Below are 262,534 nucleotides of genomic sequence, written 5' to 3'. Positions count from 1 at the left end.
CTGGGTCCTTAGGGGCACTGCTGGGTCCCCTCCCGAACTCTTGGGTCCCTAGGGGCACTCCTGGGTCCCCCCCGAACTCCTGGGTCCCCCCCCTGAACTCCTGGGTCCCTCCTGAACTCTGGATCCTTTGGGGCATTCCTGGGTCCCGCCCTGAACTCTTGGGTCCCCTTCTAAGCTCTCAGGTCCCCCCTGAACTCCTGGGTCCCCTCCCGAACTCCTGGGTCCCCTCAGAACTCCTGGGTCCCGCCCTGAACTCCTGGGTGGGTCCCCCCTGAACTCCTGGGCCCCGCCTTGAACTCTTGGGTCCCTCTTGAACTCTTGGGTCCCTCTTGAACTCTTGGGTCCCTCTTGAACTCTTGGGTCCCTCTTGAACTCTTGGGTACCCTCCTGAACTCTTGGGTCCCTTGGGGCACTCCTGGGTCCCGCCCTGAACTCCTGGGTCCCGCCCTGAACTCTTGGGTCCCTCCTGAACTCTTGGGTCCCTCCTGAACTCTTGGGTCCCTCCTGAACTCTTGGGTCCCTCCTGAACTCCTGGGCCCCGCCATGAACTCTTGGGTCCCTCTTGAACTCTTGGGTCCCCTCCTGAACTCTTGGGTGCTTTGGGGCACTCCTGGGTCCCCCCGGAACTCCTGGCTCGCCTCCTGAACTCTTGGGTCCCCTTCTAAGCTCTCAGGTCCCACCCTGAACTCCTGGGTCCCTCCTGAACTCCTGGGTGGGTCCCCTCCCGAACTCTTGGGTCCCCTCACGAACTCTTGGGTCCTTTGGGGGACTCCTGGGTCCCGCCCTGGACTCCTGGCTGGGTCCCGCCCTGGACTCCTGGCTGGGTCCCGCCCTGGACTCCTGGCTGGGTCCCGCCCTGGACTCCTGGCTGGGTCCCGCCCTGGACTCCTGGCTGGGTCCCGCCCTGGACTCCTGGCTGGGTCCCGCCCTGGACTCCTGGCTGGGTCCCGCCCTGGACTCCTGGCTGGGTCCCGCCCTGGACTCCTGGCTGGGTCCCGCCCTGGACTCCTGGCTGGGTCCCGCCCTGGACTCCTGGCTGGGTCCCGCCCTGGACTCCTGGCTGGGTCCCGCCCTGGACTCCTGGCTGGGTCCCGCCCTGGACTCCTGGCTGGGTCCCGCCCTGGACTCCTGGCTGGGTCCCGCCCTGAACTCCTGGCTGGGTCCCGCCCTGAACTCCTGGCTGGGTCCCCCCCTGAACTCCTGGCTGGGTCCCCCCCTGAACTCCTGGCTGGGTCCCTCCTGAACTCCTGGGTGGGTCCCTCCTGAACTCTTGGGTGCTTTGGGGCACTCCTGGGTCCCCCTGGAACTCCTGGCTCGCCTCCTGAACTCTTGGGTCCCCTTCTAAGCTCTCAGGTCCCACCCTGAACTCCAGGGTCCCGCCTGAACTCCTGGGTGGGTCCCCTCCTGAACTCTTGGGTCCCCTCCTGAACTCTTGGGTCCCCTCCTGAACTCTTGGGTCCCTCCGGAACTCTTGGGTCCTTTGAGGCACTCCAGGGTCCCCCCCTGAACTCCTGGCTAGGTCCCCCCCTGAACTCCTGGCTCCCGTCCTGAACTCTTGGGTCCCCTTCTAAGCTCTCGGGTCCCCCCTGAACTCTTGGGTCCCCTCCTGAACTCCTGAGTCCCCTCAGAACTCCTGGGTCCCGCCCTGAACTCGTGGGTTACTCCCTGAACTCCTGGGTTCCCCCCTGAACTCCTGGGTCCTTTGGGGCACTGCTGGGTCCCTCTTGAACACTTGGGTCCCCTCCCGAATTCCTGGGTCCCTCCCGAACTCCTGGGTCCTTTGGGGCACTGCTGGGTCCCTCCTGAACTCTGGATCCTTTGGGGCTCTCCGGGGTCACCTCCTGAACTCCTGGGTGCCCCCTGATCTCCTGGGTCCTCTGGGGCACTCTTGGGTCCCTCCCGTACTCTTGGGTCCGTCCCTAACGCCTGGGTCCCCTCCGGAAATCTTGGGTCCCTTGGGGCACTCCTGGGTCCCCCCCTGAACTCCTGGGTCCTTTGGGGCACTCCTGGGTCGCTCCTGAACTCATTGGTCCTCTCCTGAACTCCTGGGTCCCCTCCTGAACTCCTGGGTGGGTCCCCTCCTCATCTCTTGGGTCCCCCTCCTCATCTCTTGGGTCCCCCTCCTCATCTCTTGGGTCCCCCTCCTCATCTCTTGGGTCACCTCCTGAACTCCTGGGTCCGCCCCTGAACTCCTGGATCCTTTGGGGCACTCCTGGGTCCCTCCTGAACTCTTGGGTCCCTCCCGAACTCTTGGGTCCTTTGGGGCACTCCTGGGTCCCGCCCTGAACTCCTGGGTCCCCTCCTGAACTCTGGATCCTTTAAGGTACTCCTGGGTCCCCCCCTGAACTCCTAGGTCTCCCCCATGAACTCCTGGGAGGGTCCCCTCCTGAACCCTTAGGTCCCCTCTTGAACTCTTGGGTCCTTTGGGGCACTCTTGGGTCCCCTCAGAACTCCTGGGTTCCCCCCTGAACTCCTGGGTCCTTTGGGGCACTCCTGGGTCCTTTGGGGCACTCTTGGGTCCCCTCCTGAACTCCTGGGTCCCTCCTGAACTCCTGGGTCCTTTGGGGCACTGCTGGGTCCCCTCAGAACTCTCGGGTCCCCTCCTGAACTCCTGAGTCCCCTCAGAACTCCTGGGTCCCCTCCTAAACTCCTGGGTGGGTCCCCCCCTGAACTCTTGGGTCCCCCCCTGAACTCTTGGGTCCCTCCTGAACTCTTGGGTGCTTTGGGGCACTCCTGGGTCCCCCCTGAACTCCTGGCTCCCCTCCTGAACTCTTTGGTCCCCTTCTAAGCTCTCAGGTCTAGCCCTGAACTCTTGGGTCCCTCCTGAACTCCTGGGTGGGTCCCCTCCTGAACTCTTGGGTCCCCTCCTGAACTCTTGGGTCCCCTCCTGAACTCTTGGGTCCTTTGGAGCACTCCTGGGTCCCCTCCTGAACTATTGGGTCCCCTCCTGAACTATTGGGTCCCCTCCTGAACTCTTGGGTCCTTTGGGGCACTCCTGGGTCCCCTCAGAACCCCTGGGTTCCCCCATGAACTCCTGGGTCCTTTGGGGCACTCCTGGGTCCCGTCCTGAACTCTTGGGTCCCCTCCTGAACTCCTGGGTCCCCTCAGAACTCCTGTGTTCCCCCCTGAACTCCCGGGTCCTTTGGGGCACTGCTGGGTCCCCTCCTGAACTCTTGGGTCCCTTGGGGCACTCCTGGGTCCCGCCCTGAACTCTTGGGTCCCCTTTTAAGCTCTTGGGTCCCCCCTGAACTCTTGGGTCCCCCCTGAATTCTTGGGGCCCCTCCCGAACTCCTGGGTCCCCTCAGAACTCCTGGCTGGGTCCCCCCCTGAACTCCTGGGCGGGCCCCGCCCTGAACTCTTGGATCCCTCCTGAACTGTTGGGTCCCTCCTGAACTCTTGGGTGCTTTGGGGCACTCCTGGGTCCCCCCTGAACTCCTGGCTCCCCTCCTGAACTCTTTGGTCCCCTTCTAAGCTCTCAGGTCTAGCCCTGAACTCTTGGGTCCCTCCTGAACTCCTGGGTGGGTCCCCTCCTGAACTCTTGGGTCCCCTCCTGAACTCTTGGGTCCCCTCCTGAACTCTTGGGTCCTTTGGAGCACTCCTGGGTCCCCTCCTGAACTATTGGGTCCCCTCCTGAACTATTGGGTCCCCTCCTGAACTATTGGGTCCCCTCCTGAACTCTTGGGTCCTTTGGGGCACTCCTGGGTCCCCTCAGAACCCCTGGGTTCCCCCATGAACTCCTGGGTCCTTTGGGGCACTCCTGGGTCCCGTCCTGAACTCTTGGGTCCCCTCCTGAACTCCTGGGTCCCCTCAGAACTCCTGTGTTCCCCCCTGAACTCCCGGGTCCTTTGGGGCACTGCTGGGTCCCCTCCTGAACTCTTGGGTCCCTTGGGGCACTCCTGGGTCCCGCCCTGAACTCTTGGGTCCCCTTTTAAGCTCTTGGGTCCCCCCTGAACTCTTGGGTCCCCCCTGAATTCTTGGGGCCCCTCCCGAACTCCTGGGTCCCCTCAGAACTCCTGGCTGGGTCCCCCCCTGAACTCCTGGGCGGGCCCCGCCCTGAACTCTTGGATCCCTCCTGAACTCTTGGGTCCCTCCTGAACTCTTGGGTGCTTTGGGGCACTCCTGGGTCCCCCCGGAACTCCTGGCTCGCCTCCTGAACTCTTGGGTCCCCTTCTAAGCTCTCAGGTCCCACCCTGAACTCCTGGGTCCCGCCTAAACTCCTGAGTGGGTCCCCTCCTGAACTCTTGGGTCCCCTCCTGAACTCTTGGGTCCTTTGGTGCACTCCTGGGTCCCCCCTGAACTCTTGGGTCCCGCCCTGAACTCCTGGCTGGGTCCCCCCCTGAACTCCTGGGTCCCCTCAGAACTCCTGGGTTCCCCCCTGAACTCCTGGGTGGGTCCCCACCTGAACTCCTGGCTCCCATCCTGAACTCCTGAGTCCCCTTCTAAGCTCTCGGGTCCCTCCTGAACTCTTGGGTCCCCTCCTGAACTCCTGAGTCCCCTCAGAACTCCTGGATACCCCCCTGAACTCCTGGGTTCTTTGGGGCACTGCTGGGTCCCTCCTGAACTCTTCGGTCCCCCCTGAGCTCTTGGGGGCCCCCCTGAACTCCTGGGTCCCCTCTTGAACTCCTGGGTCCCCTCCTGAACTCGTGGGTTACTCCCTGAACTCCTGGGTCCCCTCTTGAACTCGTGGGTTACTCCCTGAACTCCTGGGTCCTTTGGGGCACTGCTGGGTCCCTCCTGAACTGCTGGGTCCCTCTTGAACACTTGGGTCCCCTCCTGAACTCCTGGTTCCCCCCTCCTGAACTCCTGGGTCCCCTCTTGAACACGTGGGTCCCCTCCCGAATTCCTGGGTCCCTCCCGAACTCCTGGGTCCTTTGGGGCACTGCTGGGTCCCCTCAGAACTCTCGGGTCCCCTCCTGAACTCCTGAGTCCCCTCAGAACTCCTGGGTCCCCCCCTGAACTCTTGGGTCCCTCCTGAACTCTTGGGTGCTTTGGGGCACTCTTGGGTCCCCTCAGAACTCCTGGGTCCCCTCCTGAACTCTTGGGTCCTTTGGAGCACTCCTGGGTCCCCTCAGAACTCCTGGGTTCCCTCTTGAACTCTTGGATCCCCTCCTGAACTCCTGGGTGGGTGCCCTCCTGAATTCCTGGGTCCCCCCCTGAACTCCTGGCTCTTGTCTTGAACTCTTGGGTCCCCTTCTAAGCTCTCGGGTACCCCCTGAACTCTTGGGTCCCCTCCTGAACTCCTGTGTTCCCCCCTGAACTCCCGGGTCCTTTGGGGCACTCCTGGGTCCCCTCCTGAACTCTTGGGTCCCTTGGGGCACTCCTGGGTCCCTCCTGAACTCTGGATCCTTTGGGGCACTCCTGGGTCCCGCCCTGAACTCTTGGGTCCCCTTCTAGGCTCTTGGGTCCCCTCCCGAACTGCTGGGTCCCCTCCCGAACTCCTGGGTCCCCTCAGAAGTCCTGGGTGGGTCTCCTCAGAAGTCCTGGGTGGGTCCCCTCAGAACTCCTGGGTGGGTCCCCTCCCGAACTCCTGGGTCCCTCTTGAACTCAACTCTTGGGGCCCTCTTGAACTCAACTCTTGGGGCCCTCTTGAACTCAACTCTTGGGTCCCTCTTGAACTCAACTCTTGGGTCCCTCTTGAACTCTTGGGTGCTTTGGGGCACTCCTGGGTCTCCCCGGAACTCCTGGCTCCCCTCCTGAACTCTTGGGTCCCCTTCTAAGCTCTCAGGTCCCACCCTGAACTCCTGGGTGGGTCCCCTCCTGAACCCCTGGCTGGGTCCCCTCCTGAACCCCTGGCTGGGTCCCCTCCTGAACCCCTGGCTGGGTCCCCTCCTGAACCCCTGGCTGGGTCCCCTCCTGAACTCTTGGGTCCCTCCTGAACTCTTGGGTCCTTTGGGGCACTCCTGGGTCCCCTCAGAACTCCTGGGTGGGTCCCTCCTGAACTCCTGGCTCCTGTCCTGAACTCTTGGGTCCCCTTCTAAGCTCTCGGGTCCCCCCTGAACTCTTGGGTCCCCTCCTGAACTCCTGAGTCCCTCCTGAACTCCTGGGTGGGTCCCTCCTGAACTCCTGGGTCCTTTGGGGCACTGCTGCGTCCCTCCTGAACTCTTTGGTCCCCCCTGAGCTCTTGGGGGCCCCCCTGAACTCCTGGGTCCCCTCCTGAACTCGTGGGTTACTCCCTGAACTCCTGGGTCCTTTGGGGCACTGCTGGGTCCCTCTTGAACTCCTGGGTCCCCCCTCTTGAACTCCTGGGTCCCCCCTCCTGAACTCCTGGGTCCCCTCTTGAACACTTGGGTCCCCTCCCAAATTCCTGGGTCCCTCCCGAACTCCTGGGTCCTTTGGGGCACTGCTGGGTCCCCTCAGAACTCTCGGGTCCCCTCCTGAACTCCTGAGTCCCCTCATAACTCCTGGGTGGGTCCCCCCCTGAACTCTTGGGTCCCTCTTGAGGTCTTGGGTCCCCTCCTGAACTCCTGGGTCCCCCCCTGAACTCCTGGCTCCTGTCTTGAACTCTTGGGTCCCCTTCTAAGCTCTCGGGTCCCCCCTGAACTCTTGGGTCCCCTCCTGAACTCCTGAGTCCCCTCAGAACTCCTGTGTTCCCCCCTGAACTCCCGGGTCCTTTGGGGCACTGCTGGGTCCCCTCCTGAACTCTTGGGTCCCCTCCTGAACTCTTGGGTCCCTTGGGGCACTCCTGGGTCCCCCCCGAACTCCTGAGTCCCCTCAGAACTCCTGGGTCTGCTCCTAAACTCCTGGGTGGGTTCCCCCCTGAACTCTTGGGTCCCCCCCTGAACTCTTGGGTGCTTTGGGGCACTCCTGCATCCCCCCTGAACTCCTGGGTGGGTCCCCTCCTGAACTCTTGGGTCCCCTCCTGAACTCTTGGGTCCTTTCCTGAACTCTTGGGTCCCCCCCTGAACTCTTGGGTCCTTTGGAGCACTCCTGGGTCCCCTCAGAACTCCTGGGTTCCCTCCTGAACTCTTGGGTCCCTCTTGAACTCTCGGGTCCCCTCCTGAACTCCTGGGTGGGTCCCCTCCTGAACTCCTGGGTCCCCCCCTGAACTCCTGGGTGGGTCGCCTCCTGAACTCCTGGGTCCCCCCTGAACTCCTGACTCCTGTCTTGAACTCTTGGGTCCCCTTCTAAGCTCTGGGGTCCCCCCTGAACTCTTGGGTCCCCTCCTGAACTCCTGAGTCCCCTCAGAACTCCTGTGTTCCCCCCTGACCTCCCGGGTCCTTTGGGGCACTGCTGGGTCCCCTCCTGAACTCTTGGGTCCCTCCTGAACTCTTGGGTGCTTTGGGGCACTCCTCGGTCCCCCCGGAACTCCTGGCTCCCCTCCTGAACTCTTGGGTCCCCTTCTAAGCTCTCAGGTCCCACCCTGAACTCTTGAGTCCCCTCCTGAACTCTTGGGTCCCTCCGGAACTCTTGGGTCCTTTGGGGCACTCCTGGGTCCCCTCCTGAACTCCCGGCTGGCTCCCCTCCTGAACTCTTTTGTGGGTCCCCTCCTGAACTTTTGGGTCCCCTCCTGAACTCTTGGGTGCCCTCCTGAACTCTTGGGTCCCCTCCTGAACTCTTGGGTCCTTTGGGGCACTCCTGGGTCCCCTCAGAACTCCTGGATGGGTCCCCCCCTGAACTCCTGGCTCCTGTCCTGAACTCTTGGGTCCCCTTCTAAGCTCTGGGGTCCCCCCTGAACTCTTGGGTCCCCTCCTGAACTCCTGGGTGAGTCCCTCCTGAACTCCTGGGTGAGTCCCTCCTGAACTCCTGGGTGAGTCCCTCCTGAACTCCTGGGTGGGTCCCTCCTGAACTCCTGGGTCCTTTGGGGCACTGCTGGGTCCCTCCTGAACTCTTTGGTCCCCCCTGAGCTCTTGGGGGCCCCCCTGAACTCCTGGGTCCCCTCCTGAACTCGTGGGTTACTCCCTGAACTCCTGGGTCCTTTGGGGCACTCCTGGGTCCCCTCCCGAACTCCTGGGTCCCCTCCCGAACTCCTGGGTCCCCCTCCTGAACTCCTGGGTGGGTCCCTCCTTAACTCTTGGGTCCTTTGGGGCCCTCCTGGGTCTCCTCCTGAACTCCTGGGTCCCCTCCTGAACTCTTGGGTCCTTTGGGGCACTCCTGGGTCCCCTCAGAACTCCTGGGTACCCCCCTGAACTCTTGGGTCCTTTGGGGCACTCCTGGGTCCCCCCTGAACTCCTGGGTCCCGCCCTGAACTCCTGGGTGGGTTCCTCCTGAACTCCTGGGTCCCCTCCTGAACTCTTTTGTGGGTCCTTTGGGGCACTCCTGGTACCCCCCCAGCGTTCCTGGGTCCCCCCCAGCGTTCCTGGGTCCCCCCCAGCGTTCCTGGGTCCCCCCCTGAACTCCTGGGTCCCCCCCTGAACTCTTGGGTGCTTTGGGGCACTCCTGGGTCCCCTCAGAACTCCAGGGTTCCCCCCTGAACTCCTGGGTGGGTCCCCCCCTGAACTCCTGGCTCCTGTCCGGAACTCTTGGGTCTCCTTCTAAGCTCTCGGGTCCCCCCTGAACTCTTGGGTCCACTCCTGAACTCCTGGGTCCCCTCAGAACTCCTGGGTGGGTCCCTCCTGAACTCCGGGGTCCTTTGGGGTACTCCTGGGTCCCCTCAGAACTCCTGGATACCCCCCTGAACTCCTGGGTCCTTTGGGGCACTCCTGGGTCCTTTGGGGCACTCTTGGGTCCCCTCCTGAACTCCTGGCTCCCCCCTGAACTCCTGGGTCCCTCCTGAACTCTTGGGTCCTTTGGGGCACTCCTGGGTCCCCTCAGAACTCCTGGGTGGGTCCCCCCCTGAACTCTTGGGTGCTTTGGGGCATTCCTGGGTCCCCCCTGACCTCCTGGGTTCCCCCCTGAACTCTTGGGTCCCTCTTGAACTCTTGGGTCCCCTCCTGAACTCCTGGGTGGGTCCCTCCTGAACTCTTGGGTCCTTTGGGGCACTCCTGGGTCCCCTCCTGAACTCCTGGGTCCCCTCCTGAACTCTTGGGTCCCCTCCTGAACTCCTGGGTCCCGCCCTGAACTCGTGGGTTACTCCCTGAACTCCCGGGTCCTTTGGGGCACTGCTGGGTCCCCTCCTGACCTCTTGGGTCCCCTCCTGACCTCTTGGGTCCCCCCTGACCTCTTGGGTCCCTCCTGAACTCTTGGGTGCTTTGGGGCACTCCTGGGTCCCCCTGGAACTCCTGGCTCGCCTCCTGAACTCTTGGGTCCCCTTCTAAACTCTCAGGTCCCACCCTGAACTCCAGGGTCCCGCCTGAACTCCTGGGTGGGTCCCCTCCTGAACTCTTGGGTCCCCTCCTGAACTCTTGGGTCCCTCCGGAACTCTTGGGTGCTTTGGGGCACTCCTGGGTCCCCCCCTGAACTCCTGGCTGGGTCCCCCCCTGAACTCCTGGCTGGGTCCCCCCCTGAACTCCTGGCTCCCGTCCTGAACTCTTGGGTCCCCTTCTAAGCTCTCAGGTCCCCCCTGAACTCTTGGGTCCCCTCCTGAACTCCTGAGTCCCCTCAGAACTCCTGGGTCCCGCCCTGAACTCGTGGGTCCTTTGGGGCACTGCTGGGTCCCTCCTGAACTCCTGGTCCCCCTCCTGAACTCTTCGGTACCCCCTGAACTCCTGGGTCCCCTCTTGAACTCCTGGGTCCCCTCCTGAACTCGTGGGTTACTCCCTGAACTCCTGGGTCCTTTGGGGCACTGCTCGGTCTCTCCTGAACTGCTGGGTCCCTCTTGAACACTTGGGTCCCCTCCCGAATTCCTGGGTCCCTCCCGAACTCCTGGGTCCTTTGGGGCACTGCTGGGTCCCTCCTGAACTCTGGATCCTTTGGGGCTCTCAGGGGTCCCCTCCTGAACTCCTGGGTGCCCCCTGATCTCCTGGGTCCTTTGGGGCACTCTTAGGTCCCTCCCAAACTCTTGGGCCCTTTGGGGCACTCCTGGGTCCCTCCTGAACTCTGGATCCTTTGGGGCACTCCTGGGCCCCCCCCTGAACTCCTAGGTCCCCCTCTTGAACTCCTGGGTGGGTCACTCCTGAATTCCTGGTCCCCCCCCTGAACTCTTGGGTCCCCCCCTGAACTCCTGCATGGGTCCTTTGGGGAAGTCTTGGGTCCTTTGGGGCACTTCTGGGTCCCCTCAGAACTCCTGGTTCCTCTGGTGCACTCTTGGGTCCCTCCTGAACTCCTGGGTCCTTTGGAGCACTCCTGGGTCCCCTCCTGAACTCTTGGGTCCCCTTCCAAGCTCTCGTGTCCTGCCCTGAACTCCTGGGTGGGTCCGCTCCTGAACTCCTGCGTCCTTTGGGGCACTCTTAGGTCCCTCCCAAACTCTTGGGTCATTTGGGGCACTCCTGGGTCCCTCCTGAACTCCTAGGTCCCCCCCGAACTCCTGGTTCCTTTGGGGCACTCCTGGGTCCCCTCCTGAACTTTTGGGTCCCCTTCAAAGCTCTCGTGTCCTGCCCTGAACTCCTGGGTCCTTTGGGGCACTCTTAGGTCCCTCCCAAACTCTTGGGTCCTTTGGGACACTCCTGGGTCCCTCCTGAACTCTGGATCCTTTGGGGCACTCCTGGGTCCCCTCCTGAACTTTTGGGTCCCCTTCAAAGCTCTCGGATCCTGCCCTGAACTCCTGGGTCCTTTGGGGCACTCTTAGGTCCCTCCCAAACTCTTGGGTCATTTGGGGCCCTCCTGAGTCCCCTCCTGAACTCCTGGGTCCCTCCTGAACTCTTGGGTCCTTTGGGGCACTTTTGGGTCCCTCCTGAACCCCTGGGTCCCTTGGGGCACTCCTGGGTCCTTTGGGGCCCTCTTGGGTCCCCTCCGGAACTCTTGTCCTTTGGGGCACTCCTAGGTCCCCTCAGAACTCCTGGGTCCTTTGCGGCACTCCTGGGTCCCCTCCTGAACTCTTGGGTCCTTTAGGGAACTCCTGGCTCCCCTCCTGAACTCTTGGGTCCCCTTCTAAGCTCTTGGGTCCCGCCCTGAACTCCTGGGTGGGTCCACTCCTGAACTATTGGGTCCCCTCCCGAACTCTTGGGTCCTTTGGGGCACTCCTGGGTCCCTCTTGAACTCTGGATCCTTTCGGGCACTCCCGGGTCCCTCCCTGAACTCCTGGGTGGGTCCCCTCCTCCTCCACTCCTGGGTCTTTTCTGAACTCCTGGGTCCTTTTGGGCCCCCCTGGGTCCCCTCCTAAACTCCTGGATCCTTTGGGGCACTCCTGGGTCTCCTCCTAAACTCCTGGGTCCTTTGGGGTACTCCTGGGTCCCCTCCTAAACTCCTGGTTCCTTTGGGGCACTCCTGGGTCCCCTCCTGAACTCTTGGGTCCCCTTCCAAGCTCTCGTGTCCTGCCCTGAACTCCTGGGTCCTTTGGGGCACTCTTAGGTCCCTCCCAAACTCTTGGGTCATTTGGGGCCCTCCTGAGTCCCCTCCTGAACTCCTGGGTCCCCCCCTAAACTCCTGGGTCCTATGGGACCCTCCTGAGTCCCCTCCTGAACTCCTGGGTCCCCCCCTGAACTCTTGGGTCCTTTGGGGCACTCCTGGGTTCCCCCCTGAACTCCTGGTTCCTTTGGGGCACTCCTGGGTCCCCTCCTGAACTTTTGGGTCCCCTTCTAAGCTCTTGGGTCCCCTCCTGAACTCCTGGGTCCCTCCTGAACTCTGGGTCCTTTGGGGCACTCCTGGGTCCTTTGGGGCACTCCTGGGTGCCCCCCTGAACTCTTGGGTCCTTTGGGGAACTCTTGCGTCCCCCCCCGAACTCTTGGATCCCCCCGGAACTCTTGGGTGCCTCCCAAACTCTTGGGTCCTTTGGGGCACTCTTGGGTCCCTCCCGAACGCTTGCGTCCCCTCCTAAACTCTTGGGTCCCTTGGGGCACTCCTGGGTCCCCCCCTGAACTCTTGGGTCCCTTGGGGCACTCTTGGGTCCCCTCAGAACTCTTGGGTCCCTTGGGGCACTCTTGGGTCCCCCCCTGAACTCTTGGGTCCCTTGGGGCACTCCTGGGTCCCCTCAGAACTCTTGGGTCCCTTGGGGCACTCCTGGGTCCCCTCCTGAACTCTTCGGTCCCCTCCTGAACTCTTGGGTCCCTTGGGGCACTCCTGGGTCCCCTCAGAACTCTTGGGTCCTTTGGGGCACTCCTGGGTCCCTTGGGGCACTTCTAGGTCCCCTCAGAACTCTTGGGTCCTTTGGGGCACTCCTGGGTCCCCTCTGAACTCTTGGGCCCCCCCCTCAACTCTTGAGTCCTTTGGGGCACTCCTGGCTCCCCTCAGAACTCTTGGGTCCTTTGGGGCACTCCTGGGTCCCCTCTGAACTCTTGGGTCCCCCCCTCAACTCTTGAGTCCTTTGGGGCACTCCTGGCTCCCCTCCTGAACTCTTGGGTCCCCTTCAAAGCCTCGGGTCCTGCCCTGAACTCCTGGGTGGGTCCACTCCTGAACTCCTGGGTCCTTTGGGGCACTCTTAGGTCCCTCCCAAACTCTTGGGTCCTTTGGGACACTCCTGGGTCCCTCCTGAACTCTTGGGTCCCTTGGGGCACTCCTGGGTCCCCTCAGAACTCTTGGGTCCTTTGGGGCACTCTTGGGGCCCTCCTGGGTCCCTTCCTGAACTCCTGGGTGGGTCCCCCCCTGTACTCTTAGTTCAATCCTGAACTCCTGGGTCCCTCCTGAACTCCTGGGTCCTTTGGGGCACTCCTAGGTCCCCCCCTGAACTCCTGGGTGGGTCCTCTTCTGAACTCCTGGGTCCCCTTCTGAATTCTTCGGTCCCCCCCTGAACTCCTGGGTCCCGCCATGAACTCTTGGGTGGGTCCCCTCCTGAAGTCCTGGGTCCCGCCTTCAACTCTTGGGTGGGTCCCCTCCTGAACTCCTGGGTCCCCCCCAAACTCTTGGGTCCCTTGGGGCACTCCTGGGTCCCCCCCGAACTCTTGGGTCCCTTGGGGCACTTCTGGGTCCCCCCCTGAACTCTTGGGTCCCTTGGGGCACTCCTGGGTCCCCCCCTAAACTCTTGGGTCCCTTGAGGCACTCCTGGGTCCCCCCCTGAACTCTTGGGTCCCTTGGGGCACTCCTGGGTCCCCCCCTGAACTCTTGGGTCCCTTGGGGCACTCCTGGGTCCCCCCCTGAACTCTTGGGTCCCTTGGGGCACTCCTGGGTCCCCCCCTAAACTCTTGGGTCCCTTGGGGCACTCCTGGGTCCCCCCCTAAACTCTTGGGTCCCTTGGGGCACTCCTGGGTCCCCCCCTGAACTCTTGGGTCCCTTGGGGCACTCCTGGGTCCCCCCCGACCTCTTGGGTCCCTTGGGGCACTCCTGGGTCCCCTCAGAACTCTTGGGTCCTTTGGGGCACTCTTGGCTCCCCTCCTGAACTCTTGGGTCCCCTTCCAAGCTCTCGGTTCCTGCCCTGAACTCCTGGGTGGGTCCGCTCCTGAACTCCTGGGTCCTTTGGGGCACTCTTAGGTCCCTCCCAAACTCTTGGGTCCTTTGGGACACTCCTGGGTCCCCTCCTGAACTCTTGGGTTCCTTGGGGCACTCTTGGGTCCTTTGGGGCCCTCCTGGGTCCCCTCCTGAACTCCTGGGTCCCCCCCTGTACTCTTAGTTCAATCCTGAACTCCTGGGTCCCTCCTGAACTCTGGATCCTTTGGGGCACTCCTGGGCCCCCCCCTGAACTCCTAGGTCCCCCTCTTGAACTCCTGGGTGGGTCCCTCCTGAATTCCTGGTCCCCCCCCTGAACTCTTGGGTCCCCCCCTGAAATCCTGCATGGGTCCTTTGGGGAAGTCTTGGGTCCTTTGGGGCGCTTCTGGGTCCCCTCAGAACTCCTGGGTCCCCTCCTGAACTCCTGGTTCCTCTGGTGCACTCTTGGGTCCCCTTCTAAGCTCTTGGGTCCCTCCTGAACTCCTGGGTCCTTTGGAGCACTCCTGGGTCCCCTCCTGAACTCTTGGGTCCCCTTCAAAGCTCTCGGGTCCTGCCCTGAACTCCTGGGTCCTTTGGGGCACTCTTAGGTCCCTCCCAAACTCTTGGGTCCTTTGGGACACTCCTGGGTCCCTCCTGAACTCTGGATCCTTTGGGGCACTCCTGGGTCCCCTCCTGAACTCTTGGGTCCCCTTCCAAGCTCTCGTGTCCTGCCCTGAACTCCTGGGTGGGTCCGCTCCTGAACTCCTGGGTCCTTTGGGGCACTCTTAGGTCCCTCCCAAACTCTTGGGTCATTTGGGGCCCTCCTGAGTCCCCTCCTGAACTCCTGGGTCCCCCCCTAAACTCCTGGGTCCTATGGGACCCTCCTGAGTCCCCTCCTGAACTCCTGGGTCCCTCCTGAACTCTTGGGTCCTTTGGGGCACTTTTGGGTCCCTCCTGAACCCCTGGGTCCCTTGGGGCACTCCTGGGTCCTTTGGGGCCCTCCTGGGTCCCCCCTCTGAACTCTTGGGTCCCCTCCTGAACTCTTGTCCTTTGGGGCACTCCTGGGTCCCCTCAGAACTCCTGGGTCCTTTGCGGCACTCCTGGGTCCCCTCCTGAACTCCTGTGTGAGTCCTGCCCTGAACTCCTGGGTGGGTCCCCTCTTGTACTCTTAGTTCAATCCTGTACTCCCGGGTCCAGCCCTGAACTCCTGGGTCCCTCCCGAACTCTGGATCCTTTGGGGCATTCCTGTGTCCCCCCTGAACTCCTGGGTTCCGCCCTGAACTCTGGGGTCCCCTTCTAAGCTCTCAGGTCCTGCCCTGAACTCCTGGGTCCTTTGGGGCACTCCTGGGTCCCCTCAGAACTCCTGGGTTCCCCCCTGAACTCTTGGGTCCCTCGGGGCACTCCTGGGTCCCCCCCTGATCTGGTGGGTCCCCTCCTGAACTCATGAGTGAGTCCCGTTCTGAATTCCTGAGTCCCTTCTGAATTCCTGGGTCCCCTCCTGAACTTCTGGGTGGGTCCCCTCTTGTACTCTTAATTCAATCCTGAACTCCTGGGTCCCCCCTGCACTCCTGGCTCCCCTCCTCAACTCTTGGGTCCCGCCCTGAACTCCTGGGTGGGTCTGCACCTGAACGCCTGGGTCCCTCTTGAACTATGGATCCTTTCGGGCACTCCTGGGTCCCCTCCTGAACTCCTGTGTGAGTCCCGCCCTGAACTTCTGGGTGGGTCCCCTCTTGTACTCTTAGTTCAATCGTGAACTCCTGGATCCCGCCCTGAACTCTTGGATCCCCTCCGACCTCCTGAGTCCCTCCTGAACTCTGGATCCTTTGGGGAACTCCTGGGTTCCCCCCTGAACTCTTGGGTCCTTTAGGGAACTCCTGGCTCCCCTCCTGAACTCTTGGGTCCCCTTCTAAGCTCTTGGGTCCCGCCCTGAACTCCTGGGTGGGTCCACTCCTGAACTCCTGGGTCCCCTCCCGAACTCTTGGGTCCTTTGGGGCACTCCTGGGTCCCTCTTGAACTCTGGATCCTTTCGGGCACTCCTGGGTCCCTCCCTGAACTCCTGGGTGGGTCCCCTCCTCCTCCACTCCTGGGTCTTTTCTGAACTCTTGGGTCCCTCCTGAACTCCTGGGTCCTTTTGGGCCCCCCTGGGTCCCCTCCTAAACTCCTGGGTCCTTTGGGGCACTCTTAGGTCCCTCCCAAACTCTTGGGTCATTTGGGGCCCTCCTGAGTCCCCTCCTGAACTCCTGGGTCCCCCCCTAAACTCCTGGGTCCTATGGGACCCTCCTGAGTCCCCTCCTGAACTCCTGGGTCCCTCCTGAACTCTTGGGTCCTTTGGGGCACTTTTGGGTCCCTCCTGAACCCCTGGGTCCCTTGGGGCACTCCTGGGTCCTTTGGGGCCCTCCTGGGTCCCCCCTCTGAACTCTTGGGTCCCCTCCTGAACTCTTGTCCTTTGGGGCACTCCTGGGTCCCCTCAGAACTCCTGGGTCCTTTGCGGCACTCCTGGGTCCCCTCCTGAACTCCTGTGTGAGTCCTGCCCTGAACTCCTGGGTGGGTCCCCTCTTGTACTCTTAGTTCAATCCTGTACTCCCGGGTCCAGCCCTGAACTCCTGGGTCCCTCCCGAACTCTGGATCCTTTGGGGCATTCCTGTGTCCCCCCTGAACTCCTGGGTTCCGCCCTGAACTCTGGGGTCCCCTTCTAAGCTCTCAGGTCCTGCCCTGAACTCCTGGGTCCTTTGGGGCACTCCTGGGTCCCCTCAGAACTCCTGGGTTCCCCCCTGAACTCTTGGGTCCCTCGGGGCACTCCTGGGTCCCCCCCTGATCTGGTGGGTCCCCTCCTGAACTCATGAGTGAGTCCCGTTCTGAATTCCTGAGTCCCTTCTGAATTCCTGGGTCCCCTCCTGAACTTCTGGGTGGGTCCCCTCTTGTACTCTTAATTCAATCCTGAACTCCTGGGTCCCCCCTGCACTCCTGGCTCCCCTCCTCAACTCTTGGGTCCCGCCCTGAACTCCTGGGTGGGTCTGCACCTGAACGCCTGGGTCCCTCTTGAACTATGGATCCTTTCGGGCACTCCTGGGTCCCCTCCTGAACTCCTGTGTGAGTCCCGCCCTGAACTTCTGGGTGGGTCCCCTCTTGTACTCTTAGTTCAATCGTGAACTCCTGGATCCCGCCCTGAACTCTTGGATCCCCTCCGACCTCCTGAGTCCCTCCTGAACTCTGGATCCTTTGGGGAACTCCTGGGTTCCCCCCTGAACTCTTGGGTCCTTTAGGGAACTCCTGGCTCCCCTCCTGAACTCTTGGGTCCCCTTCTAAGCTCTTGGGTCCCGCCCTGAACTCCTGGGTGGGTCCACTCCTGAACTCCTGGGTCCCCTCCCGAACTCTTGGGTCCTTTGGGGCACTCCTGGGTCCCTCTTGAACTCTGGATCCTTTCGGGCACTCCTGGGTCCCTCCCTGAACTCCTGGGTGGGTCCCCTCCTCCTCCACTCCTGGGTCTTTTCTGAACTCTTGGGTCCCTCCTGAACTCCTGGGTCCTTTTGGGCCCCCCTGGGTCCCCTCCTAAACTCCTGGATCCTTTGGGGCACTCCTGGGTCTCCTCCTAAACTCCTGGGTCCTTTGGGGTACTCCTGGGTCCCCTCCTAAACTCCTGGGTCCCTTCCTAAACTCCTGGGTCCTTTGGGGCACTCCTGGGTCCCCCCTTGAACTCCTCCATCCTTTGGCACACTCCTGGGTCGCCCCCGAACTCCTGGGTCCCCCCCTGAACTCCTCCATCCTTTGGCGCACTCTTGGGTCCGTCCTGAACTCCTGAGTCCTCTCCTGAACTCTTCAGTCCTCTGGTGCACTCCTGGGTGCACCCTGAACTCCTAGGTCCTTTGGGGCCCTCCTGGGTCCCTCCCAAATTCTTGGGTCCCTCCCGAACACTTGGGTCATTTGGGGTCCTTCTGGGTCCCCCCCTGAACTCCTGGATCCTTTGGGGCACTCTCGGGGCACTCTTGGGTCCCTCCCAACCACTTGGGTCCCCTCCTGAACTCCCGGGTCCCCTCTTGAACTCCTGAATCCTTTGGGGCACTCTTGGGTCCCTCGTGAATGCTTGGGTCCTTTGGGGCACTCCTGGGTGCCCCCTGAACTCCTCGGTCCTTTGGGGCACTCCTGGGTTCCCTCCTACACTCCTGGTCCCTGCAAAACCCCGGCCCGAGGGCCGCCCGCGTCCGAACCTTGGTGACGAATGTCGCCTTGCGGAGCGGCCGGGACCTGGGAAAAAAAAACCCGGTCGGGGGGGATGGATGCCCCGGCTGGAGTTTTTTCTTCTTTAACTTTGGAATTTACCTGAAAAGGAAAAAAATTTGAACCTCCAAGGACAAATAACTACAGTTTCGCGCTATCCAAACGCTCTGCGCGTCGTCTACCCCGCCGACCGCTTCTTCCTCTGCTGACGATTGGCTTGAGACGGGTACTTCACGCTTTGCACTTATTTCCTTTGTCATCCTTCATACAGTTCTTGACCGCGGTGACCTATTCTCGCTCGGCTTCCCGATCGTGGCAGTTACCGCGAGCTCGTTCCTCTGAGATTCCGGAACTCAAACTCGCCCCGCGTCTCTATCGCCAAATGCCGACGACGCCCGTGATCCCCCCGACGTCACTCGGTTTCGGGTGATCGACCGGGGCGCAGCTGACCGAGAGCGGCGCTAGATGGCTTGCGCTGCGGCGGAATGTAATGGTGAGGGACGGTATTGCTTACTAAGTGGACAGAATAGGCCAAGCAAATTCAGCTGAAACTTGATTCGGAGCGATTTCTACGTGGACAGGAGACGCCAAAGGCTAGAGGGAAGTCTTTCTGTCGAGTCGTGAGGTTTGGATCGGACTGGACCCCCTCGCTTTCTAAACTCCTCTGTGGACGGGAGCCCGGGTGTGGCTGGATCCGAACTTAGCCCCGCGCTGGATCTACGGTTGGTTTCCCGGACGCACAGGGGATAGGCGAAACGCCTAAGATACAGTCCTTTGGCCATATATAAATATAGTATGTGCACACCTGATTCCTTATATCGCTCAGCCTGAATTTCTGAATTGCATCGCTCTATACCTCAACATCTCTACCTCCCTTCCAGAGGCATGAGGATGCTTGGGTCGTGGTCTAGGTCCTCGGTCTATTGGGGCAAACTCCCAGGCAAAATCCATGTAAATAACTAACCGAATACAGCGGTACTGCGGGAAGGCTGACTGGAGCTGCCACTTCTGCTGAGGTCCCAGCCGAGCGTAGAAATCCCTGGGTATTTATACCCTTACAAACTATTCACCCACCCCTCTACGCTGTGATTCGGTCCGATAGCGATAGCCGAGTCTCCGGTCTTCTCGCTTCTTGGCGGATCCTTTGCGCCGACCTCGCGCCGGACTCGGCTCTGCGCGGCCATAGATTTGGTTTACGGTCCGTGGGAGCGTCCCGACGGCCTCGAACGTGGCGTTTTCGGCGACGGAAGCCTATTTCTACGGGAACGTGTAAAGCGCGCCTTACGGGATGGGTGACGATCGGAGTCTGTAGCTGCTTCTGTTACCGTCGAGTAGAGGCCATAATTATGAGGGCTACATGGCCGAACAAAACGCCTTTTTATAAGTGAGTCGTGTTGACAATGTGGTCACCTGCAAAAAAAAAAATACAAAAAGATTTCATTAAAACAGGCTTTGTCTATGAAATAACAGCACACCACAGAAAACACTAGTCATCAATGGTCTCTGTAACGACTGCAAAGCACCACTAAAAGGACTTACGACTCCCCTGCCCCCAGCTACTGCGTCCCAGATGACTTCTGGCTACACATTTTAACACGTCAACAGATTAACCATGGACTCCTAGAGCTCACTCCACCCGCCCCTGACTCCACACCGCCGGGCAGAGCAGCTCCGAGCCGAATGCGCACGTGCGCAGACCAACGCGCCACAGAACGTTACAGACGACATCATGTCAACAACACCAACAACACCCAATGAGGGGAACAACTCCCAATCACAAAGGCATTGATCAAAAGAACCTGCAGGGAGGCAGTGGTGTGGCGAGGAGCCTCCACTGCAACCCCAGAAAACAAAGGAGTCAAACGCCACGGCCCCTTATGAGACGGCGGCACTGGCGCGCACACACGCAGAGGAGACGGCGGCACTGGCGCGCACACACGCAGAGGAGACGGCGGCACTGGCGCGCACACACGCAGAGGAGACGGCGGCACTGGCGCGCACACACGCAGAGGAGACGGCGGCACTGGCGCGCACACACGCAGAGGAGACGGCGGCACTGGCGCGCACACACGCAGAGGAGACGGCGGCGCTACTTAAAAACTTCAAGATGCTGGGAAGAAGTGCCAGTCCCTTAGACTGGAGGGGTACAGAGCAGAGCTGCCGATGCAGCCCAGAACTACACCATAAAACACAACTGAGCAGAAACATCCAAAATGCAAAAACCATTCACACTTTCAGCTACTGATACAAGAAAACCGGGACCCAATTGGCACTACGCCAATTGGCTCCGGCGTTCAAAATCCCAGGATGGTGCCCGGGATCCCTGTCAAATCCCTCAAACGCGATGAGACCCCGGGATCGTCTGACAGGCACAACGCAAGCCTCCCGACCTACAACACAACACTGACACTGCTTAAAAACTTCAAGATGCTGGGAAGAAGTGCCAGTCCCTTAGACTGGAGGGGTACAGAGCAGAGCTGCCGATGCAGCCCAGAACTACACCATAAAACACAACTGAGCAGAAACATCCAAAAATGCAAAAACCATCGACGCTTTCAGCTGCTGATACAAGAAAACCAGGACCCGATTGGCGCTACGCCAATTGGCACCGGCGTTCCGGATCCCGGGATGGCGCCCGGGATCCCTGTCGGGTGCCTCAAACGCGACGAGACCTCGGGACCGTCTGACAGGCACGATGCAAGCCTCCCGACCTGCAACACAACACTGACACGAGGCTGGAGCTGCCCTGCCCGGGACACGCTGGCATCGCACTGTGAAGTTCCCTGGATCCTTCACCTGCCCAAAAGGGACTGTTCCTGGATCACCCTTGCCCCAAAGAGAACTTTACCCCCCTCTCCGCAGTTCCCAAACCCTTCCCAGCCCCCCAGCCTCCACTTATCTTTCAGAGGGCCAAGAGACTGAATCCATCTTCAACAGAGGAAAACACCACATGTGCCGATGGAGATCTTCCTGCATCGCCGGGTTCCTCCTCAACATCTGCAATAACACAAGAAAACACGCGCTCACTAAGCAGAGCCAGCACACAATATAAAGGCACAAGGCACATCTTCGCTCTGACACCACGCACCGACCCACCTGCTTACGGCGCTCTGCTCGGCTCTTCCGTCGCTCTTTCGTGCCAGGTTGTCCCTCTGCATCAGAAATCAAGGTATTCAACAAGTCACCTAAAAGCTCATCAACAGCTTGACCATTCCACAGGTCTGCTTTCTATTCAGGAATCCCACCCGACACACTAATTGAGTCCCTAAAACACTGGGGAAGGGACTGCCAGCTCCCCTGCCCACAGCTACTGCATCCCAGATGACCGCACAACCTTTGCCTACACAATTTGATCTGTCAACAGATTAACCCTGGACTCCTAGAGCTCACTCCACCCGCCCCTGACTCCACACCGCCGGGCAGAGCAGCTCCGAGCCGAACGTGCACGTGCGCAGACAAACGCGCCACAGAACGCTATGGACGACACGACCGCAACGGCACCTAAAACGCTCCGCAACGACAGCGACGCCAAAACCAGAGACGGCATCAATCCAAATGCCCTGCAGGGAGGCAGTGATGAGGCAAGGAGCCTCTTCTGCAACCCCAGGAAAAAGGAGCCCAACGTCACGGTCCCTTATGAGACGGCGGCACTGGGGCGCACACACACGCAGAGACGGCGGCACTGGGGCGCACACACACGCAGAGACGGCGGCACTGGGGCGCACACACACGCAGAGACGGCGGCACGACCTAAGAACTTCTTCCCAGCATCTTGAAGTGCCAGTCCCTGGGACTGGAGGGGTAGAGAGCAGAGCTGCTGATGCAGCCCAGATTGACACCATAAATCACAACTGACCACAAACATCCCAAATGCAAGAACCGTCCACGCTTTGGGTTGATGATACAAAAACCCAGCACCCGATTGGCTCTACGCCAATTGGCACCGGCATTCCGGATCCCGGGATGGCACCTGAGAGGCCCGTTGGGCCCCCGGAGCGCAGCGAGACCCCGGGATCGTCTGACAGGCGCGAGGCAGGCTTCCCGAACTACACGACAACGCAGACGCAGGCTGGAGCTGCCCTGCCCGGCACGTGCTGGCGTCGCGCTGTAAAGTTCCCTGGGCCCTTTACCCACCCAAAGGGGACTTTTCCTGGACAGCCCTTTCCCTCATCGGAACTTTACCTCCATCCCTGCGATTCCCGGCCCCTTCCCAGCCCCCGTGCCTCCACTTATCTTTCAGAGGGCCGAGGGACTGAATCCACCTTCGACAGAGCAAATGCCACGTGCGCTAACGGAGATGTTCCCGCATCGCCGGGTTCCTCTTCAACATCTACAGTAACACGGGAAAACGCACGCTCACTAAGCCGTGCCAGCACACGGTATCGCGGGGTAAACGCCGACTCCTCCCGCAACACCCACCTCCTAAGTTCCTCGGCGTTCCGTTCGGCGCATCGTGTCACAGGTGCGGTCACAAACCCTCATTGCTCGTGACACCTAAGACAGTGAGAAACACAAGAACTGTAGGGCTTGGAGCGAGTCCCCTGCCCCACGCTCCTCCTCGCCCCTATCCCGGCTCAGCTGAAACGCTCCTCCGAGTCCAAAGGGCCCAAAAGGAGCCTGCAAAACAAGAAGGAAACGCTGAACCGAGTCACCGGGCGACACCGGGCTCCTCGACACCCGCCGCCGCCTCACCTTCTCGGCTGCTGGCCGGCGTGCGGCTTCGCTCCTCCGAGCCGGTCCGCAGCACCTGCGAAAACAAAGGCACCCGCTCGGACGCTGCTCAAAAACAGCCCGCCCGTAGACGGGCCCGTCTACCGCTCCTTTACCTTGGCCGCTCGCCCACCTGCCTGCCCACCCTTGCTTTTGACTGCAACGCTGTTGACCACAGAGGTTCAGCTGCCACCTGTAAAACACAACCCAAGGACGCTCATACCTGCACTAGCAACACGGGACCTGAAATGAGCTGCTGCTTCGGCCCGACGCTCATCGTTCGCCTTGCCCGAGGAGCTGCGGTGCTAACACCCAGGTTTCCTCTTCACTTCTATGAAAGAGACAAATGACCAAACTTACATAGAGCCACATGGCACATCTTCCCGCTGGCACCACGCACCGACCCACCTGCTTATGGCGCTGTGCTGGCCTCTTCTGTTGCTGTTCCGTGCCAAGTCATCCCTCTACCTCTGAAAACAAGGAATTCAACAAGTCACCCAGATGCTCATCAGCAGCTTGACCATTCCACAGGTCTGCTTTCTATTCAGGAATCCCACCCGACACTCTAACTGAGTCCCTAAAACACTGGGGAAGGGACTGCCAGCTCCCCTGCCCACAGCTACCGCATCCCAGATGACCGCACAACCTTTGCCTACACAATTTGATCTGTCAACAGATTAACCCTGGACTCCTAGAGCTCACTCCACCCGCCCCTGACTCCACACCGCCGGGCAGAGCAGCTTCGAGGCGAATGCGCACGTGCGCAGACAAACGCGCCATAGAACGCTATGGACGACACGACCGCAACGGCACCGAAAACGCTCCGCAACGACAGTGACCCAAAACCAGAGACTGCATCAATCCAAATGCCCTGCAGGGAGGCAGTGATGAGGCAAGGAGCCTCTTCTGCAGCCCCACGAAAAAAAAAAGGGAGCCGAACGTCACAGCCCCTTACGAGACGGCGGCACTGGCGCGCGCACACGCAGAGGAGACGGCGGCACTGGCGCGCGCACACGCAGAGCAGACGGCGGCACTGGCGCGCGCACACGCAGAGCAGACGGCGGCACTGGCGCGCGCACACGCAGAGCAGACGGCGGCACTGGCGCGCGCACACGCAGAGCAGACGGCGGCACTGGCGCGCGCACACGCAGAGCAGACGGCGGCACTGGCGCGCGCACACGCAGAGCAGACGGCGGCGGCACAACCTAAGAACTTCTTCCCAGCATCTTGAAGTGCCAGTCCCTTAGACTGGAGGGGTAGAGAGCAGAGCTGCTGAAGCAGCCCAGATTGACACCGTAAGTCACAGCTGACCAGAAACGTCCAAAATGCAAGCACTGTCCACGCTTTGGGTTGATGATACAAGAATCCAGCACCCGATTGGCGCCACGCCAATTACCACCGGCATTCCGGATCCCGGGATGGCACCTGAGAGGCCCGTTGGGCCCCCGGAGCGCAGCGAGACCCCGGGATCGTCTGACAGGCGCTAGGCAGGCTTCCCGAGCTACACGACAACACAGACGCAGGCTGGAGCTGCCCTGCCCGGCACGTGCTGGCGTAGCGCTGTAAAGTTCCCTAGATCCTTTACCCACCCAAAGGGGACTTTTCCTGGACAGCCCTTTCCCTTATCAGAACTTTACCCCCCTCCCTGCGATTCCCGGCCCCTTCCCAGCCCCCGTGCCTCCACTTATCTTTCAGAGGGCTGAGGGATCGAATCCACCTTCGACAGAGGAAAACGCCACATGTGCTAACGGGGATCTTCTCGCAGTTGTCGCTTTCTCCATCGTCGCCTACGGTAAGGAAAGCGAGGACACGCACGTTATTGAGCGCCCAAATAATATTTATCCGTAGTAGCCTACGGTTCGTTGCTCACCTTGGCTGAGTTCTGGGAGGTACATTTAAATGATCCACCGGGGGCCGCCGCACGCTGCAAAGGTTCTGGAGACGAGATGCTCTTCCAGGAAAAGAGATTATATTAACAACTATTACTACAGCAATACAAACCAAAAAACAACACTCCATCTCCATTGTAGTCAGGAGTTTTGGGAAAATGCAAAGCACCTGGAAATCAAACAACAAATGAAACATAATGAGAAACAACTTTTCTACTACAGCTATTGTTAAACCTTCGCTGTCCCTGAAGCTCTTACATCAAACAGGCACCTCCGCTTGTCCAAAGACATCTGCCCATTTGGATTAAACGTCTCAAAAGCTGCTGGCTGCTGAAGGAGCAGTAGAGAACCACCACCGAAAAGGCTCTGGAGCAGAATGAGCTCCCTGCCCGGGGACCGGGGCTCAAATACCCAGGGCTCCGCCCACCCCTTCCCACAAACCCCTGGGAAAGGGGCGGGGTCATTCACCCCAGACCCCCTCACCACCCTTACCAAATTACCTGGAATCTCACTGAAAATGACTGCACCTGCACTTTATTGCTGCTATTGCAGCTACAATGAGATTGAGTATGGATTTCAACTCAGTTTTTCTAGGGAGCAGATAGAAAGTGAAACACAACCACCAGCACTCCATCTCCATTGTAGTCAGGAATTTTGGGAAAATGCAAACACCTGGAATTGAATCAACAAGTGAAAAATAATGACAAACAACCTTTCTACTACAGCTGCTACTGAACCTTGGCTGCTCCTGAAGCTCTTACCTCGAACAGACACCTCCACTTCTCCAAAGACGTCTGCCCACGCAGATTAAATGGCTGAAAAGCTGCCGAGGGGAGGGGTCGATCATCCCAGGCCCCGCCCACCACCCTTATAAAATCACCTGGACCCTAACTAGAAATGACAGCACCTGTGGGAGATTTAAGGGATTTTCTTAAGGTTGTTGTGTGGATGACCCCATAGCCCTTCCCCCAGCCCTTCCCCTGACCTGACTGTGACTCTGACCGTGACCCTATTGCTAACCTAGGCCTATGAAGGGAGGGGCTACTACCTTTCTGTACAGCGCGAGATCTTCCAGCCACCAGATCCTAACTACCTACACTTCTCCCTTCCCTGTGCACAACTAAATTAGCCAAAATATAACAGTCTTTAAAAAGATATTTGCTTCTTAGTGTAATACTTTGTAACAGTGTTTAGAGATAGCCTTCATAACTTGGAGAACAAGGCACAATAAACAGGTGAAAACTAGGGGGTGACTGCTAACAATGGGGTGTAACTAGGGACAACGAAGGATAACGGGATAATATTGGGTAAATACTTTCTTAAAGTAGTTGCTGGCGTTCAGTCATCAGGATGTTAACTTGCTCCAGCCGGCTTTTAACAAATGACACAAGCTTATTTAGCATCCAGGGTGTGAAGATCAGTGTTAATATGATCGTTACGATTGGCCCTGCTGAGGTGGATATCAGGGCGGGTAACCACGGTGAGTGGTTAAACCATGATTCAAACCATCCTTGTTGGGCTTCTCTATCTCTTTTTCTTTTTTCGAGACCCTCCCTAAGCTTGGCGACTGTGTCTCTGACAACCCCTGTGTTGTCTGTGTATACACAACATTCCTCTCCTAGCGCCGCACAAAGTCCGCCTCGTTGTAAGAACAGGACATCGAGTCCTCTACGATTCTGTAAAACAACTTCGGACAGCGATCTCAACGACTTTTCTAAGGCGGTGATCGGTTGTTCAATTCGAACTAAATCTTCATCTACTGCTGTTCTGAGGGAATGAAACTTCGACAAGTGTTCGACTAGCGAGGCTGTTCCCCCGTGAGGCTGTCGGGTCCTGTCAGACACCTATGGCAGGTGGCCATTGTTGAGCGGCCCCTCCTCTCCTGCAGGGGGCAGCCGGCTGGGGCTGGGGGCGGGGCCCCTGCGGGCAGGGACCGTCACGCTCGTCCGCCCCGGGCGGGCTCCCGGAACTGCGGCTCCCGGCATGCCCCACTCGCGCGCGGGCGGGGCTTCCGCCCAGCGCCCGGCCTGCTTCCGGTCGGGGCGCCGCCGCTGCCAGAACGTGAGGACGGGCGCGGGCGCTCGGGGCGGGGGACACGGGGGCGTCCCTGCGGTGCCCAGCGTCCCGTGTTCCCCCAGGCCGCCATGAGCCTGCAGTGGACGGCGGTCGCCACGTTCCTGTACGCGGAGGTCTTCCTGGTGCTGCTGCTCTGCGTGCCCTTCGTGTCGGCGGCCAGGTGAGGGGGGCGGGGGGGATCCGGGGGCTCTCGGGGGCTCCCCGGGGTCCCCAACCTCCGCGTCCCCGCAGATGGCAGCGGATCTTCCGCTCGCGGCTGGTGGGGCTGGCCGTGGCCTACGGGAACACCGCGTTCATCGTGCTCATCGCCGTGCTGGTGCTGCTGCTGCTCGGTGCGTGGGGGGTCAGCCCCGCTTTACCACTCGCGTCCGTATAACTGTGCGGCCCACCGGTTTAACCCCCAGCTTAACCATCTCCCCCCCGGGTTTGACCCCCGTTTTAATTGTGGCCCCCCAGTTTAACCCAGTGTAATCCCCCCACACGCGTTCCATGAGACACCCCGGTACAGGCCCAGTTTAACCCCTGGTTTAACCCCATTCCCCCCAGTTTAACTGTCCCCCCCGGACACGTTCCATGAGACACCCCGGTACAGGCCCAGTTTAACCCCTGGTTTAACCCCATTCCCCCCAGTTTAACTGTCCCCCCCGGACACGTTCCATGAGACACCCCGGTACAGGCCCAGTTTAACCCCTGGCTTAACCATGTTCCCCCAGTTTAACTGTCCCCCCCCCAAGACGCGCTCCATGAGACACCCCGGTACAGGCCCAGTTTAACCCCTGGTTTAACCGTGCCCCCCAGACGCGTTCCGCGAGACGCAACGCTACAGCTCCCCGGAGCGCTCGGCCCTGCAGACCCCCGGCGCCATCGAGCACTACCACATGAAGCTGTTCCGCGCCCAGCGCAACCTCTATGTGGCCGGGTTCTCGCTGCTGCTGTCCTTGTGAGCCGGGGGGGGCCGGGGGGGGCTCTGGGAGCGCCCCCCGTCCCGCTGACCCCCCGGTCCCACAGCCTCCTGCGCCGGCTGGTGACGCTGATCTCGCAGCAGGCCGTGCTGGGCGCCGCCAGCGAGGCCTTTCGCAAGCAGGCCGAGGGCGCCAGCCGCGCCGCCAAGCGCTACATGGAGGACAACGACGCGCTCAGGAAGGTAGCGCGGCGGGGGAACGTGGCGCCGGGGGGTTGGGGGGGCGGGTGGGGACGCTGAGGTGTCCCCACCGTGTCCCCCGCAGCAGCTGCAGGATGGGGGGGGTGACAACGCAGCGCCGTCCCCCGAGGAGAACGAGTTGCTCAAGTTGAAGGTGGAGAAGCTGAAGGAGGAGCTGGCGGCCAGCAAGCGCAGTACGGGGAGGTTGGGGAGGTAGGGGGGGTTTGGGGGGTTTTGGGGTGTCCCTAACCCCCCCGCCGTGTCCCCCTGCAGCTCTGGAGAAGGCAGAGAACGAGGTGCAGGCCATGCGGCGCCAGGCCGAGGGGCTGACGCGCGAGTACGACCGGCTGCTGGAGCAGCACGCGCGCCTGCAGGTGAGCGCAGAACACCCCCAGACACCCCAAACCCCCCCCAGACCTGCCCTGAAACACCCCCGAACCCCAACAGCGCTCACGCGGAGGTGACCCCCCAACACCCCCAAGCAGCCTGGCTGCAGGTACAGGGGGGTCTGACCCCCCTAACCCCCCCCAGGCAGCACACGATGGCCCCCGGGACAAGAAAGAGGAGTGAGGGACCAGGTCCTGTCCCCCCACCCTGACAAACCACGCCCAGCGGACCAGGCCCCCACCCCCAGACAAGCCACGCCCAGCGGACCAGGCCCCACCCCCCAGACAAACCACACCCAGCAGACCAGGCCACACCCCTGCACCCCCAGGCTCGGGGCAGTGGGCAGGATTTGGTACAGGGTGGTTTTGGGGACCCCCCACCCAGCCACCCTCCATGCCCCACAGTTGGAGGACCCCCAGCTCTGGGGGTGGGGGACTGAGGCTGCCTGGTCCCCCCCATCTTCTGTTTCAATAAACACAGCCCCGCCCCAAAGACAGCTGAGGCTCCGCCCCATTTATTGGCACCATGTTGGGGGGTGTAGCGCTATGGGGAGGCTCATCTGTCAGTCCGTCTGTGTGCGGGGCCATCCTGCTATGGGGCAGAGCGCCCCCCTGCTTCCCCATCTCTGTGTCCATGCGACAGAGCCCCACACGCTATGGGGCGGGGTGCAGAGCGCCCCACACGCTATGGGGCGGGGTGCAGAGCCCGGGCTTGGTTCCGCAGCGCCTCGAATTCCCTCTGCACGAAATCAGTGAGAGCCTTCCGCACCTCCACCTGGGGGACAGTGAGTGGGGGCTGTAGCCGTGGGGTGGGGGGAACGGGACCCCTGGAGCCGTGGGGCGCAGCCACTGCCCCCCAAGTACTCACCGGGGACGAGCCCTCGGCGCGGAGCCGCTCCAGGAGGGGCCGGACGCTGAACGGGCGCCCCACAACCACCGTGATGCGCTGGGGACGGTGTCAGTGCTCTACGGCCTGCCCCACGGCCCTCCACCCTGCCCCACAGCCTGCCCCATGGCCCCCATAGCCCCACTGCCACCGTGATGCGCTGGGGATGGTATCAGTGCCCCACAGCCTGCCCCATGGCCCCCATAACCCCACAGCCTGCCTCATGGCCCCCACCCCTGCTCCACAGCCGCCCTAGCACCCCAAAGCCCCCAGGACTCACCTGCCCCACACGGGGCACGTAGGGGCGGGTGTTTGGCAGCACGTCGCTCATGCCTGCGGGGGGAGCAGGGACCTGCATAGGGGTCCTGCCCCATGGCGGGACTCTGCCCCACACCCCCCATCCCCACTCACCCCCATGCCACAGTGGCAGGACGATGGGGTCCAGGCGACACTCAGCCAGGAGCCGCCCGATGCCTGCGGAGGGGGCACAAAGTGAGGGTCTGGGGGGCCAGGCAGCCCTTTGGGGTCAGGATTTGGGGGGCACTCGGGTCTCACCCCACTTGAAGCGCACGAACTCCTGCCCCATGTTCACTTTGCCTGTTGGGACACGGGGCCGTGGTGAGGGGAACACAGGAGCCCCCCAGTGCTCCCGGTCACCCCTCAGCAGCCCCCCGCCCCAGTCCCTCCAGATCACACAAGCCCTGTTCCCATTCCCCGGAGACCCTACAGGCCCCATTCCCAGTGCCCCCCACTCCCCATAGACCCCACAAGCCCCCAGTGTCACCCCCACTGTCCCCAGTTCCCCCCGTACCCTCGGGAAAGACGTGCACCCACTCCCCCTGGTTGAGCCGCTCCAGCACAAAGTCCATCCCGCGCTGGTACACGCCGTCCCCTGCACACACCAGTTCGGCTCCAGACCAGCCTGGGAACCCCCAAACAAGCTGGACCAGACCCACCAGTCCCCCCAATGCTCCCCAGTTCCCCCCCGTTGCTCCCCGCTCCCCCCAGCGCCCCCAGCCCCACCGCGGCAGACGGGGACGCAGCGGCCGAGGCTGAAGAACCGTGAGTGCAGCTCCCGCGTGAAGCAAATGTCAGCGGCCGTGGGGGTCCTAGGGGGCCGAGGAGGGTCAGCGGGAAGGGGGGGCGGCTCTCCCGGCCTCCCTCCCGCCCAACCCCTTCTCACCAACGCATCTTGTGGGGGCTCCAGATGTGCCGCAGCTTCAGAGAACCTGAGAAAGAATCGAGGGGGCTACAAGAGCACCCCAGACACTACCCAGCGGGACCCCCCCAAAACCCTCCAGCACCCCCTAGAAACCCTCAAGCCCCACCCAGCGCCCCCGGGCGCTCCGTACCCCAGAGGTGCGGATCGTCCATGCAGGACTGGTGGTTGGCCAGGGTGAGCAGGGGGGTGCGCGGCCCCCGCCGCTCCACCAGCTCGTGCAGAACCTCCGCGTTGTGGACGCGCAGCCGGTTCAGCCATCCTGGGGGAAACGGGGGGGGTCAGCAAAGGGGAGCGACCCCCCCAGCGCCCCCCAGCGCCCCCCTGGTCACTCACGGGTCCACACGCAGCTGTAGGTGCCAACCAGCCCCGTGACCAGCCCGCTCGCCAGGACCCAGCGCAGCGGCGGCCCCGCGGGAAACGGCCACCTCACGGCCAGCGGCATCGCGCCATGGCGGGGCCCGGGCGGAGCCTGCGGGGACGCGGGGGTCCCGGCCCGCAGCTCCCGACCCAAACAGCGGCCCCACCGTAAACCGCGCGTCGCAAAGGTCGCGCCGCCGCCAAGCGAGACGCCTTCCTGCCTTTCCCCCGCCCACTCGATGTCGCAAACGCGGCGGGCGGACCGAGAGCAGGCGGGCGCCGCCCCCCAGCGCGAGCGGTACCGAAGAAAGGGGAGGAAGCCGCCTGCACCATAGATAGGCGCGCACGCCCCGCCCCCTTCGCGAACGTCGCCAATCCCCGGGCGGCACCGCCCCCTACGGGCGGGCAGGGCCGCGCCCACCGCCGCGCGCCGTCGCCAGGGCGACGCCCGGCGCCATCTTGTGCGGGGGCGGGGGCCACCATCTCGGAGGGGCCGGTCCCGGCCCGTCCCAGACCCGGCCCCGCCCGGCGAGGTGGAGCGGGACGGGCAGGTAGCGCCCCCCGCCCCGCCCCGGCACGGCTGACAGCGGCCCCGGGCCCCCCGGCCTCACCGCGCTCCCCCGCAGGGCCCCCCGGTGCGGCCGCCGCCGCCATGGCCGCCGTGTGGCAGCAAGTGCTCGCCGTGGATGCCCGGTGAGCCGGGGGGACACCCAAGCCCGGGGCTCTTTCGGGGCGGAGGCGACCGCGGCCCATCGGGGGACACCGGGGCCGTTCAGAGCGGGGGGGGGGGACGCCGCGATCCCCAGGGACCTTTACCGGGGGGGGACACCGCGATGCCCAAGTCCCGCTGGGAGGGGGGGGAGACACCGCGATCCCCGGGTCCGTTTGCAGGGGTGGGGGCCGACCCTGCCCCGTCCCTGCAGCACACGGGTGCGTCCGCTCCCCCCAGCGCTGTCTCCCCATCTCCTCCCTCCCCCACCGTGACCGCCCGTGACGCCTATGTCCCCCCAGTGACCCCCCCGTGTACCCCCATTAAACCCCCGTGTACCCGCAGCCGTGACCCCCATGTCCCCCTCATTAAACCCCCGTGTACCCGCTGCCATGACCCCCATGTCCCCCTCAGTGACCCCCCCGTGTACCCCCATTAAACCCCCGTGTACCCGCTGCCGTGTCCCCCGTGATCCCCTGGTCCCCCCCCCAGTGACCACCCTGTGACCCTCATGTACCCGCTGCCGTGTGCCCCATGTCCCCCCCCCATTAAACCCCCGTGTACCCGCTGCCGTGACCCCCCCCGTGTCCAGGTACGCCGCATACCGCACGCCGCGCTGGCCGCAGTTCCGCACGCAGTACGTGCGGCGCCGGAGCCAGCTGCTGCGGGAGCAGGCGCAGGCGGCCCCGGCCGGGGGGGACGCGCGGCGCTGGTACCTGCGGGTGCGCGGGCGGCTGCTGGCCCAGCGCTACGGGGCCCTGTCGGAGCAGAGCAGCGGGCGGGCGCACAGCAGCAGCGCCCTGCGCGCCAGCCGCACCACGCTGGACCGCATGGAGGTGCGGGGAGACTGCTGGGGGGCAGAGCTTCTGGGGGTCTGAGGCCTTTTGGGGGGGAGACAGACCTTCTGGGGCGTCTGAGGCCTTCTGGGGGACTGCACGTCCTTCTTGGGGTGAGACAGAGCTACTGGGGGCTGCACGTCCTTCTTGGGGGGAGACAGAACTACTGGGGGGCTGCACGTCCTTCTTGGGGGGAGACAGAGCTACTGGGGGCTGCACGTCCTTCTTGGGGGGAGACAGAGCTACTGGGGGGCTGCACGTCCTTCTTGGGGGGAGACAGAGCTACTGGGGGCTGCACGTCCTTCTTGGGGGGAGACAGAGCTACTGGGGGCTGCACGTCCTTCTTGGGGGGAGACAGAGCTACTGGGGGCTGCACGTCCTTCTTGGGGGGAGACACCTGCTGGGGGAGCGTGAGTCCTTCCCAGGGGCTGTGAGCCCTTTTTGAGGGGGCTGCCACCCCTTCCTGGGGGGTGCACAGTCACAGCAGCCTTTCTGGGGGTGCAGCACGTGTCTGGGGGGGCTGTGGGGTCTCAGCCCCTCTTTCGGGGTGTTGGGGGTCCTGGCCGCTCGCCCCACAGCCGTGTTCCCCCCCCAGGACTTCGAGGAGGACCCGCGGGGGACCCGAGGACACCGGCGCTCCCTGAGCCGCGGCTCCCACGCTGGGGGGGGTCGGGGGGGCCCTGATGAGCGGTGAGCACTGGGGGGGCACTGGGAGTGGGCTGAGGGTGCTGGGGTGGCAGTGCTGACCCCCCCCGCCTCGCAGCCCCCCCGGGGTGGTGCCCACGCCGCTGGCCGAGGCCAGTCGGGCCATGGCCGGGGACACGACGCTGAGCGAGAACTACGCGTTCACCGGCGTGTTCCACGTCTTCGACCAGCACGTGGACAACGCCGGTACGGGGGTCCCGGGGGGGTTTGGGGGGGTCGGGGGGGGCCGGTGTCCCCCGCTGACCCCCCCCGGCAGTCCCCAAGGTGCAGTTTGCGCACGACGAGCGGCACTTGCTGGCGTGCTGCTCGCTGGATGGCACCATCTCGGTGTGCCGGCTGGCGCCGGGGCCGCCGGCCGTGCTGCGGGTGCTGCGGGGCCACGCGGGCGGCGTGGCCGACTTCGCCTGGTCGCTGTCCAACGACGTGCTGGTGTCGGCGTCGCTGGACGGGACCCTGCGGCTCTGGGCGCCGGCCGACGGGCGCTGCATCCGCCGCGTCTGCGACCCCGACGGCGCCGCGCTGCTGTGCTGCGCCTTCCAGCCGCTCAACAACAACCTCACCGTGGTCAGTGCCGGGACCCCCGCCGAGCTGCCCGCAGCCCCCACCACACCCCTGACTGCCCCCGGGGCGCCCCTGAATCCTCCTACGACCTTCTAATGGCCCCCTGCGACCCGACTGCTTGTAGGACACCCCTGAGTCCCTCCAGAATCTCCCTGGGACTGATTGCCCCCAGAATCCTCCTAAATCCCCCTGTGCCCCCCTGGTTGCCTCTAGGCCCCCTAAATCTCCCCAGAATCCCCCCATGCCGTGTCCCCAGCTGCGCGCCGTCCCCAGGTGGGCAGCGCCCGGCACATGGTGCGCGTGGTGAACATCTCCACGGGGAAGGCGGCGCGCGGCGGGGCCGGGCGGCTCCCCGGCCGGGTCCTGGCGCTTTGCTTCGACGCCCCCGGCCGCGTCCTCTGGGCCGGCGATGACTGCGGCTCCGTGTCCTCGTTCCTCTGTGACCCTGGCACTGGTACGGGGGGCTCTGGGTGGGGGGGCTCTGGGGGGCTGCGTGCTGCTGAGCCCCCGTTTTCCCCCACAGGCCGGCTGACCAAGGCCTCGCGGGTGCTGGTCCAGGCCGGTGGCTCCATCACGTCCCTGTCGGCCCGCGCCTGGGCCAGCCGGGAGGCGCCCGACCCCTCGCTGCTGGTGAACGCCTGTCCCGACCGCCTGCTGCTCTTCAGGTGGGGGGACCGGAGCGCTCTGGGGGTCCAGGGGGCTCTGGGGGTCCCAGGGCTGATGATGTCCCTGTCCCCAGGGTGGTGGAGGAGGAGGGCTCGGGGGCGCCGGGACTGCGGCTGCGGCGCAGCTTCCCCACGCGGCACCGCGAGCAGCCGGTGCGGAGCTGCTTCTGTCCCCTCATGTCCTTCCGGCAGGGAGCCTGCGTGGGTACGTGGGGGGCACAGGGAGCCTGTATGGAGACACTGGGGACGTGGGGGGCACAGGGAGCCTGCGTGGGGACGCTGGGGACACTGGGGATGGGGGCACAGGGAGCCTGCATGGGGACGCTGGGGGCACAGGGGGTCAGCATGGGTAACTGGAGACACTGGGGGCACAGGGACTCTGCATGGGTACATGGGGACACTGGGGATGTGGGGGGCACAGGGAGCCTGCGTGGGGACGCTGAGGGAACAGGGAGTCTGCACGGGGTTGTGGGGACACGGAGGGGCACAGAGGGACACAGAGCGCACGTGTGGAGACATTAAGGACATGGGGGGCATGTGGTGCCTGCATGCGTCTATAGGGGACATCAGGCGCACAGAGAGCCTGCATGGAGACGTGAGGGACGTGGGGGACACAGGACACCTGTGTGGGTCCCTGGGGGACACCAGGGGGTCGATCCCACCCCTGTCCCCGTCCCTGCAGTGACAGGCAGCGAGGACGCCTGCGTGCACTTCTTCGACGTGGGGCGCGCGGCGCGGGCCACAGTGAACACGCTGCAGGGCCACGGCGGGGCCGTGCTGGCCGTGGCCTTCAACTGTGACGAGAGCCTGCTGGCCTCCAGCGACGCCGCCGGCACCGTCATCGTGTGGCGCCGCCAGCACGCGTGACCCCCCCGACCCCTTCCCCATGCACACAGCGGCTGCGGTAACAAGCGTGTTTGTGGCTCAGAACAGGTACTTGCGGCAGGCGGCCGCCCCGCACTTGCACTCGATGCGGCTGCGGGCACGGGGGGAGCCCCCCAGGGCCCCCCCCGCCAGCCCGAAGTTGGAGTCCATGCGGGTGCTCTCGGCATCCACCGGGTCCACTGTGGGGGGAAACAGGGGTGGGGGGGGGAATGGTACAGCCTGCCCCCCCCCAAACTGTAGCAGTGGTACAGTCTGAACTCTCCAATAAACCATAGTAGCGGTACAGCCTGATCATCCTGTACCACACAGCAGTGGTACAGTCTGATCCCCTCCAAAACCGCAGCAGTGGTACAGCCTGACCCCCTCCAGAATCACAGCAGTGGTACAGCCTGAACCCCCCGAAACCACAGCAGTGGTACAGCCTGACCCCCTCCAGAATCACAGCAGTGGTAAAGCCTGACCCCCTCCAGAATCACAGCAGTGGTACAGCCTGAACCCCCGGAAACCACAGCAGTGGTACAGCCTGAACCCCCCCGAAACCACAGCAATGGTACAGCCTGACCCCCTCCAAAACCACAGCAAGGGTAGTCTGACCTCCCCCCCCGACCCAGTAAATCACAGCATTGGTACAGCCCAATCCCCCATAACACAGGTTAAGGGCACAGCCTGATCCCCACCATACGCGGTGCGCGCCGTACCGTGCATGTTGTAGTCGAAGGTGAGCTCCTCCCCGGCGCGGATGGGCCGCGTGGCGAACAGCGCGATGCGCGGCAGTCGCTGGTCCAGGTTCTCGATGAACACGTTGTACACCTGCAGGTTGGGGTCGCACTGCGGCCCAGGTGGGGCTCAGGGGCGGGGCCGGGGAAAGCCACGCCCCTTGGGGGGGAGCTCACACATTGGGCGGTGCTGCGGCAAGCTCCGCCCCCCACCCCGGCCGAGCCATCCAAGGGAACATCCAAGGGGATGTTCCCCCATGCTGCTGGAAGCCCCTCCCCTTTGATGTGGCCCCTCCCACTCGTGCCCAAAGAAGGGGCTGTTCCCTCCAGTGGGTGGAGCTCCCACCGGCCCCTCCCCCTCCAGGCCCCGCCCCCGGCCGGCCTGCTCACGCTGTGGTTGACGAAGTGTGAGATGTTGCCGTAGTGCGCGGCGTCCACGGTGTACACGTCCTCCACGTAGTCCAGGTCGAACAAGTACGTGGCCCCTTGCCGGTCGTACACCTGCCCGCGCCGCTCCGCCTCCTCCGATGTGATGATCTGCGCGGGCGGGGGCGGGGCCGGGTCACGCCCACCCCGCCCGCCCCACCCCGCCCCACCCCGCCCCGCCCGCGGCGCTCACCTCCCCCACGTACTCCATGACGAAGCTGTTCTTGCGGATGCGCTGCAGCGTGCGCACGCCCCAGCCGCGGCCGTCGCCGGTGCGGAAGATGCAGAGGTCGTAGCAGATGCCGCGCTGCACCACGCGGTTGGGGCAGTCGGCGCCGCAGCGGCAGCGCGAGTTGCACTCGTAGATGGGCAGCCCGGCGCGGATCCGCACCTGCCCCGCCGCGTTGTACGCGAACCTGTTGCAGGAGGCGCCGGGGCAGCAGCCGCCCGCCGCCTCGGCCAGGCAGTCGCGGCACTCGCAGCCCACGGCCACGGGCGTCAGCGACACGCCGGCGCCCACCTTGTACTCGTTGATGTAGACGAAGTCACGGGGCGGCCCGTGCAGGTCCACCTCGTTCTCCACCACGATGCGGCCGCGGTGCCCGCGGGTGCTGTTGAGCAGCCGCTCCCAGCGCCGCAGCGCCCGCCGCTGCTCGGCCTTCTGCACCAGGAAGGCGGCGGCACGGGGGGGCAGCCCCCTGGGGCCGGGCCGCGCCGGCCCCCCCGGCGCCCGCGCCAGGTCCTGGTGCAGCTGCCGCAGGAGCCCCCGGCACCGCAGGTTCCGCCGCGGCTCCCAGGTGCTGGCGGCCCGGGGGTACCCGCGCCACTTCACCAGGTAGAAGTCCTCGTCCTGGGGGGGGAAACGGGGACGGGGGGGGGGTGTCAGGGGGACCAGGACCTCCCAGGGACGTTCAGGATGACGGGGACCCCGGTGTCTGGGGGCTCCTGGGGACAGAGGGTCCCAGGCAGGGGTGTCGGGGTCCGGGGGGGGCACAGGGGACATTCAGGGCGGCACCCCCGGTGTCGGGTGGCTCCCGGGGGTGTCCCAGCGCCTCCCAGGGACATTCAGGGTGGCCGGGACCCCAGCGTCCCGGGGCTCAGGGGACACCCGGGGGGTGTCGGGGGCAGCCCGGGGAGCTCCCAGGGCACACTGAGGTGACACCGGGGGCCCCGTTCGGGGTCGCGGCTCGCGAGGAGGGGGCTGCGCTCCGCTCACCCGCACGCGCTTGTAGTCGCACAGGAATTCCACCTCGAAGTCGCCCAGGTTGCGCCGGGTGACGCCGAGCGCGCGGCAGCGCAGCCGCTCCAGCCGGCAGAGCTGCTGCAGCCGCCACCGGGACGAGAGGCAGCACACGGAGCAGCCTGCGGGCGGGGCCGTCACGGGCGGCGGGGCCACCGGGAAACCCCGGCACCCCCGACCCCGCGGAACCCCCCGGGACCCCCCGGCGCGGACCGGACCCCCCGCCCCGCCAACGGCCGCCCCGCGCGCGCCCCCTCAGAGAAAAAGGGCGGGAAGCGCCGCGCGGCGCCCCGCAGCCGTTAAACCGCCGCCCCGCGCGCCCGGCCGCGCGCACCTTTTAAATTTTCCGCCATTTTCTGCCGCTGACTTCTTTTTTTTTTTTTTCTTTTTCCTTTTCCCCTTTTTTTTTTTTTTCGCCACTTCCGCCTCCGCCCGGTTCCCATTGGCAGCGGCAGCGCCTCATTTGCATACCGGGCACCACCCCTCCCCCAAAGCAGCCCCAGGGGATTATGGGATATATCCCCCCCCCCCACGGCAAAGGCTCACGGGATACATCCCCCACACAGTAGCCTTATGGGATTATGGGATATATCCCCCCCAACATCAAAGGGTCATGGGATATACTCCCCCCCCCCCGAGGCTCCCGTGGTTCCCCCCCACGCCTCTCGAGGCTAAGAGGCCGCACACCTACTTGACACACCAAGGGCTCATTACTCGTCAATAAGCAACAATCACTAATTAACGAACACAGCCACGTGCGTGCCTTTATTGGGCACTTGCGAGGGGCGGGACGGGTGTTCGGGGAGGGAAGAGTCAGGAACAGGACAGCGCCCCCCAGCCCGGGGGGGCTCAGTCGTCCCATTCGTCGTCTTCATCGTCCTCCTCGCCAGGCTCGGCCTCATCTGTGGACGGGGCGGGTCAAGAGGAGCCGGGCGGGGGTGCCTCCCCGGGGGTGGCGCGTCCTCCCCCCCTGTCCCCACTCACCCGAGGAGTGGATGACGCGGCTGCGCTTCTGCATCACGTCCATCAGGGCCCCCACCAGCCCCCCGGCACTCAGGGCAGCACCCTCGGGGGCCTCGGGGGTCTGGAGGGGGCAAAGCAGGGCTCAGGGAGAGGGGACCTCCAAACAGCCCCCGTCACCATGGCAACCACAGGGGATCATGGGATTCTACCCCCCCACCCTGTGACCCCTGACTGACCTTGTTGAGCGTCACCCCCTGGCGGATCTGGTCCAGCAGGGCCCCCCGGGCCGGGGGGGGCGCAGGGGTGGAGCCGCCGCCTCCGGGAGGGGGTGGGGGTGGGGGGGGTGGGGGAGGGGGTGGAGCCTCAGCAGCAGCTGGAGGGGCGGAGCCGCGGGCCGGGGGCGGGGCCATGGGGCGGGAGGGTGGAACCACAGGGGGGCCACTGCGAGGGGGTGGGGGGGGAACCCCCGGCTGGGGGGGCAGCGGCCGGCTGCGGGGGGTCCCGGCGGGGGGGGGCGGGGTGGTCCCGCGGCTTGGTGGGGGAGGGGGACCTGGGAGTGGGGCAGAGAGAGAGACCTTAATTAGTGCATTAACGAGCAGCAGGGGGGGCCGGGGGGTGCTGGGGGGCTCACCCTGTCCCATCTCCGCGCGCACGGCCTGCAGGCCCCCCCGGCCCTGGATGAAGTCGTGGATCAGCCGTGAGGTCTCGGCATCGGCCAATTGGGCTTCACTGATCCCGGCGCGGGCGAAGAGCGTCCGCAGGGCGGGGTCCAGCGTGGCCACCTGCGCGGGGGTCACGTCACCCCCGGGGTCACCGCCACCCCCCTCTGGGGTCACCGTCACCCCCGGGGTCACCGCCACCCCCGGGGTCACCGCCACCCCACTCTGGGGTCACCGTCACCCCCGGGGTCACTGCCACCCCACTGTGGGGTCACCGCCACCCCCGGGGTCACCGCCACCCCCCTCTGGGGTCACCGTCACCCCCGGGGTCACCGCCACCCCTCTGTGGGGTCACCGCCACCCCCGGGGTCACCGCCACCCCCCTTCGGGGCCACCCCGTGGGAGTGGAATGGGGGGGACGCGCGGGCACCACGTACGTCAAAGCCATTGTTGGGGTCCCAGCCGATGTGTCCGACGTGCCTGGGGGTGGGCCAGGGGGTGAGGGGCTGCCCCACACTTGTGGGGCTGCCTGCCCCATGGCTGGACCTACCCATGCCCCTCCCACACCCGCGCGTCCCCCAGCCTCACTTGAAGCCGGAGGGGGCCCCGATGTCAGCCTTGGAGATTTTCTTGCGGCCCCTGCGCTGCTCCCCGGGCACGGGGGCCGCCGGGGGTCCCGCCGTGGGGCTGGGCAGCCCCCGGTACCGCGACTCCGTGATGTCGGGGTTGGCGATGGGCACGGCCGGCAGCGGGGGGGCTGCGGGAAGCAGGAACCTGCTGTGCGGCGGGGGGGATCCCACCGTGGGGCAGGAACCCCCAAGTGTGGGGCAGCACTCACCGCTGCCATCAGCCAAGGCCATGGGGGGCCGGGTCAGGCTCCCACGTCGCTCTGTCGCCCCCCCGGACCCACGGGACTCCCCACCGACGGGCGGCGGGGGGGGCGGGAGCTGCCGCTTCTCTGGGGAGGGGAGAGAGGGGGTGAGGGGGTCTAAGGGTGCCTTGTGGGGGTGCCCCGGTGCATTGTGGGGCTGCGCTCTCACCCGCCCTTTGCTGGCGCCGGCGCAGCCGCTCCTGGAGCCGCTCCTGGAACGCGGCCGCCTCCCCTTCGTCCGCGAAGTTCAGCCCCGCCCGGCCCTCCTGTGCAGCAAATCAGGGGCCTGCCCCCCGCGGGACACGCCCACGGGCAGCAGGCCCCTCCCACGGGCAGCGTACCCCACCCACGGGCAACAGGCCCGGCCTACATTTAACAAGCCCCACCTACATTTAACAAGCCCCACCTACATTTAACAAGCCCCACCCACAGGCAGCAGGCCCCGCCTACATCTAAGGGGCCCCACCCATGGGCAGCAGGCCCCGCCTACTTCTATCAGGCCCCGCCTACTTCTATCAGGCCCCGCCTACTTCTATCAGGCCCCGCCTACTTCTATCAGGCCCCGCCTACTTCTATCAGGCCCCGCCTACTTCTATCAGGCCCCGCCTACTTCTAACAGGCCCCGCCTACTTCTAACAGGCCCCGCCCCTCACCCTTCTCACATCCCTTAGGTCTGCCCTGAGCCCCGCCCACTGCCCATCAGCCCCACCCACAAAGCTCCACCCGTGCAGCTGTCAGCCCCACCCACTCACGTGGCAGGTGAAGGTGTGGAAGAAGGGGGTGGGGCAGACATAGCCCATCCCCCCCTGCAGCTCCTGCTCCCACCAGAGGCTGTCGGACTGAGCAGAGACCCCTGAGACCCCCTGAGCCCCAGAGACCCCAGGACCCCCCCTCACCACCCGGCTGCACATGCAGATGAAATGGGACCCCCCGCCCGGGACCCCCCTGGGACCCCCACTCACGCTCAGGCTGTACATGCAGATGAAATGGGAGCCCCCCCAGGACCCCCCTGGGACCCCCACTCATGCTCAGGCTGTACATGCAGATGAAATGGGAGCCTCCAGGACCCCCCCGGGACCCCCACTCACCACCAGGCTGTACATGCGGATGAAATGGGAGCCCCCAGCCCCCCCCGGACCCCCTGGGACGCCCCCGGACCCCCACTCACCACCAGGCTGTACATGCGGATGAAATGGGAGCCCCCAGCCTCCCCCCGGACCCCCCAGGACCCCCCCGGACCCCCACTCACCACCAGGCTGTACATGCGGATGAAATGGGAGCCCCCAGCCCCCCCCGGACCCCCTGGGACCCCCCCGGACCCCCACTCACCACCAGGCTGTACATGCGGATGAAGTACGAGCGCCGCGCGCTGTCCCGCACCAGGCAGGCGACGCCGCTGCCGCGGGGGCTCCAGGACCCCCCCGGGGCCCCCCCCGGGACGCCCCCCGGCTCGGCCACCACCAGCTGCGCCACCGCCGTGGCCAGTGCCTGCCAGGACGAGGGGGTACGGACCCCAAAACACACTGACCCCCCCAAACCCCACACAGACCCCCCCTCAGTCCCCCCAAAACCCCCGAACACCTCCCTAACCGCCACCCAAAGCCCCTAAACCCCTCCCAGTCCCCCGAACCCCCCTCAGGTCTCTCTCAAACTCCCCCTAGGGAACCCCCAGCCCCTCAAATTCCCCCCAGTTCCCCCCTAAATCCCCCCCAGATCCTCCCATGGGACCAACCCCCGTCAAGGTCCCCCCAAGGGCCCACAGGACCCCCCCAAACTCCCCTCAGGGCTCCCCCAAGGCCCCATGGGACCCCCTCAAACCTCCCTCAGGGTCCCCCCATGGGACCCCCCCCAACCCCCACTCAGGGTCCCCCCAAGGCCCCATGGGACCCCCCCAAACCCCCTGACCCCCCACCCCGTCCCCTCACCACACATTTCCGGCCCAGCAGCTCGAACAGCCGCAGGTTTTCCTGCTCCTGCAGCAGCCCCGATGGGACATTGTCCCCACCCACGGGACCCCCCCGGTCCCCCCGGCTCATCCTCGCACGCCTGGGTCCCCCCCGGATGCCTGGGTCCCCTTCCAAACGCCTGGGTCCCTCACAGAGGCCTCTTCCGCCCGGAAGCACCCAGGGCCCCAAGGTGGCCAGGACGTCACCTCCGGACTGGGAGGGGGAACTGGGGGAACTGGGAGGGGGAACTGGGACTGGGAGCAGCCCCTCTGCAAACACAGGCAGCGATGGGGCTGAAACTGGTGATACTGGGAAGAAATGGGAGGCACTCGGGGCGACCTGGCCCCATTCAGCCCCGGTCAAACTAGGGACCCAGGCGTCCGGACGCTTCCTGCACCGCAACGGAGACCACGACCCCTTCACGGTCCATACTTATAGCTACCCAGTTCATACTGGGAGCCCACAGCCCCTTCCCAGTCCATACTGGGAGACCCCACACAACAGTTCTGGGCGTCGGGTTTATTCACAACTTCGGCACCTGACAGATCCCCGGACGCCTGGGTCCTCCGGACGCCTGGGTCCCTCCCATGGGTGGCAGGGGGGGTGTTAATAAATAAGGAAGGGGATAAGAAGGCACCCAGGGTGGGGTGGTGGGGGCAGGAACTGGTTTGTAGTGGTCCGTACTGGGAGAACCTGTATGTGCATTAAGACACCAGTCGTGGTGCCCTACCGGTCTGTACTGGTCCGTACTGGTCCATACTGGGAGAACGCAAGGCCACGCAGGTGAAGAGATGCCAGGCAAGACACTGTACTGGTCCATACTGGTCCGTACTGTGAGGACGCAAGGCCACGCAGGTGAAGAGTTCCCAGCTGGGCGGCTGTACTGGTCCATACTGGTCCATGCTGGGATGGCTGAAGGCCACGTCAACACAGCGATCCCAGTTGGGCAGCCGTACTAGTCCATACTGGTCCATACTGGTCCAGCCAATGCACACATGGGTCTCCTAGGCGGCTCTCCAGACCCTTCCCAGTCCATACTGGTCCATACTGGTCAGCCCAACGCAGCGCAGATCCAGGAGCTCCCGGTCGGGACATGGTGCTGGTTCGTACTGGTTTGTCCCCAAGGTGACGAACGTCCCCACAGAGACGGCGCTAGTCTGGACTGGGACGCTCCAAGGTGACACGAACCCCGGGGGCGGAGGCACTGGGCTGTACAGGCTCATACTGGGGAACTCAGGGCTCACGGGGGCTCTATGGGGTCTCTGTGCTGCCCTACGGGTCCCCACATTGTCCCATGTCCCCAAGGTGGCCCACGGTCCCCAAAGAGACCCTACAAGTCCCCATGTGGTGGCCATGGGCTCCCCACATTGTCCTATGGGGCCTCACAGTGGCTTTGGGTCCCCAAAGAGACCCTACAGGTCCCCATGGGGTCCCCATGTTGACCTTGTGCTCCCCGTGGTGATACAGAGGCCCCCAAAGAAGACCTACAAGTCCCTACGGGGTCCCCACGTCACCCCACAAGTCCCCGTGGGTTCCTACCACATCCCCCCACACCCCTGTGGAGTCCCACCACATCCCTGTGGGGTCCCTATGGGGTCCCACCACATCCCTATAGGGTCCCACTGCGTCCCTGTAGGGTCCTACCAGGTCCCTATGGAGTCCCACTGCGTCCCTGTGGGGTCCCACCAGGTCCTTATGGAGTCCCACTGCGTCCCTGTAGGGTCCCACCACATCCCTATGAAGTCTCATCAGGTCCCTGTGGGGTCCCACCACATCTCTATGGAGACCCACCATGTCCCTGTGGGGTCCCACCACATCTCTATGGAGTCCCACCATGTCCCTGTGGGGTCCCGCCACATCCCTATGGAGTCCCACCAGGTCCCTATGGAGTCCCACTGCATCCCTGTGGGGTCTCACCAGGTCCCTATGGGGTGCCACCGCGTCCCTGTGGGGTCCCACTGGGTCCCCACAGGGTTCCACCAGGTCCCTATGGGGTCCCACTGCCCCCATGCCCGCCCGGGGCCCCTCCCCAGCCCTCGAGGTACCTGGCGAAGAGCCCCTTGGCGCGGTGCAGGACGCGCGGCAGCTGGTGCCGCCGCACCAGGCGGTCGAAGTGCATGGCCACCTCGTTGTAGTCGCCGGCGCGCGCCATGACGGCGTCGCGCTGCTCCAGCAGCATGGCCAGGCACAGGAACAGCAGGAACGGGTTCCCCTGGCCCAGCTCGGCGGGCGGCGGCAGCGGCGCCCCGTCGTCCTCCAGCCCCAGCTCCTCCTCCTCCGAGGACGAGGAGCACGAGGACGAGGAGGAGGACGAGTCCTCCCAGGCCCACGTACCGCCCCAGGGGTCCTGGAGGGTGGCGGGGGCCTCCAGGGGGGATGTGGGGGGGTCACCGACCCCTTTGGGGACATCTCCAACCTCCCTGGGGTCTTCAACCGCCTCCCGGGGGGAAATACGGGTGTCACCAAGCTCTTGGGGGACATCACCAACCCCTTTAGGGGCATCACCAACCTCTTTGGAGGCATCACCAACCCCTCTGAAGGCATCACTAACCTCTTTGATGGTGTCACTAACTCCTCTGAGGGTGCCACCAACTTCTCTTGGCACCCTGGGGACTCCATCGACTTCTTTGGAGACTTCAGTGACCTCTTTGGAGTCCTCGTTGGTCTCTCTGGGGTCTCCTCTCACCTCTCTGGACACCTGGGGGTTCCCTCCGGCCCTCCTGGACGCACCACGGTCACGTCCCACCTTCTCCACGGGGTCGGCACCTTCATGCCCCTTCTTAGAAACGCTGTGACCTTGGCGAGTGTCCCTGGGGTTGCCACGGGTGTTGGGGTCCCTTCTGGCCTTCTTGGGGATGCCAGGGTCTCCACGAACCCCCGTGTAGACACAGGATGGTTCACTCATCTCCTCAAGAGCACCGGTACCTCCGTGCACCATCTCAGCACCAGCAGGCTCTGGGCCAACCTCCTTAGACGCAACAGGGCCTTCTCTGACGTCTTTGGGGCCACTGAGGTCTTGGCCATTGCTGTTGGACACTTTGGGGTCCCCTTGGGTACCCCTGGGGACCTCAGCACTGCCACCAGTCTCCTGGGTGACCTTGGGACCCTCTTGGTCATTCCAGGGGCCATCGAGATGAGGTTGGACATCCACGAAGACCTCGGGCTTCTCGCTGTCACCCCGAGAGCTCGTGAAGCCACTGGGAATGTCCCTGGAGCTCTCAGAACCCTCTTGGATGGTGCTCAAGCTCTTTGGCTTCTCCTGGTTGTCACCAAAGCCGGTGGGACCCTCTGGGACAACAGTGGAGGCTTTGGAGGCACCTTGGGGGTCGCTGGAGCTCTTCAGTTTCTCCTGGTCATCACCAAAGCTGCCGAGAAGCTCTGGGACATCCACGGAACCTTTGGAACCACCTTGGATGTTGCTGGAGCTCTTGGGCCCCTCCTGTGGATCACGGGAGCTCTCTGTCTTCTGCTGATGGTCGCCGAACCTGGCAGGAACCTCTGGGATGTCCACAGACCCTTTGCAACCATCTTGGATGTCCCTGGAGCTTTTTGGCTTCTCCTGGTTGTCACCGAAGCTGGTGGGATCCTCCGGAACATCCACAGAGCCTTTGGAAGCACCCTGGACATCGCTGGAGCTCCCGGGACCCTCCTGGACGTCCCCACCTTGACCGCTGGCCACTCCGCTGAGGTCCTCATCCTCCTGCCGCCGCCGCCGCCGCCGCGGTGGCCGTGGCCGCATCCCCCTGCGCTCCTGCAGCCCCTGGTGCGTGCGCAGCGGAGCCCCCAGCAGCGGGACACCCTGCTCGGGGGGCGGCGGGGTGGGGGGCAGCGAGCTCCAGGTGACCTCCAGCACACGCAGCGCGTCCTCGAAGGCGAACTCGCGCTTGAGCTCCAGCAGCAGCCAGCGGTAGCAGAACAGCAGGTCATGGGCGCCGCGAGCCGCCAGGAAGGCCCAGAAGGGCGGGTCGGCGCGGCGGAGCAGCCGGCGCAGGTGGGCGAAGGCGCGGGCCAGGCCGCGGCCACCGGGGCGGAACCGCGGCGCCAGGCGGCGCATGAGGGCGCAGAAGCAGAGGAACGCCTGCGCCTCGTCGTCCAGCACGGCCAGCAGCGGGGCCGCCACGTCCGACATGCCCTGGCAGTACGAGAGGCGCGGGTGGCCCAGCGCGAAGGTGGTGAGCAGGGCCTGCAGCGCCGCCAGGTGCGGGTGCCCGTCCTCGGGGCCGCCAAAGTAGGGGTGGCCACGGTCGGTGCGCACCACATCCTTGCGCACGGCGGCGGCCACCAGCGCCAGCTCGGCCGGGGCGGCATGTGCGGCCAGAGCCGCCTTCAGCGCCGTGTACTCGGCGGCCTTGAGGCGCAGGTGGGACAGGCGCTCCTGGCCTGACAGCCCCGCCGGGAACACGTTCAGCAGGTACCGCCACACCACCTGGGGGACAGAAACGGGGTTGGGGGGACAGAAATAAGGTCGGGGAGACAAACGGGGCCAGGGACACCCAGCCGGGACCACCACGCCACCTGGGGACAATGTGCAATGGGGGTTGGAGGGGGACAAAAACACGTTCAGCGGGTACCACCACACCACGTGGGGGGACAAAAACGCAGCTGGGGGGACAACCAAGATTGGGGGGTGACAAACCAGGGTCAGGAGGGAAACGTGTGGGTCAGGAACCCCCAGTAGCTACCTCGCGGGGGTACAAACAGGGATCAGGGAAGGACGAACATGGGTCAGGAACACCCAGCAGGTACCTGGGGACAACAGGAGGGGTCAGAGGGACACCAGGGGTATCAAGGGGACACCAGGGGGCTCAGAGGCACATCAGAGATTCAGGAGACATGAGGGGGCTCAGGGGGACAGCAGGAGGACCAGGGCACACAAGGGGATTCAGAGGGACAGCAAAACGATCGGGGGACACAGACGGACGCAAGGGGGATCCAGGGGGACGCAAGGGGGATCCAGGGGTCTCACCTTGCGCAGCCCGGGCTCCACACCGCCGTGGTAGACATGCAGGCGCAGGTCGTGGGGCCGCAGCAGCCGCCCGCCGGGGCCCAGGTACGTGCGCAGGTCGGCGTCGCTCAGCGGGGCACAGGGGGGCGGCGGGGGGGACGGGGGGGATCCCTCGGGCCAGGACAGGGCGGCCTGCGCCCGCGCCAGCGTCCGGCCCACCTGCGGGACAGGGGCGCTGGGAGGGGGCTGGCAGCATTGGAGGGTAACTAACCAGCACTAAACGGAAGCTGGGAGCACTGGCAGGGGACTGGGGATCACCAGCAGAACACTGGGAGTCACCGGGAAGGTATGAAAGATCAGCGGGAAGGGATTGGGACAGCAACAGGAGCACTGGGAAAGAATTTAGGTGCAGCCAGAAACATAGAATGGAGGCTGACAGAGCACTAGGAGGCAACTAAAAGGACCAAACGAGAACTTGTGAGGAACGCACACCCCCCCAGACACCCAAAACCCCCCAGATCCCCACGTCCCCGACCTGTGCCAACAGGGCCTGCGTGAAGGGCAGCGCGGCCGCCAGGAGCGAGCGGCGCTCGGGGAGCGGCTCGGCTGCCGCCACCTCCCGCGGGCTGATGATGTCCCAGTCCTCCAGCAGCGGGCCTGCGGGAGCCGCACGCCTGGGTCTCTGCACGGCGCCCCAGCCCCCGCACCCTCCGACACCCACAGCCCCCTCACCCCCTCCTGAGCCCCCAGACGCCCACGGCCCCCTCACACCCTCCTGACCCCCGCAGACGCCCACGGCCCCCTCACCCCCTCCTGAACCCCCAGACACCCACGGCCCCCTCACCCCCTTCCTGACTCCCCCGACGCCCATATCCCCCTCATCTCCTCCTGACCCCCCCAGACACCCACGGCCCCCTCACCCCCTCCTGACCCCCCCAGACACCCACGGCCCCCTCACCCCCTCCTGATCCCCCCAGACACCCATGTCCCCCTGACCCCCTCCTGACCCCCCCAACACCCGCGGCCCCCTCACCCCCTCCTGATCCCCCCAGACACCTACGGCCCCCTCACCCCCTCCTGATCCCCCCAGACACCCATTTCCCCCTCACCCCCTCCTGACCCCCCCGACACCCACGGCCCCCTCACTCCCGCCTGACCCCCCCAAATGCCCATATCCCATTCACCCCCTCCTGAACCCCCAGATGCCCATGTCCCCCTCAGTCACCCCAGCCACCCACGTCCCCCTCAGCCCCCCGCCCCCCTCACTCTCGGCCGGGGGCCGCACGTCCAGGCGCAGGCGCAGGGTGGGCCGGGCGCAGGTGAATGCGGCCGCCAGGTCCCCGTCGCTCAGCAGCGGCACGAACGTCTCCTGGCCCTGCGGGTCGCGGGCGGCGAAGCTGATAGAGAAGCTTTTCTTCCTGAGGGGAGGCCGGGGGTCAGCGCCGTGACGGCTCCCGCGGGGGAAGCGGGGTCAGCGCGGTGACGGCTCCCGGGCTCACCCCTGCAGGTCGAAGGCGCGGGCCAGGATGTGCTGCAGCACGTCCAGAGACGTGATCTGCGGGTCCACGGCGAACGAGCGGAACTCGGGCGGCAGCGGCCCCTCGCTCTTCTGCGGGGAGGGGGTGAGGGGTCCCGGAGGTGACACCGGCCCGGTCCCTCACACCGGCCCAAGATGGCGGCCGGTCCCGGCGGCACGACCCCAGCTCAGCGCCGCTGATTGGCCGCCGCCGCTCACGTAACGCGTTCGGCGGGAAAGGCTCGCTCCCACCACACACCCCCCACCCCGCTCCCCCGCGGTAACGCCCCCGCGACCCAGAGCTCCGCCCACCACGCGCGCCCCGCCCCCTCCACGATGCCCCGCCCCCTCTCCGCCCGTGGCCCCGCCCCCTCGGCCTCGCCCCCTTACCTTGACGCGCACGCGCACCACTTCGCACTCCTCCTCCAGCCCGGCCCCGCCCCCCGCGCAGACCCCGCCTCCCGCGGTCGCCATGGCAACGACGGGGCGGGGTGGGCTCCGCGCAGGCGCAGAAAAGGCACCGGGGGAGCTGGGGGGGGCTCGCGCCGCTGCCGCCCCCCGACCGAGTAGAAGAGGGGGGGAGGTGTTACGTCACCGTCTTGACGTCACGCCGCGCGCCCGTCGGTTGAATGCGGGGGGTGGCAGCGCGGAGAGGACGGAGCGGCGGCAGCGCCGCGATCGTCCCCCGTAGTCCTACGGCAGCGGTTGCAGCAACAACATCCGGGTCAACGGGCGGAAGTGACGTCACTCCGGCGGGGCGGTGACTGCCGCGAGGGGCGGGCGGGAAGGCGGGGGCAATGCGCGCCGCCGTGACGTCATCACCCCCCCCGCAGACTAAATGACGCAATCGGCAGCCGTTCACAGCACGTTTATTGAAGGGACGGGGAAACCGCATTGGGGGGGCACATGCGGGGCCCCCCTTAAAGGGGCAACGTCCCCTCAAAGCAGCGACGCCCCCACCAGCCGGCAGGGGGGAAGAGGCGGGGCCGGGAGCAGCGGGGGAGGAGCCGCAGCAGAGGGAGTCCCCGCCCATAGGCAGAGGCCACGCCCCTCAGGGGGGCCCGGGGGGCGGAGCCTCCCTCTCCTTGCTGAGCCGGGCCAGTTCCTGGGTCAGCGCCTCCAGGTCCTGGGGGCGGAGACACTGGGTGAGGCCACACCCCCCGGGCGAGGCCACGCCCCCTGCCCCGCCCCACACACCTGTCCCAGGTGCAGGTTCTTGGTGAGCTGCTCCTCCAGCATGTTCTGCAGCTTCTTGTTCATCTCCCGCAGCCCCTCCTCGCCCGGCCCCCCGCCCCGACGGGGGAGCCCGGGGGGGCCCGCGGCCTCTGGGGGGACGCAGGGGTCAGCAGGAGCTTTGTGGGGGTTGGGTGGGAGGAGAGGGGTGCGGGGGGTTGGGAGGGGCGCACAGAGGGATGTGGGAGGACATGGGGTGCTGGGGGGTCCCGGGGAGGTGTTCTGGGGCTCACCCAGGCGGCTGTCGCGCACGAAGCTCTGGATGATGGCGCTCTTGCGGCACAGGTCCTCGGCCATGGACGCGCTGCTCACCTCCAGGTGGCGCACCTGGGGGGGCACAGGGACAGCAGTGACCCCCCCCGAACCCCCGGGTGCCCCCCCCAGCCCCCTGCGGTACCTTCTCCTCCAGCAGCCACCGCTCCTGCTGACTCTGTGCCAGGCGCTGGAACAGCTCGGCCACCTCGGCAGGGGACAGACCCCCCCCTGCGGGGACCCCCCCGCCGCTGCCCCCCCCAGGGCTGCCTGAGCCTGACTGGGGGGTGGGGGGGAGAGTTAGGCCACGCCCTCTGGCTGCAGCCACGCCCACAGCACAGCACCATCCCACATCTCCTTCCCTGATGGGAAAGTGCCAGTATGGCCACACCCCCATCTACCCCACCCACCGTGGCCACACCCACATCTAGTCCCACTCACCATGCCACACCCACACCTCACCCCACCCACCATGGTCACACCCATGTCTAGTCCCACCCACCGTGGCCACACCCACATCTGACCACATCCACCGTGGCCACACCCACATCTGGCCCCACCCACCGTGGTCACACCCACATCTGGCCCCACCCACCGTGGCCACACCCACATTGGCCACACCCACAGCTGGCCACACCCACCGTGGCCACACCCACATCTGGCCACACCCATCTCTGGCCACACCCACCACAGCCACACCCACCTCTAGCCCCACCCAACCTTCAAACCACACCCCCACAAAGCCACACCCTGCCCTTGCTGGAGCCCCACCCCCATCACAGCCCCACCCACCGCTTCAGGCCCCGCCCACCTTGGTGCTGCCGGGGGCGGAGCCGTCGCGGCCCAGCGAGGACAAACTGCTGCTGTCACCCCCTGGTCCCCGCCCAGGGGACCCCCCGTCCAGCCCCAGCTCCTCCAGCCCTGGGGGGGCAAACGGGGGACCCAGGTGTCCGGGGGCGGACCCAGGTGTCCGGGGGGGGGACCCAGGTGTCCGGGGCAGCCCCACCTCTCCGAACACCCCCCCTCCGGCTGCTGGGGGTAAGAGCCGCACACCAGGGCAACCCCCCAGCCCCATTTCCCCTCCACCCAGACTCCCTACGCCCCCCCCAGAGCCCCCAGGCCCCCCCGTTCCCTGACCGGCGCGGGGGCGGGGCGAGGCCAGCAGCTCCTGCAGCCGCTCCTGCAGGCGATCCCCCCGGCGCCGCTCCAGCTGCAGCTGCCGCTTCAGGTCCTTCAGCTGGGGGGACACGGTGGGGGGCGGGGGTGCAACGGGGGGTCAGGCACACAAAGGGGGGTCGGTGACACCCCCAGCCCCAGGCTGCCCCCCCGCGTCCCCTCTCACCGCGGCGCTGCCCTTCTTCTCCAGGATGCGCTGCCCATCGCGCACGTCCCGCAGCTCCTGGGGGGGCACAGATGGTTTGGGACCCACAGACAACTTAGGGGTGCTGGGTGGACTCCGAGGGATTCCAAGCGACCACGGAGAGCTTGGGGATGGGATGTGGGGAGGATGTGGGGTTCCCGGGGGTGATTTTGGGGGTACCTGTTGCAGCGCCCGCCCCTCGTTCTCCTGCAGCTCCCGCTGCCGTTCAGCGGCCCCCAGTGCGTCCTGGAGCTCAGTGACGCGGCCCTGGGGACGGGGGGGTCACAGCGGCCCCCGGGACACCCCGGGGGTCCCCAGGGCCCCTACAGATGCCTATGGGGCGGGGGGGTTGGGGGTCCGACCTGCGCCCGCTGCCGCTCCCGCTCGCTGGCCCCTCGCGCCTCCTCAGCCTCCGCCAAGCGCTGCCGCAGCCCCTCGCGCTCCCCCAAACACGCCTGGGGGGGCACGGGGAGGTGGCAGCCCCGAAAACGCCACGGGGAGCCCCCCGGACACCCCCAAACCCTCTGGAACCGCCCAGAACACCCCCAAACTCCCTGGAACCCCAGAACCCCCCAAACCCCCTGGAACCGCTCAGAACCCCCCCAAGCCCCCTGGAACCCTCCCAGTTCTCCAAAATCCCCCCAAATCTCTTGGGGCCCCCTGAACGCCAAAAACCCCCAAGATGTTCCACGGACCCCCAAGCCCCCTAAACCCTCCCAAACCCCCACCCAGAATGGAGCTGGGACCCCCCCCAATCCCTGAGGACCCCAAAACCCCCCGAGAATGCATTCAGAGTGCCATGGGGACCCCAAAACCCCTGAGGAATTGAACCAGGGGCACATCAGGAACCCCAAATCCCCCAGGGAACACCAAAGCCCCCCAAGGTTGGACCCAGGACCACGTTAGGGACCCCCCAACCGCCCCAGGACCCCCCCAAACCTGCAGCTGGGTGTCGAGGGCTTCGCGCTGCTCCTGCGCCTCCCGCAGCTCCCGGACGAGGCTCTCGCGCAGCCCCCGCTCCGCCTGCCCCCCACACACCCTATAGCTCCTATAGATCCCCACAGTCGGCCCGCAGGGTTCTATAGGAGCAGGTGGTGCTGCCACGGACATATGGGACGCACAGACCCCCCAGGGCTGCTCAACCCAAACGCACCGCGCACCCACTCGTGTACAGATCCTATAGGAGCCTATAGGACCCCCCACCTCAGCCGCCGCCTCCAGCTCCCGCTGCAGCCGCTGGTTCTGGGCCTGGAGCCCCCGCAGCTCCTGGTCCTGCTGTGCACGAAGCGACTCCACCTCGCTCCTGCGGGGACCCAGGCGTCCGGGAGGGTCCAGGGGGCGGGGGGGACCCCCGAGACCCCCCTCCCAGCACCCACCGAGTGTCCTGGAGCAGCGTCTCCTTCTCCGCTTGCAGCTGCAGGAAACTTGGGGGAAATGGTAGAAATGGGTGAAAACCCTCAGAAAACCTCAAGGGAACCCCAGAACGCGTCCGTCTGTTCCTGCGGGGCTCTCACCTCTCCTGCTTCTGCCGCAGCTGCTCCGTCAGCTGGGGGGGCACAAAGTGGGGATTGGGGGGATGCACAAGACCCCCCCCAAACCCCCAAAGTGCCCGCAACCACCTCCCAGAGCCCAGAAACCCCCCAGGAGCCCCCAGCACCCCCAAACTCCCCAGGAGCCCCCAATTCCCCCCAAATCACCCCCTGGGATCCCAACCCTCCCCATGGGACCTGCCCCCAGACCCCAAGTCCTCCTCAGGGCCCCCCCAAAACTGCCCCCCCCCCCCGTTCTTACCTCAGCCACCTCGGTCTGCAGCCGCGTCAGCTCCGCCTGCAAGACACCCCGAGGCCCCCCCGGCCCTATAGATCACTTATGGATCCCCCCAGCTCCAGACATCACCTACAGACCTTCTCAGCCCTACAGATCACCTACAGATCCTCTTACCCCTACAGATCACCTACACATTTTCTTACCCCTATAGATCACTTTCAGGTCTTCCTGGCCTTACAGATCACCTGCAGCTCCTCCCACTGTTATAGATCACCTACAGATCTTCTTGGCCACATAGATCATCCATGGATCCTCCCAGCCCTAGAGATCAGCCCCCAACCGTCCCCAACCCCCCCATGTGCCCCCAAACCCTCCACAGACCCCCAGCCCCATTCACTCCCTTCCCACCCCCCGTATTTCCCCCCAAACAACCCACAAACCCCCGCTCAGCCCCCCCATACCTGAGCATCGAGGGTTGGGGGTTCCCCAGGGGGGGCCTCACCCTCAGCCCCCCCCTCTGGCGGCTGCAGCTCCTGGGGGGGCTCTGGGGGGGCTGGGGGTGGCGGGTGAGACACACGGCACCCCCAAACCCCCCAAATCCCCCAACCCACCAGGTGCCCCCTCACCATCCGTGGGGGGCGGGGGGGCCCCATCCTGGGGGGGCTCCGCAGAGGTCGGGGGGGCGCTGGGGGATCCCGGGGGTTCCCCCCCCCGCAGGCGCCGGTTCTCCTGCTCTAGCCCCTCGATCTGCGCACACAGCTGGGACCCCCCCTCCGTTAACACACAGACCCCCAAAAACACCTCAGGGACCCCCCTGAACAGGGGTGACGCTGGGGGGGTGACCCTGGGGACCCCCAGGGACCTCCTGTGCCCCCCCCAGAATGACACCAGGGACCCCTTGGGTGGCTCAGGGTGGCCTGGAGGACACAGGGGGGTTGGGGTCTGGGGAGTGGTTTGAGGACATGGGGGGTGTTGGGGTCTGGGAGGGGTTTTGGTGTCCCTGGGGGGGCGTTGGGGTCCCCGGGGGGCGTTGGGGTCCCACCTTGGCCAGCTCGCGCAGCAGGGTGCTGTTCTGCAGCCGAAAATCGTCCTCCTGGCTCTGCAGCTTCCCCTGCAGCATCCGCGTCTCCCCCAGCAACGCCTCCACCTCCTGGGGGTGAGACCCCCCCGTGAGACCCCCCCAAAATCCCCCCAACATCCCCCCCGGGACACACACAGACCCCACAATTCACCCACAAACCCCCCAAAATGTCCTGGGACCCCCCAGACCCCCCCACACCCCAAAGACCCCTCAGACCCCCCCCAGCACCCCCAGAACCTACAAAGACCCCCCGGGACCCCCAGCACCCACCTGCGCCTTCTTACTCTTGCTGAGCGCCTGCAAGAAAAATGCGGGGGGGCACAGTGGGGTCAGAGGTCACAGCAGGTCAGAGGTCACAGGGGGGTCAGGTCAGGGGTCACGACAGGATCCCCTCCCCTCACCTTGTTGGCTTTGGCCAAGTCCTTGTCCAGCGCCTGCACCCGCTGCCGCAGCCCCGACAGCTCTGGGGGACAGGGACCGTCATGGGGGAGGGACAGAGACCGTCATGGCGGGGGGGACAGGGACCGTCATGGGGGGGGGACAGGGGCCGTCATGGGGGGGGACACCCCAAAAGCCCCCGGACCGCCCCGTACCGGCGCCGCTCTTCCGCAGCTCGTCCGCCAGCCGGTAGTTCTCGGTGCGCAGCTCCAGCAGCTGCCCCTGGGAGGCGCGGGGGGACACCGGGGTGAGCGGGAGGAACCCGCAGGACCCCCCCGCCCCCCGGGACCCCCCGGGCCCCCCGGCCGCACCTGCAGCCGCTGGAATTCCTCGGCCGACAGCGCCTGCGCCATCTTGGCGGCGCCGCGGAGGACCCGCCGGGGCGGGGCCGGAAGTGGACGCTCTAGGCGGAGCCTGCAGGAGCGTAGAGAGGCGGAAACGGTGTAACGCCGCCACCACAGAGCTCCGGGGAGGGTAGAAGGGCCCTGCGGGGACCATAGAGACGGCCCCGGTGTGCGTGTTTGTGTCGCTAGAGCAGCCCCCGGGTAACAGACACCACTTAAACCGCTCACGCACCGTCCCCCGCCCCTACAGAGCCCACAGGACCCCCGCAGGTGCTGCCCTCCGAGGTGTGAGGGGCCCCTCCCGGTTCTATAGGATCCATAGCGCCCCCAGGGCCCCGTTGCCCCCCCGCCCGGCAGGCCCCGCCCCCCAGCACCGAGCGGCTCGTCGTTAACAAACGGTTTATTTCCCACGCGGTGGTTTCCGTACAAAATCGGGGGGAAGCGGGGATTGGGGGGGGGGGGGGGCGGCCCCTTTAAGCGGGGCTGGTGGGCGTGGCCTCTACAAGAGGGCGGAACCGGGGTAATGTAGTGCGGTGGGCGGGGCTTGCGTGAGTGACAGCAGGGAGAGGGCGGGGCTTGCGTGAGTGACAGCAGGGAGAGGGCGGGGCTTCATTTCTGAGGGCCCAGCCCCCAGGAGCCCGCCAGGAAAGGGGCGGGGCCAGCCGGGAAAGGGGCGGGGCCCCACCGTGGGGCGGGGCTGAAGAGAAACCTTAAAATGGCCACGCCTGGGTGGGGCCCACTCCAGCGCCTTAAGAGGGCAACACTTCGGCAGCACCACGGCCTTCAACAGGGCTCACCCGCTTTAAGAGCCTTAAAGCGGCACTCGGTGGGGCCCACCTGAACCGGGCGTTGGTTGGGGTACTTAAAAGGGCCACGTGGTGGGCGGGGTCCTTAACAGGGCCACACCCCAGAGCCCTTAAAGGGGCAGCGCTCAGGAATCGTCCTCCATGCTGAGGCTGCTGCGGGGGCTGGAGGCGCGGGAGGGCCCGGGGGAGGCCAGGAGGGCGCCGGGGGGGCTGAGGGGCGACAGGGGCCCCCCCTCGTCCATCAGGATGTCGTCCAGGGCTCCCCCCAGCGAGAGGCCCAGCCCCGGGGACAGGTCCTCGCCCAGCGCCAGGTCCAGGAGGCACTGGGGGGTGGGGGGGTCCCCCGGGGTGAACGGGGGGTCCCCAGGGGCCTCCTCGCCCCCCACCTCGGGCACGGCCGGGGGGCTCAGGGGGAGCCCGTGCAGTTGCGCCTGCAGCTCCAGCTCCTGGGGGGACGGGGAGGGGGGGGCAGGGTCACCCCACAGCGCCCCCCCCTTTGCCCCGACCCCACGGGCACCGCCCGGTGGCGCCACAGACCCCCCGCACCCTCCCACAACCCCACAGCCCCCCCATCCCAGCACCCCCCACGGAGCCTGCAGCCCCCCCCGGCCCCACAGATCCCCCCTGACCCGCAGGCGCTGCCGGAGCCCGCAGTTCTCCCTCTCCAGCCGCCGCTGCTGCTGCTCCAGCTCCCGCCCGCGCTGCTCCTCGCGCTGCAGCCGCCGCACGTACTCGACCGCGGCGCGCAGGATGCTGCCCTTGTTCCAGCGCGTGTCCCTGCGCACGGACAGCGTGGGCACCGCGGACCCCAGGGCCCCACAGCCCCCCCGGGTCCCCACAGCCCCCCCGGGTCCCCACAGCCCACCCAGGGTCCCCGCAGCCCCTCCAGGGTCCCCGCAGCCCACCCCGGGTCCCCCACTCACGGGTCGTTGGATTTGGGGATGAGCGTCCCCAGCTCCTTGATGCGGTCGTTGATGTTGAACCGGCGGCGCCGCTCGACTGCGGGGGGAGACACGGACGTATCAGCCCCCCCCCCCACCCCGGGTGCCCCCAAAGTCCCCCGGCGCCCCCATTTCCCCAGCTCACTCAGGTTGTGATTGTCCTTCTTCTGCCGCTCCCTCAGCAGCGCCTTCGCCTCCGACTCTGGTTATGGGGGGGGGACAGTCACCAACCCCCCCAGGGAGAGACCCCAACCTCCCCCACGCCATGGACACCCCCAACCCATTCTCCCCATAACCCCACAGCGCCCCTCCTGTAGGAACACTGGGGACCCACCCCCACCACAGTGACCCCCCCAGAGCCCCCCCCACCCCACAGGACCCCCATACACCCCCTGGAATCCCCCAGCAACCCCCACACACACCCCATAGCCCCCTTCCCAGGGCCGCCAAGGGACCCTCCACCCCCATGGGGACACCCCATGGGCCCCCCCGCCCCACAGGGCCCTACCAGAGATCTCGGCCTTGACGCGGGGCAGCTCGGCCGGGCAGGAGCTGCTGCCCCCCGGGGGGGGCGTGAACACCTCCAGGGGGGGCCCGGAGGCGGGCAGCTGTCAGCAGGGGGTGTGGTCAGCACAGTCACGCCCCCACATGACACGCCCACCCATCCCAAGCCACGCCCCACCCAGCTCCCCTCTTGGCCACGCCCACCCAGCACCACCTCTGCCCTCATATGCTAACAAGCCCCCCATTTCCTGCTGCCTTATATGGGGTGGAGGCCACGCCCCCTACACCTCCACTGGGCGGGGCTGTGACTAGCCACACCCCCCAGCCGGGCTCTGCCCAGGCCACGCCCCCTCCCGTGGCTCTTAAAGGGGCCGCGCACCGTGCTGGGGAGCGGCAGCGCCCCCTGGGCCGGGCCGAAGCTCAGCAGGTCCTCGTAGCTGGACTCCAGGCTGATGATCTCATCGATGACGTCATCGATCTGCACGGGGGGGAACCCACAAGCGCCCGTCACCACGTGCTGCGCGACATCACCACCCCTTGTGTGACATCAGCACCCCCTGCGTGACACCGCAGCCCCTCCCCCTCACTCACCTCGGTCTCGGAGCCGCGTGGCAGCGGGGCGGGGGGGCTGGGGGGGGCGGGGCTGGGGGCGGGGCTGGGGGGGCCGCGCCCGCGGGCGGAGCCCAGGAACTGGCGCAGCTGCTGGCGCTGGGCGGCGCGCAGGTGGTACCGGGTGGGGTTCTCCAGGTGGGTCTGCACCTGGGGGGGCGGGGGGTCAGGGGACACGGCCCCTCGCCGGAGACCCCCCCAGAGCCCCCCGGTGACCCCCACATCCCCCCGCCCCCCCCAGAGCCCCCCACATCCCCCTGCCCCCCCCAAAGCTGCCCCATGTCCCCCTGCCCCCCTCCAAACCCCAGTGTCCCCCCCAGCTCTCCCCGCACCTCCCAGGCCCCCCCACCGGGGTCCCCCCACGTCCCAGCCCCACCCCCCAATCCCCAGTTCTCACCTTGAGCACCTCGGGGGGCACGTGGGGGGGGGCCCGGGGCGGGGGGGCCCCCACGGCGATGGCGGGGGAGGGGCCGGGGCCCGGGGGGGTCCCGGGGGGGCCCGTCCGCTCCCTGCGCTCCTGCTCCTGCGCCTGCGCCCGCATCAGCTGCTGCCGCAGCTGCACCCGCGACGGGGGGGGCGCGGGGGGGGGCCCGGCCCTGCGGGGGAGGGGTCAGCGGGGTGGGGGGTGCGGGAGTGGGGGGGCGGGGGGTGTCACAGTACCTGTGGGGGAGGGGCTGGCTCTTCAGGCTGTAGAAGGTGCCGGGGCAGGGGTCGCCGGGGTCGTCAGCGGCGGGGGGGTCGCTGGGGGGGTCGCTGGGGGGGTCCCCGGGGTCCCCCCCCCCGCCAGAGGGGTCCCACTCGATGTCGGCCACGATCCCCGACTCGGGCAGCAGCGAACTCAGCCTGCGGGGGATGGCACAGCCCCCCATGGACCCCAAAACCCCCATGGGCCCCAGATACCCCCATGGACCCCAAAACCCCCATGGACCCCAGATACCCCCAAAGCCCCACACAGCCCCCCATAGACCCCAAAACCCCCATGGACCCCAGATACCCCCAAAGCCCCACACAGCCCCCCATGGACCCCAAAACCCCCATGGGCCCCAGATACCCCCAAAGCGCCACACAGCCCCCCATGGACCCCAAAACCCCCATGGACCCCCAGATACCCCCAAAGCCCCACACAGCCCCCCCAGATACCCCCAAACCCCTTCACAGCCCCCCATAGACCCCCTCATAGTTCCCCCAGATACCCCCCAAACCCCCCCATAGCCCCCCAGATGCCCCCAATACCCCATCATAGCCCCCCCACATACCCCCAATACTCCCTCATAGCCCCCCCAGATACCCCAAAACCCTCTCATATGCCCCCCATAGATCCCCCTAGAGCCCCAACCCCACAAAACTGCCAACAGCCCCTAGGCCCCTCTCCCTGGAGCCCCCAAAACATCCTCCCAGAGCCCCCCAGATTTCCCCCCACCCCCCCAGGACCCCCCAAGCCCCCCAGGCCCCCCCTGCCCCCTCACCCCAGCAGCCGGAGGGCGTCGGGGCCGCTGGGCCCCTCCAGCAGCACCAACACCGTGGGGGGCGGCGCTGGGGGGGGGGCGGGGGGCGCAGGGGCCCCCTCGGCCGCCCCGCGGGACATGGCGCCCCCCCCGCCCCACGGCAGCCACGGGGGGAGATGTGGGGCTGGGGGAGATGTGGGGCTGCGGTGGTCTCTGTGGGGCTGGGGGGAGATGTGGGGCTGGGGGGAGATGTGGGGCTGGGGTGGTCTCTGTGGGGCTGAGGGAGATGTGGGGCCGCGGTGGTCTCTGTGGGGCTGGGGGGAGCTATGGGGCTGGGGGGAGATGTGGGGCTGCAGGAGATGTGGGGCTGGGGTGGCTGCTGTGGGGCAGGGGGAGATGTGGGGCTGGGGGGCCTTTATGGGGCACGGGAGCTGCTATGGGGCAGGGGGAGCTGCTATGGGGCAGGGGGCTGTGAGTCGCCGTGGGGCTGGGGGGGGACGTGGGGGTCACTGCAAAGCCCGAGGGGTGTCGGGGGCTCCCAGGGGTCCCTGTGGGGTCCGGGGGGTCCCGGGGGTCCCGGCGCCCCGAGCGGGGCCTGTGGGGCTGCGGCAGGAAGCGCTGGGCCGTGGGGGGAGGGGGAGCTGGCAGGAAGTGACATCACAGGGTGGGGGAGGGGGGGAAGCAGGGGGGACCCCGACACCCGCCCGGACGCCTGGGTCCCCGTGAAGGCCCGTGGTCCTGCCCGGACGCCTGGGTCCCTCTGCAGGGAGCGAGGCCACCCCGCACCCGGACGCCTGGGTCCCCCCACGGCCAGCGGCGGGGGGAGGGGCCGCCCGGACGCCTGGGTCCCCCCGGGGGGGTGGGGCTGACCCGCACCCGGACGCCTGGGTCCCACCAACCCCCCCTGAGCAGCACCCACCGGGTCAAGGTAACGGGGTGGGGGGGAGGAGGGGGCTGCCCCGGGGCATTGTGGGAAACGGGGGGGGCTGGAGCCCCCCATGGGGGACCCAGGCATCCGAGTCTCACCCCTCCCCCCACCACGGGGGGCTGAGCTGGGCCCGGACGCCTGGGTCCCTTTGGCGAGGGTGGGGGGAGGGGCCGGGCAGGCGGAAGCCGCATGAAGAGCCAGGGAGAGGCTCCAGGGGGGAAAGGGGCCGTGACCCCTGACCCCCACCCGGACGCCTGGGTTCACGCCCCTCCCCCCGCAGCCGATGGGCGCCGCCCCTCCCCCACCATGGAGCTGAGGGGCCACATCCTCCCCCCGGGCTCCTACAGCCCCGCAGGTACCGCGACCCCTGACCCCTGCTGACCCCTGACCCTCCGACCCTGAAGTGTCCCCGCCTCTGACCCTTGACCCTGTGGTGCCCTCAGTGCCCCCGACCTCTGCCCCCCGGTGACCCCAACCTCTACTCTCTGGCGCCCCCCCGCGCTCCTTGACCCCTGCTCCTAGCACCCCCTTGACCTCTGACCCCTGACCCTGCGGTGTCCCCCAGTGCCCCCAACCTCCACCCCCCAGTGCCGCCAACCTCCGCCCCCTGGTGACCCTGACCTCTGCCCCCCAGTGACCCTGACCTCTGCCCCCCGGTGACCCTGACCTCCGCCCCCTGGTGACCCCGACCTCTGCCCCCTGGTGCCCCCGACCTCTACTCTCTGGCGCCCCCCCGCACTCCTTGACCCCTGCCCCTAGTGCCCCCTTGACCTCTGACCCCTGACCCTGCATTGTCCCCCAGTGCCCCCAACCTCTGCCCCCCGGTGCCCCCGACCTCTACTCCCTGGTGCCCCCCGCGCTCCTTGACCCCTGCCCCTGGCGCCCCTTGACCCATGCCCCTGCCCCCAGCGCCCCTTGACCCCTGCCCCCAGCGCCCCTTGACCTGTGGCCCCTGTCCCTAGCGCCCCTTGATCCCTGCCCCCAGCGCCCCTTGACCCGTGCCCCCGGCGCCCCTTGACCCCTGCCCCCGGTGCCCCTTGACCCCTGCCCCCGGCGCCCCTTGACCCGTGCCCCCAGCGCCCCTTGACCCCTGCCCCCAGTGCCCCTTGACCCGTGCCCCTCCCTGCGCCCCCCAGGGCCGGCGGGGCGGCTGCAGGAGCTGCGGGAGCGGCAGCGGGGGCTGCGCCAGGCGCTGGGGCTGCGCCTGCGGGAGCTGCGGCGCCTCTGCCTGCAGGAGGCCGTGAGTGACCCCTGACCCCTGACCCCCCGCTCACCCCAGCTCACCCCTGACCCCTCGGGGTTCCCCCCCCTCCCTGGGCCCCCCGCCCCCCGCAGCCCCCGTGCCCCCCGTCCCCTCCCGGCCCTCCCCAGCCCGCCATGTCCCCCCGGGCTGCGCAGGAGCTGACGGGGCAGCTGCCCCCCGAGTACCCGCTGGAGCCGGGCGAGAGGCCGCAGCCGCCCCCCCGCCGCCGGGCCGGGGGTCCCCCCCGAGGGCCGCTCCCCGAGGTAGGTTGGGGGGTCACGGGGGGGCGGAGGGGGCCCCCAGAATGCCCTTTGCGTCCCCCGCGCTGTCCCTGTCCCGCTGTGACCCCCCGTGGCCGCCGTACCCTTCCTGCCCCACGGCGGCCACCGTAACTGACCCCCCGCGGCTTCCGTACAACCATGGCGGCCCCCACGCCCGCATGGCCGCCCCCTGCGGCTGCCGTACGGCGGCCCGGCCCGGCCCGGCCCCGCCGTGCCCGCTGCCCGCTCCCCGCAGGCGGCGCGGGCGGCCCGGCGGGAGGTGGCGGTGCAGCTGCAGGTGGTGGAGGCCGCCCGGCGCCTGGCGGCCGCCCCGGGGCTGCTCCCCGAGCAGCGGCGCCGCCGGCAGCGCCTCCAGGCCGAGGCGGCCCAGCGGCTCCGGCAGCTCCGCGCTCAGCTCGGGACGGCGGCGCACGGTGAGGGCCGGGCGGGGGTTGGGTGAGGAATGGGGGGGTCTCCAGGGCCCGGGGGGGGACACGAGGGGCTTCCAGAGCACAACAGGGGGGAAGTGGGGGGCTCCCCAGGGCACAACGGGGATGCCGGGGAGGGGGGGCTTGTGGGGAGGGTCTGGGGGGGCGCGGGAGGCCCCAAACTGGGGGGAGGGGCAGGTTTTGCGGGGGGCCTCCGCAGCTCTGACCCCCCCTTGTCTTTTTGGGTCCCACAGATGAGAACGGGTCCCTCTGCGACCTCCCCCCGCTGGAGAACGGTGAGTGCCGGACGCCGGGGTCCCCCCGGACGCCTGGGTCCCTCTGGACGCCTGGGTTCCCCCCCAGGGGCGTTCACCCGGACGCCGGGGTCCCCCCGGACGCCTGGGTTCCGCCCCGGACGCCGGGGTCCCCCCGGACGCCTGGGTTCCCCCCCGGACGCCGGGGTCCCCCCGGACGCCTGGGTTCCCCCCCGGACGCCGGGGTCCCTCCGGACGCCTGGGTTCCCCCCCGGACGCCGGGGTCCCACACCGCGTCTTCCCGCAGGAGCCCTGCCCCCCCCGAAGCCCCCCCTGGGCACAGCCCCCCGGCCCTCGCCCCCCCGCGCCGGACCCGTCAGCCCCGAGCGCCGCCCCCCCTGGCCCCCCGACCTCCCCGGCCGCCGCAGCTCCCTCGCCAGCCCCGCCAGGTGGGTGTGTGTCCCCCCCCCCGCCACCAAAACGCCGCGGGGGGGTCTGACGGGCGCCGTGACCCCCCCAGCCCGGCGCGGACCCTCCCCCGCAGCGCATCCAGCTTCGAGGGCCGCAGCGTCCCGGCCACGCCCGTCCTGGCCAGGGGCCCCCGCGGGCCCCCCCTCTGCCGGTGAGCGGGGCGGGGGGGCAGGAGGGGGCGGGGGGCAGACTGGGGGGGCAGACTGGGGGGGCACGGGGCAATGACGGGGGGGTTGGGGGATTTTGGGGAGGTTGGGGGTGTGGGTGGCATGGGGGGGGTGAAGGGAGTTTGGGGGGGCTCGGGGGGTGTTTGCAGGTTTGGGGGTTTTGGGGGGTCCAATGCCTCCATCTCCCCCCCTTTCCACCTCCCCAGCCCTGAAGCGCTGGGGTTGCCCCCCCGGCCCTGGTCTGGCAGCCAAGATTCGCAGCTGGGGGGGCCCGCAGCGCCCGCCCCCCCCCCCCAAACCGCCCCCCGCACCCGGCGCAGCAACAGTTCGGAGGCCCTGATCGACTGGGGGGGGGGCGGCGCCCCCGAGGGCCCCCCCGAGGCCCGGGCCCCCCCCTCGGCGGAGCAGCGGCGCAGCCAGAAGTGGCTGGCGCTGGAGGGGCTGCGGGACTGGTACCTGCGGCACGCGGGGGGGCCCCCCCCGCAGCGCCCCCCCCCGGCCTGGGCGCCCCCCCCCCGCCGCCGGGACCCCCCCCCAGGGCTCCCCCACTCACTCAGCTACGCCGGGGCCCTGGCGCCCAGGTACGGGGGGGCCCGCGCACCCCTTTTCTGAGGGGGGGGACACACACTGGGTTGGGGGTGCAATGGGAGCCCCCCCCCGGGAAGTACCTGGTTTGGGACCATCCCTTAGGGGACCCCCCCAAGTCCATTGGGGATCCTCCATCCTTTAGGGGATCCCCCTGACCCTTGGGGACCCCCCCAAGTCCCTCAGGGACCCCCCAGTCCATTGGGGACACCCATATATCCCTAATTCTGGGGACCCCCCCATCCTTTGGGGCCCCCCTCCCAACCCCCCATCCTTCAGGGACCCACCAATGTCCCCAAATTGGGGACTCCCACCCCACAGAGGCCCCTCATGGGGGACACCCTAAAGCTGCCCCCCCCGAGCCCCCCAAGTGTCTCAGTCCAGGGTCCCCCAGTGCCCCCCCAATCCCACATATGGGGGGTCCCCCCCAGTTTCCCTCCACGCCCCAGTGTGGGGTCCCTGTCCCTTTTGGGGGGGGTCTCTCTTCCCCCACCCCTTTTCTCTCTGTTTTCCTCTCTTTTTCGCTCTCAGGGGTCCTGGGGGGTGGTCCCAGGGCTCGGAGGGGAGAGGGGACCCAGGCGTCCGGGCGGGGGGCGGGGGCTGTGTTTGGGGGGGCTAATCGCTCTCTTTTCTCTCTTTTTCTCCTTTGTTTCCCCTTTTTTGTGCTTTTTGTCTTTATTTTGTGTATTTTCTCTTATTTTCTCTTTCCCGCTGTTTCTATCCCACCCCCCCAGGGCCTCAGGGGACCCCCCCGCGGCCGCCCCCCCTCCCCCCCCAGACCCACAGCCCCCCGGGACCCTGGTGTGACCCCCACCCCCCTGCCCCCCCCAGCTGGGAGGGGGGACACCCCCAACTGGGGCCCCCTCAGCTGCTCCTGGGGAGCGGCTGGTTTGGGGGGGTCCCGGCACGTGCCCCCCCCTCGGGAGGGGAGAATGGCGCTGGTTTGGGGCTGCAATACACGGATGTTTTGGGGAGACATCTGTACGGTGTCGGTGTGGTTTCTGTATGGAATCCATGCGTCCGTGGGGAAGGTTCACGGAGGGGGGGCGTTGTACGTCCCTGGTGAGGCTCCGAGCAGCCCTGGGTTGCCTAAACGCTCCTGGAGGGCTCTATATGTCCCTGAGGGGGGGTCTGTGCAGCCCCACGGGGACTCTGTATATTTTAGGGGGTCCCGGGGGGGTCCACAGTGCCCCTGGGGGGCAGCGGGGTGGCTGCGCGGCCTGCGTAAAGCGCTATAGATTCTGTAGGGTAACACGGGGTCTGTCAATGGCTGTAAGCCACGCCCACCGCCGTGAAGCCTCGCCCAGCCCCAAGAGGAGCCACGCCCCCTGGCCCCACATCTCCCCAGCGGCCGTGGCGACCAATGGGCGGGCGGGGGCGGTGAGCGGGGCGCGCCGCCATTGGCCAGACGGGGCGGCGGCGCGCTGCCATTGGCCGCGGGGGAGGAGGCGCGGCGCGGGGAGAGCGGCGGCGGGCTGGCGGCGAGCGGCAGAGCGGCAGAGCGGCGCGGCTGAGGTGAGAGCGGCAACTCTCAGGCGCAGGGCGGGATTCGGGGGACGCCGGGGGGAACGCGGGGGCCAGACCGCTGCGGGGGGTGAGCGGGTCGGGCCGGGAAGGAGCAGCGGCCAGTGCGGGAGCGCCGGGGGAGGCCGCTCTCCCTGACTGACCCCACTTCCGTCTTCCCCCACCTTCAGAGCGCGTTTCCATGGCGACGACGGCGCATCCCTATTGGCCGCGCTCGCTGCCGCTGCCGGGCTACGTCGCCAGCGCGCGCCCCGGCTGGCAGAGCGCAGGCGCGGTGGCGGCGAGCGGGGCGGGGCTGCTGGCGCTGGGCTGGGCGGTGGGCGGGGCCAAGCGGAGCCCCGCCCGCCGGCTCGCGCAGGGCTGGTTCCTGCTGTGCGCGGGCATCCACGGGGTCCTGGAGGGCTGGTTCAGCCTGCGGCACCGGGACCTGCCCGCCGCCACCGGGCTGCTGGCCGACGTCTGTGAGCGCCGGGGCGGGGTCCCGGGGGTACCGATGGGGGGGGGGGGCTGGGGGCCGTGCTGGGGGCTCCTGAGGGGGGGGACGGGGTGGGTAGTGGGGGCCTGGGGGGAGGCTGGGGCTCCTGAGAAGGGGTCCGGGGGGGTAACGATGGTCTGGGAATGTGCTGGGGCTCCTAAAGGGGGGGTCTGGGGGGTTGCTGGGGCTCCTAAGGGGGGGTCCAGGATGAGTAATGGGGGCCTGGGGGGATGCTACGGCTCCTGAAGGGGGTCATGGGGGTAACGATGGTCTGGGGATGTGCTGGGGCTCCTAAGGGGGGGTCTGGGGGGTTGCTGGGGCTCCTAAGGGGGGGTCTGGGGGGTTGCTGGGGCTCCTAAGGGGGGGTCTGGGGGATGCTGGGGCTCCTAAGGGGGGGTCCAGGATGAGTAATGGGGGCCTGGGGGGATGCTGCGGCTCCTGAAGGGGGTCATGGGGGGTAACGATGGTCTGGGGATGTGCTGGGGCTCCTAAGGGGGGGTCTGGGGGGTTGGTGGGGCTCCTAAGGGGGGGTCCAGGGTGAGTAATGTGGGTCTGGGGGATGCTGGGGCTCGTAAAGGAGGGTCATGGGGGGTAACGATGGTCTGGGGATGTGCTGGGGCTCCTAAAGGGGGTCTGGGGGCAGTAATGGTGGTTTTGGGGGTGTGGGAAGGGTCCCGGTCCCCTGGGTGCTGAGGGGACAAGGGGGTTCCCTGGGGAGATGGGGAGGAACTGAGGGGGGTGGGGGTACCCCGGACGCCTGGGTCCCCCGCCGAACCCCGCTGCCCGCAGGGAAGGAATACGCCAAAGCCGACAGCCGCTACATGACGTGAGTCCGGGGCCGGGGGCTCCTGAGGGACCCCGGGTGTCCCGGCTGACCCCCCGCTGTGTCCCCGCAGGAGCGATGACTTCACGGTGGTCATGGAGACGGTGACCGCCTGGGCCTGGGGGCCCCTCAGCTTCCTCACCTTCCTCGCCTTCCTGCGCCAGCACCCCGCGCGTTACGTCCTGCAGCTCCTCGTGTCCCTCGGTACGGCCGGGACCCCCAGGAGGCGGTTTTGGGGTGACGGGGACACCCCTGGAGCAGCCTCCGTCCCTCTTGCAGGGCAGCTCTACGGGGACGTGCTGTACTTTGCCACGGAGGCGCGGGCCGGCTGGAGCCACAGCGACCCCCGGCCCTTCTACTTCTGGGGCTACTTCGTGGGGCTGAACGGGCTGTGGGTGCTGGTGCCCGCGCTGCTGTTGGCCGACGCCTGCCGGCACCTGGCACGGGCCCAGCGCGCGCTCGACCGGCCCCCGCACAAGGCACGCTGAGCCCGGACGCCTGGGTCCCCGCTGGGAGACCCCCGAGGGGCTTCTCAATGTGAATTTGGGGCTCTGGAGGATGATTTGGTGGGTGCCCGGACGCCTGGGTCCCCTCCGGGGGACGCCGCGCTCTTTACTGCCCCGGGGCTGATGGGTGTTAATAAATTACGTGGAAATGGAGCCGTGGGTCTGTGCTCGGGGGCGGGGGGGGCGCCCCGACCGCCTGGGTGCCCATGAAGAACGGGGCGTGGCCTGCTGGAGATTGACAGCTGCTGGGCGTGGTGTCGGCCTCGGCTCCGCCTCTGCTGCTCCACAGCCAGTGGGAAATTAGGCTGCCTGCCGCGGCCAATGGGAGGGCGCGGTGGGCGTGGCTAGAGTCGGGCTGGCCGCTCCCGCCCGCTCCCGGCTCCTTTAAGTCCTCGGTCAGCGCCTTGGCCCCGTCTCCCAATCAGCGTCCGCTCCCTCCGCCGCGCGGCCCAATCAGAGCCCTCTCCTTCACGATCCCCCGCCTCCCCAGCTAGCCAATTAGCACCCGCGGCCTCCCGGAGCCCCGCCTCTCCGCTGGCCGCCCAATCGGCGCCCGCTCCCTGCGCGACCCCGCCTCCCCACGCGCGCCCCAATCAGCGCGCCCCCTCCGCGCCCGCGCGCCGTCCCCCCGCTCTCCCCGCCCAATCCGCGCGCCGCCGCGCCGTCTCCGCGGCGACGCCGCTCCCGCCTCCCCCCCCCGCCGGCCCCCCGCGAGGGCGGGACTTCCGATCCACCCGTCGGCCAATGAGAGCGCGCGGCGGCGGCCCCGCCGGCCAATGGCGTGGCGGGCGGCGGGCGAGGCGGAAGCGCGGCGGCGGGGTCAGAGGGCGCCGCTGTTGATGTTGACACGGGCCCGGCGGCGGCAGCGCCCGCGCTCCGCGGTCCCACAGCTCCGGCCTCGCCGCCCCCCGCGGGGGGGCCCGGCCCAGCCGCCCCCGGCGCCCGCGCTCCCCCGCGCCCCCGCGGGGCCCGGTAGGCCTCGCCCGCCCCCCCCATGCGCGCCCCGCCATGACGATCCTCCCGAAGAAGAAGCCGGTCCCGGCGCCTGATGCCGACGCCGACTCGGGCCCGGACGCCGGCCCGGAGCGCGGGGCCGACCCCTGTCCCGAGCGCGGCCCCGGCGGCGTGGGCGAGCCCGGCGGCCCCGGCGGCCCGCGGCCTCGGGCTTCCCCGCCGCCGCCGCTGCGGGGCTGGGCCGGGCTCCCCGCCGCCGGCTCCCCGCCTCCCGCCGGCCCCGGAGGCTCCGTGGGCGGCGGTCCCGGCGCCGGGGACGGGCCCGGGGCGCTGCTGGGGCTGGAGGCGGCGGCGCTGGGGCTGCCCGAGCCCCGCGGGCCCGGCGGCGGGGGCGGCGGCGGCGGCCCCGGGCACAGCAAACGGCGGCGGCGCGGGGGGGCCGGGCCCAGCGGCGGCCCCGGGGGAGGCGGCCCCGGCGCCATGGGGCTGGGGCTCGGCATGGGCCCCGGCGGCAGCCCCGGCCACGATGAGGCGGGAGGCGGCTACAACAGCGAGGACGAGTACGAGGCCGGGAGGGTGGAGATGGACCCGGCCACGGCCGAGCAGGTGCGGGCGGCACGGGGAACGGGGGGCCGGGGAGCGGGAACCCGGGGGGCCGGGAACCAGGGGGGCCGGGGGAGCCGGAACCGGGGGGGCCGGGGGAGCCAGAACCGGGGGAGCGGCAACCGGGCGGACTGGGGGAGTGAGAACCAGGGGGGCTTGGGGAACCGGACCCAGGGGAGCGGGAACTGCGGGAGCCGGGGGAGGGGGAACCAGGGGGGCCGGGAACTGAAGGGGCTGGGGGAGCTGTGGGAGCCCAGAACTGGGGGGTGGGGAGTTGGGGACGCTGGGAGCTGGGGGGCACCGGGGTCTGGGGGACCTGAGTGGCTGGGGGGCTTTAAGGCCCCCCAGGTTGTGCACATCACAGGGGGTTTGTCCATTATGTGCGTGTCCGTCTGCGCTTGTCACGGGTGTCCCCGTCACCCCTGTCCCCCCCCGTCCCCCCCGTGTCCCCCTCACCCCCGGTGACCCCACGTCCCCCGCCGCGTCTCCAGCAGGAGCACCGGTTTGAGAAGGCGCTGCGGGAGAAGAAAGGCTTCATCATCAAGCGCATGAAGGAGGACGGCGCCTGCCTGTTCCGTGCCGTGGGTGAGCCCCCCGTATCCCCCCGTGTCCCCAAACCCCCGTGGTGACCCCCAGGTCCCCGCCGACACCCCCCGTTGTCCCTTTGTGTCCCCCGGTACCGCCAGCCGACCAGGTGTACGGAGACCAGGACATGCACGAGGTCGTGCGGAAACACTGCATGGACTACCTGGTGAGGGGCTGGGGGGCGCGGGGATGTCCCCACAGCCCAACGGGGGGAACTGCTGTCCCCTCACCCTCTGCAATGTGCCCGGGGCCCCCCACAATGTCCCCAGGGCACTCCGAAGTGTCCCAAGGGCCCGACCAGTGTCCCCAGGGCACCCTGAAGTGTCCCCCACAATGTCCCCAGGGCACCCCGAAGTGTCCCAAGGGCCCGACCAGTGTCCCCGGGGCACCCTGAAGTGTCCCCAGGGTCCCCCACAATGTCCCCAGGGCACCCCGAAGTGTCCCCAGGGCCCCCCCAGCTGGGTGTCCCCCCCAGCAGTGACATCCTCGCTGCCCCCAGATGAAAAACGCCGACTACTTCTCCAACTACGTGACCGAGGACTTTGCCACCTACATCAGCCGCAAGCGCAAGAGCACGTGCCACGGGAACCACATCGAGATGCAGGCGATGGCCGAGATGTACAACCGGCCCGTGGAGGTCTACCAGTACGGAACCGGTACGGGGACACCGCGGGGACACCAGGGTCCCCAGGCTGCCAGCAGGGGCCACAGGGCCCTCGAGGGGGTTTTCTGGGGTTCCGGTGGGGGTTAATGTGATTTTTTGGGGTCCCTCGTGTGCTGGGGGGTCCCTGGTGTTTTCAGAGGTTCCCCAGGGGGCTGGGGGGTAACATGTTTTTGGGGGTCCCGAGGGTGTTGGGGGGTGTCTGTGGTGCTCTTTAGAGTCCCCAAGGTGTTGTGGGGGGGCTGTCCCCGAGGTGTAATGGGGGGCTGTAGGGTCCCTGTGGGCCCCCCAGGTGCTGCTGTGGGGTCCCCAGGTGGCCCCTGTGGGTCCGTGGGCACTGCTGGGGGTGACACTGAGGGGACAGGGGGTGACAGACGCCGGTGTCTCCGCAGAGCCCATCAACACGTTCCACGGGATCCAGCAGAACGAGGACGAGCCGATCAGGGTCAGCTACCACCGCAACATCCACTACAACTCCGTGGTGAACCCCAACAAGGCCACGATCGGCGTGGGGCTGGGGCTGCCCTCCTTCAAACCGGGGGTACGGGGGGCGCTGGGGGTCTGTGGGTCTGGTACCCCAATTTACATGGGGCGGGGTGGTGTCCTGGGGGGCCCTGAGGACGCCAGGACTGTCCCTGAGCGCCCCTCCGTGTGTGGGGCCGGGGAGGGGGTGTGGCCACATTTGTCCCCGCCCCAACATCCTTATCTGGCAGAGGGGGTGTGTCTGAGTGCAGCCGCAGCTGTCAGCTCTAGTATGGGGGCGGAGCTCTTTGGGGGGGTGTGGCCTGTCCGGTGGGCGTGTCTGAGTGTGACCCCACCCACCCCTGCAAGCACCTTGCTGCAGAGCTGCGGGGGGGAGCCTTTTGAGGGGGCGTGGCCTGACTGCGGGGGTGGAGCCTCTGGGGGCATGGCCTTTCAGGGGGCGTGTCCCATGGTGTCCCCGCCCCCAGCTGGCGGAGCAGTCGCTGATGAAAAGCGCCATCAAGACCTCGGAGGAGTCGTGGATTGAGCAGCAGATGCTGGAGGACAAGAAGCGCGCGACCGACTGGGAGGCCACCAACGAGGCCATCGAGGAGCAGGTGGCCCGCGAGTCCTACCTGCAGTGGCTGCGCGACCAGGAGAAGCAGGCGCGACAGGTGGGGCCCCCGAGCCCTCCCTCGGGGATGGGGGCGCAGTCCCAGTATCCCCTGAACCCCCCTTGGGATGGGGGCGCAGTCCCAGTATCCCCTGAACCCCCCTTGGGATGGGGACGTGGTCCCAGTATCCCCTGACCCCCCCCTTGGGATGGGGGCGCAGTCCCAGTATCCCCTGACCCCCCCCTTGGGATGGGGACGCGGTCCCAGTATCCCCTGACCCCCCCTTGGGATGGGGATGCGGTCCCAGTATCCCCTGACCCCCCCTTGGGATGGGGATCTGGTCCCAGTATCCCCTGACCCCCCCTTGGGATGGGGATCTGGTCCCAGTATCCCCTGACCCCCCCTTGGGATGGGGATCTGGTCCCAGTATCCCCTTGGGATGGGGATCTGGTCCCAGTATCCCCTGACCCCCCCTTGGGATGGGGATCTGGTCCCAGTATCCCCTGACCCCCCCTTGGGATGGGGGCGCGGTCCCAGTATCCCCTGACCCCCGCTTGGGATGGGGACGCGGTCCCAGTATCCCCTGACCCCCCCTTGGGATGGGGGCGCAGTCCCAGTATCCCCTGACTTCCCCCTTTGGATGGGGGCGCAGTCCCAGTATCCCCTGACCCCCACCTTGGGATGGGGACGCGGTCCCAGTATCCCCTGACCCCCACCTTGGGATGGGGGCGCAGTCCCAGTATCCCCTGACCCCCACCTTGGGATGGGGGCGCAGTCCCAGTATCCCCTGACTTCCCCCTTGGGATGGGGGCGCAGTCCCAGTATCCCCTGACCCCGCCTTGGGATGGGGGCGCAGTCCCAGTATCCCCTGACCCCCCCTTGGGATGGGGGCGCAGTCCCAGTATCCCCTGACCCCCCCTTGGGATGGGGATCTGTGCTCTGGTGTCCCCTGAACCGCCTGGGGACAGAGACCCTCCATGGGGGTCTTGGTGTCCCCCTCCATGGGGGTCTTGGTGTCCCTTTGACATCCCTTCGTGGATTGGGACCCCCGGGGGGCTCTGCTGGGGGGTGACACGTGTCCCCTATGTCCCCTATGTCCCCTATGTCCCCTGTGTCCCCAGCCCCGCAAGGGGCCCCGATTCCCTGAGGGGGTCCTGCGGGGGCTGACACGTGTCCCCCGTGTCCCCTGTGTCCCCCGTGTCCCCTGTCTCCCCCGTGTCCCCTGTCTCCCCCGTGTCCCCTGTCTCCCCCGTGTCCCCGTCTCCCCTGTGTCCCCAGCCCCGCAAGGCCAGCGCCACGTGCAGCTCGGCCACGGCAGCCGCGGCCAGCGGGCTGGAGGAGTGGAGCGGGCGCTCCCCCCGCCCCCGCAGCGCCGCCCCCTCCCCCGAGCACCCCGGCCTGCACCCCGAGGCGCCCAAACCCCCGTCACCTGGAGCACCCCCTGCTGGGAAACCCCCCTCGCCCTGCGCCCCAGGTGGGGGATCAGAGGGGGCTCGAACTGGGGGCTGGGGGGGCGGGGACCTCAACTGGGGGCTGGGGGGGGGACAGGGAACCTGAACTGGGACCTGGGGGGGACAGGGAACCTGAACTGGGACCTGGGAGGGGGATAGGGAACCTGAACTGGGGGCTGGGGGGGGACAGGGAACCTGAACTGGGACCTATGGGGTTGGGGGGGCTGAAACTGGGAGCTATGAGGTCCTGGGAGCCCGAACTGGGGGTTTTGGGGGGGCAGGGAGACCAAACGGGGGGCTGGGGGGGGGCACAAGGAACCTGAACTGGGACATACGGGGTTTGGGGGGGGGCTGAAACTGGGATCTACGGGGGCCTGGGAGCCCGAACTGGGTGCTGGGGGGCTCCTGGGGTCCTGAACGGGGACCACGGGGTGTTAGGAGCCCATAGTGAGGGCTGTGGGGCCCCCGGGGTCCGAGCCCCCCCCCACGTCCCTGCCGCCCCAGGGACCAGCAGCCAGCTGGGGGCGGGGGGGGGCCGGGCCACCCCCCCCCTGGTGTCGCTGTACCCGGCGCTGGAGTGTCGGGCGCTCATGCAGCAGATGTCGCCGACCGCCTTCGGTGAGGGGGGGCGCTTTGGGGGGGGGGTAAGTTTTGGGGGGGTTCGGTTTAGCAGCAGCTCTGGATTTGGGGGAAAAAGTCACCATTTGGGGATCTGTCCCCATTTGTGTAATTGGGGGGGTCTTTCCTCCTATTTTGCGTAGCGGGGGGGGGGGTCTGTCCCCTTTTACATAATTGGGGGGTCTATCTTCTTTTATCTAATTTGGGGGTTTGTTTCATTTTGTTTTTGCAGTTGGGGGGGGATCTGTTCCTTTTTGCATAATGGGGGGGTCTGTCACTTTTACGATTGGGGGGGTTCTTTCTCCTCTATAACTGGGGGGTATCTGCCTTTTTGTACCAATGGGGGGTCTGTCTCCTTCTGTTGCAATTTGGGACACAGACACCAAATATTTGGGGAGGAGCCCACAAACCTTCACCCCCCCCAAATCTGGGGCTCGTCGCTCCCCCTCCTGCGGGGTTTTGGGGTCACCCCTTTAACCTCTTTCTCCCCCCGTCTCGGGGCCCCCCAGGCCTGAACGACTGGGAGGACGACGAGATCCTGGCGTCGGTGCTGGCGGTGTCGCAGCAGGAGTACCTGGAGACCATGAAAACCTCCCGCCACAGAGACCCCCCCGGCGACAAGAGTTGATATTGAACCCCCGGACTGCGCCCCCGCGCCCCCCCCTCCCCAAAAAGGGACCTCATGCTGGCCCAGGCTTCGGGGGGGGGTTGTTTTATTTCGGGGAACCCCCCCCGCCCCGCTACGACCCGGGGAGGGGGACACAGCGCTGGACGCCGCGGGACGAACCTCGGCTACTTTTGGAGCGGGGGGAGCCGCCCCCCCATAATGACAGCTGGAAAGAAGAGGGGGGGACTGGGGGAAGGGGAGGGGGGGCTCCTATATTTTGGTAGGGTCTCCCCTTTCTTTCCCACTGGGATTTTTTGCTGTTTGGGGAGGAGTGGGGTCCCCTCTCTCCCCCTGCCCCCCCTCCCCGAGCATCCTGCCCCCCCAGCACCCCAGGGTGGAGAAGGGGGTGGGCTGGGGGTGCTGCCCCCCCCGCACCCCTCTGTGCCCCGTTATTAAATTGATGCCCAGCACCCCCTGGCCCCGTCTCTTCATGGGGGGGGCCTCATCGTCCCTTTTGGGGCCACTTGGGGGGGGGTGTCTTCCCCCGGGGGGGGTTAGAACTGCTTTGGGGGTGCTGCCCTTCCTGCCCAGGGGCAGGTTTGGGGTGCTGAGGCTGTATGGGGGGGTTGGGCAAAGCTCTTTTGGGCGGTTGCTGGTGTTCTCTGGTGCTGTCGCGATACAGAGGATATCGGGGGCCTCTTTTGGGGTGGTTCTGTCGCGACAAAACGGGTGCTGGAAGCTGCGGGGGGGGGAGGGTGCTAGGACCTGCGCGGCGCCGTCTCCATGGCGACGGGGTGGGCGGGGCAGGAGGTGGGGGCTGTATCCCGAGCGGGGTTTCCTATTGGCCCGCCCCCGGTATGCAGGCCCCACCCCCGTCGGTGGGAGGGGGCGGCGCACGCGCGGAGCGGCGGCGCGCGGCATGGAGCTGCGCGGGGGGGCGGCGGCGGGCGCGAGGACCCGTGAGGGCAGCGGCGGGAAAACGGCGGGAACGGGGGGGTCGTGAGGGGAAACCGGGGCGACCCTGCCCTGGGGGTCCGGGGCGCGTTGGGAGGGGAAAGTGGGGGCGCCGGGGCTGATGGGGGGGCGTTGGGGCCGTTTTGAGGGGGATTGTGAGGGGAAACCGGGGGTGTCGCGGGCGGGGGGGTCCCGGGGGGGCCCGAGCGGGCGTCCGGGGGGTTTTGTGAGGGAACAGAACAGGTGGTTCCCGGGCAGCGGGGGGGTTTGAGGGGTCCCGGGGCTGGGGGGACCCTTGGTGGGTCCCGGGGGGTTCGTGAGGATGGGGGGGGCAGGGAAGCGCTTTGGGACGTTTCGGGGCTTTTCGTGAGAGGAAAGGGGGGGAATGAGGGGTCCCCGCCGTGTGAGGGGGCCCCAGTGACCCCCACCGCCCCCCCAGATCCAGGCAGGAGAAAGAAGAAGCGCAAAAGGGACAAGAAACGGAAAGCGCCCCCACGGTGAGGGGGCCACGGGGGGGGCACGGGGTCACGACCACCCCGTGACCCCCGTGCTGGGCGGGTGCTGGGGGTGTCCCTGATCCCGGGGGGCCAGCAGAGCCCCCTTTTCGCGGGGGAGCGTTGGCGGTCTCCCTTCCCCCCGCCAGCGCTATTTTTACCCCCGCGGCGCCGGGGGCCTTGAGGTCATTTCTATTTTGGGGGGGTGATGTCCCCGCGTGCCGCGCACCCCCCCGCTCCAGCCTGGGGGGCCAGCGGGACCTCCTGGGACCCGCCCCCCAGTTTCACCCCTTCGGGATCACCCCGTGCTCCCCACGAGGGGACCAGGTCTGGGGGGACACTGTGGTCCCCAAACGTGGCTCTGCCCCCCAGGACCCCCAGCCCCGCCGAGGATGTGTCCCCAGAGCCCCCCCCTCCCCTGTCCCTGCCGGGCTCCGACGAGGGGGAGCAGGAGGATCCCCGCGACTACTGCCAAGGTGGGGGGCCCGGACGCCTGGGTCCGCGGGGGGCGTGTGGGGGGGTGCAGGCAGCGGGGTGCCAGCCCCCCCCCCATTTCGTGCCCCCCCAGGCGGGTACTACCCTGTGCGCATCGGGGACGTGTTCAACGGGCGCTACCACGTCGTGCGCAAGCTGGGCTGGGGTCACTTCTCCACCGTCTGGCTGTGCTGGGACATGCGGTGAGTGCGGGGGGGTCTGGGGTCCCTGGCGGGGCCGGGGGGTCTCGGGGGAGGGGTTGGGACTCCCGTGCGCCCCCCCGCGCAGGCGGAAGCGTTTCGTGGCGCTGAAAGTGGTGAAGAGCGCACCGCAGTACACCGAGACGGCCCTGGACGAGATCAAGCTGCTCAAATGCGTGAGTGCTGGACCCCCCCAAAATGCCCCCAGACCCGCCCTCAGCCCCGTCCACCCCCCCATAACCCCCCCGCGCCCCCCAGGTCCGCGACTCGGACCCGAGTGACCCCAAGCGCGACAACATCGTGCAGCTCATCGACGACTTCAAGATCTCGGGCGTCAACGGTGTCCGTATCCTTCTGGGGACACCGGCGGCCCCTTCTCCCCGGGGGGGATCCCGGGGGGGTTCCCCGCTTCCCCCCTGTCCTGTGTGGGGGTCCTGGGGGTGCGGTTGCTCCTTGACCCCCCCAGACGTGTGCATGGTGCTGGAGGTGCTGGGCCACCAGCTCCTGCGCTGGATCGTCAAGTCCAACTACCAGGGGCTGCCCCTGCCCTGCGTCAAGAGCATCGTGCGCCAGGTGAGGGGGCCCTGGGACCCCCCAGGGACCTTCAGATCCCCCTGCTGCCCCCCATGGCCCCATGGGGTCCCCCAGTGTCCCCAAATCCCCGAGTGCCCCCGCCAGAGACCCTCAGATCCCCCTGCTGCCCCCACGGCCCCATGGGATCCCCCAGTGTCCCCAAATACCCCAGTGCCCCCGCCAGGGACCCTCAGATCCCCCTGCTGCCCCCACGGCCCCATGGGATCCCCCAGTGTCCCCAAATACCCCAGTGCCCCCGCCAGGGACCCTCAGATCCCCCTGCTGCCCCCACGGCCCCATGGGATCCCCCAGTGTCCCCAAATACCCCAGTGCCCCCGCCAGGGACCCTCAGATCCCCCTGCTGCCCCCACGGCCCCATGGGATCCCCCAGTGTCCCCAAATACCCCAGTGCCCCCGCCAGGGACCCTCAGATCCCCCTGCTGCCCCCACGGCCCCATGGGATCCCCCAGTGTCCCCAAATACCCCAGTGCCCCCGCCAGGGACCCTCAGATCCCCCTGCTGCCCCCACGGCCCCATGGGATCCCCCAGTGTCCCCAAATACCCCAGTGCCCCCGCCAGGGACCCTCAGATCCCCCTGCTGCCCCCCCGGCCCCATGGGATCCCCCAGTGCCCTGTGTGCTCCCCTCGATCCACGTGGGGAGCCCTTCTAGAGCCCCCCAAATCTCTTCACATCCTCCCCATATCCCTTTGAGACCCCAGATGTCACCATCAAGACCCCAAATCCCTGCACGGTGACCCCCAAATCCTCCCCGCTCCCCTCAGGGCTGGTGGGAAGGTGGGTCACTGCCCCCCCCGAGTCTCGGGTGATGTGGGGGTGTCCGTCCTGATGTGGGGTGCCCCCCGTTTGGGGCGCAGGTGCTGGAGGGGCTGGATTACCTGCACACCAAGTGCAAGATCATCCACACGGACATCAAGCCGGAGAACGTGCTGCTGCGGGTGGGGGAGCCCTTCGTGCGGCAGCTGGCGGCCCAGGCCGCGCGCTGGGCCCGGGGGGGCCGCCCCCCCAAAAGCGCAGGTACCCCCCGCCCCCCAAACCCGCCCCCACCCGCCAGGGGGCCCCTCTGACTCCCCCGTTCTCCCCGCAGTGAGCTCCGCGCCGCAGGACGAACCCGTGAGTGTGTGGTTTGGGGGTGACCCCCCGCACGTCCCCTCGTGTTCCCCCCGCCCCGGGTGACCCCCCCACCCCCCAGGAGCGGCTGACCCGGGCGCAGCGGCGGCGGCGGCGGCGGCGGCAGAACCAGCTCCTGGCGCAGCGGCTGCGTGACCTGCAGCGCATGGGGGACAACGGGGGGTCCCCGGGGGACCCCGACACCGACGGTCAGTGCGGGGGGGGGCTGGGGGTGCTGGGCCCCCCAAGAGGGGAGAATGAGGGTCCTGGGGGCGGGCAGGAGGGCTGGGACCCCCAGCAGAGTACGACGAGGGTCCTGGGGTCTGTGACCCCTGGGAGGGGACAATGAGGGTTCCCCGGGGGACCCCAACACCACCAACAGTCGATGTGGGGGGCTGGGACCCCTGGGAGGGGACAACGAGGGGTCCCCAGGGGACCCCAACACCGACGCTCAATGGGGGGGGGCTGGCGGGGCCGGGACCCCGAAGAGGGGAGAACGAGTGTCCTGGGGGAGGAGCCCAGGATGGATTTTGGGGACCCTGGGGGAGGTTTTGGGGACCCTGGGGGGATTGTGGCCCCTGGGCAGGGGTTGGGGGTTCCAAGGGGGATTGGGGATCCCTGGGTGTGGGTTTTGGGGTCCCTGGGGGTCTGAACCCCCCAGGCTGGGGTGGGGGGTCCTGGAGGGAAACCCGGGGGTTGGGGTGTTGCCCCCTCCCTTTTGGAGGGGGATCCCAGGTTTTGGGGGACTCAGGGTGTTCCCCCCACAGACACAGCCCCCCCGGAGCCCGAGGAAGGGGGGGGCAGCCCCCCCAGCGGCGCCTCGTCCTCGGGGGTGCACACCCTGTGGGCCAGCGATGGGGTTTCGGGGGGCTCCTCCGCCTCGGGGGGGGCCCCCCCCCGCCGACCCCCCAGCCCCAGCTCCGCCTCCGACTCCCTGCTCACCCCCACCTCCAGCTCCCTCATCTCGGGGGGCTCGGGGGGGCCCCCCGACCCTCTTGGTCAGCAGGGAATGGGATGGGGAGGGAATTTGGGGGGTGTTTGGGGCAGGGGGAGGAATTGGGGACAGTTGGGGTTACAGGGGGAGTTTTGGGGGGGTGATTGGGGGTGGATGGAGGAATTTGGGGACAGTTTGGGTTATGGGGGGGCAGTGGGGGGTGGAGGAAGGAATTGGGGGACAACTGGGGTTACATGGGACCTTGGGGGAGGCAGCTGGGGTTATGTGGAGGGTTGGGGGGTGGTTGGGGTTACGGGGGGGTTGGGGGGTGATTGGGTTTACGGGGAGTTTGGGGGGAGGTTATTGGGGGTCCTGAGGGGTGGGGGAGGATTGAGGAGCAATTTGGGGCTAAGGGGGCCTGGGGTGGCCAGGGGTGGGGGCGGGGTTTCGGGGTGTCCCCACTGATGTTCCCACTGCCCCCCACACAGGTGAGGGGGCTCCAGGGGGGCAGGAGAACCCCCTGGACCCCCGCTGTGCCCCCCAGCTGCGCATCAAGATCGCCGACCTGGGCAACGGCTGCTGGGTGGTGAGGGGGGAACTGGGGGGACTGGGGGGCTCGCTGCACCCCGAGGTGGTTTGGGGGGGCGGTTTGGGATGTGGGGCAGCAGCTCTGCCGCAGATAGGGGTTGCAGTCTGGGGGGCGTGGGGGCGGTTTGGGGAGGTGTGGGGGGTGGGGATGCCCCAGCGAGGGGGTGACGCCCCGTGCCCCCCCAGCACCGTCACTTCACCGAGGACATCCAGACGCGGCAGTACCGGGCGCTGGAGGTGCTGCTGGGGGCGGGGTACGGCCCCCCCGCCGACATCTGGAGCACGGCCTGCATGGTGAGGGGCTGACCCACGCCCGACCCACGGCCTGACCCACGCCCGACCCACGCCCGACCCACAGAGCGCCCCCAACCTGCCCCCTTCCCCCCAGGCCTTCGAGCTGGCGACGGGCGATTACCTGTTCGAGCCACACTCGGGGGAGGACTACAGCCGGGATGAGGGTAGGCGGGGCCTCGGGAGGGGCGGGGCCTCGGGAGGGGAGTGGCCTCGGGAGGGGAGTGGCCTCGGGAGGGGTGTGGCCCGAGGGCAGATGCGCTAACAGACCATGGAGGGCAGGGAAGGGGCGGAGTCTCCTGGGAGGAGGGGGTGGTGCTGGAAGCAGTGGGCGGGACTGAGGGGGTGTGGCTTGACGTGCCCCGCCCCTCCAGACCACATCGCGCACGTGATCGAGCTGCTGGGGGAGATCCCGCGGCACGTGGCGCTGGGCGGGCGCTACTCCCGGGAGTTCTTCAACCGCCGCGGTGAGGGGCGGGGCCGGGCGGGGGGCGGGGCAAGATGTGGGGTGGGGCTACAGGGGTGGGGGTGGAGCCATGGGCTTGGGGCTGGAGCTATGAGCCTGGGGGTGGGGCTATGAGCCTGGGGTGGAGCTATGAGCCTGTGGGCGGGGCTACAGGCCTGAGAGTAGACTTACAAGCCTGTGGGTGGGGCTAAAGACTTGGGGGTGGAGTTATGAGTCTTGGGGTGGAGCTATAAGCCTGGGGGTGGGGCTATGAGCCTGAGGGTGGAGCTGTGAGGCTGGGGGTGGAGCTGTGAGCCTGGGGGTGGGGCTACACAACTGGGCGTGGCAGGGGCTGGGTGCTTGGGGCGTGGGCACATCCGCGCGTGTCCCTCACCCCCCGTCCCTCCCCCAGGGGAGCTGCGGCACATCCGGCACCTGCGGCCCTGGGGGCTGCGCGCGGTGCTGCAGGAGAAGTACGAGTGGCCCCGCGGCGCCGCCGCCGCCTTCGCGCGCTTCCTGCGGCCCATGCTGGCCTTCGAGCCCGCGCGCCGCGCCACCGCCGCCCAGTGCCTGCGCCACCCCTGGCTCCGCCCCTAACCGCGCCGCAATAAAGGTGCGTCACCGCCGAGCGCTCCGGGGGTTTATTGGGTTCACAGGGGGCGCTGGGGTGTGCCCCCCCACCCCCAGCGGGGGGACCGCGGCGTCCGGCCGGCCTAGGAGCGGGGGAGGTGCGAGATGATGCTCTGGACGGCCCCCGAGGTCGTGCCCTGGCCCCCGATGTCGGGCGTGTGCGTCTGGGGGCGGAGTCAGGTGTCGGGGCGGGGCGCACGCTGACCCCGCCCTTTAAGAGAGGTTGGGGGGGGCAGGACTTACCCGGGGGTCGTCCAATGAGGAGAGGACGGCCTGGCGGATGGTGGAGGCGTAGCTGTGCAGCCTGGGGGATGGACAGATGGAGGCCACGCCCACATCAGCCACGCCCACAGGTGCAACCTGCCCTTTGAGGCTCCACCCCCAGGCCTGGTGTCCCACCCCTTTGTCCAGGGCCCCTCCCCCTCGGGGTAACCCCACCCCTTGGGTGCAGCCCCGCCCAGCCCTGGCCCCGCCCAGCCCTGGCCCCGCCCACCGGAGGTGATCCAGCATCATGCAGCCGGCGAGCAGCGCAGCCGTGGGGTTGGCGATGTTGCGGTTGGCGATGCTCTTCCCCGTGTTACGCGTGGCCTGCGGGGGGGGGGCGGGGTGTCACTGGGGGGTCCCCAAAATCCCAGGAACCCCCTCCAGGGACCCCCCATGGCCCTCCCAACATGACCCCCCAGTTGGGACCCCCAGACTCATGGTGGCTGTACCCAGGGTCAGGACCCCCACAGGACCCCAGATTTCCCCCAACCTTCATTTCTCCCCACCAGGGCCCCCCCATGGACCTCCCAACCTCCCCAGTGCTCCCAATATGACCCCCCAGTTGGGACCCCCAGACTCATGGTGGCTGTAAGCAGGGTCAGGACCCTCCCAGGACACCAGATTCCCCCCAACCCTCACCTTTATCCCCCCATGGCCCTCCCAACCTCCCCAGGGTTCTCAGTGTGACCCCCCCGCCCCACGGCGGCTGTGACCGGGCCCAGGGCCCCCACGCACGGTCTCGAACACGGCGTAGTCGTGGCCGTAGTTGGCGCCGGGGACGAGGCCGGGCCCGCCCACTAGTCCCGCGCACACGTTGTTCACGATGTTCCCGTACAGGTTGGGCATCACCATCACGTCGAACTGCTGCGGGCGCGACACCAGCTGGGGGGACACGGTCACGGGGGGCCCTGGCGCCATGGGGGACGCGGCGGGGGGGCCGCGGACCCACCTGCATGGTGGTGTTGTCCACGATCATGCTTTGGAACGCGATCTCGGGGTACTCGGCCGCCACCTCCTTGCAGCACTGCAGGAACAGCCCGTCCCCCAGCTTCCTGCGGGGCCACCGGGGGTCATGGGGAGCGTCCCCACGTGTCCCCCCTGGCCCCGCGCCCCCACGCACATGATGTTTGCCTTGTGCACGGCGGTGACGCTGCGGCGCGAGGCGGCGCGGGCCAATCGGAACGCGTAGTGCGCGATGCGGCGCGACCGCCCGGCCGTGATGATCTTCAGGCTCTCAACCACGCCCGCCACGCTCTGCAGGGGCGGGGCCTCAGTGGGCGGGGCTACAGGGAACGCCCAGGCTGGGGGTGTGGCCTGGCATGTAGGGGGCGGGGCCAATGTGGCATATTAAGGGATACGAGCATTACTCTGGGGGCGTGGCTAAATCAGTTGACTGGTGGGGGGTGTGGCCATCACCCTGGGGGCGTGGCCAAGGCAGGTGACTGGTGTGGGGGGTGTGGCTGTGATTTAGAGGCGTGGCTAAGACAGTGTACTTGCATGTGGGTGTGGCCACCCTCGGGGGCGTGGCACTGCATTGGGGTGGCAGCGGTCCCCCAGGGGGCGTGTCCTGCCCCCGGGGGGCGTGGCCAGGCAGGGCGGGGCGCACCTCGTGCTCCAGGCTGCTGTACTCGCCCTCGGTGTTCTCGCGCACGATGAGGATGTCGATGTCGCGGTGCCGCGTCTCCACGCCCGGCAGGCTCCGGCAGTGGATCACGTTGGCGTACAGGTCCAGGCTGGTCCTGCCCCGCCCACCCCGGTCAGCACACGCCCCCCGGACACGCCCATCCCGGCCCCGCCCACCCCGGTCTCACCGGATCAGGTTGTTCCGTGACTTGTAGCTGGGGGGGAGGTTGTGGTTGGTCTCGATGTTCCCTGGGGAGGGGACAGAGTGTCCCCTGGAATGTCCCCAAGGTGGCCCTGGGGCGTCCCCAGGTGTTCCCCGGGCTGTCCCCACGTCTCCGTGTCCCCCTCACCCTTGATGGCCACCCCGTTGCGGCGGATGGCCATGATGGCATTGTTCACGTCCTCCTCGGACGACTCCGCGTCCACTCGCACCTCCTCGAAATCCACGGGGACACACGCATGCCTGGGGGGGACACCCGAACGCCTGGGTCCGCCGGACGCCTGGGTCCCCCTGGGCGGGGCGGGGGCTCGGGGGGGCACCCACCTGAACACCTCCTTGACGTGCAGCATCAGCTCGGGGCCGATGCCATCGCCGGGGATCAGCGTCACCGTGTGGCGGCCCCCATATTTCGCTGGGGGGGGCTGCAGGGACACGGGGTGGGGATGAGGACCCAGGCGTCCGGGCCCCCCCGGTGCGTGTTTCCCCCCCTCCACCCCCCAGGGAACCCCATCATGCAGGTGCCCCCATGCACCCCCCACACATGCTTTTGGGGTGTCCCCCCCCCCGTACTCACGATGCTCGGCTGCTGCGGGGGTGGCGGCCGCGGTGCGGGGGGAGAAACGGGGGCGGTTAGTCACGATGGGGGGGGGGGGGCCCCCCAAACCTGCCCCCAGAGCCACACAGCACAAACAGCATGCGCCCCCCCACCCATGGACCCCAAAACAGGGGGGGCCCCCAAACATCCCCCTGCCCCCTGGAGGGGACAGGGTGGGTTTGGGGACCCCCCCGTGAGGACAAGGGACACGTCGTGGTCCCCGTGAGCCCCCCGCAGTGTTAGGGGGCCCCGGGATGTTGGGGGGGGAGCACTTACGGGTGGGAGGTGGCGCCGCTCAGCATCATGGGAAATCCAGGCCTGGGGGGGGGTGGGGGGGTAGATGTCACAGCCCGGGGACCCGTGTGTCCCCCCGCCCCTCCAAAGGGACCCAGGACCCTCCCAGAGGCCCCTCAGGCAGCCCCAGGTGCCTCATTAACACGGCTGCCGCTAATTAGGGGCTGAGCCCAACGATCCCAGGGGTCACCTGGAGGTCAGCGGGTCCCCTGGGGGCACACCTGGGTCCCCCCAGTTCGGCCAATCGCAGAGGATTCTGGGGTTGAATACCGACCCCCGCTTTATTCCCCCCCCTCACTTCTAGCGGCTCAGGCGCACGGACCCACCTCCCCTATAAATATCAACCAATCAGCGCCCAATGCGCTTCACGGCGCTCGTGGCTGACCCAATCAGCATTCGCGGAGCCGGGTGGCTCCGCGTCTGGAGCCAACCAGGGCGCGGGCCGCTTCCCGGCAAGTCCCGCCCCGCCGCGCCGCCGACTCCAATCAGATCGCCTCAACCCGCCCCCGCACCGCCCACCCGCCAGCTAGCCAATCAGGAGCGCGCAGCCCGCCGCCGGCAGAGTGCCCGCCGCTCCGCTCCCGGGGCCCGGCGGGAAGGCGGGGGGGGTCGTCCCGCCGCTGCGCCCGCGGCGCCCGCACTCACCGGGCGCGGCCCCAGCACGGCCGGGACCCGGAGCCGCCGCGCCGCCGCCAGCGCCGCCGCCATGGCCGCTCCCCGCGATGGCCGCCGCGCTGCTCTCGCGAGATCTCGGCGTTGCCCGGGGACGGGGCTGGCGGGGCTCGAGATCTCGCGAGACTTCCCGCCTCGCCCGTCCGCCTGGTGCTTTCCCTCACGCCGCCGGCAGCGCCACAAAAGTCGCGGCGGCCATTTTGTGCGTGGGAGGTGCGGCGCATGCGCAGGGCGAGGCCGCTGGCTCCCTCAGAGAGGCGGTGCCCCCCGCCATTTTGTCTCGGACCGACGGCGCCTGCCCTTTCCCGGCCGCACTTCATCCCTGTTTTGGGGCGAAAAAATGCTGAAAAACCGCTGGAGAGCCCCGCCCCGAAGCGGTTGACGTGGGAACGCTGAGCAGAATGCCTCGCGGCGGGCCCGCTGCGCATGCGCCGGGGCGCGGCCGTGCCTTTCCTGGCACCGCCTCCTGCGCCATATAAGTCGCGGCGGCCATTTTGTCCGGCGGGCGCGGCACCGCGCAGGCGCACCGCTCGGCTCCGCCCCCGCAGCGGCGGCGGCACGGCCACGTCGCGCGCCGCTGCGGGCGCCCGCGAAGGCAGAACGCGGTTCCCATTGGCGGCAGGGCGCGCGGCGGCCCGCCCCCGGGAGCTGATTGGGCTCGTCGCGGCGGCGGGCGGCGCTGATTGGCCGCCGAGCCGCGGTCCGCGGCGGGAGGGCGGTGCGGCCGGCAGTCATGGCGGTGCTGGCGCTGCTGGTGGGGCTGCTGGCGGCGGCGCTCGGGGCCGCGGGTACGGGGGGTCCTGGGGGGCGCTGCGGGAGGCCCCGGGGGGACTGGCGGGTCCCGGGACAAGCGGGGGGGCTCCGGGGCGCGGGCGGTTCGTGACGGGGACCCGGGGCCTCTGCGGTCCCCGCGCTCCCGCAGGCGAGCCGTGCCCCGAGCCCGCCATCGTCCCCTCCTACTACACCACTTCGGACGCCGTCATCGCCTCCGAGAGCGTGTTCGTGGTGGAGATCTCGCTCGTGTGTAAGAACGGCGCGCAGGTGAGGGCCCGGTGGGGGGAGCTGCGGGGACCCCGGCTCCCACCGCCCCCCCCCAGGATCCCACCGCCCCCCAGGATCCCACCGCCCCCCTAGGATCCCACAGCCCCCCCCACCGGCTCCCACCGCCCCCCCCAGGCTCCCACCGCCTCCCCCCCCGGCTCCCACCACCCCCCCAAGGATCCCACTGCCCCCACCGGCTCTCATCAACCCCCCCCAGCTCCCACTACCGCTCCCCTCCCGGCTCTCACCCCCCCGCCCCCAGCTCTCACCCCCCCGCCCCCAGCTCTCACCCCCCCGCCCCCAGCTCTCACCCCCCATCCCTGCAGAACGTGGCTCTTTACGCCGATGTCAACGGGAAGCAGTTCCCCGTCACCCGCGGGCAGGACGTGGGGCGCTACCAGGTGAGTCTGGGGTCCTGGGGGGGTGACCGGGGTGGGGGGGTCTGGGGGCTCAGCGCACCCCCCTCCCCAATTCTGCAGGTGTCCTGGAGCCTGGAGCACCGCAGCGCCCAATCCGGCACCTACGAGGTGAAGTTTTTTGATGAGGAGTCGTACAGCTCCCTGCGCAAGGTGTGTGTGCGTGCCCCCCCGGCACCGCTGGGTGCCCCCCCCGGCACCGCTGGGTGCCCCCCCCACCACCGCTGGGTGCCCCCCCCGCCACCGCTGGGTGCCCCCCCCGCCACCGCTGGGTGCCCCCCCCACCACCGCTGGGTGACCCCCCTGCCACCGCTGGGTGCCCCCTCGCCACCATTGCGTGCCCCCCCGCCACCGCTGGGTGCCCCCCCCGCATCTGAACCCCCTTTTCTCTGCCCCCCCGTGTCCCCAGGCTCAGCGCAATAATGAGGACGTGTCCCGAATCCGGCCCCTCTTCACCGTCAACGTGGATCACAGGGTGAGTTCGGGGGGTCCCGTGGCGCTGGGGGGGCTCTCGGCGCTTCAAACACGAGGGGCACGTGGGGTTTTGGGGTGAAACTGGGGGTTTTGGGTGTGTTAAAGTGTTCTTAGGTGATCTGGGGCTGTCAGTTTTTTGAGGGGGGTTTTGAGGGTCTTTGGGGGGGTTCCTGGGTCTTAGGGGGAAACCCTCGGGTCTTAGGGGGAAACTTGGGGGGTCCCCAGGCTCTATGGGGAAACTTGGGGGGTCCCCAGGTTCTTAGAGGGAAACTTGGGGGGTCCCCCGGGTCTTAGTGGGGGCTGGGTGATTTGTGGTAGAAATTTGGTGTGGAATTTGAGGGTGGGGTTTAGTTGTGCCCTGGGGGCACTGGGGGGCCGGGGGGGGGAGAGGAGGTTTTTGGGGTGCTGACCCCCCCGTTTTCGGCAGGGCGCCTGGAACGGTCCCTGGGTGTCGACCGAGGTGGTGGCGGCCGCGATCGGCCTCGTCGTTTATTACCTGGCATTCAGCACCAAGAGCAGCATCCAGGCGTAGGCCCCCCAAAATGGGCCCCCCAAAACCCGCCCCCCCCAAAACAGCCCCTCCAGCGGGTCCACAAGTCCTGGGGGGGAGCCGGGTACCCCAAAAACTGCTTCCCGCAAACAGGTGCTGGGGGGCAGGGCTGAAGGACCCACCCCATGGGGAAGGGTTCCAAAAAGGGGGGAACCCCGAGGTGGGGGGGTCCTCAGCACCCCAAATTGGGTTTGAGGGGGGTCTGCCTGTAGCCCTCCCCAAACTGGTGGTTGCTCCCACAGCTCCTGGCTGGGGGGTGTCCCCAAGTGCCCCCCTCCATGTCTGTACCCCAATAAAGGTTCCCCCTTATTTCCCTGTGTGTATTTGGGGGTGCGGGGGGCGTGTCTCCCCCAACCCCCCTGAGGACCCAGGCGTCCGGGCTGATGACGTCACACCCCGCCCAGCCAGTGATGATGTCATCAGCGACAAAACGCTCTGACCTCATGGGCGGGGGGTGCCCAGACGCCTGGGTCCTCCTGCAGGGGGTGTTCCCATCACCCCGTGGGTGACCACCAGGAAAGGGGGTGTCCCTGCACCCCCCTGGGCTGGTAGGGGACCCAGGCGTCCGGGGGGGCCTCAGCCCCCCGCTTTGGGTCTCCACCCCCCTCCCTGGCAGGTAGGGGACCCGGGCATCTGAGGGGGGCTCAGCCCCCTCCCCAGGGCCCCAAGGATCCGAGAGTGGCTCAAATCCCCCTGCTGGGGACCCAGGCGTCCGGGGTGGCCTCAACCCTGCCTTTTCGGTCTGCACCCCCCCCCACCCCGGGGTCTAAACCCCCTCCCGGGGGGACCCAGGCATCCGGAGGGGGCTCAGCCCCCTCCCCGGGGGACCCAGGCGTCCGGGGGGGCTCAGCCCCCTCCCCAGGGATCCGAGAGTGGCTCAAATCCCCCCGCGGGGACCCAGGCGTCCGGGCGCTCCCCGCTGTGTCTCAGGGTGTGGCCGCGGGGGCGGGGCGGGGGGCGGGGTTTCCCCGTGGGGCGGGGCTTCCCCACGGGGGCGGGGCCTGCGGGCGGATTATGTCAACCCCGCGGCAGCCGCAGCCCCGAGCTGGGAGCGGCCAGAGCAGGTACGGGGGGGGATCGGACCGGGGCTGCCCCGGGGGGATCGGACCGAGGCTGCCCCGGGGGGATCGCAGCCGGGGGGATCGGGCCGGGCTGCCCCGGGAGCCGAGCGGGGCACCGGGCAGCGCCGCGCAGGGGAAGGGGCTCCCGCGGGGCCGGGCGGGCGGGAAACGGCTGCGGGGGGGGCGTGTGGGGCTGGGCGTGAGGTAACCGTGGGTCTATAGGGTGTATATGGGGATGGGCTCAGGTAACCGTGGATCTATAGGCTGTATATGGGGATGGGCTCAGGTAACCGTGGATCTATAGGGTGTATGTGGGGATGGGCTGAGGTAACCGTGGGTCTATAGGGTGTATATGGGAATGGGCTGAGGTAACTGTGGATGTATAGGGTGTATGTGGGGATGGGCGTGAGGTAACCGTGGGTCTATAGGGTGTATATGGGAATGGGCTGAGGTAACCGTGGATGTATAGGGTGTATGTGGGGACGGGCTGAGGTAACGGTGGCTCCATAGGGTGTATACGGGGACGGGCTGAGGTAACCGCGGCTCTATAGGGTGTCTGTAGGGCCGGGCTGAGCTAAAGAGGGATGTATAGAGCGTTTGTGAGGCTGCGCTGAGGTAGAGATGGTTCTATAGGCTGTTTGTAGAGCTCGGGTGAGGTAAAGGTGGCTCTATAGGACCTTTCTGGGGCTGGGCTGGGGTAAAGATGGCTTTATGGAATGTTTATGGACCGTTTGTGGGGCTGGGTCGGGTGAGGATGTGCCTATGGGATGTTTGCGGGGCTGCGCTGGGGCACAGGTGGTTCTATAGGGCTGGGCTGGGGTAGCGGTTCTATAGCACGTCTATATGGGGCTGGGCTGGGGCGCAGGTGGATCTATAGGGTGTCCGTGGGGCTGGAGCTGCGCTGTGAGGGGGTGATGGGGTCTCTGTAGGGCTGGGTGGGGGTCCCCGCCATCCAGTGTGGGGCCATATGGGGCATGGGGGGTCCCTATAGGGTCTCCAAAGGGTTTCTGTAAGTCCAGGGAGCTCTGCCGGGAGAGCTATAGGGTCTCTATGTGGTGTCTATATGGCAGGGGGCCCTATAGCGTCTGCACAGCGTCTCTGGGGGGCCGGGGAGCTGTGCCTATAGGGTCTCTATAGGGCAAGGGATTCGTGTCGGGAGCTCTATAGGCTCTCAGCAGGGTGTCTATAGGGCAGGGGCGCTGTGCCAGGGGCTCTATAGGTTCTGTGTGTGGTGTCTATGGGGCTGCGGGGGTCTTTAGGGTCTCCAGGGTCCCTATGGGGACAGGGAGCTCTGCGGGGGGCTCTGCAGGGTCCCTCAGCAGCCGGGGGGCTCGGGGGGGCTCTGTAGGGGCTCTATAGGGGCTCTATAGGATCCCAGCCCGCGTCCAACAGATGGGTGGGGCCCGCGGGGGGGGGCACGGGCGGTGTCACCGGGCGCCTGGGTCCCCTGGGGGGCTGTGGGGGGACTCGGACGCCTGGGTCCCCCCCCCATCGCAATCATTTCCCTACAGGTGCCACGGGCCCTGACCCCCCCACCTGCGGCACCCGGACGCCTGGGTCCATGGGGGGCGGGGGGGTAGCAGGGAGGCGCCCGGACGCCTGGGTCCTCTTGTGTGGGGGCGGGGCTCCTGGGTGCCGCCCGGGGGGGGGGGGTCACCGCCCGGTCCCTCCCACCCCCCCCAGGAATGCGGGGTCAACAAGGGCCCGTTGTTCCCGCCGGGGCCGCCCCCGCTTCCGCCCCGGGGGCCCTCCTGGGGGGGCCCGGACGCCTGGGTCCCCTGGGGCGGGGGGGGGGGGTGGGGTGCGCTCGGACGCCTGGGTCCTTCCCGCGGGTGGGAGCGGTCCCGGCCGCCTGGGTCCCCTGTCCAGGGTGCTGACGAGGATGGGGGCGGGGCCGCTCGGACGCCTGGGTCCCGAGCCAAGGTGACAGGTTCCCTCATTAGGCGTTGCCATGGAAACGGGCGCATCCTTGGGGCGGGGGGGAGGGGAGGCGGTGGCCGCCACACAATGGAGCGGCGGGGGGGGTCCCGGATGCCTGGGTCCCCGGGGGTGACGGTCACCCCGTGTGTGTCCCCAGGCCCCCGGCCATGGCGCTGCCCCGGGGGCTCGGGCTCCTGCTGCTGCTGGCGCTGGGGGCGCCCGGAGCCGCCATCACCATCCCCCGCGAGTGTGAGTGTGGGACCCTGGCACGGGGGGCTCGTGCACCCCTTTGCACCAGGAGCCCTTGCACGCTTGCTCCCCTCGCATGGTGATACCTTGCACACTCACCCACCCTTGCACGAGGACTCTTTGCACGCTCACCGTTGTACAAAGACTCTTTGCACACTCACTATTGCACAAGGACTCTTTGCAGACTCACCCTGTTGCACGAAGACTCTTTGCACATTCACTGTTGTACAAAGACCTCTTGCACACTCACCCTGTTGCATGAAGACTCTTTGCACGCTCACTGTTGTACAAAGACCTCTTGCACACTCACCCTGTTGCACGAAGACTCTTTGCACGCTCACTGTTGTACAAAGAGCTCTTGCACACTCACCCTGTTGCATGAAGACTCTTTGCACGCTCACTGTTGTACAAAGAGCTCTTGCACACTCACCCTGTTGCATGAAGACTCTTTGCACGCTCACTGTTGCACGAGGACTCTTTGCACGCTCACGGCCCCCGCTCACCGCTGTGTCTCTCCCCCCTGTGCCCCCCGGGATGACGCAGATGGTCTGCACGAGCGTGAGTCTGGGGGGACTCGGGGGGTCCTGGGTGGGCTCCGGGATCCTGGGGGAGTCTCTGGGGTCCTGGGGGTTCCTGGGTGGGCTCTGGGATCCCAGGGGTGCTCTGGGTGGCTCTGAGGACCCTGGGGGTTCCCAGGGGATCCCCGAGGTGCCCGGGGGGTGTGCAGCACCCTGGGGGGTGTCAGGGCGGCCTCTCGGGGCTCTGGGGTACCCAGGTGTCTTGGGGGGTCCCTGGGGGTCCCCGGGGTGTGTGACCCCCCCGCAGTCCTGCAGCCCCCCGAGCTGACGGAGCAGCCCCAGGAGCAGCTCGTCGTGTTCCCCAGCGACGACGTCGTCCTCAAGTGCGCGGCCACCGGCAACCCCCCCGTCCAGTGAGTGTCCCCCGTGCGCCCCCGCGTGTCCCCCGTGTCCCCCGTGCGCCCCCGCGTGTCCCCCGTGCGCCCCCGTGTCCCCCGCGTGTCCCCCGTGCGCCCCCGTGTCCCCCACGTCCCCCACATCTCCCCCGCATCCCTTGTGTCACCCGCGTCTCCCGTGTCCCCCATGTGCCCCCATGTCCCCCGTGCACCCCCGCGTCCCCTACGTCCCCCGCATCCCCCGCGTGCGCCCATGTCCCCCGTGCGCCCCCATGTCCCCCGTGTCCCCTGCGTGTCCCCCGTGCACCCCTGCGTCCCCCACAACCCCCGTGCGCCCCCGCGTCCCCCGCGTCCCCCGCATCCCCCGCGTCCCCCCCGCATCCCCCGCATCCCCCGCGTCCCCCGTGTCCCCCGCCCGCAGGTACCGCTGGACGCGGGAGGACGAGCCGTTCGCCCCCGAGGAGCAGACGGGGGTGACGGTGTCCCCAGGCGTGGGGACCCTGGTGATCAACGCCAGCCAGGCCGGGCGCCTGCAGGGCCGGTTCCGCTGCTGGGCCAGCAACGCGCTGGGCACCGCGCTGAGCCCCGAGGCGCGCGTCATCGCCGAGAGTGAGACCCCGGCCCCGGGACACCGAGTACCCCCCGGACACCCCACCCGCCCCAGGCTCCCCGAGTACCCCCGGGACACCCCACCCGCCCGGGCTCCCCGAGTACCCCCGGGACACCCACCCGCCCGGGCACCCCGAGTACCCCCGGGACACCCCACCCGCCCGGGCTCCCCGAGTACCCCCGGGGACACTAAACCTGTCTGAAATCCCCCCGGGGACACCAAACCCGCCCCAGGCTCCCCGAGTACCCCCGGGACACCCCACCCGCCCCAGGCTCCCCGAGTACCCCCGGGACACCCACCCGCCCGGGCTCCCCGAGTACCCCCGGGACACCCCACCCGCCCGGGCTCCCCGAGTACCCCCGGGGACACTAAACCTGTCTGAAATCCCCCCGGGGACACCAAACCCGCCCTGGGGTCCCCGAAATATCCCTGGGTGCCCCAGAGCCCCCTGAGGGTCCCCAGAATCCCCCCAGAGCCTAATGGGGGGGGTCCCTGAAATCCCCCCGGGAGCCTTCAGATCCCACAGGGTCCCCCCCAGATTTGCTGCACCCCGATTTCCCTGCCCCACCCCCTCCCCCAAGATCTGGACATTGGGGTTCCCAGCGGGTTTGGGGGGGGCAGGGGTAATCCCTGGGTGTGGGGGTCCTAGGCTGGTTTGGGGGGGCAGGGGGAACCCCTGGGAGTGGGGGTCCCAGGCTGGTTTGGGGGGCAGGGGGAACCCCTGGGTGTGGGGGTCCTAGGCTGGTTTGGGGGGGCAGGGGGAACCCCTGGGAGTGGGGGTCCCAGGCTGGTTTGGGGGGCAGGGGGAACCCCTGGGAGTGGGGGTCCCAGGCTGGTGTGGGGGGCAGGGGGAACCCCTGGGAGTGGGGGTCCCAGGCTGGTTTGGGGGGCCCCCCCGCCCCCTGCGCCCCCCCAGCCGCTGTTGTCCCCAGACACGCCGCAGTGGCCCAAGGAGAAGGTGACGCCGGTGGAAGTGGAGGAGGGGGACCCCGTGGTGCTGCCCTGTGACCCCCCCAAAAGCGCCGTGCCCCCCAAGATCTACTGGCTCAACAGCCGTGAGCAGCTGGGGGGGCTGATCCTGCACCCCCTTGTCCCCCCAGCACCCCCAAACTTCCCCAGCACCCCCCAACCCCACTGCACCCCTTTATCCCCCACTGCACCCCTAAGCTACCCCAGCACCCCCAGCCCCTCTGCCCCCCCTTAACACACCCCTGCACCCCATTGCACCCCAGGCACCCCCATACCACCCCTCACCCCCACACCCCTTGGGACCCCTGATACCCTCCTGGGGTCCCACGACCCCTCGCCCTCCAATAATCCCCCTCACTGCCCCCCAGCCCCCCATTGCACCCCACACCGCGCCATGCTGCCCCCCCGGGGGACTCTGGGGAGCCCCTGACGCCCCGCGTGCCCCGCAGGGATCATGCACATCGCGCAGGACGCGCGGGTCAGCATGGGCCAGGACGGCTTCCTGTACTTCGCCAACGCGCTGGCGGGGGACAGTCACCCCGACTACATCTGCCACGCGCACTACCTGGGGCCCCGAACCATCATCCAGAAGGAGCCGCTCGACCTGCGCGTGCGCCCCAGTGAGTGGGGACCCCAAAAACCCGCTCAAGAGCCCCCGAGGCCCCTCCAGCACCTCCAGAGACCCCAGGACTCCCAGAGCCCACCCGGAACCCTCAAACTCCCCCCCAGAACTTCCAAACACCCCTGGCACCCCCAGAGACCCCAGGACCCCTGACACCCCCTGGGACCCCCAGCCCCTTGGTGCATGGGGGCCCTGAGGTTCTGGTGGGGGTCCCTGGGGGATTCGGGGGGGGTCCATGGGTTTATTGGTGGGTTCTCAGGGGGGTCTCTGGGATTCTGGGGGGGTCTCAGGGGTTCTTAGGGGGTCGCTGGGATTCTGGGGAGGTCTCTGGGATTCTGGGGGTGTCTCAGGGGTTCTCGGGGGGTCTCTGGGGTTCTTAGGGGGTCCCTTGGATTCTGGGGATGTCTCAGGGGTTCTTAGGGGGTCGCTGGGATTCTGGGGGGGTCTCTGGGATTCTGGGGGTGTCTCGGGTTCTTAGGGAGTCTCAGGGGTTCTGGGGCTGTCTCAGGGGTTCTTGGGGGGTCTCTGGGGTTCTCAGGGTGTCTCTGGGGTTCTGGGGGGTCTCTGGGTTTCTGGGGAGCCTCTGGGGAGGCTCTGGGGATCTCAGGGGTGTCCCCCCCGCTAACCCCCTCTTCCCCCAGGTAACTCCGTGCAGTCCCGCCGCCCCCGACTTGTGGTGCCCCCGGAATCCCAGCCCCCCCACATCGCCCTGCGGGGGGGGACCCTGGTGCTCGAGTGCATCGCCGAGGGGCTGTGAGTCCGGGGGGCGCGGGGGGCGGGGAGGCCCGGAGGAGTCCTGGGGTGTCAGGGACGTCCGGGGACCTGGGGACATCCTGGGGGTGTTGGTGGCTCCCGGGGGATGGTGCTGGTTCCTGGCCCTGGGGGATGCTGGTGGTTCCCGGGGGTGTTGGTGGGTCCCAGGGGGGTGATGTCGGTCCCAGGGGGGATGTCGGTGGTTCCCGGGTGGGTGATGTCGGTCCCGGGGGGGTGATGTCGGTGGTCCCGGGTGGGTGATGTCGGTCCTGGCGGTGTCGGTGGTTCTGGGGTGTGATGTCGGTGGTTCCGGGGGGGTGATGTCGGTGGTCCCGGGTGGGTGATGTCGGTTGTTCCTGGGGGTGATGTCGGTGGCCCCGGGTGGGTGATGTCGGTCCCGGGTGGGTGATGTCGGTCCCGGGGGGGTGATGTCGGTCCCGGGTGGGTGATGTCGGTCCCGGCGGTGTCGGTGGTTCCGGGGGGTGATGTCGGTAGTTCCCGGGGGGTGATGTCGGTGGTCCCGGGGGGTGATGTCGGTAGTTCCCGGGGGGTGATGTCGGTTGTTCCTGGGGGTGATGTCGGTGGCCCCGGGTGGGTGATGTCGGTCCCGGGGGGTGATGTCGGTCCCGGGTGGGTGATGTCGGTCCCGGGTGGGTGATGTCGGTGGTTCCGGGGGGTGACGTCGGTGGTCCCGGGGGGGTGATGTCGGTCCCGGCGGTGCCTCCACCCCCGCGGTGTCTCCACGGCCGCGACCCCGCTGTCCCCGCGTGGCAGCCCCACGCCCGCGGTGCGGTGGCAGCGGTTGAACGGGGCCCTGCCGGCCCGCGCGGCGCTCGAGAACTTCAACAAGACGCTGCGGCTGCGGGCGGTGGAGGAGGCGGACGACGGCGAGTACGAGTGCGTGGCCGAGAACGCGCAGGGCAGCGCCCGCCGCAGCCACCTCGTCACCGTGGAGGGTACCGGGGCAGCGGGGCGGCGGGGCCGGGGCTGCGGGCGGCTGGGGGGCGCCGGGGCTGGGGGCGCTGGAGCCGCTTGGAGCCGGCACTGGGAGGAACTGGGGTGGGTGCTGGGGCCGCTGGGAGGCACCGGGGTTGGCACTGGGGGCACTGGGGTGGTGCTGGGGGCACTGGGGTGGGTGCTGGGAGCACTGGGGGGCACTGGGGTGGTTCTGGGGGCACTGGGGTGGTGCTGGGAGCACTGGGGGGCACTGGGGTGGTGCTGGGGGCACTGGGGTGGTTCTGGGAGCACTGGGGTGGGTGCTGGGAGCACTGGGATGGTGCTGGGGGCACTGGGGTGGTGCTGGGAGCACTGGGGTGGTTCTGGGAGCACCGGGGTGGGTGCTGGGGGCACTGGGATGGTGCTGGGAGCACTGGGGTGGGTGCTGGGGGCACTGGGGTGGGTGCTGAGAGCACTGGGATGGTGCTGGGGGCACTGGGGTGGTGCTGGGGGCACTGGGATGGGTGCTGGGGGCACTGTGGTGGTGCTGGGAGCACTGGGGTGGGTGCTGGGAGCACTGGGGTGGGTGCTGGGGGCACTGGGGTGGTGCTGGGGGCACTGGGGTGGTGCTGGGGGTACTGGGATGGTGCTGGGGGCACTGGGGTGGTATTTGCGGCGCTGGGCGCGCTCAGGGCGGGCCTGGGGGCGCTGGGGTGCGCTGGGCTGGGCACTGGGCGGGGGCGGGGGTGCTGGGGGGTCCCTGACCGTGTCCCCCCCAGCGGCCCCGTACTGGGTGCGGCGCCCGCAGAGCGGGGTGTTCGGGCCGGGGGAGACGGCGCGGCTGGACTGCGTGGTGGGGGGCAAACCGCGGCCCCACCTGCGCTGGCGCCTCAACGGCGTCCCCATCGACGGTAGGGACAGCGCGGGGCATTTTGGGTCCTTTGGGGATTGTTGGGGTCCCTCGGATGGTCCCTAGAGGGTGGGGGGTGTTGCAGTCGCAGGAGGGGCGTCTGGGGTCCCTGGGGGGTTCTTGGGTCCGTGGGGGGGCGGTGTGAGGGTTTACGGGGGGTGTCAGCGTTCCTGGGGTTCTGGGCTCCCCGGGGGTGCCCTGACCCCCCCGCTCTGCTGCAGAGGCGCCGGGGGGGCCGCGCTGGGCCGTGCGGGAGGGGGCGCTGGTGCTGTCGCAGCTGGAGCCCAACGACACGCTGGTGGCCCAGTGCGAGGCCCAGAACCGGCACGGGCGCCTGCTGGCCAACGCCTACGTCTACGTCGTGGGTGAGCGGGGCCGCGGCGCCCGGGATCCCCCTTTGGCCCCCGGCACCCCCCTTTGGCCCCCGGGATCCCCCTTTGGCCCCCGGCACCCCCCTTTGGCCCCCGGGATCCCCCTTTGGCCACCAGGCTCCCCCTGAGTCACTGGGATCCCCCTGAGTCACCGGGATCCCCCCACCTGCACCCCCACAGCCCTCCCCCCGCCAAGGGCGTTCCCGCGGGCAACAGCATCCCTACAGCAACAGGTTGCCCTGGCAACCGTCACCGTAGCAACGGCATCGCCCCCAACAACCGCATCCTCCCTGGGGACTGTCCCCGCAGTGGGGGCGTTGCCGTGGCGGCATCCCCGTGCCATGGGGTTCCCGCCCGCGGATGTGGTACCCACAGTGACCGCGTCCCCACGGCGACCGCATCCCCACGGCAACCGGGTCTGCCTGGCAGCCACATCCCCCCACGGCAACCACATCCCCACGGCAACCGCATCTCCGTGGCAACCGGGTCTCCCTGGCAGCCATCCCCCCTTAGCAACCATCCCCCCCCGGCAACCATCCCCCCTTAGCAACCATCCCCCCTGGCAACCATCCCCGGGTGTCCCCCCTGGCAACCGTCCCCGGGTGTCCCCCTTAGCAACCATCCCCATGGCAACCGTGCACCCCTCACCTTGCCGTCACCATGGAAACACAGCCTGGAGCTGGTTGCCATGGCAACCTGCTGCTCCCACAGCAGCCCGGCTGCCTCCGTGGCAACCGGGGGTTCCTGTTGCCGTGGTGATGCCTGGGGCTGTCCTAGGAGGTTCGGGGGGGTGTTTGGGGTTTGGGGGGGCCCGGACGCCCCTCTGACCGCCCCACGCCCCCCCAGAGCTGCCGGTGAGGATCCTGACGCCGGACGCGACGCCGTACGCGGTGGTGGAGAACCAGACGGCGTTCCTGCACTGCCGCGCCTTCGGGGCCCCCGCCCCCACCGTCGAGTGGTGAGCGAGACCCCCTCCCCAGCCCCCCCCCCCGCCGGGTCCCCGGAGCCCCCCCTGACCCCGTGAACCCCCAGGCTGACGGCGGCGCTGGAGCCGGCGCTGCAGGACGACCGGGCGTTCGTGTTCACCAACGGGACCCTGCGGCTGGGCCCCGTGGGGCGGGGGGACGGGGGCCGCTTCGCCTGCCGCGCGCACAACGCCCACAGCAACGCCAGCGTCAGCGCGCGCCTCGACGTCAGAGGTGCCCCAGGACCCCAAAACCTCCCTGGCACCCCAAATCCCTCCCGAGGCTCCCACGTCCTTCTGGGACCCCCACCAGTCCCCGTGAGCCCCCCAGATCCCTCCCGAGGCTCCCACGTCCTTCTGGGACCCCCACCAGTCCCCCTGTGCCCCCCACCAGTCCCCTGTGGCCCCCAAATCCCTCCCAAGGCTCCCACATCCTTCCTGGGACCCCCACCAGTCCCCCTGTGCCCCCAAATCCCTCCTGAGTCTCCCACATCCTCCTGGGACCCCCACCAGTCCCCCTGTGCCCCCAAATCCCTCCCGAGGCTCCCACATCCTCCTGGGACCCCCACCAGTCCCCCTGTGCCCCCAAATCCCTCCCGAGGCTCCCACATCCTCCTGGGACCCCCACCAGTCCCCCTGAGCCCCCCCAAATCCCTCCCGAGGCTCCCACATCCTCCTGGGACCCCCACCAGTCCCCCTGAGCCCCCCCAAATCCCTCCCGAGGCTCCTACATCCTTCCTGGGACCCCCCAGGCACCCCAAAATCCTCCCTGGGACCTCCCAGAGCTCTCTGATCTCCCCCAGATCCCCCCCAGGACTCCCCTGGGACCCCCAAATCCTCCCCGGGTTCCCCCCCAAATCATTTCCCAGACCCTCCAGGCCCCCCCCAAATTCTTCCCGTGACCCCCGAGACCACTCCAGCCCCCCATTAACCCCCCATTAACCCTCTGCGCCCCCCTCCCCAGCGGCGACGCGGATCGAGGTGCCCCCCCGCAGCGTCACGGCCAAGAAGGGCGAGACGGTGACGTTCCGCTGCGTGGCCACCTACGACCCGGCGCTGGTGGCCCGCGGGCTGGAGTGGCGGCAGGACGGGCGGCCGCTGCGCGAGGCGCCCGACAGCGACAAGTGAGGGCCGGGGGTCTTGGGGTCCCCCCTCCCCCCCGGGGGGGCTCACGTCCCCGTGTCCCCCCGCAGGTACGTGCTGAGCGGGGACACGCTGACGGTGGCCGGCGTGGACTACGGGGACCAGGGGACGTTCTCGTGCCGCGCGTGGACGCGCCTGGATGCGGCCGAGGCCGAGGCGCAGCTGCGCGTCGTGGGTGAGACCCCCGGCCCGGCCCCGGTGGCGCCGGTTCCGCACCGGGACCCCAGTCTGCCCCGGGGACCCCAGTCTGCCCCGGGGACCCCAATCTGCCCCGGGTTCCCCGGTGGCGCCGGTTCCGCACCAGGACCCCAATCTGCCCCAGGGACCCCAATCTGCCCCAGGGACCCCAATGTGCCCCGGGTCCCCCGGTGGCGCCGGTTCCGCACCAGGACCCCAATCTGCCCCGGGGACCCCAATCTGCCCCGCGTCCCCCGGTGGCGCCGGTTCCGCACCGCGACCCCAATCTGCCCCGGGGACCCCAATCTGCCCCAGCTCCCCCAGTTCTGCCCCAGCTCCCCCAGTTTCCCCGCAGTTTCCCCAAGGTTCCCCCCCTGGTTTTCCCCCGTGTTTCCCCCCACTTTCCCCCCAGTTCTCCCAGCCCCCCCCTGACCCCCGGTGCCCCCCTGACCCCCGGTGCCCCCCCGACCGCCCCGGTGCCCCCCTCACCCAAGGTGCCCCCTGACCCCCGTGCACCCCTGACCCCCGGTGCCCCCTGACCCCCGTGCACCCCCGACCCCCCGGTGCCCCCCTGACCCCCGTGCCCCCCCGACCCCCGTGCCCCCCAGGCCGGCCGGGCCCGGTGCGGGAGCTGCAGGTGCTGGAGGACGGGGAGCGCCAGGTCCGGCTCAGCTGGACCCCGGGGGACGAGCACAACAGCCCCATCGAGAGTAGGGGCCGGGGGCTCTGGGGGGGTCCTGGGGGGGTCCTGGGGGGGTCCTGGGGGGTCCTGGGGGGTGCTGGGGGGTCCGGGGTGTCTGGGGTGGTCCTGGGGGCTCTGGGGCTCCGGGAGGGTCCTGGGGGGCTCTGGGGGGTTCTGGGGAGTTCTGGGGGGTTCTGGGGAGTTCTGGGGGGTCCGAGGGGATGTCGGGGGGCTGGGGGGGTGCTGGGGGTCCGGGGGGTTCCTGGGAGGCTCTGGGTGGTCCAGGGGGTCTTGGGGGGTTCTGGGTGGTGTTGGGGGGTCCGGGGGAATACTGGGGGGGTCCGGGGGGTTTGTGGGGTTCTGGGGGGTGCTTGGGGGTCTCGGGGGGTTTGCGGGGTTCTGGGGGGTGTTTGGGGGTCCCGGGGGTCCTGGGGGTTTTGCGGGGTTCTGGGGGGTGTTTGGGGGTCCCGGGGGGCTCGGGGGGATCCTGGGGGCTCTGGGGGGTGTTTGGGGGTCCCGGGGGGCTTTGAGGGACCCGTGCCCCGCAGAGTTCGTGGTGGAGGAGGAGGAGGGCATCTTCGCGCCCGGGCGCTTCGTGGAGCGGCTGACGGTGCCGGGGGGGCAGCGCTGGGCGCGGGTCCCGCTGTCCCCGTACGGCCGGTACCGCTTCCGGGTGCTGGCGGCCAACGCCTACGGGCGGGGGGAGCCCAGCGCCCCCAGCGCCGCCGTCGCCACCCCCCCCGCCGGTGAGCGCCCCCCCGCGCCCCGAGGGCTCCGTGCGGCGGGGGGGTCGCTGAGCCTCTGTGCCCCCCCAGCCCCTGAGCGCAACCCCGGGGGCGTCAAGGGCGAAGGCAACGAGACCTCCAACCTGGTCATCACCTGGCAGGTAGCGGACCCAGGCGTCCGGGGCCGGCGGCGGGGGGCGCGGGGTGGTTGGGGCAGGTTTGGGGGGGTCGGGGGGGTGAGGGGGGCAGGGGGGTTCGGGCAGGTTTGGGGGGGTCGGGGGGGTGAGGGGGACAGGGGGGTTCGGGCAGGTTTGGGGGGTCAGGGGGGTTGGGGCAGGTTTGGGGGGGCGCGGGGTGGTTGGGGCAGGTTTGGGGGGGTCAGGGGGAGTGAGGGGGGCAGGGGGGTTCGGGCAGGTTTGGGGGGGTCAAGGGGAGTTGGGGCAGGTTTGGGGGGTCCATTCAGTTGGGGACAGGTTTGGGGGGGTCGGGGGGGTTGGGGCAGGTTTGGGGAGTCCATTCAATTGCGGGCAGTTTGGGGGCGTCAGGGGGGTTAGGGCAGGTTTGGGGGTGTCGGGGGGTTTGATGGGGTCCACCAGGGGGTCCGGGGCCAGTTTGGGGGGTCCGGGGCCGGTCTGGGGGTCCGGGGCCGGTCTGGGGGGCCCGGGGCCGGTCTGGGGGCCCGGGGCCGGTTTGGGGGGTCCGGGGCCGGTCTGGGGGTCCGGGGCCGGTCTGGGGCCCCGGGGCCGGTCTGGGCGGGGGTGCTGAGTCCGCCCCGCAGCCGCTGGCGCCCGGGGACTGGAACGCGGCCGAGGTTCGGTACCGGGTGCAGTGGCGGGAGCCGGGGGGCGGCTGGAGCGAGCGCACGGTGGGGGCCCCCCCGGTGGTGGTGGGGGGCACCCCCACGTTCAGCCCCTACGAGATCCGCGTGCAGGCGCTGAACGAGGCGGGGAAGGGGCCCGAGCCCCCCCTGGTCATCGGATACTCGGGGGAGGACCGTGAGTGGGGGCCCCGATCCTGATGGGGTGGGGTCCACGAATCCTGATGGGGTCGGGGTCCCAAATCCTGCTGGGGTCGGGGTTCCAAATCCTGATGGGGTGGGATCCCCAAAATCCTGATGGGGTGGGGGTCCCCGAATCCTGATGGGGTGGGGGTCCCAAATCCTGATGGGGTCGGGGTCCCAAATCCTGATGGGGTGGGGGTCCCCGAATCCTGATGGGGTGGGGGTCCCAAATCCTGATGGGGTGGGGGTCCCCGAATCCTGGGGGGTTCGCAGCCCCCCGGGTGTGTGGGTTTGGGGGGCTCACGCTGCTGCCCCCCCAGTGCCGCTGGTGACCCCCGAGAACGTGGGGGTCGAGATCCTGAACAGCAGCAGCGTGCGGGTGCGCTGGAGCTTTTCGGGGACCCCCCAGGAGCTGCGCGGGCACCTCCGGGGATTCCGGGTACGGGGGTGGAAATGGGGGTACGGGGTGGGAAATGGGGGTACGGGGGGGCTATGGGGCTATGGGGGTGTTCCTGACGTGCCCCCCAAGTGCTGTACTGGTGTGAGGGCTGGGGGGGAGACTGTGGGGTTATGGGGGGTCTGTGGGGGCTATGGGGGGCTTTGGGGTCTGTGGGGGGCTATGGGGGTGTTCCTGACGTGCCCCCAGGTGCTGTACTGGAGCAAAGGCTGGGAGGGGGTCTGGGGGGGTTATGGGGCTATGGGGTCTGTGGGGTCTATGAGTCTATGGGGTGTATGGGTCTATGGGGGTCTATGGGGCTATGAGTGTATGGGTCTGTGTGTCTATGGGGTTTATGGGGCTATGGGGGTCTATGGGGGTCTATGGGGCTATGGGGGTCTGTGGGGCTATGGGGGTCTATGTGTCTATGGGGTCTATGGGGGTCTATGGGGCTATGGGTCTATGTGTCTATGGGGTCTATGGGGCTATGGGGCGGTTCTATGGGTCTATGGGGGTGTTCCCGACGTGCCCCCAGGTGCTGTACTGGCGCGAGGGCTGGGTGGGGGAGCGCGCGCGGCGGCACGCGCCCGGCCCCGCCCCCCCCGGGGTGCTGACGGTGGCGGGAGAGGCGCGGGGGGCCCTGCTGGGGGCGCTGCGGCCCTGGAGCCGCTACCGCCTGCGGGTGCTGGCGTTCAACGGGCGGGGCGACGGGCCCCCCAGCGACGAGATCCGCTTCCACACGCCCGAGGGAGGTGAGGGACCCCCGGGCCCCACCGCGGGACCCCCGGGGCCGGGACCCCCCCACCGCGGGACCCCCGGGGCCGGGACCCCCCCCACCGCGGGACCCCTAGTGCCGGGACCCCCCCACCGCGGGACCCCCGGGGCCGGGACCCCCCCCACCGCGGGACCCCAGTGCCGGGACCCCCCCACCGCGGGACCCCCGGGGCCGGGACCCCCCCACCGCGGGACCCCTAGTGCCGGGACCCCCCCACCGCGGGACCCCCGGGGCCGGGACCCCCCCCACCGCGGGACCCCAGTGCCGGGACCCCCCCCACCGCGGGGCCCCCGGGGCCGGGACCCCCCCACCGCGGGACCCCCGGGGCCGGGACCCCCCCCACCGCGGGACCCCAGTGCCGGGACCCCCCCACCGCGGGACCCCCGGGGCCGGGACCCCCCCACCGCGGGACCCCAGTGCCGGGACACCCAGTGCTCTGGAGACCCCACACCCCACATCCTCCCCAGTTCGGGGTCCCCGCTCCCTGGTGTCCCCCGGGGCTCAGTGTCAGGGTCCCCTGTCCCGAGTGTCCCCCGGGGCTCAGTGTTGGGTCCCCTGTCCCGGGTGCCCCTGGGGCTCAGTTTGGGGTCCCCTGTCCCGGGTGCCCCCGGGGCTCAGTTTGGGGTCCCCTGGCCCGGGTGCCCCCGGGGCTCAGTTTGGGGTCCCCTGTCCCTGGTGCCCCCGGGGCTCAGTGTCGGGTCCCCTGTCCCTGGTGTCCCCGGGGCTCAGTTTGGGGTCCCCTGTCCCTGGTGTCCCCCGGGGCTCAGTTTGGGGTCCCCTGTCCCGGGTGCCCCCGGGGCTCAGTGTCGGGTCCCCTGTCCCGAGTGTCCCCCAGGGCTCAGTGTCGGGGTCCCCTGTCCCTGGTGCCCCCGGGGCTCAGTTTGGGGTCCCCTGTCCCTGGTGTCCCCCGGGGCTCAGTTTGGGGTCCCCTGTCCCGGGTGCCCCCGGGGCTCAGTTTGGGGTCCCCTGTCCCTGGTGTCCCCCGGGGCTCAGTTTGGGGTCCCCTGTCCCGAGTGTCCCCCGGGGCTCAGTTTGGGGTCCCCTGTCCCTGGTGCCCCCGGGGCTCAGTGTCGGGGTCCCCGCAGTGCCGGGCCCCCCCGAGGAGCTGCGCGTGGAGCGGGTGGGGGACACCAGCCTGGCCCTGGAGTGGCAGCGCCCGCGGCACCCGAACGGCGTCCTCACCGGGTTCCTGCTCCAGTACCGGCTGCGTGCGTACCGGGGGCGCTGGGGACACGGGGGGCGCTGGGGACACGGGGGGCGCTGGGGACGCCGGGGGCGCTGGGGACACCGGGGGTGCTGGGGACGCCGGGGGCGCTGGGGACGCTGGGGACACCGGGGTTGCTGGGGACGCTGGGGACACCGGGGGTGCTGGGGACACCGGGATGGGCTGGGGACACCGGGACGGGCTGGGGACACCGGGACGGGCTGGGGACACCGGGGGCACTGGGGACACCGGGGACGCTGGGGACGCCGGGGGCACTGGGGACACCGGGGGCACTGGGGACGCCGGAGGCACTGGGGGGACACTGGGGAGGAACTGGGGTACATTGGGGGGAAATGGGGGTCACTGGGGGGGCCCTGTGGGTACTGGGAGGCAATGGGGAGACGCTGGGGGTCATTAGGGGTCACTGGGGGTAACTGGGGGGCACTGGGCGGCACTGGGGATCACTGGGGGGCACTGGGAGGCATTGGGTGTCATTGGGGGGGATTGAGGGGCACTGGGGGTCATTGGGGGAGAGTGGGGGGCACTGGGAGGCACTGGGGGTCATTGGGGGCACTGGGGGTCATTGGGTGGCACTGGGGGTCATTGGGGGCACTGGGAGGCACTGGGAGGCACTGGGGGTCATTGGGGGCACTGGGGGCACTGGGGCGCCGGGGGTGTTCCGGGCCGCTCCGACGCGCTCCCCGCAGTGGGCGCTGCCGAGGGGCACTGGGGGTCATTGGGGGCACTGGGGCTCATTGGGTGGCACTGGGGATCATTGGGGGCACTGGGGGGCACTGGGGGCACTGGGGCGCCGGGGGTGTTCCGGGCCGCTCCGACGCGCTCCCCGCAGTGGGCGCTGCCGAGGGGCACTGGGGGTCATTGGGGGCACTGGGGGTCATTGGGGGGCACTGGGGGGCACTGGGGGTCATTGGGGGCACTGGGGGCACTGGGGCGCCGGGGGTGTTCCGGGCCACTCCGACGCGCTCCCCGCAGTGGGCGCTGCCGAGGGGCACTGGGGGTCATTGGGGGGCACTGGGGGTCATTGGGGGCACTGGGGGTCATTGGGGGCACTGGGGGTCATTGGGGGGCACTGGGGCGCCGGGGGTGTTCCGGGCCGCTCCGACGCGCTCCCCGCAGTGGGCGCCCCCGAGGCGCCGCCGCCGCCGCCGCTGTCGCTCCCGCCCGCCGCCCTGAACGCGTCGCTGTCGCGGCTGCAGCCGGGGGGGCGGTACCGCCTGGAGCTGCGCGCGCTCACCCGCGCGGGGGCGGGGCCGGCGCTGCTGCGCGTGGGCAGCCTCGTGCCGGAGCCCGGTGAGCGGGGACCGGGATGGGGGGGGGACCGGGATGGGGGGCACCCCGGGGCGGGGGGGACCGAAAATGGGGGGACACCGGGGTGGGGGGAGACACTGAAATGGGGGGGACCGGGATGAGGGGGGACCCCGAGATGGGGGGGACACCGAGATGGGGGGGACATCAAGATGGGGGGGACCCCGAAAATGGGGTGGGGCCCAAAATGGGGTGGGACCAAACACCGGGGGGACACCCCGAAAGTGGGGAGGGAATGACACCGGGGGGGACCCCAAAAGTGGGGAGGGGGGAATCCCAGCACTGGGAGGGGACCCCGAAAATGGGGAGCGGACCCCGAGATGGGGGGGAACCATTGTGGGGAGGGGGATCAGAACAGGGAGGGGACCCCGAAAATGGGGGGGGGGGGGGAATGGAGCTGGCACCAGGGGGTGGCCCAAGGCACAGGGTGGGGCTGGTGCTGGGGGTGCCCCGTTTGGGGGCGCTGCCCCGTTTTTGGGGGCGCACGCAGGGCCTGGGGGCCGGGGGGGTTGGGGGGATCGGGGCCCCCCCGCGCTGCTGACCCCCCCCCCAGTGCTGCCGGCGCTGGGCAGCGTGGTGGTGGGGGAGGTGGGGGAGGACTTCACGGAGCTGCGCTGGACGCTGGCGCAGCCCCAGGACAACGTGGAGTTCGAGGTCCAGTACATGAGCAAGAGCGGTGAGGGCGGGGGGCCCGGGGGGGCTGGGGGTCCTTGGGGGGTGGGGGGCCCGGGGGGGTTTGGGGGGTCCATGTAGGGTTGGGGGTCCCGGGGGGGGGTTTGTGGGGGTCCGTGTGGGGTTTGAATGGTCCTGAGTGGGGAGGGATGAAGTGGAGGAGGAGGGGGAATGTGATGTGGGGTTTGGGGGTCCATGTGGGGTTTGGGGGGTCCATGTGGGGTTTGGGGATCAGTGTGGGATTTGGGGGGTCCATGTAGAGTGTGTGGGGGGTGTGGGTGAGGCGGGGTTCCCTGCTGGGGATGGGGGATGTGGGGCCTGGGGGTCCCTCCGTGCGCGCCGCGGGGCGGGGCGCGGGGCGGGGCCGTGGGGCGGGGCCGCGGGGCGGGCCGGGCCGTGGGTGACCCCGTGCGCGCCCCCGCGGCAGCCGAGGAGCCGTGGCGCACGTCGGGCCGCGCCAACTCCTCGCTGGGCCGGTACCGCCTGGGGGAGCTGCGCCCCGGCACCTCCTACCGCGTCCAGTTCGTGGGGCGCAACCACTCGGGGGAGCGCGTGGCCTTCTGGGAGAGCGAGGTGCACACCAACGGCACCCGTGAGTCCCCCCCGGACCCCCGGCACCCCCAACACCCCCCCAACACCCCCTGACACCCCAACACCCCCAAAACCCCCCCAAAGCCCCTAACACCCCCCGACACTCCCCGACACCCCCTGACACCGCCCAGGACCACCTGACACCAAAACCCCCCGAAATCCTCCGACACCCCCTGACACCCCAAAACCCCCCCAAACCCCCTGACACCCCCCGACACCCCTTGACACCCCAACACCCCCCGGGAACCCCTGATGCCCCCAAAACCCCCCAAGACCCCCTGACACTCCCAAACCCCCTGACACCCCCAAAACCCTCCCGAAACCTCCCCGACACCCCCAACACCTCTGACACCCCCAACACCCCCAAAGCCCCCCCGAACCCCCAAACCCGCGGGCTCCCTCCACCCCGCCCAGTGCCCACAGGTGCCCTTGGACCCCCCTTTTCCCCCTTGGACCCCCCTTTTCCCCCTTGGACCCCCCCTTTTCCCCCTCACCCCCCCCCCCCCCAGTGCTGGTTTTCCCCCACTGGGCTGCTCGGGGGGGGGTCCCCGCCATCCCCTCCCCACAATGACCCCCCCCGCTGACGCCCTTGCTCCCCCCCTGCTGACCCCCCTTGCCCCCCAGTGCCCCCCCCCGCCCCCCCCTTGCCCCCCAGTGCCCCCCCCGCTGACCCCCCTTGCCCCCCCCTTGCCCCCCAGTGCCCCCCCCGCTGACCCCCCTTACCCCCCTTGCCCCCCAGTGCTCCCCCGCCCGGCCGGCGGCTTCGCCAGCGAGGGCTGGTTCATCGGCTTCGTGAGCGCGGCGGTGCTGCTGCTGCTGCTGCTGCTCGGCCTCTGCTTCCTGCGGCGCAGCAAGGGGGGCAAGTACTCGGGTGAGCCCCCCGGACCCCTCTGCACCCCTCTGCACCCCCCCGCGCCCCCCGGACCCCTCTGCACCCCCCCAGGCCCCCCCCGCCCCCCCAGGGCCCTGGGACCCCCCGGGCGCTCTCGGGCTGGTAAAGGCTTTCACCAGGGTTTGGGGGGTCCGTAAGTGATGGGGCGTCCCCAAGGCTTGGGGATGGGGTCCTTAAGTTGTGGGGCGTCCCCTAAGTTGTGATGGGGGTCCCTAAGTTGGGGGGGATCCCCTAAGTTGGGGGGGGTCCCTAAGTTGTGGGGGGGTCCCCTAAGTTGGGGGGGGTCCCCTAAGTTGGGGGATGCCCTAAGTTGGGGGGGGGTCCCTAGGTTGGGGGATCTCCTAAGTTTTGAGGGGGGTACCTAAGTTGGGGGGGGGTCCCCTAAGTTGGAGGAGATCCCCTAAGTTGGAGGAGATCCCCTAAGTTGGGGGGGTCCCCTAAGTTGAGAGGCATCCCTAAGTTGTGAGGGGTCCCGTAAGTTGTGAGAGGGGTCCCTAAGTTGTGGGGGGTCCCCTAAGCTGGGGGGATCCCCTGAGTTGGGGGGGGGTCCCCTAAGGTGGAGTGGGTCTCCTATGTTGTGGGGGGGTCCCCTAAGTTGTGGGGGGTTCTCCAAGGCTTGGGAGGGGGTCCTCAATTTGTGGGAGGGGTCAGTGGGGGGGGTGTTTCATGGGAGGGGCCCTAGGGAGGGCTCTGAAGCTTTAGGGGGGCCCTGGGGGGGTCCCCAGAGCTGGGGGGGGTCCCGGCCCCCCTGACCCGATCCGTGCCCCCCCAGTGAAGGACAAGGAGGACACGCAGGTGGACTCGGAGGCCCGGCCCATGAAGGACGAGACCTTCGGGGAGTACAGGTGGGGGCGGGGCCTGAGGGGGCGTGGTCCGTGCCTTTGGGGCGGGGCTTATCGCGGTGGGCGGGGCTTATCGCGGTGGGCGGGGCCGGAGCTTGCTGGCGCCCTCTGCTTGCTCCCTGCCCTGCTCTCACTGATTGCCCCCCTTCTGCTAATTAGTCCCCTTCTGCTGATCAGTCCCCTCCTCATTATCCCCCCCTCATTACTAATTGCCCCGGGGGTGGAGCTTCCCCCCCTCCTCGCTGCTTCCCCCCCCTTGACGCTTTGTCTCTCCCGCTGCTGCTGCCGCTCCCGCAGGTCCCTGGAGAGGTAAGGGGGGGACGGGGGTGTCACCGCGGCTTTGGGGGTGTCACCGCATCTTTGGGGGTGTCACCGCATCCTGGGGGTGTCACCACATCCTGGGGGTGTCACCACATCCTAGGGGGGGTCACCACATCCTGGGGGTGTCACCGCATCCTGGGGGTGTCACCACATCCTAGGGGGTGTCACCGCATCCTGGGGGTGTCACCACATCCTAGGGGGTGTCACTGCATCCTGGGGGTGTCACCACATCCTGGGGGTGTCACCGCATCTTTGGGGGTGTCACCGCATCCTGGGGGTGTCACCACATCCTAGGGGGTGTCACCGCATCCTGGGGGTGTCACCACATCCTAGGGGGTGTCACTGCATCCTGGGGGTGTCACCACATCTTTGGGGGTGTCACCGCATCCTGGGGGTGTCACCGCATCCCGGGGGGGTCACCACATCCTAGGGGGGGTCACCACATCCTGGGGGTGTCACCACATCCTGGGGGTGTCACCGCATCCTGGGGGTGTCACCGCATCCCGGGGGGGTCACCACATCCTGGGGGTGTCACCACATCCTGGGGGTGTCACCGCATCCTGGGGGTGTCACCGCATCCCGGGGGGGCACCGTGTCACTGCATCCCTGGGGGTCACGGGGTGCTGGGGAGGTGGCGGCAGCGGGGTCGGCGGTGCTGCTGACCCCGGTGCCCCCGCGCTGGGCAGTGACGGGGAGGAGAAGGCGTCGGGCAGCTCGGGGCGGTCGCTGGGGGCGCCGGGGGCCGCGCTGGGCAGCGACGACAGCCTGGCCGGGTACGGCGGCAGCGCCGACGTGCAGTTCAACGAGGACGGCTCCTTCATCGGGCAGTACAGCGGCGCCCGCGGCGCGGCCGGCAGCTCCGGCCCCGCCAGCCCCTCGGCCGCGCCGCCCCTCGAGTAGGGGGCTGGGGGAGCCCCCTTCGCATTGGGGACCCCCCCAGGGCTGGGGGAGGCCCCTGTTCTATCGGGGAACCCCCCTGGGTCTGGGGGAGCCCTTATGGCTTTGAGGGACCCTTTGTGACACTGGGGACCCCCCCATGGCACTGGGGGACCCTTGTGACACTGGGGACTCCTCCAAGACACTGGGGACCCCCCCATGGCACTGGGGGACCCTTGTGACACTGGGGATTCCTCCAAGACACTGGGGACCCCCCATGACACTGGGGGACCCTTTATGAGATTGGGGACCCCCCCATGGCACTGGGGGACCCTTTATGACACTGGGGACTCCTCCAAGACACTGGAGACCCCCCCCATGGCACTGGGGGGCCCTTTGTGACATTGGGGACTCCTCCAAGACACTGGAGACCACCCCCATGGCACTGGGGGACCCTTTATGAGATTGGGGACCCCCCCATGGCACTGGGGGACCCTTTGTGACATTGGGGACTCCTCCAAGACACTGGGGACCCCCCCATGGCATTGAGGGACCCTTTATGAGATTGGGGACCCCCCCACGGCACTGGGGATGCCCCCATTGCATTGAGACCCCTTATGACATTGGGACCGCCCCCCCCAGCATTAGGGACCCCCCCGTGGCACTGGGAACACCCCCATTGCATTGAGAGACCCCTTATGACATTGGGGGACCCCCCCCAGCATTGGGGGAGCCCCCCAGCATTAGGGACCCCCCTCCAGTACTGAGGAGACCCCATTGCATTGAGACCCCTCATGACATTGAGGGACCCCCCTATGACACTGGGGACCCCCCCAGAGCATTGGGACCCCCCCCACCCCAGTGCTCTGGACCCCCCCAACCCCTTCCTGCCCCCCTCCTGCATTTAAGGGCCCCCCCACCCCTTTCACTGCCAAAGGGGGGGACCCGTCGGTGCCCCCCCCAGCCCCTGTGCAATGGGGGGGCCGTGGGGGGGGGCAGGGAGCCCCATTGGAATCAGCCAAAAAATAGGGGGACCCCCCGCTCCCCCCCTAACCCTGGCCGTGAAGGGGGGGCCGGACGCCTGGGTTCTCTTTAGACCAAATTATGGGGGATTTTGCCCCTCCCCCCCATTTCAGTCCCCCCTCTCCCCCCCCTCAGGGCCCCCCCGACCCCTCAGAGTTTGGGGGGCCCGATGAGTGTCCCCCCCATGAATGCATCTCACGGCGCGGCCTTGGCAGCACCCGAGCCGATGCCCCCCCGCGGGGCTGCCCCCCCATGCGCTGGTGTTGTAGCTGCGTAGCCCCCATGTGTGCCCCCCCCCCCCCCCCCACCGAGAAGAAGAAGCGGAAAAGGCCCCAAAACGGCAGCCGAGCCCCCCCGCGTGCCCCCCCCCGCCCCTATACATTCTGTACATTCCCCCATACGGAAACCAGAACACGTCGAGCAAAAATACACGAAAAAGGGGAAATTTCATCCCCCCCCCCGTTCCCCCCCCCCCCCCCGCGGTGAAATAAAGGAGGAACCTGCCGGGAGGGTGCGTGGGTGTCTATAGGGGCTGGGACCTATAGATCTGGGGGGGGCGATGGGGGGCTATAGGGGGCTGTGTTGGTTCTACAGGGGGCTCTGGAGGTTTATGTGGGCTATAGGGGAGTGGGGGGGCTACAGGGCCCTATAGAGGGCTGGGGGGCTATAGGGGACTGGGGGGCTATAGGGGACTGGGGGGGGCTATAAGGGGCTGGGGGGACTATAGGGGATTGGGGGGCTATAGGAGGCTGGGGGGGCTATAGGGGGCTGGGGGGACTATAGGGGACTGGGGGGGCTATAGGGGGCTGGGGGGGCTATAGGGGATTGGGGGGCTATAGGGGGCTGGGGGGCTATAGGGGGCTGGGGGGCTATAGGGGATTGGGGGGCTATAGGGGGCTGGGGGATACAGGGGACTGGGGGGGCTATAGGGGGCTGGGAGGGCTGCAGCGGCTCTGGGTCGGTGCTGTGGGGGTCTGGAGGGAACCTATGGGGTGCATATGGGGTGCCTACGGGCGGGGGGCTGTGGGCGTGGCCGCGCAGGAGGGGGCGTGGCCATCGCCGGCCCCGCCCTCCGCCATCGCCGCGAGCCGCCACCTGCCGCCGCCGCCGCGCGCCGGAACCGGCCCGAACCGGCCCGAACCGGAACCGGAACCGGCCCGAAGCGGGCGGCCCCGCCGGACCCTCCGCCGGCCATGGGGGCCGGGGGGGGCCGGGGGGGCCGCTGCCGCCGCCCGGAGCGCGGGGCCCGGGGCTGAGCCCGGGGCGGGTCCGGAGCCGGAGCCGGGGCCGGGGCTCGGGAGGGCCGGGCCGGCCATGGGCTGCAACCTGTGCGTGGTGCGGCCGCCCGAGGAGCAGCGCCGGCTCGCGCTGCAGGTACCGGGCCGGCGGGAGGGGCGCGGGGCGGGGCGGGGTGAGGGGTATGTGGGGAGCTATAGGGGGCTGAGGGGATGGAGGGGGGTGAGGGGATGGAGGGGGCTGAGGGGATGGAGGGGGGTGAGGGGATGGAGGGGGGTGAGGGGATGGAGGGGTGTGAGGGGATGGAGGGGGGTGAGGGGATAGAGGGGGGTGAGGGGATATAGGGGTGTGAGGAGCTATAGGGGGTGTGAGGGGATATAGGGGGTGTGTGAGGAGCTATAGAAGAATGTGTGTGTGTGAAGAGCTATAGGGGTGTGAGGAGCTGTAGGGGGTGTGACGGGCTATAGGGGTGTGAGGGGCTATAGGGGGGTTTGAGGATCTATAGGGGTGTGTGAGGAGCTATAGGGGTGTGTGAGGGGATATAGGGATGTGTGAGGATCTATAGGGGTGTGTGAGGGGCTATAGGGGTGTGTGAGGCTCTATAGGGGTGTGTGAGGCTCTATAGGGATGTGTGAGGATCTATAGGGGTGTGTGAGGGGCCGGGCGAGCCAGAACCGGGGGGTGTGGGGGTGGATAATGGAGTCTATAGGGGTATAGGGACAGATACGGGGGGTATAGGAGCAGAGGGATGGGTAAGGGGGGCTATAGGGGTGTGGACAATGGGGTCTATAGGGGCAGGTATGGGGGTCTATAGGAGCAGGTGAGGGGGCTATAGGCGTGTGGACAATGGGGTCTATAGGGGCAGGTATGGGGGTCTATGGGGTCTATAGGGGCAGGTGAGGGGGCTATAGGGGTGTGGACAATGGGGTCTATAGGGGCAGGTATGCGGGTCTATGGGGTCTATAGAGGCAGGTGAGGGAGCTATAGGCGTGTGGACAATGGGGTCTATAGGGGCAGGTATGGGGGTCTATGGGGTCTATAGGAGCAGGTGAGGGGGCTATAGGTGTGTGGACATTGGGGTCTATAGGGGCAGGTATGCGGGTCTATGGGGTCTATAGGGGTAGGTGAGGGCGCTGTAGGGTGGGGTCCATGCGATGGGGTCTATAGGGGGGTGGGTAATGGGGTCTATAGGGGCAGGGGGCGGGGCTGGCGGCTCCAAGGGGTGGGGGGGCCCCCATCCCCCCGCGGGTTTCCATGGCAACCGCTGCCGCCGTTTCCGGGCGAGCGGCAGACAATGGAGGGGGGACGGGGGGGCCGAGCCCCCGGGGCGCCCCCTCCCCCCGGCCCCCCCTTGACCCCCCGCCCCCCAGGTGAGCGCGAAGGAGGCGCCGCGGGGGGGGCGGGGCCGGGCGGGGCCCCGGGAGCCGCTGGTGCTGCAGGTGCTGAGGCGCCGCCCCCCCCCGAGCGGCGGGACCGCCCCCCCGGGAGCCGCCCCCCCGCACCCCTGGGGGGGGCCCGGCCCGGGCCCCCCCCCCGCCGGCGGCCTCGTGGACAGTGGCACCCAGACGGACATCAGCTTCGGGGGGGCCGAGCCGTGAGTGCCGCACCCGGGGAGCCCCCGCCCACAGAGACCCCCCATGGACCCCCCCTGAGCCCCATGGAGCCCCCCAGAGACCCATGGAGCCCCTGAGCCCCACAGGGACCCCCCCAGAGCCCCATGGAGCCCCCCAGAGACCCCCAAGAGCCCCATGGACCCCCCCAAGAGCCCCAAGAGCCCCATGGAGCCCCCCCAGAGCCCCATGGAGCCCCTGAGCCCCACAGGGACCCCCTCCAGAGCCCCATGGAGCCCGCCCAGAGCCCCATGGAGCCCCCAGACCCCCATGGAGCCCCTGAGCCCCACAGAGCCCCCTCAGAGCCCCACAGAGACCCCCCCAGACCCCCATGGAGCGCCTGAGCCCCACAGGGACCCCCAGAGACCCTCATGGAGCCCCCCCAGAGACCCCGAAGAGCCCCATGGACCCCCCCAAGAGCCCCATGGAGCCACCCCAGAGCCCCCCAGAGACCCCCCAGAGCCCCATGGAGCCCCTGAGCCCCACAGGGACCCCCCCCAGAGCCCCATGGAGCCCCCCCTGCCCCACAGAGACCCCCCCAGAGCTCGATGGATCCCCCCAGACCCCCATGGAGCCCCTGAGCCCCATGGAGCCCCCAAGAGATCCCCCACACCCCCATGGACCCCCCCCAGACCTCCGTGGAGCCCCTGAGCCCCACAGGGACCCCCCCAGACCCCCATGGAGCCCCCCCAGAGTCCCACAGAGACCCCCCAGACCCTCATGAATGCCCCTGAGCCCCATGGAGCCCCCCCAAGATTCTGCAGACCCCCATGGATCCCCCCAGACCTCCATGGAGCCCCTGAGCCCCACAGGGACCTCCCCAGAGCCCCATGGAGCCCCCAGACCCCCATGGAGCCCCTGAGCCCCACAGAGACCCCCCCAGACCTCCATGGACCCCTCAGACCCCCTTGGACCCCCCCAGACCTCCATGGAGCCCCTGAGCCCCATGGAGCCCCTCTAGAGCCCCACAGAGACCCCATGGACCTCCCCAGAACCCCCAAGCCCCACAGGAAGCCCCATGGACACCCCCAAAACCCCTGGGGTTCCCAACCCCCCCAGGGACCACACCCCCACCCCACCCCCCCTCCCCCCAGAAACCCCTGGGGTTCCCACCCCTCCTGGGGACCCCAGAGACCCCCCCCCCCGGGGACCCCAACCCCCCCCCCAGAGACCCCCTGGGGACCCCAGAGACCCCTCCTGGAGACCCCAACCCCCTCAGACCCCCCCCAGGGACCCCAACCCACCCCCCAGAGACCCCCTGGGGACCCCAGAGACCCCTCCTGGAGACCCCAACCCCCTCAGACCCCCCCCCAGGGACCCCCCCCCCCCCCGAGACCCCCTGGGGACCCCAACACCCCTCCTGGGGACCCCAACCCCCCCTTGGGGACCCCAGAGACCCCCTGGGGTCCCCCCCCACCCAGTAACCCTCCCCCCCAGCCCCCCTGCCCCCCACAACTACTTCGACCCCTCAGACCCCCCCCAGGGACCCCAACCCCCCCCCCAGAGACCCCCTGGGGACCCCAGAGACCCCTCCTGGAGACCCCAACCCCCTCAGACCCCCCCCAGGGACCCCAACCCCCCCCCAGAGACCCCCTGGGGACCCCAGAGACCCCTCCTGGGGACCCCAACCCCCCCTTGGGGACCCCAGAGACCCCCCCCGGGGACCCCAACCCCCTGGGGTCCCCCCCCACCCAGTAACCCTCCCCCCCAGCCCCCCCGCCCCCCACGACTACTTCGACCCCGCGGAGCTGGGGGAGCCCGAGCGCCCCGAGGAGCTGGAGTACGAGGTGAGGGGGGGGGAAACCGGGTCCGGGGGGGGGCGGGGAAGGGGGTGCGGGGGCCCGGACGCCGGGGTCCCTGACGGGGGTCCCGCAGGAGGTGGAGCTGTGCAAGCCGAGCCACCGCGACAAGCTGGGGCTGACGGTTTGTTACCGCACGGACGGCGAGGAGGACGCCGGCATCTACGTGGGGGAGGTACCGGGGGGGGCGGGGGGGGGTCAGCAGCCCGGTGTCCCCGTACGGGGACACCGGGCTGCTGACCCCCCCCCGCCCCCCCCCACCCCCAGGTGAACCCCAACAGCATCGCGGCCAAGGACGGGCGCATCCGCGAGGGCGACCGCATCGTCCAGGTGGGTCTGGGGGTGTCCCGGGGGGTCTGGGGGTGTCCTGGGGGGGTCTGGGGGTGTCCTGGGGGGGTCTGGGTGTCTCCCGGGGGGGGTCTGGGGGTGTCCTGGGGGGGTCTGGGGGTGTCCCGGGGGGTCTGGGGGCGTCCCGGGGGGTCTGGGGGTGTCCCTGGGGGGGTCTGGGGGTGTCCCGGGGGGGGGTCCCTGGGGGTCCCGGCGCCGCTGACCCCCGCGCCCCCAGATTAACGGGGTGGAGGTTCAGGACCGCGAGGAGGCCGTGGCCGCGCTGACCCGCGAGCAGCAGACGAACATCTCCCTGCTGCTGGCGCGGCCCGACGGCCAGGTGGGGCGGGGGGGCCAGGGGGGGCGGGGGGGGCCAGGTGGGGCGGGGGGGCGGGGGGGTGGGGGGGCTGGGGGGGCCAGGTGGGGCGGGGGGGGCCAGGGGGGGCGGGGGGGCGGGGGGGCTGGGGGGGCCAGGTGGGGCTGGGGGGGCCAGGTGGGGCCAGGGGGGGCTGGGGGGCCCGGGGGGGGCCTGGGGAGGCTGGGTGGGCCGGAGGGGGCTGGGGGGGGCCAGGTGGGGGCTGGGGGGCCAGGTGGGGGCCTGGGGGCCCAGGTGGGGGCTGGGGGGCCGGGGCGGGGGCTGGGGGGCCGGGGGTCTGGGGGGCCCAGGGGGCCTGGGTGTCCCGGGGTGGGGCCTGGGGGTCCGGGGGGCCCGGGGGGCCTGGGGTGGGGCCTGGGGGGCCCGGGGGGGCCTAGGGGGGTCCTGGGGACTTCCTGGGGGTCCTGGGGATCCAGGGGGTTCCTGGGGGCCCGGGAGGGTCCTGGGGGGCTTGGGGGGCCCGGGTGGTGGGTCCTGGGGGACTTGGGGGGCCCGGGGTAGGTCCTGGGGCTTCCTCGGGTGCCGGAGTGGTCCTGGGGGTCCCGGGGGGGTCCTGGGGGCTTCTTGGGGGGCCCGGGGGGTCCTGGGGGCTTCCTGGTGTCCTGGGGGGTGTCCTGGGGACTCCTGACCCCCGGTGCCCAGCGCTGGAAGGACAGCGACCGCGAGGATTTCCTGGACGACTTCGGCTCGGACGAGGAGCGGGAGCTGGGGGGGCCATGGACGCCCCCGGGGCAGGTGGGGCGGGGGCCGGGGGCGGTTTGGGTGCTGGGGGGGAGGTTTGGGGGTCTGGGGGGCAGTTTGGGTGCCTGGGGGGGCAGTTTGGGTGCCTATTGGGGCAGTTTGGGTGCCTGGGGGGGCAGTTTGGGGGGCCTGGGGGGCAGTTTGGGTGCCTGGTTGGGGCAGTTTGGGGGACCTGGGGGGGCAGTTTGGGGGTCTGGGGGCGCAGTTTGGGTGCCTCGTTGGGGCAGTTTGGGGGGCCTGGGGGGGCAGTTTGGGGGTCTGGGGGGGGCAGTTTGGGTGCCTGGTTAGGGCAGTTTAGGGGTCTAGGGGGGACAGTTTGGTGTCTGGGGGCGCAGGTTGGGTGCCTATGGGGGCAGTTTGGGGTCTGGGGGCGCAGTTTGGGTGCCGGGGGGGGCAGTCTCGGGGTCCGGGGGGGGGGGGGAGTTTGGGGTCTGGGGGCGCAGTTCGGGGTCCGGGGGGGTTGGGTTGACGGGCGCTCCCCGCCGTGCCCCCCCCCCCGCAGCCCCCCAGCCCGGCCACGCCCGGCGCGCGGGGGGCGGAGCCGGACAGCGGGGTCGGGCGCACGGACGAGAGCACGCGGAACGAGGAGAGCTCGGAGCACGATCTGCTGGGGGACGAGGGCGCGGACGGGCCCCCCCCGCGCGCGCCCCCGCGCCGCGCGCCCCGCGCGCCCCCGCTCAGCCCGCGCGCCCGCGCCGGACCCGGACCCGGACCCGGAGCCGGATTGAGCCCCGCGGGGAGACCCGGCTCCGGATCCAGCTCGGGCTCGGGCTCCGCGGGAAGACCCGGAGCGTCTGGATTCAGACCCCACTCGGGAGCGGGGTCCAGCGCAAGACCCGGCGCCGGCTCCGCGGCCCCGCCCGGAGCGGGAGTCGCCCCCAGCGCTAGGGCGGGGTCCGCGCTCAGCCCCGGGTCCGCGCCGGGCGCCGCGGCGGGAGCGGGGGCGGGGGCGCTCCCGGGGGGGCTGAGCCAGGCCGAGCTGCGGCGCTACCGGCAGCTGCGGGGGCGCCTGGGGGCGGCGGCCGCGGGCCGCGCGGAGCTGGCGCTGCTGGAGGAGGAGCTGCGGCACCTGGAGTTCAAGTGCCGGCACCTGCTGCGGGCGCAGAAGATGGAGCGGCTGCGGGAGCGCTGCCTGCGCGCCTGGCTGGAGGCGGCGGGCGCCGAGCCGCCCCTGGCCGACATCTCCGAGGCGCCCGAGCGCGACAGCACCAGCGCCTACAACACGGGCGAGAGCTGCCGCAGCTCCCCGCTGCTGCGCGGGCTGGGGGCGGCGCCCCCGGGGGCGGCGGGCGGCAAGGGGGCGCGGGGGAAGCGGCCGGGGCGCGACCGGCTGCTCAAGGCCCGCGCCATCCGCATCATGGAGGAGCGCGGCGGCTCCACCACGGACGACGACGCGCGGAGCGAGCTCAAGACCGGGCGGTACTGGAGCCGCGAGCAGCGCAAGCAGCACCTGGCGCGGGCGCGGGAGCAGCGCAGGCGCCGGGAGCTGCTGCTGCAGAGCCGCGCGGAGCCCGCGGCCGCGAACCCCCCCGCGGGGAACCCCCCCGGGAACCCCCCCGAGCCGCCCCCCGCCCGCCGGGGGCTGCGCAAGAGGAGCCGCCGCATCCTGGACAACTGGGTGACGATCCAGGAGATGCTGGCGCGGGGCGGCGACGGCGGCGCCGTCTACAACCCCCTGCTCTCGGTCACCACCGTGTAGCGCCCCCGCGCGGCTCGGGGGACCCCGCCCACAGCGCCCCCGCGCGGCTCGGGGGACCCCGCCCACGGCGCCCCCCCAGCACAAGGGGAGGGGGATTCCCCCCCCCGCCCCACCCTCATTTTGTGTCTGTGAATGTGGCTTTCGAGGGTTTTTGGTTGTTTTTGGATTATTTTTTAACGTCCCCCCCTCCCCGTCACCCCTGCGGCTGGGAGGGACCCAGGCATCCGGGCCCAGCCCCCCCTTCCCGCCAAAAACGCCTGGGGTGCTCCCCCTGCCCCCCCTCCGTGTCCTCCCGTCCCGTCTGTCCCCATTGTCACTGTCTGTACAGACCGGGGGGGGGGGGAGGGGGGCGGGGCTGCATCTGGGAATAAAGCAAAACCTCGTTTTTACTCATTTCACCCCATTTGTGCAGCCTCTTCCTTTGGGGGGGATGTGGCCCAAAAAACATCCAGACCTGACCCCCCTCCCTCCAACCCCCCCAAAGCTCCCAGGGCCCCCCACAAACCAGGAGCTGGGCAGAGAACGGGGGAGGGCCCCCCCAAATGTTTATTTCCACCAGGACCCCCCCACAACCAGCACAAGGTCCCCAAGTCCTCCCCCCACAGCAGGGGGCGCTTGTGGGACACCCATGCAGAGGGCGCCCCCTGGTGGTGGCAGAGGAGCTTGGGGGGTTCCCCGGGTGGGTTTGGGGTCCCCCAGGCGGGTTTTGGGGTCCCCAGGTGTTTTTGGGGTCCCCGGGGGGGCTCAGGCCGCGTGCAGGGCCCGCCAGCGGTCCAGGGGCCCCCGGCTCGGGACGTACTTGACCCCGCAGCCGTCGGGGATCAGGCGCTTCTGGGCCACCATGTCCTCGAAGGCATCGGCGTTGAACTTGGTGAACCCCCACTTCTTGGAGATGTGGATCTGGGAGGGGGGAAGGGGGGTCAGGGGCACCCCAAACCCTGCACGGCGAGCCCCCACCCCGGACCAGCCCCCCGGTACCTTCTGCCTGCCGGGGAACTTGAACTTGGCGCGGCGCAGCGCCTCCACCACGTGCTCCTTGTTCTGCGCCTTGGTGCGGATGGACATGATGACCTGGCCGATGTGCACCCGCGCCACCGTGCCCTGCGGCTTCCCGAACGCGCCGCGCATCCCCGTCTGCAGCCTGGGGGGGGCCGGGGGGGAGGTGAGCATGGGGGACCCCCCGGCACCCCCAGACCCGCCCTGGTGGGGTGATGTTCCCCCGGCCCCTTGGGGCGCCCCACATGGGGGGGTGCGGGTCGCCCTACACAGCTGGGGGGGGTTCTGTGCGCAGCCAGTGCACGCCGGGGCCCCACGGCGGGGGGGTCACGGCCGGCTTAATTAGCTGCGGGGGGCACCCCAAAACCCAGGGGACACCCCACAGCCCCAGTGCCCAGTGCCTGCACCCCCAAACCCTGCAGGGAGACCACGTGACACCCCAAAACTGGGGGCCGCTCCTCCCTCCCACAAGGTGCACTCCACTTCTTACAGGGGATACGTGTGGTCTCAGGGTCCCTTCCCGGTTGGGGGACACACCCCAGACCCCCCAGGGACCAGAGCCGGGTGGGGGTGCAGCTGTATTTTGGGGCGCTCCCCCATGTCCAGGGACCCCCTGAGCCCAGTTTTGGGGGGTTCCAGCACAACCCCTGGCACTGACACCCCTCCACCGTTTGCCACCACAGGCCACTCCCACCCCTTTTCTGAGCCACCCCCCCCAGTTTTGGGAGCCCTCCCCCAACTGTCAGGGACCCACCCGGTTCTGGGGACCCCCCACAGTTCTGGGAGCCCTTCCCCAAGTGTTGGGGCCCCCCCCAAGTGTCAGGGACCCACCCGGTTCTGGGGAGCCCTCCCCCAAGTGCTAGGGACCCTCCCAGTTCTGGGAGCCCTTCCCCAAGTGCTGGGATCCCCCGTGGTTCTGGGGAGCCCTCCCTCAAGTGCTGGGACCCCCCTGGTTCTGGGGACACCCCCCCAAGTGCTGGGGACCCCTAAGTTCTGGGAGCCCTCCCCCAAGTGCTGGGACCCCCCTGGTTCTGGGGAGCCCTCCCCCAAGTGCTGGGACCCCCGTGGTTCTGGTGACACCCCCCAAGTGCTGGGGCCCCCCCGGTTTTACGGAGGCCCCCCACCTGTCGGCGCCGGCGCACGAGAGCATCTTGTTGATGCGGATGACGTGGAAGGGGTGCAGGCGCACGCGGATGTGGAACCCGTCCTTCCCGCAGCTCTTCACCATGTACTTGTTGGCGCAGATCCGCGCGGCCTCCAGCGCTGCGGGGACAGCGCGGGGGGGTCACGGCGGCAGGGGCACCCCGGACCCCCCCGGGCCCCCCCGCACGCACCCTCGGAGCTGAGCTGCTCGTACTCGTCCGACACCATGTGCCCGCAGAGCGGGAACTCGTCCACCTTCGCCTTCTTGCGGCCCAGGTCGAAGATGCGGATTTTGGGGTCTGCGGGGAAAAGGGGGAGGGGGGAGGTGAGAATGGGGGTGCGGGGGGGGCGGCTGCGCCCCAGGAAGGGGGGGGTGGGGGTGCGGACTCACCAGGGACTCCCCTGCAGAAGCGGGACTTGGGGTACGGTTTGTTCTTGCAGTATCTGTAACTGAGGGGGGCGGTGAGGGGGGGGCGGGGGGGCCCGGAGACCCGCAACGCTCTTCCCCGCCCCCACCTTGACGTCGAGAGGCGTGGAATGACGTCACCCCCCCCCCCCCCGCGCGGTGACGTCACGGGGCTCACCATCGCGCCGGGCGGCGGCCCATGGCGGCTCCGGGCCCGGGGACCTGCGGGAGAGAGCGGCTGAGGTTGCGGGGGCGGCGGGGCGGCCTCTCCGGGCCCCGGCGGCCCCTCCGGGATCCAGCGGCCTCCCCGGGCCCCAGCGGCCCCCCCGGGCCCCAGTGGCCCCCCCGGCCCCGGCGGCCCCGGACGCGGCGCTCACCTCGCCCAACGCGAGAAAGAGAGCGGCGGCGCCTGCGCGCTGCTTATATACCGCGCCCGCCCCTGGCTTCCGGCCGCGCCCCCCGGCTTCCGGCGGCGCTCTGGCCGCCCGCCGGAGGACCCTCTCGCCGGCGGGGACGTTGCGCGACGCGCCCGGTCGCCGCCGCGGCCGCCGGGGAAGCGGCGCCGCCCCCGAGAGGATGCGGAGAGGCGCGGGAGGTGGGGCGGGAGCGGTGGAGCGCGGCGGCGCCGCTGCCGGGCGATAGAGGCGGAGGGCGCCGCTCTAGGCAGCTCACCCAGCGGCGAGAGGAGCGCCAGCCAATCAGAGAGCGCGGCGGGGTAGGGGGGAGGGACAGAGTGTTGGCGGCGTGCCCGCGAGACGCGCGGGGGCCGTTCCGGGCGCTGATTGGGCGGCGCGCGAGCGCTCTATTTGCATAGCCCCGCCCCTTCGCAGCAATTAAACGGGCAACGGCCTCATTTGCATCTCATTTGAATAAACCCGCCCAGATCGGCGTGACGGGGGCGGGCACGGAACGCCCTACAGCGCTGGGCCGGGCTCCGCCCCCTCCATGCGGGTCACCTGACGTGTCCGGGTGTCGCCCGCCCCATTCTATAGGATCCACTTAACGTATAGAGACCCGCGGTGTGAAGTGGCACAGTGTGCAATTTATAGAGGAACCCCCTTTGTCCCCCAACCCCCTCCCCATAGGGAAGAGGCCCCCCAACCCCTTTCCCCTCCAATCCATAGGGTTCCCCCAACCCCTAGGGCCCCCCAGTCCATAGGCCGGATGTATATATATATATATATGTATGTATGTACCCTATACATCCCCAAGCAGACAGACGAGGCGTGGTGAAGCAGAACGAGTTTTATTGGGGTTCGGGGGGGGGGGGGGGGGGGGGGCGGCAGGGACCCCCCCCGGGTCACGTTAAAAAATTAACATAAAATAAACAGGACAAAAGAAAAGGGGGGGGGGGGGGGTCTGAACCGGTGGCAGAAACGGGGGGGCCCTCCCTGCCCCCCCCCCCAAAAAGGGGGGAGGGAACAGGGGGAGGGGCGGCGTGCCGGGGGGGGGAGTGGCGGGGGGTGGCGGTGGTTGGGTGGGAAAGGGGGGGTCCCGATGTGGGGGTCCCCATGGCATGGGGTCCGGGGTCAGGGCACCGTGAGGCGGAAGGGGCTGTTGGGGATGTGCTGGTCCCCCCACTTGACCACCAGGACGTAGTCGCCCCGCTCCCGCAGCAGGTAGCCCACGTTGTACAGCTGGTTGCCCAGGTGCTTGACCACGATCTCCTCGCAGGGCGAGCGGGGGCCCTGCACCCCCACCAGCAGCATGTTGTTCCCTGGGGGGGCAGGGGGTCAGCGCCCCGGAAACGGGACCCCCCCCAAAATAACTGAAACCTCCCCCCAAAGATACCTCAAAAATCGCCCCCCCAAAAATGACACCCCCCATGGGCCAGGGGGACACCCCAAAACCGGGGGGGTCACCCCAAAGCCCTGGGGTCACATCAAACCCGGGGGTCACCCCAAACCCTGAGGGGTCTCCCCAAACCCTGGTGGGGGGTTCCCCAAAGCCAGGGGTCACCCCACACCCATGACCCCAAACCCAGGGTCCCCCCAAACCCGGGGGAGTCTCCCCAAACCCAGGGGGGTTCCCCAAACCCAGGGTCCCCCCAAACCCGGAGGAGTCTCCCCAAAGCTGGGGGTTCTCCCAAACCCAGGGGTTCCCCAAACCCAGGGAGGTTCCCCAAACCCAGGGTCCCCCCAAACCCAGGGGGGTCCCCCCAAAGCCGGGGGTGTTCCCCAGACCCAGGGTCCCCCCAAACCCGGGGGGTCCCCCCAAAGCCGGGTCCCCAGCCCCGCGCACCGGCCTTGCTGCAGTCCACGCTGAACGAGTTCTTCTGGCCCACGAAGGCCTTGTTGAGCCCCAGCCCCTTGGCCACCACTTTGCTGGCGTCCGAGAACACGGGGGGCACCAGGGGGCCCCCCCCGGGCACGGCCGCCCCCCCGGCCTCCACGTGGCCCCCGGCGTCCACCAGCATGGACGAGCTCTCCCGCAGGCTGTGGCTGCTCACCAGCCGGGGCCCTGGGGGGACACCGTGAGCACCCCGAAACCTGCACCCCAACACCCTGCACCCCGAAACCTGCACCCCGACACCCTGCACCCCGACACACCCTGCACCCCAACACCCTGCACCCCGACACCCTGCACCCTGACACCCTGCACCCCGACACCCTGCACCCCAACACCCCTGAACCCCAAAACCCTGCACCCCAATCTGCTCCCCAAAACCCCTCTGATCCCCCAAACCCCCCCAGCACCCCAAACCCTCCTGACCCCCCAAACTCTCCCGGCTCCCAAACCCCCCCAATCTGCTCCCCTCAAGATCCCCAAACCCTCCTGACCCCCAAACCCCCCCAATATCTTCTGATCCCCAAACCCCCCCAATCTGCTCCCCCCAAGATCCCCAAACCCTCCTGACCCCCAAACCCCCCCAATATCTTCTGATCCCCAAACCCCTCCAATCTGCTCCCCCCAAGATCCCCAAACCCTCCTGACCCCCAAACCCCCCCAATATCTTCTGATCCCCAAACCCCCCCAATCTGCTCCCCCCAAGATCCCCAAACCCTCCTGCCCCCCAGGCCCCCCAAGATCTTCTGATCCCCAAACCCCCCCAATCTGCCCTCCAAGATCTTCTGATCCCCACAGCCTCCCGCCCCCCCAGCCCCCTCTGCCCCCCGGCGCGCACCGGTGATCTTGGCCTTGAAGGGGCTGCCCACGATGTGGTGGGGGCCCCCGAACTTGATGGCGATGAGGTAGCTGCCGGGGGCCATGGGCGTGTAGGTGACGCGGAAGCCCTCGGGGCACTCCCGGCACTCCATCTTCACCTTGGACGGGCCCTCGATGGTGACGGCCAGCGCGCCGGGGCCCGCCTTGGCCGTGTTCACCACGAACTCCGCCGGGGACCCTGCGGGGACAGGGGGGTCACCATGGGACCCCAACCCATGGGTCACCATGGGACCCCAACCCATGGGTCACCAATGAGACCCCAGCGCCTTGGCCGTGTTCACCACGAACTCCGCCGGGGACCCTGCGGGGACAGGGGGGTCACCATGGGACCCCAACCCATGGGTCACCAATGAGACCCCAACCCATGGGTCACCAATGAGACCCCAGCGCCTTGGCCGTGTTCACCACGAACTCCGCCGGGGACCCTGCGGGGACAGGGGGGTCACCATGGGCCCCAACCCATGGGTCACCAATGAGACCCCAGCGCCTTGGCCGTGTTCACCACGAACTCCGCCGGGGACCCTGGGGGACAGGGGGGTCACCATGCAGGGACAGGACCCCCATGGAGACCCCAGCGCCTTGGCCGTGTTCACCATGAACTCAGCCAGGGACCCTGGTGGGGGACACAGTCACCAATGAGACCCCAACCCATGGGTCACCAAGGAGACCCCAACACCTCGGCCGTGTTCACCATGAACTCAGCCAGGGACCCTGGGGGACAGGGGGGTCACCATGGAGACCATGGTGGGGACAGGACCCCCAGGGTCACCCCAACACCCCCCACAGAGACCCCAACTTCACAGGGGGTTCCTGAGAGCCCAGAGACTCCCCCAGTCCCACGGGGTCCTCTGAGACTGCACAGAGCCCCCCAAGCCCACAGGGACCCCTGAGACTCCGTACAGGGCCCCAACTTCCAATGGGTCCCCTGAGACCCAAGAAGCCCCCCCAGCCCCCATCCCTGTACCCGTGGTGTCCCCCAAACCTCCTGACCCCTGTTACCACGGTGCCCCCCCATACCCTGGTGCCCCCCATACCCACAGTGCCCCCCATCCCGTACCTGTGGTGCCCCCCCATACCCTGGTGCCCCCCATACCCTGGTGCCCCCCATCCCGTACCTGTGGTGCCCCCCCATACCCTGGTGCCCCCCATACCCACAGTGCCCCCCATCCTGTACCTGTGGTGCCCCCCCATACCCTGGTGCCCCCCATACCCACAGTGCCCCCCATCCTGTACCTGTGGTGCCCCCCCATACCCTGGTGCCCCCCATACCCACAGTGCCCCCCATCCCGTACCTGTGGTGCCCCCCCATACCCTGGTGCCCCCCACCCCGTACCTGTGGTGCCCCCCCATACCCTGGTGCCCCCCATCCCATTCCCACGGTAACCCCCATCCCATCCTGTACCTGTGGTGCCCCCCCCATTCCCGCAGTGCCCCCCACACCCCGGTGCCCCCCATACCCCGGTGCCCCCCATTCCCGCAGTGCCCCCCACACCCCGGTGCCCCCCACACCCCGGTGCCCCCCTGTACCCGCAGTGCCCCCCACACCCCGGTGCCCCCCATTCCCGCAGTGCCCCCCATACCCTGGTGCCCCCCATTCCCGCAGTGCCCCCCACACCCCGGTGCCCCCCACACCCCGGTGCCCCCCATTCCCGCAGTGCCCCCCACACCCCGGTGCCCCCCACACCCCGGTGCCCCCCACACCCCGGTGCCCCCCACCCCCCGGTGCCCCCCGTACCTGTGGTGCCGCCCTCCAGGCCGGGCCCGTACGCCGACACCAGCCCGGGGTCGCCCGCCTGCCCCGGCTCCCCCACGCGCACCTTGAAGGGGCTGCCCGGGATGTGCGAGCCCTCGAACTTGACGTCGATGGAGTAAACGCCGTTCTCGCGCGGGATGAACCGCACCGCGTACTTGTCTGGGGACACGGGGTCAGCACCCGCGGCCCCCGGGACCCCGACACGCACAGACCCCCACAGCCCCCGGGACACACAGACACGGACAGACCCCCACAGCCCCCGGGACACACAGACACGGACAGACCCCCACAGCCCCCGGGACACACAGACACGCACAGAGACCCCCACAGCCCCCAGACACACAGACACAGACAGACCCCCACAGCCCCCAGACACACAGACACGCACAGACCCCCACAGCCCCCAGGACACACAGACACACACAGACCCCCACAGCCCCGGGACACACAGACACGCACAGACCCCCACAGCCCCCGGGACCCCCGACACGCACAGACCCCCACAGCCCCGGGACACACAGACACGCACAGACCCCCACAGCCCCCGGGACACACAGACACGGACAGACCCCCACAGCCCCCGGGACACACAGACACGCACAGACCCCCACAGCCCCCGGGACACACAGACACGCACAGACCCCCACAGCCCCCGGGACACACAGACACGCACAGACCCCCACAGCCCCTGGGACACACAGACACGCACAGACCCCCACAGCCCCCGGGACCCCCGACACGCACAGACCCCCACAGCCCCCGGGACACACAGACACACACAGACCCCCACAGCCCCCGGACACACAGACACGGACAGACCCCCACAGTCCCCGGGACACACAGACACGCACAGACCCCCACAGCCCCCGGGACACACAGACACGCACAGACCCCCACAGCCCCCGGGACACACAGACACGGACAGACCCCCACAGCCCCCGGGACACACAGACACGCACAGACCCCCACAGCCCCTGGGACACACAGACACGCACAGACCCCCACAGCCCCCGGGACACACAGACACGCACAGACCCCCACAGCCCCCGGGACACACAGACACGCACAGACCCCCACAGCCCCCGGACACACAGACACGCACAGACCCCCACAGCCCCCGGGACACACAGACACGCACAGACCCCCACAGCCCCCGGGACACACAGACACGCACAGACCCCCACAGCCCCCGGGACACACAGACACGCACAGAGACCCCCACAGCCCCCGGGACACACAGACACGCACAGACCCCCACAGCCCCCGGGACACACAGACACGCACAGACCCCCACAGCCCCCGGGACACACAGACACGCACAGACCCCCACAGCCCCCGGGACACACAGACACGCACAGACCCCCACAGCCCCCAGGACACACAGACACGCACAGACCCCCACAGCCCCCGGGACACACAGACACACACAGACCCCCACAGCCCCCGGGACACACAGACACGGACAGACCCCCACAGCCCCCGGGACACACAGACACGCACAGACCCCCACAGCCCCCAGACACACAGACACGGACAGACCCCCACAGCCCCCGGGACACACAGACACGGACAGACCCCCACAGCCCCCGGGACACACAGACACGCACAGAGACCCCCACAGCCCCCAGACACACAGACACAGACAGACCCCCACAGCCCCCAGACACACAGACACGCACAGACCCCCACAGCCCCCAGGACACACAGACACACACAGACCCCCACAGCCCCGGGACACACAGACACGCACAGACCCCCACAGCCCCCGGGACCCCCGACACGCACAGACCCCCACAGCCCCCAGACACACAGACACGGACAGACCCCCACAGCCCCCGGGACACACAGACACGCACAGACCCCCACAGCCCCCAGACACACAGACACGGACAGACCCCCACAGCCCCCGGGACACACAGACACGCACAGACCCCCACAGCCCCCGGGACACACAGACACGCACAGAGACCCCCACAGCCCCCGGGACACACAGACACGCACAGACCCCCACAGCCCCCGGGACACACAGACACGCACAGACCCCCACAGCCCCCGGGACACACAGACACGCACAGACCCCCACAGCCCCCGGGACACACAGACACGCACAGACCCCCACAGCCCCCAGGACACACAGACACGCACAGACCCCCACAGCCCCCGGGACACACAGACACACACAGACCCCCACAGCCCCCGGGACACACAGACACGGACAGACCCCCACAGCCCCCGGGACACACAGACACGCACAGACCCCCACAGCCCCCAGACACACAGACACGGACAGACCCCCACAGCCCCCGGGACACACAGACACGCACAGACCCCCACAGCCCCCAGACACACAGACACGGACAGACCCCCACAGCCCCCGGGACACACAGACACGCACAGACCCCCACAGCCCCCGGGACACACAGACACGCACAGAGACCCCCACAGCCCCCGGGACACACAGACACGCACAGAGACCCCCACAGCCCCCGGGACACACAGACACGCACAGACCCCCACAGCCCCCCGGACACACAGACACGCACAGACCCCCACAGCCCCCCGGACACACAGACACGCACAGACCCCCACAGCCCCCGGGACACACAGACACGGACAGACCCCCACAGCCCCCGGGACACACAGACACGCACAGACCCCCACAGCCCCCGGGACACACAGACACGCACAGACCCCCACAGCCCCCAGGACACACAGACACGCACAGACCCCCACAGCCCCCGGGACACACAGACACGGACAGACCCCCACAGCCCCCGGGACACACAGACACGCACAGACCCCCACAGCCCCCAGACACACAGACACGGACAGACCCCCACAGCCCCCGGGACACACAGACACGCACAGACCCCCACAGCCCCCAGACACACAGACACGGACAGACCCCCACAGCCCCCGGGACACACAGACACGCACAGACCCCCACAGCCCCCGGGACACACAGACACGCACAGAGACCCCCACAGCCCCCGGGACACACAGACACGCACAGACCCCCACAGCCCCCGGGACACACAGACACGCACAGACCCCCACAGCCCCCGGGACACACAGACACGCACAGACCCCCACAGCCCCCGGGACACACAGACACGCACAGACCCCCACAGCCCCCGGACACACAGACACGCACAGACCCCCACAGCCCCCGGGACACACAGACACGCACAGACCCCCACAGCCCCCGGGACACACAGACACGCACAGACCCCCACAGCCCCTGGGACACACAGACACGCACAGACCCCCACAGCCCCCGGGACACACAGACACGCACAGACCCCCACAGCCCCCGGGACACACAGACACGCACAGACCCCCACAGCCCCCGGACACACAGACACGCACAGACCCCCACAGCCCCCAGACACACAGACACGCACAGACCCCCACAGCCCCCAGACACACAGACACGCACAGACCCCCACAGCCCCCGGGACACACAGACACGCACAGACCCCCACAGCCCCCAGACACACAGACACACACAGACCCCCACAGCCCCCAGACACACAGACACGCACAGACCCCCACAGCCCCCAGACACACAGACACGCACAGACCCCCACAGCCCCCAGGACACACAGACACACACAGACCCCCACAGCCCCCGGGACACACAGACACGCACAGACCCCCACAGCCCCCAGACACACAGACACGCACAGACCCCCACAGCCCCCAGACACACAGACACGCACAGACCCCCACAGCCCCCGGACACACAGACACACACAGACCCCCACAGCCCCCTGGGACCCCCAGACCAGCACAGAGCCCCCCAAACCCCCCAAGCCACCGAAAACCCCCCGGGACCCAGAGGGGCTCCCATTGACACCATGGAGACCCATGGGGAACCCCCCCACCCATGGGGACCCCCCAACCCATAGGGACCCCCCCCACTTCCCCACGGCCATATGGGCAGGAGGCGCAGGTTTTGGGGCAGGAGACACAGGTTTTGGCTCAGGAGGATGCAGGTTTGGGGGGCAGTTTGGGGGTGTGGGGTCAGTTTTGGGGTGCAGTTCGGGGTGCAGTTTTGGGGTACCCACCCGGGGTGACCTCGGTGCTGTGGCACTCCTCCAGCGCCCCCGAGGGGCTGTGCACCTTGGCGGGGCGGGTTTGGGGGGCAGTTTGGGGGGCAGGTTTGGGGGGCAGGTTTCGGGGTGCAGTTTGGGGTGCAGTTTGGGGTCAGTTTTGGGGTACCCACCCGGGGTGACCTCGGTGATGTGGCACTCCTCCAGCGCCCCCGAGGGGCTGTGCACCTTGGCGTCCAGCGCCCCCCGCGCCCCGTTCAGGCTCACGGCGAACGAGGCCGGCTGGTGAACCTTGAGCCCCGACTCCTGGGGGGGACACGTCAGGGACCCCCCCGAAACGGGACCCCCGAGACGGGGACCCCACGAAATGGGGGGAACCCCCAAACCCGGGGGACACCCTGAAACGGGGACACCCCGAAACAGGACCCCCCCGAAATGGGGGACACCCTGAAATGGGGGAACCCCCAAACCCAGGGGGACACCCTGAAACGGGACCCCCTGAATCGGGGACACCCCCGAAATCAGGGGGGCACCCCAAAACAGGGACACCCTGAAACAGGGAGAACACCCTGAAACGGGGGGGACACCTCAAAATAGGGGGGGATGCCCCAAATTCAGGGAGAACATCCCAAAGCTGGGGGGACACCCCCAAACCCAGGGAACACCCCCAAACCTGGGGAGAACCCGTGAGAGGCCCCCCAAATAACACAGGGGGGGTAACACCCCCAAATCCTCCCCCCCAAAACCCCCGTGGGGGTGACACCCCCAAACAGCCCCAGACAACTGGGGGGACAAACACCCCCAAACCGCACCCCAAAACACCCGGGGGGATTCATCCCCCCCCCCAAAACCCCAAATTACACTGGGGGGCCCTGCCCCCCAATCCCGGCCTGGGCGGGGGCGGGGTCTGCACCCCGAGATCCCACATGGGGAGGGGATCAGAGCCCGGGGTGACCCGAACCCCAAAATAACGAGGGGGGGATCGCGTCACCCCAGGACCCTGGGTTTGGGGTGTCGGGGGGGGTTTGGGGGTGTCGGGGGTGGTTGGGGGGGTTTGGGGTGTCGGGGGGGTTTGGGGGTGTCGGGGGTGGTTGGGGGGGGTTTGGGGTGTCGGGGGGGGTTTGGGGGTGTCGGGGGTGGTTGGGGGGGGTTTGGGGTGTCGGGGGGGGTTTGGGGGTGTCGGGGTCCCCCCCTCCCCGCCCCACTTACCTGGGGGGGCCGGAGGGTTTAACGGGAGAGAACGGGGGGCCCGGGGGGTCTGGGGCCGATCTCTCCCGCTAAGGCCGCTCCGGGCCCCGGGGTCCCCCCACATTTGGGGGGGGGGGACTGTTAATAGCCTTTACCAGAGACGCGGGAGAGGGCCCGGCCGGCCGGCGCTGGGCCAGCGCAGGCACCCCTACACTGCTCCTGAGCCCCAAACCCTGCAGGGCTGCGCTGCCCCTATGCAGCCCCCACCCCCCTGTGTCCCCGTCCCTGCACTGCCCGTCCCTCTGTGTCCCCATCCCTCTGTGTCCCCATCCCTGCACCGTCCCCATCCCTGCACTGTCCCTGTCCCTGCACTGCCCCCGTCCCTGCGCTGCCCCCATCCCTGTGCTGTCCCCATCCCTGTGTGTCCCCGTCCCTCTGTGTCCCTGTCCTGCATGTCCCCATCCCTGTGTCCCTGTCCCTGTGTCCCCATGTCCTGTCCTGGTCCCTGTGCTGTCCCCATCCCTGCGTGTCCCCGTGTCCCGGTCCCTGCGCTGTCCCGGTCCCTGTGTCCCCGTGTCCTGGTCCCTGCGCTGTCCCAGTCCCTGTGTCCTGTCCCCCATCCCCACGTCCCCATGTCCCCGTGTCCCGGTCCCTGCGCTGTCCCGGTCCCTGTGTCCCCGTGTCCCGGTCCCTGCGCTGTCCCCGTGTCCCGGTCCCGGTCCCTGCGCTGTCCCGGTCCCTGTGTCCCCGTGTCCCGGTCCCTGTGTCCCCGTGTCCCCGTCCCCGTGTCCCGGTCCCGGTCCCTGCGCTGGCCCACGGCACACGGCTCTCGGCGGCTCTCCGGCGCTCACCTGAAGGCTAGAAACAGTCAGGCGCCGCGCGTCCACGCACGGGGCCGTGGCCGCCACCACGAACGGGCTCTCGGGGATGTGCTCCTCGTTGAACTTCACCGACACCTCGTAGTCGCCTGCGGGGGACGGGGGGCACCGGGGGTCACCGGGGGTCAGGGGCACCGGGGGGCATTGGGGGTCGGGGTCACCAGGGGTCAGTGTGAGCAGGGGTCAGTGTCAGCGGGGGTCAGTGTCAGCAGGGGTCAGTGTCAGCGGGGGTCAGTGTCAGCGGGGGTCAGTGTCAGCAGGGGTCAGTGTCACCAGGGGTCAGTGTCAGCAGGGGTCAGTGTCACCAGGGGTCAGTGTCACCAGGGGTCAGTGTCACCGGGGGTCAGTGTCACCGGGGGTCAGTGTCAGCAGGGGTCAGTGTGAGCAGGGGTCAGTGTCACCGGGGGTCAGTGTCACCGGGGGTCAGTGTCAGCAGGGGTCAGTGTCACCGGGGGTCAGTGTCACCGGGGGTCAGTGTCAGCAGGGGTGTCACCGGGGGTCAGTGTCACTGGGGGTCAGTGTCAGCAGGGGTGTCACTGGGGGTCAGTGTCACCGGGGGTCAGTGTCACCGGGGGTCAGTGTCAGCAGGGGTCAGTGTCAGCGGGGGTCAGTGTCAGCGGGGGTCAGTGTCACCGGGGGTCAGTGTCAGCGGGGGTCAGTGTCAGCAGGGGTCAGTGTCAGCAGGGGTCAGTGTCAGCGGGGGTCAGTGTCAGCAGGGGTCAGTGTCAGCAGGGGTCAGTGTCACCGGGGGTCAGTGTGAGCAGGGGTCAGTGTCAGCGGGGGTCAGTGTCAGCAGGGGTCAGTGTGAGCAGGGGTCAGTGTCACCGGGGGTCAGTGTGAGCAGGGGTCAGTGTCACCGGGGGTCAGTGTCAGCAGGGGTCAGTGTCACCAGGGGTCAGTGTGAGCAGGGGTCAGTGTCAGCGGGGGTCAGTGTCAGCGGGGGTCAGTGTCACCGGGGGTCAGTGTCAGCAGGGGTCAGTGTCACCAGGGGTCAGTGTGAGCAGGGGTCAGTGTCACCAGGGGTCAGTGTCAGCAGGGGTCAGTGTCAGCAGGGGTCAGTGTCACCGGGGGTCAGTGTGAGCAGGGGTCAGTGTCACCGGGGGTCAGTGTCAGCAGGGGTCAGTGTGAGCAGGGGTCAGTGTCAGCAGGGGTCAGTGTCAGCAGGGGTCAGTGTCACCAGGGGTCAGTGTCACCAGGGGTCAGTGTCAGCAGGGGTCAGTGTCACCAGGGGTCAGTGTCAGCGGGGGTCAGGGGCACCGGGGGTCAGTGTCAGCAGGGGTCAGTGTCAGCAGGGGTCAGTGTGAGCAGGGGTCAGTGTCAGCGGGGGTCAGTGTCACCGGGGGTCAGTGTCACCGGGGGTCAGTGTCAGCGGGGGTCAGTGTCAGCAGGGGTCAGTGTCAGCGGGGGTCAGTGTCAGCGGGGGTCAGTGTCAGCAGGGGTCAGTGTCAGCGGGGGTCAGTGTCAGCGGGGGTCAGTGTCAGCAGGGGTCAGTGTCAGCGGGGGTCAGTGTCAGCAGGGGTCAGTGTGAGCAGGGGTCAGTGTCAGCAGGGGTCAGTGTGAGCAGGGGTCAGTGTCACCAGGGGTCAGTGTCAGCAGGGGTCAGTGTCAGCAGGGGTCAGTGTGAGCAGGGGTCAGTGTCAGCAGGGGTCAGTGTCAGCAGGGGTCAGTGTCAGCGGGGGTCAGTGTCACCAGGGGTCAGTGTCAGCAGGGGTCAGTGTGAGCAGGGGTCAGTGTCAGCGGGGGTCAGTGTCACCAGGGGTCAGTGTCAGCAGGGGTCAGTGTGAGCAGGGGTCAGTGTCAGCAGGGGTCAGTGTCACCAGGGGTCAGTGTCAGCGGGGGTCAGTGTGAGCAGGGGTCAGTGTCACCAGGGGTCAGTGTCACCAGGGGTCAGTGTGAGCAGGGGTCAGTGTCAGCAGGGGTCAGTGTGAGCAGGGGTCAGTGTCAGCAGGGGTCAGTGTGAGCAGGGGTCAGTGTCACCAGGGGTCAGTGTCACCAGGGGTCAGTGTGAGCAGGGGTCAGTGTCACCAGGGGTCAGTGTCAGCGGGGGTCAGTGTCAGCGGGGGTCAGTGTCACCAGGGGTCAGTGTCACCAGGGGTCAGTGTGAGCAGGGGTCAGTGTCACCAGGGGTCAGTGTCAGCAGGGGTCAGTGTGAGCAGGGGTCAGTGTCACCAGGGGTCAGTGTCACCAGGGGTCAGTGTGAGCAGGGGTCAGTGTCACCAGGGGTCAGTGTCAGCGGGGGTCAGTGTCACCAGGGGTCAGTGTCAGCAGGGGTCAGTGTGAGCAGGGGTCAGTGTCACCAGGGGTCAGTGTCACCAGGGGTCAGTGTGAGCAGGGGTCAGTGTCAGCAGGGGTCAGTGTGAGCAGGGGTCAGTGTCAGCAGGGGTCAGTGTCACCAGGGGTCAGTGTCAGCAGGGGTCAGTGTCACCAGGGGTCAGTGTCAGCGGGGGTCAGTGTCACCGGGGGTCAGTGTCAGCAGGGGTCAGTGTCACCAGGGGTCAGTGTCAGCGGGGGTCAGTGTCACCAGGGGTCAGTGTCAGCAGGGGTCAGTGTCACCGGGGGTCAGTGTGAGCAGGGGTCAGTGTCACTGGGGGTCAGTGTCAGCAGGGGTCAGTGTCACCGGGGGTCAGTGTCAGCAGGGGTCAGTGTCACCGGGGGTCAGTGTCAGCAGGGGTCAGTGTGAGCAGGGGTCAGTGTCAGCAGGGGTCAGTGTGAGCAGGGGTCAGTGTCAGCAGGGGTCAGTGTCACCAGGGGTCAGTGTCACCAGGGGTCAGTGTGAGCAGGGGTCAGTGTCACCGGGGGTCAGTGTCAGCAGGGGTCAGTGTCAGCGGGGGTCAGTGTCAGCAGGGGTCAGTGTCACCAGGGGTCAGTGTCACCGGGGGTCAGTGTCAGCAGGGGTCAGTGTCAGCAGGGGTCAGTGTCAGCAGGGGTCAGTGTCAGCGGGGGTCAGTGTCACCAGGGGTCAGTGTCAGCAGGGGTCAGTGTCACCGGGGGTCAGTGTCAGCAGGGGTCAGTGTCAGCGGGGGTCAGTGTCACCGGGGGTCAGTGTCACCAGGGGTCAGTGTGAGCAGGGGTCAGTGTCACCGGGGGTCAGTGTCACCGGGGGTCAGTGTCACCAGGGGTCAGTGTCACCAGGGGTCAGTGTGAGCAGGGGTCAGTGTCACCGGGGGTCAGTGTCAGCAGGGGTCAGTGTCAGCGGGGGTCAGTGTCAGCAGGGGTCAGTGTCAGCAGGGGTCAGTGTCAGCAGGGGTCAGTGTCAGCGGGGGTCAGTGTCACCAGGGGTCAGTGTCAGCAGGGGTCAGTGTCACCGGGGGTCAGTGTCAGCAGGGGTCAGTGTCAGCGGGGGTCAGTGTCACCGGGGGTCAGTGTCAGCGGGGGTCAGTGTCACCAGGGGTCAGTGTGAGCAGGGGTCAGTGTCACCGGGGGTCAGTGTCAGCAGGGGTCAGTGTCAGCGGGGGTCAGTGTCAGCAGGGGTCAGTGTCACCAGGGGTCAGTGTCACCAAGTGGGGTCAGTGTGAGCAGGGGTCAGTGTCAGTGGGGGTCAGTGTCACCAAGTGGGGTCAGTGTCACCAAGTGGGGTCAGTGTGAGCAGGGGTCAGTGTCAGCGGGGGTCAGTGTCACCAAGTGGGGTCAGTGTCACCAAGTGGGGTCAGTGTCACCAAGTGGGGTCAGTGTGAGCAGGGGTCAGTGTCAGCGGGGGTCAGTGTCACCAAGTGGGGTCACCATGGGTCAGTGTCAGCGGGGATCAGTGTCACTTGGGTGGGGGGGTCAGTGTCACCAGGGGTCAGTGTCACTGGGTGGAGTCAGTGTCACCGGGGGGTCAGTGCCACCAGGGATCACCAGGGGCCAGGGTCACTGGGGGGTCACCGGGGGGTGGGGTCACCAGTGGTCAGGGTCACCAGGGGAGGTCACCAGGGGCCAGTGTCCCCTGGGTGGGGTCAGTGTCACTGGGTGGGGGGATCAGTGTCACCAGGGGTGTCACCGTGGGGGGGGGTCAGTGTCACTGGGTGGGGGGATCAGTGTCACCAGGGGTCAGTGTCACTGGGTGGGGTCAGTGTCACTGGGTGGGGGGATCAGTGTCACCAGGGGTCAGTGTCACTGGGTGGGGTCAGTGTCACTGGGTGGGGGGATCAGTGTCACCAGGGGTCAGTGTCACCAGGTGGGGTCAGTGTCACCATGGGGGGGTCAGTGTCACCGTGTCAGGGTCGGTGTCACCGTGGGGGGTGTCAGTGTCACGGGATGGGGTCAGTGTCACCATGGGGGGGTCAGTATCACCGTTGGGGGGTCGGTGTCACCGTGGCAGGGTCGGTGTCACCGTGGGGGGGTCAGTGTCACTGGGTGGGGTCAGTGTCACCGTGGCAGGGTCGGTGTCACCGTAGCAGGGTCGGTGTCACCATGGGGGGGTCAGTATCACCGTGGGGGGGTCGGTGTCACCGTAGCAGGGTCGGTGTCACCGTGGCAGGGTCAGTGTCACCGTGGGGGGGTCGGTGTCACCGTGGCAGGGTCGGTGTCACCGTGGGGGGGTCAGTGTCACCGTGGGGGGGTCGGTGTCACCGTGGGGGGGTCGGTGTCACCGTGGCAGGGTCGGTGTCACCGTGGGGGGGTCGGTGTCACCGTAGCAGGGTCGGTGTCACCGTGGCAGGGTCGGTGTCACCGTGGGGGGGTCGGTGTCACTGTGGCAGGGTCGGTGTCACCGTGGGGGGGTCGGTGTCACCGTGGCAGGGTCGGTGTCACCGTGGGGGGGTCGGTGTCACCGTGGCAGGGTCGGTGTCACCGTGGGGGGGTCGGTGTCACCGTGGCAGGGTCGGTGTCACCGTGGGGGGGTCGGTGTCACCGTGGCAGGGTCGGTGTCACCGTGGCGGGGTCGGTGTCACCGTGGGGGGGTCGGTGTCCCCGTACCCGGCTCCTGCACCACGTAGGACACCCCGCAGGAGCCGTCCTTGCGGTCCTCGAAGGCGATCTCGGCCTTGCTGGGCCCCTCCACGGCGATGGAGAGGCCCCCGGCGCCCGCCTCGCGCGTCCAGATGCTGAACTCGGCTGGGGCGGGGGCGGCGGGGGCGTCAGGGACATCAGGGACCCCCCGCCCCATCGCACGGGGTGCCCCCTTCCTCCCCGGGGGCCGGCGCTGGGTCCCCTCCCCTGCCCCCCCCAGCCCCACTCCCGGTTTCGGGGTCCCCTCCCCTGCCCCCCCCAGCCCCACTCCCGGTTTCGGGGTCCCCTCCCCTGCCCCCCCAGCCCCACTCCCGGTCTCGGGGTCCCTCACCTGCCCCCCCCAGCCCCACTCCCGGTCTTGGGGTCCCCTCCCCTGCCCCCCAGCCCCACTCCCGGTCTCGGGGTCCCCTCCCCTGCCCCCCCAGCCCCACTCCCGGTTTCGGGGTCCCCTCCCCTGCCCCCCCCAGCCCCACTCCCGGTCTCGGGGTCCCCTCCCCTTCCCCCCCAGCCCCACTCCCGGTCTCGGGGTCCCCTCCCCTGCCCCCCAGCCCCACTCCCGGTTTCGGGGTCCCTCCCCTGCCCCCCCAGCCCCACTCCCGGTTTCGGGGTCCCCTCCCCTGCCCCCCCCAGCCCCACTCCCGGTCTCGGGGTCCCCTCCCCTTCCCCCCCAGCCCCACTCCCGGTCTCGGGGTCCCCTCCCCTTCCCCCCCAGCCCCACTCCCGGTCTCGGGGTCCCCTCCCCTTCCCCCCCAGCCCCACTCCCGGTCTCGGGGTCCCCTCCCCTTCCCCCCCAGCCCCACTCCCGGTCTCGGGGTCCCCTCCCCTGCCCCCCCAGCCCCACTCCCGGTTTCGGGGTCCCTCCCCTGCCCCCCCAGCCCCACTCCCGGTCTCGGGGTCCCTCCCCTGCCCCCCAGCCCCACTCCCGGTCTCGGGGTCCCTCCCCTGCCCCCCAGCCCCACTCCCAGTCTCGGGGTCCCTCCCCTGCCCCCCCAGCCCCACTCCCGGTCTCGGGGTCCCCTCCCCTGCCCCCCCCAGCCCCACTCCCGGTTTGGGGGTCCCCTCCCCTGCCCCCCCAGCTCCACTCCCGGTTTCGGGGTCCCCTCCCCTGCCCCCCCCAGCCCCACTCCCGGTCTCGGGGTCCCTCACCTGGCACCCCCAGCCCCACTCCCGGTTTCGGGGTCCCCTCCCCTGCGCCCCCCAGCCCCACTCCCGGTTTCGGGGTCCCCTCCCCTGCCCCCCCCAGCCCCACTCCCGGTTTCGGGGTCCCTCACCTGCCCCCCAGCCCCACTCCCGGTCTCGGGGTCCCTCCCCTGCCCCCCAGCCCCACTCCCGGTCTCGGGGTCCCTCCCCTGCCCCCCAGCCCCACTCCCGGTCTCGGGGTCCCCTCCCCTGCCCCCCCCAGCCCCACTCCCGGTTTGGGGGTCCCCTCCCCTGCCCCCCCAGCTCCACTCCCGGTTTCGGGGTCCCCTCCCCTGCCCCCCCCAGCCCCACTCCCGGTCTCGGGGTCCCTCACCTGGCACCCCCAGCCCCACTCCCGGTTTCGGGGTCCCCTCCCCTGCGCCCCCCAGCCCCACTCCCGGTTTCGGGGTCCCCTCCCCTGCCCCCCCCAGCCCCACTCCCGGTTTCGGGGTCCCTCACCTGCCCCCCAGCCCCACTCCCGGTCTCGGGGTCCCTCCCCTGCCCCCCAGCCCCACTCCCGGTCTCGGGGTCCCTCCCCTGCCCCCCAGCCCCACTCCCGGTCTCGGGGTCCCTCACCTGGCACCCCCAGCCCCACTCCCGGTTTCGGGTCCCTCACCTGGCACCCCCAGCCCCACTCCCGGTCTCGGGGTCCCTCACCTGGCACCCCCAGCCCCACTCCCGGTCTCGGGGTCCCTCCCCTGCCCCCCAGCCCCACTCCCGGTTTCGGGGTCCCTCACCTGGCACCCCCAGCCCCACTCCCGGTCTCGGGGTCCCTCCCCTGCCCCCCAGCCCCACTCCCGGTCTCGGGGTCCCTCACCTGGCACCCCGGCCTCCGCGCGCTCCAGGCCGGGCCCCCCCGCGCGCACCTTGTGGGCGCCGCCCTCGCCCAGGGGCCCCACGGTGAACTGGAAGGGGCTGCCGGGCACGTGCTGCCCGCGGTCCTTGACGCTGACCGAGTGCGCGCCGGTCTCGGCCGGCACGAAGCGCACGCCGAAGGCGCCGCCGCCGCCCTCCAGCACCTGCGCCGGCACCGCCGCGCCCGACGGGCCCGTCACCTGCGCCGTCACCTCCGGCGAGCTCAGCTCTGCGGGCGCAGGGGGACCCCGCTCACGGATGGGGCACTGGGGTCCCCCATGGGTCCTGGGGGGCGTCAGAGAGGGACCCCGCCCACGGATGGGGCACTGGGGTCCCCTGTGGATCTTGGGGGGGGCCAGGGGGGACCCTGCCCATGGATGGGGCATTGGGGTCCCCTGTGGATCCTGGGGGGTGTCAGAGGGGGACCCTGCCCATGGATGGGGCACTGGGGTCCCCTGTGGATCCTGGGGGGTGTTAGTGGGGGGGACCCCGCTCACGGATGGGGCATTGGGGTCCCCCGTGGATCCTGGGGGGGGTTAGTGGGGGGGACCCCGCTCATGGATGGGGCACTGGGGTCCCCTGTGGATCCTGGGGGGTGTCAGAGGGGGACCCTGCCCACGGATGGGGCACTGGGGTCCCCTGTGGATCCTGGGGGTGGTTAGTGGCGGGGGTTAGTGGGGGGGGTTAGTGGGGGGGACCCCGCCCACAGATGGGGCACTGGGGTCCCCCGTGGATCCTGGGGGGCGTTAGTGGGGGACCCCGCCCAGGGATGGGGCACTGGGGTCCCCCGTGGATCTTGGGGGGGGTTACTGGGGGGGACCCTGCCCATGGATGGGGCACTGGGGTCCCCGTGGATCTTGGGGGGGGTTAGTGGGGGACCCCGCCCATGGATGGGGCATTGGGGTCCCCTGTGGATCCTGGGGGGCGTCAGAGGGGGACCCTGCCCATGGATGGGGCATTGGGGTCCCCTGTGGATCCTGGGGGGTGTCAGAGGGGGACCCTGCCCATGGATGGGGCACTGGGGTCCCCCCGTGGATCCTGGGGGGTGTCAGAGGGGGACCCTGCCCATGGATGGGGCACTGGGGTCCCCCGTGGATCCTGGGGGGCGTTAGTTGGGAGGACCCTCCTGATCTATGAGGGGGTCCCCTGGGGGTATTGGGGTCCCCACACGGCTCCTGGGGGGGCGTTAAGTGTGGGGACCACCTGGTGGATGGGGGGTCCCTTGGGTTTTTGGGGTCCCCATAAAGGATCCTTGGAGTCCCCTCGGTATCTCCGGGGTCCCCTATGGGTCCTTGGGGTTGCTCAGGGACCCTCCCTGGGACACTCGGGGTCCCCCCCCCAGGACACTCAGAGCCCCCCCCGGGACACTTGGGGTCCCCCCCAGGACACTCAGGGACACTCAGAGCCCCCCAGCACACTCGGGGTCCCCCCCAGCAGACTCGGGGTCCCCCCACGCTCACCGGGCATCTTGAGGCTGAGGTCGCAGGGGGTGCCCACGGCGGCCTCGGGGGGCGCGCGGCGCCGGCGGGTGATGCTCTCCTTCACCCGGCCCTCCCCCGTCACCTTCACCGAGAACGGGCTCCCTGGGGGGACCCCAAAATCACACAGTGAAACCACCCCCCCATCACCTTCACCGAGAACGGGCTCCCTGGGGGGACCCCAAAATCACACAGTGAAACACCCCCAAAACACCCCCCAAAGACCCACAAAAGCACCCCCAAAAAGCCCCCCGGCTCCCTCCTAGTGACCCCAGTGCCCTCCCAGTGTCCCCAGTTGTCCCCAGTCCCTCCATCACCCTCCCAGTGTCCCCAGTTGCCCCCACGCCCCCCATCACCCCCATTGCCCCCATCACCCCCATGTCCCCATTGCCCCCCATTGCCCCCTGTGCCCCCATTGCCCTCGTCACCCCCATGCCCCCCATTGCCCATCATGTCCCCCATGTCCTCCACTGCCCCCATCACCCCCATGCCCCCATTGCCCATCATGTCCCCCATGTCCTCCACTGCCCCCATCACCCCCATGCCCCCCATTGCCCATCATGTCCCCCATGTCCTCCACTGCCCCCATCACCCCCATGCCCCCATTGCCCATCATGTCCCCCATGTCCTCCACTGCCCCCATCACCCCCATGCCCCCCATTGCCCATCATGTCCCCCATGTCCTCCACTGCCCCCATCACCCCCATGCCCCCATTGCCCATCATGTCCCCCATGTCCTCCACTGCCCCCATCACCCCCACGCCCCCCATTGCCCATCATGTCCCCCATGCTCCCCATTGCCTCGTTACCCCCGCGCCCCCATTGCCTCCATGCCCCCTGTTGCCCCCCGTGTCCCTATTGCCCCCATGCCCCCCATTGCCCCCGTCACCCCCATGCCCCCGATGCCCCCGTGCCCCCCATGCCCCCCGTGCCCCCCACCCACCGGGCACGTGCTGGTCGGCGAACTTGAGGGAGATGATGTAGTTGCCGGGCTCGGTGGGGCAGTAGGACACGCGGCACGTCCCGTCCTCCAGCTCCTCGGTGCCGATGTCCACCTTGCTGGGGCCCTCGATGGACAGGCTGAGCCCCCCGTACCCTGCGGGCAGCGGGGCCGTGGGGCAGGGACCCCAAAGCCCTGGGGACCCCTTGGGAGGACCTGGGGGGCTCTGGGACCCCAGGGATGATCTGGGAAGGGTCTGGGGGTTCTGGAGACCCCAGGGATGCTCTGGGGAGGTTCTGGGGACCCCCTGGATGATCCGGGGACCCCTGGGATGCTCAGGGACCCCTAGGAGGATCGGGATGCCTTGGGACCCCTGGGATGCTCTGGGATCCCTGGGATACTCTGGGGACCCTTGGGATGATCTGGGACCCGCCAGGATGCTCTGGGGAGGCTCTGGGGACCCTTGGGAGGCTCTGGGATCCCCGGGATGATCTGGGATCCCTGGGATGCTCTGGGACCCCTGGGATGCTCTGGGGACCCTTGGGAGGCTCTGGGGAACCCCGGGGTGATCTGGGATCCCTGGGAGGCTCTGGGGAGGCTCTGGGACCCCCAGGATGCTCTGGGGACCCTTGGGAGGCTCTGGGATCCCCGGGATGATCTGGGATCCCTGGGATGCTCTGGGACCCCTGGGATGCTCTGGGATCCCCGGGATGCTCTGGGGACCCTTGGGAGGCTCTGGGGACCCCCAGGATGATCTGGGATCCCTGGGAGGCTCTGGGACCCCCAGGATGCTCTGGGGACCCTTGGGAGGCTCTGGGATCCCCGGGATGATCTGGGATCCCCGGGATGCTCTGGGACCCCTGGGAGGCTCTGGGGACCCCCGGGATGCTCTGGGATCCCCAGGATGCTCTGGGACCCTTGGGAGGCTCTGGGGACCCTCAGGGTGACCTGGGATCCCCGGGATGCTCTGGGACCCTTGGGAGGCTCTGGGGACCCCTGGGGTGACCTGGGATCCCCGGGATGCTCTGGGACCCTTGGGAGGCTCTGGGGACCCCCTGGATGATCTGGGATCCCCGGGATGCTCTGGGGACCCCTGGGATGCTCTGGGGAGGCTCCGGGGATGCTGGGGGGCCGTGGGGGCCGCGGGGCCGCGTGTCTCCCGTACCGGCGTCGCGCGTGTCGATGGCGAAGCTGGCGGGCTGGAAGGTGCGGCCCTCGCGCAGCCCGGCGCCCGTGGCTCGCACGCGGCTGGCGTCGCCCAGCTCGGCCTGGCTGATGGTGACGGCCAGGGGGCTGCGGGCCAGCGGCTGCCCCCCCCGCGACAGGTGCACCAGGTGCTGCCCCACCTCCTGCGGCACGAACGAGATCCCTGCGGGGACACGGGGACACGGGGACAGTCAGGGCGGGACATGGGGACATGGGGTGCACCAGGTGCTGCCCCACCTCCTGCGGCACGAACGAGATCCCTGCGGGGACACGGGGACAGTCAGGGCGGGACACGGGGACATGGGGTGCACCAGGTGCTGCCCCACGAACGAGATCCCTGCGGGGACACGGGGACAGTCAGGGCGGGACATGGGGACATGGGGTGCACCAGGTGCTGCCCCACGAACGAGATCCCTGCGGGGACACGGGGACAGTCAGGGCGGGACACGGGGACATGGGGTGCACCAGGTGCTGCCCCACGAATGAGATCCCTGCGGGGACACGGGGACAGTCAGGGCGGGACATGGGGACATGGGGTGCACCAGGTGCTGCCCCACGAATGAGATCCCTGCGGGGACACGGGGACAGGGACAGTCAGGGCGGGACATGGGGACACAGGACAGTCAGCGCAAGGACAGGGGGACATGGGACAGTCAGCGTGGGGACAGGGGGACACGGGGCGACGCAGCGTGCGGATGCACAAGAGATGGGGTAGGGGGACATGGGGGCACAGGGGCATGGGGGATGACAGTGACCGTGTCCCCCCCGTGTCCCCCCGTGTCCCCACGTCACCGATGTGGCCGTTGCGCAGGCGCTTGAGCTGGCAGGGCTCCTTGCGGCCCGGGGGCGCGGTGACGGTGGCCGTGTCCCCGTGTCCCCGTGTCCCCATGACCCCCCCATGTCCCCACGTCCCCGTGTCCCCCCGTGTCCCCTGTCCCCACGTCACCGATGTGGCCGTTGCGCAGGCGCTTGAGCTGGCAGGGCTCCTTGCGGCCCGAGGGCGCGGTGACGGTGGCCGTGTCCCCGTGTCCCCGTGTCCCCATGTCCCCCCCATGTCCCCACGTCCCCGTGTCCCCCCGTGTCCCCCCGTGTCCCCACGTCACCGATGTGGCCGTTGCGCAGGCGCTTGAGCTGGCAGGGCTCCTTGCGGCCCGAGGGCGCGGTGACGGTGGCCGCCAGCTGGCTCAGGTCGGTCTCCCCGATGTCCAGGGGGATGTCGGCCGACGCCCCCACCTTGAGGTGGGACAGGCGCAGCGAGTCGTCACCTGCGGGGACACGGGCGCTGCTGTCACCGACCCCCCAGGACCCCCCGCGACCCCACAGACCCCTTGAGAGACCCCAGACCCCCCCGGGACCCCACAGACCCCCTGAGAGACCCCAGACCCCCCCGGGACCCCCAGAGCCTCCTGGGAGACCCCAGACCCCCTGAGAGACCCCAAACCCCTGAGAGACCCCAGACCCCCTGAGGGACCCCAAACTCCCCTGAGAGACCCCAGACCCCACTGAGAGACCCCAGATGCCCCAGGACCCCCAGAGCCTCCTGGGAGACCCCAGACCCCTTGAGAGACCCCAGACTCCCCCAGGACCCCCAGGAGACCCCAAACCCCCCTGAGAGACCCCAGACCCCCCTGGGACCCCCAGAGCCTCCTGGGAGACCCCAGACCCCCTGAGAGACCCCAGACCCCCCTGGGACCCTCAGGGCCTCCTGGGAGACCCCAGACACCCCTGAGAGACCCCAAAATGCCCCAGGACCCCCAGGAGACCCCAGACCCCCCGGGGCCTCCTGGGAGACCACAGACCCCCCCGAGAGACCCCAAACCCCCCCCAGGACCCCTGGGAGACCCCAGACCCAACAAGGGACCCCAAACCCCGCTGAGAGACCCCAGAGCCTCCCTAAGGACCCCCAGACCCAACAAGGGACCCCAGAGCCTCCCTAGGGATCCCCAGACCGACCCCAACTCCCCTGGGCACTCCAGGCACCCGAAACACCCAGAGCAGCACCCGAAGCACCCACGGGAGCACCCGAAGCACCCAGAGCAGCACCCGAAGCACCCAGGGGAGCACCCAAAGCACCCAGAGGCGCCCCCAGGAGCACCCAAAGCACCCAGAGCAGCACCCGAAGCACCCAGGGGAGCACCCGAACCACCCAGAGCAGCACCCGAAGCACCCAGAGGCGCCCCCCAGGAGCACCCGAAGCACCCAGAGGCGCCCCCAGGAACACCCGAAGCACCCAGAGGCGCCCCCAGGAGCACCCGCAGCGCCGGGGGTGCCCCCGCGCCCCCCGTACCGGTGATGCGCGCGGTGAAGGGGCTGCCCGCGATGTGCTTGTCGTTGTACTTGACCACGATGCTGTAGTCGCCGGGCAGCACGGGCAGGTAGGAGACGCTGCAGGTGCCGTCCTGGTTGTCGGTGCAGCTGATCTCCGCCTTGGACGGGCCCTCCACGGCCAGCGACAGCCCGCCTGGGGCGGGGGGTCAGCGCCCGCGGGGACCCGCGCCCCCGGCCCCCCCGGCGCCCCCCAGCGCCCCCGGCCCCCCGGGACCCCGCTCACCCTCGCCCGCGTCCTTGGTGTTGACGGTGAAGGTGGCCGGCTTGTTGACGGTGCCGTGGATGAGCCCGGGGCCGTAGGCGGTGACGTGGCCGCTGTTCACGTAATCCACGTAGAACTGCAGGGGGCTGCCTGGGGGGCAACGGGGGGGTCAGGGGGCACCGCCGGACCCCCCACGGCCGCCGGAGAACCCGGGGGTGTCACGGCGCGCGGGACGGTGACGGGGGGCATGGGAGGGTGATGACACAGGGCATGGGACGGTGACGGGGGGCATGGGACGGTGACGCAGGGCATGGGACGGTGACACGGGGCATGGGACGGTGACACAGGGCATGGGACGGTGACGCAGGGCATGGGACGGTGACGCGGGGCATGGGACGGTGACACAGGGCATGGGACGGTGACACGGGGCATGGGACGGTGACGCAGGGCATGGGACGGTGACGTGGGGCATGGGACAGTGGCACAGCACCTCCACAGTCACCGCGCGGCACGGAGTCCCAGAGTCCCCCGATTGTCCCCAAACCCCCCACTGTCCCCACCTGGGATGTGCATGTTCTCGTAGCGAATGTCCGATTGTCCCCAAACCCCCATTGTCCCCAAACCCCCATTGTCCCCCCATTGTCCCCACTGTCCCCACCTGGGATGTGCATGTTCTCGTAGTGAATGTCCGATTGTCCCCAACCCCCCGATTGTCCCCAAACCCCCATTGTCCCCATTGTCCCCACTGTCCCCACCTGGGATGTGCATGTTCTCGTAGCGAATGTCCGATTGTCCCCAACCCCCCGATTGTCCCCAACCCCCCATTGTCCCCATTGTCCCCACTGTCCCCACCTGGGATGTGCATGTTCTCGTAGCGAATGTCCGATTGTCCCCAACCCCCCGATTGTCCCCAACCCCCCATTGTCCCCATTGTCCCCACTGTCCCCACCTGGGATGTGCATGTTCTCGTAGCGAATGTCCGATTGTCCCCAAACCCCCATTGTCCCCATTGTCCCCACTGTCCCCACCTGGGATGTGCATGTTCTCGTAGCGAATGTCCGATTGTCCCCAACCCCCCGATTGTCCCCATTGTCCCCACTGTCCCCACCTGGGATGTGCATGTTCTCGTAGCGAATGTCCGATTGTCCCCAACCCCCCGATTGTCCCCATTGTCCCCACTGTCCCCACCTGGGATGTGCATGTTCTCGTAGCGAATGTCCGATTGTCCCCAACCCCCCGATTGTCCCCAAACCCCCATTGTCCCCACTGTCCCCACCTGGGATGTGCATGTTCTCGTAGCGAATGTCCGATTGTCCCCAACCCCCCGATTGTCCCCATTGTCCCCACTGTCCCCACCTGGGATGTGCATGTTCTCGTAGCGAATGTCCGATTGTCCCCAAACCCCCATTGTCCCCATTGTCCCCACTGTCCCCACCTGGGATGTGCATGTTCTCGTAGCGAATGTCCGATTGTCCCCAAACCCCCATTGTCCCCATTGTCCCCACTGTCCCCACCTGGGATGTGCATGTTCTCGTAGCGAATGTCCGATTGTCCCCAACCCCCCGATTGTCCCCAAACCCCCATTGTCCCCACTGTCCCCACCTGGGATGTGCATGTTCTCGTAGCGAATGTCCGATTGTCCCCAACCCCCCGATTGTCCCCATTGTCCCCACTGTCCCCACCTGGGATGTGCATGTTCTCGTAGCGAATGTCCGATTGTCCCCAAACCCCCATTGTCCCCATTGTCCCCACTGTCCCCACCTGGGATGTGCATGTTCTCGTAGCGAATGTCCGATTGTCCCCAACCCCCCGATTGTCCCCAAACCCCCATTGTCCCCACTGTCCCCACCTGGGATGTGCATGTTCTCGTAGCGAATGTCCGATTGTCCCCAACCCCCCGATTGTCCCCAATGTCCCCATTGTCCCCACTGTCCCCACCTGGGATGTGCATGTTCTCGTAGCGAATGTCCGATTGTCCCCAAACCCCCATTGTCCCCATTGTCCCCACTGTCCCCACCTGGGATGTGCATGTTCTCGTAGCGAATGTCCGATTGTCCCCAACCCCCCGATTGTCCCCAAACCCCCATTGTCCCCACTGTCCCCACTGTCCCCACCTGGGATGTGCATGTTCTCGTAGCGAATGTCCGATTGTCCCCAAACCCCCATTGTCCCCATTGTCCCCACTGTCCCCACCTGGGATGTGCATGTTCTCGTAGCGAATGTCCATCTCGTGCAGCCCGGCCTCGGTGGGCGCGAACCTCACCGTCACCGTCCCGTCCTTGTTGTCCGTGATGTCCGGCTTGGCCACCTTCCCCGAGGGCATCCGCACCTCCCCTGGGGGGCCGGGGGTCACGGGGGCCATGGGGGACACCACGGGGGACCCCGGGCCTTCGGGACCCCTTGGGAGGACCCCTTGGGAGGACCTGGGGGCTCTGGGGACCCCTTGGGAGGACCAGGGGGTTCTGGGGACCCATTGGGAGGACCTGGGGGGGCTTTGGGGACCCTCAGGCCGACCTGGGGGGCTCTGGAGACCCCCAGACCTTGGGGACCCCTTGGGAGGATGTGGGGGGCTTTGGGGACCCCTTGGAGGGTCTGGGGGGTTCTGGGGACCCTTTGGGAGGACCTGGGGGGCTTTGGGGACCCCCAGACCTTGGGGACCCATTGGGAGGATGTGGGGGGCTTTGGGGACCCCTTGGAGGGTCTGGGGGGTTCTGGGGACCCTTTGGGAGGACCTGGGGGGCTTTGGGGACCTCCAGGCCCTGAGGACCCCTTGAAGGACCTGGGGGGCTCTGGGGACCCCCAGGCCTTGGGGACCCCTTGGAAGGCCCAGGGGGGCTCTGGAGACCCCCAGGCCTTGGGGACCCCTTGGGATGATCTGGGGGGCTTTGGGGACCCCTTGGGATGATGTGGTGGGACTCTGGGGACCCCCAGGCCTTGGGGACCCCTTGGGATGATCGGGGGGCTCTAGAGACCTGCAGAGTCCCCCAGACCTCGGGTACCCCCAGTCTGGCTCTGGAGACCCTGGGCACACCCTGGGTTCACCCCATGACCACAAGTTCCTTTGGTCCCCCCCCCAGGACCTGGGGACCCCCCGAGCTGCCGCCGGCGGCTGAGGGGCCCCCCCGCGGCGTTTCGGGGGCGCTCACCCGTGATCTCGCCCTTCTTGATGGTGAAGGGGATGACGAGGTCGAAGGGGCGCAGCCCGGCCATGTCCAGCCCGTTGACGCCCAGCAGGGGGCGGTCGGTCGCCTGCGCCACGGCCGCGTTAGCGGGGCCGGGACCCCCCCTCCCCGAGCCCCGGGCCCTCCCCGTGCCCCCCCGACTCACCAGGACCTGGAAGGGGCTGTTGGGGATGTGCTCGCCCCCGAAGCGCACGCAGATCACGTACTTGCCGGGCTGCGGCGCGGTGTAGAAGATGTCGAAGGTGCCGTCGGGGTTCTCGGCCACGTCCACGTCCACCTCGGAGCCGTCGGGCGTGCACACCGAGCACGTCACCTTGCCCTTGCCCGCGGCCTTGGCGTCCACCGTGATCACCGTCTCCTCGCCCAGCTGGATCGTGGGGCCCACGCCGGCGCCTGGGGGCACCGGGGGCACCGGGGTCACCAGGGGTCACCGGAGCCCCCCCAGAGTGGGATGGGCTGGGGACCCCTGGTGACAATGGGACACCCCCAGAACATGGTGGGGTCACCAGGGTCACCAGAGCCCCCCCCAGAGTGGGATGGGCTGGGGACCCCCGGTGACAATGGGACATCCCCCAGAACACGGTGGGGTCACTGGGAGTCACCAGGGGTCACTGGGGTCAACAGAGCCCCCCCAGAGTGGGACAGGCTGGGGACCCCCGGTGACAACGGGGCGCCCCCCAGAACACGGTGGGGTCACTGGGGGTCACCGGGGTCACCAGAGCCCCCCAGAGCGGGACGGGCTGGGGACCCCCCCAGAACACCGTGGGGTCACTGAGGTCACCGGGGGTCACTGAGGTCCCTGGCAGTCACCAGAGCCCCTCCGGAGGGCGACGGGCTGGGGACCCCCGGTGACAACGGGACAGCCCCGTAACTCGGTGGGGTCAGCGGAGCCCCTGGGGGGCGGGGCGGTTGGGGGCGGTTGGGGGCGGTTGGGGGGCGGTTGGGGGGCGGTTGGGGGGCGGGTGGGGGGCGGTTGGGGGGCGGGGGGGGCGCGTGCTCCCCGGCCATGCGGTGCGCTTACCTAGGCCGTGGCCGCCGATGGACACTGCAGCGTGGCGGGGGGGGCGTGGGGGCGGGGGGCGGGCAGAGAAGCAAGAAATCCAGTGAGACCGGGTGCTGCGGTGCGGCCCCCCCGCCCCCGTGCCGGTGAAGCGGTGCCGGCGCCCACCCCGGTGCCGGTGAAGCGGGTGCCCGGTCCCCCGGTGATGGGTGAAGGGGGTGCCCAGTGCCCCGGTGATGGGTGAAGGGGGTGCCCAGTGCCCCGGTGATGGGTGAAGGGGGTGCCCAGTGCCCCGGCGGTGGGTGCAGCGGGTGCCCGGCGCCCCCCCGTGCCGGTGCGGCGGGTGCCCCCCCGCGGCGCGTACCGGTGACGGTGCACTTGCTGGCGTCGCCGGCGGGCACGGCGCGGATGCGGTACGGCGAGTACGGGATCTCGTCGCCGCCGTACTTGATGAGGATGGTGTAGCGCCCGGTCATGTCGGGCACGTAGGACACGGTGTAGGTGCCGTCCTGGTTGTCCCGGATCGACGCCTTCTTGGGCTTCCCCTCGGGGTCCTGGGGACACGCGGGGTGGCACCGCGGTGTTGGGACAGGGGACACACGCGGGGGTGGCACCGCGGTGTTGGGACAGGGGACACACGCGGGGGTGGCACCGCGGTGTTGGGACAGGGGACACACGCGGGGGTGGCACCGCGGTGTTGGGACAGGGGACACACGCGGGGGTGGCACCGCGGTGCTGGGACAGGGGACACACGCGGGGGTGGCACCGCGGTGCTGGGACAGGGGACACACGCGGGGGTGGCACCGCGGTGTTGGGACAGGGGACACGCGGGGGTGGCACCGCGGTGTTGGGACAGGGGACACACGCGGGGGTGGCACCGCGGTGTTGGGACAGGGGACACACGCGGGGGTGGCACCGCGGTGCTGGGACAGGGGACACACGCGGGGGTGGCACCGCGGTGCTGGGACAGGGGACACACGGGGGTGGCACCGCGGTGTTGGGACAGGGGACACACGGGGGTGGCACCGCGGTGTTGGGACAGGGGACACGCGGGGGTGGCACCGCGGTGTTGGGACAGGGGACACACGCGGGGTGGCACCGCGGTGTTGGGACAGGGGACACGCGGGGGTGGCACCGCGGTGTTGGGACAGGGGACACACGCGGGGGTGGCACCGCGGTGTTGGGACAGGGGACACACGGGGGTGGCACCGCGGTGTTGGGACAGGGGACACACGCGGGGGTGGCACCGCGGTGTTGGGACAGGGGACACACGCGGGGGTGGCACCGCGGTGCTGGGACAGGGGACACGCGCGGGGGTGGCACCGCGGTGTTGGGACAGGGGACACACGGGGGTGGCACCGCGGTGCTGGGACAGGGGACACAGACACTGTGTTGTGGGGACACAGGCAGTGACACAGACACCGTGTCTCGGGGACACGGGCAGTGACACGGGCAGTGACACGGGCAGTGTGGCAGTGCCACTGACACCGCGCCTCGGGGACACAGGCAGTGACACGGGCAGTGACACCGGCAGTGACGCAGGCAGTGACACGGGCAGTGACACGGGCAGTGACACGGGCAGTGACGCGGGCAGTGACACGGGCAGTGACACGGGCAGTGTGGCAGTGCCACTGTCACCGCGCCGCACGCACCGTGATCTGCACGGCCAGCAGCCCCTCGCCCGCGTCCTTGGCGTCGATGGTGAACTCCACGGGCAGGCTGGCGGGGACGCCCGTCGTGTTCAGCCCGGGCCCGCTGGCCTTGACCTTGCTGGCGTCGTGCGTGGGCAGCGCCTTGACCTTGAACGGGCTGCGGGAGAGCGGGGGTCACGACGGACCCACCTGGGCCCCACCCCCCCGGGCTCCCACCCACCCGGGCCCCCAAACCCTGCCCTGGGCTCCCCAAACCCTGCCCTGGGCTCCCCAAACCCTGCCCTGGGCTCCCCAAACCCGCCCTGGGCCCCCAAACCCAGCCAGGGTGCCCCAAACCCACCCACAGTCCCCCAAACCCACCCCAGGCCCCCAACCTGACCCAGGCCCCTAAACCCACCCCAGCTCCCCAAACCTGCCTGGGTCCCCCAAACCTGCCTGGTCCCCCAAACCCGCCCCAGACCCTCAAACCCGCCCCGGGCTCCCCAAACCCACCCTGGACCACCAAACCTGCCCTGGGCTCCCAGACCCTCCCTGGGCCCCCCAACTTGCCCCGACCCCCTAGACCCACCCCTGCTCCCCCAAACCCAACTGGCACCCCCAACCCACCCCGGGCCCCCCCCACCCGCCCTGGCCCCCCCGGCCCCCCCGGCCCCCCCCCCCCCCGCCCCGGAGGCGCCCCCCGACCTGCGCGGCACGTCCTGCTCGCCGTAGCGCACGGAGATGCTGTAGGGCCCCTCGCGGGAGGGGACGTAGCTCACGCGCTGGGTCCCGTCCCCGTTGTCCACCACGTCCACCGGCTCCACCGCGCCTGACGCGGGGCAGGGCCGTGGGGCAGGGCCGTGGGGCAGGGCCGTGGGGCAGGGCCGTGGGGCACCCCACGCGCGGGAGCAGCCCCAGAGCTCCCACCGCACCCCCAGAGCTCCCAACGCACCCCCAGAGCTCCCAATGCACCCCCACGCGCGGGAGCAGCCCCAGAGCTCCCACTGCACCCCCAGAGCTCTCAACGCACCCCCAGAGCTCCCACTGCACCCCCAGAGCTCCCACCGCACCCCCACGCGCGGGGGCACCCCCAGAGCTCCCAATGCACCCCCAGACACGCTATGAGGCACCCCAAGACCTCCCATAGAGACCTATGGGACACCTCAAGACCCGACAGGGACCCCAGGACCCCCTACATAGCCCTATGGGGCACCCCAGGACCCCACGGGGACGCCAGGACCCCCTACATAGTGCTACGGGGCACCCTGAAACCCCACAGGGACCTCAGGACTTCCTATAGAGCCCTATAGGGCACCCCGAGACCCCACAGAGCACCCCAGGACCTCCTATGGCAACCCCGAGACCTCCCATAGAGTCCTATGGGACACCCCAAGATGCCACAGGGACCCCAGGACCCCCTACATAGCCCTATGGGGCACCCCAGGACCCCACAGAGCACCCCAGGACCTCCTATAGCAACCCCAAGACCCCCTATAGAGCTCTATGGGGCACCCTGAGACCCCACAGGGCACCCCAAGACCCCCTATAAAGCCTTACAGGGCACCCCAAGACACCACAGGGCACCCCAGGACCTCCTATAGAGCCCTATAGGGCACACCAAGACCCCACAGGGCACCCCAAGACCCCCTATAAGCCTTACAGGGCACCCCAGGACCTCCTATAGAGCCCTATGGGGCACGCCAAGACCCCACAGGGCACCCCAAGACCCCCTATAGAGCCTTACAGGGCACCCCAGGACCTCCTATAGAGCCCTATGGGGCACCCCGAGACCCCACAGGGCACCCCAAGACCCCCTATAAGCCTTACAGGGCACCCCAGGACCTCCTATAGAGCCCTACTGGGCACCCCAAGCCCCCCGTGGGACCCTCCAGGCCCGCCCAGAGCCCCTTTCCCCCCACACCGGGGTCCCCCAGAGCCCCCCCGCCCCCACCTTTGGGCCCCAGCACTTTAACGTCCAGGGGGGCCACGCCGGCCTTGCTGGCGTCCACGGTGAAGCTCTGCGGCACGTTGGCGCGCACGGCGCCCGGCGTCAGCCCCGGCCCCGCGCACTTCACCTTGGACGCGTCCACCACGTCCGTCACCGGCACCTTGAAGGGGCTCCCTGGGCGCGGGGGACACGGCGGGTGACCCCGTGTCCCCCTGCCCCCCGCGCCCCCCGCCGAGACCCCCGGACCCCCCGCGCTCACCGGGGACCTGGTGGCCGCCGTAGGTGACATTGAGGCTGTAGGTGCCCGGCTCGTAGGGGACGTACTCCACCGAGCAGCTGCCGTCCTTGTTGTCGGTGCACGACATCTTGGCCTCCGAGGGGCCCTCCACCGCCAGCCCCAGCCCCCCCGTGCCGGCACCGCTGCGGGGACACGGGGTCAGGGGGACACGGGGTCAGGGGGACACGGGGACAGGGGGACACGGGGGCAGGGGGACATGGGGGTCAGGGGGGGACACGGGGTCAGGGGGACACGGGGTCAGGGGGACACGGGGGCGGGGGGACACGGGGTCAGGGGGGGACACGGGGTCAGGGGGACACGGGGGCGGGGGGACACGGGGGCAGGGGGACACGGGGGCAGGGGGGGACACGGGGTCAGGGGGACACGGGGGTGGGGGGACACGGGGGCGGGGGGACATGGGGGTCAGGGGGGGACACGGGGTCAGGGGGACACGGGGTCAGGGGGACACGGGGGTTGGGGGGACACGGGGTCAGGGGGACACGGGGGCAGGGGGACACGGGGGCAGGGGGGGACACGGGGTCAGGGGGACACAGGGGCGGGGGGGGACATGGGGGCAGGGGGGGACACGGGGGCAGGGGGACACGGGGGCAGGGGGACACGGGGGTCAGGGGGACACGGGGTCAGGGGGACACGGGGGCAGGGGGGGACATGGGGGCAGGGGGGGACACGGGGTCAGGGGGACACGGGGGCAGGGGGGACATGGGGGGCAGGGGGGGACACGGGGGCAGGGGGGGACATGGAGGTCAGGGGGACACGGGGGTCGGGGGGGACATGGGGGTTGGGGTGGACATGGGGGTTGGGGAGACCCCAAACCCCAACCCCATGAGGGGAGCAGCGCAGGGGACACGGAGGGACACAGGGGTTGGGGGGGACACGGGGATTGGGGGACACGGGGGGCGCGGGGGGATTGGGGTGCGGGGGTTTTGGGGCGCGGGGGGATTGGGGTCCCCGGGGGGCTCACCGGGTCTCCACGGTGAACTTGTTGGGCTGGTTGGTGGTGCCGCTCTGGATGCCGGGGCCGTGCACGCGGACGCGCGCGGGGTCGCAGCCCTCGGTCACGGGCACGCGGAACGGGCTGTGGGGCACGGGGCTGCCCGCGTACGTCACGTCCACCGCGTGCAGCCCTGCGGGGGGCGGGACACGGTCACAGGACGCGGGGGGCACGGTCACGGGACGTGGGGGACGTGGGGGACACGGTCACGGGACGCGGGGGGCACGGTCACGGGACGCGGGGGGCACGGTCACGGGACGTGGGGGACGTGGGGGACACGGTCACGGGACGCGGGGGGCACGGTCACGGGACGCGGGGGGCACGGTCACGGGACGTGGGGGACGTGGGGGACACGGTCACGGGACGCGGGGGGCACGGTCACGGGACGCGGGGGGCACGGTCACGGGACGTGGGGGACGTGGGGGACACGGTCACGGGACGCGGGGGGCACGGTCACGGGACGCGGGGGGCACGGTCACGGGACGTGGGGGACGTGGGGGACACGGTCACGGGACGCGGGGGGCACGGTCACGGGACGCGGGGGGCACGGTCACGGGACGCGGGGGACGTGGGGGACACGGTCACGGGACGCGGGGGGCACGGTCACGGGACGCGGGGGGCACGGTCACGGGACGTGGGGGACGTGGGGGACACGGTCACGGGACGTGGGGGGCACGGTCATGGGACATGGGGGACGTGGGGGACACGGTCATGGGACGTGGGGGCACGGGGACGCGATCGGCTGCTCGTTGTGCTCTGGGCAACTCGGGTGAATCCTCTGCTTTTATACATCCCATAATTCAAAAAAACAGGAAATACCCTGCTTCCCTTAAAATAAGACCTACCCTGAAAATGAGCTCTACCCCAAAAGTAAGACCTAATCCAAAAATAAGACCTTATCCAAGAATAAGACCTAGCCCAAAAGTAAGACCTAATCCAAAAATAAGACCTAATCAAAAAACAAGACCTAATCATAAAACAAGCCCTAATCATAAAATAAGACCTAATGAAAAAACAAGTCCTAATCATAAAACAAGTCCTAATCATAAAATAACACCTAATCCAAAAATAAGCCCTAATCAGAAAATAAGCCCTAATCAGAAAATAAACCCTAATCAGAAAATAAGCCCTAATCAGAAAATAAGCCCTAATCAGAAAATAGGCCCTCCCCCCGAAAATAAGACACCCCCCCAGAATAAGGCCTCCCCCCAAAATAAGCCCTAGCGTTATTTTTCAGGCTTTTTGAGGCTGCTGGAAACAGCCCCGGTTCGGCCCATCCCTCGAGCCGACGGAAGCCGCGCCCCGGCCGCCCCGGCGCCGGCCCCTGCGCGGGGGGCTCACCCTCCTCGTAGGGGGTGTACTCCACGTGGTAGGTGCCGTCGCCGCGGTCCCGCACGAAGGTCTCGGTGACGTTCCCCGAGGGGTTGGACACGCGCGCCTTCACGTGCGCCCCCCCGGCCTTGCTCAGCGCCCGCGCGTCCACCTCGAACTCGGTCACGGCCTCGCGGAACACGCCTGGGGGACGGGGGAACGGGGTCACGGGGGGAACGGGGTCACGGGGGGAACGGGGTCACGGGGGGAATGGGATGGGGTAGAAAACAGGGACAAGGGGATGGAAAATGGGGGTGGGAAATGGGGGTGGGAAATGGAGCCAAAGGGATGGAGAATGGGGCCAAGGGGATAGAGAATGGGGCTGAGGGGATGGAGAATGGGTCCAAAGGGATGGAAATCGGTCCAAAGGGATGGAGAATGGGGCCGAGGGGACAGAAATGGGTCCAAAGGGATGGAAATGGGTCCAAAGGGATGGAGAAAGGGGCCGAGGGGACAGAAATGGGTCCAAAGGGATGGAGAATGGGTCCAAAGGGACGGAGAATGGGGCCGAGGGGACAGAGAATGGGTCCAAAGGGACGGAGAATGGGTCCAAAGGGATGGAGAATGGGGCCGAGGGGATGGAAATGGGTCCAAGGGGACAGAGAATGGGGCCAAGGGGACAGAGAATGGGGCCAAGGGGACGGAGAACAGGTCCAAAGGGATGGAGAATGGGGCTGAGGGGACGGAGAATGGGTCCAAAGGGATGGAGAATGGGGCTGAGGGGACGGAGAACAGGTCCAAAGGGATGGAGAATGGGGCCGAGGGGATGGAAATGGGTCCAAGGGGACAGAGAATGGGGCCAAGGGGACGGAGAACAGGTCCAAAGGGATGGAGAATGGGGCTGAGGGGACAGAGAATGGGGTCAAGGGGACGGAGAACAGGTCCAAAGGGATGGAGAATGGGGCCGAGGGGACAGAAATGGGTCCAAGGGGACGGAGAACAGGTCCAAAGGGATGGAGAACGGGGCCGAGGGGCCGGGCACCGGGTGTCCCGGCGCGCTCACCCTTGCCCTCCACGCCGGGCCCGTAGACCTTGACGGCGGCGGTGTCCACGGCCGGCTCCACGCGCACCTTGGAGGGGAAGTGCGGCACGGGCTGCCCGCCGTACTCCACGGTGATGGTGTAGACGCCGGGGCTGAGCGGCGTGTAGGCGATGGTGTAGGTGCCGTCGCCGTTGTCCTCCACGCGCACCTCGGCGCGCGCGCCGGCCTCCGAGGCGATGCCGATGGTGAGCTCGGCCGTGCCGGCGCGGCTGCAGTCCACGCGGAAGTGGCCGGGCTGCCCGGCCGTGCCGCCCTCCAGCCCCGGCCCCGAGCACGTCACCTTGGAGGCGTCGAACGCGGCGCGCACGGGCGCGCGGAACGGGGAGCCCGGCACGTGGGCGCCGGCGAACAGGATGTTGATGTTGTAGTCGCCGGGCTCGGTGGGCAGGTAGGTGACGGCGCAGGTGCCGTCGCCGTTGTCCAGGCACTCGATCTTGGCCTCGCAGGGGCCCTCCACCGTCAGCCCCAGCCCCCCGGTGCCGGCGCCCTTGGTGTCGATGGTGAACGGCGCCGGCACCCCGGCCAGGCCGCCCTGCAGCCCCGGCCCGTAGGCGCGAACCTGCGGGGACGGGGACGCGGGGGCGTGGGGGTGTGGGGACGGCACGGTGTGGGGAGCCCCCGGGTGGCCCCTCAGACCCCTGACCCGGGGGACCCCCGGACGTCCCCTCAGACCCCTGACCCGGGGGACACCGCCTTGTGGGGACCCCCAGGACATCCCCTCAGACCCTCAGGGACACCAGGCTGTGGGGACCCCCTGGGTGTCCCCTCAGACCCCCATGGGCACTGGGTTCTGGGGACCCCCGGGTGTCCCCTCAGACCCCTGACCCGGGGGACCCCCTGGACGTCCCCTCAGACCCCATGATCTGGGTGACACCGCCTTGTGGGGAGCCCCCAGGTGTCCCCTCAGACCCCCTGACCCAGGGGACCCCCCGGACGTCCCCTCAGACCCCTGACCTGGGGGACACCGCGTTGTGGGGACCCCCTGGGTGTCCCCTCAGACCCCTGACCCCCACCCCAATGGGATGACCCCCAGTCCCCCCACCCCCCCGGGACACCCCAGTCCCCCATCCCAATGGGGTGACCCCCAGTCCCCCCACCCCCCCGGGACACCCCAGCCCCCCATCCCAATGGGGTGACCCCCAGTCCCCCCACCCCCCCGGGACACCCCAGCCCCCCATCCCAATGGGGTGACCCCCAGTCCCCCCACCCCCCCGGGACACCCCAGCCCCCCATCCCAATGGGGCGACCCCCAGTCCCCCCACCCCCCCGGGACACCCCAGCCCCCCATCCCAATGGGGTGACCCCCAGCCCCCCCATCCCAATGGGGTGACCCCCAGTCCCCCCACCCCCCCGGGACACCCCAGCCCCCCATCCCAATGGGGTGACCCCCAGTCCCCCCACCCCCCCGGGACACCCCAGCCCCCCATCCCAATGGGGTGACCCCCAGCCCCCCCATCCCAATGGGGTGACCCCAGTCCCCCCATCCCCCCGGGACACCCCAGCCCCCCATCCCAATGGGGTGACCCCAGTCCCCCCACCCCCCCGGGACACCCCAGCCCCCCATCCCAATGGGGTGACCCCCAGCCCCCCCATCCCAATGGGGTGACCCCCAGTCCCCCCACCCCCCCGGGACACCCCAGCCCCCCATCCCAATGGGGTGACCCCCAGTCCCCCCACCCCCCCGGGACACCCCAGCCCCCCATCCCAATGGGGTGACCCCCAGTCCCCCCACCCCCCCGGGACACCCCAGCCCCCCATCCCAATGGGGTGACCCCCAGTCCCCCCACCCCCCCAGGACACCCCAGCCCCCCATCCCAATGGGGTGACCCCCAGTCCCCCCACCCCCCCGGGACACCCCAGCCCCCCATCCCAATGGGGTGACCCCAGTCCCCCCACCCCCCCGGGACACCCCAGCCCCCCATCCCAATGGGGTGACCCCAGTCCCCCCACCCCCCCGGGACACCCCAGCCCCCCATCCCAATGGGGTGACCCCAGTCCCCCCACCCCCCCGGGACACCCCAGCCCCCCACCCCAATGGGGTGACCCCCAGTCCCCCCACCCCCCCGGGACACCCCAGCCCCCCACCCCAATGGGGTGACCCCCACCCCGGGCGCCGCTCGCACCTTGGAGGGGTCGGTGGGGGCCACGGCCTCGACGGGGAAGGGGCTGCCGGGCACCGGGACCCCGTCGTAGGTGACGTCGACCTGGTGCGGCCCCTCCTGGCGCGGCGCCCAGCGCACCACGCTGCCCTCGGCCGCCGGCTCCACCGCGCACGGCACCGCCTGCCGCGCCGGCCCCGACACGCGGGCGCCCACGCGCCCCTGCCCGCCCGCGCCCTTGGCCTTCACCGTGAACTCCTGCTCCTTGCCCACCTCCAGCTCTGCGGGACAGCGCGGGCTGCGGCGCACGCCGAACGGGACCCCAGAACGGGGCGCACCCCGAACGGGACCCCAAACGGGACCCAAAGGGGGCGCACGCCGAACGGGACCCCAAACGGGACCCAAAGGGGGCGCACGCCGAACGGGACCCCAGAACGGGGCACACCCCGAACGGGACCCCAAACGGGACCCAAAGGGGGCGCACCCCGAACGGGACCCCAGAACGGGACCCAAAGGGGGCGCACCCCGAACGGGACCCCAGAACGGGACCCAAAGGGGGCGCACCCCGAACGGGACCCCAAAACGGGACCCAAAGGGGGCGCACCCCGAACGGGACCCCAAAACGGGACCCAAACGGGGCGCACCCCACATGGGACCCAAACGGGGGAAACCCCAAACGGGACCCAAACGGGGTGCACCCCCAAACAGGAACCCCCAGCCCCCCCAGCCCTATTGGCCCCTCCAGCCCTGTGGGTCCCCCAGTCCTCCCCAGCTCCATAGGCTCCCCAGCCCCCCCCATCCCTATGGGCCCCCCAGCACCCCCAGCCCCCCCCATCCCTATGGGCCCCCCAGCACCCCCAGACCCCCCAGCCCTATGGGTCCCCCAGCCCCCCCAGCTCCATGGGCCCCCCAACCCCTCCCAGCCCTATGGGCCCCCCAGCCCTATGGGTCCCCCAGCCCTACGGGCCCCCCAGCACCCCAGACCCCCATCCCTAAGCCCCCCCTCCCTATGCCCCCCCCGTACTGTCGTCCAGGCCGGAGATCTTGATCTTGGCCAGGTCCAGGCTGGGGGCGACCCCCACGGTGAAGGGGCTCTTGGGGATGGGGTCCCCCCCGTAGGTCACCGACACCCCCAGGTTACCCTGGGGGGACAGGGGGGTGGCTGCGGGGCGCCCCTCGCCGCGGTGCCGGGGGCCCCACACCCACCCCGGGGGCGTTTCGGGTTGGGGTCTTGGGGTGTCCCCTGGACCCTGTCGGGGGGGTGGGGAGGATTCGGGGTGCATCTGGGAGAGTATTTCGGGGGGACTTCGGGTGCATTTGGGGCACGTTGGGGTGCATATTTTGGGGTGCCCTCACCTGCTACAGTGGGGTGCACGTGGGGTGCACTGGGGTGCAATGGGGCACAGTGTGGGGCTCACCTGCTGCACGGGGGGGGACTTGACGGTGTGGGTGGGGCGCAGTGGGGTGTATGTGGGGTACATTGGGGCGCAGTGGGGTGTATGTGGGGTACATTGGGGCGCAGTGGGGTGTATGTGGGGTACATTGGGATGCATTGGGATGCAGTGGGGTGTATGTAGGATGCAGTGGGGCGCAGTGGGGCGCAGTGGGGCGCAGCGGGGCTCACCTGCTGCACGGGGGTGTACTTGACGGTGTGGCTGGGGTGCAGTGGGGTGTATGTGGGGTACATTGGGGTGCAGTGGGGCGCAGTGGGGTACATTGGGGTGCAGTGGGGTACATTGGGGCGCAGTGGGGCGCAGTGGGGCGCGGGGGGCTCACCTGCTGCACGGGGGTGTACTTGACGGTGTGGGTGCCGTCGTGGTTGTCGATGAGCTCCAGGTCCCGCGCGGCGTCGCCCTTGGCCGGGCCGCTCACCTGCACGCCCAGCGCGGCGCGCCCCCCGGCCTTGGCGTTCACCGTGAAGTGGGTGGGCTTGCCCAGCTCCACGCCTGCGGGACACGCGGTCAGGGGCGCCCCGAGGGCCCCGCGCCCCCCGCCCCCGGCGCCGCCCTCACCCGAGCGGCTGAGCCCCGGCCCCTCCGCCTTCACTTTGCTGGCGTCGTGCGCCGGGTCCACCTTGAGCCGGATGGGGCTGGTGGGGGTGGCCTGCGGAGGGACCCCAAATCAGCACCGCGGGACCCCAAATCGGCACCGCGGGACCCCCAGATCAGCACCGCGGGACCCCAGATCGGCACCGCGGGACCCCAGATCGGCACCGCGGGACCCCCAGATCGGCACCGCGGGACCCCAGATCGGCACCGTGGGACCCCAAATCGGCACCGCGGGACCCCCAGATCGGCACCGTGGGACCCCCAGATCGGCACCGCGGGACCCCCAGATCGGCACCACGGGACCCCAAATCAGCACTGCGGGACCCCCAGATCGGCACCGCGGGACCCCCAGATCGGCACCGCGGGACCCCAGATCAGCACCGCGGGACCCCAAATGAGCCCCGTGGGACTCCTCCCCAGCCCCTCGGGACCCCCGCCCCGCTCACCTGGTCGGCGAACAGCACCATGATGGTGCAGGCGCCGGGGACCCCCCTCAGCCCCATGGGACCCCCGCCCAGCCCCATGGGACCCCCCGCTCACCTGGTCGGCGAACAGCACCATGATGGTGCAGGCGCCGGGGACCCCCCTCAGCCCCATGGGACCCCCGCCCAGCCCCATGGGACCCCCCGCTCACCTGGTCGGCGAACAGCACCATGATGGTGTAGGCGCCGGCGCCGGGCGGGGTGTAGCGCACGGTGAAGGTGTCGTTGTCGTTGCGGATGATGTCGAAGTCCACGTCGGCCTCGGCCGGGCCCACGACCCCCGGCGCGCACTTGATCCCGATGCTCACGTCGCCTGGGACGCGGGGTCAGCGCCCGGAGCCACGCGGACCCCAGAGACCCCGGACCCACACTGACCCCAGAGACCCCAGACCCACACAGACCCCAGAGACCCCGGACCCACACTGACCCCAGAGACCCCACACCCACACAGACCCCCCCCGAGACTCCAGGCCCCCACAGACCCCACACAGAGCCCTCAGACCCCCAAACCCCCCCAGAGAGCCCCTGGCACCCCAACCCCCCCCAGCATCCTCCTGCCCCCCACACCCTGCAGGCACCGCCCTGTGCGCCCCAGCCCTCCCAGCAGGTACCAACCCCCCCGTCCCTCTGTGCCCCCCAAACCGCTCTGTGCCCCCCATCGCTCTGTGCCCCCAGTCCCTCTGTGCCCCCCAGTCCCTCTGTGCCCCCCAAACCGCTCTGTGCCCCCCATCGCTCTGTGCCCCCCCGTCCCTCTGTGCCCCCCAGTCCCTCTGTGCCCCCAGTCCCTCTGTGCCCCCCAGTCCCTCTGTGCCCCCCCGTCCCTCTGTGCCCCCAGTCCCTCTGTGCCCCCAGTCCCTCTGTGCCCCCCAGTCCCTCTGTGCCCCCCCGTCCCTCTGTGCCCCCAGTCCCTCTGTGCCCCCCAGTCCCTCTGTGCCCCCCGTCCCTCTGTGCCCCCAGTCCCTCTGTGCCCCCCAGTCCCTCTGTGCCCCCCCGTCCCTCTGTGCCCCCCAGTCCCTCTGTGCCCCCCAGTCCCTCTGTGCCCCCCCGTCCCTCTGTGCCCCCAGTCCCTCTGTGCCCCCAGTCCCTCTGTGCCCCCCAGTCCCTCTGTGCCCCCCGTCCCTCTGTGCCCCCCAGTCCCTCTGTGCCCCCCAGTCCCTCTGTGCCCCCCCGTCCCTCTGTGCCCCCAGTCCCTCTGTGCCCCCAGTCCCTCTGTGCCCCCCAGTCCCTCTGTGCCCCCCCGTCCCTCTGTGCCCCCGTCGCTCTGCCCCCCCCATCGCTCTGTGCCCCCGTCCCCGCCCGCCCCGGCTCACCCTGCCCGGCCTCGGCGCAGTCCACGGTGAAGTAGGTGGGCTCGTGCGCCTTGAGCCCGCTCTTGGCCACCCCGGGGCCGTGCACCTTGACCTTGTGGGGGTGGCTGCCGGCCCCCACGCCCACCTGCGGCACGGGGGGGTCAGGCCCGCGCCGCCCCCGCCCCCGCGCGCTGGGGACCCCCCGGGTTTGGGGACCCCCCCGGGTTTGGGGACCCCCCTGGGTCTTGGGGACCCTCCCCCAGGTTTGGGAACCCCCCCCCGGATTTGGGAACCTCTGCCTGGGTTTGGGGAGCCCCCCCCGGGTCTTGGGGGGACCCCCAGGGTTTGGAGACCCCCCCCTGGGTGTGGGAACCCCACCCTGGGTTTCAGGACCGCCCCCCTCAGGTTTGGGGACCTCCCCTGGCCTCTTGGGGTCCTGCCCTGGTTTTGGGACCCCCCCCAGTGTTTGGAGACCCTCCCCCAGGTTTGGGGACCCCCCCCCTGGTTTGGGACACCCCCGGGGCTTGGAGACCCCCCCCCGGGTTTAGGGACCTCCCCTGGGGTTTGGGAACCCCCCAGTGTCTGAAGACCCCGCCCTGGTCTTGGGGACCCCCCCCCGGTCTTGGCCCCCCGGCCCGGGCCCCTTACGCGGAAGGGGCTCTGGGGGACGTTGACCCCCCCCCAGCAGAGCAGCGCCGTGTGCTTGAGCGCCTTCCTGGGCACGTAGGAGCAGCTGAAGGTGCCGTTGCCGTTGTCCTTGACCGACACGTCCACCGGGGTCCCCTCGGCGTCCTGCGGGGGGGCGGCGCCCCGAGGCGCCCAGTGAGCCCCCCCCACGCCCCGAGACGCCCAGTGAGCCCCCCCATGTCCCAGTGAGCCCCCCCATGCCCCGAAACTCCCAGTGAGCCCCCCCGCACCCCAAAACACCCAGTGAGCCCACCCATGCCCCGAGACACCCAGTGAGCCCCCCCGCACCCCAAAACACCCGCTGGGCCCCCCTGTGCCCCGAGACACCCAATGAGCCCCCCCGTGCCCCTAAACACTCAGTGAGCCCCCCCACCCCAAAGCCCCCCAAAATCTCCCACAGCCCCCAAACGCCCCCCGGTGCCCCCCAAACCCCCCCCCCAGTGTCCCCCCAACTGCCCCCAGTGCCCCCCAAACCCCTCCCCGGTGCCCCCCAATCCCTCCCCAGTGCCCCCCAATCCCGCCCCCGGTGCCCCCCAAACCCCCCCCCGGTGCCCCCCACCCCCCCACCTGCATCAGCACTTTGAGGGGCCCCTTCCCGCCGGCCTTGGCGTCCACGGTGAACTCGGTGGGTTTGTTCACGGCCACCCCCGTCTTCTCCAGCCCCGGCCCGTGCGCCTTCACCTGCCCGACGGCACCGGGGGGTCCGCGGGGATCGGGGTCCCGGGGAAATGGGGGCCAGGGTGGGCCGGGGGCTCCACGGGGATCGGGGGTCCCGGGGAAATGGGGGCCAGGGTGGGCCGGGGGGTCCACGGGGATCGGGGGCTCCCGGGGAAATGGGGGCCAGGGCGGGCCAGGGGCTCCACGGGGATCGGGGGTCCCGGGGAAATGGGGGCCAGGGTGGGCCGGGGGGTCCACGGGGATCGGGGTCCCGGGGAAATGGGGGCCAGGGTGGGCCAGGGGCTCCACGGGGATCGGGGGTCCCGGGGAAATGGGGGCCAGGGTGGGCCGGGGGCTCCATGGGGATCGGGGGGTCCCGGGGAAATGGGGGCCAGGGTGGGCCAGGGGCTCCACGGGGATCGGGGGTCCCGGGGAAATGGGGGCCAGGGTGGGCCGGGGGGTCCCGGGGGATCTGGGGGGGTCCGGGGGGTCCCAGGGGGTCCCATCTTCTCGGGGAAGGACTGGGGGGTCCCAGGGGGGTTCTGGGGGGTCCCATCTTCTCGGGGAAGGACCGGGGGTCTGGGTGGGTCCCAGGGGGGTCTGGGGGTGTCCCGGGGGTCCCATCTTCTCAGGGAAGGACTGGGGGGTCCCGGGGGATCTGGGTGGGTCCCAGGGGGTCTGGGGGTCCCAGGGGGGTCCCGGGGGTCCCAGGGGGTCCCACCTTCTTGGAGAAGGACCGGGGGGTGTGGGTGGGTCCCAGGGGGGTCTGGGGGTCCCGGGGGTCCGGGGGTCCCACCTTCTTGGGGAAGGACCCGGGGGTGTGGGGGGGTCCCAGGGGGGTCTGGGGGTCCCAGGAGGTCTGGGTGGGTCCCACCTTCTCGGGGAAGGACCGGGGGGTGTGGGGGGGTCCCAGGGGGGTCCGGGGGTCCCACCTTCTCGGGGAAGGAGTCGCGGGGCGCGGGGCGGATCTCGGCCATGAAGGGGCTGCCCCGGATGTCGTCGCCGTCGCACAGCACGTGCACGGCGTAGGCGCCCGGCTCCTGCGGCCAATAGCGCACGTCGCACGAGCCGTCCCCGCGGTCGTCGCACTCGATGCGCGCCTGCGACGGGCCCTCCACCGAGAACCCTGCGAACGGGGGGGGGTACGGTCACGGGGGGCCCTCCACCGAGAACCCTGCGGATGGGGGGGGACGGTCATGGGGGACCCCAAAACCACAGGGGGCACAAAACCATGGGGGGCCCTCCACCGAGAACCCTGCGGATGGGGGGGACGGTCATGGGGGGGACACGGTCATGGGGGGCCCTCCACCGAGAACCCTGCGAACGGGGGGACACGGTGACGGGGGACCCCAAAACCACGGGGCGCACGAGCCGTCCCCGCGGTCGTCGCATTCGATGCGCGCCTGCGACGGGCCCTCCACCGAGAACCCTGCGGATGGGGGGGACACGGTCATGGGGGGCCCTCCACCGAGAACCCTGCGAACGGGGGGGACACGAAATCATGGGGGGGACACGAAATCATGGGGGGCCCTCCACCGAGAACCCTGCGGAATGGTGGGGGACGGTCATGGGGGGCCCTCCACTGAGAACCCTGCGAACGGGGGGGACATGAAATCATGGGGGGCCCTCCACCGAGAACCCTGCGAACGGGGGGGACATGAAATCATGGGGGGCCCTCCACCGAGAACCCTGCGGACGGGGGACACGAAATCATGGGGGGCCCTCCACCGAGAACCCTGCGAATGGGGGGGGACGGTCATGGGGGCCCCAAAACCAGGGGGGGGCCTCCACCAAGAACCCTGCGAACGGGGGACATGAAATCATGGGGGGCACAAAACCACGGGGGGGCACAAAACCATGGGGGGCCCTCCACCGAGAACCCTGCGGGGGGGCACAGGTCACGGGGGGCACAAAGTCATGGGGGGCACAGAACCCCAGGGGAGCCACGAAATCCAGGGGGAGCCACAAATCACTGGGGGGGGCCCAAAATCATGGGGGAGCCCCAGAACCCCGGGGGGGGCACAGGTCACTGGGGGGGCCCAGAACCCCGGGGGGAGCCCCAGAACCCCAGGGGGAGCCCCAGAAACCCAGGGCAGTCACAGCACCTGGGTGGGGGCAGAAATCACTGGGGGGGGGCAGAAACCATGGGGGAGCCCCAGAACCCTGGGGGACCCCCAAATCACCAGGGGAGCCCCAAATCACCAAAGGAGCCCCAAAACCCGGGGGGGGACAGAATCCTGGGGAGGGGGGGGGGCCAAATCCCCTGGGGGGAGCCCCATGGAGGGAGAGACTGGAGAGGGGCTGTGGGGACACCAAGGGCCCCCGGACACCCCAAACCCAGAGGAGCCCCCCGAAACCCCAAAGCCCCCAAACCCCAGAGGAGCCCCCCGAAACCCCAAAGCCCCCAAACCCCAGAGGAGCCCCCCGAAACCCCAAAGCCCCCAAACCCCAGAGGAGCCCCCAGAAACCCCAAACCCCCCAAACCCCAGAGGAGCCCCCAGAAACCCCAAACCCCCCAAACCCCAGAGGAGCCCCCCAGAAACCCCAAACTCCTGAGGAGCCCCCAGGCCTCCAGGGGGGTCCCAGGAGGACCCCAGTCCCCCCAGGAGGACCCCAGCCCCCCCAGGACACCGCAGACCCCCCAGGAGGACCCCAGCTCCCCCAGGACACCGCAGACCCCCCAGGAGGACCCCAGCTCCCCCAGGACACCCTGGACCCCCCAGGACACCCCAGCCCCCCAGGAGGACCCCAGCCCCCCCAGGACACCCTGGACCCCCCAGGAGGACCCCAGGCCCCCCAGGACACCCTGGACCCCCCAGGACACCCCAGCCCCCCAGGACACCCTGGACCCCCCAGGACACCCCAGCCCCCCCAGGAGGACCCCAGCCCCCCCAGGACACCCTGGACCCCCCAGGAGGACCCCAGGCCCCCCAGGACACCCTGGACCCCCCAGGACACCCCAGCCCCCCAGGACACCCCGGACCCCCCAGCCCCCCAGGAGGACCCCAGCCCCCCCAGCCCCCCAGCCCCCCAGGACACCCCGGACCCCCCAGCCCCCCAGGACACCCTGGATCCCCCGCCCCCCGCCCCCGGCTCACCCAGGGTGCCCACGTCGTCGCCCACGGCCTCCACCACGAAGTCGGCCGACCTGCCCACGACGCCGCCCTCCAGCCCCGGGCCCCACGCGCGGACCCGCGGGCTCCCGCTCTCGGGGGCCACCTGCACCTCAAAGGGGCTGCGGAGGGGGGCCATCAACACCCCAAAACAACACCCCAAAACAGCCCAAAACAGCCCAAAACAGCCCAAAACAGCCCAAAACAGCCCAACCCTGCACCTCAAAGGGGCTGCGGAGGGGGGCCCATCAACACCCCAAAACAACACCCGAAAACACCCCAAAACAGCCCAAAACAGCCCAAAACAGCCCAACCCTGCACCTCAAAGGGGCTGCGGAGGGGGGCCCATCAACACCCCAAAACAACACCCCAAAACAGCCCAAAACAGCCCAAAACAGCCCAACCCTGCACCTCAAAGGGGCTGCGGAGGGGGGGTCCCATCAACACCCCAAAACAACACCCCAAAACAGCCCAAAACAGCCCAAAACAGCCCAACCCTGCACCTCAAAGGGGCTGCGGAGGGGGGGCCCCATCAACACCCCAAAAACAACACCCCAAAACAGCCCAAAACAGCCCAAAACAGCCCAAAACAGCCCAAACCTGCACCTCAAAGGGGCTGCGGAGGGGGGGCCCCATCAACACCCCAAAACAACACCCCAAAACAGCCCAAAACAGCCCAAAACAGCCCAAAACAGCCCAAACCTGCACCTCAAAGGGGCTGCGGAGGGGGGGCCCCATCAACACCCCAAAACAACACCCCGAAACAGCCCAAAACACCCCAAAACAGCCCAACCCTGCACCTCAAAGGGGGTCACATAAACACCCCATAACCCCCCCCAAAATACCCCAAAACAGCCCATCCAATGCTCACCCGCAGGGCACGTGCTGCCCCCCCCAGCCCCCCCAGCCCCCCATGGCCCCCCACGCCCCCACACTCACCCGCGGGGCACGTGCTGCCCCCCCAGCCCCCCATGGCCCCCTATGGCCCCCCCAGCCCCCCATGGCCCCCATGGCCCCCACGCCCCCCACACTCACCCGTGGGGCACGTGCTGCCCCCCCATGCCCCCCATGGCCCCCCCGGCCCCCCATGGCCCCCACACCCCCCACACTCACCTGCGGGGCACGTGCTGCCCCCCCATGGCCCCCCCAGCCCCCCATGGCCCCCCCCGCCCCCCCGCCCCCCCACTCACCCGCGGGGCACGTGCTGCCCCCCCATGGCCCCCCCAGCCCCCCATGGCCCCCCCCGCCCCCACGCCCCCCCACTCACCCGCGGGGCACGTGCTGCCCCCCCAGCCCCCCATGGCCCCCCCACGCCCCCCACACCCCCCATGGCCCCCCCCGCCCCCCCGCCCCCCCACTCACCCGCGGGGCACGTGCTGCCCCACCATGGCCCCCCCAGCCCCCCATGGCCCCCCCGCCCCCCCGCCCCCCCACTCACCCGCGGGGCACGTGCTGCCCCCCCAGTCTGTCCCATGGCCCCCCCCCCGCCCCCCCGCCCCCCCACTCACCCGCGGGGCACGTGCTGCCCCCCCCAGGTCACGGTCACCGTGTAGGTGCCGGGGGCCGTGGGGAAATACTCGAACCCGAAGACGCCGTCCCCCAGGTCCTTCTGCTTCACCGCCTCGGCTCCCTCTGCGGGACACGGTCAGGGCGCCCCGGAACGGGCACCCCGGAAATGGACACCCCGGGACGGGCACCCGGAACGGACACCCCGAAATGGGCACCCCGGAACGGACACCCCAAAACGGGCACCCCAAAATGGACACCCCAAAATGGACACCCCGGAACGGACACCCCGGAAATGGACACCCCGGAACGGACACCCCGGAACGGACACCCCGGAACGGGCACCCCGAAACGGACACCCCAAAACGGGCACCCCAAAACGGGCACCCCGGAACGGGCACCCCAAAATGGACACCCCAAAATGGACACCCCGGAACGGACACCCCTGAACGGGCACCCCGAAAATGGACACCCCGAAAACGGACACCCCGAAACAGACACCCTGGAACGGACACCCCGAAATGGACACCCTGAAACGGGCACCCCGGAACGGGCACCCCGAAACGGGCACCCCGGAACGGACACCCCAAAATGGACACCCCGGAACGGGCACCCCGAAACAGACACCCCGAAACAGACACCCCGAAACGGGCACCCCGGAAATGGACACCCCGGAACGGACACCCTGGAACGGGCACCCCGGGACGGACACCCCGAAATGGACACCCCGAAACGGACACCCCGGAACGGGCACCCCCCTGAACCACAGAGACACCCCCAAAACCACAGAGACCCCCCAGAACCACAGAGACCCCCCAGAACCACAGAGACCCCCCCAAAACCACAGAGACCCCCCAGAACCACAGAGACCCCCCCAAAACCACAGACCCCCCCTCAGAACCACAGAGACCCCCCCTCAGAACCACAGAGACCCCCCCAAAACCACAGAGATCCCCCCAAAACCACAGAGACCCTCCAACCCACAGAGACCCCCCCAAAACCACAGACCCCCCCTCAGAACCACAGAGACCCCCCCCAACCGACAGAGACCCCCCCGACACAGACACCCCCAAAATCCCAGAGACCCCCCCAAACCCACAGAGACCCCCAAACCCACAGACACCCCCCAGAACCCTCCCCAAACCTCAGGCACCACACAAGCCCAGGGGACCCCCAAAACCCAAGGGACTCCGAAAAGCCAAGGGACCCCCCCAAAACCCAAGGCACCCCCCAGCGCCCCCCACCCCTCGCGGACGCGCCCGGGGCTGCGCCCAGGCCCCCCGAGCCCCGCGGGGCACCCCGGCCCCCCCGCCCCCAGCGGCCCCCCCGAAGCCGCGGGCACTCACTGGGGCCCTTGACCGTGACCTTGAGCTCCCCGCTGCCCGCGCCCTTGGTGTGGACCTTGAAGTCCGCGGTCTCCTTCACGCGGAGCCCCTTGGGCTGCAGCCCCCGGCCCACGGCGCGGCACGCGGAGGGGGTGCAGGCTGGGGGGAGACGGGACCCAGGCGTCCGGGGGAGCCCCAACCCATGGGGGTGCACGACAGGGGGGAGGGGACCCAGGCGTCCGGGGGAGCCCCAACCCCACGGGGGTGCACGACAGGGGGGAGGGGACCCAGGCGTCCGGGGGAGCCCCAAACCCCATGGGGGTGCACGACAGGGGGGAGGGGACCCAGGCGTCCGGGGGAGCCCCAAACCCATGGGGGTGCACGACAGGGGGGAGGGGACCCAGGCGTCCGGGGGAGCCCCAACCCCATGGGGGTGCACGACAGGGGGGAGGGGACCCAGGCGTCCGGGGGAGCCCCAAACCCATGGGGGTACACACCCAGGGAGAGGGTCCAAAAGGGACCCAGGCGTCCGGGGGGACCCCAAACCCACAAGGGGGCACACGCCAGGGGAGAGGGTCCGAAAAGGACCCTGGGGGGACCCCCAAACCCAGCGGGCTGGGGCAGGAGCTGTGAGGAGGGACCCAGGGGCACCCCACAGGGCGCCATGGGGCTCGGGGGGAAGGAGGGACCCAGGCGTCCGGGAGCAGCCCCCATACCGTCAGCGGGTCACCCGCGAGGACCCGGCCGGAGCTTCCCGGACAGACGGGCAGAAGGAGCAGGACAGACGGAGAGAGACAGCGCAGAGTCACGGGGGCGAGACCCCCTGCAGCGGCAGCCCCGGGACCCCGCGCGGGGGCAGAGACCCCCGCAAGGGCCCGGGTTGGGGCAGAAGCACAGAGACCCCCCATTTCAATCGGGGGGGCAGAAGCACAGAGACCCCCTGAGCTGGGAAGGACAGAGCCCCCGAGTCTGGGGGAGACAGAGACCCCCAAATGGGGGGTGGGGGACAGAGACCCCGAGTTCAGAGGGGACAGAGGCCCCCAAGGTGGGGGGTGGGGGGACAGAAACCCCCAAATGGGGGCTGGGGGGACAGTGACCCCGAGTTCAGAGGGGACAGAGACCCCCAAGGTGGGGGGTGGGGGGACAGTGACCCCAAGTTCAGAGGGGACAGAGACCCCCAAATGGGGGGTGGGGGGACAGAGACCCCGAGCTCAGGGGAGACAGAGACCCCCAAGGCGGAGGGCGAGGGACAGAGACCCCCAGATTTGGGGTGGGGGGACAGAGACCCCAAGCTGAAGGAACAGAGACCCCGGGTGGAGGGACGGGAGGACAGGGACCCCCGGCCGGGGGGCGGCCCCGGCGGCCCCGTTCGGGGGCACCCCCTGCTCACCCTGCCCCACGTTGACGCTGAAGGGGCTCTTGGGGATGGGCGCCCCCCCGAAGGCCACGTGCACGGCGTGGGGCCCCTCGGCCGTGGGCCGGTAGGAGCAGCGGAAGGCGCCGTCCCCGCGCGGCTCCAGCGCCGGCTCCACCGCCCCGCGCCGCCCGCTGGGGTCCACGATGGCCACCTCCACCTCGCCCGGGCCCGCGCCTGCGGACGCCGGGGACGCGGGGTCAGGGGGGCACGGGGGGACACGGGGGGACAGGGGGGACACGGGGGGGCATGGGGGGACATGGGGTCGGGGGGGACACGGGGTCACAGGGAGCATGGGGACACATGGGGACACACATGGGGACACATGGGGACACACATGGAGGGCGTGGGGACCCCTGCCACGTCTTGCCCCCTGGATCCCCCCCGAACCCCCAAATCCCCCTGAGAACCCCAAAACCCCCAAGTCCCCAAATCCTCCCAAGTCCCCCTAAAACCTCCAAATCCCCCCAAACCCCCCAAATCCCCCCAAACCTCCAAATCCCCCCAAAGCCCCGAAATCCCCCCAAACCTCCAAATCCCCCCAAACCTCCAAATCCCCCCAAACCCCCCCAAATTCCCCATCTCCCCAGACCCCCAAATCCCCCCAAACTCCAAGTCCCCCTAAAACCTCCAAATCTCCCCAAATCCCCCAAATCCCCCCAGACCTCCAAACCCTCCCAAAACCCCAAACCCCCCAAAACTCCCAAATTCCCCCAAACCCCAAGTCCCCCTAAAACCTCCAAACCCCCCAAACCCCCCAGACCCCCCGCCCCCCGCCCCGAGGCCGCGGCGGGCGCACCGGCGGTGCCGATGTCGAAGTGGGTGGTCCTGTTGGCCACGACGCCCGCGGGCTCCAGGCCGGGCCCCTGCGCCCACACGCGCCCCGCGTCGCCCGCCGCGCGCCCCACCTGCACCTCGAAGGGGCTCTTGGCGATGTGCTGCCCCGCGAACAGCACCGTCACCTGCGCACCACGCCGCGTCACGTCACCCTGCCCGATGGTCACCCACCCTGCCCCATGGCCACCAACCCGCCCGATGGTCACCCACCCTGCCCCACGGACACCGACCCGCCCCACGGACACCCACCCGCCCCACGGACACCCAACCCTGCCCATGGGCCACCCAACCCACCCGCGGGCCACCCAACCCTGCCCGCGGGCAACGCAACGCTGCCCATGGGCCACCCAACCCACCCGCGGGCCACCCAACGCTGCCCGATGGCCACCCAATGCTGCCCGTGGGCCACCCAACCCACCCGACGGCCACCCAACCCTGCCCATGGGTCACAAACCAACCTCCCCGTGGGTCACAAACCAACCTCCCCATGGGTCACAACACCAACCTCCCCGTGGGTCACAAACCAACCTCCCCGTGGGTCACAAACCAACCTCCCTATGGGTCACAAACCAACCTCCCCGTGGGTCACAAACCAACCTCCCTATGGGTCACAAACCAACCTCCCCGTGGGTCACAAACCAACCTCCCCATGGGTCACAAACCAACCTCCCCGTGGGTCACAAACCAACCTCCCCGTGGGTCACAAACCAACCTCCCTATGGGTCACAAACCAACCTCCCCATGGGTCACAAACCAACCTCTCTATGGGTCACAAAACCCTGCCCATGGGTCACAAACCAACCTCCCCGTGGGTCACAAAACCCTGCCCATGGGTCACAAACCAACCTCCCTATGGGTCACAAACCAACCTCCCTATGGGTCACAAAACCTCCCTATGGGTCACAAACCAACCTCTCTATGGGTCACAAACCAACCTCCCCAGGGGTCACAAACCAACTGCCCCATGGGTCACAAAACCTCCCCATAGGTCACAAAACCTCCCTATGGGACCCAAAAACCTTCCTGTGGGTCACAAAACCTCCCTATGGGACCCAAAAACCTTCCTGTGGGTCACAAAACCTCCCTATGGGACCCAAAAACCTTCCTGTGGGTCACAAAACCTCCCTATGGGACCCAAAAACCTCCCCATGGGTCACAAAACCTCCCTATGGGACCCAAAAACCTCCCCGTGGGTCACAAAACCTCCCTATGGGACCCAGAGCCTCCCGTGGGTCACAAAACCTCCCTGTGGGACCCAAAAACCTCCCCGTGGGAACCAGAGCCTCCCTATGAGACCCAAAACCTCCTCATAGGTCCCAAAATCTCCCCGTGGGGCCCAAAATCCTCCTCATGGGACCCAAACCCTCCCCATGTTGATGCCCCAGGGCTTTCGTGGCCTCAGGACCCCCAGACCACCTCAGGACCCCGAACCGAGCGCAGCAGGACCGCACCTTGTGCGTGCCGGTGACCTGGGGGACGTAGGACACGGAGAACGTGCGGTTCTTGTCGTTGTTGGCCACCACCTTAGCCTGGGGACACGGGGCTGTGACACCCCCGGGGACCCCAAAACCCCCAGGACCCACCTGCCAGCCCCAGACCCCCACAGCCCCAGACCCCCAGCAGCCCCCAAACCTACCCCCCCAGTCCCCCCACAGCCCCCAGACCCCCAGCAGCCCCCAAACCTACCCCCCCAGTCTCCCCACAGCCCCCAGACCCCCAGCAGCCCCCAAACCTACCCCCCCAGTCCCCCCACAGCCCCCAGACCCCCAGCAGCCCCCAAACCTACCCTCCCAGTCCCCCCCAGCCCCTCCAGCAGCCCCCAGACCCCCAGCAGCACCCTCAGCAGCCCCCAGACCCCCAGCAGCCCCCCAGACCCCAAACCTACCCTCCCAGACCCCCCCAGCCCCTCCAGCAGCCCCCAGACCCCCAGCAGCACCCTCAGCAGCCCCCAGACCCCCAGCTCCCCCAGACTCCAAACCAACCCTCCCAGTCCCCCCCCAGTCCCCCCAGCAGCCCCCAGACCCCCAGCAGCCCCCAGACTCCCCCAGCCCCCCCCAGCCCCCCCGGCACCCCCAGCCCCGCGCCCACCTCCTGGCGGTGCCCGGCGGGGTCCTCCACGTACACCAGCACGTCCCCCTGCCCCGCGCTGATCGTCTCCACCGTGAACTCCGCGCGCTGCTTCACCGTGTTCCCCGTGGGCTCGATGCCTGCGGAGCCCCGGTCAGCGCCGGGGGCACGCGGGGACGGCCCCACCCACGGGGGCCACCCACACACCCCACGGGGGTCACACACCCCACGGGAGTCCCAGCCCCACCCACGGGGGTCCCACACCCCACGGGGGTCCTGGCCCCACCCACGGGGATCCCACACCCCACGGGGGTCCCACACCCCACGGGAGTCCCAGCCCCACCCACGGGGGCCACACACCCCACGGGAGTCCCACACCCCATGGGAGTCCCAGCCCCACCCACGGGGGTCCCACACCCCACGGGCGTCCTGGCCCCACCCACGGGGGTCACACACCCCATGGGAGTCCCAGCCCCACCCACGGGGGTCCCACACCCCACGGGGGTCCTGGCCCCACCCACGGGGGTCACACACCCCACGGGGGTCCCACACCCCATGGGAGTCCTGGCCCCACCCCACGGGGGTCCCACACCCCACGGGAGTCCCAGCCCCACCCACGGGGGTCCCACACCCCACGGGGGTCCCAGCCCCACCCACGGGGGTCACACACCCCACGGGGGTCCCACACCACGGGGGTCCCACACCCCACGGGGGTCCCAGCCCCACACCATGGGGGTCCCACACCCCACGGGAGTCCTGGCCCCACGCCACATGGGGGTACCGGCCCCACACGGGGGTCCCAGCCTACACAGGGGTCCCGTCCCCACCCCACGGGGGTCCCAGCCCATCCCATGGGGGTCCCACACCCCACGGGAGTCCTGGTCCCACCCCACAGGGGTCCCACGCCATGTGGGGCTCCCAGCCCACACGGGGGTCCCAGCCCCACACCACAGGGGTCCTCACCCCATCCCAAGGGTCCCGGCCCCACCCCACGGGGGTCCCAGCCCACAGGGAACCCCCTGGATCTACAGGCAATAGGGAACACCCCAAGTCTATAGATAACCCCAATCCATAGGGTGTTGCCCCCCAGGTCTGGGAGAAACGGGGGTCCCCCAGATTTGTAGGTGTCCCCCACATCTATAGGGGTCCCCCCACATCTGCAGGGGTCTCCCAGATCTATAGGGATCTCCCAGATGTACAGGGGTCCCCTAGATCTATAGGGCACAGGGAGGGGCCCCAAACCCGCAGGGAATGGGGTGAAGCCCCACGGTGTCATAAACCCCAGAGAGCCCCCCAAAACTGGGGGGGAGCGGGGGGTCCCGCAGCCCTGGGGTCGCGCCCCCCCTCACCGGGGCCGTAGGCTCGGGCCTTCTTGGGGTTGAGTTTGGGGCGCAGCGGGGCCCCCGGTTTGAGCTTGGCCTTGGGGAACTGCGACAGGTAGGTCATGACCGAGTGCTCGTCCACGTTGGGGTCCACGATCTCCTCGGGGGTGATGACCTGGGGGGGCGCGCCGGGGGTCACGGGGCGCCGGGGACACGCGGGCGTCCCCCCCGCGGCCCCCAGACCCACCTGGGGGATGCCCAGCCACTCGTCCGCCTGCTGCATGGCCTCGCGCGCGTTGTCCACCGGCTTGCTGGGGTCCCACGAGTCCCAGTCGGGGCACAGCCCTGGGGGACGGGGACACGGTCAATGGGGGGGACGGGACACGGTCATGGGGGGGACGGGACACGGTCAATGGGGGGGACGGGACACGGTCAATGGGGGGGACGGGACACGGTCGGGGGGGCAGCTCCTGTGTCCCCGTGCGCCACCGCGTCCCCTCCGCGTGGTCTCCGTCGTCGCTCGCGTCCCCACGAGGTCCCACAGCGCCCCCGCGTCCCCCTGTGCCCCGAGCGCTGCCACCGCGTCCCCGTGCAGCCCCGGAGCGACCCCGAGTGCCTCGGCACCCCAAGTTCTCCCCTGCACCCCCACCCGCGTGTCCCTGGGGTTGTCACGCACGCCTTTGTGCACCCCGGGGCCACCTCCCTGTGTCCCCATGTCCCTGTGTCCCCTGTGTCCCTGTGCACCCCATAACCTCTCCCTGTGTCCCCAGTGTCCCTGCACACCCCATAACCTCTCCCTGTGTCCCCAGTGTCCCTGCACACCCCATAACCTCTCCCTGTGTCCCAGTGTCCCTGCACACCCCATAACCTCTCCCTGTGTCCCCAGAGTCCCTGCACACCCCATAACCTCTCCCTGTGTCCCAGTGTCCCTGCACACCCCATAACCTCTCCCTGTGTCCCTATGCACCCCATAACCTCTCCCTGTGTCCCTATGCACCCCATAACCTCTCCCTGTGTCCCCAGTGTCCCTGCACACCCCATAACCTCTCCCTGTGTCCCCTGTGTCCCTGCACACCCCATAACCTCTCCCTGTGTCCCCAGTGTCCCTGCACACCCCATAACCTCTCCCTGTGTCCCCACTGTCCCTATGCACCCCATAACCTCTCCCTGTGTCCCTGTGCACCCCATAACCTCTCCCTGTGTCCCCTGTGTCCCTGTGCACCCCATAACCTCTCCCCATATCGCTGTGCACCCCAGAGCCCCCGCTGTGTCCCCAGTGTCCCTGTGCACCCCAAAATCTCTCACGTGTCCCCATGTCCCCTCCATGTCCCCAGGTCCTCACCGGGCGCACAGCTGTCCACCAGCGCGCCCAGCGCCCCGTCCCCGTGTCCCCGTGTCCCCCCTGTGTCCCCACGTCCCCCATGTCCCCTCCATGTCCCCCCCATGTCCCCATGTCCTCACCGGGCGCACAGCTGTCCACCAGTGCGCCCAGCGCCCCGTCCCCGTGTCCCCACGTCCCCCATGTCCCCCCCGTGTCCCCACGTCCCCCCCGTGTCCCCACGTCCCCCCCGTGTCCCCATGTCCTCACCGGGCGCACAGCTGTCCACCAGCGCGCCCAGCGCCCCGTCCCCGTGTCCCCACGTCCCCCCCGTGTCCCCACGTCCCCCCCGTGTCCCCTCCATGTCCCCTCCATGTCCCCAGGTCCTCACCGGGCGCACAGCTGTCCACCAGCGCGCCCAGCGCCCCGTCCCCGTGTCCCCACGTCCCCCCCGTGTCCCCATGTCCCGTCCATGTCCCCCCCGTGTCCCCATGTCCTCACCGGGCGCACAGCTGTCCACCAGCGCGCCCAGCGCCCCGTCCCCGTGTCCCCATGTCCCCTCCATGTCCCCAGGTCCTCACCGGGCGCACAGCTGTCCACCAGCGCGCCCAGCGCCCCGTCCCCGTGTCCCCCCCGTGTCCCCACGTCCCCCCCGTGTCCCCACGTCCCCCCCGTGTCCCCACGTCCCCCCCGTGTCCCCACGTCCCCCCCGTGTCCCCAGGTCCTCACCGGGCGCACAGCTGTCCACCAGCGCGCCCAGCGCCCCGGCCCCGTGTCCCCACGTCCCCCCCGTGTCCCCACGTCCCCCATGTCCCCCCCGTGTCCCCATGTCCTCACCGGGCGCACAGCTGTCCACCAGCGCGCCCAGCGCCCCGTCCCTGTGTCCCCACGTCCCCCCCGTGTCCCCACGTCCCCCATGTCCCCCCCGTGTCCCCATGTCCTCACCGGGCGCACAGCTGTCCACCAGCGCGCCCAGCGCCCCGTCCCCGTGTCCCCACGTCCCCCATGTCCCCACGATGTCCCCCCCGTGTCCCCAGGCCCTCACCGGGCGCACAGCTGTCCACCAGCGCGCCCAGCGCCCCGTCCCCGTGTCCCCACGTCCCCCCCGTGTCCCCAGGTCCTCACCGGGCGCACAGCTGTCCACCAGCGCGCCCAGCGCCCCGTCCCCGTGTCCCCATGTCCCCTCCATGTCCCCAGGTCCTCACCGGGCGCACAGCTGTCCACCAGCGCGCCCAGCGCCCCATCCCCGTGTCCCCACGTCCCCCCCGTGTCCCCACGTCCCCCATGTCCCCCCCGTGTCCCCAGGTCCTCACCGGGCGCACAGCTGTCCACCAGCGCGCCCAGCGCCCCGTCCCCGTGTCCCCACGTCCCCCCCGTGTCCCCACGTCCCCCCCGTGTCCCCACGTCCCCCTCGTGTCCCCCCCGTGTCCCCAGGTCCTCACCGGGCGCACAGCTGTCCACCAGCGCGCCCAGCGCCCCGTCCCCGTGTCCCCACGTCCCCCCCGTGTCCCCACGTCCCCCATGTCCCCACGATGTCCCCTCCATGTCCCCATGTCCTCACCGGGCGCACAGCTGTCCACCAGCGCGCCCAGCGCCCCGTCCCCGTGTCCCCACGTCCCCCCCGTGTCCCCACGTCCCCCATGTCCCCTCCATGTCCCCCCCGTGTCCCCATGTCCTCACCGGGCGCACAGCTGTCCACCAGCGCGCCCAGCGCCCCGTCCCCGTGTCCCCACGTCCCCCCCATGTCCCCACGTCCCCCCCGTGTCCCCATGTCCTCACCGGGCGCACAGCTGTCCACCAGCGCGCCCAGCGCCCCGTCCCCGTGTCCCCACGTCCCCCCCGTGTCCCCACGTCCCCCATGTCCCCACGATGTCCCCCCCGTGTCCCCATGTCCTCACCGGGCGCACAGCTGTCCACCAGCGCGCCCAGCGCGCGGCCGCTCTGCCAGTCCTTGTTGAAGTTGGTGATGGGCAGCTGCGGCAGGCGGTTCTGGATCCAGCCCAGCAGGCGCTGCTTGGGCGTCTGCTTCTTGGCCTCCTCCTCGTCCTCCTCGTCCCACATGGGCATGGAGATGGAGTAGTGCAGGATCAGCGTCCAGATCAGCCCCAGGATCAGCTTCAGGTTCCCGTCCACGATGGCCTTGCTGTCTGCGGGGGGACGGGGGCCTCAGGGACAGCGGGGGACAGCGCGGGGACGCTGAGGCCTCGCGGGGATGGGGACACCCGGGGGACACCAAGGGGGACACTGCAGGGGATGCTGAGGCCTCAATGGGATGGGGACACTGTGGGGGACACTGAGCCCTCAATGGGATGGGGACACCCAGGGGGACGCTGAGCCCTCAATGGGATGGGGACACCCAGGGGGACGCTGAGCCCTCAATGGGATGGGGACACCCAGGGGGACACTGAGCCCTCACTGGGATGGGGACACCCAGGGGGACACTGAGCCCTCAATGGGATGGGGACACCCAGGGGGACACTGAGCCCTCAATGGGATGGGGACACTGAGGGGGACACTGAGCTCTCACTGGGATGGGGACACAGCAGGAGACCCACGGAGGACGCGGTGCCACCGCAGGGACAGGGACAGGGAGCCAGACGTCCCGCCATGGGGACACACGGTGACACGGCCCCCGGGGGGGGATGGGGGCAGCCCGGACGCCTGGGTCCCCATGGGTGGGTTGGGGCTGTGCACAGCGGGAGCCCGGACGCCTGGGTCCCCATGGGTGGGTTGGGGCTGTGTCACAGCGGGAGCCCGGACGCCTGGGTCCCCATGGGTGGGTTGGGGCTGTGTCACAGCGGAGCCCGGACGCCTGGGTCCCCATGGGTGGGTTGGGGCTGTGTCACAGCGGAGCCCGGACGCCTGGGTCCCCATGGGTGGGTTGGGGGTGTGCACAGCGGAGCCCGGACGCCTGGGTCCCCATGGGTGGGTTGGGGGTGTGCACAGCAGGAGCCCGGACGCCTGGGTCCCCATGGGTGGGTTGGGGGTGTGCACAGCGGAGCCCGGACGCCTGGGTCCCCATGGGTGGGTTGGGGGTGTGCACAGCGGAGCCCGGACGCCTGGGTCCCCATGGGTGGGTTGGGGGTGTGCACAGCGGAGCCCGGACGCCTGGGTCCCCATGGGTGGGTTGGGGGTGTGCACAGCGGGAGCCCGGACGCCTGGGTCCCCATGGGTGGGTTGGGGGTGTGCACAGCGGGAGCCCGGACGCCTGGGTCCCCATGGGTGGGTTGGGGGTGTGCACAGCGGGAGCCCGGACGCCTGGGTCCCCATGGGTGGGTTGGGGGTGTGCACAGCGGGAGCCCGGACGCCTGGGTCCCCATGGGTGGGTTGGGGGTGTGCACAGCGGGAGCCCGGACGCCTGGGTCCCCATGGGTGGGTTGGGGGTGTGCACAGCGGGAGCCCGGACGCCTGGGTCCCCATGGGTGGGTTGGGGGTGTGCACAGCGGGAGCCCGGACGCCTGGGTCCCCATGGGTGGGTTGGGGGTGTGCACAGCGGGAGCCCGGACGCCTGGGTCCCCATGGGTGGGTTGGGGCTGTGTCACAGCGGAGCCCGGACGCCTGGGTCCCCATGGGTGGGTTGGGGGTGTGCACAGCGGAGCCCGGACGCCTGGGTCCCCATGGGTGGGTTGGGGGTGTGCACAGCGGGAGCCCGGACGCCTGGGTCCCCATGGGTGGGTTGGGGCTGTGTCACAGCGGGCGCCCGGACGCCTGGGTCCCCATGGGTGGGTTGGGGGTGTGCACAGCGGAGCCCGGACGCCTGGGTCCCCATGGGTGGGTTGGGGCTGTGTCACAGCGGAGCCCGGACGCCTGGGTCCCCATGGGTGGGTTGGGGGTGTGCACAGCGGGAGCCCGGACGCCTGGGTCCCGTTATTGGGGTTGGGAGGCCTCCCGAACGCCTGGGTCCCCATCGGTGGGGGGGGGCAGTAAGGGCGGGTGCCCGGATGCCTGGGTCCCTGTTATTGGGGTTGGGAGGCTTCCCGGATGCCTGGGTCCCCATCAGTGGTTTGAGGGGGGGGTGGGTGGGTAAGGGCGGGTGCCCGGATGCCTGGGTCCCTGCTATTGGGGTGGGGAGGGCTCCCGGATGCCTGGGTCCCTGCTGGCGGTTTGTGGGGGGAGTAAGGGCGGGTGCCCGGACGCCTGGGTCCCCGCTGGCGGTTTGGGGGTGCAAGGGCGGGTGTCCGGACGCCTGGGTCCCTGCTATCGGGGTTGGGAAGGCTCCCGGACGCCTGGGTCCCCGCTGGCGGTTTGGGGGTGTAAGGGCGGGTGCCCGGACGCCTGGGTCCCTGTTCTGGGGGTGATGGCGGGTTCCCGGACGCCTGGGTCCCCCGCCCCGCGGGAGGGGGGGCAGCGGCGCTGTGCGGTGGGGGATGGGCCCCAGGCCCGCCCCCGGCCCCACCCCCCGCTCCAGCATTTTTTGGCCTTATATGGGCTCGGGCTCCAGCGAGGCCCCGCCCCCCGGCGGCCCCGCCCCCGCCCCCCGCCCCCCCGGGAAGCCCCCGGGACCCCCCGCGGGGACCCCGGACCCCCCGGAGCCCCGGACCCCGCCGGTGGGGGGACCCCGGGGCCGGGCGGGGCTGGGCCGCCGCAATCCGTGCCCGCGGGCTGCGGGAACCGCAGGGCGGGGCCCCCGCCCCCCCGCACGACGAGGGTCCCGCGCCGTGGCCCCCCCGCATTCCTGCGAGGGGAGCGGGCCCGGCCCCCCCGCCTTTGTTATGGGGCCGAGGGGGCGGGGAGGGGCGCGCGGGGCCCGAACGGGGGGGCTGAGGTGGGGGGGGGGGTCCCAAATGGGGGCGCTCCCGAAGCGGGGGAGCCCGGGGGGCTAAAATGGGGGGGGGGGGCTTCTATGGAGCCCCGGGAGGGGTCACCCAACCGCACACTCGTGGATGGGGGGGCCCCAAAGGCTCCAGGGAGGGGATCCCACCACCACGCCTTTCGGGGCCCCCCCCCAGGCAGCTCATTGCCATGGGGGGGCCGTGGAGGGGGGGATCCCAAACTGCTCCATAGGGGGGCTCCCCAGCAGCATCGTGCAACTATGAGGGTCCTGGGGGCTCCCCAAAGGCCCCCCGCTACCCCGGGGGTCTTGGGGGCTCCCCAAAGTCTGCCCATTGCTGGGGGGCTCCCCAAAGGCATCACACTGCCCTGAGGGTCTGGGGGGCTCCCCAAAGGCGCCGTGCTGCTCTGGGGGGGCTCCCCATAGGCAGCCCATTGCTCCAGGGTCTGGGGGGGCTCCCCAAAGGCATCGCACTTCTCTGAGGGTCTTGGGGGACTCCCCAGACCCCTCCAACGCTCGGGGGTCTCCCCAGGGGCACTGCACTCCTATGAGGGTCCTGGGGGTCTCCCCAGGGGCACTGCACTCCTATGAGGGTCCTGGGGGGCTCCCCTAAGGCTGTGCATTGCTCCGGGGTCCTGGGGGGCTCCCCACGGGCATGGTGCTCCTCTAAGGGTCCTGGGGGCTCCCCTAAGGCACCGTGCCGCTTCGGGGGGCTCCCCAAAGGCAGCCCATTGCTCCAGGGCCCTGGGGGGCTCCCCTAAGGCACCGTGCTGCTCCGGGGGGCTCCCCTAACGCTGTGCATTGCTCCATGGTTCTGGGGGCTCCCCTAACGCTGTGCATTGCTCCATGGTTCTGCGGGGTTCCCCAAAGGCAGCCCATTGCTCCAGGGCCCTGGGGGCTCCCCTAACGCTCTGCATTGCTCCAGGGCCCTGGGGGGCTCCCCTAACGCTGTGCACTGCTCCAGGGCCCTGGGGGGCTCCCCTAGCGCTGTGCACTGCTCCAGGGCCCTGGGGGGCTCCCCAAAGGCACCGTGCTGCTCCGGGGGGCTCCCCTAGCGCTGTGCACTGCTCCAGGACCCTGGGGGGCTCCCCTAACGCTGTGCACTGCTCCAGGGCCCTGGGGGGCTCCCCTAGCGCTGTGCACTGCTCCAGGACCCTGGGGGGCTCCCCTAGCGCTGTGCACTGCTCCAGGGCCCTGGGGGGCTCCCCTAACGCTGTGCATTGCTCCAGGACCCTGGGGGGCTCCCCTAGCGCTGTGCACTGCTCCAGGACCCTGGGGGGCTCCCCTAGCGCTGTGCACTGCTCCAGGGCCCTGGGGGGCTCCCCTAACGCTGTGCACTGCTCCAGGACCCTGGGGGGCTCCCCTAGCGCTGTGCACTGCTCCAGGACCCTGGGGGGCTCCCCTAGCGCTGTGCACTGCTCCAGGGCCCTGGGGGGCTCCCCTAACGCTGTGCACTGCTCCAGGACCCTGGGGGGCTCCCCTAGCGCTGTGCACTGCTCCAGGACCCTGGGGGGCTCCCCTAACGCTGTGCATTGCTCCAGGACCCTGGGGGGCTCCCCTAGCGCTGCGCACCGCTCCTGGGCGCCCCCGCAGCGCCCCCCGCCGGCCGGGCGCCCCCGGGCCGGCGCCGCCGCCCCGCTCACCGATGGACACCAGCTTGATGTTCTCCCTCTCCAGGAACTCGAGCGCCACGGACACGTTCTCCAGCTGCATCTGGCGGAAGGTGGGGCGCGCGTTGTACTTGCGGCCCATCTTCTTCTGGCTCAGCACCTCCAGCAGCGCGATGAGGCGCAGCCCGTCGCCCAGGTCGGTCTGCAGGTTGCCCACCCGCTTCTGCACGCACTTGAGGTGCTCGTTGCACCAGCGGGTGAACGTGTTCTGCTGGATGCGCTTCCAGGGCGCGTCCTCCGCCAGGTCCTTCTCGGTGGCCGGCATCTCCCCGTCCGCCTCGCCGCGGGACGGCGCCTCCTGCGCCCGGGACCGCCCGCCCGCGCTCATCCTACACCGGGGGCGGCGGGGGCGGCGCCGCGCCTGCGCACCGAGGGGGCGGCACCTGCGGGAGGGGGCGTGGGGGCGTCAGCGCGGCCGCGCGGGACCCCCGCGGGGGCACCCGGACACATCCCTCTAATTGGGGACACCCCCCGGACACATCCCCCCTGGCTGGGGACACCCCCCGGACACATCCCTCTAATTGGGGACACCCCCGGACACATCCCCGAACGGGGGACACACCCCCGGACACATCCCCCCTAGCTGGGGACACCCCCGGACACATCCCTCTAATTGGGGACACCCCCGGACACATCCCTCTAATTGGGGACACCCCCGGACACATCCCCGAACGGGGGACACACCCCCGGACACATCCCCCCTGGCTGGGGACACCCCCGGACACATCCCTCTAATTGGGGACACCCCCGGACACATCCCCCTAACTGGGGACACCCCCGGACACATCTCCGGACACGTGCCCCCAATTGGGGACACCCCCCGGACACATCCCCCCCCAAGTGGGGACACATCCCCCGCGGTGGGGGCACCCCCGGACACGTCCCCCCGCTTGGGGACACATCGTGGACACACCCCCCGGACACGTCCCCGAACGGGGGACACATCCCCCCAATTGGGGACACATCCCGGACACACCCCCCCAATTGGGGACACATCCCGGACACTCCCCCCGGACACGTCCCCCCGAACTGGGGCAGTCCCCGCGCACACCCCCTGGATCAGGGGACACCCCCCGGGGAGGGGGCGTCACTGCGGACCAGAGCGGGACACCCCCGGACACATCTCCCAAATTGGGGGACACCCCCGGACACATCTCCCAAATTGGGGGACACCCCCGGACACATCTCCCGAATTGGGGGACACCCCCGGACACATCTCCCAAATTGGGGGACACCCCCGGACACATCTCCCGAATTGGGGGACACCCCTGGACACATCTCCCGAATTGGGGGACACCCCCGGACACATCTCCCGAATTGGGGGACACCCCCGGACACATCTCCCGAATTGGGGGACACCGCATGGACACATCTCCCAAATTGGGGGACACCCCTGGACACATCACCCGAATTGGGGGACACCCCCGGACACATCTCCCAAATTGGGGGACACCCCTGGACACATCTCCTGAATTGGGGGACACCCCCGGACACATCTCCCGAATTGGGGGACACCCCCGGACACATCTCCTGAATTGGGGGACACCCCCGGACACATCACCCGAATTGGGGGACACCCCCGGACACATCTCCCGAATTGGGGGACACCCCCGGACACATCTCCTGAATTGGGGGACACCCCCGGACACATCTCCCGAATTGGGGGACACCCCCGGACACATCTCCCGAATTGGGGGACACCCCCGGACACATCACCCGAATCGGGGGACACCCCCGGACACATCTCCCGAATTGGGGGACACCGCATGGACACATCTCCCGAATTGGGGGACACCCCCGGACACATCTCCCGAATCGGGGGACACCCCCGGACACATCACCGCAATTGGGGGACACCCCCTGCATACACAACAGGGACCCCAAAACCAGGGGACACCCCTCTGTATCCATAATGGGGACCCCCAGTCAGGGGGACACCCCTGAGGCCAGAAAAGGGACCCCCAAACTGGGGGACACCCCCTGCATCCACAATGGGGACCCCTGAATCAGGGGACACCCCCTGCAACCATAACGGGGACCCCTAAATCAGGGGACGCCCCCTGCAGCCAGAAAGGGGACCCCCAAACTGGGGGACACCCCCTGCATCCATAACGGGGACCCCTAAATCAGGGGACGCCTCCTGCAGCCAGAAAGGGGACCCCCAAACTGGGGGACACCCCCTGCATCCACAATGGGGACCCCTAAATCAGGGGACGCCCCCTGCAGCCAGAAAGGGGACCCCCAAACTCGGGGACACCCCCTGCATCCATAACGGGGACCCCTAAATCAGGGGACGCCCCCTGCAACCAGAAAGGGGACCCCCAAACTGGGGGACACCCCCTGCATCCATAACGGGGACCCCTAAATCAGGGGACGCCCCCTGCAGCCAGAAAGGGGACCCCCAAACTGGGGGACACCCCCTACATCCATAACAGGGACCCCTAAATCAGGGGACGCCCCCTGCAACCAGAAAGGGGACCCCCAAACTCGGGGACACCCCCTGCATCCATAACGGGGACCCCTAAATCAGGGGACGCCCCCTGCAACCAGAAAGGGGACCCCCAAACTGGGGGACACCCCCTGCATCCATAACGGGGACCCCTAAACCAGGGGACGCCCCCTGCAGCCAGAAAGGGGACCCCCAAACTGGGGGACACCCCCTGCATCCATAACGGGGACCCCTAAATCAGGGGACGCCCCCTGCAGCCAGAAAGGGGACCCCCAAACTGGGGGACACCCCCTGCATCCATAACGGGGACCCCTAAATCAGGGGACGCCCCCTGCAGCCAGAAAGGGGACCCCCAAACTGGGGGACACCCCCTGCATCCTTAGCAGGGACCCCTGAACCAGAACCCCCGCCTCCACCTGTAATGGGCACCCCCACATCAGGGGGACACCCCCGTGCATCTGGGGGGACCCAAAACCAGGGGACACCCCTTTGCACCCATAACGGTGGCGATGGCACCAGGGGACACCCCCACGGGGACCCCCAAACGAGGGGACACCCCCCGCGTGCCCAACAGGGACCCCCGAACCAGGGGACCCCCCTGCGCCCCACCTGGGGATTTCGGGGGTCCCCGTGCCCCCAGTTCGGGGGCGCCCAGCTCAGCCCGCTCGGCCCCGCCCCTGACGTCACCGGGGGGGGGCTGCCCCGCCCTGCCCCGCCCGGCCCCTCCGAGTCCCCAACGGGGTGTCCAGGGGTGCCCCCAATCCCGGGGAGGGGTCCCCAGGCCCCGCCAGCCTCCTCGGGACCCCCCAAAACCGGACCCCCCTGCTCTCCACACACGGGGTCCCCCGGCCCCATTCGGGGGGGGTCTCCTCACAACACCCCCAGATCAACCTCAGGGGGTCCCCAAACCCCACCGGGGGTCCCCCAGCCCCATTTTGGGGGGTTCTCCTCACGACACCCCCAGATCAACCTCAGGGGGTCCCCAAACCCCACAGGGGCTCCCCCAGCCCCATTTTGGGGGGGTTCTCCTCACAACACCCCCGGGTCCCTCAGGGGTCCCCCAGCCCCATTTTGGGGGGGTTCTCCTCACAACACCCCCGGGTCTCCCTCAGGGCTCCCCCAGCCCCATTTTGGGGGGGTTCTCCTCACAACACCCCCGGGTCCCTCAGGGCTCCCCCAGCCCCATTTTGGGGGGGTTCTCCTCACAACACCCCCGGGTCCCTCAGGGGTCCCCCAGCCCCATTTTGGGGGGGTTCTCCTCACAACACCCCCAGATCAACCTCAGGGGGTCCCCAAACCCCACAGGGGGTCCCCCAGCCCCATTTTGGGGGGGGTTTCTCCTCATGACACCCCCAGATCAACCTCGGGGGTCCCCAAACCCCACAGGGGCTCCCCCAGCCCCATTTTGGGGGGGTTCTCCTCACAACACCCCCAGGTCTCCCTCAGGGCTCCCCCAGCCCCATTTTGGGGGGGTTCTCCTCACAACACCCCCAGGTCTCCCTCAGGGCTCCCCCAGCCCCATTTTGGGGGGGTTCTCCTCACAACACCCCCGGGTCCCTCAGGGCTCCCCCAGCCCCATTTTGGGGGGGTTCTCCTCACAACACCCCCGGGGTCCCTCAGGGCTCCCCCAGCCCCATTTGGGGGGGTTCTCCTCACAACACCCCCGGGTCCCTCAGGGCTCCCCCAGCCCCATTTTGGGGGGGTTCTCCTCACAACACCCCCGGGTCCCTCAGGGCTCCCCCAGCCCCATTTTGGGGGGGTTCTCCTCACAACACCCCCGGGTCTCCCTCAGGGCTCCCCCAGCCCCATTTGGGGGGGGTTCTCCTCACAACACCCCCAGGTCTCCCTCAGGGGCTCCCCCAGCCCCATTTTGGGGGGGTTCTCCTCACAACACCCCCGGGTCCCTCAGGGCTCCCCCAGCCCCATTTGGGGGGGTTCACCTCACAACACCCCCGGGTCTCCCTCAGGGCTCCCCCAGCCCCATTTTGGGGGGGTTCTCCTCACAACACCCCCGGGTCCCTCAGGGCTCCCCCAGCCCCATTTGGGGGGGTTCTCCTCACAACACCCCCGGGTCCCTCAGGGCTCCCCCAGCCCCATTTGGGGGTCTCCTCCCGCCCCCCCGGTCCCTCAGGGCTCCCCCAGCCCCATTTTGGGGGGGTTCTCCTCACAACACCCCCGGGTCCCTCAGGGCTCCCCCAGCCCCGTTTGGGGGGGTCTCCTCCCGTCCCCGCTCCCTCGCCCCCCGCGCTGCCCCCGCGCTCACCGGAGGCGCCGGTCGGGTGTCGGGCGGGGCCGGGGGTCCCGCGGGGCCGGGGTCGGGGCCGGGGGTTCCGGCTCGGAGGCTGCGGGGGGTCCGGGGGCTCCGCGCGCGCCGGTGTCGCAGCCGCAGCCGGGGGGGCGCGCGGCGCGCGCGGAGCCTTAATTGGTAACGGGCGGCGAGGCCACGCCCCCTGGAGGGGGGGGAGCGGGGGGCACGGGGACCCGTGGGGCGGGGGGGGCGATGGGAGCCATGGGGTGAGGGGGGGGGCGATGGGAACCCATAGGGTGAGGGGGGGGCTGTGGGGACCCATGGGGTGAGGGGGGGGCTATGGGAACCCATAGGGTGAGGGGGGGGCTATGGGGACCCATGGGGTGAGGGGGGCGATGGGAACCCATAGGGTGAGGGGGGGGCTATGGGGACCCATAGGGTGAGAGGGGGGCTACGAGAACCCATAGAGTGAGAGGGGGGTATAGGGACCCATGGGGTGAGGGAGGGGCTATACAGATCCGTGGGGGGGGGTATAGGGAGCCCATAGGGTGACGGGGGCTATAGGGATCCGTGGGGTGAGGTGGGGCTGTGGGAACCCATAGGGTGAAGGGGGGGTATAGGGACCCCATAGGGTGAGGGGGGGGTATAGGGACCCGTGGGGTGGGGGGGGGCCTATAGGGAGCCATGGGGTGAAAGGAGGATCCTGGGGGGATATAGGGACCCATAGGGTGAGAGGGGTGTCTGGGGGGAGCCATAGGGACTCTATAGGGTGAGAGGAGGGTCTGGGGGGGCTGTAGGGACCCCATAGGGCGAGAGGAGGGTCCGGGGGGGGCATAGGGACCCCATAGGGTGAGAGGAGGGTCCGGGGGGGCTGTAGGGACCCCATAGGGTCAGATGGGGTTCCTGGCAGAGCCTATAGGGGCTCTATGGGGTGGAGGGTGCCATAGGGATGCTATGGGGTGTGTGGGACTATAGGGGTGCTATGGGAGCCTATAGGGACGCCACAGGGTCAGACGGGGGTCCCAGCGGAGCCTATAGGGGCTCTATGGGGTGTGAGGGGGCTATAGGGACCCCATAGGGTGGGATGGGGCCCCTATAGGGCTGGGGGAGTCCACAGGGATGGTACATGGGGACCATATGTAAGGGTGACCCATAGAGACCCCATAGGGCAGGACAAGGCCCTATACGGAGTAGACAGATGTATAGGGACACTATGGGGGCCACAGGGACTCCCTGGGCAGTCAGGGGTTCAATAGGGCCCCCCGGGCAGTCAGGGGTTCCATAGGGCTCTACAGGGCCCCCCAGGCAGCCAGGGGTTCTATAGGGTTCTATAGGGCTCTATAGGCCCCCCCGGGCAGTCAGGGGTTCTATAGGGCTCTATAGGGTTCTATAGGGCTCTATAGGCCCCCCCGAGCAGTCAGGGGTTCTATAGGGCTCTATAGGGTTGTATAGGGTTCTATACGAGCCCATAGGCCCCCTGGCCCTGGGGTCAGGAAACGAGGCAGCGCCGGAAGCCCCAGTGGGGCCCTGATAACGCAACGGGGCGCTATAATTAACGGGGGCGCTATAATTAACGGGGGCGCTATAATTAACGGGGGTGCTATAATTAACGGGGGTGCTATAATTAACGGGGGTGCTATAATTAACGGGGGCGCTATAATTAACGGGGGTGCTATAATTAACGGGGGCGCTATAATTAACGGGGCTGCTATAATTAACGGGGGTGCTATAATTAACGGGGGTGCTATAATTAACGGGGGCGCTATAATTAACAGCATCATTACCGGGTGGTCATTCTCATTAATGGGGGGGGGGCACACGCTCATTAATTGTGGCTTATAATTAACCGGACGCTATAATTAACAACATCGTTACTGGGTGGTCGTTATCATTAACGAGCAGGGCACAATTAACAAGGATGTTGTAATTAACGAGGTCATTACCGGGACACGGTCTTTAATGGGGGGGTCGTTACACATGTCGCTCCCCCCATGTTTTGGGGTACGGGGGGGTCACCCCCCCATATTTTGGGGTCCCCGGGGGTCACTCCCCCATATTTTGGGGTACAGGGGGGTCACCCCCCCATGTTTTGGGGTCCCCGGGGGTCACTGCCCCATATTTTGGGGTACAGGGGGGGTCACCCCCCCATATTTTGGGGCACGGTGGGGTCACCCCCCCATGTTTTGGGGCTCCCTGGGGGGGTCACCACCCACATTTCGGGGCGCCCCCCCACATTTGGGGGCGCGGGGGGGTGGGGGCTGCGCTGGCCCCATCCCCATGACCTCAGTCCCATAGGAATCTCGGGGGGGGGGGGCAGGGACGTCACTGAGAGCCGGGGGGGGGGGCGGGGCGCCCCGGACGCCTGGGTCCACTCCGGGGTCAGCCCCCCCGCCCCCCCGGATCCGCCCCCCCGGCTGAGTCACCGCGGCAAACGCGGCCGGCCCGGCGCTCTCTCCATATAGGGCCCGAAAGCGCGCGCCCCCCGGCCCCCCCTCACCAAAAATAGAACCCAGGCGTCCGGGCGGCCCCTCGGGACCCCCCCGCCCCCCCTCACCCCCTTAATTAGCAGCAATTAGCGGCGCTCGCCATCTTCAATCCGCTTAGTGACCCCCCCCAAAATGTGACACCCACCGGGGGGGGGCGGTCCTGGGGGGTCGGTCCTGGGGGGTCAGTCCTGGGGGGTCAGTCCTGGGGGGCCCCCCCGGGGTCGCCCCCAAATCGCTGCTGCAGGGCGGCCACGCGGCTCCCTGCGGGAAACGGGGGTTGGGGGGCCCCAAAGCAGCCCCCCCACTCCAGACACCCCAAAACAGCCGCCCCCCCACTCCAGACACCCCGAAACAGCCCCCCCCCCACTCCAGACACCGCAAAACAGCCCCCCCCACACTCCAGACACCCCGAAACAGCCCCCCCCCCACTCCAGACACCCCGAAACAGCCGCCCCCCCCACTCCAGACACCCCGAAACAGCCCCCCCCCCACTCCAGACACCCCGAAACAGCCGCCCCCCCCACTCCAGACACCCCGAAACAGCCCCCCCCACACTCCAGACACCCCGAAACAGCCGCCCCCCCCACTCCAGACACCCCGAAACAGCCCCCCCCCCACTCCAGACACCCCGAAACAGCCGCCCCCCCCACTCCAGACACCCCGAAACAGCCGCCCCCCCACTCCAGACACCCCGAAACAGCCCCCCCCCACTCCAGACACCCCGAAACAGCCCCCCCCCACTCCAGACACCCCGAAACAGCCCCCCCCCACTCCAGACACCCCGAAACAGCCCCCCCCCACTCCAGACACCCCGAAACAGCCCCCCCCCCACTCCAGACACCCCAAAACAGCCCCCCCCCCACTCCAGACACCCCGAAACAGCCGCCCCCCCACTCCAGACACCCCGAAACAGCCGCCCCCCCCCAGTCCCAGGGGTGACCCCCAAAACCTTGTAGATCCCCCCCAAACTGCAGGGGTGACCCCAAACCCCAGGGGCGACCCCAAAACTATGGGGGTGAACTCCAACCCCCCCCCAGCCCCCCGGGTTTTGGGGTGACCCCCCCAGGGTGCGATGGGGGTGACCCCCAAACCCCCCAGCCCCCCGGGTTTTGGGGTGACCCCCCCAGGGTGCGATGGGGGTGACCCCAAACCCCCCAGCCACCCCCAGGTTTTGGGGTGACCCCCCCAGGGTGCGATGGGGGTGACCCCCAAACCCCCCCCAGCCCCCCCCCAGGTTTTGGGGTGACCCCCCCAGGGTGCGATGGGGGTGACCCCAAACCCCCCAGCCCCCCCCAGGTTTTGGGGTGACCCCCCCAGGGTGCGATGGGGTGACCCCCAAACCCCCCAGCCCCCCCCAGGTTTTGGGGTGACCCCCCCAGGGTGCGATGGGGGTGACCCCCAAACCCCCCACCCCCCCCCAGGTTTTGGGGTGACCCCCCCAGTGTGCGATGGGGTGACCCCCAAACCCCCCAGCCCCCCCCAGGTTTTGGGGTGACCCCCCCAGGGTGCGATGGGGTGACCCCAAACCCCCCAGCCCCCCCCCAGGTTTTGGGGTGACTCACCCAGGGTGCGATGGGGTGACCCCAAACCCCCCAGCCCCCCCCAGGTTTTGGGGTGACCCCCCCAGGGTGCGATGGGGTGACCCCCAAACCCCCCAGCCCCCCCCAGGTTTTGGGGTGACTCACCCAGGGTGCGATGGGGGGGGTCCGCCCCCTGCTGCGTCACCTTGGCCACCGTGTCCCTCATCTGGGCCACCCCCTGCAGGCGCTGGGGACACGGGGTGAGCACGGGGACCCCCAAACCCCCCAAGGGACCCCCAAACTCCCCATGGGGCACAGGGACCCCCCCAAACCCCCCATGGGACCCCCAAACCCCCGCGGGGCACAGGGACCCCCCCAAACCCCCATGAGACCCCCAAACCCCCCGCGGGGCACAGGGACCCCCCAACCCCCCATGGAGCCCCAAACCCCCCATGGGACCCCCAAACCCCCCATGGGGCACAGGGACCCCCCCAAACCCCCATGGACCCCCAAACCCCCCATGGGACCCCCAAACCGCCCACGGGGCACAGGGACCCCCCCAAACCCCCATGGACCCCCAAACCCCCCATGGGACCCCCAAACCGCCCACGGGGCATGGGGACCCCCAACCCACCCATGGGACCCCCCAACCCTCCATGGGGCACAGGGACCCCCAAATTCCCCATGGGACCCCCCAACCCCCCATGGGACCCCCCAACCCTCCATGGGGCACAGGGACCCCCAAATTCCCCATGGGACCCCCAACCCACCCATGGGACCCCCCAACCCTCCATGGGGCACAGGGACCCCCAAATTCCCCATGGGACCCCCCAACCCCCCATGGGACCCCTCAAACCCCCCCACGGTGCACAGGGACCCCCAAACCCCCCACAGGAGCCCCCAAACCACCCATGGGGCACAGGGACCCCCAAACGTTCCCATGGGGCACGGGGACCCCTCCCAACCCACGGGACCCCTCAAACCCCCCATGGGGCAGGGGACCCCCAAAGCTTCCCACGGGGCACAGGGACCCCCAAATGCTCCATGGGGCATGGGGACCCCCCAAACCACCCATGGGGCACAGGGACCCCAAATGCTCCATGGGGCACGGGGACCCATCCCAACCCACAGGACCCCTCAAACCCCCCATGGGGCATGGGGACCCCCCAAACCTTCCCATGGGGCATGGGGACCCCCCACACCCTCCTATGGGGCCCAGGGACCCCCCAAGATTCTATGGGGGCCAGGGACCCCCCAGAGCCCCCCACGGCACAGGGACCCCCCAGCCCCCACCCCCCACGGCACAGGGACCCCACAGAGCCCCCACCCCCCACGGCACAGGGACCCCCCAGAGCCCCCCACGGCACAGGGACCCCCCAGCCCCCACCCCCCACAGCACAGGGACCCCCCAGCCCCCACCCCCCACGGCACAGGGACCCCCCAGAGCCCCCACCCCCCACGGCACAGGGACCCCCCAGCCCCCACCCCCGTGGCGCAGGGACCCCCCAGCCCCCACCCCCCGTGGCGCAGGGACCCCCCAGAGCCCCCACCCCCCACGGCACAGGGACCCCCCAACCCCCACCCCCCACGGCACAGGGACCCCCCAGCCCCCACCCCCCACGGCACAGGGACCCCCAGCCCCCACCCCCCACGGCACAGGGACCCCCCAGCCCCCACCCCCCACGGCACAGGGACCCCCAGCCCCCACCCCCCACGGCACAGGGACCCCCCAGCCCCCACCCCCCATGGCGCAGGGACCCCCCAGCCCCCACCCCCCACGGCACAGGGACCCCCCAGCCCCCACCCCCCGTGGCGCAGGGACCCCAGCCCCACCTGCACGAGCGTCCGCAGCCCCCGGTGCGCGGGGGGGGCCAGGGGGCCGCAGGGGGCGTGGCCGGGGCGCCCCCCCCCGCCGGGCCCCCCCTGGGCGTCCCACAGCCCCCCCGCCCCGAACGCCGTGGCCAGCGCCCCCAGGTCCCCCCCGGCCACCCCCAGCAGCCGCAGCAGCGGGCGGGGGGCGCCCGGGGACCCCCCCAGCTCGGGGCTCTGTGGAGAGAGGGGGGCAGGGGGATGTGACCCCTCCCGGGGAATGGGGGCGAATGGGGGGGATGTGACCCCTCCCGGGGAATGGGGGGGAACAGGGAGGAATGGGGGGGTCTGTGCCCCTCCTGCCCCCCTCACCTGCGCCTCCAGCAGCTCCAGGTCCCGCTGTGCCCCCCCCAGCGCCGCCTCCAGCGCCGGCAGCGAGCGGGGGGCTCTCCTGGGGGGTGGGGGGGGGGTCAGTGGGGGGGTCAGTGGGGGGGGGGGGGTCGGGGTGGGGGGTCAGTGGGGGGGGGAGGGGTCGGGGGGGGGGTCAGTGGGGGGGGGGGGGGTCGGGGTGGGGGGTCAGTGGGGGGGTCCCCCAGACTCACCTGGGGGGGCTGCAGGTGCCATCCAGGGGCAGCTTGGGGAGGGGCGGGGTCCTCAGGGCCGCCCCCCCCTCGGGGGTCTCCAGCACCTCGTGCAGGAGCTGGCGGCTGCGGCTCAGGGTGGAGTGGCTGGGGGGCCAATGGGGGGCAGCAATGGGGGGGGGATCAATGGGGGGGGGCATCAATGGGGGGGGACACCAATGCACCAATGGGAGGGGGGACATCAATGAGGGGGGGGGCACCAATGAGGGGCTGTGACCCCAGGGGAGGGGCTGTGACCCCAATGGGGGGGCTGTGACCCCGGGGGGTGGGTTTGACCCCAACGGGGGGGCTGTGACCCCGGGGGGGTGGGTTTGACCCCAATGGGGGGGCTGTGACCCCGGGGGAGGAGCTGTGACACCAATGGGGGGGCTGTGACCCCGGGGGGTGGGTTTGACCCCAATGGGGGGGCTGTGACCCCGGGGGGGTGGGTTTGACCCCAATGGGGGGGCTGTGACCCCGGGGGGGTGGGTTTGACCCCAATGGGGGGGCTGTGACCCCTAGGTGGTGGGGGGGGCACCCGGACGCCTGGGTCCCCGCACCTGCTCCTGGGGGAGCCCCCGCTGCCGGCCCCGGGCGGGGGGGCCGCGTCCAGCAGGTCCGCGATGAACTGCAGCTGCCGCTCGGGGGGGGCCGTGCCCTGGGGGGGCAAGGGTGACGTCACCAGCCCCCCAAACCCCCCAGCAGCACCCCCAGCAGACCCCAAACCCCCTGAGCCCCCAAACCCCCTGACCCCCCAAACCCCCCAGCAGCACCCCCAGCAGACCCCAAACCCCCTGACCCCCCAAATCCCCTGAGCCCCCCAAACCCCTCGAGCCCCCCTAACCCCCCCAACCCCCCAAACCCCTGACCCCCCCAAACCCCGAGCCCCCAAACACTCCCAGCCCCCCAAACCCCCTGAGCCCCCAACCCCCTGACCCCCCCAAACCCCCAGCCCCCCAACACCCCCAGACCCCCAAACCTGACCCCCCAAAACCCCCTGAGCCCTCAACACCCCCAGCCCCCCAACATCCTGACCCCCCCAAACCCCCTGAGCCCCTCAACACCCCCAGCCCCCCAAACCCCCTGAGCCCCAAAACCCCCCCAAGCCCCCCCACCTGGAGCAGCGCGGTCTCGTCCGCCCGGCACAGCAGCAGCTCCGCTCCCAGTTTGGCCAGTTCTGGGGGGGGGGGACACTGGTTGGACTGGGGGGGGCACTTTTGGGGGGGTCAGTTTGGGGGGTCAGTTGGGGGTCAGTTGGGGTCCCACCTCGCAGCCGCTCGTCCTCAGGTCCGTCCTGCAGGGTCTCCAGGCGGGCGGCAAACGGGGGGTACACCCTGGGGGGCGGGGGGCAGGGTTTGGGGTTCAGGGTTTGGGGTTCAGGGTTTGGGGTTCAGGGTTGGGGGTTCAGAGGTTTGGGGTTCAGGGTTTGGGGTTCAGGGGGTTTGGGGTTCAGAGGTTTGGGGGGTCAGGAGGTTCAGGGATTCAGGGTTTGGGGTTTCAGGGGTTCGGGATTCAGGGGGTTCAGGGTTCGTGGGGTTCAGGTTTCAGGGTTAGGGGTTTCAGGTTGTTCAGGAACTTGGGGTTCAGGGGGTTTGGGGTTCAAGGGCTTCAGGGTTTGGGGTTTCAGGGGTTCGGGATTCAGGGGGTTCAGGGTTCGTGGGGTTCAGGTTTCAGGGTTTCAGGTTGTGTAGAAGTTTGGGGTTCAGGGGGTTTGGGGTTCAGGAGGCTCAGGGATTCAGGGTTTGGGGTTTCAGGGTTCGTGGGGTTCAGGTTTTGGGGTTTCAGGTTGTTCAGAAGTTTGGGGTTCAGGGGGTTTGGGGTTCAGGGCCTTTAGGGTTTGAGGTTTCAAGGGTTCAGGGATTAAGGGGTTTGGGGGGTTCAGGGTTCTGGAGGTTTGGGGGTTCAGGGGTTCAGGGTTTGGGGGTTCAGGGTTTGGGGGTTCGGGGGTTCAGGGTCCCGTACCGCGCGCAGAGCCACTCGAGCAGCCGCAGCCGCAGGGCCGAGGGTTCAGGGTTCGGGGGTTCAGGGTTCGGGGGTTCAGGGGTTCAGGGTTTGGGGGTTCAGGTTCAGGTTCGGGGTCCCGTACCGCGCGCAGAGCCACTCGAGCAGCCGCAGCCGCAGGGCCGAGGGGGCGCAGAGCAGCTGCAGCGCGGCGGGCGGGGACAGCGGGGGCAGCGCGGACACGGCGGGACAGCACAGCGCCTGGGGGGGCACGGAGCTCCGGGACCCGGGACCCAACACGGGACCCCCGGGACACCGGGGACAGCACAGCGCCTGGGGGGGCACGGAGCTCGGGGACCCGGGACCCAACACGGGACCCCCGGGACACCGGGGACAGCACAGCGCCTGGGGGGGCACGGAGCTCCGGGACCCATCACTGAGGCACCGGGACCCCCGGGACACCGGGGACAGCACAGCGCCTGGGGGGGCACGGAGCTCGGGGACCCGGGACCCAACACGGGACCCCCGAGACACCGGGGACAGCACAGCGCCTGGGGGGGCACGGAGCTCCGGGAGCCATCACTGAGACACCGGGACCCCTGAGACACCGGGGACAGCACAGCGCCTGGGGGGGCACGGAGCTCCGGGACCCGGGGGAACCGGGACCTCCCGGACCGCATCCGCCGAGGTTCCGGGATCCCAGTACAGGGCCCCGGGACGGGACCCCTGAGGCACCGGGACCGCATCCCAGGGCCCGGATCACTGAGGCGCCGGGACCCCTGAGGGCCCGGGACCCCCCGGACCGGACCCCCCGAGGGACCGGGACCCCGGCACCGATCACTGAGCACCGGGGCCGCACCCCGGTCCCGTCCCGCCCCCAGGAGCCCCCGGTCCGTCCGTCACCTCCAGCCGCTCCAGCGCAGCCGCCGCCGCCGCCGCCGCCATTTCCCGCCCTGCCCGGCCGCCCGGCCCGATTGGCCGCCGCCGCGCCGCCGCGCCCGCTGATTGGCCAGCGCCGCCGGGCGGCCCCGCCCATTGCAGTCCCCGCCCTCCTCCTCCTCTCGCTCCGCCCTACCCGGCTGCCATTGGCCGGCGGCCGCGCGCCGCCGCCAATCGGGATCCTCCCCGCGCCGCCACTGGCGGCCGGCCGCGCCAATAGGAGCGCGCGGAGCGGCGGAGTCCCCGCCCACCCCGGGAAGCGCCGCGCAGGCCGCGCCGCCGCGTCCGTCCCCGCGTCCCCGCGTCCGTCCGTCCGTCCCGGCGTGACGTCACCGCCGTTCGTCCCGCCATGGCGGCGCGCGGCGCCGGGGGGGGCGGGGCCGAGGCCCGCGCGCGCTTCCGGGTGGCGCGCTTCATCATGGAGGCCGGTGAGTGGCGGCGGGACGCGGGGCGGCCGTGACGTCCCCCCGGGGCCGTGACGTCCCCCCGGGGCCGTGACGTCACCCCGGGCCGTGACGTCAGCGGCGCGCCGTCCGCAGGGGTGAAGCTGGGGCTGGGCTCGGTGGCCGTGGCCACGGCCGGGGCCGCGTTCCAGCGCTTCAGCCGCGCCGCGGGGCCCGGGGCCCCGCACGACCCGCACCTCGTGGCGGCCGCGGCGCTCAGCCTGGCGGCCAAGGCCACCGGGGCCCCGCTGCGCGCGCGGGACCTCCTCAACGTGGCGCACAGGTGAGAGACCGCCCCAGATCACCCCGAATCACCCCAAAAACGGCCCAGATCACCCCAAAAACGGCCCAAAAACGGCCCAAAACCACCCCGGAACTGACCCCCCCCCCCCGCTGCGCGCGCGGGACCTTAGCAACGTGGCGCACAGGTGAGAGACCGCCCCAAACCACCCAAAAACGGCCCCAAAACACCCCAGATCACCCCAAACCACCCCGAATCACCCCGAAAACGGCCCAAAAACACCCCAGATCACCCCAAATCACCCCGAAAACGGCCCAGATCACCCCAAATCACCCCAAAAACACCCCAGATCACCCCAAAACCACCCCGGAACTGACCCCCCCCCTTCTGCGCGCGCGGGACCTCCTCAATGTGGCGCACAGGTGAGAGACCGCCCCAAACCACCCCGAAAACGGCCCAAACCACCCCGAAAACGGCCCAGATCACCCCAAAAACGGCCCAGATCACCCCAAAAACGGCCCAAAAACACCCCAAAACTGACTCCCTCCCCCGCTGTGCGCTTGTGTCCTCATCAACGTGGAGCACAGGTACCGAGACACCCCAGAATCACCCCAAAAACACCCCCAAAACACCCTAAATCACCTCCAAAACACCCTAAATCACCCCAAAAACACCCTAAATCACCCCCAAATCACCCCCAAAACACCCTAAATCACCCCAAAAACACCCCAAAACCACCCTAAATCACCCCAAAATCACCCCAAAAACACCCTAAATCACCCCCAAATCACCCCCAAAACACCCCAAAACCACCCTAAATCACCCCAAAATCACCCCAAAAACACCCTAAATCACCCCAAAATCACCCCCAAAACACCCCAAATCACCCCAAAACTGACCCCCCCCCCGCTGCACACCCGCGACCTCAGCGACGTGGCGCACAGGTGAGAAACGGCCCCAAAACGGCCGAAAACACCCCAAATCGCCCCAAAACTGACCAAAACCACCCCTAAATCAGCCGAAACTCCCCAAACTCACCCCAAACCCCCCCAAACCTGCCCCCCGAGCCCTGTGCGCTCAGCGTGGTGCGCGGGTTTGGAACCGCCCGGAACACCCAAACTCCCCCAAACCCCCCCAAACTCCCCCCAAACACCCAAACTCCCCCAAACTCCCCCAAACTCCCCCAAACACCCAGAATCACCCCAGCTCCCCCCACCCCCCCAGGTGCCTGTTCCCGGGGCAGCCGCCCCCCCCCCTGGACGGGACCTTCCGGGCGCTGCGGGAGAGCCTGGGGCAGTGCGAGCTGCTGGTGCTGAGGGTGCTGCGCTTCCGGCTCTGCACCCAGCACCCGCACCGGGTGAGGCCCCCCCCAGGGCCCCCTGACCCCCCCAGACCCCCCTGACCCCCCCAAACCCCGCTGGGACCCCCCAAACCCCCCTTGACCCCCGCACACCCCGCGCAGTGCGAGCTGCTGGTGCTGAGGGTGCTGCGCTTCCGGCTCTGCACCCAGCACCCGCACCGGGTGAGGCCCCCCCCAGGGACCCCTGACCCCCCCAGGGACCCCTGACCCCCCAAACCCCGCTGGGACTCCCCAAACCCCCCTGAACCCCCCCGTACCGCCCTGACCCCCCCGACCCCACCCATACCACCCTGACCCCCCCAGACCCCACTGAACCCCCCCAACCCCCCTGAACCCCCCAGAGCCCCCCAGACCCCACTGAACCCCCCCAGACCCCCCTGACCCCCCCAGACCCCACTGAACCCCCCCAGACCCCCCTGACCCCCCCAGACCCCACTGAACCCCCCCAGACCCCCCTGACCCCCCCAGACCCCACTGACCCCACTGAACCCCCCCGTACCGCCCTGACCCCCCCAGACCCCCCTGACCCCCCCAGACCCCACTGAACCCCCCCAGACCCCACTGACCCCACTGAACCCCCCCGTACCGCCCTGACCCCCCCCAGACCCCCCTGAACCCCCCCAGACCCCCCTGAACCCCCCCAGACCCCACTGGACCCCCCAGACCCCCCTGACCCCCCCAAGCCCCCCAGGATTCCCCAATACCCCCCTGACCCCCCTGGGATCCCCTGAACCCACTGGGACCTCCCAGGACCCCCAAAATCTCCCTGGGATCCTTGAAGCCCCCAGGACCCCCCTGGGACCCCCCCTGAACCCCCAAACCCCCCCTGAACCCATCAGGGCCTTCTGGGACCCCCCTGGGACCCCCAAACCCACCAAGACCCCCCATGACCCCCGAACCCTCTGGGACCCCCAAATCCCCCAGACCCCCCCATGACCCCCGAACCCTCTGGGACCCCCAGACCCCGCCATGGGGCTGGGGGGTCCCTAACACGTGTGTGCCCCCCCTTCTGTCAGTGGGGGGGGTCTCTCACTTCCCCCCCATTATATCATTCCGGGGGCTCCCTGTGTCCCCATGGTGTCTGGGGGGGGTCCTCGTGTCCCCATGGTGTCAGAGGGGGGGTCCCCATGGTGTCGGGGGGGGTCTGACCCGTGCCCCCTTGCAGTACCTGCTGCAGTTCCTGCTGGCGCTGGGGCGCTGGGCGCCGCGGGGGGGCTGGGGCCGCGTGCCGGGGGTGGCGTGGGCGCTGCTCCGGGACAGCGCGGGGGGGGCGCTGGGGCTGCCCCACCCCCCCCAGCACGTGGCGCTGGCCGCGCTGCACCTGGCGATGGCGCTGTGCGCGCGCCCCGCCCCCCCCGGCGCCCCCCCCCGCTGGTGGCAGGTGAGGGGGGGTTGGGGGTCAGGGGGGGGTGGGGGGGCCTGGGGGTCGGGGGGGGTTGGGGGTCAGGGGGGGCTTGGGGGGGTCAGGAGGGTCAGGGGGGTTGGGGGTCGAGGGGGTTTGGGGATCAGGGGGGGTTTGGGGGTCCCAGGGAGCAGGGGGGGTCGGTGGGGGGAGGCTGGGGGGGTCCTGGGAGGGTCAGGGGGGTTTGGGGGGGTTGGGGGCTGGGGGGGAACAGGGGGGATTTTGGGGGGTCTGGGTGGGGTTGAGGGACTCAGGGGGGCTTGGGTGGCCAGGAGGGGTTTGGGGATCCCAGAGGGGTCAGGAGGTGTTTGGGGGGCTCGGGGGGCTCAGGGGGGTTTGGGGCATCAGGGGGGTCCCAGAGGGCTTGGGGGTGTTGGGAGACTCAGGGGGGTTTTGGGGGTCAGGGGGGGTCTGGAGGGGTTTGGGGGTCCTGGGGGGGTCGGGGGGGGTTTGGGGGTCCTGGGGGGGTCAGGAGGGGTTGGGGGGTTTGGGGGGGTTTTGGGGTCCCTGACGCGCCCCCGCAGGCGCTGAGCCCCGGGCTGGGCCCCGCGGAGCTGCAGGAGCTGGAGCTGGAGCTGCTGGGGCTCTACGGGCTGGACACGCAGCTGGGGGCGGCCCCCCCGCCCGGGGCGGGCGGACGGACGGACACGGGGGGCGGGACGCACGGACAGGGCCCCCCGGACACAGGGACAGACGGACAGGGCCCCCCGGACACAGGGACACACGGACAGGGCCCCCCGGACACAGGGACGGACGGACAGGGCCCCCCAGAGCGACGGGTGCACAGACGGACACCCCCGGAGCCAGGGCCGGACAGACAGACGGACCAACAGAGCCCCCCAGAGTGACAGACAGAGCCCCCGGGACAAGGGATGGACAGACAGACAGACCCCCCTGGACGGATGGACAGACAGACCCCCCCGGATGGATGGACAGACAGACCCCCCTGGACGGATGGACAGACAGACCCCCCTGGATGGATGGACAGACAGATTCCCCCCTGGACGGATGGACAGACAGATTCCCCCCGGATGGATGGACAGACAGACCCCCCCCCCCCGGATGGATGGACAGACAGACCCCCCTGGATGGATGGACAGACAGATTCCCCCCGGACGGATGGACAGACAGATTCCCCCCGGACGGATGGACAGACAGACCCCCCTGGATGGATGGACAGACCAACCCCCGCACAGCCGCTGTTTCTGCCCGTGTTTAATTGCCCGCGGTGGGGGGGTCGCACCTGTACCCCCCCCCCCCCCCCCCCAATTAAATAATTACATACAATATAAATGAGAATGAATTAAAGCGCCCCCCCCAGCGCGGGCACAGTTTGGGGGTGGGGGGTAAATCAGGGGGACCCCCCCGGATAAAGGGGGCTGGTTGGGGGGGCCCGGGGGGCGGGTCTGGTGTGGGGGGCCCCAGTTTTCCCGCGAACCCCCCCAGTTTTCCCGCGAAATCCCGCCGACCACCCCGTGATCCTCCCCGGCCCCGCCCCCGGCCTTCTCAGCCAATCAGAGCGCGGCGCCGGCGCAGCGTCCGCGTGCTCCCGCGGCTGCGGCCGTTTATGGTGCGGCGCGCGCTACTCCCGCCCGTTTTCGGCCAATCAGAGCGCGGCGCTCGCGGGACGGCCTCGTGACGGCCTCGTCACCGCCCCGCCCCCCTCACCCCCTCCCGGCCAATGGGAGCGCAGCGCGCGCCGCCGCCCTTTGAAACCGCGGCCGCCCGCCCCGCCCACCCCGTGGCTCCTCCTCCTCCCCCTCCTGATTGGCCCGCGCGCCCGCGGGAAGGCGGCGGGCGGGGCGCGGGCGCTCCCGGAGTGGCAGCGCCGCGGGCCAATGGCGGCGCGCGGCGGCGGCGGGGCGGGGCTCCCATTGGCTGCGGCCCCGGGGGGCGGGCGCGGCGGGGCGGAGCGCGGGGGCGGCGCGTTTCTCGTCGCTACGCGGGGGACACGGAGGAGCTGGAGACCGAGGAGACCTCGGTGCGCGACGTGGACACCTCGGAGCCGTCGTCCACCTTCTTCCCGAAGAGCTGCAGGATGCAGTTCCGGAACTGCGGGACACACGGACACGCGGTCACGAGGATGGACACGCAGACACATGGACATGCGCGGACAGACATGCGGACACGGATGCACAGAGGGGCACAGGGACACACGCGGATGGACACACGGACACGGATGCGCAGAGTCTGTGTGTCTGTGTCTGTGTGTCTGTGTCTGTGTGTCTGTGTGTCTGTGTCTGTGTGTCTGTGTGTCTGTGTGTCTGTGTGTCTGTGTGTCTGTGTCTGTGTGTCTGTGTGTCTGTGTGTCTGTGTGTCTGTGTGTCTGTGTGTCTGTGTCTGTGTGTCTGTGTGTCTGTGTCTGTGTGTCTGTCCGTACCTGTCTGTTCATGAACACGTAGATGATGGGGTTGTAGATGGTGGCGCTCTTGGCGAAGTGGGGGGTGTCTGTGTGTCTGTGTGTCTGTGTGTCTGTGTGTCTGTGTGTCTGTGTGTCTGTGTCTGTGTGTCTGTGTGTCTGTGTGTCTGTGTGTCTGTGTCTGTGTGTCTGTGTGTCTGTGTGTCTGTGTGTCTGTGTCTGTGTGTCTGTGTGTCTGTGTGTCTGTGTCTGTGTGTCTGTGTCTGTGTGTCTGTGTGTCTGTGTGTCTGTGTGTCTGTGTGTCTGTGTCTGTGTGTCTGTGTGTCTGTGTGTCTGTGTCTGTGTGTCTGTCCGTACCTGTCTGTTCATGAACACGTAGATGATGGGGTTGTAGATGGTGGCGCTCTTGGCGAAGTGGGGGGTGTCTGTGTGTCTGTGTGTCTGTGTGTCTGTGTCTGTGTCTGTGTGTCTGTGTGTCTGTGTCTGTGTGTCTGTCCGTACCTGTCTGTTCATGAACACGTAGATGATGGGGTTGTAGATGGTGGCGCTCTTGGCGAAGTGGGGGGTGTCTGTGTGTCTGTGTGTCTGTGTGTCTGTGTGTCTGTGTGTCTGTGTGTCTGTGTCTGTGTCTGTGTGTCTGTGTCTGTGTGTCTGTGTGTCTGTGTGTCTGTGTGTCTGTGTGTCTGTGTGTCTGTGTGTCTGTGTCTGTGTGTCTGTGTCTGTGTGTCTGTGTCTGTGTGTCTGTGTGTCTGTGTCTGTGTGTCTGTCCGTACCTGTCTGTTCATGAACACGTAGATGATGGGGTTGTAGATGGTGGCGCTCTTGGCGAAGTGGGGGGTGTCTGTGTGTCTGTGTGTCTGTGTGTCTGTGTGTCTGTGTGTCTGTGTGTCTGTGTGTCTGTGTCTGTGTGTCTGTGTCTGTGTGTCTGTCCGTACCTGTCTGTTCATGAACACGTAGATGATGGGGTTGTAGATGGTGGCGCTCTTGGCGAAGTGGGGGGTGTCTGTGTGTCTGTGTGTCTGTGTGTCTGTGTGTCTGTGTGTCTGTGTGTCTGTGTGTCTGTGTCTGTGTGTCTGTGTCTGTGTGTCTGTGTGTCTGTGTCTGTGTGTCTGTGTGTCTGTGTGTCTGTGTCTGTGTGTCTGTGTCTGTGTGTCTGTCCGTACCTGTCTGTTCATGAACACGTAGATGATGGGGTTGTAGATGGTGGCGCTCTTGGCGAAGTGGGGGGTGTCTGTGTGTCTGTGTGTCTGTGTGTCTGTGTGTCTGTGTGTCTGTGTGTCTGTGTGTCTGTGTCTGTGTGTCTGTGTCTGTGTGTCTGTCCGTACCTGTCTGTTCATGAACACGTAGATGATGGGGTTGTAGATGGTGGCGCTCTTGGCGAAGTGGGGGGTGTCTGTGTGTCTGTGTGTCTGTGTGTCTGTGTGTCTGTGTGTCTGTGTGTCTGTGTGTCTGTGTCTGTGTGTCTGTGTCTGTGTGTCTGTGTGTCTGTGTCTGTGTGTCTGTGTGTCTGTGTGTCTGTGTCTGTGTGTCTGTGTCTGTGTGTCTGTCCGTACCTGTCTGTTCATGAACACGTAGATGATGGGGTTGTAGATGGTGGCGCTCTTGGCGAAGTGGGGGGTGTCTGTGTGTCTGTGTGTCTGTGTGTCTGTGTGTCTGTGTGTCTGTGTGTCTGTGTCTGTGTGTCTGTCCGTACCTGTCTGTTCATGAACACGTAGATGATGGGGTTGTAGATGGTGGCGCTCTTGGCGAAGTGGGGGGTGTCTGTGTGTCTGTGTGTCTGTGTGTCTGTGTGTCTGTGTGTCTGTGTGTCTGTGTGTCTGTGTGTCTGTGTGTCTGTGTGTCTGTCCGTACCTGTCTGTTCATGAACACGTAGATGATGGGGTTGTAGATGGTGGCGCTCTTGGCGAAGTGGGGGGTGTCTGTGTGTCTGTGTGTCTGTGTGTCTGTGTGTCTGTGTCTGTGTGTCTGTGTGTCTGTGTGTCTGTGTGTCTGTGTGTCTGTGTCTGTGTGTCTGTGTGTCTGTGTGTCTGTGTGTCTGTGTCTGTGTGTCTGTCCGTACCTGTCTGTTCATGAACACGTAGATGATGGGGTTGTAGATGGTGGCGCTCTTGGCGAAGTGGGGGGTGTCTGTGTGTCTGTGTGTCTGTGTGTCTGTGTGTCTGTGTGTCTGTGTGTCTGTGTGTCTGTGTGTCTGTGTGTCTGTGTCTGTGTGTCTGTGTGTCTGTGTGTCTGTGTGTCTGTGTCTGTGTGTCTGTGTGTCTGTGTGTCTGTGTGTCTGTGTGTCTGTGTCTGTGTGTCTGTGTGTCTGTGTCTGTGTGTCTGTGTCTGTGTGTCTGTCCGTACCTGTCTGTTCATGAACACGTAGATGATGGGGTTGTAGATGGTGGCGCTCTTGGCGAAGTAGGCCGGCAGCGCGGCCGCCAGGGGGTGGAAGGCGTAGCCGGGATTGGCCGCGGCGAAGCAGGCGAAGATGGTGTAGGGGCCCCAGCAGAAGCAGTAGGCGACGATCATCACCACCACCATGCGCGAGACCTCCTTCTCCGCCTTCTGCGTCGACTCCGACTCCTTCTGCTGGGCGGCCACCTGTGCATGTGGGGAGATGGGGGGGGTTATGGGGGTCCTGGGGCTATGGGGGGTGTGGGGGGTATGGGGGGTATGGGGTCTCTGACTCCTTCTGCTGGGTGGCCACCTGTGCATGTGGGGAGATGGGGGTCAGGGGGGTCCTGGGCTATGGGGGGTATGGGGGGTATGGGGGCTATGGGGGGTATGGGGGGTATGGGGGGTATGGGGTCTCTGACTCCTTCTGCTGGGCGGCCACCTGTGCATGTGGGGAGATGGGGTCAGGGGGGTCCTGGGCTATGGGGGGTATGGGGGGTATGGGGGGTATGGGGGGTATGGGGGGTATGGGGGTCCTGGGGCTATGGGGGGCTATGGGGGGTATGGGGTCTCTGACTCCTTCTGCTGGGCGGCCACCTGGACATGTGGGGAGATGGTGGGGGTTATGGGGGTCCTGGGGTATGGGGGGCTATGGGGGTATGGGGGGTATGGGGGGTATGGGGTCTCTGACTCCTTCTGCTGGGCGGCCACCTGTGCATGTGGGGAGATGGGGTCAGGGGGTCCTGGGGTATGGGGGGTATGGGGGGTATGGGGTCTCTGACTCCTTCTGCTGGGCAGCGACCTAGAGATGTGGGGAGATGGGGGGAGTTATGGGGGTTGTGGGGTATGGGGGGCTATGGGGGGTATGGGGGGTATGGGGTCTCTGACTCCTTCTGCTGGGCGGCCACCTGTGCATGTGGGGAGATGGGGTCAGGGGGTCCTGGGCTATGGGGGCTATGGGGGGTATGGGGGGTATGGGGGGTATGGGGGTCCTGGGGCTATGGGGGGCTATGGGGGGTATGGGGGCTATGGGGGGTATGGGATCTCCGACTCCTTCTGCTGGGCGGCCACCTGGAGATGTGGGGAGATGGTGGGGGTTATGGGGGTTGTGGGGGTCATGGGGGTTATGGGGGTTGTGGGGTATGGGGGGCTATGGGGGGTATGGGGCTATGGGGGGTATGGGGTCTCTGACTCCTTCTGCTGGGCGGCCACCTGGACATGTGGGGAGATGGTGGGGGTTATGGGGGTCCTGGGGTATGGGGGGCTATGGGGGTATGGGGGGTATGGGGGGTATGGGGTCTCTGACTCCTTCTGCTGGGCGGCCACCTGGAGATGTGGGGAGATGGTGGGGGTCATGGGGGTCCTGGGGTATGGGGGGCTATGGGGGGTATGGGGGTCCTGGGGCTATGGGGGCTATGGGGGGTATGGGGGGTATGGGGTCTCCGACTCCTTCTGCTGGGCGGCCACCTGTGCATGTGGGGAGATGGTGGGGGTCATGGGGGTCCTGGGGTATGGGGGTTGTGGGGCTATGGGGGCTATGGGGGGTATGGGGGCTATGGGGGCTATGGGGTCTCTGACTCCTGCTGGGCGGCCACCTGGAGATGTGGGGAGATGGTGGGGGTCATGGGGCTATGGGGGTCATGGGGGGTTATGGGGTCTCTGACTCCTCCGCCTTCTGTGCCAACTCCGGCTCCTTCTGCTGCACTGAGACCTGGGGGGACGTGGGGGTTGTGGGGGGACGTGGGGGTTATGGGGGGACGTGGGAGTTGTGGGGGGACGTGGGGGTTATGGGGGGACATGGGGGTTATGGGGGGATGTGGGGGTTATGGGGAGACCCCGACTCCTGCTGCACCACCACCTGAACATGGGGGACAAATGGGGGATGTGGAGGGTGTGGGGATGTGGGGAGACGTGGGGGGTGTGGGGGTGAGCTGGGGGGCGGATCTATGGGGCAGGGCAGATCTGTGGGTCAGATCCGTGGGGCTCACCGCGCGGATGGGCAGCCAGACTTGCAGGTAGCAGAGGACGATGGGGCAGTGGGGGTGTGCAGGGTGGATCTCTGGGGTGGATCTATGGGTCAGGGCGGATGTGTGGGTCACATCTATGGGGCAGGGCAGATCTGTGGGTCAGATCCGTGGGGCAGGGCGGATCTATGGGGCTCACCGCGCGGATGGGCAGCCAGACTTGCAGGTAGCAGAGGACGATGGGGCAGTGGGGGTGTGCAGGGTGGATCTCTGGGGCTGTGTGGGGTGGATCTATGGGGCAGGGCGGATGTGTGGGTCAGATCTATGGGGCAGGGCGGATCCATGGGGCTCACCGCGCGGATGGCCAGCCAGACTTGCAGGTAGCAGAGGATATGGGGCAGTGGGGGTGTGCAGGGTGGATCTCTGGGGCTGTGTGGGGTGGATCTATGGGGCAGGGTGGGTGTGTGGGTCGGATCTATGGGGCAGGGCGGATCTATGGGGCTCACCGCGCGGATGGGCAGCCAGACTTGCAGGTAGCAGAGGATATGGGGCAGTGGGGGTGTGCAGGGTGGATCTCTGGGGCTGTGTGGGGTGGATCTATGGGTCAGGGCGGATGTGTGGGTCAGATCTATGGGGCAGGGCGGATCTATGGGGCTCACCGCGCGGATGGCCAGCCAGACTTGCAGGTAGCAGAGGACGATGGGGCAGTGGGGGTGTGCAGGGTGGATCTCTGGGGCTGTGTGGGGTGGATCTATGGGGCAGGGCGGATGTGTGGGTCACATCTATGGGGCAGGGCGGATCTATGGGGCTCACCGCGCGGATGGCCAGCCAGACTTGCAGGTAGCAGAGGACGATGGGGCAGTGGGGGTGTGCAGGGTGGATCTCTGGGGCTGTGTGGGGTGGATCTATGGGGCAGGGCGGATGTGTGGGTCACATCTATGGGGCAGGGCGGATCTATGGGGCTCACCGCGCGGATGGCCAGCCAGACTTGCAGGTAGCAGAGGACGATGATGGCGAGCGGGAAGAAGCAGCAGGTGACCATGAGCACCACCATGTAGCTCTGCACGCCCGGGTCCGAGCTCCCGCTGAACACGTCGGGGCCGCACGAGGTCTTCAGCCCGTGGGGCCAGTACCTGTGGGGCAGGGGGGTCAGCGGCGCCGGGGGGCGCGGGGGCAGCCCGGCCCAGCCCCACACCTGCTCCAGCCGAAGATGGGGGGCGCGGTCCAGGCGCAGGACCAGACCCAGGAGAACAGGATCCCGGCCAGCGCCAGCTTCCCGTCGAACTTGATGTTCCCGAAGGGCTTGCAGACCACGAACCAGCGCTCCCAGGAGATGATGGCGAGCGACCAGAGCGCCGTGATACCTGTGGGGCGGGTTAGGGGCTGCCCCATGGCGTACGGACCCGTAGGGTGCAGCCCCATAGAGTACGGACCCATAGAGCACAGAACCATGGGGTACGGACCCACAGAACCATGGGGTACGGACCCACAGCCCCCAGCGCTCCCAGGAGATGATGGCGAGCGACCAGAGCGCCGTGATACCTGTGGGGCGGGTTAGGGGCTGCCCCATAGCGGGGTGACCCATAGAACACAGATGTATAGGGTACAGACCCATAGAGCACAGCCCCATAGTGGGGTGACCCATAGAGCTCCATAGTGGGGTGACCCATAGAGTGCAGGCCCATAGAGTATGGGCCCATAGAACACAGCCCCGTAGAGCACAGACCCACAGTGTTCAGCCCCATACCAGGCTGACCCATAGCACTGAGCCCCACAGAGTACAGCCCCACATCCTGCCCCACATCTCACTGCAGGCGGACACGGTGTAGCCCTTGATGATGCACATGGGTTCCCCCATCCCACCCCACACCCTGCCCCACACCCTGCCCCACATCTCCCCACACATCGCCCCCCATCTCACTGCAGGCAGACACAGTGTAGCCCTTGATGATGCACATGGGTTCCCCCATCCCACCCCACACCCTGCCCCACATCTCCCCACACATCCCCCCCATCTCACCGCAGGCGGACACAGTGTAGCCCTTGATGATGCATATGGGGTGCCCCACACCCTGCCCCACACCCTGCCCCACACCCCGCCCCACACCCTGCCCCACACCCCGCCCCACATCTCCCCACACACCCCCCCCATCTCACCGCAGGCCGACACGGTGTAGCCCTCGATGATGCACATGGGTTCCCCCATCCCACCCCACACCCCGCCCCACACCCCGCCCCACAGCCCGCCCCACATCCCCCATCTCACCGCAGGCCGACACGGTGTAGCCCTCGATGACACACATGGGGTGGCCCAGGATGAAGTAGCCCGAGATCTGGTTGACCACGCTGATGGTGCCCCGCACCCCGCCCCACACCCTGCCCCACACCCTGCCCCACACCCCGCCCCACATCTCCCCACACATCCCCCATCTCACCGCAGGCCGACACGGTGTAGCCCTCGATGACGCACATGGGGTGGCCCAGGATGAAGTAGCCCGAGATCTGGTTGACCACGCTGATGGTGCCCCACACCCCGCCCCACATCTCCCCACACCCTGCCCCACACCCCGCCCCACACCCCGCCCCACACCCTGCCCCACACCCCGCCCCACATCCCCCCATCTCACCGCAGGCCGACACGGTGTAGCCCTCGATGACGCACATGGGGTGGCCCAGGATGAAGTACCCCGAGATCTGGTTGACCACGCTGATGGTGCCCCACACCCCGCCCCACACCCCGCCCCACACCCCGCCCCACAGCCCCCATCTCACCGCAGGCCGACACGGTGTAGCCCTCGATGACGCACATGGGGTGGCCCAGGATGAAGTAGCCCGAGATCTGGTTGACCACGCTGATGGTGCTGGCGATCACCGTCTCGCCCAGGTCGGCCACCGCCAGGTTCACCAGGATCCAGTTGAGCGGGTGCCGCAGCTTCTTGAAGCGCCAGGTGGCCACCAGCACCAGCCCGTTGGTGAACACCGAGGCCACCACCACGAAGATCATCCAGAGCGAGGTCACGTTGTACACCCAGCGCGGGGCGATGTGGTAGTTGGGGCCCTCGAAGGGACCTGGGGACAACAATGGGGCACCATGGGGCACCATGGGTCACCGATGGGATCATCAGCGTCACCATGGGTCACCGATGGGGTCCCCAGTGCACACCCAGCGCGGGGCGATGTGGTAGTTGGGGCCCTCGAAGGGGCCTGGGGACAACAATGGGTCACCATGGGGCACCAATGGGGTCCCCAGTGTCACCAATGGGTCACCAATGGGTCACCATGGGTCACCGATGGGGTCCCCAGTGCACACCCAGCGCGGGGCGATATGGTAGTTGGGGCCCTCGAAGGGACCTGGGGACAACAATGGGTCACCATGGGGCACCGATGGGGTCCCCAGTGTCACCAATGGGTCACCATGGGGCACCAATGGGGTCCCCAGTGTCACCATGGGTCACCAATGGGTCACCATGGGGCACCGATGGGATCACCAGTGTCACCAATGGGTCACCAATGGGGTCCCCAGTGTCACCATGGGTCACCGATGGGGTCCCCAGGTTGTACGCCCAGTGGGGGTGATGTGGTAGTTGGGGCCCTCGAAGGGACCTGGGGACAACAATGGGTCACCATGGGTCACCGATGGGGTCCCCAGTGTCACCATGGGGCACCGATGGGATCATCAGCGTCACCATGGGTCACCGATGGGTCACCATGGGTCACCAATGGGGTCCCCAGTGTCACCATGGGTCACCGATGGGGTCCCCAGTGTCACCATGGGTCACTGATGGGGTCCCCAGTGTCACCATGGGTCACCAATGGGGTCCCCAGTGCACACCCAGCGCGGGGCGATGTGGTAGTTGGGGCCCTCGAAGGGACCTGGGGACAACAATGGGTCACCATGGGGCACCGATGGGGTCCCCAGTGTCACCATGGGTCACCAATGGGTCACCATGGGTCACCAATGGGGTCCCCAGTGTCACCATGGGTCACTGATGGGGTCCCCAGTGTCACCATGGGTCACCGATGGGGTCCCCAGGTTGTACGCCCAGTGGGGGTGATGTGGTAGTTGGGGCCCTTGAAGGGACCTGGGGACATGGGGGTCAATGGGGTCCCAGTGTCCCCATGGGTCAATGGGGTCCCAGTGTCCCCATGGGTCAATGGGGTCCCCATGGGTCACCAGGGGTCAATGGGGTCCCAGTGTCCCCATGGGTCAATGGGGTCCGCATGGGTCACCAGGGGTCAATGGGGTCCCAGTGTCCCCATGGGTCAATGGGGTCCCCATGGGTCACCAGGGGGTCGCCGGGGGGGCCCTGGGGTCCCCAGTGGGTCCCAGTGCTCCCCCCGTGGGTCCCCGTTGTCTGTCCCCCATCCCCGGGGGTCTCACCGCGGGTGTTGTTGCTGTTGGTGTAGGTGAAGACGCTGTCGCGCGTTGTGTCCTCGTCCTCGTGGCGGCGCCGCGCGGCCGCGAACCCGTCCATGGCGCCACCGGGAACAACCGGGAACAGCCGGGAACGACCGGGAACGGCCGGGACCTGGGGAACAACCGGGAACAACTGGGGTAACAACTGGGGAACAACCGGGAGCAACCGGGAACAACTGGGGAACAACCGGGAGCAACCGGGGTAACAACTGGGGAACAACCGGGAACAAACAGGGAACAACCGGGAACAACCGGGAACGGCCGGGACCTGGGGAACAACCGGGAACAACCGGGGTAACAACTGGGGAACAACCGGGAGCAACCGGGAACAACTGGGGTAACAACCGGGAGCAACCAGGGTAACAACTGGGGAACAACCGGGAACAACCGGGACCTGGGGAACAACCGGGAACAACCGGGGAACAACCAGGGAACAACCGGGAACAAACAGGGAACAACCGGGACCTGGGGAACAACCGGGAACGGCCGGGACCTGGGGAACAACCGGGAACAACCAGGGAACAACCGGGGAACAACCGGGGAACAGCCAGGGCCTGGGGAACAACCGGGAACAACCGGGAGTGGCCGGGACCTGGGGAACAACCGGGAACAACTGGGGAACAACCAGAACCTGGGGAACAACCGGGAACAGCCGGGACCTGGGGAACAACCGGGAACAACCGGGGAACAGCCGGGACCTGGGGAACAACCGGGAACTGGGGTAACCAGGGAACAACGGGGAGAACAACTGGGAACCGGGGTAACCGGGGAACAACCGGGAACTGGGGGAACAACTGAGAACCGGGGAACAACCGGGGGAACAACCGGGGGAACAACCGGGGGAACAACCGGGAGCACTAAGCGGGGGTAACCGGGATAACCAGGAGCACTAACCAGGGTAACTGGGATAACCGGGAGTGGTAACCGGGGTAACTGGGGGAACAACTGGGGTAACTGGGAGGGCAACCAAGGTAACAACCGGGGTAACCGGGAGTGGTACCTGGGGTGACAACCGGGAGCACTAACCGGGGTAACCGGGGTAACAACCGGGAGCACTAACCGGGGTAACTGGGGTAACCGGGAGCACTAACCGGGGTAACCGGGGTAACAACCGGGAGCACTAACTGGGGTAACCGGGGTAACTGAGAGCACTAACCGGGGTAACCGGGGTAACCGGGGTAACTGGGAGCACTAACCGGGGTAACCAGGGTAACAACTGGGAGCACTAACCGGGGTAACCGGGGTAACCGGGAGTGGTACCTGGGGTAACAACCGGGAGCACTAACCGGGGTAACCGGGGTAACTGGGAGCACTAACCGGGGTAACCGGGGTAACAACCGGGAGCACTAACCGGGGTAACCGGGGTAACCGGGGTAACCGGGAGTGGTAACTGGGGGAACAACTGGGGTAACCGGGGTAGCCGGGAGCACTAACCAGGTAACTGGTAGCGGTAACCGGGGTGACCGGCGCGGTTGTTGTCCGGGGGTCCCGGTGCGGCTGTTGCCCGGGGGTCCCGGCGCGGCGCCCCTGGCTCTTTTATAGGCGCCCCCGGCTCAGCCCCGGCCCCCCCTGATCCCTTAATTGGGCCGGGGGGTTAATTGGTGCTAATCCGGCCCCCAGCGCCCGCTGACGAGGGCGCCGCCCGTTCCGCCCCCGGGGCCCGGGGGGGCTGACCCACATCGGGGGGGGGGACCCCTGACCCACATCGGGGGTGGGGACACCCTGACCCACATCGGGGGTGGGGACCCCTGACCCACATCGGGGTGGGGACCCCTGACCCACATCGGGGATGGGGACCCCTGACCCACATCGGGGGGGGGGACCCCCTGACCCACATCGGGGGGTGGGGGACCCCCTGACCCACATCGGGGGTGGGGACCCCTGACCCACATCGGGGGTGGGGACCCCTGACCCACATCGGGGGTGGGGACCCCCTGACCCACATCGGGGGTGTGGGACCCCTGACCCACATCGGGGGTGGGGACCCCTGACCCACATCGGGGGTGGGGACCCCCTGACCCACATCGGGGGTGTGGGACCCCTGACCCACATCGGGGATGGGGACCCCTGACCCACATCGGGGGTGGGGACCCCCTGACCCACATCGGGGGTGTGGGACCCCTGACCCACATCGGGGGTGGGGACCCCTGACCCACATCGGGGGTGGGGGACCCCCTGACCCACATCGGGGGTGGGGACCCCTGACCCACATCGGGGGTGGGGACCCCCCTGACCCACACTGGGGGGTGTGGGACCCCCTGACCCACATCAGAGGGCATTGAACCCCCTGACCCACATCATAGGGTGTGGGGTGCCCCCTGCCCCATAGCAGAATGCTGGGAACCCCCCGACCCACATCAGGGGGCGTTCACCCCCCCGACCCACATCGTGGGGTTTGGGGACACCCTGACCCACATCGGGGGTGTTGAACCCCCTGACCCACATCACGGGGATGTGGGATCCCCTGCCCCATAGCAGGATGCTGGGAACCCCCACACCCCACATCTGGGTCCTGTTCCTGCCCGCCCCACATGCTGTGGGTCCCAGACCCCCCTGCCCCACATCCGCCCCCCCACCCCACACGCTGTGGGTCCCAGACCCCCCCACCCCACACGCTGTGGGTCCCAGACCCCCCCGCCCCACACGCTGTGGGTCCCGGACCCCCCTGCCCCACACGCTGTGGGTCCCAGACCCCCCCACCCCACACGCTGTGGGTCCCGGACCCCCCTGCCCCACATCCGCCCCCCGCGCTCGAGGCGGTTACATCACCAGGGGGGAGGGGCCCCCCCGCCCCCCAATCAACCCAGAGCCCTAATTACCAATTAGCCCGGGCTGGGGGGGCGCTAATGAGGGGCAGCTGGAGCTGGGGGGGCGGCCCCATGGGCGACAACGGGGGGACCCGGGGGGTGCCGCCCCATAGATGGGGGGTGTCACCCCATAGCTGGGGGTGCCGCCCCACACATGGGGGGTGCCGCCCCACCCCGCGGGCCCCCCCGCCCCTAATCCCCCCCCGGTGGCCGGAGCCGCCCCCCCCTAATCCGGGATTTTCGGGTCACCCCGGGGGAGCCCGAGCAGGGGGGCGCTGGAAACTTTAATCCGGGGGGCGGGAAAGGGGGGCGGGAAGGGGGGGGCGGCGGCCGTGGGGCGCAGTGGGCGCAGTGGGGCACAGTGAGCGCAGTGGGGCAGAGTGGGTGCAGTGGGGTGCAGTGGGCGCAGTGGGTGCAGTGGGGCACAGTGAGTGCAGTGGGGCAGAGTGGGTGCAGTGGGGCACAGTGAGTGCAGTGGGGCAGAGTGGGTGCAGTGGGGTGCAGTGGGCGCAGTGGGGTGCAGTGGGGCAGAGTGGGTGCAGTGGGGCACAGTGAGCGCAGTGGGGTGCAGTGGGGCAGAGTGTGTGCAGTGGGGCCCAGTGAGTGCAGTGGGGCAGAGTGGGAGAGTGGGGCATAGTGGGCGCAGTGGGACGCAGTGGGGTGCAGTGGGATGCGGTGGGCACAGTGAGGCACAGTGGGTGCAGTGGGGCACAGTGAGCGCAGTGGGGTGCAGTGGGGCAGAGTGCATGCAGTGGGGCGCAGTGGGTGCAGTGGGGCAGAGTGGGCGCAGTGGGGTGCAGTGAGCACAGTGGGGTGCAGTGGGCGCAGTGGGGTGCAGTGGGCGCAGTGGGCGCAGTGGGGCAGAGTGGGCGCAGTGGGGCACAGTGAGCGCAGTGGGGTGCAGTGGGCACAGTGGGTGCAGTGGGTGCAGTGGGCGCAGTGGGTGCAGTGAGCACAGTGGGGCACAGTGGGCGCAGTGGGCGCAGTGGGCGCAGTGGGGCACAGTGGGCGCAGTGGGTGCAGTGGGCACAGTGGGGCACAGTGGGTGCAGTGGGGCAGAGTGGGTGCAGTGGGGCACAGTGGGTGCAGTGGGTGCAGTGGGGCACAGTGGGTGCAGTGGGGCAGAGTGGGTGCAGTGGGGCACAGTGGGGCACAGTGGGTGCAGTGGGGCAGAGTGGGTGCAGTGGGGCACAGTGGGGCACAGTGGGTGCAGTGGGGCAGAGTGGGCACAGTGGGCGCAGTGGGGCGCAGTGGGGCTGGGACCCCAGGGTGGGCGGGGGTTGGGGGTCAGTGCCCCACTCGTGACCCCACTGGTTTTTCTCCCCACAGGGGCGGCCGGAGCTGGAGCCGGGGGGTGAGTGTGGGGGGATGTGGGGCGATATGGGGCGACGTGGGGCACTGTGGGGCGACGTGGGGCAGCACGAGCTGCTGTGGGGCGACGTGGGACGGAAGATGTGGGGTGTGTGGGGTGTGGGGTGACATGGAGCCCCATGGGACGCAGGGAGGAGCTGTGACCTGTGGGGCAGTGGGGGCCAGTGGGGGGCTGTGTCCGTGGGGCAGTGTCCGTGGGTCTCTGTGTGTCCGTGGGGCTGCGTGCATGGGGCAGTGTGGGTCGCAGTGGGGCAGTGTGGGTCGCAGTGGGGCAGTGTGGGTCTCTGTGGGTCTCTATGGGTCTCTGTGTGTCCGTGGGGCTGTGTCCATGGGGCAGTGTGGGTCGCAGTGGGGCAGTGCAGGGCAGTGCGGGTCTCTGTGGGTCTCTATGGGTCTCTATGTGTCCCTGTGTCTGTCTGTGTGTCCGTGTCCGTGGGGCTGTGTCTGTGGGTCTCTATGGGTCTCTGTCTGTCCGTGTGTCCGTGTGTCCGTGTGTCCGTGTGTCTGTCCGTGTGTCTGTCCGTGTGTCCGTGTGTCCGTGTGTCTGTCCGTGTGTCTGTCCGTGTGTCCGTGTGTCCGTGTCCCAGGCTGTCCCTGGACACGCATGGGGGGTGGGGCTGGGGGGCAGCTGGGGGGCAGCTGGGGGGCTGGGGACGCCTATGGGGTGCTCATGGGGTGTCTGTGGGGTGTCCATGGGGTGTCTGTGGGGCTGGGGGTGTCCATGGGGCGCCCATGGGGTGTCTGTGGGGTGTCTGTGGGGCTGGGGGTACCCATGGGGTGCCCATGGGGTGTCTGTGGGGTGTCTGTGGGGCTGGGGGTGTCCATGGGGCGCCCATGGGGTGTCTGTGGGGCTGGGGGTGTCTATGGGGTGTCCATGGGGCGCCCATGGGGTGTCTGTGGGGCAGGTGATTCAGAGGCAGCGGCTGCGTCTCCATGTTTAATGCCGTGGGGTGCAGGTGTATGTACAACGGAGCCGTGGGGCTGCCCCATGGCGGGGGGTGAGGGTGGGGGTGCGCGTGGCCCCTCCCCCCTGTGCCCCACAGCGCCCGAGCCGGGGGGCAGAGACCGTGGGGCAGAGGCCGTGGGGCAGAGACCATGGGGCAGAGACCATGGGGCAGACGCCGTGGGGCAGAGCTCGCCCTGGGATGGGCAGAGCCTGCGGTGGGGCGGTGCTGTGGGGCAGAGCTCTCCATGGGGCAGCGCTGTGGGGCAGCGCTCTCTGTGGGGCAGATGCTGTGGGTTGGTGCTGTGGGGCAGAGCTCACTGTGGGTCGGTGCCGTGGGGCAGGTGTCTCCATGGGGCAGATGCCGTGGGTCAGGTCTCTCCATGGGGCAGACGCCGTGGGGCAGATGCCGTGGGTCGGTGCCATGGGGCAGGTGTCTCCGTGGGTTGGTGCCGTGGGTCGGTGCCATGGGGCAGACGCCGTGGGGCAGGTGTCTCCATGGGGCAGACGCTGTGGGTTGGAGCTCTCTGTGGGTCGGTGCCGTGGGTCGGTGCTGTGGGGCAGCCGCCGTGGTGCAGGTGTCTCCATGGGGCAGACGCTGTGGGTTGGAGCTCTCTGTGGGTTGGTGCCGTGGGTCGGTGCCATGGGGCAGATGCCGTGGGGCAGGTGTCTCCATGGGGCAGACGCTGTGGGTTGGAGCTCTCTGTGGGTTGGTGCCGTGGGTCGGTGCTGTGGGGCAGCCGCCGTGGTGCAGGTGTCTCCATGGGGCAGACGCTGTGGGGCAGCGCCGTGGGTCGGTGCCGTGGGGCAGGTCTTTCTGTGGGTCGGTGCCGTGGGGCAGGTGTCTCCGCGGGTTGGTGCCGTGGGGCAGCGCCGTGGGGCAGGTCTCTCCATGGGGCAGACGCTGTGGGTCGGAGCTCTCCGTGTGTCGGTGCCGTGGGGCAGACGCTGTGGGTCGGAGCTCTCCGTGGGTCGGTGCCGTGGGGCAGGTGTCTCCATGGGGCAGACGCTGTGGGTTGGAGCTCTCTGTGGGTCGGTGCTGTGGGTTGGTGCTGTGGGGCAGCCGCCGTGGTGCAGGTGTCTCCATGGGGCAGACGCTGTGGGGCAGCGCCGTGGGTCGGTGCCGTGGGGCAGGTCTTTCTGTGGGTCGGTGCCGTGGGGCAGGTGTCTCCGCGGGTTGGTGCCGTGGGGCAGCGCCGTGGGGCAGGTGTCTCCATGGGGCAGACGCTGTGGGTCGGAGCTCTCCGTGGGTCGGTGCCGTGGGTCGGTGCCGTGGGGCAGAGGCCGTGGGGCAGAGGCCCCCGCGGTCCTAGGCCGGGGCCACCTGGCTGGCGGAGGCGGAGCCCACGGAGGAGACCTGGGTGGCCTGGGAGGAGCCGGAGACGTCGTCCTCGTCCCCGAAGGGGCTGCGCCCGCAGAACAGCAGCTTCAGCATGCAGGACCGGAACTGCGGGGACAGCGACGGCACGGTGACGTCATGGTGACGTCAGAGTGACATCATGGTGACATCACACCCCACACACCCCCCCCTGCGCCCGCAGAACAGCAGCTTCAGCATGCAGGACCGGAACTGCGGGGACAGGGACGTCATGGTGACGTCAGAGTGACATCAGAGTGACGTCATGGTGACGTCAGAGTGACGTCATGGTGACATCACACCCCCCACACACCCCCCTGCGCCCGCAGAACAGCAGCTTCAGCATGCAGGACCGGAACTGCGGGGACAGGGACGTCATGGTGACGTCAGAGTGACATCAGAGTGACGTCATGGTGACATCACACCCCCCTGCGCCCGCAGAACAGCAGCTTCAGCATGCAGGAGCGGAACTGCGGGGACAGTGACGTCGCGGTGACGGCAGAGTGACATCAGAGTGACGTCATGGTGACATCAGAGTGACGTCATGGTGACATCACACACCCCCTGCGCCCGCAGAACAGCGGCTTCAGCATGCAGGAGCGGAACTGCGGGGACAGTGACGTCACGGTGACGTCAGAGTGACATCAGAGTGCCGTCATGGTGACGTCAGAGTGACATCAGAGTGACGTCATGGTGACGTCAGATTGACATCAGAGTGACGTCAGGGTGACATCACACACCCCCCTGCGCCCGCAGAACAGCAGCTTCAGCATGCAGGACCGGAACTGCGGGGACAGTGACGTCATGGTGACGTCAGAGTGACGTCATGGTGACATCACACAACCCCCCTGTGACATCACACAACCCCCCTGTGACATCACACCCCCTGCGCCCGCAGAACAGCAGCTTCAGCATGCAGGAGCGGAACTGCGGGGACAGTGACACCATGGTGACGTCACACAACCCCCTGTGACGTCACACACACGGACACGCCCCTGTGACGTCATACACGGCTCTATGATGTCACACACAGACACGCCCCTGTGACGTCATACACGGCTCTATGACGTCACACACGGACACGCCCTGTGACGTCATACACGGCTCTATGACGTCACACAGAGACACGCCCCTGTGGCGTCATACACGGCTCTATGACGTCACACACACACACACGCCCTTGTGATGTCACACACAGCTCTACGACGTCACACACAGCTCTGTGACGTCACACACAGCTCTATGACGTCACCCGATCCTCTGTGATGTCACACACCCCCAGTGTGACAGCACCTGCCCAGGGTGGGGGTCACGGGGGTGTTAATGGGGGTCACTGGGGGTCACTGGGGTGTTAATGGGGTGTTAATGGGGGTTACGGGGGTCACGGGGGTGTTAATGGGGTGTTAATGGGGGTCACTGGGGGTCACTGGGGTCACTGGGGTGTTAATGGGGTGTTAATGGGGGTCACTGGGGGTCACTGGGGTCACTGGGGTGTTAATGGGGTGTTAATGGGGGTCACTGGGGGTCACTGGGGTGTTAATGGGGGTCACTGGGGGTCACTGGGGTCACTGGGGTGTTAATGGGGGTCACTGGGGTCACGGGGGTGTCCCCAGCACCACCCCCATCCCAGGGTCACCGCCATGGGGGGGACAGCGCTGACCTCTGACCCCACACCTGTCCCTGCCCCACGGCGACCCCCGTGACCCACGGTGACCCCAGTGACCCACGGTGACCCCAGTGACCCACAGTGACCCCCGGTGACCCCCAGTGACCCCCAGTGACCCACAGCAACCCATAGTGACCCACAGCGACCCCCAGTGACCCACAGTGACCCATAGGACCCACAGTGACCCATAGGACCCATAGTGACCCATAGTGACCCATAGCGCCCCACAGCGCCCCCCATCACCTGTTTGTTCATGAAGATGTAGATGACGGGGTTGTAGACGGTGGAGGCCTTGGAGAACACGGAGGGGACGGACGCCAGCCCCACGGACCCGCACCCCACAGTGACCCATAGGACCCACAGTGACCCATAGGACTCACAGTGACCCATAGGACCCACAGTGACCCATAGTGCCCCACAGCGCCCCACAGCGCCCCACAGCGCCCCCCATCACCTGTTTGTTCATGAAGACGTAGATGACGGGGTTGTAGACGGTGGAGGCCTTGGAGAACACGGAGGGGACGGACGCCAGCCCCACGGACCCGCACCCCACAGTGACCCATAGGACCCACAGTGACCCATAGCGACCCACAGTGACCCATAGTGACCCACAGTGACCCACAGTGACCCACAGTACCCCACAGCGCCCCCCATCACCTGTTTGTTCATGAAGACGTAGATGACGGGGTTGTAGACGGTGGAGGCCTTGGAGAACACGGAGGGGACGGACGCCAGCCCCACGGACCCGCACCCCACAGTGACCCATAGGACTCACAGTGACCCATAGTGCCCCACAGTGACCCACAGTGACCCACAGCGCCCCCCATCACCTGTTTGTTCATGAAGACGTAGATGACGGGGTTGTAGACGGTGGAGGCCTTGGAGAACACGGAGGGGACGGACGCCAGCCCCACGTCGAAGGGGCGGCCCCTGTGCGTCACCACCCAGAGCGCGAAGGCCGAGTAGGGCGCCCAGCACACCAGGAAGCCCAGCACCATCACCACCACCATCTTGGTCACCTCGCGCTCCGCCTTCTGCGTGCTGGCCGACTGCTCCTGCTGCCGGGCCACCTGCAACGTATGGATCATATACATTAGACACCATAGACATCACACAGAGACTCCCTGCGTGCTGGCCGACTGCTCCTGCTGCCGGGCCACCTGGGGACGTATAGATCGTATACATTAGATACATGAGATACACCATAGACATCACACAGAGACCCTCTGCGTGCTGGCCGACTGCTCCTGCTGCCGGGCCACCTGGGGACGTATAGATCGTATACATTAGACACCATAGACATCACACAGAGACCCCTCTGCGTGCTGGCCGACTGCTCCTGCTGCCGGGCCACCTGGGGACGTATAGATCGTATACATTAGACACCATAGACATCACACAGAGACCCCCTGCGTGCTGGCCGACTGCTCCTGCTGCCGGGCCACCTGCAACGTATAGATCATATACATTAGACACCATAGACATCACACAGAGACCCCTCTGCGTGCTGGCCGACTGCTCCTGCTGCCGGGCCACCTGCAACGTATGGATCATATAGAACATATAGGGACCCTATGGGGAGCCCTGGAGCTCATAGAGGGGTTGTGGGACCCACACGTGGGCTGTGGGGCTGTGGGGTCCCCCCTAGGGGCTGTTGGGGCTGTGAGGTCCCCCCTAGGGGCTGTGGGACCCACACGTGGGCTGTGGAGCTGTGGGGTCCCCCCTAGGGGCTGTGGGACCCACACGTGGGCTGTGGGGCGGTGGGGTCCCCCATAGGGGTTGTGGGACCCACACGTGGGCTGTGGGGCGGTGGGGTCCCCCCTAGGGGCTGTGGGACCCACACGTGGGCTGTGGGGCTGTGGGGTCCCCCCTAGGGGCTGTGGGACCCACACGTGGGCTGTGGGGCGGTGGGGTCCCCCATAGGGGTTGTGGGACCCACACGTGGGCTGTGGGGCGGTGGGGTCCCCCCTAGGGGCTGTGGGACCCACACGTGGGCTGTGGGGCTGTGGGGTCCCCCCCTAGGGGCTGTGGGACCCACACGTGGGCTGTGGGGCTGTGGGGTCCCCCCTAGGGGCTGTGGGACCCACACGTGGGCTGTGGGGCTGTGGGGTCCCCCATAGGGGCTGTGGGACCCACACGTGGGCTGTGGGGCTGTGGGGTCCCCCATAGGGGCTGTGGGACCCACACGTGGGCTGTGGGGCTGTGGGGTCCCCCCTAGGGGCTGTGGGACCCACACGTGGGCTGTGGGGCTGTGGGGTCCCCCATAGGGGCTGTGGGACCCACACGTGGGCTGTGGGGCTGTGGGGTCCCCCCTAGGGGCTGTGGGACCCATACGTGGGCTGTGGGGTCCCCCATAGGGGCTGTGGGGCTGTGGGGTCCTCCCTAGGGGCTGTGGGACCCATACGTGGGCTGTGGGGTCCCCCATAGAGGCTGTGGGGCTGTGGGGTCCCCCCTAGGGGCTGTGGGACCCACACGTGGGCTGTGGGGCTGTGGGGTCCCCCCTAGGGGCTGTGGGACCCACACGTGGGCTGTGGGGTCCCCCATAGGGGCTGTGGGGTCCCCCCCTAGGGGCTGTGGGACCCACACGTGGGCTGTGGGGTGGTGGGGTCCCCCATAGGGGCTCTGGGGTCCCCCATAGGGGCTGTGGGACCCACACGTGGGCTGTGGGGCGGTGGGGTCCCCCCTAGGGGCTCTGGGACCCACACGTGGGCTGTGGAGCCCCCAGCTCTAGCGGGTCCCCAATAAAGCTGCTGCTGCTGCTCAGCTGGCTGTGCCCTCCCTGGGTGTTTTGGGGTGTTTTGGGGTGTTTTGGGGTATTTTGGGGTCCGTACCACACGCAGGGTGAGCAGCAGGCGCCTGTAGGGTCTGTGGGGGTGTCTGTGGGGTGCCTATGGGGTTTGGGGGTGTCTATGGGGTCTTTTGGGGTGCCCACGGGGTGTTTGGGGTCCATACCGTGCGCAGGGTGAGCAGCAGGTGCCTGTAGGGTCTATGGGGTGTCTATGGGGTTTGGGGGTGTTTTGGGGTGTTTTGAGGGTATTTTGGGGTGTTTGGGGGGTATTTTGGGGTGTTTGGGGGTGTTTTGGGGCTATTTTGGGGTGTTTGGGGGTGTTTGGGGGTGTCTGTGGGGTGTCTCGGGGTCCGTACCGCGCGCAGCGTGAGCAGCAGGCGGCTGTAGGCTCTGTGGGGTGTTTTGGGGTGTTTCGGGGTGTCTATGGGGTGTCTGGGGGTGTTTTGGGGTCCGTACCACGCGCAGAGCGAGCAGCAGGCGGCTGTAGGCTCTGTGGGGTGTTTTGGGGGTATTTTGGGGTGTTTTGGGGTGTTTTGGGGTGTTTTGGGGTGTTTCGGGGTGCGTACCGCGCGCAGCGTGAGCAGCAGGCGCCCGTAGGAGAAGACGATGAGCGCCAGGGGGACCCCGAAGCAGAAGCAGAAGAGGAAGATGACGTAGGACTCGTTGTTCCATTTGTTGTTGGCCGTGTACCAGTCGGGCCCGCACGAGCACTGCAGCCCCTCGGGGATGTACCTGGGGTACCCCAAAACACCCCGAAATACACCCCGAAATGCACCCCAACACCCCACTGCAGCCCCTCGGGGATGTACCTGGGGTACCCCAAAACACCCCGAAATACACCCCGAAATGCACCCCAACACCCCACTGCAGCCCCTCGGGGATGTACCTGGGGTACCCCAAAACACCCCGAAATACACCCCGAAATGCACCCCAACACCCCACTGCAGCCCCTCGGGGATGTACCTGGGGTACCCCAAAACACCCTGAAATACACCCCGAAATGCACCCCAACACCCCACTGCAGCCCCTCGGGGATGTACCTGGGGTACCCCAAAACACCCCGAAATACACCCCGAAATGCACCCCAACACCCCACTGCAGCCCCTCGGGGATGTACCTGGGGTACCCCAAAACACCCTGAAATACACCCCGAAATGCACCCCAACACCCCACTGCAGCCCCTCGGGGATGTACCTGGGGTACCCCAAAACACCCCGAAATACACCCCGAAATGCACCCCAACACCCCACTGCAGCCCCTCGGGGATGTACCTGGGGTACCCCAAAATACACCCCAAAACACACCTAAATACACCCCGAAATGCACCCCAACACCCCACTGCAGCCCCTCGGGGGTGTACCTGGGGATACAGGGTCATCACCCCCTAGGGACCCCCCAAACCCCCAGGGGACCCCAAACCTGCAGGGACCTCAAACCCCCAGTGGTCCCCCCAAGCCCCCTGGGGACCCCAAAACCCCAGGGCCCCCCCAAACACCCAGGGGTCCCCCCAAGCCCCCAGGGACCCTCCCAAGCCCCCAGGGGACTCCCCAAGGCCCCAGGGACCCCAAACCCCCAGGGACCCCCCAAACCTCCAGGGACCCCCCAAACCTCCAGGGACCCCCCAAACCCCCAGGGACCCCACAAATCCCCAGGGAACCCAAACCCCCTGGGCCCCCCAAACCCCCCGGGACCCCCAAACCCCCCGGGCCCCCGTCCCCACCTGCTCCAGCCGAAAAGCGGCGGCACCGCGGCCACGAGGCCGAAGATCCAGGTGGCGGCGCAGCCCAGCACGGCGTGGCTGCCGCGGAACGTGAAGTTGCCCAGCGGCTTGCAGATCACCAGGAACCGCTCGAAGGCCACCACGGCCAGCGACCACAGCGACACCATGCCTGGGGAACGTATAGATATCGTATAGACACCGTAGAGACTCCACGGGACGTCATAGACACCATAGAGACGCCATGGGACGTCATAGACACCATAGAGACGCCATAGAGACACCGTGGGACAGCTTGCAGGTCACCAGGAACTGCTCGAAGGCCACCATGGCCAGGGACCACAGGGACACCATGCCTGGGACATCACACAGATATCATATAGACACCATGGGACATCATATAGACATCATAGGGACACCATGGGATATCATAGACACCATAGAGACACCATAGAGACACCATAGAGACACCATGGGATACCATAGACACCACAGCCAGCGACCATAGGGACATCATGGGACACCATGGGCACCACGGCTGGTGTCCCCATGCCCTGGTGTCCCCATGTCCTCATGTCCTGGTGTCCCCATGTCCCCATGGCCAGGCATCCCCATGTCCCGGTGTCCCCATGGCCTGGTGACCCCATGGCCTGGTGTCCTCATGTCCTCAATGTCCCCATGGCCGGTGTCCTTCCAGTTCATGACCTTGACACCCAATGTCCTCGTGCCCAATGTCTCCATGTCCAATGTCCTTGTGCCCGATGTCTCAACGCCCAATGTCCCAACGTCTCCATGACCAACGTCCCAACGTCTCCATGACCAACGTCCCAACGTCTCCATGCCCAACATCCCAATGTCCAAGGTCCTGGTGTCCTCCCAGTTCATGACCTTGACACCCAACATCCTTGTGCCCAATGTCCCAATGTCTCCATGTCCCAACACCCCAATGTCTCCATGCCCCATGTCCCAACGTCCCAATGTCCCCAGGCCCTGGTGTCCTTCCAGTTCACATCCTTGACACCCAATGTCCCAACGTCCAACGTCCCAACGTCTCCATGCCCAACGTCCCAACATCCCAATGTCCCAATGTCTCCATGCACAACATCCCAACGTCCAACATCCCAACGTCTCCATGCCCAACGTCCCTATGTCCAAATGTCCCAACGTCTCCATGCCCAACATCCCAACGTCCAACATCCCAACGTCTCCATGCCCAATGTCCAACATCCCAACGTCTCAACATCCCAACATCCAACATCCCAATGTCTCCATGCCCAATGTCCCTATGTCCAAATGTCCCAACGTCTCCATACCCAACATCCCAACGTCCAACATCCCAACATCCATCATCCCAACGTCTCCATGGCCAACATCCCAACGTCCAACATCCCAACGTCTCCATGCCCAACATCCCAACGTCCAACATCCCAACGTCTCCATGCCCAATGTCCCTATGTCCAACATCCCAACGTCCAACATCCCAACGTCTCCATGCCCAACATCCCAACGTCCAACATCCCAACGTCTCCATGCCCAATGTCCCTGTGTCCAAATGTCCCAACGTCTCCATGCCCAACATCCCAACATCCAACATCCCGACGTCTCCATGCCCAATGTCCCTACGTCCAACATCCCAACGTCCAACATCCCAACGCCTCTGTGCCCAACGTCCCGACGTCCCCACGTCCCCACGCCTCCATGCCCGAGGTCCCCACGTCCCCGGTTACCCCCGAGCGTGGCGGCGAAGCCCTCGATCTTGCAGGCGGTGGGGCCCAGCGCGAAGTACATCTGGGAGAAGCTGTAGAAGGCGGTGGTGGAGCCCACGCAGATCACCAGCAGGTTGGCGGCCGCCAGGTTCACCAGGATGTAGTTGAGGTGCGAGCGCAGCTTCTTGTAGCGCGCGGTGCAGGCGATGGTGAGCGCGTTGATGGGCCCCCCCAGCGCGATCAGCGCCAGCATGAAGGCCGCCATGCCGCGGAACACGCCGGGGCTGCCCAGGTGCGTCTGCGGCACCAGGAACGGGCTCAGCGCCGTCAGGTTGGGCGCGTCCAGCGCCGCGGGGATGTAGAAGTCGTCGGGGAGCTCCTCGTGCGCCTCGCGCGCCCGCTGCATGGCGACGGACGGACGGACGGACACGGGGGGGGGGAGGCCGCCGGGACCCCTTTATAGGGGCGGGGGGCGGATGGGCGCTAATCGGGGCTGACGCGGCAAAGCGCGGCTGAGCCCGGCTGATCCGCGGGCGGGCGCTGCCCAAGCCGGGCTTAACCACCCCGCAAGCCGCTTTGGGGGGCGATAATCGCCCCCGAGCCCCGATTAGCGCCCCCGGGGGGATCAGGGCCAGCAGACCCCCCCTCCCCAGGGGTTTAAGGGGGGGGCGGGGCTCACGGAGACCCCAAGTTGGGGCTGTGGATGGGGGAGCCCAAAAAGCCACCGAAACCCCCAAACCCGAGGTCTGGGCTGCGCCCCCTACTGGACCCCAATGCAACTGCACCCCCAGGCTGCACCCCCAGGCTGCACCCCCCTAATGCACCTCAATGCAACTGCAGCCCCGAACTGCACCCCAATGCAACTGCACCCCCAGGCTGCACCCCCCCAATGCACCTCAATGCAACTGCAGCCCCGAACTGCACCCCAATGCAACTGCACCCCCAGGCTGCACCCCCAATGCACCTCAATGCAACTGCAGCCCCAAACTGCACCCCAATGCAACTGCACCCCCAGACTGCACCCCCCCAATGCACCTCAATGCAACTGCAGCCCCGAACTGCACCCCAATGCAACTGCACCCCCAGGCTGCACCCCCCCAATGCACCTCAATGCAACTGCAGCCCCAAACTGCACCCCAATGCAACTGCACCCCCAGGCTGCACCCCCAATGCACCTCAATGCAACTGCAGCCCCAAACTGCACCCCAGTGCAACTGCACCCCCAGACTGCACCCCCAATGCACCTCAATGCAACTGCAGCCCCAAACTGCACCCCAATGCAACTGCACCCCCAGACTGCACCCCCCCAATGCACCTCAATGCAACTGCAGCCCCGAACTGCACCCCAATGCAACTGAACCCCCAGACTGCACCCCCAATGCACCCCAATGCAACTGCAGCCCCAAACTGCACCCCAATGCAACTGCACCCCCAGACTGCACCCCCAATGCACCTCAATGCAACTGCAGCCCCAAACTGCACCCCAATGCAACTGCACCCCCCTAATGCACTGCACCCCCAGACTGCACCCCCAATGCACCCCAAAACAACTGCACCCCCATAATGCACCTCAATGCAACTGCACCCCCAAACTGCATCCAATGCAACTGCACCCCCATAATGCACCCCTATCCTGCACCCCCAAACTGCACCTCAATGCAACTGCACCCCCCAATGCACCCCAATGGACCTGCACCCCCATAATGCACCCCCATCCTGCACCCCAACCCCCCTGAGCCCACCCTGCACCCCAAAACTGCCCCGAGTCCCACTTGCAGCCCCAAACTGTACTGAGCCCACCCTGCACCCCCAAACTGTCCTGAGTCCCCTCTGCACCCCAAAACTGTTCTGAGCTCACCCCGCACCCCTAAAACTGCCCTGAGTCCTCCCCCTGCACCCCCAAACGGTCCTGAGCTCTCCCTGCACCCCCAAAACGCCCCTGACCCCCACCTGCACCCCAAAACTGTCCTGACCCCCACCTGCACCTCCAACCCCCCCGAGCTCTCCCTGCACCCCAAAACTGTCCTGACCCCCACCTGCACCCCTAAAACTGCCCTGAGTCCCCCTGCACCCCAACCCCTCCCGAGCTCTCCCTGCACCCCAAAACTGTCCTGAGCTCACCCTGCACCCCAAAACTGTCCTGAGCCCCACCTGTACCCCCAACCCCCCGAGCTCTCCCTGCACCCCCAAACTGTCCTGAGCTCACCCTGCACCCCAAAACTGTCCTGAGCCCCACCTGTACCCCCAACCCCCCGAGCTCTCCCTGCACCCCCAAACTGTCCTGAGCTCACCCTGCACCCCAAAACTGTCCTGAGCCCCACCTGTACCCCCAACCCCCCGAGCTCTCCCTGCACCCCCAAACTGCCCTGCCCCCCCCGCCCCTCAAACCCCGCCCCCCGCCGCCGTGTCCGGGGTCCCGGTTGGGGTGGGGGGTCCCCAAACCCCGGCGCTCCGGGCCCCCCCAGCCCCCGGGGGGAGGGGGAGCGGCCGCTAATCCCGGGCTCTTAAACCGGATTAGCGCTAAATCGGGACCGGAGCTGACACGATTACGGACGGACCGACGGACGGACGGACGGACAGAGGGGGGTGCCATGGGGACAGACGGACGGACAGAGGGGGGTGCCGCGGGGACAGACGGACGGACAGAGCCTGGTGCCATGGGGACAGACAGCCCGGCCCCTCAGGGGTCCCTGGACAGACGGACAGACGGACGGGGGGGGTGATGGGGGTCCCTGGACAGACAGACGGACAGACGGGGGGGGTGATGGGGGTCCCTGGACAGACAGACGGACGGAGCGGGACCCCCCTGAGGGACCCGAGGGACCCCCATCAGTTACTGGGGGTCAGGACCCCCCTGAGGGACCCGAGGGACCCCATCAGTTACTGGGGGTCAGGACCCCCCTGAGGTACCCGAGGGACCCCCATCAGTTACTGGGGGTCAGGACCCCCTGAGGTACCCGAGGGACCCCATCAGTTACTGGGGGTCAGGACCCCCCTGAGGTACCCGAGGGACCCCCATCAGTTACTGGGGGTCAGGACCCCCCTGAGGTACCCGAGGGACCCCCATCAGTTACTGGGGGTCAGGACCCCCCTGAGGGACCCGAGGGACCCCCATCAGTTACTGGGGGTCAGGACCCCCCTGAGGTACCAGAGGGACCCCATCAGTTACTGGGGGTCAGGACCCCCCTGAGGTACCCGAGGGACCCCATCAGTTACTGGGGGTCAGGACCCCCTGAGGGACCCGAGGGACCCCCATCAGTTACTGGGGGTCAGGACCCCCTGAGGGACCCGAGGGACACCCGGGACCCCCCTGAGGTGCCAGGGGCCGTTGAGTCACCCATGGGGTCCCTGGGGGCCACCTGGGACCCCCAAGAGGGACCCGGGGGGGTCTGGACACCCCTGAGGTACCAGAGGGACCCCATCAGTTACTGGGGGTCAGGACCCCCCTTTGGGGCCCAAGGGACCCCCCTGAAGTAACTGAGGTACCCGGGGGACCCCCCCTGAGGTGCCTGAGGGACCCCAGGGACCCCTGGGACCCCCCTGAGGTACCTGAGGGACCCCCCCTAAGTTACTGGGGGGTCAGGACCCCGCTGAGGGACCCAAGGGACACCCGGGACCCCCATAAGTTACAAGGGGTCCAGACACCTCTGAGGGACCCAGGAGACCCCCCTGAGGTACCTGAGGAACCCAAGGGACACTGGGGACCCCCCTGAGGTACCGGGGGGAGCTGGGACCCCTGAGACCCCCCTGAGGTAACGAGGGGGATTTGGGACCCCCTGAGGTAACTGAGGGACCCCCTGAGGTAACTGAGGTACCAGGGGGGGATTCGGGACACCCGGGACCCCCTGAGGCACCCGGGGGACCCCTGAGGTACCTGAGGGACCCAAGGGACACCCGAGACCCCTTTGAGGTAACTGAGGGGGATTTGGGATTCCCGGGACCCCCCTCAGGGACCCCCTGAGGTACCGGGGGGGAGCTGGGACCCCCGGGACCCCCTGAGGCACCTGAGGGACCCCCTGAGGTAACTGAGGGACCCAAGGGCCACCCGGGACCCCCTGAGGTACCTGAGGGACCCAAGGGACACCCGGGACCCCCTGAGGCACCTGAGGGACCCCTGAGGTAACTGAGGGACCCCTGGGACCTCCCTGAGGTAACGAGGGGGATTTGGGACTCCCAGGACCCCCTTCAGGGACCCCTGGGACCCCCATCAGTTACTGGGGGGTCCGGAAACCTGTGAGGGGCTGAGAGACACCCGGGACCCCCTGAGGTACCTGAGGGACCCAAGGGACACCCGGGACCCCCTGAGGTACCTGAGGGACCCAAGGGACACCCGGGACCCCTTTGAGGTAATGAGGGGGATTTGGGATTCCCGGGACCCCCCTCAGGGACCCCCTGAGGTACCGGGGGGAGCTGGGACCCCTGGGACCTCCCTGAGGTAACGAGGGGGATTTGGCACACCCGGGACCCCCCTCAGGGACCCCTGGGACCCCCCTCAGTTACTGGGGGGTCCGGAAACCCGTGAGGGGCTGAGAGACACCCGGGACCCCCTGAGGCACCTGAGGGACCCCCTGAGGCACCTGAGGGACCTCTGGGACCCCCTGAGGTAACTGAGGGACCCCTGGGACCCCCTGAGGTACCTGAGGTAGCGGGGGGGATGTGGGACACCCGGGACCCCCTGAGGTAACGCGGGGGATTTGGGACCCCTGAGACCCCCCTGAGGTACCTGAGGGACCCCTGGGACCCCCTGAGGTAACTGAGGTAGCGGGGGGATGTGGGACACCCGGGACCCCCTGAGGTACCGGGGGGAGCTGGGACCCCTGGGACCTCCCTGAGGTAACGAGGGGGATTTGGGACTCCTGGGACCCCCTTCAGGGACCCCTGGGACCCCCATCAGTTACTGGGGGGTCCGGAAACCTGTGAGGGGCTGAGAGACACCCAGGACCCCCTGAGGTACCTGAGGGACCCAAGGAACACCCGGGACCCCCTGAGGTACCTGAGGGACCCAAGGAACACCCGGGACCCCCTGAGGCACCCGGGGGACCCCTGAGGTACCTGAGGGACCCCTGGGACCCCCTGAGGTACCTGAGGGACCTCCTGAGGTAACTGAGGGACCCAAGGGCCACCCGGGACCCCTCTGAGGTATCTGAGGTACCTGAGGGACCCCTGGGACACCCGGGACCCCCTGAAGTACCGGGGGGAGCTGGGACACCCGGGACCCCCGTGAAGTACCTGAGGGACCCCCGTGAAGTACCTGAGGGACCCCCGGGCCCCCCCACGTTACCGGTGCCTCCGGAGCCCGTGCGGCCCCGCGCCGGGCGGCGCTGTGGGGGGGGCGGGGGGCGGGGCGGCGCCGGGACCGTTACGGCCGTTGGATTTCAAACCCGCTCCTCCGCGCGGGGAGCGCCGGGGGGGGGGGCGGGACGGCCGGGCTCGCCCCGCCCCCTTTCTGGGCCGTGACGGGCGGCGCGGGCGGCCAATGGGAGCGCGGCGTCCCGGCGCGGGGCCAACGGGCGGCCGCGCGCGCTTCGCCGGCGCCGCCCCCCCGGGGACGTCGTAACTGACAGCGCTTCCCGCCAATTCCAACGGCCGCCGGGAGCGCGCCGGCCCCGCCCCCCCGCGGCGGCGGGGTTGTTGGGGGGGGGGGAGGAAGGCGGCTGCCAATCGCCGCGCGCCGCCCCGTTGAGCGGCGGGCGGGGCGGCCAATGGGAGAGCGGGCGGGGCGGGGCGCGGGCCGCTCCGCGTTTCCTCTCCGGCTCGGTTCGGGCCCCCCCCGCCACACGCGCTCCCTCCCTCTGCCCCCCGCCCCCCCTCGGCGGGCCCCCCCCGCCCCGGCCCCCCCCCCTCCCTCCCCGCTCTCCCCGCGGCTTCTTCGCTGCGAAGAAAATGGCGGCGGCGCCGAGCGGAGACGAGGAGCGGCTGTGAGTGCCGGGGGGCGGGCGGGGCGGCGGCGGGGGCGGCGGGGCCGGGGGAGCGGGGCGGGGAGGGGGGGGGCGGGGGGTCCCGCCGCTGTTTTCCCGCGCGCGCGCGCGAAAGACGCGACCCCCCCCACCCCCCTTTCCCCTCCACACCCCCCGCCCCCCCCCACCCCACACCCCCCCCCCGCCCCCCCCCCCCCCCGCCCCTCCGTGCGCGCGCGCCCGGGCGGGAACGGCGGAAAAACGGGGGGGGGGGGTGTGTGCGCCGTGAGTGCGTCACTAACGGCCGCGGCCCCCCCGCGCCGGGACAGCGCCGGAACAGCGGCCCCCCCGCCAAGGGGAACCCCCCCGCGTGCCCCCCCCCGCACAGCGCCCCCCCCGCGCCACCCAGCGCCCAACGGGACCCCCGCCCCCCGCCCCCCGGAAACGCGGACCCGCCGCCCCGGCCGCGCCGAACTCCGACCCCCCCGGGCCCCCAACGGGGACCCCGCAACGGGGCCCCCGAGTCGCCCCCAAAGGTCCCGAACGCGGCGTTCGCGACGCGCCCAAAATACCCGAAATGAGCCCGAAATGTCCCAAACGCGGCGTTTGCAACGCGCCCAAAATACCCGAAATGAGCCCGAAATGTCCCAAACGCGGCGTTTGCAACGCACCCAAAATACCCGAAATGAGCCCGAAATGCCCCAAACGCGGCGTTTGCGACGCGCCCAAAATACCCGAAATGAGCCCGAAATGTCCCAAACGCGGCGTTTGCGACGCGCCCAAAATACCCGAAATGAGCCCGAAATGTCCCAAACGCGGCGTTTGCAACGCACCCAAAATACCCGAAATGAGCCCGAAATGTCCCAAACGCGGCGTTTGCGACGCGCCCAAAATACCCGAAATGAGCCCGAAATGTCCCAAACGCGGCGTTTGCGATGCATCCAAAATACCCGAAATGAGCCCGAAATGTCCCAAACGCGGCGTTCGCAACGCGCCCAAAATACCCGAAATGAGCCCGAAATGTCCCAAACGCGGCGTTCGCGACGCGCCCAAAATACCCGAAATGAGCCCGAAATGTCCCAAACGCGGCGTTTGCAACGCACCCAAAATACCCGAAATGAGCCCGAAATGTCCCAAACGCGGCGTTTGCAACGCGCCCAAAATACCCGAAATGAGCCCGAAATGTCCCAAACGCGGCGTTTGCGACGCACCCAAAATACCCGAAATTAACCTGAAATGCCCCGTGTACGTTGCGACCGAAATGCCCGAAACTGCTCCAAAATGTCCCAAACGCAGGGTGTCTGAAATGCCCAAAATTGCCCCAAAATGCCCCGCGTACGTGGTGCCCGAAATGAGCCCAAAATGAGCCCAAAATGAGCCCAAAATGTCCCAAACACGGGGTGCCCGGAATGTCCAAAATTGCCCCAAAATGTCCCAAACGCGGGGTGTCTGAAATGCCCAAAATTGCCCCAAAATGTCCCATGTACGTGGTGCCCGAAATGCCCGAAATGAGCCCAAAATGTCCCAAACGCGGTGTTTGCGACGCACCCAAATTACCCGAAATGAGCCCAAAATGTCCCAAACGCGGTGTTTGCGACGCACCCAAAATACCCGAAATTGCCCCAAAATGTCCCAAACGCGGCGTTCACGACGTACCCAAAATACCCGAAATTGCCCCAAAATGTCCCGCGTACATTGCGACTGAAATGCCCCAAATTGCCCCAAAATGTCCCATGTACGCGGTGCCCAAAATGCCCGAAATGAGCCCAAAATGTCCCGAACGCGGTGCTCGCAATGCACCCAGAATACCCGAAATTGCCCCAAAATGTCCCAAACACGGGGCGCCCAAAATGCCCAAAATTGCCCGAAATTGCCCAAAATGTCCCAAACGCGGTGTTTGCAACGCACCCCAAAATGCCCCAAATTCCCCCAAAACGCGTCGCTCACGCTGCACCCGAAATCGCCCCAAAACGTCCCAAATCTGGCACTCACGCCGTGCCCAAAATGCCCCAAATTCACCCAAAATACGGCCCCGAAATGCAACAAATTCACCCAAAATACGGCCCCGAAATGCCCCAAATTCACCCAAAATACGGCCCCGAAATGCCCCAAATTCACCCAAAATACGGCCCCAAAATGCCCCAAATTCACCCAAAATACGGCCCCAAAATGCCCCAAATTCACCCAAAATACGGCCCCGAAATGCAACAAATTCACCCAAAATACGGCCCCAAAATGCCCCAAATTCACCCAAAATACGGCCCCGAAATGCCCCAAATTCACCCAAAATACGGCCCCAAAATGCCCCAAATTCACCCAAAATACGGCCCCAAAATGCCCCAAATTCACCCAAAATACGGCCCCGAAATGCCCCAAATTCACCCAAAATTCCGCCCGTTTTCTCCGTTTTTCCCGTTTTCCCCGTTTTTCCCATTTTTCCCATTTTCCCCATTTTTCCCATTTCCCCGTTTTTTCCGTTTTCCCCGTTTTTCCCTGGTTTCCCCGTTTTTCCTGTTTCCTCGTTTTTCCCGTTTTCCCCGTTTTTCCCGTTTTTCCCCCATTTTTCCCGTTTCCTCCATTTTTCCGCCATTTTTCCCGTTTCCCCCGTTTCCCCCGTTTTTCCCGTTTTCCCCATTTTCCCCGTTTTTCCCATTTTTCCCCCATTTCCCCCGTTTTTCCCATTTTTTTCCCCGTTTTCCCCGTTTTTCCCCGTTAATTAGCGCGGCCTCGTTAACGACCCCGGGGTCCCGGTGCCCACGGACACCCCAGCTTGAGGGTTCGGGGACCCCCCCGTGTCCGTCTGTCCGTCCGTGGGTCCGTCTGTCTGTCCGCAGGTCCGTCCGTCTGTCCGTCCCCAGTCCGTCCGTGCGTGTGTGTGTCCGTGTGTCCGTCCTCGGTTCATCCGTGTGTCCATGTGTCCGTCTGTCCGTCTGTCCGTCCGTGTGTCTGTCCGCAGGTCCGTCCGTCTGTCCGTCTGTCCGTCCGCGTGTCTGTCCGCAGGTCTGTCCGTGTGTCCGTCCGTCTGCGGGTTCGGGGGCTGGTTTGGGGACCCCCCCCCATCCCGTGTCCGTCTGACCATCCCATGTCTGTCCCGTGTCCGTCTGTCCATCCCATGTCTGTCCATGTGTCCGTCTGACCGTCCGTCCCGTGTCCGTCTGTCCGTCCCGTGTCTGTCCGCGTGTCTGTCTCTCCATCCCGTGTCTGTCTGTGTGTCCGTCTGTCCATCCCGTGTCCGTCTGTCCATCCCGTGTCCGTCTGTCCATCCCGTGTCTGTCCGTGTGTCCGTCCGTCCCGTGTCCGTCTGTCCATCCCGTGTCCGTCTGTCCATCCCGTGTCTGTCCGTGTGTCCGTCCGTCCCGTGTCTGTCTGTCCATCCCGTGTCCGTCTGTCCGTCCCGTGTCTGTCCGTGTGTCCGTCCGTCCCGTGTCCGTCTGTCCATCCCGTGTCTGTCCGTGTGTCCGTCCGTCCCGTGTCCGTCTGTCCATCCCGTGTCCGTCTGTCCATCCCGTGTCTGTCTGTCCATCCCGTGTCTGTCCGTGTGTCTGTCCGTCCCGTGTCCGTCCGTCCATCCCGTGTCTGTCCGTGTGTCCGTCCGTCCCGTGTCCGTCTGTCCATCCCGTGTCTGTCCGTGTGTCCGTCCGCCCCGTGTCCGTCTGTCCGTCCGCAGGGAGCAGCGCCTGGAGCAGATCTGCTGAGATCCAATTGAGGGACCCCCCGTCCCGTCCCGTGCCCGTCCGTCCATGTCCGTCCGTGTGTCCGTCCGTGTCCGTCCGTGTGTCCGTCCGTGTGTCCCTCTGTCCGTGTGTCCCTCTGTCTGTGTGTCCCTCTGTCTGTGTGTCCGTCCGTGTGTCCGTCCGTGTGTCCGTCCGTGTCCGTGTGTCCATCCGTGTGTCCCTCTGTCTGTGTGTCTGTCCGTGTGTCCGTCCGTGTCCGTGTGTCCGTCCGTGTGTCCCTCTGTCTGTGTGTCCGTCCGTGTGTCCGTCCGTGTGTCCGTCCGTGTGTCCGTCCATGTGTCCGTCCGTGCCCGTCCGTGTGTCCGTCCGTGTGTCCGTCCGTGTGTCCCTCTGTCTGTGTGTCTGTCCGTGTGTCCGTCCGTGTCCGTGTGTCCGTCCGTGTGTCCCTCTGTCTGTGTGCCCGTCCCTGTGTCTGTCTGTCTGTCCCCAGGGAGGAGCAGCGGGAGCAGCCGCCGGTGTCCGTCCTGCGTCCGTGTGTCCGTCCCGCGTCCGTGTGTCTGTCTGACTGTCTCACGTCTGTCCGTCTGTCCCTAGGAAGGAGCGGCGCGAGGAGCCGTCGGTGCCCGTCCCGTGTCCGTGTGTCCCTCCCGTGTCCGTGTGTCTGTCTGTCTGTCCGTGTGTCTGTGTGTCCGTGTGTCTGTGTGTCCGTGTGTCTGTCTGTCTGTCCGTGTGTCTGTCTGTGTGTCTGTCTGTGTGTCCGTGTGTCTGTCTGTCCGTGTGTCTGTCTGTCCCTGTGTCTGTCTGTCTGTCCGTGTGTCTGTCTGTCCCCCTGCAGGGAGCAGCGGCCGGAGCATCCGTCAGTGCCCGTCCTGTGTCTGTCCGTCTGTCCCGTGCCCGTCCGTCTGACCGCGTGTCCGTCTGTCTGTCTGCAGGGAGGAGCGCCCCCCGCGGCCGGAGGAGCCGTTGGTGTCCATGTGTCTGTCTGTGTGTCCGTGTGTCCGTCCGTGTGTCCCGCCTCTGACCGCGTGTCCGTCTGTCTGTCCCTAGGGAGGAGCGCCCCCCGCGGCCCAAGAAGCCGAAGCGCCGGGAGGAGCCGTTGGTGTCCGTGTGTCCATGTGTGTGTCCGTGTGTCCGTCCGTGTGTCCCATCTCTGACCGCGTGTCCGTCTGTCTGTCCGCAGGGAGGAGCGCCCCCCGCGGCCCAAGAAGCCGAAGCGCCGGGAGGAGCCGCCGCCGGCGCCGGAGCCGCTGGAGGCCGAGGGTTCCGGAGGCAGCGCCGCCGCCCCCGCCGCGCCCGAGCCCGCCGCCTCGCCCCGCCCCCCCGCCTCGCCCCGCCCCCCGCGCCCCGCCTCGCCGCGCCCGCCCCGCCCCGCCTCGCCCCGCCCCCCCGCCTCGCCGCGCCCCCCGTCGCCCCGCCCCCCGTCGCCCCGCCCCCCGCGGGCGGGGTCCCCCAAGCCGCGGCGCTCGGTGATCCGGGACCGCGGGCCCATGTTCCACGACCCCACGCTGCCCCCCGGCTGGACCCGCAAGCTCAAGCAGCGCAAGTCGGGGCGCTCGGCCGGGAAGTTCGACGTCTACCTGATCAAGTGAGTCCGCACGCCTCCGCCGCCCCTTTGCCTGCCCCTTTGCCTGCCCCTTTTCCTGCCCCTTTTCCTGCCCCTTTCCGCCTCCGGGGCCCCTTTTCCTGCCCCTTTTCCGCCTCCGGGGCCCCTTTTCCTGCCCCTTTCCGCCTCCTTGGCCCCTTTTCCTGCCCCTTTCCACCTCCGGGGCCCCTTTTCCTGCCCCTTTTCCCCCTCCTTGGCCCCTTTTCCTGCCCCTTTCCGCCTCCTTGGCCCCTTTTCCTGCCCCTTTTCCGCCTCCTTGGCCCCTTTTCCTGCCCCTTTTCCTGCCCCTTTCCGCCTCCGGGGCCCCTTTTCCTGCCCCTTTTCCGCCTCCGGGGCCCCTTTTCCTGCCCCTTTCCGCCTCCTTGGCCCCTTTTCCTGCCCCTTTCCGCCTCCATGGCCCCTTTTCCTGCCCCTTTTCCTGCCCCTTTTCCGCCTCCTTGGCCCCTTTTCCTGCCCCTTTCCGCCTCCTTTGGCCCCTTTTCCTCCTCCTTTGGCCCCTTTTCCTCCTCCTTGGCCCCTTTTCCTCCTCCTTTGGCCCCTTTTCCTCCTCCTTGGCCCCTTTTCCTCCTCCTTTGGCCCCTTTTCCTGCCCCTTTTCCTCCTCCTTTTGCCCCTTTTCCTCCTCCTTTGCCCCTTTTCCTCCTCCTTTGCCCCTTTTCCTCCTCCTTGGCCCGTTTTCCTCCTCCTTTGCCCCTTTTCCTCCTCCTTGGCCCGTTTTCCTCCTCCTTTGCCCCTTTTCCTCCTCCTTGGCCCCTTTTCCTCCTCCTTTGCCCCTTTTCCTCCTCCTTCCGGCTCCATTCCCCTCCCCATCACCTCCTTTCCCACCCTTGTTTTGCGTTTTCCCGCCCTTTTGCCTTTTTCCCGCCGTTTTGTGTTTTCCCGCCCATTTTGCTTTTTCCCGACCGTTTGCTTTTTCCCGCCCTTTTTTGCTTTCTTCCGCCCTTTTGCCTTTTTCCCACCTTTTTTGCGTTTTCCCGCCCTTTTCCTTTTTCCCGCTCTTTTGCTCTTTCCCACCCTTTTACTTTTTCCCGCCTTTTATTTGCCTTTTCCCGCTCTTTTGCGTTTTCCCGCCATTTTCCTTTTCCCACCCTTTTTTCACTTTTCCCCGCTCTTCTGCTTTTTCCCGCTCTTTCCCTTTTCCCCCCTTTTTTGCTTTTTCCCGCCCTTTTACATTTTCCCGCTCTTTTTTGATTTTTCCCGCCCTTTTTTGCCTTTACCTGCTCTTTTGCTTTTTCCCGCTCTTTTTTTTTCTTTTCCCGCTCTTTTGCTTTTTCCCGCCCTTTTCTCCTTTTTCCCGCTCTTTTGCTTTTTCCCGCTCTTTTGCATTTTCCCGCCCTTTTCTGCTTTTTCCCACCCTTTTCTGCTTTTTCCCCGCCCTTTTTTGCTGTTTCCCGCCCTTTTTTGCTGTTTCCCTTCCTTTTCTGCTTTTTCCCGCCTTTTTCCTACTCTTTTGCTTTTTCCCGCCCTTTTTGCTTTTTCCCGCCCTTTTCTGCTTTTTCCCGCCATTTTCCTTTTTCCCCGCGCTTTTGCCTTTTCCCGCCCTTTTTTGCTGTTTCCCGCACTTTTTTGCTTTTCCCGCTCTTTTGCTTTTTCCTGCTCTGTTTTTGCTTTTTCCCCGCCCTTTCGCTTTTTCCCGCTCTTTTGCCTTTTCCCGCTCTTTTTTTTGCTTTCCCCTCTTTTTTGCATTTTCCCGCTCTTTTCCATTTTCCCGCCTTTTTCCTTTTTCCTGCCCTTTTTCATTTTCCCGCCCTTTTTAGTTTTCCCGCCCTTTTTTGCTTTTCCCGCCCTTTTCCTTTTTCCCGCCCTTTTTTGCTTTATTCCCGCCCTTTTCCATTTTCCCGCCCTTTTCCATTTTCCCGCCTTTTTCGCTTTTTCCCGCCCTTTTTCATTTTCCCGCCCTTTTTCCTTTTTCCCGCCCTTTTGCATTTTCCTGCCCTTTTTCCTTTTTCCCGCCCTTTTTTGCTTTTTCCCCGCTCTTTTTCGTTTTCCCGCCCTTTTCCTTTTTCCCACCCTTTTTCGCTTTTTCCCGCCCTTTTCCATTTTCCCGCCTTTTTCCTTTTTCCCGCCCTTTTCGCTTTTTCCCGCCCTTTTTAATTTTCCCGCCCTTTTTCCTTTTTCCCGCCCTTTTTTGCTTTTTCCCGCCCTTTTCCATTTTCCCTCCCTTTTTTCCATTTTCCCGCCCTTTTCCATTTTCCCGCCCTTTTCCTTTTTCCCACCCTTTTTTGCTTTTCCCGCCCTTTTCCATTTCCCGCCCCTTTTTCCATTTTCCCGCCCTTTTCCATTTTCCCGCCCTTTTCCATTTTCCCGCCCTTTTCCTTTTTCCCACCCTTTTTTGCTTTTCCTGCCCTTTTCCATTTCCCGCCCTTTTCCATTTCCCGCCCTTTTCCTTTTTCCCGCCCTTTTCCGTTTCCCGCCCTTTTCCATTTCCCGCCCTTTCCCATTTTCCACCCTTTTCCGTTTCCCGCCCTTTTCCGTTTCCTGCCCTTTTCCGTTTCCCGCCCTTTTCCTTTTTCCCGCCCTTTTCCGTTTCCCGCCCTTTCCCATTTCCCGCCCTTTTCCGTTTCCCGCCCTTTTCCATTTCCCACCCTTTTTTCCGTTTCCCACCCTTTTTTCCGTTTCCCGCCCTTTTCCGTTTCCCGCCCTTTTCCGTTTCCCGCCCTTTTCCGTTTCCCGCCCTTCCCCCGTCAGCCCCCCCCCCCCCCACCGTGCTTTCCCCTCCCCGTTGATTCCCCCCACCCCAATTAGCGAACGTCGCTCATTGACCGCGTTAATTAGCGCCCTGTTGTTAATTACCCATCAATTAACGACCTATTGACCCCAATCCCCATCAATTAACGACCTATTGACCCCAACCCCCATCAATTAACGAGGTATTGACCCAAACACCCATCAATTAAAGACCTATTGACCCCAACCCCCATCAATTAACGACCTATTGACCCCAATCCCCATCAATTAACGATGTATTGACCCAAACACCCATCAATTAACGACCTATTGACCCCAATCCCCATCAATTAACGACCTATTGACCCCAATCCCCATCAATTAACGACCTGTTGACCCCAACACCCATCAGTTAACGATGTATTGACCCCAATCCCCATCAGTTAACGATGTATTGACTCCAATACCCATCAATTAATGACCAATTGACCCCAATCCCCATCCATTAACGACCAATTGACCCCAACACCCATCAATTAACGACCAATTGACCCCAATCCCCATCAATTAACGACCTATTGACCCCAATCCCCATCAGTTAACGACCTGTTGACCCCAATCCCCATCAATTAACGATGTATTGACCCCAATCCCCATCAATTAACGATGTATTGACCCCAATCCCCATCAGTTAACGATGTATTGACCCCAATCCCCATCAATTAACGATGTATTGACCCCAATCCCCATCAGTTAACGATGTATTGACCCCAACACCCATCAGTTAACGATGCATTGACCCCAACACCCATCAATTAACGATGTATTGACCCCAATCCCCATCAGTTAACGATGTATTGACCCCAACCCCCATCAATTAACGATGTATTGACCCCAACCCCCATCAGTTAACGATGTATTGACCCCAATCCCCATCGATTAACGATGTATTGACCCCAATCCCCATCAGTTAACGATGTATTGACCCCAATCCCCATCAATTAACGATGTATTGACCCCAATCCCCATCAGTTAACGATGTATTGACCCCAACACCCATCAGTTAACGATGCATTGACCCCAACACCCATCAATTAACGATGTATTGACCCCAATCCCCATCAGTTAACGATGTATTGACCCCAATCCCCATCAGTTAACGATGTATTGACCCCAATCCCCATCAGTTAACGATGTATTGACCCCAATCCCCATCAGTTAACGATGTATTGACCCCAATCCCCATCGATTAACGATGCATTGACCCCAACACCCATCAATTAACGATGTATTGACCCCAACCCCCATCAGTTAACGATGTATTGACCCCAATCCCCATCGATTAACGATGTATTGACCCCAATCCCCATCAGTTAACGATGTATTGACCCCAATCCCCATCAGTTAACGATGTATTGACCCCAATCCCCATCGATTAACGATGCATTGACCCCAACACCCATCAATTAACGATGTATTGACCCCAACCCCCATCAGTTAACGATGTATTGACCCCAATCCCCATCGATTAACGATGTATTGACCCCAATCCCCATCGATTAACGATGTATTGATCACCCCGGCGCACAGAGGAGGCTGTGCCCGTACTAATTAGCTGATTAACGAGCGTTAATTGTTGCAGCCCGCAGGGGAAGGCGTTCCGCTCCAAGGTGGAGCTCATCGCCCACTTCGAGAAGGTGGGGGACACGTCCCTGGACCCCAACGACTTCGACTTCACGGTGACCGGGCGGGGCAGCCCCTCCCGCCGGGAACCGCGGCCCCCCCGCCCCCCCCGGCCCCGCGGCGGGGGGGGGGGCGGCGGCGGGGGGGGGGCGGGGCCGGGCTCGGGCCGGGGGCGGGGCCGCCCGCGCGGCTCCAGCAAAGCCCGCCCCGCCGCGCCCGCCCCGCCCCCCGCCCCGCCCGCCGGCGCCGCCGCCCCCCCCCCGCGGCTGCTGGTGAAGACGCCGTTCGCGGGGGGGGGCGGGGCGGCGGGGGGCGCCCCCCCCAGCCCCCCCCGGCGCCCGGGGCGCAAACGCAAAGCGGAGCCGGACGCGCTGCCCAAGAAGCGGGGGCGCAAGCCGGGGGGGGGCGGCGCCGCGGGGGGGGGCGGGGCGGCGGGGGGGGGCGGCGGCGCGGCCGGGGGGGGCGCCCTCCCCCCCGAGGCGAGGAAAGCGGCGGCGGCCCCCCCCGCGCTCACCGAGTCGCTGTTGCCCATCAAGAAGCGCAAGACGCGGGAGGGGGCGCTGGGCGAGAGCCCCCCCCCCGGGCCCCCCCGCGGGCGCCGCAGCAAGGAGAGCAGCCCCCGCGCCCCCCCCCCCGAAAAAGGAGCCGCCGGACCCCCCCGCCGGGGCGCGCCCCCCCCCCCGCCGCCCCCGCCGCCGCCCCCTCCCCCCACCCGGGACTTGAGCCCCCCCGACGGCTGCGCCCCCGATAAGACTCGGCCGCCCCTCCCCCCCGCCACGCCGCCCCCCCCCGCCCCGAAGCACCGCGGGGGGGACCCCGAGAACAAGGACGTTGTGCTCCCCGCCCCCCCGGCGCCGCCCCCCTCGCCGCCGCCCCCCCGGACGCCGCTGCCCGAGCGGGTCAGCTGACTGCGCCCCCGGCGGACGCACGGACGCGCCCCCCCCAGCGCCTGGCCCCGCCCCCCCGCTTTGCACTTTGCTCCACGGAACGGGGCGGGGGGGGAGGGCCCGGCCTGCGCGCCCCCCCCGCCGGTGGTTTGGGGAGGGGGGTCACCAGTGGGGGGGGGGTCACGCCCCGCCCCCCCGCGCCCCCTCCCCCCGCCCCCCCCCGGCCGCCGCTTTTCTCGTTCTTCCAGTTTTTCGTTCCCCGTTTTTCGCCGGTTTGCACTAAGGGGGGGGGTGGGGAGGGCCCCGCCCCCCCGGGGCCGCCGCGGCCAATGGGGAGCGGGGGGATCCGGCGGGCAGCCAATCGGCGCGCGGCGGGGGCGGGGCCGCGGTGGATCCGGGGTTGAGCCAATGGGAAGCGGCGCCGCGTCCTGGGCCGATCGGGAGTGACCGTGGCGGCGGGGGCTGGGTGTGAGCCAATCGGAGGCGGTTGCTGGGGGGGCGGGATCCGGTGAGGAGCCAATCAGGGGCGGCGCTCGGCGGGGGCGGGGTCCGCTCCCCGGCCAATCAGGGGCGGCTCCGCGGGAGCAGGGTCTGGTCTGGAGCCAATCGGGAGCGACTTCGGGTTGGGATCCAGGCCGCAGCCAATCAGGGCGCAGGGCGGGGCCTCCGGGCAATGGGGAGCGCCGGGCAGCTCGCGGGGGACCTGGTCCCCAGCCAATCGGAGGGGCCCGGGGCGGGGCGGGGCCTCGAGGGGTCAGAGCCAATCAGGAGAGAGGGCGGGGCCGGGCGCGGGCCAATCGCGGCTCTGGGCGGGGGCGGGGCCCGGCCGGGATCCAATCAGGAGTGGTGTGGATTGGAGGGGCGGGTCCGGCCCCGGCCCGGTGGCCAATCGGGAGCCGGGCGGGGCCCTGGGCCAATGGGGAGCGGGGGCGGGCTCTGAGCCGGCCAATGGGAGCTGCCCTGGCGGGGGGGCGGGGTCTGGTCCGTGTCCCCTGCCCCTCCCCCCCCGGGGGGTCCCGTTCCTGGGGGGGTCCCATCCTTGGGGGGGGGTCCCCCCGTTCCTGGGCTGTTCCATCGTATGGGGGGGGGGTCACCGTCCCCTGGGGTTCCCGTCCTGGGGGGTCCCCATCTTGGGGGGGGTCCCCGTACTTGGGGGGGGGTCCCCATCTTTGAGGGGGGGTCCCCGTATTTGGGGAGGTCCCCATCTTTTGGGGGGTCCCCATATTTGAGGTGTCACCATCTTTAGGCGGGGTCCCCATTTTTGGGGGGGTCCCTATCTTTGAGGGGGGGGTCCCCATGTTCGGGGTGTCCCCATCTTTGGGTGGGGGGTCCCCATCTTTGAGGGGGGGGATCCCCATCCTTGAGGTGGGGTCCCCATTTTTGGGGGGGCTCCCCCTGTTCTGGGTGTCTCCATCTTTGAGGGGGGGGTCCCCATCTTAGAGGGGGGGTCCCCACATCCCGGGTGTCCCCCCCCCAGGTCCCGTCCTGCACTTTAGGGCTCGGGGGTCCCCCCCTCCCCCTTCTCTTCCAGCCGCTCCCCCCACCCCCCACCCCCCTCCAGGCTCCTCATGGCAATAAGGGGGGGGAGGGGCCAGGGCCCCCCCGGGATCCCGGATCGCGCAGGGGGGCCCCCAGCACCTATTTATTGATCCCGAGTCGCGCGGGGAGACGTTTTTGCCTTATAAATTTACAAAAAACAACAAAAACCCCCCTGGCTGTGGATTCTTCTGGGGGGGGAGGGGAGGCCCCGCCCCCCCCCGGGTCTGTGTCTGTGCTGGAGTTGATCTATAAATCTGTGTACCCAACACCGCCTCCCGCCTCTTTCTGCGGCCCCGCCCCCTCCGCTCGGCGCCATTGGCTCCCCCGCGGTGACGTCACAGGATCGCGGGTTCCCCCCCCCCGGGCGCGTCACTGGATCCCCCGCCCCTCCCCTCCCGGTGACGTCACTCTCAAGATGGCGCCGTCTCCATGGCAACGGCGGCGCTTCCGCCACGCCCGGAATGGCGGCGCTTAAAGGGGCCGCGCAGGGAGAGGCGGGAAATGGGGGCGACGGGGTCACCCCCCCACCCCAGCACGGGGGGGCGTTAATTGGCGGCTTCGGTAATTGGGGGGTCCTGAGAGGTCGTGGGGGCACCGGGGGGGTTGGGGTGATATGGGGGGGTTGGGGTGATATGGGGGGGTTGGGGTGGTGCCATGGGGGGGGACACGGGGGGGTCCTGGGGGACTTTGGGGGGACATGGGGGGTCCTGGGGGACTTTGGGCGTGATATGGGGGGGTTGGGGTGGTACCATAGGGGGCACACGGGGGGGTCCTGGGGGACTTTGGGGGTGACATGGGGGGAGTTGGGGGGACATGGGGGATCCCGGGGGACTTTGGGGGTGACATGGGGGGGGTTGGGGTGACATGAGGGACATGGGGGGGTCCTGGAGGACTTTGGGGGTGACATGGGGGGGTTGGGGTGGTACCATAGGGGGCACACGGGGGGGTCCTGGGGGAGTTTGGGGGTGACATAGGGGGGGTTGGGGGGACATGGGGGATCCCGGGGGACTTTGGGGGTGACATGGGGGGGTTGGGGTGACATGGAGGACATGGGGGGGTCCTGGAGGACTTTGGGGGTGACGTGGGGGGTTGGGGTGGTACCATAGGGGGCACACGGGGGGGTCCTGGGGGACTTTGGGGAGGTTGGGGGGACATGGCGGACATCGGGGGGTCCTGGGGGACTTTGGGGGCCCCGCAATAAACGCCCGCCCCGCCCCTCCCCCCCGATTGGTGGCGGGTTTGGTGCAAAAAGCGCTAAAACCGGGAGTTTTTTGAACGACGAGACCGTTGGGCGCGCGCGCTGCGCGGGTGGGCGGGGCCGCACCGTAGCCACGCCCCCACCCCACCTCCCCCCCACCCCGGTTTGCGCGCCACTCATCCGGGTCCTGGCGGGCGCCATCTTTGTGGCGGGTGGAGGAGACGCGTCCAAAATGGCGGCTCCCAAGCGGCCGTAGCCGAGCCGGTGGGCGCCCCCTTCTCGGCCTCCGGGAGCCGCGGCGGCGCGGAGCGGAACGAGCGCAGCGGGCGGCGGGGGCGGCGGCGGCGGCGGCGGAGGCGGCGAGAGGTGCGGCGGGGGCCGGGGAGCGGGGCGGCGCTGCCGAAGCCGGGGCCCGCGGCCGCCGCCATCTTGGCGCCGCCTCGGCCGCTTCGCCCTCCCGCCTCCGCCATCTTGGGGCGCCGCATCCGTACGGGGGAAAGGGGGGGGGGGGGGATGCGTTTTGGGGGGGGGGGGCGCGGCGGGGTTTGATTGGGGGGGGGGGCGCGGTGCCTCGGTTGCGGGTTCGGGTGGGCGCTGCCATTGTCGCGCCGCGGGGGGGGAGGGGAGAGGAGGAGGAGCCGCCGAGCGGACGGTGCCATTTTGCACCCCCCCCCCCTTCCCGGGGCAGCGCGCCGCCATCTTGTGCCCCCCGCCCCCCCACGCGCCCCGCGGGCGCTGCCGCCGCTTTGGCGCCTTCGCGGGGGCGGAGGCGCTGCCGGTAACGGGGGGGGGGGGGGGGGGCGGGGAGGGGGTGGGGGCGGGGTGGCCACCCGGCGGCTCCGAAGGGGCGGGCGGCGCCATCTTGGGAGGGGCCGGGGCGGGGGCGCCGTGGCGGCCGCCGCCATCTTGGGAGGGGAGCGGCGCATCCGGGTCCTCCGCGGCGCCACCTTGGGGGGGGGGGGGGGGGCGGCGCCGTTGCCGCGCGGTTCCCGCCACAAAGCGGCTCCGTTAGAGCGGTTCCGGTGGAACCCGGTTCCTTTCACTCCCCCCCGTGCCGGGAGACCCCGTGGGTGGCGCCGCGCGGTGTCCCCGGAGGGCGGGGCGGGAGAGGCGGCGCGGCCAAGATGGCGGCGCCCATGGCGCGCTGAGCGCTCCGTGCGCTCCGTGCGGCCGCCGGTACCGAGCGCCCGGGGGGGTGGGGGACACCGGGTGTCTGGGGGGGAGGGGGGGGGTTTGAACCGCTTCTTTGTGCCCTGCGGGGGGGTGTGGGTGGGGAGGGAGGAGAGGGGGCGTGGTTCGCGAGGCCACGCCCCCTCCCCGGGGCGCCATGGTCGTGCCGTACAGCGCGGGCCCGATCCTGGCGGGGCCGCTCCGCCGTTTGGTTCCGCAGAGGGTGGGGGGGGTGGGGGCAAACAAAGCGGGGGGGGGGTACAAAGTGGCGGGGGGGGCACGCACGCCCCGCAGAAAGCGGAGAGCGCCTCCCCCCCTTTTCCCGCCACCATGGCGGCCCCCGCGTCCCTCCCCGTGGCGCTGCTGGGCGGGCGGCGGAGGGGGCGTGGCTTGCGCTGGCCCCGCCTACCCGCGGCGCGGGCGGGGAGCGGAGCGGCCGCTCGGCCACAGGCGCAAGATGGCGGCTCCCAGGGCGGCGTGAAAGCGGCTCCGTCCGGCCCGGAACCCGCTCGGCGCGCCCGATCCCCCGCGCCGGGAGCCCCGCGCCGGGGCGGCCGAGGAGCCCGAGCCCCCGAGGAGGCGGCGGCGCGGCCGGGGAGCCCGAGGGGGCGCCGGTTGTGAGGTGGGGCCGCCGGGGGGGGGAAGGAGGCGGCCGCCATTTTCCGCACGGGCAGCGACAAGATGGCGGCTCCCAGGGCCGGGGGGGCGGTGATTGCACCCCCGCTAATTACCCCGGCGCACGGTGGGGGGGGTTAATGAGCGGGGTTGATTGGGGGTGCAGCTGTGTGTCCCCCTCCCCGCCCGGGTTAATTGCGGTGTTAATTGGAGCGTTAATTGCGGCGTTAGTTGCGGGGCTGGGGGGTTAATTGGGCGCGGGGGGGCGGCTGTGCGGGGTGGTTGTGGCGGGGTAATTAACGGTGTGGGGGTGATTGGTGATGGATTGGGGAGGGGGAGCTGGGGGTCAGGGGGGTGCAGTGGGGTTAATGGGGTTCACTGGGGTGCAGTGGGTTCTGTGGGGTGCAGTGGGGTTAATGGGGTACAATGGGGTTAATGGGGTACAGTGGGGTTAGTGGGGTGCAGTGGGTTCTGTGGGGTGCAATGGGGTGCAGTGGGGTTAATGGGGTGCAGTGGGGGTGCAGTGGGGTTAATGGGGTGCAGTGGGGTGCAGTGGGGTTAATGGGGTACAATGGGGTGCAGTGGGGTTAATGGGGTACAATGGGGTGCAGTGGGTTCAATGAGGTGCAGTGGGGTTAATGGGGTTCAATGGGGTGCAGTGGGTTTAATGGGGCTCAGTGGGTTCTGTGGGGCTCAGTGGGGTACAATGGGGTGCAGTGAGTTCTGTGGGGTGCAGTCTGTTCAATGGGGTGCAGTGGGGTTAATGGGGTTCAGTGGGGTGCAGTGGGTCCAATGGGGCGCAGTGGGTTCTATGAAGTGCAGTGTGATTCAATGGGGTGCAGTGGGTTCAGTGGGGTTCAATGGGGTGCAGTGTGGTTAATGGGGTTCTATGGGGTGCGGTGGGTTCTATGGGGTGCAATGTGATTCAGTGGGGTGCAATGTGATTCAGTGGGGTGCAGTGAGTTCAGTGGGGTGCAATGGGGTGCAGTGGGTTCTATGGGGTTCAGTGAGGTTAGTGGGGTTCAGTGGGGTTAATGGGGTGCAGTGGGTCCAATGGTGTGCAGTGGATTCAGTGGGGGCTCAGTGGGGTGCGGTGGGTCCAGTGAGGTCCAGTGGGGTGCAATGTGGTTCATTGGGAATTAATGGGGTTCAGTGGGGCACAATGTGGTTCAGTGGGGTACAGCGAGTTTAATGGGGTTCAGTAGGGTACAGTGAGTGCAATGTGGTTCACTGAGGTTCAGTGGGGTGCAGTGGGGTTCAGTGAGTTTAATGGGGTGCAGTGGGCTCAGTGGGTTCAGTGGGGTTCACTGAGGTTCAGTGGGGGTCAGTGAGGATTGATGGGGGTCAGTGGGGTTCACTGGTGTTCAATGGTGTCCATTGGGGGTCAGTGAGGGTCAATGGCATTCGGTGGTGTTCAGTGGGGCTCAATGACATTCAATGGGGGTCAATGGCGGTCAGTGGTGTCCAGTGGGGTTCAGTGGGGGTCAGTGAGGGTCAATGGCATTCGGTGGTGTTCAATGGGGGTCAATGGTGTTCAGTGTGGGTCATTGGGGGTCAATGGTGTCCAGTGGGGTTCAATGGGGGTCAATGAGGGTCAATGGCATTCGGTGGTGTTCAGTGGGGGTCAGTGAGGGTCAATGGCATTCGGTGGTGTTCAATGGGGGTCAGTGGTGTTCAGTGTGGGTCATTGGGGGTCAATGGTATCCAGTGGGGTTCAATGGGGGTCAATGAGGGTCAATGGCATTCGGTGGTGTTCAATGGGGGTCAATTGTGTCCAGTGGGGTTCAATGGGGGTCAATGAGGGTCAATGGCGTTCAGTGGTGTTCAATGGGGGTCAGTGGCGTTCAATGGCGTTCAGTGGGGGTCAACGGCGTTCGATGGGCGTCAGTGGCGGTCAGCGGTGTTCAGTGGTGTTCAATGGGGGTCAACGGCGTTCGATGGGCGTCAATGGCGGTCAGTGGTGTTCAGTGGCGTTCAATGGGGGTCAATGGCGTTCAGTGGGGGTCAATGGCGTTCAATGGGTGTCAATGGCGGTCAACGGTGTTCAGTGGTGTTCAACGGGGGTCAATGGTGTTCGATGGGCGTCAATGGCGGTCAGTGGTGTTCAGTGGCGTTCAATGGGGGTCAATGGTGTTCAGTGGGGGTCAGTGGCGTTCGATGGGTGTCAATGGCGGTCGATGGTGTTCAGTGGTGCTCAGTGGGGGTCAGTGGCGTTCGATGGGTGTCAATGGCGGTCAATGGTGTTTAGTGGTGTTCAATGGGGGTCAATGGCGTTCGATGGGCGTCAATGGCGGTCAACGGTGTTCAGTGGTGTTCAATGAGGGTCAATGGTGTTCGATGGGCATCAATGGCGGTCAACGGTGTTCAGTGGTGTTCAACGGGGGTCAATGGCGTTCCGTGGGCGTCAATGGCGGTCAATGGTGTTCAGTGGTGTTCAATGGGGGTCAGTGGCGTTCGATGGGTGTCAATGGCGGTCAACGGTGTTCAGTGGTGTTCAACGGGGGTCAATGGCGTTCCGTGGGCGTCAATGGCGGTCAATGGTGTTCAGTGGTGTTCAATGGGGGTCAATGGTGTTCGATGGGCGTCAATGGCGGTCAACGGTGTTCAGTGGTGTTCAATGGGGGTCAGTGGCGTTCGATGGGTGTCAATGGCGGTCAGTGGTGTTCAGTGGTGTTCAACGGGGGTCAATGGCGTTCCATGGGCGTCAGTGGCAGTCAACGGTGTTCAGTGGTGTTCAACGGGGGTCAATGGCGTTCGATGGGCGTCAATGGCGGTCAGTGGTGTTCAGTGGTGTTCAATGGGGGTCAATGGTGTTCGATGGGTGTCAGTGGCGGTCGATGGTGTTCAGTGGTGTTCAATGGGGGTCAGTGGGGGTCAATGGCGTTCGATGGGCATCAATGGCGGTCAACGGTGTTCAGTGGGGGTCAATGGGGGTCAACGGTGGTCAACGGTGTTCAGTGGTGTTCAGTGGGGGTCGATGGCGTTCAGTGGGGGTCAATGGCGGTCAATGGTGTTCAGTGGTGTTCAATGGGGGTCAATGGCATTCGATGGGCGTCAATGGCGGTCAACGGTGTTCAGTGGTGTTCAATGAGGGTCAATGGTGTTCGATGGGCGTCAATGGCGGTCAATGGTGTTCAGTGGTGTTCAATGAGGGTCAATGGCGTTCGATGGGCGTCAATGGCGGTCAACGGTGTTCAGTGGTGTTCAATGGGGGTCAATGGTGTTCAGTGGTGTTCAATGGGGGTCAGTGGCGTTCGATGGGTGTCAATGGCGGTCAATGGTGTTCAGTGGTGTTCAATGGGGGTCAGTGGCGTTCGATGGGTGTCAATGGCGGTCAACGGTGTTCAGTGGTGTTCAATGGGGGTCAATGGCATTCGATGGGCGTCAATGGTGGTCAATGGTGTTCAGTGGTGTTCAATGAGGGTCAGTGGCGTTCGATGGGTGTCAATGGCGGTCAACGGTGTTCAGTGGTGTTCAATGGGGGTCAATGGCGTTCAATGGGGGTCAAAGGCGTTCAGTGGGGGTCAATGGCATTCGATGGGTGTCAACGGCGGTCAACGGTGTTCAGTGGTGTTCAATGGGGGTCAATGGCATTCGATGGGCGTCAATGGTGGTCAATGGTGTTCAGTGGTGTTCAATGAGGGTCAATGGCGTTCGATGGGCGTCAATGGCGGTCAACGGTGTTCAGTGGTGTTCAATGGGGGTCAGTGGCGTTCGATGGGTGTCAATGGCGGTCAACGGTGTTCAGTGGTGTTCAATGGGGGTCAGTGGCGTTCGATGGGCGTCAATGGCGGTCAACGGTGTTCAGTGGTGTTCAATGGGGGTCAGTGGCGTTCGATGGGTGTCAATGGCGGTCAACGGTGTTCAGTGGTGTTCAACGGGGGTCAATGGCATTCGATGGGCGTCAATGGCGGTCAACGGTGTTCAGTGGTGTTCAATGGGGGTCAGTGGCGTTCGATGGGTGTCAATGGCGGTCAACGGTGTTCAGTGGTGCCTGGTGTTCAGTGTGGGTCATTGAGGGTCGGTGGTGTTCAATGGGGGTCAATGAGGGTCAATGGCATTCGATGAGGGTCAGTGAGGGTCAATGGTGTTCAATGAGGGTCAATGGGGTTCAGTGGTGGTCAATGGGGTTCAGTGGTGTTCCATGGGGGTCAATGAGGGTCAATGGCATTCAATGAGGGTCAATGGTGTTCAGTGAGGGTCAGTGGGGTTCAATGGTGGTCAATGGGGTTCAGTGGTGATCAATGAGGGTCGATGGGGGTCAGTGGTGGTCAGTGGGGTTCGGTGGTGGTCAGTGGGGTTCAATGGGGTCAATGAGAGTCAATGAGGCTCAATGGGGGTCAGTGAGGGTCAGTGGCATTCAATGGGCTCCAATGGGGGTCAGTGGCGTTCAGTGGGGTCCGATGGTGTTCAATGGGGATCAGTGGTGTCAATGGGGGTCAAGGGGGTTGAATGGGGTCCAGTGTTTTGGGGTGCTCTAAGTGGTGTGTCCCCCCCAGGCAGAGCGGGGCCGCATGGCGGGCGCGGGGGCCTCGTCCCCCCCGGGGTTCAATGGTGGTCAATGGTGTTCAATGGGGATCAATGGTGTTCAATGGGGGGTCAGTGATGTTCAATGGGGGTCAGTGTGTTTTGGGGTGCCCTAACCCGTGTCCCCTCCCCCCAGGCAGAGCGGGGCCGCATGGCGGGCGCGGGGGCCTCGTCCCCCCCGGGGTTCAATGGGGGTCAATGGTGTTCAATGGGGATCAATGGTGTTCAATGGGGATCAATGGTGTTCAATGGGGGGTCAGTGGGGGTCAGTGTGTTTTGGGGTGCCCTAACCCGTGTCCCCTCCCCCCCAGGCAGAGCGGGGCCGCATGGCGGGCGCGGGGGCCTCGTCCCCCCCGGGGTTCAATGGGGGTCAATGGTGTTCAATGGGGATCAATGGTGTTCAATGGGGGGTCAGTGATGTTCAATGGGGGTCAGTGTGTTTTGGGGTGCCCTAACCCGTGTCCCCTCCCCCCCAGGCAGAGCGGGGCCGCATGGCGGGCGCGGGGGCCTCGTCCCCCCTGGGGTTCAATGGTGGTCAATGGTGTTCAATGGGGATCAATGGTGTTCAATGGGGGTCAGTGTGTTTTGGGGTGCCCTAACCCGTGTCCCCTCCCCCCCAGGCAGAGCGGGGCCGCATGGCGGGTGCGGGGGCCTCGTCCCCCCTGGGGTTCAATGGGGGTCAATGGGGGTCAATGGGGATCAATGGTGTTCAATGAGGATCAATGGTGTTCAATGGGGGGTCAGTGATGTTCAATGGGGGTCAGTGTGTTTTGGGGTGCCCTAACCCGTGCCCCTCCCCCCAGGCAGAGCGGGGCCGCATGGCGGGCGCGGGGGCCTCGTCCCCGCCCCGCGCGGCCCCCCCCGCGCTGCAGCCGCGCTGGAAGCGGGTGGTGGGCTGGTCGGGGCCCGTCCCCCGCCCCCGGCACGGCCACCGCGCCGTGGCCATCAAGGAGCTCATCGTGGTGTTCGGCGGCGGCAACGAGGGCATCGTGGACGAGCTGCACGTCTACAACACCGGTGAGAATGGGGGGCCCTATGGGCTGGGGGGGCCCTATGGGCAATGGGGCATCGTGGACGAGCTGCACGTCTACAACACCGGTGAGTGCTGGGGGGCCCTATGGGGTGTGGGGGGCCCTATGGGCAATGGGGCATCGTGGACGAGCTGCACGTCTACAACACCGGTGAGTGCTGGGGGGCCCTATGGGGTGTGGGGGGCCCTATGGGGTGTGGGGGGCCCTATGGGGTGGGGGGGCCCTATGGGCAATGGGGCATCGTGGACGAGCTGCACGTCTACAACACCGGTGAGAATGGGGGGCCCTATGGGGTGTGGGGGGCCCTATGGGGTGTGGGGGGCCCTATGGGCAATGGGGCATCGTGGACGAGCTGCACGTCTACAACACCGGTGAGAATGGGGGGCTATGGGGTGGGGGGGCCCTATGGGGTGGGGGGGGCCCTATGGGCAATGGGGCATCGTGGACGAGCTGCACGTCTACAACACCGGTGAGAATGGGGGGCTATGGGGTGGGGGGGGCCCTATGGGGTGGGGGGCCCTATGGGCAATGGGGCATCGTGGATGAGCTGCACGTCTACAACACCGGTGAGAATGGGGGGGCCCTATGGGGTTCTGGGGTGTCCCTGACCCCCATGTCCCCCCAGCCACCAACCAGGGGGTCTATGGGTTAGGGGGGTCCCCATGGGGGTTTGGGGTGCCCCTGACCCCCGTGTCCCCCCAGCCACCAACCAGGGGGTCTATGGCCTATGAGGTCCCTATGGGGGGCTGGGGTGCCCTTGAACCCCCCAGCCACCAACCAGGGGGTCTATGGCTTAGGGGGGTCCCTATGGGGTGCTGGGGGGTCACTGACCCCCGTGTCCCCCCAGCCACCAACCAGTGGGGTCTATGGGCCATGGGGGGTCCCTCTGGGGCGCCCCTGACCCCCGTGTCCCCCCAGCCACCAACCAGTGGGGTCTATGGGCCATGGGGGGTCCCTCTGGGGCGCCCCTGACCCCCGTGTCCCCCCAGCCACCAACCAGTGGGGTCTATGGGCCATGGGGGGTCCCTCTGGGGGTCTGGGGCTCTGGGGTGTCCTGTGGGGCTCTTGGGTGCCCCTGACCCCCGTGTCCCCCCAGCCACCAACCAGTGGGGTCTATGGGCCATGGGGGTCCCTCTGGGGTGCCCCTGACCCCCGTGTCCCCCCAGCCACCAACCAGTGGGGTCTATGGGCCATGGGGGTCCCTCTGGGGTGCCCCTGACCCCCGTGTCCCCCCAGCCACCAACCAGTGGGGTCTATGGGCCATGGGGGTCCCTCTGGGGCGCCCCTGACCCCCGTGTCCCCCCAGCCACCAACCAGTGGGGTCTATGGGCCATGGGGGTCCCTCTGGGGCGCCCCTGACCCCCGTGTCCCCCCAGCCACCAACCAGTGGGGTCTATGGGCCATGGGGGTCCCTCTGGGGCGCCCCTGACCCCCGTGTCCCCCCAGCCACCAACCAGTGGGGTCTATGGGCCATGGGGGTCCCCCTGGGGCGCCCCTGACCCCCGTGTCCCCCCAGCCACCAACCAGTGGGGTCTATGGGCCATGGGGGTCCCCCTGGGGCGCCCCTGACCCCCGTGTCCCCCCAGCCACCAACCAGTGGTTCATCCCGGCCGTGCGGGGGGACATCCCCCCCGGCTGCGCCGCCTACGGGTTCGTGTGCGACGGGACGCGGCTGCTGGTGTTCGGGGGCATGGTGGAGTACGGCAAGTACAGCAACGACCTCTACGAGCTGCAGGTACCCGGCGTCCCCACGGTGCCCCCCAGTGCCCCCCAGTGCCCCCCAGTGCCCCCCAGTGTCCGTCTGTCCCCCCACACCAGCACCAGTTGCTCTGTCACTGGGGTATTGGGGGCTCTCAGCTCTCCCCGGACGCCTGGGTCCCTCCCGGATGCCTGGGTTCCCATCCCAGCGTCCCCCCCTTACATCCCAGTGTCCCCCCCCTTACATCCCAGTGTCTCCCCCATGCCCCCCAGTGCCCCCCAGTGCCCCCCAGTGTCCCCCAGTGTCCGTCTGTCCCCCCCACCAGCACCAGTTGCTCTCTCATTGGGGCATTGGGGGCTCTCAGCTCTCCCCGGACGCCTGGGTCCCTCCCGGATGCCTGGGTTCCCATCCCAGTGTCCCCCCCCTTACATCCCAGCGTCCCCCAGTGTCCATTAGTGCCCCCCAGTGCCCCCCCACTGCCCCCCAGTGCCCCCCAGTGCCCCCAGTGTCCGTCTGTCCGCCCCACCAGCACCAGTTGCTCTGTCACTGGGGTATTGGGGGCTCTCAGCTCTCCCCGGACGCCTGGGTCCCTCCCGGATGCCTGGGTTCCCATCCCAGTGTCCCCCCCTTACATCCCAGCGTCCCCCCCTTACATCCCAGTGTCCCCCCCTTACATCCAAGTGTCTCCCCCATGCCCCCCAGTGCCCCCCAGTGCCCCCCAGTGTCCCCCAGTGTCCGTCTGTCCCCCCCACCAGCACCAGTTGCTCTCTCATTGGGGCATTGGGGGCTCTCAGCTCTCCCCGGACGCCTGGGTCCCTCCCGGATGCCTGGGTTCCCATCCCAGTGTCCCCCCCTTACATCCCAGTGTCCCCCCCTTACATCCCAGTGTCTCCCCCAGTGCCCCCCAGTGCCCCCCAGTGCCCCCCAGTGTCCGTCTGTCCCCCCCCACCAGCACCAGTTGCTCTCTCATTGGGGCATTGGGGGCTCTCAGCTCTCCCCGGACGCCTGGGTCCCTCCCGGACGCCTGGGTCCCCTGTGCGGGTTTCAGGGTTTTCTCGGGTGTTTTAGGCTTTTTTGGGGGGGGTTGGGGTTCAGGGGGGGCTTTGGGGTCCTAGGGGGGCTTTTGGGGCCTGAGGGGGATTTTGGGGTCCCCATGGTGGGTTTTGGGGTCCCCCTGGGGGGTTCTGGGCTCCCTGGGGGGGGTGGGACCCTCGGACGCCTGGGTCCCCTGTGTGGGTTTCAGGGTTTTGTGGGGGTTTCGGGGTTCCCGGGGGGGTTGGGGTCCCATGGTGGCTTTTGGGCTCCTGGGGGGGTTGGGGTCCCCGGACGCCTGGGTCCCCTGCGAGGCTCTGGGTGTTTTCTGCGCTGTTCCGGGGTTCGGGGGGGTCGCTCGGGGGGGGCTGGGTCCCCGCGGGTTTCGGGGTCCCCACGCCCCCCGTTCCAGGCCAGCCGGTGGGAGTGGAAGCGGCTGAAGGCGAAGACCCCGCGGAACGGGCCCCCCCCCTGCCCCCGGCTGGGCCACAGCTTCTCCCTGGTGGGCAACAAGTGCTACCTGTTCGGGGGGCTGGCCAACGACAGCGAGGACCCCAAGAACAACATCCCCAGGTGGGGGGGCACGGGGACATGGGGGGGCACGGGGGACATGGGGGTCACAGGGGACATGGGGGGCACGGGGGACATGGGGGGCACAGGGGACATGGGGGGCTGGCCAACGACAGCGAGGACCCCAAGAACAACATCCCCAGGTGGGGGGGCACGGGGACATGGGGGGCACGGGGGACATGGGGGGCTGGCCAACGACAGCGAGGACCCCAAGAACAACATCCCCAGGTGGGGGGGCACGGGGACATGGGGGGCACAGGGGACATGGGGGGCACAGGGGACATGGGGGGCTGGCCAACGACAGCGAGGACCCCAAGAACAACATCCCCAGGTGGGGGGGCACGGGGACATGGGGGGCACGGGGGACATGGGGGGCACAGGGGACATGGGGGGCACAGGGGACATGGGGGGCTGGCCAACGACAGCGAGGACCCCAAGAACAACATCCCCAGGTGGGGGGGCACGGGGACATGGGGGGGGCACAGGGGACATGGGGGGCACGGGGGACATGGGGGTCACAGGGGACATGGGGGGCACGGGGGACATGGGGGGCATGGGGGACATGGGGGGCTGGCCAACGACAGCGAGGACCCCAAGAACAACATCCCCAGGTGGGGGGGCACGGGGACATGGGGGGGTCACAGGGGACATGGGGGGCTGGCCAACGACAGCGAGGACCCCAAGAACAACATCCCCAGGTGGGGGGGTCACAGGGGACATGGGGGGCACAGGGGACATGGGGGGCACAGGGGACATGGGGGGCACGGGGGACATGGGGGGCACAGGGGACATGGGGGGCACAGGGGACATGGGGGGCACAGGGGACATGGGGGGCTGGCCAACGACAGCGAGGACCCCAAGAACAACATCCCCAGGTGGGGGGGCATGGGGACATGGGGGGCACGGGGGACATGGGGGGCTGGCCAACGACAGCGAGGACCCCAAGAACAACATCCCCAGGTGGGGGACGATACCACTGAGAGTTCTGGGGGGATTCTGGGTCCGTCACTTCCCTGGGTGCTACCACTGAGACCTGGGGGGGTCCCAGGTCTCTCTTACTTACCTGGGCGATACCATTGAGAGTTCTGGGGGGGTCCGACGTCTCTGTCACTTTCCTGGGTGATACCATTGAGACTCTTAGGGGGGTCCCAGGTCCCTCTGTCACTTCCCTGGGCGATACCATTGAGAGTTCTGGGGGGGTCCCAGGTCTTTGTCACTTCCCTGGGTGATACCACTGAGAGTTCTGGGGGAATCCCGGGTCTCTCTTACTCACCTGGGTGATACCATTGAGAGTTCTGGGGGGGGGTCTCAGGTCTCTGTCACTTCCCTGGGCGATACCACTGAGACCTGGGGGGGTCCCAGGTCCCTCTTACTTGCCTGGGCGATACCATTGAGAGTTCTGGGGGGGTCCTGGCTCCCTCTATCACTTCCCTGGGCGATACCACTGAGAGTTCTGGGGGGGTCCCAGGTCCCTCTATCACTTCCCTGGGCGATACCACTGAGACTCTTAGGGGGGTCCCAGGTCCCTCTGTCTCAGTTCCCTGGGCGATACCACTGAGAGTTGTGGGGGGGTCCCAGGTCCCTCTATCACTTCCCTGGGCGATACCATTGAGAGTTCTGGGGGGGTCCCAGGTCCCTCTGTCACTTCCCTGGGCAATACCACTGAGAGTTGTGGGGGGGTCCCAGGTCCTTCTATCACTTCCCTGGGCGATACCATTGAGAGTTCTGGGGGGGTCCCAGGTCCCTCTATCACTTCCCTGGGCGATACCACTGAGACTTTTAGGGGGGTCCCAGGTCCCTCTGTCTCAGTTCCCTGGGCGATACCACTGAGAGTTGTGGGGGGGTCCCAGGTCCCTCTATCACTTCCCTGGGCGATACCACTGAGACCTGGCGGGGGCTCCCAGGGACTCCGCGTTCGCTGGGGACGCTCCGGGTGCATCGGGGGCTCCCGCGCCCCATTTCCCCCGTTTCCCCCCCCCCGTTTCCGCAGGTACCTGAACGACCTGTACGTGCTGGAGCTGCGCGCGGGCTCGGGGGTGGTGTCGTGGGACATCCCCATCACCTACGGGGTGCTGCCCCCCCCCCGCGAGAGCCACACGGCCGTGGTGTACACGGAGCGCGAGTCGCGCCGCTCGCGCCTCGTCATCTACGGCGGGATGAGCGGCTGCCGCCTGGGCGACCTCTGGACGCTGGACATCGGTGCGGGGGGGTCCCGCCCCCGGGGGGGTCCCCTGGGCGCGGGGTGCGCGTTCGGGGGGGTTTCGCTGACATTTGGGGGGTTCTGTCCGGGGGCGCAGAGACGCTGACGTGGAACAAGCCCAGCCTGAGCGGGGTGGCGCCGCTGCCGCGCAGCCTGCACTCGGCAACCACCATCGGCAATAAGTGAGTGCGGGGGCAAAATGGGCGGGGGGGGTCCCCAAAATGGAAGGGGGGGTCCCCAAAATGGGGGGGGGGTCCCCCATGTCGCCCTTTGGTTTGGGGAACCCCTGGGATCCCTCTATGGGGGCTCTGGGGGTCTTTGCACTTGGCCACTACCATTGGGAGTAAGTGAGTCTGGGGGGGGTAAGTGGGGTGGGTGGGTCCCCAAACTTGGGGGGGGGTCCCCAGGGTCCCCCCATGTCGCGCTTTGGTTTGGGGAACCCCTGGGATCCCTCTATGGGGGCTCTGGGGGTCTTTGCACTTGGCCACTACCATTGGGAGTAAGTGAGTCTGGGGGGGGGTAAATGGGATGGGTGGGTCCCCAAACTTGGGGGGTTCCCCAGGGTCCCCCCCGTGTCGCCCTTTGGTTTGGGGGACCCCTGGGATCCCTCTATGGGGCATCTGGGGGTCTTTGTGTTTGGCCACTACCATTGGCAATGAGTCTGGGGGGAGGGTCCCCAGGGTCCCCCCCATGTCGCCCTTTGGTTTGGGGAACCCCTGGGATCCCTCTATGGGGGGTCTGGGGGTCTTTGCACCATTGGGTATAAGGGAACCTGGGGGGCTTTGAATGCGGTGGGGGGGTCCCCAAAAGTGGGGGGAGGTCCCCAACATGGGGGGGTCCCCAGGGTCCCCCCCATGTCACCCTTTGGTTTGGGGGACCCCTGGGATCCCTTTATGGGGGCTCTGGGGGTCTTTGTACTTGGCCACTACCATTGGGAGTGAGTCTGGGGGGGAATGGGGTGGGGGGGGCTCTATGGGCTGTGGGGGCTGTTTTGGGGTCCCTGACCCCCATGTTCGGGGGGCTCTATGGGCTGTGGGGGCTGTTTTGGGGTCCCTGACCCCCATGTTCGGGGGGCTCTATGGGCTGTGGGGGCTGTTTTGGGGTCCCTGACCCCCATGTTCGGGGGGCTCTATGGGCTGTGGGGGCTGTTTTGGGGTCCCTGACCCCCATGTTCGGGGGGCTCTATGGGCTGTGGGGGCTGTTTTGGGGTCCCTGACCCCCATGTTCGGGGGGCTCTATGGGCTGTGGGGGCTGTTTTGGGGTCCCTGACCCCCACGTTCGGGGGGCTCTATGGGCTGTGGGGGCTGTTTTGGGGTCCCTGACCCGCGTTCCCCCCCCAGGATGTACGTGTTCGGGGGGTGGGTCCCGCTGGTCATGGACGACGTGAAGGTGGCGACGCACGAGAAGGAGTGGAAGTGCACGAACACGCTGGCCTGCCTGAACCTGGGTGAGGGACCCCGGAACTGACCCCATGGACCCCCCCAAACCCCCCCATGGACCCCCCCATAGACCCCCCGACACCCCCAGACCCCCCCCTGAGACCCCCAAACCCCACGAGGAGGAGCGGAAGTGCACGAACACCCTGGGCTGCCTGAACCTGGGTGAGGGACCCCGGAACTGACCCCATGGACCCCCCCATGGACCCCCCCATGGACCCCCCGACACCCCCGAACCCCCCCCGACACCCCCAGACCCCCCTGAGACCCCCGAACCCCCCTGAGACCCCCAGACCCCCCCGACACCCCCAGACCCCACGAGAAGGAGCGGAAGTGCACGAACACCCTGGGCTGCCTGAACCTGGGTGAGGGACCCCGGAACTGACCCCATGGACCCCCCCAAACCCCCCCGAGACCCCCAGATCCCCCTGAGATCCCCACAGACCCCTGAGACCCCCGAACTCACCCCCAGAGCCCCAAAGCTCCCCCAACCCCCTCCTGGAGCCCCCAACCCCCCCGAGACCCCACAGACCCCTGGACCCCCACTGATCCCCAAACCCCCCTGAGACCCCCAAACCTCCCCCCAAGACCCCCAAGCATCCCCCTGAGACCCCCAGGTGTCCCCCCGAGACCCCCTGAGCATCCCCCCAGTCCTGACCCCCCCATCCCCCTGAGACCCCTGAGTGTCCCCCTGAGACCCCCAAACCTCCCCCCGAGACCCCGAGCATTCCCCCCAGTCCTGACCCCCGTGTCCCCCTGAGACCCCTGAGACCCCCAAACCTCCCCCCGAGACCCCGAGCATTCCCCCCAGTCCTGACCCCCGTGTCCCCCTGAGACCCCCAAACCTCCCCCCGAGACCCTGAGCATTCCCCCCAGTCCTGACCCCCATGTCCCCCTGAGACCCCCAAGTGTCCCCTTGAGACCCCCGAGCGCCCCCCAAGTCCTGACCCCCCATGCCCCCAGACTCGATGTCGTGGGAGCCGCTGGTGCTGGAGACGCTGGGGGACGCGGTGCCACGAACACCCGAGACCCCCAAACCTCCCCCCAAACCTTCCCCCAAGTGTCCCCCTGAGACCCCCAAACTTCCCCCCAAACCTCTCCCTGAGACCCCCAAACGTCCCCCCAAGACCCCCAAACCTCCCCCTGACCCCCCGTGCCCCCAGACTCGATGTCGTGGGAGCCGCTGGTGCTGGAGACGCTGGGGGACGCAGTGCCGCGAACCCCCCTGAGACCCCCAAACCTCCCCCCAAACGTCCCCCCGAGACCCCCAAACCTCCCCCTGACCCCCCGTGCCCCCAGACTCGATGTCGTGGGAGCCGCTGGTGCTGGAGACGCTGGAGGACGCGGTGCCGCGGGCGCGCGCCGGACACTGCGCCGTGGCCATCGCCACGCGCCTCTACATCTGGAGCGGGCGCGACGGGTACCGCAAGGCCTGGAACAACCAGGTGTGCTGCAAGGACCTCTGGTACCTGGAGACAGGTGAGCCCGATGGACCCCGCGTGCCCCCAATGGACCCCGGCGTGCCCCCAATGGACCCCACGTGCCCCCAATGGACCCCGCGTGCCCCGCGACGGGGGGCGCCGGGACCCTGGGGTGACCCGGAATGGGGACTCTAGGACCCGGCGGTGTCCTGGAATGAGGTCTCTCTAGGACCCTGGGGTGTCTTTGGGACCCTGGAGTGCCCTGGGATGGGTGGCACCAGGACCCTGGGATGTCCTGGAATGAGGTCTCTCTAGGACCCTGGGGTGCCTCTAGAACCTTGGGGTGTCTCTAGGACCTTGGGGTGTCTCTAGGACCTTGGGGTGTCTCTAGGCGCGGGTGACTTTAGGGCCCTGGGGTGATTTTAGGACCCTGGGGCTCCCTGGGATGGGATCAGGGATGGGGATGGGGGTCTTTAGGACCCTGGGGTGTCTTTAGGACCCTGGGGTGACTTTAGGACCCTGGGGTGATTTTAGGACCCTGGGGCTCCCTGGGATGGGATCAGGGATGGGGATGGGGGTCTTTAGGACCCAGGGGTGCCCCAGGACTGGGTGTCTTTAGGACCCTGGGGTGTCTTTGGGACCCTGGGGTGTCTTTAGGACCCTGGGGTGCCCCTGGACTGGGTGTCTTTAGGACCCTGGGGTGTCTTTGGGACCCTGGGGTGCCTTTGGGACCCTGGGGTGTCTTTAGGACCCTGGGGTGCCTTTGGGGCCCCGGGGGGCGCGGGGGGCGGCGTCTCCCGTGGCTCCGTGCCTGAGGAGCCGCGTGTCCCCGCAGAGCGCCCCCCGGCGCCCGGGCGCGTGCAGCTGGTGCGGGATGGGGTCAGGGACCCTGGGGTGCCTTTGGGGCCCCGGGGGGCGCGGGGGGCGGCGTCTCCCGTGGCTCCGTGGTTAAGGAGCCGCGTGTCCCCGCAGAGCGCCCCCCGGCGCCCGGGCGCGTGCAGCTGGTGCGCGCCAACACGGCCTCGCTGGAGGTGAGCTGGGGCGCGGTGCCCACGGCCGACTCCTACCTGCTGCAGCTGCAGAAGTACGAGCTGCCCGCCGCCCCCGCGCCCCCCCCGGTGCCCTCCGTGCCCGCCAACCCCCCCCGCAGCCCCGCGCCCGCCGCCCCCGCCCCGCCCCCCCCGCCGCCGCCCCCGCCGCCGCCCCCCCCCCGCGGGGCTCACGCTGCTGCCCCCGGCCCCCCCGCCCGCCCCCGGCGCCCCCCCCGCCGCCGCCGCCCCCCCCGCCGCCCCCCCCGCCGCCCCCCCCGCGCCGCCCGGGGTGCAGGTGCTGCCCGCCGGCCCCCCCGCCCCCGCCGCCGCCCCCCCCGCCATCGCCGGAGCCGCAGCGCGAGCGGCAGGTGAGCGGGGGAGGGGGCATGGGGGACGTGGGGGGGATGGGGGGCATGGGGGAGCATTGGGGGGGATGGGGGGCATTGGGGACATTGGGGGGATGGGGGACGTGGGGGGGGATGGGGGGCATGGGGGAGCATTGGGGGGGATGGGGGGCATTGGGGACATTGGGGGGATGGGGGACGTGGGGGGGGATGGGGGGCATGGGGGAGCATTGGGGGGGATGGGGGGCATTGGGGACATTGGGGGGATGGGGGACATGGGGGGGTCCCAGGGGGGTGTGGGGACACTGGTGACACTGGGGGGCCACTGGGGGGGTCTGGGCATACTGGGGACACGGGGGGTCTGTGGGACACGGGGGGGGTCCCAGGGGGGTGTGGAGCCGCTGGTGGCGCTGGGGGCCACTGGTGGCACTGGGTGGCCACGGGTGGCGCTGGGCCCACGGGTGGCGCTGGGCCCACGGGTGGTGCTGAACCCACGGGTGGTGCTGAACCCACGGGTGGCGCTGGGCCCACGGGTGGCGCTGAACCCGGGGGGCGCGGGTCCCACAGGGGTGCCGGCGGTGCTGAAGGTGAGCGGCCCCCCCCCGGCGGGCGCGGGGCCCCCCCTGGTGACGGTGCGCGCGGCCGGGACCCCCGGCAAGGCCCCGGTGACGGTGACGTCCCTGCCGGCCGGCGTGCGCATGGTGGTGCCCAGCCAGGGGACACAGGGCACGGTGAGGGACTCGGGGACACGGGGGGGACACGGGGGACACGGGGGACATGGGGACACGGGGGGCATGGGGGGACATGGGGGACATGGGGGACATGGGGACACGGGGGGCATGGGGGGACATGGGGTATATGGGGACATGGGGGACGTGAAGACATGGGGGACATGGGGACATGGGGGGGTCACAGGTGTCCCTGAGGTGTCGCAGGTGTCCCTGGGGGGACATGGAGGGACATGAGGGACACGGGGGGACATGGGGGACACAGGGGGACATGGGGACATGGAGGACATGGGGGACACGGGGGGACACGGGGAGACATGGGGGACATGGGGGACATGGGGGGACATGGGGGACACGAGAGACACGGGGGGACATGGGGGGGCATGGGGTACATGGGGACATGGGGGACGTGAAGACATGGGGGTGCATGGGGGGACATGGGGGACATGGGGGACATGGGGACATGGGGGACATGGGGACACGGGGGTGCATGGGGGGACATGGGGGACATGGGGGACATGGGGACATGGGGGGGTCACAGGTGTCCCTGAGGTGTCGCAGGTGTCCCTGGGGGGACATGGAGGGACATGGGGGACACGGGGGGACATGGGGGGCGTGGGGACATGGGGACATGGGGGACACAGGGGGACATGGGGGACATGGGGGACATGGAGGACATGGGGGACACAGGGGGACATGGGGGACATGGGGGGACATGGGGGACACAGGGGGACATGAGGGACGTGGGGGGTCACAGGTGTCCCTGAGGTGTCACAGCTGTCCCTGGGGGGACACGGGGGGACATGTGGACATGGAGGACATGGGGGACACGGGGGGACATGGGGGACGGGGGGGTCACAGGTGTCCCTGAGGTGTCACAGCTGTCCCTGGGGGGACGTGGGGGTCACAATTGTCCCTGGGGGTGACACACGTGGGTCACAGGTGCCCCATCAGCCCCAAGGTGAGCAGCACGGCCACCTGGGCTGTGGGGACAGGGGGTGACTCTGGGGTGGCGCAGGAGGTGACCCAGGTGCCATTGGTGACACAGGTGACACTGAGGTGACATTGGTGACCCCGATGTCCCTGTCCCCAGGTGCTGGGCAGCACCCCCAATGAGCGGGATGGCGGCGCTGGGTGTGGGGACAGGGGTGACTGGGGTGGCTCTGGGGTGACCCAGGTGACACTGAGGTGACACTGGCGCCATGTCCCTGTCCGCAGGTGCTGGGCAGCAGCCCCCAGATGAGCGGGATGGTGGCGCTGGGTGTGGGGACAGGGGGTGGCTGGGGTGGCTCTGGGGTGGCTCTGCTCACTCTGGTGACACAGGGAGGTGACACAGGTGACAGGTGACACTGAGGTGACATTGGTGACACCGGTGCTGTCCGCAGGTGCTGGGCAGCAGCCCCCAGATGAGCGGGATGGCGGCGCTGGGTGTGGGGAC

At 68.2% G+C, this 262,534-nt stretch overlaps 24 protein-coding genes, 2 long non-coding RNA genes and 1 other non-coding gene across 48 annotated transcripts in view; 12 read left to right on the top strand and 15 right to left on the bottom strand.

The window, feature by feature from the left end:
* Positions 1-21,218: 21,218 nt before the first annotated feature.
* Positions 21,219-22,277, bottom strand: LOC139826193 (uncharacterized). The gene is made up of 3 exons (XR_011736195.1): positions 22,219-22,277; positions 21,946-22,020; positions 21,219-21,856 (listed from the first exon to the last, which is right to left on the bottom strand). It is a non-coding gene; the product is annotated as an uncharacterized lncRNA (long non-coding RNA).
* A 1,609-nt stretch (positions 22,278-23,886) lies between these two features.
* LOC139826168 (uncharacterized) lies at positions 23,887-24,511 on the bottom strand. The gene is made up of 3 exons (XR_011736179.1): positions 24,384-24,511; positions 24,107-24,294; positions 23,887-24,023 (listed from the first exon to the last, which is right to left on the bottom strand). It is a non-coding gene; the product is annotated as an uncharacterized lncRNA (long non-coding RNA).
* Positions 24,512-26,093: 1,582 nt separating this feature from the next.
* BCAP31 (B cell receptor associated protein 31) lies at positions 26,094-28,225 on the top strand. Of its 2 annotated transcripts, none has more exons than XM_065859583.2 (8): positions 26,094-26,186; positions 26,264-26,361; positions 26,433-26,533; positions 27,000-27,141; positions 27,210-27,345; positions 27,431-27,536; positions 27,616-27,716; positions 27,874-28,225. In XM_065859583.2, the coding sequence occupies exons 1-8, from the start codon at positions 26,109-26,111 to the stop codon at positions 27,910-27,912; spliced, it is 801 nt and encodes a 266-aa protein (XP_065715655.1). In that variant the 5' UTR covers positions 26,094-26,108; the 3' UTR covers positions 27,913-28,225. The 2 variants fall into 2 exon arrangements, with proteins under 2 accessions (XP_065715655.1, XP_065715654.1); XM_065859582.2 differs by having other exon boundaries at positions 27,428-27,536.
* TAFAZZIN (tafazzin, phospholipid-lysophospholipid transacylase) lies at positions 28,222-30,441 on the bottom strand. 3 transcript variants are annotated; one of them, XM_065859585.2, is made up of 10 exons: positions 30,170-30,430; positions 29,967-30,095; positions 29,798-29,843; positions 29,638-29,723; positions 29,426-29,506; positions 29,170-29,211; positions 29,026-29,088; positions 28,895-28,947; positions 28,597-28,674; positions 28,222-28,503 (listed from the first exon to the last, which is right to left on the bottom strand). In XM_065859585.2, exons 1-10 carry the CDS (start codon positions 30,276-30,278, stop codon positions 28,414-28,416), a joined length of 777 nt encoding a protein of 258 aa, XP_065715657.1. In that variant the 5' UTR covers positions 30,279-30,430; the 3' UTR covers positions 28,222-28,413. The 3 variants fall into 3 exon arrangements, with proteins under 3 accessions (XP_065715657.1, XP_071657288.1, XP_065715658.1); XM_071801187.1 differs by lacking the exon at positions 28,597-28,674 and having other exon boundaries at positions 30,170-30,441; XM_065859586.2 differs by lacking the exon at positions 29,426-29,506 and having other exon boundaries at positions 30,170-30,433.
* Positions 30,442-30,626: 185 nt separating this feature from the next.
* On the top strand, positions 30,627-34,837 carry WDR13 (WD repeat domain 13). 2 transcript variants are annotated; one of them, XM_065859578.2, is made up of 10 exons: positions 30,627-30,744; positions 30,820-30,886; positions 31,495-31,738; positions 32,334-32,428; positions 32,502-32,629; positions 32,700-33,007; positions 33,278-33,458; positions 33,528-33,669; positions 33,744-33,874; positions 34,352-34,837. In XM_065859578.2, the coding sequence occupies exons 2-10, from the start codon at positions 30,846-30,848 to the stop codon at positions 34,534-34,536; spliced, it is 1,455 nt and encodes a 484-aa protein (XP_065715650.1). In that variant the 5' UTR covers positions 30,627-30,744; positions 30,820-30,845; the 3' UTR covers positions 34,537-34,837. The 2 variants fall into 2 exon arrangements, with proteins under 2 accessions (XP_065715650.1, XP_065715651.1); XM_065859579.2 differs by lacking the exon at positions 33,744-33,874 and having other exon boundaries at positions 30,632-30,886.
* On the bottom strand, positions 34,508-37,347 carry SUV39H1 (SUV39H1 histone lysine methyltransferase). Of its 3 annotated transcripts, none has more exons than XM_071801186.1 (7): positions 37,271-37,347; positions 36,913-37,058; positions 36,217-36,546; positions 35,890-36,112; positions 35,661-35,807; positions 35,253-35,382; positions 34,508-34,733 (listed from the first exon to the last, which is right to left on the bottom strand). In XM_071801186.1, exons 1-7 carry the CDS (start codon positions 37,287-37,289, stop codon positions 34,508-34,510), a joined length of 1,221 nt encoding a protein of 406 aa, XP_071657287.1. In that variant the 5' UTR covers positions 37,290-37,347. The 3 variants fall into 3 exon arrangements, with proteins under 3 accessions (XP_071657287.1, XP_065715653.1, XP_065715652.1); XM_065859581.2 differs by having other exon boundaries at positions 34,570-34,733; positions 35,890-36,087; XM_065859580.2 differs by having other exon boundaries at positions 34,570-34,733; positions 35,890-36,546.
* A 327-nt stretch (positions 37,348-37,674) lies between these two features.
* On the bottom strand, positions 37,675-41,744 carry WAS (WASP actin nucleation promoting factor). 3 transcript variants are annotated; one of them, XM_065859596.2, is made up of 11 exons: positions 41,355-41,744; positions 40,759-40,917; positions 40,182-40,268; positions 39,599-39,695; positions 39,397-39,516; positions 39,147-39,315; positions 38,996-39,038; positions 38,531-38,681; positions 38,136-38,449; positions 37,921-38,020; positions 37,675-37,838 (listed from the first exon to the last, which is right to left on the bottom strand). In XM_065859596.2, exons 1-11 carry the CDS (start codon positions 41,463-41,465, stop codon positions 37,786-37,788), a joined length of 1,404 nt encoding a protein of 467 aa, XP_065715668.2. In that variant the 5' UTR covers positions 41,466-41,744; the 3' UTR covers positions 37,675-37,785. The 3 variants fall into 3 exon arrangements, with proteins under 3 accessions (XP_065715668.2, XP_071657339.1, XP_071657340.1); XM_071801238.1 differs by having other exon boundaries at positions 39,147-39,516; XM_071801239.1 differs by lacking the exons at positions 40,759-40,917; positions 41,355-41,744 and adding an exon at positions 40,518-40,535 and having other exon boundaries at positions 39,147-39,516.
* Positions 41,745-41,879: 135 nt separating this feature from the next.
* TBC1D25 (TBC1 domain family member 25) lies at positions 41,880-48,586 on the bottom strand. Of its 2 annotated transcripts, XM_071801236.1 has the most exons (7): positions 48,227-48,586; positions 47,820-47,929; positions 47,587-47,738; positions 46,856-46,977; positions 46,342-46,539; positions 43,421-45,801; positions 41,880-43,089 (listed from the first exon to the last, which is right to left on the bottom strand). In XM_071801236.1, exons 1-7 carry the CDS (start codon positions 48,308-48,310, stop codon positions 42,870-42,872), a joined length of 3,267 nt encoding a protein of 1,088 aa, XP_071657337.1. In that variant the 5' UTR covers positions 48,311-48,586; the 3' UTR covers positions 41,880-42,869. The 2 variants fall into 2 exon arrangements, with proteins under 2 accessions (XP_071657337.1, XP_065715666.2); XM_065859594.2 differs by having other exon boundaries at positions 42,947-45,801.
* A 102-nt stretch (positions 48,587-48,688) lies between these two features.
* Positions 48,689-54,399, bottom strand: GRIPAP1 (GRIP1 associated protein 1). Its single transcript, XM_065859605.2, has 21 exons — positions 54,279-54,399; positions 54,123-54,189; positions 53,931-53,992; positions 53,800-53,826; positions 53,491-53,598; positions 53,075-53,207; positions 52,910-53,001; positions 52,473-52,508; positions 52,196-52,227; positions 52,058-52,105; positions 51,885-51,984; positions 51,621-51,704; positions 51,044-51,136; positions 50,862-50,948; positions 50,664-50,720; positions 50,459-50,558; positions 50,133-50,242; positions 49,467-49,601; positions 49,303-49,396; positions 49,034-49,161; positions 48,689-48,962 (listed from the first exon to the last, which is right to left on the bottom strand). The coding sequence occupies exons 1-21, from the start codon at positions 54,318-54,320 to the stop codon at positions 48,888-48,890; spliced, it is 1,710 nt and encodes a 569-aa protein (XP_065715677.1). The 5' UTR covers positions 54,321-54,399; the 3' UTR covers positions 48,689-48,887.
* A 297-nt stretch (positions 54,400-54,696) lies between these two features.
* Positions 54,697-59,257, bottom strand: TFE3 (transcription factor binding to IGHM enhancer 3). Its single transcript, XM_065859606.2, has 10 exons — positions 58,638-59,257; positions 57,832-58,014; positions 57,569-57,767; positions 57,154-57,321; positions 56,942-57,040; positions 56,567-56,666; positions 56,204-56,260; positions 56,041-56,116; positions 55,747-55,894; positions 54,697-55,563 (listed from the first exon to the last, which is right to left on the bottom strand). The coding sequence occupies exons 1-10, from the start codon at positions 58,754-58,756 to the stop codon at positions 55,243-55,245; spliced, it is 1,470 nt and encodes a 489-aa protein (XP_065715678.2). The 5' UTR covers positions 58,757-59,257; the 3' UTR covers positions 54,697-55,242.
* Positions 59,258-59,408: 151 nt separating this feature from the next.
* CCDC120 (coiled-coil domain containing 120) lies at positions 59,409-63,930 on the top strand. Of its 2 annotated transcripts, none has more exons than XM_071801241.1 (10): positions 59,409-59,544; positions 59,825-59,899; positions 60,681-60,784; positions 60,943-61,050; positions 61,304-61,481; positions 61,730-61,771; positions 62,037-62,178; positions 62,274-62,351; positions 62,574-62,948; positions 63,687-63,930. In XM_071801241.1, the coding sequence occupies exons 2-10, from the start codon at positions 59,851-59,853 to the stop codon at positions 63,757-63,759; spliced, it is 1,149 nt and encodes a 382-aa protein (XP_071657342.1). In that variant the 5' UTR covers positions 59,409-59,544; positions 59,825-59,850; the 3' UTR covers positions 63,760-63,930. The 2 variants fall into 2 exon arrangements, with proteins under 2 accessions (XP_071657342.1, XP_071657341.1); XM_071801240.1 differs by having other exon boundaries at positions 62,250-62,351.
* Positions 63,931-64,348: 418 nt separating this feature from the next.
* Positions 64,349-66,433, top strand: EBP (EBP cholestenol delta-isomerase). Its single transcript, XM_065859604.2, has 5 exons — positions 64,349-64,467; positions 64,647-64,937; positions 65,741-65,777; positions 65,848-65,978; positions 66,054-66,433. Exons 2-5 carry the CDS (start codon positions 64,658-64,660, stop codon positions 66,260-66,262), a joined length of 657 nt encoding a protein of 218 aa, XP_065715676.1. The 5' UTR covers positions 64,349-64,467; positions 64,647-64,657; the 3' UTR covers positions 66,263-66,433.
* Positions 66,434-67,102: 669 nt separating this feature from the next.
* On the top strand, positions 67,103-73,305 carry OTUD5 (OTU deubiquitinase 5). Of its 2 annotated transcripts, none has more exons than XM_065859597.2 (9): positions 67,103-67,840; positions 68,329-68,422; positions 68,524-68,588; positions 68,922-69,078; positions 69,476-69,624; positions 70,034-70,219; positions 71,438-71,633; positions 72,115-72,228; positions 72,738-73,305. In XM_065859597.2, exons 1-9 carry the CDS (start codon positions 67,289-67,291, stop codon positions 72,854-72,856), a joined length of 1,632 nt encoding a protein of 543 aa, XP_065715669.1. In that variant the 5' UTR covers positions 67,103-67,288; the 3' UTR covers positions 72,857-73,305. The 2 variants fall into 2 exon arrangements, with proteins under 2 accessions (XP_065715669.1, XP_071657324.1); XM_071801223.1 differs by having other exon boundaries at positions 67,637-67,840; positions 68,332-68,422.
* Positions 73,306-73,715: 410 nt separating this feature from the next.
* SRPK3 (SRSF protein kinase 3) lies at positions 73,716-79,545 on the top strand. 2 transcript variants are annotated; one of them, XM_065859591.2, is made up of 16 exons: positions 73,716-73,794; positions 74,229-74,286; positions 74,656-74,759; positions 74,852-74,960; positions 75,046-75,133; positions 75,216-75,303; positions 75,424-75,530; positions 76,407-76,566; positions 76,637-76,662; positions 76,742-76,868; positions 77,427-77,657; positions 78,082-78,179; positions 78,368-78,475; positions 78,570-78,639; positions 78,847-78,939; positions 79,330-79,545. In XM_065859591.2, exons 1-16 carry the CDS (start codon positions 73,755-73,757, stop codon positions 79,512-79,514), a joined length of 1,692 nt encoding a protein of 563 aa, XP_065715663.2. In that variant the 5' UTR covers positions 73,716-73,754; the 3' UTR covers positions 79,515-79,545. The 2 variants fall into 2 exon arrangements, with proteins under 2 accessions (XP_065715663.2, XP_071657330.1); XM_071801229.1 differs by lacking the exon at positions 78,847-78,939.
* Positions 79,541-83,388, bottom strand: IDH3G (isocitrate dehydrogenase (NAD(+)) 3 non-catalytic subunit gamma). Its single transcript, XM_065859592.2, has 12 exons — positions 83,189-83,388; positions 82,526-82,567; positions 81,979-82,076; positions 81,785-81,897; positions 81,623-81,683; positions 81,418-81,550; positions 80,932-81,125; positions 80,761-80,863; positions 80,547-80,693; positions 80,041-80,135; positions 79,791-79,851; positions 79,541-79,711 (listed from the first exon to the last, which is right to left on the bottom strand). Exons 1-12 carry the CDS (start codon positions 83,249-83,251, stop codon positions 79,631-79,633), a joined length of 1,191 nt encoding a protein of 396 aa, XP_065715664.1. The 5' UTR covers positions 83,252-83,388; the 3' UTR covers positions 79,541-79,630.
* A 469-nt stretch (positions 83,389-83,857) lies between these two features.
* On the top strand, positions 83,858-86,005 carry SSR4 (signal sequence receptor subunit 4). The gene is made up of 6 exons (XM_065859593.2): positions 83,858-84,003; positions 84,138-84,256; positions 84,583-84,657; positions 84,736-84,825; positions 85,082-85,147; positions 85,574-86,005. The coding sequence occupies exons 1-6, from the start codon at positions 83,949-83,951 to the stop codon at positions 85,676-85,678; spliced, it is 510 nt and encodes a 169-aa protein (XP_065715665.1). The 5' UTR covers positions 83,858-83,948; the 3' UTR covers positions 85,679-86,005.
* A 676-nt stretch (positions 86,006-86,681) lies between these two features.
* On the top strand, positions 86,682-108,014 carry L1CAM (L1 cell adhesion molecule). Of its 3 annotated transcripts, XM_071801206.1 has the most exons (29): positions 86,682-86,760; positions 88,835-88,926; positions 89,470-89,484; positions 89,752-89,857; positions 90,261-90,448; positions 91,382-91,504; positions 91,868-92,038; positions 92,682-92,793; positions 93,568-93,749; positions 94,509-94,640; positions 94,861-95,004; positions 95,857-95,968; positions 96,043-96,209; positions 96,939-97,098; positions 97,168-97,292; positions 97,903-98,004; positions 98,525-98,722; positions 98,792-98,862; positions 99,480-99,696; positions 100,022-100,140; positions 100,673-100,889; positions 101,998-102,120; positions 103,254-103,427; positions 103,996-104,118; positions 104,542-104,706; positions 105,445-105,576; positions 106,370-106,442; positions 106,737-106,748; positions 107,447-108,014. In XM_071801206.1, exons 1-29 carry the CDS (start codon positions 86,711-86,713, stop codon positions 107,658-107,660), a joined length of 3,819 nt encoding a protein of 1,272 aa, XP_071657307.1. In that variant the 5' UTR covers positions 86,682-86,710; the 3' UTR covers positions 107,661-108,014. The 3 variants fall into 3 exon arrangements, with proteins under 3 accessions (XP_071657307.1, XP_071657309.1, XP_071657308.1); XM_071801208.1 differs by lacking the exon at positions 89,470-89,484; XM_071801207.1 differs by lacking the exon at positions 106,737-106,748.
* A 1,728-nt stretch (positions 108,015-109,742) lies between these two features.
* On the top strand, positions 109,743-116,845 carry PDZD4 (PDZ domain containing 4). The gene is made up of 8 exons (XM_071801210.1): positions 109,743-110,033; positions 111,266-111,489; positions 113,217-113,292; positions 113,381-113,479; positions 113,572-113,634; positions 113,870-113,971; positions 114,650-114,742; positions 115,251-116,845. Exons 1-8 carry the CDS (start codon positions 109,974-109,976, stop codon positions 116,445-116,447), a joined length of 1,914 nt encoding a protein of 637 aa, XP_071657311.1. The 5' UTR covers positions 109,743-109,973; the 3' UTR covers positions 116,448-116,845.
* A 118-nt stretch (positions 116,846-116,963) lies between these two features.
* On the bottom strand, positions 116,964-119,328 carry RPL10 (ribosomal protein L10). 2 transcript variants are annotated; one of them, XM_071801212.1, is made up of 6 exons: positions 119,171-119,328; positions 118,978-119,036; positions 118,778-118,885; positions 118,568-118,706; positions 117,426-117,588; positions 116,964-117,347 (listed from the first exon to the last, which is right to left on the bottom strand). In XM_071801212.1, the coding sequence occupies exons 1-6, from the start codon at positions 119,191-119,193 to the stop codon at positions 117,192-117,194; spliced, it is 648 nt and encodes a 215-aa protein (XP_071657313.1). In that variant the 5' UTR covers positions 119,194-119,328; the 3' UTR covers positions 116,964-117,191. The 2 variants fall into 2 exon arrangements, with proteins under 2 accessions (XP_071657313.1, XP_071657312.1); XM_071801211.1 differs by having other exon boundaries at positions 119,103-119,189.
* LOC139826219 (small nucleolar RNA SNORA70) lies at positions 117,657-117,795 on the bottom strand. Its single transcript, XR_011736200.1, has one exon. It is a non-coding gene; the product is annotated as a small nucleolar RNA SNORA70 (small nucleolar RNA).
* Positions 119,329-120,250: 922 nt separating the features above from the next.
* Positions 120,251-181,589, bottom strand: FLNA (filamin A). Of its 5 annotated transcripts, XM_071801226.1 has the most exons (46): positions 181,190-181,587; positions 176,674-176,922; positions 173,705-173,802; positions 173,485-173,632; positions 172,157-172,275; positions 171,520-171,597; positions 170,031-170,193; positions 169,208-169,408; positions 167,839-167,976; positions 166,495-166,618; positions 164,972-165,108; positions 162,806-162,999; positions 161,784-161,897; positions 161,178-161,321; positions 160,551-160,674; positions 159,393-159,553; positions 158,723-158,813; positions 158,487-158,656; positions 157,735-157,852; positions 156,735-156,991; positions 154,573-155,170; positions 153,540-153,713; positions 152,169-152,331; positions 151,169-151,329; positions 150,913-151,083; positions 149,667-149,790; positions 148,983-149,139; positions 147,695-147,884; positions 147,352-147,375; positions 146,476-146,723; positions 146,295-146,397; positions 145,342-145,482; positions 143,170-143,298; positions 142,906-143,079; positions 141,722-141,883; positions 140,578-140,781; positions 139,416-139,568; positions 138,455-138,577; positions 136,957-137,223; positions 134,928-135,065; positions 130,005-130,120; positions 128,139-128,271; positions 123,893-124,069; positions 122,117-122,335; positions 121,234-121,452; positions 120,251-120,709 (listed from the first exon to the last, which is right to left on the bottom strand). In XM_071801226.1, the coding sequence occupies exons 1-46, from the start codon at positions 181,542-181,544 to the stop codon at positions 120,522-120,524; spliced, it is 7,839 nt and encodes a 2,612-aa protein (XP_071657327.1). In that variant the 5' UTR covers positions 181,545-181,587; the 3' UTR covers positions 120,251-120,521. The 5 variants fall into 5 exon arrangements, with proteins under 5 accessions (XP_071657327.1, XP_071657325.1, XP_071657328.1 ...); XM_071801224.1 differs by having other exon boundaries at positions 146,295-146,723; positions 181,190-181,588; XM_071801227.1 differs by lacking the exon at positions 147,352-147,375 and having other exon boundaries at positions 181,190-181,588.
* A 6,245-nt stretch (positions 181,590-187,834) lies between these two features.
* Positions 187,835-195,279, bottom strand: HAUS7 (HAUS augmin like complex subunit 7). Its single transcript, XM_071801183.1, has 10 exons — positions 195,193-195,279; positions 194,435-194,550; positions 193,615-193,682; positions 193,464-193,525; positions 192,909-193,006; positions 192,331-192,456; positions 192,101-192,179; positions 191,753-191,965; positions 190,085-190,166; positions 187,835-188,660 (listed from the first exon to the last, which is right to left on the bottom strand). Exons 1-10 carry the CDS (start codon positions 195,232-195,234, stop codon positions 188,596-188,598), a joined length of 951 nt encoding a protein of 316 aa, XP_071657284.1. The 5' UTR covers positions 195,235-195,279; the 3' UTR covers positions 187,835-188,595.
* A 182-nt stretch (positions 195,280-195,461) lies between these two features.
* Positions 195,462-199,965, top strand: CCNQ (cyclin Q). The gene is made up of 5 exons (XM_071801184.1): positions 195,462-195,656; positions 195,768-195,954; positions 197,137-197,269; positions 198,438-198,653; positions 199,199-199,965. Exons 1-5 carry the CDS (start codon positions 195,578-195,580, stop codon positions 199,520-199,522), a joined length of 939 nt encoding a protein of 312 aa, XP_071657285.1. The 5' UTR covers positions 195,462-195,577; the 3' UTR covers positions 199,523-199,965.
* A 606-nt stretch (positions 199,966-200,571) lies between these two features.
* LOC139826167 (red-sensitive opsin) lies at positions 200,572-209,903 on the bottom strand. The gene is made up of 6 exons (XM_071801185.1): positions 209,755-209,903; positions 208,146-208,442; positions 206,569-206,737; positions 206,341-206,506; positions 203,377-203,616; positions 200,572-200,726 (listed from the first exon to the last, which is right to left on the bottom strand). Exons 1-6 carry the CDS (start codon positions 209,846-209,848, stop codon positions 200,613-200,615), a joined length of 1,080 nt encoding a protein of 359 aa, XP_071657286.1. The 5' UTR covers positions 209,849-209,903; the 3' UTR covers positions 200,572-200,612.
* A 6,301-nt stretch (positions 209,904-216,204) lies between these two features.
* LOC139826164 (blue-sensitive opsin) lies at positions 216,205-225,480 on the bottom strand. Of its 3 annotated transcripts, XM_071801182.1 has the most exons (5): positions 224,167-225,471; positions 222,443-222,611; positions 221,289-221,454; positions 218,765-219,004; positions 216,205-216,358 (listed from the first exon to the last, which is right to left on the bottom strand). In XM_071801182.1, exons 1-5 carry the CDS (start codon positions 224,549-224,551, stop codon positions 216,221-216,223), a joined length of 1,098 nt encoding a protein of 365 aa, XP_071657283.1. In that variant the 5' UTR covers positions 224,552-225,471; the 3' UTR covers positions 216,205-216,220. The 3 variants fall into 3 exon arrangements, with proteins under 3 accessions (XP_071657283.1, XP_071657281.1, XP_071657282.1); XM_071801180.1 differs by lacking the exon at positions 216,205-216,358 and having other exon boundaries at positions 218,565-219,004; positions 224,167-225,476; XM_071801181.1 differs by lacking the exon at positions 216,205-216,358 and having other exon boundaries at positions 218,869-219,470; positions 224,167-225,480.
* Positions 225,481-229,953: 4,473 nt separating this feature from the next.
* MECP2 (methyl-CpG binding protein 2) lies at positions 229,954-242,360 on the top strand. Its single transcript, XM_071801275.1, has 3 exons — positions 229,954-230,063; positions 234,897-235,301; positions 239,628-242,360. Exons 1-3 carry the CDS (start codon positions 230,029-230,031, stop codon positions 240,574-240,576), a joined length of 1,389 nt encoding a protein of 462 aa, XP_071657376.1. The 5' UTR covers positions 229,954-230,028; the 3' UTR covers positions 240,577-242,360.
* A 2,537-nt stretch (positions 242,361-244,897) lies between these two features.
* HCFC1 (host cell factor C1) overlaps positions 244,898-262,534 on the top strand; it is a 38,184-nt gene continuing 20,547 nt past the window's right edge. Inside the window, 11 exon segments of the mRNA XM_071801203.1 lie at positions 244,898-245,084; positions 250,408-250,621; positions 252,222-252,370; positions 253,779-253,939; positions 255,927-256,135; positions 256,234-256,318; positions 257,477-257,583; positions 258,872-259,051; positions 259,966-260,222; positions 260,278-260,392; positions 260,936-261,099. Of these exon segments, the coding sequence (XP_071657304.1) occupies positions 250,423-250,621; positions 252,222-252,370; positions 253,779-253,939; positions 255,927-256,135; positions 256,234-256,318; positions 257,477-257,583; positions 258,872-259,051; positions 259,966-260,222; positions 260,278-260,392; positions 260,936-261,099 (1,626 nt within the window). The 5' untranslated portion in view covers positions 244,898-245,084; positions 250,408-250,422.

Source organism: Patagioenas fasciata, chromosome 36 (genome assembly GCF_037038585.1).
Source record: "Patagioenas fasciata isolate bPatFas1 chromosome 36, bPatFas1.hap1, whole genome shotgun sequence".
Taxonomy (NCBI): Eukaryota; Metazoa; Chordata; class Aves; order Columbiformes; family Columbidae; genus Patagioenas; species Patagioenas fasciata.
Note: the sequence above shows the minus strand (reverse complement) of the source record. Positions and strands in the feature narration are given on the sequence as shown.

Excerpts from the sequence above, each read along its gene's own strand:
- BCAP31 (XM_065859582.2), top strand. The coding sequence starts at position 26,109 with ATGCCCCACTCGCGCGCGGGCGGGGCTTCCGCCCAGCGCCCGGCCTGC. Across the intron at positions 27,142-27,209 it reads TTCTCGCTGCTGCTGTCCTT|CCTCCTGCGCCGGCTGGTGA; the intron begins GTGAGCCGGGGG and ends CCGGTCCCACAG. Across the intron at positions 27,346-27,427 it reads ACAACGACGCGCTCAGGAAG|CAGCTGCAGGATGGGGGGGG; the intron begins GTAGCGCGGCGG and ends TGTCCCCCGCAG.
- TAFAZZIN (XM_065859585.2), bottom strand. The coding sequence starts at position 30,278 with ATGCCGCTGGCCGTGAGGTGGCCGTTTCCCGCGGGGCCGCCGCTGCGC. Across the intron at positions 29,844-29,966 it reads GGACGATCCGCACCTCTGGG|GTTCTCTGAAGCTGCGGCAC; the intron begins GTACGGAGCGCC and ends ATTCTTTCTCAG. Across the intron at positions 28,504-28,596 it reads GCGCCGAGGGCTCGTCCCCG|GTGGAGGTGCGGAAGGCTCT; the intron begins GTGAGTACTTGG and ends ACTGTCCCCCAG.
- WDR13 (XM_065859578.2), top strand. The coding sequence starts at position 30,846 with ATGGCCGCCGTGTGGCAGCAAGTGCTCGCCGTGGATGCCCG. Across the intron at positions 33,008-33,277 it reads TCAACAACAACCTCACCGTG|GTGGGCAGCGCCCGGCACAT; the intron begins GTCAGTGCCGGG and ends CGCCGTCCCCAG. Across the intron at positions 33,875-34,351 it reads CCGGCAGGGAGCCTGCGTGG|TGACAGGCAGCGAGGACGCC; the intron begins GTACGTGGGGGG and ends CCGTCCCTGCAG.
- SUV39H1 (XM_065859580.2), bottom strand. Across the intron at positions 36,547-36,912 it reads GCGACTACAAGCGCGTGCGG|GACGAGGACTTCTACCTGGT; the intron begins GTGAGCGGAGCG and ends TTCCCCCCCCAG. Across the intron at positions 35,808-35,889 it reads TCATGGAGTACGTGGGGGAG|ATCATCACATCGGAGGAGGC; the intron begins GTGAGCGCCGCG and ends CCGCCCGCGCAG.
- WAS (XM_071801238.1), bottom strand. The coding sequence starts at position 41,465 with ATGAGCCGGGGGGACCGGGGGGGTCCCGTGGGTGGGGACAATGTCCCA. Across the intron at positions 40,918-41,354 it reads TGCTGGGCCGGAAATGTGTG|GCACTGGCCACGGCGGTGGC; the intron begins GTGAGGGGACGG and ends TCGTCCTGGCAG. Across the intron at positions 37,839-37,920 it reads CCGCGTCATCCACTCCTCGG|ATGAGGCCGAGCCTGGCGAG; the intron begins GTGAGTGGGGAC and ends CCCCGTCCACAG.
- TBC1D25 (XM_071801236.1), bottom strand. The coding sequence starts at position 48,310 with ATGGCGACCGCGGGAGGCGGGGTCTGCGCGGGGGGCGGGGCCGGGCTG. Across the intron at positions 45,802-46,341 it reads TGGAGCCCGGGCTGCGCAAG|GTGGTGTGGCGGTACCTGCT; the intron begins GTGAGACCCCTG and ends TCTGTCCCCCAG. Across the intron at positions 43,090-43,420 it reads GCCAAGGGGCTCTTCGCCAG|GGACGCAGTGGGACTCCATA; the intron begins GTACCTCGAGGG and ends GGGACCCTACAG.
- GRIPAP1 (XM_065859605.2), bottom strand. The coding sequence starts at position 54,320 with ATGGCGCAGGCGCTGTCGGCCGAGGAATTCCAGCGGCTGCAG. Across the intron at positions 52,228-52,472 it reads TGCAGACCGAGGTGGCTGAG|CTGACGGAGCAGCTGCGGCA; the intron begins GTAAGAACGGGG and ends GTGCCCCCCCAG. Across the intron at positions 49,397-49,466 it reads GGTGGCTGCTGGAGGAGAAG|GTGCGCCACCTGGAGGTGAG; the intron begins GTACCGCAGGGG and ends GTGCCCCCCCAG.
- TFE3 (XM_065859606.2), bottom strand. The coding sequence starts at position 58,756 with ATGTCCCGCGGGGCGGCCGAGGGGGCCCCTGCGCCCCCCGCCCCCCCC. Across the intron at positions 56,667-56,941 it reads CGCTGCCGCTCCCCAGCACG|CTGCCCGCCTCCGGGCCCCC; the intron begins GTGCGCGGCCCC and ends CCCTGCTGACAG. Across the intron at positions 56,117-56,203 it reads GAAGGACAATCACAACCTGA|TCGAGCGGCGCCGCCGGTTC; the intron begins GTGAGCTGGGGA and ends CTCCCCCCGCAG.
- CCDC120 (XM_071801240.1), top strand. The coding sequence starts at position 59,851 with ATGGAGCTGAGGGGCCACATCCTCCCCCCGGGCTCCTACAGCCCCGCA. Across the intron at positions 59,900-60,680 it reads GGGCTCCTACAGCCCCGCAG|GGCCGGCGGGGCGGCTGCAG; the intron begins GTACCGCGACCC and ends TGCGCCCCCCAG. Across the intron at positions 61,051-61,303 it reads CCCGAGGGCCGCTCCCCGAG|GCGGCGCGGGCGGCCCGGCG; the intron begins GTAGGTTGGGGG and ends CGCTCCCCGCAG.
- EBP (XM_065859604.2), top strand. The coding sequence starts at position 64,658 with ATGGCGACGACGGCGCATCCCTATTGGCCGCGCTCGCTGCCGCTGCCG. Across the intron at positions 64,938-65,740 it reads CGGGCTGCTGGCCGACGTCT|GGAAGGAATACGCCAAAGCC; the intron begins GTGAGCGCCGGG and ends CGCTGCCCGCAG. Across the intron at positions 65,979-66,053 it reads GCAGCTCCTCGTGTCCCTCG|GGCAGCTCTACGGGGACGTG; the intron begins GTACGGCCGGGA and ends TCCCTCTTGCAG.
- OTUD5 (XM_065859597.2), top strand. The coding sequence starts at position 67,289 with ATGACGATCCTCCCGAAGAAGAAGCCGGTCCCGGCGCCTGATGCCGAC. Across the intron at positions 68,589-68,921 it reads AACACTGCATGGACTACCTG|ATGAAAAACGCCGACTACTT; the intron begins GTGAGGGGCTGG and ends CGCTGCCCCCAG. Across the intron at positions 72,229-72,737 it reads GATGTCGCCGACCGCCTTCG|GCCTGAACGACTGGGAGGAC; the intron begins GTGAGGGGGGGC and ends GGGGCCCCCCAG.
- SRPK3 (XM_065859591.2), top strand. The coding sequence starts at position 73,755 with ATGGAGCTGCGCGGGGGGGCGGCGGCGGGCGCGAGGACCC. Across the intron at positions 73,795-74,228 it reads GGCGGCGGGCGCGAGGACCC|ATCCAGGCAGGAGAAAGAAG; the intron begins GTGAGGGCAGCG and ends CCGCCCCCCCAG. Across the intron at positions 76,567-76,636 it reads CCGCCCCCCCAAAAGCGCAG|TGAGCTCCGCGCCGCAGGAC; the intron begins GTACCCCCCGCC and ends TTCTCCCCGCAG.
- IDH3G (XM_065859592.2), bottom strand. The coding sequence starts at position 83,251 with ATGGCGGCGGCGCTGGCGGCGGCGCGGCGGCTCCGGGTCCCGGCCGTG. Across the intron at positions 80,694-80,760 it reads TGGACAACACCACCATGCAG|CTGGTGTCGCGCCCGCAGCA; the intron begins GTGGGTCCGCGG and ends GTGTCCCCCCAG. Across the intron at positions 79,852-80,040 it reads ATGATGCTGGATCACCTCCG|GCTGCACAGCTACGCCTCCA; the intron begins GTGGGCGGGGCC and ends TCCATCCCCCAG.
- SSR4 (XM_065859593.2), top strand. The coding sequence starts at position 83,949 with ATGGCGGTGCTGGCGCTGCTGGTGGGGCTGCTGGCGGCGGCGCTCGGG. Across the intron at positions 84,257-84,582 it reads TGTGTAAGAACGGCGCGCAG|AACGTGGCTCTTTACGCCGA; the intron begins GTGAGGGCCCGG and ends CCATCCCTGCAG. Across the intron at positions 84,826-85,081 it reads CGTACAGCTCCCTGCGCAAG|GCTCAGCGCAATAATGAGGA; the intron begins GTGTGTGTGCGT and ends CCGTGTCCCCAG.
- L1CAM (XM_071801206.1), top strand. The coding sequence starts at position 86,711 with ATGTCAACCCCGCGGCAGCCGCAGCCCCGAGCTGGGAGCGGCCAGAGC. Across the intron at positions 86,761-88,834 it reads GCTGGGAGCGGCCAGAGCAG|GCCCCCGGCCATGGCGCTGC; the intron begins GTACGGGGGGGG and ends GTGTGTCCCCAG. Across the intron at positions 91,505-91,867 it reads GATCTACTGGCTCAACAGCC|GGATCATGCACATCGCGCAG; the intron begins GTGAGCAGCTGG and ends CGTGCCCCGCAG.
- PDZD4 (XM_071801210.1), top strand. The coding sequence starts at position 109,974 with ATGGGCTGCAACCTGTGCGTGGTGCGGCCGCCCGAGGAGCAGCGCCGG. Across the intron at positions 111,490-113,216 it reads AGCTTCGGGGGGGCCGAGCC|CCCCCCCGCCCCCCACGACT; the intron begins GTGAGTGCCGCA and ends CCTCCCCCCCAG. Across the intron at positions 113,635-113,869 it reads AGGGCGACCGCATCGTCCAG|ATTAACGGGGTGGAGGTTCA; the intron begins GTGGGTCTGGGG and ends CCGCGCCCCCAG.
- RPL10 (XM_071801211.1), bottom strand. The coding sequence starts at position 119,173 with ATGGTGAGCCCCGTGACGTCACCGCGCGGGGGGGGGGGGGGTGACGTC. Across the intron at positions 118,707-118,777 it reads CGAGCAGCTCAGCTCCGAGG|CGCTGGAGGCCGCGCGGATC; the intron begins GTGCGTGCGGGG and ends CTGTCCCCGCAG. Across the intron at positions 117,589-118,567 it reads TCGTGCGCCGGCGCCGACAG|GCTGCAGACGGGGATGCGCG; the intron begins GTGGGGGGCCTC and ends GGCCCCCCCCAG.
- FLNA (XM_071801224.1), bottom strand. The coding sequence starts at position 181,544 with ATGAGCGCGGGCGGGCGGTCCCGGGCGCAGGAGGCGCCGTCCCGCGGC. Across the intron at positions 166,619-167,838 it reads GGTCACGGTCAAGGGCCCCA|AGGGAGCCGAGGCGGTGAAG; the intron begins GTGAGTGCCCGC and ends CGTGTCCCGCAG. Across the intron at positions 149,791-150,912 it reads TAAAGTGCTGGGGCCCAAAG|GCGCGGTGGAGCCGGTGGAC; the intron begins GTGGGGGCGGGG and ends GCCCCGCGTCAG.
- HAUS7 (XM_071801183.1), bottom strand. The coding sequence starts at position 195,234 with ATGGCGGCGGCGGCGGCGGCGGCTGCGCTGGAGCGGCTGGAG. Across the intron at positions 193,683-194,434 it reads CTCGAGTGGCTCTGCGCGCG|GGTGTACCCCCCGTTTGCCG; the intron begins GTACGGGACCCC and ends CCCGCCCCCCAG. Across the intron at positions 190,167-191,752 it reads GGCTGCGGACGCTCGTGCAG|CGCCTGCAGGGGGTGGCCCA; the intron begins GTGGGGCTGGGG and ends CCGTGTCCCCAG.
- CCNQ (XM_071801184.1), top strand. The coding sequence starts at position 195,578 with ATGGCGGCGCGCGGCGCCGGGGGGGGCGGGGCCGAGGCCCGCGCGCGC. Across the intron at positions 195,955-197,136 it reads CTCCTCAACGTGGCGCACAG|GTGCCTGTTCCCGGGGCAGC; the intron begins GTGAGAGACCGC and ends CCACCCCCCCAG. Across the intron at positions 198,654-199,198 it reads CCCCCCCCCGCTGGTGGCAG|GCGCTGAGCCCCGGGCTGGG; the intron begins GTGAGGGGGGGT and ends GCGCCCCCGCAG.
- LOC139826167 (XM_071801185.1), bottom strand. The coding sequence starts at position 209,848 with ATGGACGGGTTCGCGGCCGCGCGGCGCCGCCACGAGGACGAGGACACA. Across the intron at positions 208,443-209,754 it reads CAACAGCAACAACACCCGCG|GTCCCTTCGAGGGCCCCAAC; the intron begins GTGAGACCCCCG and ends TGTTGTCCCCAG. Across the intron at positions 206,738-208,145 it reads CTACACCGTGTCGGCCTGCG|GTATCACGGCGCTCTGGTCG; the intron begins GTGAGATGGGGG and ends CCCGCCCCACAG.
- LOC139826164 (XM_071801180.1), bottom strand. The coding sequence starts at position 224,551 with ATGCAGCGGGCGCGCGAGGCGCACGAGGAGCTCCCCGACGACTTCTAC. Across the intron at positions 222,612-224,166 it reads CTTCGCCGCCACGCTCGGGG|GCATGGTGTCGCTGTGGTCG; the intron begins GTAACCGGGGAC and ends TACGTTCCCCAG. Across the intron at positions 219,005-221,288 it reads TGCTGCTCACGCTGCGCGCG|GTGGCCCGGCAGCAGGAGCA; the intron begins GTACGCACCCCG and ends CATACGTTGCAG.
- MECP2 (XM_071801275.1), top strand. The coding sequence starts at position 230,029 with ATGGCGGCGGCGCCGAGCGGAGACGAGGAGCGGCT. Across the intron at positions 230,064-234,896 it reads AGCGGAGACGAGGAGCGGCT|GGAGGAGCGCCCCCCGCGGC; the intron begins GTGAGTGCCGGG and ends GTCTGTCCGCAG. Across the intron at positions 235,302-239,627 it reads TTCGACGTCTACCTGATCAA|CCCGCAGGGGAAGGCGTTCC; the intron begins GTGAGTCCGCAC and ends TAATTGTTGCAG.